This window comes from Bos javanicus, chromosome 13, assembly GCF_032452875.1.
Source record: "Bos javanicus breed banteng chromosome 13, ARS-OSU_banteng_1.0, whole genome shotgun sequence".
NCBI classification, from domain to species: domain Eukaryota; kingdom Metazoa; phylum Chordata; class Mammalia; order Artiodactyla; family Bovidae; genus Bos; species Bos javanicus.
Window position 1 is genome coordinate 52,451,002 of NC_083880.1, and position 267,670 is coordinate 52,718,671.

The following is a 267,670-nucleotide window of genomic DNA, read 5'->3' on the forward strand; positions in this document are numbered from 1 at the left end:
TCTACTCAGTAATAACCTGTATCTCATAAGATCAGCATGTAGCAGGTAATCAGCTTGGGAGGGCCCTGGACTGTAGAAGCTGCTCAAAGCCTGCATGGAACAGGGTGTGGCTGCCAGGCTTTGGGGCTCTGCAACACAGGCTGAAGGCAGGAACTGAGGGGAGGCCAGGCAAGCACTAAGAAGGCAGGATGACCCAAGGCTACCCCATCATGGGCCCAGGTGAGATGAACCCCAGGATTGGCAGGAACACAAGAGAAGCGGAGGCTTCTGAGGGACAGGGCCAGCCCATCTGCCTTGGCAAGTGTATTTGTCCAGAGGCCTGCAGGGTGCAGGCTTATTGGCTGGGGAAAGACAGAGTTTCCAGAGGCCAGAGTCAAGGAGTGCTGTCAGGAGAGAGAAGGAAGCCTGAAGCCTGGAGCTGGACCCTGGGCTCTCTGGACAGTGCCTCAAAAAAGTGGCTCCCAGTGTCATAGAGGCAGACCTTTGGGGTCTAGGGAACACTGGTTGGGGGAGGCGGGGGGCAACTGGGATTCATCCTATGAGTTGGGTGAATGATCCTGGGAATCTTGCCTTTCTAACCACCTCTCTTCCCAAACTCTGGGACAGGAGAGCTGGCAAGTGCCTAGACCTGGGGAGGAGGGAAGAGGTTAGGGGTGTTAGGCAGCCCTAGGAGCGAAGTTTCCCCATCCAGAGGCCTCCAGTCAGGAAGGATTTCACTTCTGAGCCTCTGTACATTGGGGTAGTATTTAGTTTGCTCTGTTCTGGTTCCCAGCAATGTCCTTCTGACAACCTCCCCTCCAACCCGCTTTGGTCCTGGTCAGACAGCTGGGGGACTGATTCCTCAGTCCCCAGAATGTGTTCCCAGTCAGTGCTGAGCCCATGTCCTGGGTCTTCAGGCTGCTGGCTTCCCACCCCTCCAGGGCTCCCCTACACAGTACTACCCGAGAGCATATATTGGGCAGGGAATACTTGTCAGTTGAACTCTGATGCTATTGAAAAAGTCCAAGGTATAAGAAGGCTGCTCAGGGGCATTTCAGAGCTGCAGAGTGAAGCAGACCCACGCCAAGGAAGTAGACAGAGAGGCCAGGTGGCTAGCTGCATTTGTGTTTATTGTTTTTTCCAACCTCAGCAGAACATGAGGCCAGGGGCAGCTGGACCCATGGTTCTATTGGGCCAGCTAACGTCATCTGTGTGGAGGGCCAGAGTCCATGAGACATTCACTGAGGGCAATATCAACCAATCCAAGGGGCCTGGCACCTCCTCTTCTGTGTCCTTCATGCCCAAAGCCCCCTCAGGGATTCATGATGTGGCAAGAATGAGTGAGCAGGTCCCAAGGAGTGGGGCAGCCATGGGATCAAGTAGCTGTCAGAAGCTCCATGGGAGCCTAGCCAGGCTGCTGGGCACCACCCCTTGCCCCAGAGAAAATTGGGATGCTGGGATGGTTGAGATGGTCAGACGCAAACAGGACCTTCCCAGGCCACCTCTCCCTGAGCTCTTTCCCACAGTCCCCATCCTGCTCGTATCACCAGATGTCCTTGGTCTGTACAAGGTCCATCTCTTTCAGAGGAACTGACCCAGCAAGTAAGGTCAGGCATCCCAGCACCTCCCTAGGATGCTCTCCTAACAAGAGCATCAGCACAGTGCTGGGGCTTCCAACAAGCCCCAAGAAAAGGGAGGTGAGAGAAGCCTGTAGGACTGAAGTGCCCTTGAGCACAGGGAGGAAGGCCTCTCCCCGTTCAGGGCTGTGGGTTGAGGTCTGCCTGCAGCCCTGGCCCTGCATCTGTCTGTGCCGTCATCCACAGCATGGGTGTGAATCCTGGAGGGACCACTAGTCCGAGCTCAGTGGGGGCAACACCTGTAGACCTGGTGGGGAAAGGAAAAGATGAAGATCCTGGAGGAAGGCTGGCCACAAGGCGACAGAAAGCCACTTCTCTCTTCTTGTTTAGCCTGGGCCACTGGGTTTTGTGGTTCTGACAACTGTCTAGATGGGCCCTGGAGAGGGAGACCTGGACCTCAACTCCCCATCCCTGCTAGTCTTTTGGAGAGAGCCCATCCAAGGGCCGGGGGGTGGGGGGGGGGAGGCAAGACCCAGCCAGAAACCTACCGTAATTAGGAGTATGCCAGGCCTTGAAGTCCCCGAGCTGGAGAGTGAAACTTGTCAGAATCTTCAAAAGGCTGGTCTACAGTAACCAAGGAGGGGAGCCATAAGCCATGTGTAGCCTGCACCCCTCTTGATTGGAAGCAGCACGCACTTTTTCAGGGCAGAGCTATCAAGAGCCTTGAAGGTAGTCAGCCACCCCCACTCCTAGCCTGGGCCCAGCACTGCAGACATTTAGGTGAGGTATGTCCCCCAGACCTCTTGGGAGGTGCAGCCTCAAGCCCTTGCTCCCCTAGTTTCTTCAGTCAAGAGAGACGACTCGGGGTCGTCTTCTTCTTTCCAGCATGTCTCCTTCAGAGGGCCTCTCTCATGGTGAGGAAGCGGACAGCCATGTATCAGGATGGGAAAGGACAGAGGGCAGCCTCCAGAAGTACTGATACCTAATGCAGTGATGGCAGCAAGTCTTCCTCCCACATCCCACGAAATTCACCCCTTCCATCACTCTTGCCTCTGCCTAAACCCCTCGCTATGGTTTGCTGCAAGAGAAACTGGTGGTTCTCTGTCCTTTCTATTCCCTGCATTTTAAGCTTCAAACACACTTAAAAATTATCCAAAAATTGGAAATAAGGACATACATGACCATGTTCTACCTCAAATCATCCTAGAGCATCATCTAACAAGCCCACCCCAAGAGTCGTCTTATCCGAGGGGATGCAACTCTTTTTGACTTGCTATATACATTACTGGTTAGAGCCCAGGCTTTGTTAAGTTGGATGTTGACTCGGAAGAGATTGATAAATGGTACATAAATTATTTCACTAATGGACCGTGGGAGGGGTGACCTGGTCTCAATTCCCTATCTATAAAACAGGGAAGGCAAAGCCAGGCTAAAGTTTATCTAAGGTCAGCCTCCCTCCATTGAGTGAGTGACCAGGTCTCTCATGATGGTGTATGCTACCCTCCGGTGGACACAGGGAGGTACAGGTCAAAGGCACGCAGTCCACGCTAGGGTTCCTCCAGCTGTGGGTTGGGTCTTTAATCTGGGCTCAACTGGATGGGGGTGAGGCCCTGGAGTGGTTTCCAGACCTTTTCCGACTAGTATCTGAGTCTTCTTGATGGTCCAGAGTGAGACCATCCCAAGCTATGAGGCCCAGGGAAGAGGGTGCAGATAGGCCTCCTTGGACCCCTGCAGAGCTTCCTTCTCTGCACCCCCCAGGGAGAACTGGGCAACTGGCTTGAAGCTCTTGTGAGATACGGATGGAGTGGGCCCCACAAGCCCAGCTGCTCTACCAAGTAGGTCCCAGCGAAGCAGCACAGAGCACTCACCTGGAAGCCCCTCTCCGTGGGTTCTGGGGCAGGCCTGGGGTGGGGAGCTGGGCGGGCGCAGCACGGGGGCAAAAGCGCTCCTCTGTTTGACAGCGGAGATCATGTGGACAGGCGAGAAGGAGAAGACGCTGGTGGTAGGGGCAGCCGCCGGGAGGGACATGGAGGAGGCAGAGGCCAGCGGGGGGCTAGAGGGCATGACTCCGGGGCGGGGCAGGGAGGGGCAGGCGCAGCAGGGAAGGCAGTGGGAGACACAACAGGGAGACAGCACCAGAGTGAGCAGCCTGGCTGCTGTCCTGGCACGAGCAGTATGCCCTGTGCGGGCTGCTGAACTGGGTGCCAGGCTCAGCCCTCAGTGGGAGGCTGTCAAGGTTTTGGGGGGACCTCTGGAGGCAGCCTGAGAACCTCTAGGGTTATGGGCTAGCGCTTGCTGTTTGGGGCAGGGGGAATCTAGAGCCCCTTTCTCTTAGGGTTGGAGATGATAAGACCAGAAGAGGTTAAAAAAGAAAGAAAGCAAGCAAGCAAAATCAGAACATCCAATGAAACCAAATACAGAGAGGTGTCCATAAAGATAGGAATGAAGATGAGATGGAACAAGTTAGGATTCCTGCTGAAAATCACTGGGATTCTGAGACACTCAGAAATCCTGATGGGCCCAGGGGCATTAAGGTTAGAGTCAAAGGTCAGGGTTCACAGCAGAGCTGGGGCAGGTGGTCAGGGTGAAGTTTGGGGGGTTCACATAGGCTCCTGTTATAAAGCCCCTCTGTCCAGGATCACAGCTCACACAAGAACCCTAACTCCCCCTGACAAATATGTTCCCCTTACCAATTACACTCCCTTTGACCCCTAACACTTTGTTCTCTTCCAGCTTAATGCCAGTCCTCATCATCTTCAGCCCTGGTCCTAGAGGCCTCCTCCATCTCCTCCTTCCAGCTCGTTAATTTTAAGGAAATGTACAAATATCCACATTCTCAGATCGTCCTGTTCTCTAACCCCCTGACCTCCACAGCTGTGGCTTGTTCTCCTGGGAATAACCAGGGAGCCTCCCACACACAGCCTTTGTTTGCCCCTCCTTCTTCTGCCTCACTTCCTCTCTTGGGGCTCCTGCCCAGGTCATTTCTGGATCCCTCTTTCTACATCCTCATATGAACCCAATTCCCCACCTCTCTTTTCCAAACACCAATAGGACTGTGATCTGAGTGTTGTTTAAGCAGGGGGCAATGGGGTGAGGGTGTGGGTTTCCTGAAAGAAACCAGTAGCCTGAGAAAACTGCCTTTGGCATTTAGAAAACACTCTCATCCCCATCCCCCACCTCCTACTTTGGAACAGGGATGCCTTCAACAGCTGTCCCTATTCCAAATGTGCTCAGCCCCATGCATCATCTTTAAGACAATGCTGACTGCTAGCTAATGAGGCCCAGGGAACTCTATGGAGGGCTTGACATGAATGGCAGAAATGTACTGTATCTTTCAAGGCCCAGAGCTCACAGCTGCATTTTGCAGCTTGGGTAGTACTGGGAGTTGTGGGTCAGTCCAGAGCTGCTGGTGGCTGAAGCAGAAGGCAGATAAGAGGTCTAAGCAGACAGCTTCTGGCAGGGACAGTTCCGGATGTCATTACAGGCACACCCTGGCAAACTCATACACCCATTGGAGTGCCACCACAAAGCATGCACAAGGGGAGTGGATGGGGACTGGACAGGACACTACTAGATGGCACTGGAGTGGGGCTGTGATGCTGGAGTAGGGCATAAGCAGCTAGGGAATTCTTGACCTCTTGGCTGAATGGGAAGACTCCAGGCAGTTGGCTTTGGCCCTCTGGGGCACTTTGTTTCTCTACTGCTGACTGATTGTACTGAGTGTGATGGATAAGAGGGGCTGGTGTTCCAAATTCCACCAGCTTTGATCTGGGGGGAACCCTGAGACAGGTGGTAAGAGTACTGTGCAGAACTGAAGCAAAGTGGGAGCACTGTAGCCTAGCTAGAGCAAAGAGGAGACAGGAGTCTTGGTGGGGACACCAGAGGGTCATGGTTTATGTGGACATCAGCACAGGGGGCTTCTGGTCCCAGATACTGAGCCCAGGCCAAAGGCAGAGCCCCAGAATCCAACTCACAGCCAAAAAGAGAAGTACCGAGGATGTAGGCCATGGCAAGGAAGTCTAGGCAGGTGCCAGATACGTTGGTCTTAAGCAATAGCAAACAAAAGACAGGGGATAAGCTAAGGAAAGGCAGGAAAAGCCACACAACCAGCTCCTTCTTGGCCGGCTTTCCCATTCTTCTGGCACAGCAGTGTCTCCCGGGAATCAAGGTGCATACTCTCTTACAATTGCTGGGCAAGCTCCTTGAAGGTGAGCAAGGGTGGAACTATCCCCCAAGCCAGGTGCTTTACAGAGTTAAGTGCTTCATACATGTCTGCTGAATAGCTAAGCTATAGGAACCTGTAGACAGGCTCTTTTGGAACTTCGTGTTGGAAGGAGGGAGTTGAGGGCCATGCATGGTAAAAGCATAAATGCCTTCTGTTCATCTACCCAGCTCTGAGCTGCACACCCTAAGAAACCATACAGAAGATGGTTAGTGCCCACAGCTAGTGCTGGGATGCACAGTCACTGCACTCTTTCTGAATTGTGTCCAAGCCCTTTATGTACACTTGCACATTCAGGTCTGAGAACAACCTTAAGCAACAGATGATACTGATCCTGTTTTACAGAGAAAATTGAAGTAACTTGCTGAATGTCAGCTCCTCATTTCAACAAATGCTGAATCCAGGTGTCTGACTATACAGAATTCTCTTGCTCTGCACAACCAGATTGTGGGAGCTACCTCTTCCCTCCTCAAGCCCCCGCGTCTCCTGGGGGCCGTGGGGCCAGGTGGACACCTACTTTTCTTGCGCCCTGAGTTTCCTCAGGCTTCCGGCAGGGGGCACCAGCCCTCCTCCTGAAGCCCTGGCATACAAAGGGGGAAGGCCGGCGGTCCACTAGATTTAGGGAGGATACCCTGGTGTTAAAGCTCATTTCAGCAGGAGGGAAAAGCTAGAACCGATGTGCACAACTGCGGTCAGCAAAGAGATAAAGGTGCGAGAAGTGCCCTGGCCCCAAGGTGGCGGAGTGGGTCTCCAAAGGCAGAGAGAGGTCGCACACAGGAGGGCAAGGCCAGGGTCGACGCTCAACGGACAGGTGCCGGGAGTTCCTCCTTCCAACCCCATAGGCTAGGAGGGGGCCAAGCTGAGCCTCATTCTGCTCCCCGGGGCCTGGTCCTTCCCCCCACCCCCCGGGCAGGGGACACTCACTGGCGAAGGGTGAGGTGGCCGTGGAGCCATTGAGGAAGCTGGGGGACCCGGGCACACCGAGGCCGGTCACGCCCGGGGCCCCGTAGCCGCCGAGGCCAGCTCCGAGGCTGCCGCCGTAGCCGCTCTGCTGTGAGCCGGGGCTGGGCGCGAACCCGCGCGGGGACGCGCTGCCACAGCTGCGCGCATACCCTGCGGGAGAGCGGCCGTCAGTGGCGCGCGCCCGCAGGGAAAGGGCCTCCGGGCGGCGGCGGACGCACCTGGCTCCGGCCCCGGCGTGGCGTCCCCGACGGCGATGGCCAGCGGGCTGCTGAAGGCGTTGATGCCCACGACGGCAGGGTGCGGGTGGCTGGGCGCCAGGGGTCCTAGCGGCGCCGGCGCGCGGGGGGCGCTGTACAGAGCCTCGGCCACGTCCGCCGCGCGCTTCAGGAGGAGCTCCTGCGAAGACAAGAGCGGGCACGGCCGGGGCAGCAGCGGGCGCCGGGAGGCGGGCAGCACCCGGCCCAGCGCGGGGAGGCGGGCGGAGGCGCCATACCTGGTTGCCGCTGGGCACTCCGTACAGGGCCTCTGCCAAGTCGGCCGCCCGCTTCAGCAACACTTCCTGGGGGCAGGGGAGGAGACGGCGGACGGAGGGGCGGCCCCGGGCGGGGGTGGCGGTGGTGCGGGGGGCCCGGAGCTACCTCTTCCCTCCCTATCCCCCCTCCGGCCACCGGCCACCGGCCACCGTCCTCCCTGCCTCGCCCTTTTGAGTACCTTGGGCAGCCTCTCGGGGTCTCCGGGGTGTCTGGGAATAACTTTCTGCAGCCTCTGGAATCCGTAGTCAATGGTGGGCTCATTCAGGGCTGGGGAAAGGGGTGGTGTTTGCAGGACGCCCCTCCCCGCATAGCGCCTACCAGCAAGCAGTCCCCGAGCCTGGATGCAGAACCCCTCCTCCGAGCCCAGCCCAGGCCTCTGGGAAAACTCTAGGCACGTGGGTCAGCAAGGTTCGGGAAATTTCTTCAGTTCCTTTCGTGCTCATTGATTCAACAAATGTTTACTGAGCCAGGCCCTGTGCCAGCTGCTTGGCATTAATACACATGCACTATAGGATCTCATTTGTGATTTGAAAAAAGACAACTGTATAAATATTAACTTAAGTACTCCTAGGGAGAAGACTGGAGAGTTTTGTCTGCAGCTTTTGTCTGAGCTTATAAGGAGTAAACTATTTATCATAAAAAGATAAAAAAAAAAAAAAAACGCGCAACAATCTCCATTTATCACCGCTCTGGTGGACTCTCAGCGGCGCCTGACCGTTAGGGGTACGCCTGTGCCCCAGGAATGGGCTGGCCCACACCCAGAGCTCTGGGGTGGATGCTGCAGCCTCCTGACCAGGCTTCCAAGACCTCTTCCCTCTTCCCCTCCCCTCCCCCCTCCTCTGGTCTGGTGGAGACCTATCTCACCAGCCTTAAAGCCCTACCTCCTCCACTTCAAACTCTACATTTAGTGAATTTCCTTTTTTGATGTTGTTTAGTTGCTAAAGTTGTGTCGGACTCTTTTGCGAGCCCATGGGCTGTATAGCCCACCAGTCTTCTCTGTCGGTGGGATTTCCCAGGCAAGAATACCTGAGTGGGTTGCCATTTCCTTCTCCAGGGGATCTTCCCGACCCAGGGATAGAACCCACGTCTCCTGTATTGGCAGATAGATTCTTTACTGCTGAGCCACCAGGGAAGCCCATCTTAAGGCACTCCTTCAAGTGTCTTCGTACTTGCCATCCCTTCTCCTGGGACACCTTTTCCTCCTCACCTCTACCTCCTTATTCACCTCTCTGGTCCCAGCTTAGCAGTTTAGCCCACACTCCCACCTGGAGGTTTTCTCTGACCATCTACCAGCTCCTCCACCGTGTAACTCTACCAGCCCATGTGGTGTTCCCTGCTTGTCCCCTCTCACTCTTATATTGGAGCTCCCCAGTAAGCAGTAAGTAGGGTGCCTCTTGAAGGGCTCAGTGAATATCTCTTGGGTGGGGTGGGGCATTGGGGAGAAGTGCTGGAAGGTGGCAGTGGAGAGCATACTGGCCAGGGGCCAAATAGAGCCAGGAAGGGGGATGAAGCCACATCTTCAGGAGTGGCCTACACGCCTGTCTTCTGTTAACTTTTTGCCCTGGCTTCATGCAAGGTATGTATGTGTGTTTGTGTGCATGCAGAATGAAGCCTGGGGTGGCTTGGGGGAACCAGGAGAACCAGGAAGATTTGGGAAGCAGCAAGTTATCTGGGGGCATCTTTTTTTTTTTTTTAACTTTTTATTTTGCTTTGCAGTATGGAAGGGGATGGCAGAGGATGAGACAGTTGGACGGCATCACCGACTCAATGGACATGGGTTTGGGTGGACTCCAGGAGTTGGTGATGGACAGGGAGGCCTGGCGTGCTACGGTTCATGGGGTTGCAAAGAGTCGGACATGACTGAGTGACCGAACTGAACTGAATAGCCAATTAACAATGTTGTGGTAGTTTCAGGTGGATAGCAAAGGGACTCAGCCATACATTTACATGTATCCATTCTCCCTACTGGGGGGCATCTTTGAAATAAATCTCCCCATGGAGATGTTCTAGACACTGGGGAGTGCAGAAGGTAAAGCAGGTGCAGGGAGTTGCTCTGGTGGAGGCCAGGGAGGGAAACAGAAGTGAGGGAAAGAAAGTCCAGAGAGGAGGTGTCCTGGGGTGTGGGGTGAGCACCAGCAGGGGCTTAGGGGGTCTGGCCGCCTGGTCACACCACAGCGATTTGCCAACTCCCATACCAGGGCTAGTGTGTGTGACGTGGGGCTCCTTCCCGCAACCCTGGGCCTCCCCTCACCCACCTGACTCCTTACCTGTGTAGACAAAGCGTCCCGGGGCTCCCTTGCAAAACTGCTTGGATTTGTAGGACAGGGTCACCTCCACCACCCCAAGGATGTGCCGTGGGGGCGTCTGAACCCGTATGGCGTGGGGCGTGATGAGCTGCGAGGGGAGAAGGGAGGCCTGCGGGTTCTGACCGGGTGAGGGCAGGGTCCAGCCCCAGGCTGGGAGGGAGACTGGCGGGAGTGGCCCACCTCACTCCACACGAGCACGTTCCCAAACACGACCTGTAACCCGTCGAAGAAGTTGTCGCCGATGACAATGACGGTGGCGCCGCCTGTGGTCCAGCCCTCCCCAGGACTGATGGCCTTGATGCAGGGGGTGGCAGCTGGGAGGCAGGAGAGGAGCCAGGTCAGGGGCCCACGCCAAGGTGGGGACCGGGGCTAGGGTGTGGGCTGGGGGGTCCTGACCTTCGGAGGGGTCCAGGCGGCGTGCCCTGCGGCCATGCTTGGAGTTGTTGTGCACAAACATGTTGTCTGACACAGCCAGCACGTGTCCGTCCACGCTCACTGTTGTGGACACCACCACCTGTGGGGAGAGCCAAGGCCAGCCTGGCTGGGGCTCCTGGTAAGGGACTGCTGGAGAGCGCTGGCAACTTGAGGCTGGTGGCTGGATACTGTAACTGTAGTTCAGAGTCACTGGCATGAGGAAGAGCTTCAGCCCCTCTGGGGCTGAGCTGGTGGAAGGGGGACCAACTAGATCAGGTGACCCTCTCACATACACAATCTCTGGCTGCCCAGGGGAACGGACCCCCAGGAGCTAGAAAAATCAAAAGCCCTGAAAAAAAAATCCTCTGACTCCTTGGGCAGAGTGGCTACTGTTTCTGCGATCACATGCACCACAGGCTGTATCCCTGGGGCGCCAAGTCAGGAATGGGTCTTAGGCAAGTGCGAGTGAGCCTTTTGATGGGGGAGGGGGGCATCAGCCTGAGAACCCGTTGGCAGAAGCCCCACCCTTGGGAGGAAATTGGGGCTACTTCCTTCTTCCCTCTACCCTTCACTGGGAGGGGTGTGCAGGTTGGGGATGTGCTAAGGGCAGCTGCTCTCTGCTTCACGCTATGCAAATTAGCTGGGTCGTTAATCATGTAAAAATGTCACAATTAGCATCTCCTTAAGTGGGACTCTAATGAAGCCTTCCTTGGCAGCCAGAGTAAGTGGAGACAGAGCTGCCCCACCCCCAGCAGGCGCCAGGCTCCAAAACATGGGTCTGCGCAGAGATCAGTCCCTGGGGCCTTAGGGTGGCAGGGTCACATCATGCCCGCCACCCCCCCTCCCAGCAGGAAAGGGCAGGTTTGCAGGGGAGAACCCTCTCCTCAGACCCACCTGGAAGCGGCGCATGTCTCGGGGATTCCCCGCGTTCTTTAGGCAATTCTGGTTGCATTTGAGGAAGAACTTGAGGAAGAACCTGAAACAGTGTGGTGGGTGGGCTCAAGGGTCTGGGGGTTCTAGAAACAGATGGAGATCCAACTGCTTTCTGCCACGCCGCCTCCCAGCAGGGCAACTTCCCCTCTGCCTGCTCACACAAGGTACACCCCCCACATTCCCATCCTAAGCTCCATATGCACAGGGTACATGTCACACATCCAGGAGACCTGTCCCAACAACAACTTCACTGTCCAGAAAATCTCCCACCTCCACAGTCTGTAGATTACATAGTGCTTAATTATCTCACAAAGTATATACTCATCACATCTATACACAGTATGTTCATCCTAGAGAACACATCCATTATATATATACCAAATATACTTAGTACTCATGAATTATTATATACTCCACATGTAGCAGGTACTCCCACTTACCTGTAAACTTATCCCATATCATGTATATTTGTCATAGTATATGCTCATCACTGGAGAAGGAAATGGCAACCCACTCCAGTATTCTTGCCTGGAGAATTCTGTGGACAGAGGAGCCTGTTGGGCTACAGTCCATGGGGTCACAAAGGGTGGGACACGACTGAATGACTGAGCACAGCACGTGCTTATCACATACATAGTGTGTTTGTATCACATAGCGTGTCCTTCCCCTAGAGTGTACCTATCAGTCTGGAGATGTTACTCATCAGGAACAGTAAATATACTATATGTACTCTGTATATTGGAGAAGGAAATGGTACCCCACTCCATTATCCTTGTCTGGAGAATCCCACGGACAGAGGAGACTTGTGGGCTACAGTCCATATGATTGCAAAGAGTCGGACATGACTGAAGTGACGTAGCATGCACGCACACTGGATATGCCTTATATACTACTACTCACAAGATACAGCCATCACACATAAAGTAGACCTATCGCACTTCACAGAAGCATATATAATATGAACTCTACATCAGCCTGGACCCATGATGCACATGAGGTATGCTAATCACATACGTCTATATCATCATGCACAGCGTATGTCCATCCTACAATGTATATGCACTGAAGGAATATGAGTATATGCATGAGTACACCATTTTTATGTTGTATGTGATTTCCCAGAATAGTCGCTGCAGACGTTGTGCTGTCATCACATGTAGCAGATTCCCCCTTCCTTCTTGACCAGCACGTCCCCCAACAAATTCCCCTCACACACAACAGACCCTCTGTCCCACTACATCCCCAGCAAACAGATCTCCTTCACACACATTCTATATCCCTTATGAGTATGCTTAGTCTCTCAGTCGTGTCTGACTCTTTGCAACCCCATGGATAGCCTCCCAGGCTCCTCTGTCCATGGGGATTCTCCAGGCAAGAATACTGGAGTGGGTTGCCATGCCCTTCTCCAGGGGATCTTCCCCACTCAGGGATCAAACCCAGGTCTCCTGCATTGCAGGCAGATTCTTTACCACCTTAGCCAACAGGGAAGCCCTATATTCCTTATACACATAGCAAACACTACACAGAGCATATCGTCAGCATATACACGTGGTGTACCTGCCAGACACACTGTACAGATACACAGTGGATACCTTCTTTTGCACATACAGTAATTAGAAAAAAGCACAGTATATGCAGTGATGTGACTGACTGTTTTTTTAGATAAACACATGAGAACTTGATCCTTCTTTCAGGCAGTTGATGGGGATGGTGAGACCTTCTCTTCCCCCGCCCACTCTCCATGAGGTAACCATGGATAATACTCTGGTTTTGTACTGTTAGTAAACTCAGGAGTTGCTCTTTACAAACTGTAGCATTCTGGGATACAGTCTCTGGGGGTCCCAGTACAAAGCATAGCCTCCTGGGCTGCTCTATGAGCTGAGCTACTCCAGTCAGCTGCCTCAGTTGATCAGCCCCCTGGTTTTGAACTCCAGATGTGTACATCCATTTAGCTCATCAGAGTTGCCTCCAAACTCTATGAGCATAAAATCAGATTTGTAGCAGGCTCTAAAAGCCTAGTCCCCAAAGCGGAAGTCCCCAAGTCCTGGGAGGGGTGGGCACCACCCCTGGATAGAGGTGTCCCCAGGGGCCACCCCTCAGTGGAAGGTGGCAGCAGTCGCTTTCCTGGAGATGTGTCTCCCCTCCCACCTCTGAGCCCTTAGCCCCTGTCATGTTCCCCCACACAATGGGTCCCCTTCTGGGAACCCCTTTTAGTTCTCTTTCCATAGAGCCGTTCCACCAGCACACATCTGCACCCACAGTGGACACCACCCAAACACTTTCATGTAGTGTAGACCTTCTGAACACCCCCGCAGAGCATTCTGAGGTGCAGTCACCTCCTGTGACCCTGAACAGTGCATACCCCACAGGATACCCTGTAGCACAGACAGCTTATATGGCCCCCCAATTGTAGTCACTACAGTGTAGATCCCCTATATGCCATAGTAATAACTCCCTAGACCCCTATGAGGGCCCTGTGGTGTATAGCCCTATACCCACAGTAGTTACCTCATACATGTCCCACATTTACATGACATAGAGTGTAGACACCCTAGTCACACGTGGTGCAGACCATTTCATTTAAACTCCATATCCATGTGCTTAGGCCTTTACACAGAGCTAGAAGGAGGAGGACAAGACACTGGATAGGACTCAGTCTCTGTCCTAAAGTGGATTAATGCTAGCCCTTGGACATCACTGAAGATTCAACAAGCATGGGACACACTTCCCTTATATTCACACATGTGCCCTGGACACCCCACCCCACTCCCAAACCTGCAGAACTCTGGGATGCAGCTGGAGATGAAGACTTCCCAGGTACTGCCTCACTGTGTGGCCTGGGGTAAATCTTCTCACATTTCTGGGATCCTGGGAGGCTCCCTCATCAACCTCTCCCATAACCCTTGCCTGGCAGGTCTCTCACCCTCTCCCTTCCCTGTACAGGTTGCGTCTGTCCTTTGGATCCACGCCAATTCCCAGTCTCTGTCTGGCCAACCTCTTCTGGCCCTTTTAGGCTACAGAGGCCACCCCTCCCTGAGAACCCCAAGACTCTGCTGGTACCTCCATCTTTGCAGGCCTTTCCTGGGACATCTCAGTTTCTGAACCCCTGGTTGGCATCATCTGTAGGGTAGTACTGAATAAGAAGCAACCACACAAGGCCTGGGCTCTCTGTTGGGGGTACTGAGGCCAGTCCCCCTTTTCTTTCTTCCTGAACCTCTAGCTCAGAGCTGCACACAGTCGATGCCATCAGTGGTGGAGAGGCTGACGTCTCACCCACCGCCATCTGGTAGTTGCTGAGGCTGTGTCCAGACAGCACCCATCCAGTCAGAGGCTAAGCTGATGCTAACATTGCAGATAGCCTGCAGGTCCACCAGGGATGTTAAGCAAAATCATCTACGACTTGGAAATAAGGCAAAAAGATGACAGTGAGTTCTTTCCAAGTCATCCTGGAACAGTGGTTTTCAAAGTGTGGCGCCCAGACCAGCAGCATCAGCATCACCCGGCAACACGCTAGAAATGCAGAATCTCAGGCTCCACCTGAGACTCACTGAACCAGACACTCTTGAGGTGGGACTTAGCCATTTGTGTTTTCATAAATCCTCAGGTAATTCTGATGCACCCTAGGGTTTGGGAATGACTGCTTTAGAGTGGCACTATCCAGTACGGCCGCCACCAGCCCTCAGGGGCACTGAGCACTTGAGATACGGTTAGTCTCAATTGCGGTGGGCTCTAAGTATAGAATACACGCTGGATTCCAAACATTCAGAAAAAAAGGAATGTAACAACATCTCATTAGTAATGTTTTGGTATTGATTACATGTTGAGATAATATTTTGGATATCTTGAATTCAATAAAATATATGATCACAATTAATTTTACCAGTTTTTGTTTTTTAAAATGTGGCTACTAGAAAATTTTAAATGACAAATGTATAATGGCTTATGTCATATTTATATTACACAGTGTTTTTCCAGACTATTATGTTAACAAAGCCACCTAAGAATTAGCTGACTCTCTAGGGGAAAAAAAACTTTGACTCATATTTGCTATTAATTGGGGCCAGACTATTAATTTAGGTGCTAATTTGCAGAAAACTGATGAGGTGCAAAATCATTTTTGTTGGGAGAAACAAATAACTTCTGCTTGGTAGAGAAATGAGCCCTAAAGATTACACTTTTATTGTTCTATGGACATTAACTAGTTTTGTGTCTAACTTGGCAATCTTATTTAAGTATTTTTCACATAATCTGTTTTTTCTCCCTCCCTCTCTCCTCAACTCTTTCCTCAATGGTCTATATCAGTCCTCTTAGCCTTTGAACCAGCCTTGTCATCCTGCTGGTTCTTCCATCAATAAATTACAGAAAACTTCAATGCATCTTGAGTAATAATTTATATGAGAATCATATTTCTAACATATTGAATATTATGCTTTAACAAGGGTGACTAGCACCCAAAGGGTCCTGTCCTCCAAGGTTAGTCTCAGGAATTCTGTAGCACAGGGCCTTGAGTCAGGGGGACTGTTCTAGTCTAGAGAACCAGAAGTAGTGCCCAGATGTGTCTCCCCTCTCAACAGTACCTGGCTACCTTCAGCCTTGGAAAGGTGTCTCTGGGCCCCTCTTTCCCCACCCCAGGACAGTGACGCACCATCCACGTCCCCGGAGGCTGGAAGGCTGGGGTGGGGGGATTAACATGAGGACAGTCCAGGAAACCTCTCCATAGGCTGGCACCATAGATGACACTTTGTTCCACTCTGAGGAGAGGAGGAGAACCCAGAGCAGTCTGAGAAGGATGAGAACGAGAATGGCATTGGCAACAGGAAGGAGGAGCAGCAGATCCTTTGAGCCATGTCTGTACAGAGGTCAGATGTGCAGGCTGGGAACTGGAGAGGGCCAGGTAACTTGGTGGGAAGGGGAGCTGTAGGAGGTCACCCTATAGGGACCTAAGGCAGGAAGGCATGTGCCCTTCGTTGAGGGCCTGTGAGACCCTGCTTGTCACCAGGGAAGCATCCCCCATCCCCCCCAGCCTGGATGAGTCCTGGTGCTGGTGTTTCTGAGCATCTCCCCTCCTCCACCCCATGGAACTGGAAGAGAGCTGGGGGAGGCTCCCCTTCTCTGGCTGGGATGGGCCACAGGCTTGGGGAAGCAAGATGAGGCCAAACCCACAGAGCTGGCTGACTTGTGGGTGAGCATTTTAGGATGCCACCTGGGTTGGGGCAAGGATCTGTACCTCACAGAAAAGTCAAGTATTAGAAGCTGCCACTAGAATTACTAGAAGAAACCACCATAAATACAAACATCAGTTACAAATATAATGCAAAACTATGCAAAAAAAAATTTAAACAGTGATCCAAGTCTTATTAACTGAGGACTTAACTAGTGGCTGGAATTCTGCTGAACCTACAACTTGCATTATGTTATTTAATCCTCTTATAATCTTGCTGTAGGTCTGCAATCATCCTCACTCTATGGATGAGAAAACCAAGGATCAGCAAGGATAAACGACAAAGTCACAGTAGATGCAAAGTCAGGATACAAACTTGGGACTTTGATGAACCACTGATACTGACTGAAAAAGTGAAAATGAAAGTTGCTCAGTCCTGTCTGACTCTTTGTGACCCCACGGACTATACAGTCCATGGAATTCTCCAGGCCAGAATACTGGAGTGGGTAGCCTTTCCCTTCTCCAGGGGATCTTGTCAACCCAGGGATCGAACCCAGGTCTCCTGCGTTGCAGGTGGATTCTTTACCAACTGAGCTATGACTAGAGTCATGGAAAAGTACTTTTAATTGGGGTTCCCTCAATCCAGGCCTGCCCTAGCCACAGGGCTGCCACTGCAGGACAATGCAGCAAACCTTCCTTCAAAAGCAGTCCTGAGAGGCAAGCTGTGCAGGGACCAGGTTAGCCATTTCATGGGGATTTCCTCAAGGTGACAGATTCATCAGGGGTGCAAAGGAGACACTAAGATTCCCTTGCTCCTAGTGTGGGGCCTTTGGCTATGGTGACAGCTGCTCTCAGTCTGAGAAGATTTTCAGGATTAAAGATCAGGACTTTAAGATGAGCATACAGTTGATCACTATTGAAGTTCAGTAAAGGAATAGATGTGGTTCATTATTTTATTCTGCCTATATGTTCAACATTCTTTATAATAAAAAGCTTAATAAATGACCAGATGAGTTGTGAACCGTGGTCATCCAACTAACAAAGCATTTAAAAGGTGGAAGTTCTGCATCATGACTCTGATGCCTATGATTTAAGTGAAAGGTAAAAGTAATTCACCTGCACGCCTACCTTGCCACATCCTGAACTCAGTCTAGGCTTCCTAATCATCTCTATAAATGCTTTTTATTTCTCTCTGTAAACACAACTCAAGATGAAATTAAAATGAACCTTCCTTGTCAATGGAATATTCCATACCAAAGAAGCAAATGCTGAATTGAATGTGACTCAAGTGCAAACATTTGACTTATACATAACTTCTCAAGTGTGACACCACTGCATAAGGAAAGCTCCCCTCACACAATGCTTTACTCAAGAGACACTCAATACATAAGGGAAATGTGGAGGTGACTGATGTGAGTCCTCTGGCTTCTCAAGGGGTGGAGAGCAGAGTGGGATGGAACTGCTCTTTGGAAGGCTGTGTCCAGGTATCAGGTGGGCTGGTGCCTGTCTGGATTCCCCCACTCACAGCTCCTGAGAGTGTTATTAAAAGGCTCACAGCCAGGGAATTCCCTGGGGGTGCAGTGGTTAGGACTCAGTGCTTTCACTGAGGGAGCCTGGGTTCAGTCTCTGGCTGGGGAACTAAGATTCTGCAAGCTGTGTGATATGGCCAAACAAATAAATTAAAAATAAATAACTAAATAAATGGCCTATAGCTTTCCCCACTACTGGAAGATTATCCTCAGCCAGAAGCATATGCTCCTCACCAGCAGGCCGTGGCCAAAGAAGGACCGACATCACAAGGAGGACCAACTCTTAGTACTGTTCATATTCAGAATTCCCCAAAGGGGATTTCCCTGGTGGTCCAGTGGCTAAGACTCCGTGCTCCCAATGCAGGGGGCCTGGGTTTGATCCCTGGTCGGAGAAGGCAATGGTACCCCAGTCCAGTACTCTTGCCTGGAAAATCCCATGGACGGAGGGCCTGGTGGGCTGTAGTCCATGGAGTTGCTAAGAGTCGGACAGGACTGAGCGACTTCACTTTCACTTTTCACTTTCATGCATTGGAGAAGGAAATGGCAACCCACTCCAGTGTTCTTGCCTGGAGAATCCCAGGGACTGGGTAGCCTCGTGGGCTGTCGTCTATGGGGTCGCACAGAGTCAGACATGACTGAAGCGACTTAGCAGCAGCAGGAAACTAGATACCACAAGCTGCAACTAAGAAGTTTGCATATTGCAACTAAAGATTGAAGATCCCGTGTGCTGGAACCAAGACCTGGCACAACCACATAAATAAATACTAAAAAAAAGAGAGAGAGCTCCCCAAAGGATCAGGCTGATGCTAGACTTCGGCTGAGACTATCTCCTGGCTAAGCTGCCTCTCATGTCCGGTCCTGCTTCCCTCACTCATTTCACCCCAGAGCTCTCTTCCAATAAATCATTTTCCCAAGAAACTCTATCTCCAGCTCTGCTTCTAGGAATCTCATCCTAAAGAAATTAAGGCAGAGAGCTCTCACCAGCTTTTCCCTCCCTACATCCTGGTGAGATAAATACTTAGAGCTGAGATTATGTTCACACTTCCAAAGAGAAAGCTGTCAGGAACTGAAAGAGATGGGCTGAGCCCAGGGGCACTTGTAGCTACAGGACTGTCAGCAGCAAGGAAACAGAAATCTGCTCATAAATGCTGTCTGATAGAACTTTTCCAAAAGTGATATCCAGCAGCCACCTGTGGCTTTCTTTTCCATTTTATTTTAAAAGTAGTTTATTAATTTTTATTGGAGTACAGTTGCTTTACAATGTGTTAGTTTCTGGTGTACAGCAAAGTGAATCAGTGGTACATATACATGTATCTACTCTTTTCAGACTCCCTTCTCATGTAGGTCACCACAGAGCATTCAGTAGAGTCCCTGTGCACATGTGGCTTTTGAGCATTTCAAATGATGCTAGTGTAACTGAGAAACTAAAATTTCAAAAAAAAAACTTTTCTGCTATGCTGCAGAACTTGTGGTATCTTATTTCTCTGACCAGGGATCAAACCTGGGCCCTTGGCAGTGGAAGCATGGAGTCCTGACCACTAGACTACCAGGAAATTCAATAAAATTGAATTTGGCCTTGGGGGTGAAAATTAATGGAGGACCCCTCCTCCCACTTCTCCATCCCAGGTTGCACTTGGCAATAAATATCTAGTGTGATTCTGCCCTTTGCCCTCAACCTGCTTTCTCTCCCAAAATCTTCCTAGGATACTTGTTTTGAACACCTGCTTCAACCCATGTATTAATATCTTTTGCAACACTTCCTCTTTCTAGGTCTATACTGTCTGATAGGGTGGCTATGAGCCACCTGTGACTAAGTTTAAATTAATTAAAATGAAATAAAATATCCTGGCTTAGCAGGGGGTGCCTTATTTGGAAGAGTTATTTTGCTTCCAGGGAGAGTCAGGCACCAAAGGGCCTAGGCCAGAGAAAGGATGGTGAATGAGGAGGTTGGTGTGACAGTCTAAGCCCAAGTGCGGGTGGCCACAGTGGCGGTGGCCCATGCTACTTCCTGGTCTTGGCCTGGGGCAGCAGCCAAGGCTGAGTGTCCCCAGGGCCATAGCCACCTGCCAGGCCTGGACCTTGCCTTTCCACCATGATTCCCACTTGGGGCAGAGGTGGCTGCAGTGCAGATGGGCTGGGGGACTATAAATAGCTGGGGCGCATACATTAGCATGCCAATTCACCCGCACCCCATCCTCTATGCTAATGGCCCACCATGCGCCTGAACACCTTCTGTTCCCTTGCATGCATTTGCATGCACAATTAGCATAATCTTGTATAATTAATGAACAGCGTCAATTTTAGCTCCTAAGTAATTTGATTAACATGTTGATAGGGCACTTACTAGGCTCTCCAAACCTCAGGGCTGGGCATGAGGCCTGAGGAGAGGGGGAGAGGAGGTAGAGAGACTGCTAAGGGGCCCCCAGCTGCCCATGAAGAGTGGTGGTAACTCCATTTTCCCTTCATGGGGCCTGAGGGGAGAGGAGGAGGGATGAAGGGGCTGCTAAGGGGAGGCCTCTGGGCACCCCATGTGGAGAGTCTGGGACAGACTGGAGCAGTGGGTCACCTGAGCATGAAGCCCGTTTATTTTTGTGTGGACACAGACATACACACAGTCCCCATGCATGTCTCCCCAGCCTGGGGAATCTTCTGTGAATGTGGAATATTGGATTTCAGGGGAAGAACAGAACAGGAGGAGCGACTGAGAAAAAGTAGGAGGGCTGGGGGAGGGGGGATGGATGGGCAGATGGAAGCTACAGAGAAGGATAGTGTGCTTATGAGTGATTTAGGGATGTAAAGAGGAAGGTGGGGGTCCCAAGACTAAAGGGAAGAAGTTGTGTGTCCCTCTGGCCTTGGGTGGGTGAGTCAGGCTCCAAAGCCAGAGACCCTGCACTTCCTATCTGTGAATCATGTGAGGAAGAGGAGGGAGGTTGGCATGGCTTGGCAGCTTCCACAATGTGCCAAGCAAAACAGGGTAGAGAGAACAGACAGAAGGTTGAATGTTGCCCCCATCCTATTAGAGAAGGACTCATTAGCAGCTCAGACCTCCCAGGGCCCCTGGCAGAGGCTCACATTCTTCTCTTGCTCAGCTGTGTGGCCAGAGTCAGGAAGTACTTCTTTGACTCTGAATGGACTTCCCTGCTACTATCTAGGCTCAGTTTACTTACCCTCAAAGAGGATCAGTTGGGGTGAGACTGGGATGGGGGCAGTAAATAGTACTGTGGCAGGTTCTGTGCTGGTATCTCATAAATACATCTTACCTAACTTACAACATCCTTACCGACAGGTCAGCTTCGTTTGACAATGAGGAAACTGAAGCTGAGGGAAGTGAGACCTTCCTCAGAGTCATATGATGAGACAGTCCCGGTTGGCACGAGTCCCCCAACATTGACTAGCCCTTTATGGAGGGAATTTATCACTGAAATTGTAGACAGTTTACTCACTAGCCACCTCCCACTCCACCTATTACGCTCCCCAGGCCTCCTCCTGCCTGTACTGTCTCTCTCCTTCAATATCCTTTAGAGGCATTGACCACAGCTCTACTCGTGCCTCAGCATGGGAGCCACTCTGACCCCGAGGTTGGCTTCAGTTGCCTAGATGTCTTCCCATAAGTCCTCGCTCTGGATTAAGGGTAGCTTGGGGACCCTTGTCCTTGTGATTAGCATCTTGTCCACGTGACTCCCAGGGCACATGGGGAATTTCTTATTAAACCCTTTTGATTCTTCTTCCCTTAAATGCACCCAGCTCTGAATAGAGTGAGGAAGGAAGTGAAGGTCATTCTGCAAGCAAGAGGGAAAACCTTTGTCCCACTTCGGCACTGACCTAGCAAGGAGGTTATAGGACTTCTATTTCCTCAAGGGGAACTACCAGAATGGGTCCTAGACAAAGAGCTGTGTTTGCAACATTGGTGTGGGAATAAAGACATCTTACTGGAAATCATGGAAGGAGACAGATGCTACTGTGAGCTTGTTTTGTGGCTGCAGAGAAAAACAGTGACATTGACCATTGGGTTAGGAGGAGGGGCTTATTCTTTCACAGCCCCCACAACCCCTTCTCATCAGATTGTATTTGTCAGGTTGTCACTTTGATGCATTGGAGAAGGAAATGGCAACCCACTCCAATGTTCTTGCCTGGAGAATCCCAGGGACGGCGGAGCCTGGTGGGCTGCCATCTGTGGGGTCGCACAGAGTCGGACATGACTGAAGCGACTTAGCAGCAGCCTGATCTAGGCATTGGGGTCTAAGTTTGTCCACAGTGGGGTGGACTAGAGCTTGCCTCTACCAGGTGGCTCAGACACGATTTGTTTCAACAGTGTCACTGTACAACATCTACTGTTCACCAGACACAATTACATACCAGAGAGTATCCACAGCCCACAATGCCTTTCCACCCACAGGAGCCAGAGGAAGAGAGCTGTGGGCCTCTCATGGGAGAAAATCTTCCCCATTCCCTCCTATACCACAGTCATCCTGGTCAATTAGGTAATTATTTAGTTTTAGAGCTGTGGCATCCAATTAGGTAGCCATACGTGGTTATTTAAGTTTGAATTAATTAAAATTAAATAAAATTTAAAATTCAGTTCCTCTGGTGGGCTGCCATCTCTGGGGTTGCACAGAGTCAGACACAACTGAAGCGACTTAGCAGCAGCAGCCACAGTAGACCAAATGCCCAGTAAGTACATGTGGCTAGTGAGTACCATATTGGTCAATGCAGAACATTTCCATCATTACAGGAAATTCTTTTGCAGAGTGTGTCTTAAAGTCTTATATTGTTCTCTAGTTCCTCTTTTCATTATGTAAAGGCTCATGTAATTACATTTTGTGTCCTCAACAGCTCTGTAAGCTTTCAGAAGGCAGGAATCATTGTTTGAACCTCTCTATCTTTTCCCAAGTCTCTATCATAGTGCCTACCCCACAGCAGGTGCTCACGGATTCATAATTACTATGACAGGATGAATGCTGTATCAAGCCCCCAAATAGAACTCTGAGAATTGAAGAGCAAGGATCTTTGAAAATCTGTTCCTCCACAAAACAACAGGAACATAGGCAAAAACTGTCAAAATCAACTTTTTCAGAATTCTGAAAATTAACAAAAGGTTTGCAACAGTCCAGGGGGTATTTATTTAAGAAAAATGGCTGAATCTTAGTAAGAACGAAGAACTTTGCAGTTGTTGTTGTTTTTGGCCATGCTACACAGCTTGTGGGATCTTAGTTCCCTAACCAGGGATTGAACCAAGGGCCTCAGCAGTGACAGCACAGAGTCCTAACCACTGGACTGCCAGGGAATTCCCTGCAGTGTTTTAATTTGCCCTATTCCCAGATCTGTAGTAGTCTCGCAACCATAGTAGTTGTAAAAACTAGCAGCCTAGTAGCCACTAAAAGGGACAGATTGGGTTTGGATCTTCTCAACAAGTTGTATTTTCATACAACTGTCACAATTTGATCTGCCTGGCAGTTCCCTGACAGCCCTATTTTCAGGACTTGTTATCTGGCCTGACTCAGAACTTGCTTAGTGGGAAAAACCCTATTCTTAGGGTATTTGTTGAAAACAACCAGTAGCAACTATTGAACACTGCTGTTGCTTGAGACAATGATAGTGGTTGAGGCAAGACAATAAGTCTGGCCAAAAAGCCTTACAGGAAAAAGTGGGAATGAGATGTTTACGGGGGGCTCTGAAAAGTTCTTATATATTCCTCAGTATCTAAATGGCCATGAGTATGTGTAGGGAAGAGCACATGCCCAGGAAAGATCCCCAGAGGCCTGAGTCTCTCCTCTTTGGCTGACCGCGAAACCCTGCACAAGCAGAAAGTCAAGGTTAAAGCAAAGTTGAAAATTGCTGGAGCATTGAATGTACCTATGTGTGCCCCAATACACACATAGAACATTTTGGCAAGAGTTGAAGACTTATTGGTTCAAGGATTTAAGGAAATGCCCGTCCAATCATGAGCTGACCGCTAATCTAACTGAATAGAAACTTTAGTGGTCACACATGACAGAAAATATAGACTTTCTATAATTAATCCAGGAAAGTCACTAAACAAACAAACAGCAACAAACACTGGGAAGGGGAATGTGATATCCAGAGTTACCACACTATATTATTAAAATATCAAGTTCTCAGCAAATAATCATGAAACATGCAGAGTAACAGGAAAGTGTGGTCTATATGTGAGACATAAAGTAGTCAACAGGAACTGTCCGTGAGGAAGTCCATATCTTAGACTTACTGGACAAAGATCTTCTATCAGCTATTATAAATGTTTAAAGAACCAAAGGAAACCACATCTAAAGAACTGAAGAAAAGTATGAGAATAATATCTCACCAAATAAGGAACATCAATAAAAGATACAAATTATTATAAAAACAAAATTTAAAAGAAAATTAACATTCTTTATTCTAAAATAAAAATTTCCCAGAAGAACTCAACAGCAGGAGAAAATGAGTTGACAGGAGAAAAACATCAGTAAACTTAAGATAAGTCCACTGAAATTATCCAGTTCTGGAACAGAAAGGAAAAAGAATGAAGACTGAACAGAGTCCATGATATTGTGAGATACCTCCCAACAGGAGAGAAGAAAAGGGGGCAAAAAGAATGAAGAAATAATATCCATAAACTTCCTAAGTCTGATGAAAAAACTTATCTGATATATAAGAAGCTTAAAGAACTCTAAGCAGTATGAACTCAAAAAAATTCACATGTACATACATCATAGTCAAACTACTGAAAGACAAAGACAAAGAAGGAATCTGGGAAGCAACAAGGAAGAGAAGCAACTCATCATGTACAAGGGATCCAGAATAAGATTAACAACTGACTCATTAGCAGGAACCAGGGAGGTCAGAAGACAGTGGGATGATGTAGTTAAATTGCTGGAAGAAAATGATGTCAACCAACAATTCTATATCTAGCAAGACTATCCTTTAAACATGAAGGATAAATTAAGCAAGTTTACACGAATAATAAAGATGAATTAAGACATTTCTAGTGACTTCTCTGGTGGTCCAGTGATTAAGAATCCAGGTTGTAAAGCAGGGGACATGGGTTTGATGCCTGTAGGGAAACTAAGATCCCACATGCTGTGGGGCAATTAAACCCATATACCTCAACTAGAAAGTCCACGTGCCACAAACTACAGAGTCCATGAACTTTGGAGCCCATGTGCTGTAACTACTGAGCCTATGTACCACAACTAGACAGAAGCCTATTTGCTGCAACAAAAATCACTTATGCCAGATGCTGCCAAAAAGTAAACAAAAAAAATTTTTTAAAGGCATTTCTAGATAAAGACTAAAAAAATTCATCACCAATAGATCTTCCCTATAAGAAATACTAGGGAGTCCTTTAGTATGAAATGAAGGGTACAAGACAGTAATATGAACCTATACAGGTAAATATAAAAGACATTATAAAGGTATTTTGTTTGTAAATATCTTGTTTTTCTACCTAATTTAAAATACAATTGCACATGTGTGAGGGCAGGAGATATATTGAACACTGTACTTTTTGCTCATATTTTTTATAAATCTGAAACACTCTAAAAATAAAATCTATTAAAGAAAACATCAGAAAGCAGTATTATAAAACTGTGTTGAAGAGTTTATAATGTGTAAAGATATAATTGATAAAGATGTGATAAAGAAGAAGAGGGGGAATGGAGCTATATTGGAGCTATATATGAATCCATTATATATTGTTTTATATACTTGCATACTTTGAAATTAATCATCTAATATATATAATCTTAAATTAAGGTACCACATGTAATTCCCAGGGCAATCACTAAGGAAAAAAGTATTAAGGGAGGAAGGGAGAAACTAAATATATAACAGAGAGAAAACATAGCAAAATGGCAGACATAATCCTACTTTATCAGTAATTACCTTAAATATAAATGGATTAAACCCTTCAATTAAAAGGCAGAAATTGGAAAAATGGATTAAAAAAAATCCTTCATATGCTATCTATGTGAGGGATAGTTTAGATCCAAAGACAGAGAAATAAGTTGATGATAAAAGGGCTAGAAAAGATATATTAAGAAAACTCTAACCCAAAATTGCTGGAGCAGCTTTATTAATAACACACAGAATAGACTTTAGGACAAAATTGTTACATAGGAAAAGAATGACATTTTATAATTATAAATGTGTCAATCTATTAGAAAGAAAGAACAATTATAAATATGCACACCTGATAGTAGAGCTCCAAAATACATGAAGCAAAAAATGACAGAACTGATGGAAGAAATAGATAATTCAACAACAATAGTTGTAGATTTCAATGCCCTACTTTCGATAATGGATAGAGTGACTAGATAGAAGATCAAGAAGGATCTTCATCTTTCATAAAGATTTAATTTATTATGATCAATCATAAAGATTTCATTTCCACCTAGATTGATCTGAATTAAACATGATCTCCATTAAAATGTTACACAATCAAGACTGGGAAGACAATCTTCAAAATGGGAGATAACATTTGCAAATCATACATCTGATAAGGGATTAATATTCAGAATATATAAAGAATTCCCACAACTCAACGACAACAACAGAACAAGTAACTCAATTAAAAATGGGCAAAGGAATCCAACAGGCATTTCTCCAAAGATGATGTGTAAATGGCCAACAAGAATCTAAAAGGATGCTCGGTGTCACCTATCCCTAGAGAAATACAAATCAAAACCATAATGATATATCATCTCACACCCATTAGGGTGGCTACCGTAACACTTTTTTAAAATACAGAAAATAACAAGTGTTGGTAAGGATGTGAGAAATTAGAACCCTGTGCCCTGATGGTGGGATTATAAAATGATGCAACTGCCATGGAAAACTGTATAGTGTTCCTCAAAGAATTTAAAAAACAATCATGACTCGGCAATCTCACTTCTGGGTATATATATCCAAATGAACTGAAAGCAGGGTCTCAAAGAGGTATTTTCATACTCGTATTCATAGGATTATTCATAGTAGCCAAGAGATGAAAGCACCTGAATGTCTATCGATAGATAAATGTGGTAAATACATAAAATGGAATATTATTCAGCTTTAATAGGGAAGGAAATACACGTAATATATAGCATCCTGTTACTTGCTACCACATGGATGAAACTTGAGGACATTATTCTAGTTACAAAAAGACTAATACTGCATGATTCCACTTATATGTGGTATCTAAAGTAGCCAAATTCATAGAAACAAAAGTAAAATGGTGGCTATGAGGACTAGAGAAGGGAAAAATGGGGAGATGTTTAATGGGTATAGAGTGCTTTGTTTTGCAAGAAGAAAATTTTTGCAAAGAGATCTGTTGTACAACAATATGAATATACTTAACACTATTGAATTGTATATTCAAAAATAGAAAAGATGGCAAATTTTATATTGTGTGTTATTTTATCATAATTTAAAAAATGACATCAGGAAATCATTTTTTGGTAACCTAGACAATCTAACTGTAAAGTTAATATGAAAAATATGATTAAGAGTAGTTGGGAAAACATTAGAATAATGAGGATGGAGTACTAGATCTACCAGTTACTATAACATTTTATAAATCTTTGAAAAGTAAAACATCGTCATATTTACACATAAATAAATAGATAGTAGATATAATAAAATAGGATGGAAAGTTCAGAAATACATGCAATTACATTTAGACTATAGCATGGGTGACATTTATAGTCTATCCATGGGGGAAAATGGATTATTCAATAATTGCTATTGGGACAACTAGTAGCTATCAGAAAAAAGTATGGATGGACCCATATCTCCTACCTTATACCAGGATAAATTCCAAATGTATGTTTTCCTCTTCCAGCATTATGGCAGACTACATGTCTTGAAGTGCCTTCCCATTACAACTATTAACAGATCCTGTCCTTTAATCTAAAAAGTAAGAATAATCTCCAAGGATATTAAAAAAAAAAAAAAGTGAGTCAAAATCTGAGTGGAAACCATGAACTATAAGGTAACACAAATATTAGGGCTGTGTGTGTTTGTGTGCTTAGTCACTTAGCTGTGTCCAACTCTTTGCAACCCTTTAGACTATATAGCCTGCTGGGCTCCTCTGTCCACGGGATTTTTCAGGCAAGAATACTGGAGTGGGTTGCCATCTCCTCCTCCAGGGGCTCTTCCTGACCCAAGGAACAAACCTGTGTCTCCTTTGTCTCCTGCATTGCAGGTGGATTCTTCACCTGCTGAGCCATGGTGGCAAATGCCAATATAAACACTGGAATGGAGAATAGAGACAACTCAGAGGAAGGACCTGGATCCTCTGAGGAACTTAGAAAGGTCCCAGGTTGATAGCACCCCCTGTTCCTGTTAGAATCAAATACAAATCCTTCCAGAAGAAAGCATACCCTGTTTTGGACCCAATTTGGTTAAACAAAATATGAGCTGAAATTATCACTGCCATAACGATAATGACAGAAACACCAAACCAAGAAACAAGCTTCATGGACGGTACCAGAAGTAATGAAAAATAGATTTAGAACCCTAAGGACTTCAGTGTTGGAACTATCAAAAACAGAATGTAAGATAAGCACAAAAACTTTAAAGGGATATAAAACTAATTTTAAAAATGAGTAAGCAATAAGAGACTACCCAAGTAGTCTGAAAAAGAACTAAGTAGAAGTTTTCCAACTGAAAAATAAAATCACCAAAATTATAAGCTTACTATAACTAAAATTAAAAAATTATTGGGTGAATTAAACAATAGTTTAGATATAGCCAAAAAGAGAACCAGTGAGTTGGAAGATGAATAAAAATATTTACCTAGAATATAATACAGCAAGAAAAACAAGCCAGAAATAGAGAATTATTTAGGGTATATGGAGGAGAGAATAAAAGTCTAAATTGAGAGTCTCATTTAGAATGCCAGAGAAGAAAAGAGAGAAAATGAATGAGATGTAACATTAGACAAAAGCTAAGAAATTTTCAGAAGTGATGAACGATATAAATCCATAGATAAAAGTAATTAATCAAATTCAAAGCAGGATTAAGAAAAATCAACAACTACACATATCAGAGTGATACTGAAGAACTCCAAAGACAGATATTCTTATATATAGCCAGAGAGAAGAGGAAATTTACCTATAAAATATGACAACTGTTGGAGAAGGCAATGGCACCCCACTCCAGTACTCTTGCCTGGAAAATCCCATGGATGGAGGAGCCTGGTAGGCTGCAGTCCATGGGGTCGCTAAGAGTCGGACACGACTGAACAATTTCACTTTCACTTTTCTCTTTCACGCATTGGAGAAGGAAATGGCAACCCACTCCAGTGTTCTTGCCTGGAGAATCCCAAGGACGGGGAAGCCTGGTGGGCTGCCATCTATGGGGTCGCACAGAGTCGGACACAACTGAAGTGACTTAGCAGCAGCAGCAGCATAGTTGTTTTACAATGTTGTGTTAGTTTGTGCTGTACTTTTCAACAGCAATGATGGGAATATTTTTAAAATGCTAAGTTAAAAAAATAACTAAATTAATAGAATTAAATTCCCAGGAAAACTATTTTTAGAGGACAGTGATATAAAGATATTAAGAGCAAAACATAAGTGAACATGCTCTTTACCACCATAGACCTTCACTAAAGTACAAATTTCTAAAAGATATACTTCAGAAAGACAGAAAATGACCACAGAGGAAGTTGTGAGAAGCAAGAAGGAAAAGAGCAAAAAAATTTGGTAAGTCTAAAGACAAATTGTTCATATATAAGAAAAAGAATAATAACAATGAATTGAAGTGAAGTGAAGTCGCTCAGTCGTGTCCGACTCTTTGCGAGTCCATGGACTGTAGCCCACCAGGCTCCTCCGTCCATGGGATTCTCCAGGCAAGAATACTGGAGTGGGTTGCCATTTCCTTCTCCAGGGAATCTTCCTGACCCAGGGATCGAACCCAGGTCTCCCGCATTGCAGGCAGACGCTTTAACCTCTGAGCCACCAGGGAAGCCTATAATAACAATGGCAGAATTTAAAAAGAGCTAAAAATCTCTGCTACATGGCTTATAAATCCCTTGGACTGCAAGGAGATCAAACCAGTAAATCCTAAAGGATATTAACCCTGAATATTCATTGGAAGGACTGATGCTGAAACTGAAGCTCCCATACTTTGGCCATCTGATGCGAAGCGCTGACTCACTGGAAAAGGCCTTGATACTGGGAAAGACTGAAGGCAAAAGGAGAAGAGGGCAGCAGAGGATGAGATGGTTAGATAGCATCACCAACTTAATGGACAAGAATCTGAGGAAACTCTGGGAGATAGTGGAGAACAGTGGAGCCTGGCAAGCTGCAGTCCGTGGGGTCGAAAAGAGTTGGCTATGACTTAGCAACTGAATGACAACAAGATCAGTGGTGTGCTGGTAAATGTTTAACAAACACTTCTAGAGGGGGGAAAACCCCTTATTTATGTTTGTTGATTTCCATGGTTTTATATATATATGCTTCCCCCATGGCTGATTTCAAGCTACCAATGTGATGCTACTAAATAAGGTGTTAAGAAGAGATGCTAACAATTTGCTCCTGTGGAACAGTATGAGCCAGCTGCAGCATACCACTGTCAAAGATCCTAATATTAGTCAGGAAAGGAATTGCAACTTTGTTAAGAGTATTTAGTAAACTTCAAGGGTAATAAATAAAAGCATAGAAATGAAGTAAATAAACTTCTAAACCAGTGAATGGAAAAACTGAATAAGAAATATACTCACTACATCAAACAAAATATTCATTTTTTTTTAAATAGCAAGAAAGGAAAACAGAAACAAAAAAGTGGAACAAATACAAAGTGCAAAGCAAAAGGGTAGAAAAGAGTAGAAGTAAATCAATAATTTCAATAAGTACACAGATAAACTTAGTTAAATAGACTAGATTTAAAAAATAAGCCCATCAATACATCATTAAAAGAGAAATATCTGAAACATAGGGACATATAACGGTTGGGGGAAAAAAGGGTATATGAGACAAATATAACCAAAAGTTGAGAGATTCTTTAAATAATATCAGATAGGGAATTCTTTGGCAGTCTAGTGGCTAGGACTCACTGTTTTCACTGCTGGGGGGCCCAGGTTCAAGCCCTGGTTAGGGAACAAAGGTCCCATAAGCCACGAAGTGTGGCCACAAACATATAAATAGCATCAGATAAAACAGACTTTAAACAAAACTATTGTTAAGAATGAAGGATCAATGCTAATAAAAGGTTCAATTCAGAAGGAAGCTGTAAAATTTTAAAACTTGTTCACACTTAATAAAATAGTCAATATATATACATACACACATATATATTACTAATTATATATTAATCTTCCACATGAACTTTTAGCTTATCTTTGTAGGATAAAATAAATGAAACCCACAATGATAAGCTGAAAGTTCGTGTAGAAGATCATAATCTCATCACTCCATTTTTAATAGGTCAAGCAGACCTATTTAATAAATAAAGACAGACCTGAACATCACAATGAACAACTTTGAAAAAACAGGCACATATAAAATGGTAGACCCAGTTAGACACACAATGAGGTTGTGAAATTAGTAACAAAAATAACTAGGAAAATATCAAACGTTTGGAAATCAAGAAACACATTTCTACTTTTGCTTCTTTTTAAGATCGAGCCATAGTAATGGCTAATCATGGTATTACCGCATGGTAATAAATCACCACATTACCTTCAGCCTGAAAACAAAACAACAGACAAAATACACAAAGCACCATTTTTAGAGACATCAGACAATAGAGAACAATGACTCCTGAAAGACGGGAAATAAACAAGGTGAGCCTGACAAATTCCTAGCGTACTGCTTTGAGAGTCTCCAGGCTTCAGCACTGGGATGGGACACTGAGGCAGAGCACAGCACACTCCTAGTGTTGAGGAGGCAGATCGAAGTGTCCAGGGAAACCAAGGGAGCTGGACTCCATAGGACGGAGTCTCACAAAAGAGAGAAGTGCATAGAAGGAGAAACTAGAAACTTGGGCATGGGTCCCCTTGGGCATGTGAGGAAACTAACCAATGCCAAAAGGAATAAAGGGAACACATGGTGTTCACATGGTGATGAAAACAGCCCCTATTTCTAATAATGAGACTGAAAAAATTCACAATTCATGGGATATTGGATAGAGTTCTCAGGAAGGTATTACTTTAGTAGAGGGGAAAATTAGTCCCAGATTGAGTACTGCTGTGGACCCATCTAATAAATCATTAAAATAAGACTGAGAAAGATCAAACTGTTTCCAAGTAACTTAACTGCATCCGAGAATAAAGAAGATTTACAGGAATACGAAATTATCCACCACCGGCAAGGAAAAATTCACAGTGTCTGGCATCCAATCACAGATTATGAGCTAAGTCTAGATGCAAAAACAATACGGCTCAAAATGAGAATAATCAATCAATTGATACTGACATAGAATATATACAGATTTTAGAATTAACAGGGAAAGACATTAAAAGAGGTATTTTAATTGTATTTCGTATGTTGAAAAATTTAAGCAGAGATATGGAAGATATAAAAAGATATAGATCAAACTTGTAGAGATGAAAATTAAAATATTTGAGATAAAAAAATATTGGAAGCAATAAACCATAGATGAAACACTATGGAAGAACATTATAGATTAGTGGGCTTCAAGGCAGAGCAGTAAAAAATATCCAAAATGAAAAACAAGAAAAACATCCCCCCAAATGAAAGAATTATTGGTGAGCTACAGGACAACCCAAGAAATTTAATACTTGGACACCTGGAGTCCTCAAAGGAGGAGGGGCAAAAAAGATTTGAAGAAACAATAGTTAAAAAAACTTTCCAAATGTAGTAAAACTGTAAACTCCTAGATCCAAAAAGATTAATGAACTCCAAGTACAAGAAACATGAAGAAAACTACACCATAGCACATCATAGTCAAATTGCTAAAAATGAATAATAAAGAAAAAATTTTAAGGCAAAGATAAAAGAAATGTTATGTACACAGTAAGAAAGATAATGATGGTATCATATTTCTTATTGGGAATGCAAGAGAAAAGACAGGGGAGCAACATTTTAAAAATAATGATAATTACTACTACTACTACTGCCAACCTATAAATCTATACCCAGTGAAAATATCTTTCAAAAAATACACGAAATATTAAAGGATGCCATTCAGGCATAATAAAAATAATACCACATGGAAACCTCAAATCTATGGAAAAGAACGAAGAGCACTGGAAATAGTTACTACATGGCTGAACGTATGTGTGTATGTGTGTGTGTGTGTGTGAAGTTACTTCAGTCATGTCTAACTCTTTGCAGTTCTATGGACTGTAGCCCGCCAGGCTCCTCTGTTCATGGGATTTTCTAGGCAAGAGTACTGGAGTGGGTTGCCATGCCCTCCTCCAGGGGATCTTCCCAACCCAGGGACTGAATCCAAGTCTCATGTCTCTTGCATTGGCAGGTGGGTTGTTTACCACTAGTGCCACTTTGGAAGCCCTGGGTAAATGTATATTTTCCATATAACTCAAATCTCTTTAAAACTAATTGACTTTGAAACTAGTATCAATGTACTTTGACTAGTATCAAAGTACTGTGGGTTATAGAACATATATAAAATAAAATTCAAGACAATAGTATGAAGTGGTATAATTGAAGATAGAGGGCAATAAGTTAAAGACATGTCCTAAATTAATATTAAAATAACAAAATAAATAATTTTGCTAATAAACCAACAAAGGAGACAATGTTGAATAATTTTTAAAACCTGAATAATCTAAAAGAGTAGAAAAAAGGGAAAAGAAAAAAAAGAGACAGAAAACACAGAAAGAAAATATCAAGGTGATAAGACTCAAACCTAATCATATCAATAATCACACTAAATGTAAATGATCTAAATGTACCAATTAAAAGGCAAAGATTATCAGATTAGACAAAAAGCAGAACTATATGCTGGCTATAAGAAGTGTATATTAAATATAAAGACACAAATAGATTAAAAGGATGGAAAAGATTTATCATGCTAATAGTAGTCAAAAGAAAACTTGAATGATGATATTACTATCAAAGAAGATTTTATGGATTCATAATAAAAGGGTCAATTAAACAAAAGGGCATAAAACAATCCTATATATCTATATACCTAATAACAGTTTTCAAATTATATGAAACAAGACTGATAGAACCTCAAGGAAAAACAGACAAATCCAGAATATCAGTTGGTCATTCCAGTACCCTTTTCTCAATAACAGGAAAAAAAGGCAGAAAATCAGTCAGGATATAGACTCAAACAACACATCAACTAACTTAACCTGTTTGATAGTTATAGGTCACTCTATCTAAAGCAATAAAATACACATTCTTCCCAAGTGCACACAAAACATTTACCAAAGTAGGCTACATTCTGGGCCATAAAATTAGTTTCAAAAGATTCAAAAGGATTAAAATTATACAAAGTGTATATTCTCTGACAATTGAATTAAATTAGAAACCAGCAATGGAATTATCCTAAGAGAATCCCCAAACTTTTGAAACTAAATAATACATGGGTTAAAAAAATTCAAAAGAGAAATTAGAAAATATTTTTAATTAAATGGAAATGAAAACATAATTTGTGGCATGATACTAAAGCAGTACTTAGGGAGAAATGTGTAGCACTAAAGGCTTATTTTAGACAGAAAAAAAGTATGTTTTAGACAGAAAAGTCATTCAAATAAATGACCTCAGCTTCCACTCCAGGAGACCAGAAAAAGGAGAGGAAATTAAGCCCCAAATAAGCAGAAGAACTAATAAATATGTAAATAGGAAATAGATAAACAATGTAGAAAATCAATGAAACCAAAAGGGTTCTTTTAGAAGGTCAGTAAAATGGATAAACCTGTAGCCTGAATGATTAGGAAAAAAGAGAGAAGACATAATTTGCCAATATCAGACATGGGAATGGTGACATCACTGCAGATTCTAAAGATATGGGATAGGGAATACTACAAATAATTTTATGTCGACAAATTCAACAACTTTAAAAAATGGACAAATTCCTTGAAAGATACAAATTACTAAAGTTCATTCTAGAAAAAATAGACAGCCTATTCTATTAGGGACATTAAAATTATAGTCAAAATACTTGCCACAAAGAAAAGTCCAGGCTCAGATGACTGCCAAACACTTAAGGAAGAAGTAATACCAATTATATACAAACTCTTCCAAAAAGTTGAAGAGTCAGAAATACCTCCCAACTAAATCTATAGGCCAGTATATCAGCATAAAAAGTGAAAGTGTTAGTCACTCAGTCACGTCCGACTCTTTGTAACTCCATAGACTGTAGCCTGCAAGGCTCCTCTGTCCATGGAATTCTCCAGGAAAGAATACTGGAGTGGGTAGCCATTTTCTTCTCCAAGGATCTTCCCAACCCAAGGATTGAACTCAAGTCTCTCACACTGAGGGCAGATTCTTCACCATCTGAGCCACTAGAGAAGCCCCATATATCAGCATACCTGTCTGGTTTTGATATTTCAGTATATCTGATATCTGATATATCAAAACCAGACAAAAAGTTATAAGAAAATTAGAAAATTGCCAGTGGCTTTTTTCATAGAACTAGAGCAAAAAATCTCAAAATTTGTATGGAGACACAAAAGATCCTGAATTGCCAAAGCAATTTTGAGAAAGAAAAACAGACTTGGAGGAATCAGGCTCCCTGACTTCAGACTAATAAAAAGTTACTGTCATCAAATCAGTATGGTATTGGAACAAAAATAGAAAAATAGATAAATGAAACAGGATAGAAAACCCAAAAATAAACCCATACACCTATGGTCAATTAATCTATGATGAAGAAGGCGAGACTACACAATGTTGGAGACAGTCTCTTCAACAAATGATGCTGGGAAAATTGGGCAGCTATATGCTAAAAAATGAAATTAGATCACTCTTTAACTCCATACACAAAAATAAGCTCAAAATGGATTAAAGACCTAAATTGTGAGACTATAAAACTCCTAGATACTATACTATACTATAAAACTCCTAGAGGAAAACAAAGGCAGAACAGTCTCTGACATAAATTGCTGCAATATGTTTTTCAAACTGTCTCCCAGCATAATGAAAATAAGAACAAAAATAAGCAAATGGGACCTACTTAAACTCAAAAGCTTTTGCATAGCAAAGGAAACAATAAACAAAATGAAAAGACAACCCACAATTTGGGGAAAAATATTTGTAAATGATGTGACAGATAAGGGATTAGTCTCTAAAATTTAAAAATATCTCAAGATACTTAACAAGATCAAAACAAACAACCCACTCGAAAAATCGGCTGCTGCTGCTGCTGCTGCTAAGTCGCTTCAGTTGTGTCCGACCCCATGGACGGCAGCCCACCAGACTCCCCCGTCCCTGGGATTCTCCAGGCAAGAACACTGGAGTGGGTGCCCATTTCCTTCTCCAATGCATGAAAGTGAAAAGTGAAAGTGAAGTCATTCAGTCGTGTCCGACTCTTAGCAACCTCATGGACTGTAGCCCACCAGGCTCCTCCATCCATGGGATTTTCCAGGCAAGAGTACTGGAGTGGGGTGCCATTGCCTTCTCTGTGAAAAACAGACAGAAGACATAAATATACATTTCTCCAAAGAAGACATACAGATGGTCAAAAGGCACATGAAAAGATGTTTAATATCACTAATTATTAGGGAAATGCAAGTCAAAACTATTAATACAATGAGATGTCACCTCATATAACTAGAATGGTTATCATAAAAAAATCCATGAACATAAATGCTGGGGAGGGTGTGGAAAGAAGGGAACCTCCTATACTGTTGGTGGGAATGTAAATTGGTATAGCCACTATGGAGAACAGTATGGCGGTTCATTAAAAAACTAAAAATAGAGCTACCACATGACCCTGCAATCCCACTCCTGGGTATATATCCAGAGAAAAACAAGACCTAAAAGTATACATGCACCCCAGTGTTCACTGAACCACTGTTTACAATAGCCAAGACATGGATGCAGCCTGAATGTCTATTGACAGAGGAATGGATAAAGAAGATGTGGTGTGTATATACAATGGAATATTACTTGGCTAATAAAAAGAAAAGAAATAATGCCATTTGCAGCAACATAGACAGTGTCATATGAGTGAAGTAAGACAGAGAAGGAGAAATATCATATGTTATCATTTATATGTGGACTCTAAAAAGAAATGATACAAATGAGTTTATTTACAAAACAGAAGCAGACTCACAGACTTAAAGAACAAACTTATGGTTGCTGGGAGGAGGGGTCAAGGATCAGGGGAAGGGATACTTAGGGAGTTTGGGATGGACATGTGCATACTGGTATATTCAAAACAGATAACCAACAAGGAACCGCTGTATAGCACATGGGACAATGTTACACGGCAGCCTGGATGGGAGGGCGTTCGGGGAAGGATGGATACTTGTATATGAATGGCTGAGTCCCTTTGCTGTTCACCAGAAACTATCACAACATTGTTTGCTAATTGGCTATACCCCAATATAAAATTTTAAAAGGTTTTAAAAAGAGAAAAAAACAAAAAAGAAAATCAGAGACAACTATTCATCAGGAACATGCAAAGACTCTAAACAAAATTTTATTAAATCAACAATATAATGGCAACCCACTCCAGTATTCCTGCCTGGAGAATCCCAGGGATGGAGGAGGCTGGTAGGCTACAGTCCATGGGGTCGCAAAGAGTTGGACATGACCGAGCGACTTCACTTCACTTCAATACACCATGACTAAGTGAGGCTCATCTTGGAAATGCAGGGTTGGTTTAACATCAGAAAACAAATTGATGTAATTCATCACATCAAACTAAAAAAACACACAAGATCATCTTAATAGATGTGGAGAAAGCCTCTGACAAAAGTCTAATATTGATTTCTGATAAAAAAAAAAAACAAACCTGTCAATAATGAAAGATAGTAGAGAACTTCCTCAATCTGACAAAGGCATCTATGAAAATCCTACAGCTATACACACACACAAACAGACAAAACATACATAAGGGCAAAAGACTGAGTACTTTTCACCTAAGATCAGGAGCAAGATAAATATCCATCTTTTCCCCTGCTACTATCAACACTGTACTGGAAGTTCTAACCAGTACAATCAGGCAAGAAAGAGAAATAAAAGACATCCAGATTGGAAATAAATAAATAAAAGTGTCTTTATTTGCAGATGACATGTTGTCTATAAAGATAATCTGTTGGACTCTTTAAAAAGCTACTAGAACTAATAAGTGGGTTTAGCAAGGCTGCAGACTACAGAATCAGTTACATAAAAATTCATATTTATGTGTACCATAAATAAACCATTGGAAATTGAAATTTAAGACAGCATTTACAATAGCATCAAAATAAACAAATAATAAGGGATAAACCTGAACAAGCAATGTGAAAGATCTGTACTCTAAAGACTATAAAATATTGATGAGAGAGATTGAGGAAAATGTTCAGGGGTTGGAAGACTCAATATTGTTAAGATGTCATTTTCTCCAAATTGGTTTTTAGATTCAAAGTAGTACCAATCAATAGCTCAATGGGATTTTTTGTAGAAATTAACAAGTTGATGCCCAAATTCATATGGAAATGCAAAGGAAAAAGTTGCAATGAAGAAACAAAGTTGGAGGACTTATATTACCTTATTTCAAGAATTATTATAAAGTAACAGTAATCAAAACTGTGTAGAATTAGCATAAAAGCTAGAGTAAGGAATCAATGGAACAGAATAGAGTCCAGAAATAACTCCACATATAAATAATTGATTTTTTTACAAAGTTTAAAAGAAATAGTACTGGAATGAGTGAATATATATAGTAAAACAACAAAATGTCTTGATTCTATACCTCTCATATCTACAAAAATTAACTCAAAGTGGATCCTACACCTAAACAAAAATACCAAAGCTACAAAACTTATAGAAGAAGGGGGAACTTTTCTGTGACCTAGCTGAAGATTTTTAGCTATGACAACAAAAACACAATACACAGAGGGAAAAATGTATAAATTGGACCTTAACAAAACTAAAAACTTGTGTTCTTCAAAAACACTGTTAAGAGGGCTTCCCTGGTGGCTCAGTGGTAAAGAATCCATCTGCCAATGCAAGAGACATGGGCTCAATCCCTGATCCAGGAAGATCCCACATGCCATGGAGCAACGAAGCTAGTGCGCCACAACTACTGAGCCTGTGCTCTAGAGCCCAGAACCTCAACTACTGAGTCCACGTGCCGCAACTACTGAAGGCCACGCCCCCTAGAGCCTGTGCTCTGCAGCAAGAGAAGCCCGCGCAATGAGAAGCCCGCACACCCCAGCTAGAGAGGAACCCCTGCTTGCTGCAACTAGAGAAAAACCTGGGCAGTAACGAAGGCCCAGCACAGCCAAAAATTAATTCACTAATTAATTTTTTAAAAAACTGATAAGAATGAAAAGACTAGTTATGGATTGGGAAAGTTTTTTAAATTAACTTCTCTTGGGCTGCTCTGAGTTTTCATTGCTGCGTATGGGCTTTCTCTAGTCGCGGCCAGCAGGGGCTACTCTCTAGTTGCAGTGTGTGGGCTTCTTGCCGCGGTGGCTTCCTGTTGCCGAACACGGGCTCTAGGATGCACCGGCTTCATTACTTGCAGCACACAGGCTCAGCAGCTGTGGTGCATGGGTTTAGATGCCCTGCAGCATGTGGAATCTTCCCAGACTAGGGATCGAACTCATGTTCCCTGCATTGGCAGGAGGATTCTTAACCACTGGACCACCGGGGAAGTCTGGGAAAAATTTTTTTGTAAAATATTTATCTAATTTTTTCCACAGTATATAAAGAACTCCCACTCAGTAATTAAAAAAATAACCCAAATACTTGACCAAAAAAAAAAAAAAAAAACGAATGGCAAATAAGCACATGGAAAGATGTTCAACATCATTAGTCATTGCTGCTGCTAAGTTGCTTCAGTCGTGTCCGACTCTGTGCAACCCCAAAGACAGCAGCCCAACAGGCTCCCCCGTCCCTGGGATTCTCCAGGCAAGAATACTGGAGTGGGTTGCCATTTCCTTCTCCAATGCTTGAAAGTGAAAAGTGAAAGTGAAGTCGCTCAGTCGTGTCTGACTCCTAGCGACCCCATGGAGTGCAGCCCACCAGGCTCCTCCATCCACGGGATTTTCCAGGCAAGAGTACTGGAGTGGGGTGCCATTGCCTTCTCCTTCATTAGTCATTAGGGATATGCAAATTAAAACCATAATGAGATATGACTATACATCTATTAGAATGGGTAACATTAAAAAGAGAGATTATTCTTGTGCTGATGAGAACGAGCGGAATTACAACTCTCATACGCTGGTGGTGGGAAACATAACATGGTACCACTACTTTGGAAAACATAGTTAGGCAACTACTTATGGCAAATGATCAGTATCTAGGATCTATAGGATCTGTAAAGAATTGTTAAAATCAATCATAATTCCTGGCGATTTCAGTGTTAAGCTAAATACATAACTCTTCCAATACATTCTTCTCTCTATTCCTTTTGTATCTCTCCTCCACTGACCTTGCCTCTACACTCCCCTGGCCACACATTACCAATAAACACAACTTCCAAATAATCCTACCTACAGGCAACCACTCCTTACCACCAGCTCCACCCCCTTCTAGTACCTCAACTCCAATCATTCTTTGGTCCCATCAGAACCTGTGCTCCATTCATCATCCTTTCTCTTCACTCTGCCATACTCCTCTCCCTTGTGAGCTTAAATTCCTTGTTCTGTTTTTGTAAATACCCTTTGCTTATACTTTTTACTCTCTTGCCCTCTCCTTTCATTGTATTCACACAGCAAACGTCTAACTCTGGCTATATGCAACCACTCACCTGTTCTGCACATGCACTCCTGTGGCTCAGCAGAGCTGGGGAAAATTGCTCACTTAATTTATGGCCACAGGACTTCCTTAGTGGTGCAGTGGATAGGAATCCAGCTGCCAATGCAGGGGACATGGGTTCGATCCCTGGTCTGGGGCGATTCCACATGCAAGGGAGCAACTAAACCTGGGCGCCGCAACTACTGAGCCCGTGTGCCACAACTGCTGAAGCCCGCATGCTCTAGAGCCAGCAAGTCACAGCTACTGAGCTGCATGCAGCAACTACCAAAGCCCGTGTCTACAACAGAAGCCACTGCAATGAGAAGTCTGTGCACCACGAGAGAGGAGACCCTGCTCTCCACAACTAGAGAAAGCCTCCATGCAGCAACGAAGACCCAGTGCAACCAAAAATAAATATAAATGAACAAACTAAAAAATTCATGACCATAGGGAATTCCCTGGTAATCCAGTGGTTAGGACTCGGTGTGCTGCTTGGGGAACTAAGATCCCACAAGCTATGTGGTGAGGCCCAAAGTGAGTAAATTTTTTAAATAAATAAATAGGTAAGTAAATTTATGAACATATCTCAGGTGGGCCCTTAGTGCCACTTGGCAATCACAGAACATGTCCATAGTCCCCTCACTCTCCTGGACAACTATTTCATGCCCTAGTGTCTCCCTCTCCATCCTCACCCTCAACTGTTGACCTTGTTTCTTATTTCACTGAGAAAACAAAGCAATCAGAAAAGGACGTCCGCAAGCTCCTGTGTTGGATATATCCATTTACCCACTTCCATGCCCAGATTCTCTGTCTTCCCGCTGTCTCCATGGATAACTGTCTGTGCTCCCAGGTAAAACCAGTCCTCCACCTATGCAGGAGACACCATGCCCTTTGCTGTCCAGAGGACACTGCTGCAGCGATTCTCCCTTCTAACTCTTGCATCATAATTTTCCATTTCCTACTGGATTTTTGTCAGTAGCATCTGAACAAGCTACATTTTTTCTTAGCCTTACACTGTGCTCCTGCCACCACCCTATTTCTTTGATCCCTTTAGGGTGAAAGTCCAGAGTTCCTCTGGTCACTGTCCCTAGTGTCTCCTCTCATTCTCTCTTAGACATACTCCTATCAGAATTCTGCCCCCTTTGCCACCGAAATAGCTCCTGTTGAGGTGACCAATGTCCCCCACACTGCTAAATCTAATGGTTAATTCTTATTCTTTTTATCATCTCCATGAGCAGCACTTGATGCAGTTGACTATAGCCTTCTTTGGGGAAAATTTTTCTAGCTGGACTTCTGGGACTCTACCCCCCTGATTTGCCTCCTACTTTACTGCAGCTGCTTCTCAGGCTCCTTTGCTGGTTCTGCATCTCTAGACTACAGCAACAGGCATTCTCAAAATAGCTGGTATGAATATCAATTGGTATAATTGCTACTGAGGACAAATTGGCAATAACTATCAAAAGTACAAATGTACATCTCCTTTGACCCAGAAATTCTGCTTCTAGTAATATCCTTCATATAAATGCACACACATGCTAAGTGACACATGGACAAAGTAATTCACTACAGCATATTTTATCCCTGAAGAAGAATGAAAACAGCCAAAATGTCCAGCAATAGACACTAAAGAAATTACGGTCCATCCATACAATGGAATATTTTGCAGTAGCAAAAAAAAGAATGAGGAGACTGTCTGTGTCTGCATTTTCTTGCACAGGCTAGCTCAGGAAGGATACTCATGAAACTGGGGACAATGCTTGCTTATTTGGAGGGCAATGGATGAGTCAGAAGCAGAGGTGGAAGACTTTGCTGTCAACCCTTTTAAATTTGAATTTTAGTACACTGTGAATGATTTATCTATTAAAAGGAGAACAAAGCAGGGTTTAGTTCCAATATGGAATGCGTTCTAAGATATTAATAAAAAAGGTAAGTATTAAATACAAAAGATTGTGTACAATATGCTATACATAGGTGTAGGGCAGACTTATTTTTCCTTAATTACTCTTCTGTGTTATCTTTTGAATTTTGTACCTTATATATATACATATTTCCTATTCAGAAAGAAAAATGCATTTTCATATGCATCACCTCTACAATCCTATGACTGAAACTCACCAAGTATTTCCCTATTTTTCTAACAAAGGAAATGAACAGAGAAGTTAGAGGAGGCACCAGGACCAGAGCCCACTTTCCCTGCCACTCCCTGTTAGCTCCTCCAGCCGTGGCATCCTCTACCACCTCCCATCCCTGTCTTCTCTGGCTTCTTCCCTCAGGAAGCACAACTCTTAAGTCCAGCCTCAGAGAGTCTGCCACCAGGGGCTTCACTCAGGGGACCGTTTCTCTTGCTCAGAGCCACCAAAGGGTGGTGGGAGCCACTGTGCTCTGTGGCTGGTTCCAGCCTGCCCTGACCTTGCAAGCTGCCAGGCCCTCCTCCCCTGGCCTGTACCTGTCAATGATGACGGGGTCTGAGGGCGTCTCATTCCGGTTGCCACAGCTCTTCCGGTCACAGCATCGGCTGAAGGAAAGGTGAGGAGGGAGGGAAGGAAGAAAGAAGGAGAGGGAGATTACAGTGTGGGGTGTGTTTGTGTGCGCGTGTGCACGTGTGTGTGTATGTGTGGCTCTAGGGTGAGGATGCTGATGTCCTGTCTCTGAGTGTGGAATCCCTGGCCCAGAAGGGCTCACTCCCAGAACCCAGCCCTGGGGATAAGGTTGGCCAGGAAACCCTTGTCCCAAAGGCGTGCTGCTCCTTAAGATCCAGGAAAGGGTAGAATGCTGACCATCTACTCTCTCTGTACCCTTTTTATACAAAGAACTCCAATTGTAAGCATGTAACACATGAATTTTCACAAAATGAGCTCACCCATGTAACCAGACCAAGAAATACCAGATGACCAGCATCCCAGAAGCCCCATCCTGGTCACTGCCCTTCCCAAGAGTAGCCACTGTTCCAACCAGATTTTTGAACTCTAGTTTCTTTTCCATGTGTGAGGAGTTGCCTAGGACGACCTTGTCCAACTGACACCTCCTGGGGAGCCCTTGCCTAGAAATGCCAAGCCCTGGGGTAATGGGGAAGGGGAACCAAGAGCTGTGCTCCTCCTTCCCCATCCTGCCTGCCCAGGGGGTTCCCTGAAGGTCACATAAGAGGCAGAAAAGTTTCCTCCTTCAGCTCTGGAGCTAATCCAGGAGGCCCAGGCCCTGCCCCCACCTCCCAGCGAGCCCTCTCCAGAGCTTTATTAGTTAAGCTTCCCAGTAGCAGCAGGAGGCCTTTCTTGCACAAACAGTCGGAGAAGCCACATAAACAGTCCAGGCTAATGGGGCCTCAAGGACCCTCTCCTCAGCCAGCACTGTGCCCAGGGACCTCACTCTTCATCACCTCCCCCTACCAGGCTTCCCTGGGGATCAGTGGGGAGGGGGTTGGGCCAAGAGGCCAGTGCCAGCGCTACAGCCCTTCTCACCTGCACATGATCTCATGAGTGAGCAGCACACGGCACATTTCGGGGTTCTTGTCCTGCCCTTCATAGATGATGGCCTGGGGAAGAAGAAGTGCACGAGCTTGGGGGGAAGGAGGCTCCTCTTGAGGCCAGGTGAGGGGCAGGTGGGCCCTCCTCCCAGAGAAGAGTATGCCCTCCAACTCTCTCTGAGGGCCCAGGAGTGCAAAGCAGGAGCTTGGAACCTAGCTTCCCAAATCGGGACGGCCATCAGTATGGGCAAGAATGGGGTGAGGTCTATGGATTCTGTCTGTCCACAGGCAGCACTTTCTGGAGCCAGTTCTGCCCTGGGGCAGGGAGGTCCACCGATCACCCTGACCAAGACCAGGCACATGCCCCAGCCTCCATGGTTCTCACAAGCATCGTCCCCCCAGGGTCTCCCGCCAGCTCCTCGGCCACGCTCCCCCTCCGTCATCTCCGCAGGCCAGGTCAGCGGCTTCCTCTGGGACCGCTGGATCATTCCCCGACCCCTCAACCAGTCCCCAGCCTCTCCTTGGCCTTGAAGCAAGGAGTAAGCTTCCCAAACACACATTTGGCTTCCAACTTAAAACGTCTGGGCCTCTCAGCCATCCCTCATTTGTGGGTCTCTTTCTCTGTGGACAGTCTCCAACCTCTTCCACGCTTGTTGGCCATACAATCCCACTTTGCCACTTCCCAGTCTGCCTCCCAGACCATAGTGACCACAGGCATCCTAGAAACGCACAACTTTTTCCTCTACCCTGGGACTGGGTGGAGGCTGCTGGAAGCCTGTCTGTGTGGGAATGCCCAAGCCTCCACCTCCAGTTCAGGCCACTGATTTTCACATCTGAGATTCAGCCCTGTTCCTTACCAGGGCACAGAGTTCTGAAAAGCCTAAGGCTGCACAGTGCATGAGGGCTGACTCAGATTTAAGTTGCCCAGAGCTCCTCTGGCTGGCCCCAAGCCTCCTCCTTTCATCTTTTCAAAGCAGCAAGTGCTGAGGGCCAGTGTTGGAAGCTCTGGGGCCCCACCCAGTGCTGGACCAAGGCACCCATCCCTGTGTTAGCTGCTAAGGTCTTTCTCTTGAGAACTGCTCTCAGCAGATAGGAGCTGCTTCCCCTGAAAATGCCTGGAAGGTTACACACTTCCCTTGGGAGTGGTCCCCAGCCAGTAACTAACCAATACAGGGGACAGAATCTTGGCCTCCTTGCCTCAAGGGGCAACAACTCGGTGACATTCCTACTCTAGCCTGAGGATCAGGCTGAAGCTAGACTCCAGCTGACACCACATCCTTGCTGAGCGTCCCCTGCTCTGTCTTGCTTCTCCCTGGTCCCCTCCTGAGATCTTCTCTCCTCTTCCTCAATAAACCCACCTGAATCTCCATCTAGGCTGAATTTCTAGATAACAGGACCCAAGAGCAAAGTCTTTGTGAAAATGTCTTTTTCTTGTCTAGAGGACAAAAGCCACACATCCTCCTCCTGTGGACTGTGGGGAGCTAGATTGGTGAGGATGAAGCGCACGGGGGATACGGAAGCAGGGACAAGGATGCTTGTTCTGATCTCAGGGGAGATGGTGGCTGGCTCACCTGCTTGGACATGGAGTCAATGAGACGCACGTAGAGATCCTGTTCTGTCCGAAGACCTGAAGGTGGGAAGGCGGAGAGGTTTGTTATTTAGGGAGCTCCTGTGGCTTCTGACGACTAAACATACTCCACACCCTTCCCAGCTGGAGTACGGTGGGGTACTGTGTCACATGGTGCTGTGGTACCCCATGGGTGGTGGGCTTCGCTCACCGTTGTTATATACCAGCCGGAGGCGGTAATGGATTCCGTTGTTTGTCTTTTCAGCCCCAGGCTCCTGCAGGGACAAGATAGGGAGGATGCTCGGTGCTCCCAGGGATCCTCCAGTCACTCCCCTCCCCCTCCACTCCCCACCCAACCTTCCTCCCTCTCCTCTCCCATCCGTTCACCACCCCCTTCTCCACTCCTCCACGGCCTATCCGTCATCTGTTCCAGTGGGAAGGGGTTCCCTGAAACCACCCCCCCCACCTCCCCACCCTCTTCCTTCCCGGTGAGCCCACAAGCCTCTCACTCGGTCCTTCTCCACAAAGTCGATGAAGGCTGTGCGCTCCACCTCCACCGGCTGCCCCTGCCGGTCATACATGGCCAGCACGAAGTGGAAGAAGTTGGATTTCCTGAGGTTGGAAGGGGGCTGCTTCTCAAAGTGTGCTCGTGCCAGGCCCACACCACTGTGGGGAGGAAAGCTGCTGGAAACCACCGGAAGTGAGTGCCCTTCAGAAAGACACCTATCACCTCTGACCAGGACTCGGCTCTGACATGTCAAGAGTTACACTGGACGGGCCCATGCCACCCTTGACAGGGCCATCTCAGTTTCAGACAGAGGTCTCCCAGTGCTGAGATCACCGAACCTGCTCCCGTGGGGATAAGTGGCACATCGGAGGGTATCCCTGGCAGACTCCTTCCTAGACTTTTCTCTGGACCCTACATTTTGGAAGCTGGTCCCTAAAACCAAATGAACACATGTTACTGACCTGAGAAACACATCTTACTGACCTGAGGCTCCTGTGACTGCCCTTTAGGGCCTCAAGGGGCAGCTGGGTGGTTTGGGAATGAATATCTCACTGTACCCAGTTCATAGCTGTGCGCACAAGCCTATGGCATTGCCTGGGAGATGATGAAGTCCGTCAGATACTCAGAGACACTGAACTGGCTCAGGGCACTAGACTGCCCAGCCTGGACTCTGGGCTATGGCTAAAGGTGGAAGAGTCCTCCTCAGGTGTAGGGGAACCTGCCTCCACACTTTAAGAAGGATACCACTGGCTCCTTTGGGCAGAAGCATCTTGTGATCTGGTCTTGCTTTCTCCTGGCTCATCAGAAACCAGCCCCAGAAACAAAGCCAGGGTTGGAGCACAAGTAGGAGAACCAAGGCCCTATTTACCAAATATTTCCTGAGCCCCGGTGATGTATTAAGCACTGGCCACATGGCACCATGTGGGGCCAGACTGAAACACCTGGAAGGGGAGAGAAGACAGATTCAGAGAGCTTACTTAACACGAGACAGAGTGGTGAGTCCCCCCTAAGAGATGTGCCTACATAAAAAACAATAAAACTAAAGGAAGAAAAAATTAATTCTGTGTGAGATGAAGGGAAGACTTCACAGAGATGGTTGCATTCCCTCTGGTCTTTGAGGAATGAATAGGAGCTCGACAAGGGCTGGAGGCACAAGGGCAGAACTAATAGCATAAGAAATGGCTGTAGGTGTGAGTGTCACTGGATCACAGGTTTCAAAGTGTGAAGTGAGGAGAGAAAAGGTTTGTATTGAAAGTGCCAGACTATGTAGGCATACAAAAACCAGGCCATGGAGTGTAGACTTTCTTCTCTGGGTCAAGATCTTCCAAAATGTTTTCTTTAGCTCTCTCATGGCTCCAGATCTTCATTCTATGAAGGAGTGCTATAGCCATAACTGCTGGGAGATGCGGCTTCATGGAGTACTCATGAGTGTGTGGGGGGGGGCGTCCTTGGGGCACCCTCCAGGAAGGGACTGTCTTTGACTCGCTCAGGCCAGTGGTCCCCACGTGTGGCAACCAGCCTCCAAGCTGGTTCCCATGACCCCTGCCTCCTGGAGCTCAGGTCCTTGCACAGTCCCTGCTACACACTGTCAGGATTGGTCTCTATGGCCAATAGAATCTGGCACAAGTGAGAACATATGATTTCCAAGGTTAGGTCATACAAGATACATGGCTCCTGCCCTAAACAATCAGTGACTTGGGCAAAGCTGGCTGTCATGTTGTGAGGATACTCAAGCAGTCCTCCGGAAGGTCCACATGGAGAAGAACCGAACCCTCCTGCCAACAGCCGGCACTAACTGATCAGCTGGGCGAGATCCACCGGCCCTCGGCCAGCCTTCAGATGACTGAAGCCTCATAAGAAACCCTGAGCCAGAACTACCCAGCTACACTGCTCCCTGCTTTCTAACTTTAAGAAACTGTGTGAGATAATGAATGTTGTTTTATGTCACCGAGTTTGGGAATAACTTTTTTTTTTTTTTTTAACGTGGCAATAGATTACCAACATACCATGCTTACTTGACTACGGAGCATTTTGGTGGAGGCATGTGGTTTGGGAGACATGACTAAAGGCCTCCAAGAGGTTCTGAAGTCAGGCAGGGCTTAGAAGATGCTGCAGGCAGGGAGTGCCGAGGGTGCTGATAGCAAGAGGCCACTGCAGGGATGCAGAGGTGAGGATGGTGGAACTGCTTTGAGAGCCATTTAGACCAGAGTCCGTCCTGGACATGCCATGTGACGGCCTCTGCCATACTCAACAGTGCTTACTATTTTTCTTCATATAATTGTAAATCAACTTATCCTTACTTGGCTTCATGCAAAGCTATAATATCTGAAATGTCATGGCCTTGAGAAGCTTGTTGTATTTTTACTTATATGCTGCTAAGTCACTTCAGTTGTGTCCGACTCTGTGTGACCCCGTAGGCGGCAGACCACCAGGCTCCCCCATTCCTGGGATTCTCCAGGCAAGAACACTGGAGTGGGTTGCCATTGCCTTCTCCAATGCATGAAAGTGAAAAGTGAAAGTGAAGTCGCTCAGTAGTGCCCGACTCTTAGCGACCCCATGGACTACAGCCTACCAGGCTCCTCCATCCATGGGATTTTCCAGGCAAGAGTACTGGAGTGGGGTGCCATTGCCTTCTCCGTTTTACTTATATAGATTACAGTAAATATATAACCAATAGAATGAAAATTGTTCCTCCTCCTGAAAGCCTGCTTGGGAGCCTCAGTGGTCCATATGAAATGCTGATTTTGGAGGCAAAAGTGACAGGTCTTGCTTGGGGGATGTGGTTTGGGAAACATGACTAAAGGCCACCAGGAGGCTCTGAAGTCAGGCAGGACTTAGAAGATGCTGCAGGCAGGGAAGGCCCAGCATACGGACGTGAGAGGCTGGTCAAGATGAGGGGGGCCACCAATACCTTCTCTTCCCCACCAAAAGTTATTTCTACATTTTCTTTCCTCCAGGATCATCCTCCTCCCTCCTCCAGGGTCCCTCCCTTCTCCTCTGCCTCAGGCTTCATGTCCAGGCCTTGACTGTCCTGTTTTCCACTTGCCAGGAGGCAGAGAAGCCTGAAGAACTTCGATCGCAGCAGGTCCCTGATTACTGTTAATGAATATACTAAAGGTGGCAGTAACCCTGACTCCTTCCTCTGCCCCCTCTCCCACCCAGGACCAGCTTCAAGAGAGGTTCCAGGACCACCTAGGGGGACATAAGGCCAGAAGGGGGTGGACTGTGAAGCCATCCCAGATCACTCTACCCTTTATTCCATCATCTGGCCCAGAAAAGGTGCTGGAAGGTTCTCAGACAGTAAAAAGAAGGGGCAGAGAAAGAAAGAGGTCTTACAATAACAGGGGTGGAGGCTGAGCAAGAACACAATCCCATGTCTACACAACATACCCTATCTACACAGCTACTCCTGCAGTTCCCAGGCCAAGAGTCAATCATTGATGCTAAGCCTCCTCTCCCATCCATCCCTCTTGGCAAATACCAGTCAGTCCTGGGTCCCGGCTGCCTGCTGGCTCCTGCCAAGCTCCTAAGGACCAGAGCTGGGAAGTCTGCCCTAAGCCAAGCCAAGCTTGCTTCACAGGGCCTGCCCTCTCAGCAGGAGGGGATTCCCAGGGAGGGAGGTTGGGGGGACTCAAGAGGGAAGGGAGCAGGTACCCCTGCCTGGGGTCTGTATCCATTGAGGGGCTGCACTGACCTACCCCACTGTGGGATCAGGCTCAATCCCACTTCCCTTGAGGTAGCCTAGCATCACCCTCCATGCTCCACCTCACTTAGTGGAGGCACTAAGGCACACACACAGTCACACACATCCAGGCAAAGCAATGGGACAAGGTGGATAGCTTACAGTTCTGGGACAGGGATTACTATCACGAATGGCAGCAGAAAAATATGCGTGACCCCAGCAGACCAAGAGAGGACGGCAGAATGGGCAAGACCCCTGCTTGCACGCCCAGGACTGCTCCTGGTCTGCAAATGTCTCCAGTTTACTCTGTTCATACCCCTGCAGGACAAGTGAGACCAAGGTGAAATAGAAAGGGCTTTGGTTTAAAGAAATCCTTGTGGGACTTTCCCGGTGTTCCAGTGGTAAAGCATCTGCCTGTAAATGCAGGGAACATGGGTTCAGTCCTTGGTCCAGGAAGATCCCACATGCCATGGAGCAACTCAGCCTGTGCGTCACAACTACTAAGCCCATGTGCTGCAACTATGGAAGTCCGTGCACTCTAGAGTCTGTGCTCCGCAACGAGAGAAGCCATCGCAAAGAGAAGCCTGAGCACTGCAACTAGAGAGGAGTCCCTGCTTGTCGCAAATAGAGAAAGCCCATGAGCAGCAACAAAGATATAGAGCAGGTAAAAAACAAACAAATAAATGCAATTAAAAAAAAAAAAAGTAAGGAAGCCTATGTGTCATCCCTTAAAAAACAAACAACAGAAATATCCTCACATTTCCTATGAACACAGAGAATGACCTGAGGATTAGCACAGCGGCTAAGTACAGGATGCAGGTCAGTCTAGGCTGTGCCTTCCTTCTCCTGGTTCCCCCAGGCAGCTGCACTGCCTCCCTGCCCATGCAGCAGATGACCAATCAGCATCCCTGAGCAGAGCTGCAAGCCCCAAAGGAAGACGGAGGGAGGGGGAGACTGTTGTTCTTCTCCCCTTGGGAGGAGCTGATGCTCTTGTTACAAGCAAACAAACCAAGATTAAAGAATGGAAAGAAAGAAATATAGACATACGCTCAAATAACTCAGATGATAGACCCAGGGCATGGAGAGGTCTGAGAGGCCTGCTGGGGCCCCTTGGAAGCAGACGTGTGCTCCTACACTAGCTTAGAGGCAGGGATGTGAATGAAGGCCAAGGTCCCTGATTCTGTGGTCTCCAAAGTGGGATTGCCCAAGACCCTCACTGGAGTGTGGGGAGAAACTGAAAGGGTGTCTACTGATAGGAGTCTGTTCTCTAGAAGAAAGAAGTGAGGCAGGAGAGCCTGGGAGGTCTGGAGAGGCAAGTGTTTTATCTGGGTTTCCCCAGAAGCAGAACCTGAGACAAAGATTCCAGTGCAAATACTTTATGCGGAAACCCTGGTGGGGGTGGGGAGTGACCAGAGAAGGAAAGGCAGTCCTATTGGGTGCATCAGCCGGGAGGTACCACTGTGGGCAGCTGCAGCTCAGTCCCCAGGGAGCCCTGGAAACAAGCCTAGAACTTGTGCTTCAGCTACCCCGTCAGAGGGCTGGGCATGGAAGTTGAGGTTTTTATCCACCAATGCCATCAGTCACCGGCTGAGGGCCTCTGGGGTGTCATTTCTCAGTGGGATTGGCCTGGTGTGCAGGTGTGCAGAGCAGACTCTGGTGGTCTAAGAAAGTCTTAGGAGGCAAATGCTGGCAGAGGAAGCAGACCCTTTCCTAAGGGTCCCTAGGGGACATGGGTGGGGTAGCAATTCCCAGCCACCCAAGGGCCTGCGGTGTGACGGAAGCCAGCAGAGCTCCACCTGAGTGCAGCCTGGCAGATGCCTCACCTGGTTTGTGAACTGCTGGAGCCTATAATTCAGAAACGTCTCATTCACTTAGCATGATTAGTGTACAGAGCATGCTATATGTGCGCCTTTTCTGGATAAATGCGGCTGAGTGACGAAAACAGCCACATTAACCACTTTTGTAGGATTCCAAAATGATTTACGCATCTCCTTGCTTTCTTAAGAGCTCCCCTTGTGGCTCAGCTGGTAAAGAAGCCACCTGCAGTGCAGGAGACCTGGGTTCAATCCCTGGGTTGGAAATATGCCCTGGAGAAGGGAAAGGCTACCCACTCCTATATTCTGGCCTAGAGAATTCCATGGACTGTATAGTCCATGGGGTCGCAAAGAGTCGAACACAACTGAGTCACTTTCATTTGCTTTCTTAAAAAGATTGTTTTCAACCAAATATTCAAAACACTTTCCTATCAATCCCAGAGTGTGCTGAGGTGGTGAGTTCTTTGCTCCTGTACTAGAGAGCTGGGATATGGGAGGAGAAAGTGCTCATTTTCATATATCCACCAGGGCCAAGTCATCCCCTTCCTATTTCCTGTTCTGAAATAGCCCCCAAATTAAAGGAGACTGTGACAGAAAAGTTCGGGGAACACAGCTGTTTTTTGGCTGGAGGACATCCAAGCACGGGCGTGTGTGGGCTTCCTTAGTACTTCCCTGGGAATCCAGGTTAAAGGTGACACCGAGAGCAACCTGATCTTTCCAGCCTGAGTCACTCAGGTAACCCGTGCTTCGGAGTACAGGGGGATGCAAACCTGGGGGCTGCAGAGTTGTCTGGTTGCTATTGCTTGGGCACCCAGGGGTCCCTGGAGATGCTCCTTTTCGAGGTGAAACAGGATGCCCCAGGGCCCTTCTCATAGCAGCTGGACCTTGCCAAAGCTGTCTAGGACAGATGATACTTCCTTCACAGTCAGTCTCTGCTCTCAACTCAGAAGGCAGTTCATATGCCTTTACAGCCTTGATTACATGCTAATTATTCAGTTCAGTTGCTCAGTCCTGTCCAACTCTTTATGACCCCATGAACTGCAACACGCCAGGCCTCCCTGTCCATCACCAACTCCTGGAACTTGCTCAAACTCATGTCCATTTAGTCAGTGAGGCCATCCAACCATTTCATCCTCTGTCGTCTCCTCCTGCCTTCAATCTTTCCCAGAATCAGGGTCTTTTCCAATGAGTTGATTCTTCACATCAGGTGGCCAAATTATTGGAGTTTCAGCTTCAGCACCAGTCCTTCCAATGAATATTCAGGGTTGATTTTGTTTAGGATTGACTGATTTGATCTTCTTGCAGTCCAAGGGACTCTCAAGAGTCTTCTCCAACACCACAGTTCAAAAGCATCAATTCTTCCACACTCAGCCTTCTTTGTAGTCCAACTCTCACGTTTGTACATGACTATTGGAAAAACCATAGCTTTGAGTAGATGGACCTTTGTTGGCAAAGTAATGTCTCTGCTTTTTAATATGCTGTCTAGGTTGGTCATAGGTTTTCTTCCAAGGAGCAAGGGTCTTTTAATTTCATGGTTGTAGTCACCATCTGCAGTATTTTGGAGCCCAAGAAAATAAAGTCTGTCACTGTTTCCATTGTTTCCCCATCTATTTACCATGAAGTGATGGGACCAGATGCCATGATCTTCATTTTTTGAATGTTGAGTTTTAAGCCAGCTTTTTATTAGCAGGAGCATTTTAAAACAAACATCCAAACCCCACAGACAGTGGCTGAGAATGAAGCTCTGGCCCTTCCTCAGAGGCACCCTCAGGCCTTCCGTCTCCCCACCTACCCATCCTCTACCAAATCCTAACTCTTGCCTGCCTTGGCAGCCCAAAGTTCTGAGCAGTGCCTTGGCTTGGGCCTGATCCATCTTGGAATCTGGGATGCTGGGTGATGGAGAGAAGTCCTGAGGTCATTAGCAGGGAAGGGAGGCTCCTTTTTAATCCCCCTCCACCCAAGAGGCAGAAGGAGTAAAACTGTATATCTTCTGCATCTCATCCTTTGTCTCAGCTTCCCTAAGGTCTCTGCTAAATCCAGCTCTTCTTTCCCCCATCTTAGCATGACTACATAAGTCTCCCTTTCCTCTCCTCTGGAGCCTCTCTTCCTCCAAGCATTTCACAGGCCCCAGCTCTCCCTGCAGGCGTCCCTTGGGTCCCTGTGACTGCTGATAATCATCAGGCTGGGCCTGGCATTCCTGGCCTCAGCCAAGATCTATTGGCCTAGCCCTGCCCTGAGTCTAGGACAGTACAGGCAGAAGGAGGACCCGGTGCCTAGAGGCAGCTGCCCAGGACCTGTGTCTAGAAGGGCCAGGTAGAGATGATGCTTTGGGGCTGCTTCATATCCCCTACTCCCACTATCCCAGAGGGCCTCTGCTTATCTGCCCCAGGAAATTCTCTCAGCCCCAAGGCCCCTGGACCGGGGGAGGAGAGTTGGGAACAAAACTCACTAGCTAGCTCTCCCATGCTTCCTCTTGCTCTTGCTTCTACCTAAAGACAGTCCACCCTGCTTCTCTCTGCCCACCCCCTCGCCACCCACCCACAGGCCTGCCTGCCAGGTCCCAGGCTGAGGAATGGCTATTAATTATTAAAGCAAACAAAAGCATTTCCTAGCAGGGAGGCTAGCCTGCAGCTACTTACAGGAAAGGCAGCCCCAGTTGGCTTCCCTTTCAGGGCGCTGCTAGTGTTCTGGGACCAGCTCACGGGGGAGGGCTAGCCTTGGTCCTCCAGGAGTCTACCCAGGCTGGGAGTCATATCAGGAGAGGAGAACTGAATTGCTTCTGTGCTGGGCACCCCAGCAAGAGCTTGTGGAGTCCAGAGAAGGTGGGCTAGGGCTGGGGTATGGGTCTCTGAGATAAAGTCCTGTTGGACCAGGGGATGGATGGTCATGGCAACAGCCAGGGATTCTTGGGCAGAGTTCCCCACTGGGAAGACCCTGCCAGCCCAATGCTCCAGCCTTCCCTATCACCTCCAGGGTATGGTACGAAGCCTCTCTTTTCTCCTACCTCTCTTTCCCAGAACTTTCCTTCCTGTTGGCAGATCTTCCCTTACTGATCTTAGCAGGCTCTGGGCCTTCTCCTTCTGAGAAACCTTGGTGCTGCAAAGCTGGGCAGCAGTAGCTGTTCCAGTGCCTGGTTCCTGCGATCAGGTGGACCATCAATGTGAACAGGGGAGTCTAACCAAAACAGACTTGGTAACCTTCTAACACACACTCCTGCTTCCTTTAGCAGATACTCATTACCCCTCTGACTGCTCAAGCCTGGTGCCGAGGACCACCATCCAGGCCCTAAAGGAAGGTGTAGGCTGGCTGGGCAAGGAAGTCCAGGACAGCAGGGCACAGCTGACTTTGGCCTGTGACAAGCATCCTTAGACAGTACCCAGAACTACTCCCCTTGGCTGAGTGAGAGAGCACAGAGAGAGCAGGTGCTAGGGGGAGGGTCCCAGAGGTTGTAAAATGTTATCCAGTGTGTGAATGGGTCCTGGGAGGAAAGGAACTGTTTCAGGAGACATTGTTGAATGCTGAGTGTCACACAGAGGCTGAGAGGAAGCTTGGGATCGAATCGGACTGTGACGGGCCTTGAATGCTCAGTGTCTGGGAGGAATTGGGGAGGCGGGGGGCGGTCACTGAAGTTTTTAATTGGGGAGGGACACGATCAGAGAAAAGTTCTTTGGAAATCTTCTTTGGCCCCCTGTGTGGCAGATGCTTTGGGGGGCGGGGGCGTGTGGTGAGAGGCTAGGGCAGTGGACTGGCAGGCTGAAGTGATACACTGGGTAGGTTAACTTCAGGCCAGGGAGGAAAGTCTTGGAGGGCACATCTTTGTGTTGAGTATGTGTCATGGTTAAGAGCTGGCCGTGGGTGCTGGGATTCAGAATAGGATATGGAGGGACCATCCAGAAGCCCTGACAAACAGGTGGCTATGGAGTGAAGGCATAGAACACAGCAAAGACAGCTGTCAGACCTCAGGCGGCCTTGCAGGGAATGTTCCAGGGCAAGTTCTTCTGAGACAGAGGGAGCGGAGCCTGTGGAGGTGGAAGAAGGTCAGGGCAGGGAAAGGAATTTCTGTCATTGTGGTTTTAGGATGAAAAGACCCAAACAGAGGACTGAAGAAGGATCAAGAGCCAACCGGTGAGATGATGGCACCGCAGGAAGAGTAAGAAAGGAGTATCCCCCCAACCTGCTCTCCTTGGAGCCCAGAGGCAACCAAAGGTGTGGGGACTCCCAATCCGTGTTCTGAGACAGAGAAGTCTCAGGACTTAGAGATAAGCAGTCAGGCCTGAAGAAATGCCTCTCTCCAAATTGGGGGTGGGAGGGTGGGCATTCTTAGTCCTGGTGATGTAGCCCTGAGGACTCAGACTGGACACGTCCCCCTTACTCAAGATCTCTTTCCTATGTGCAGACAACACTGCTAATGCTCCATCTTGTGGGAAGAGCCTCATCTCCACACTTCCTGAACCTGCACAGGATACAAGGGCTTCCTCCTAATCAAACCTGCTGGCAGGGTCAGAGGGGAAGGTCAGAGACAAATAGGAACCATAAACCCTGAGGCCCTAATGGAACCCTCCATCCACTCCTACAAGGAGCTCTCACCACACAGCCAGTGATGGAGAAAAAGACAAAGAAATTGACCCCCTCAAATTAAATGAGGGCTTTCCTCATAGCTTAGTCGGTAAAGACTCTGACTGCAATGCAGGAGACCTGGGTTCAATTCCTGGGTCAGGAAGATCCCCTGGAGAAGGAAACAGCAACCCACTCCAGTATTCTTGCCAGGAGAATCCCATGGACAGAAGAACCTGGCAGGCTAACAGTCCATGGGGTCACAAGAGTCGGACATGACTTAGTGATTAAACCACCACAAGTTAAATGAAAAACCAGAACCAACAGAAAAACAAGCAGGATACAGAACTGTATGTATAACACAAGAAAAAAAAATATGTCAATGGGAAGGAAATACATTAAAATATTGACAGTTTGTTGTATTAGAGAGGGGGGTTTTTGTTTTCTATTTTCATTTTTTTCCCTGGAATATAGTTATATCATGAGCGAAAGTATGGAAATTGATTCAAAGACAAGATCCCTTCTCTTCCCGAAGAGGTGAGCTCGGGAGAGAAGCCCCAGTGCTCCCTCTGGACAGTCATGAAAGGACAGGAGCGCAGGAACACCATTCAGTTTGAACATGAAACAAAGTGTGTGTCTGTTAAGAGGTTAGGTAGGGGTTGGTAGTGAGGTGGTATCCCCTGAACAGGACTGGGGATGTGAATGTGTGGCTGGCGTTCAGATCTGGTCTGCCCTGAAATCTCCCAGCAGAATCCTTTCCAGCGGCTGGACAAGCAGTTGCTCAGACCTCTGGAAAGTTCAGCTCCCATGTGCCGCAGGTGTCTGCAGAGGCACCACCTCCTTAGTCCCAGCCACTGAGATCTCCAAGTAGGATGTCCAACGTCCCCTCCCCTTGTTCACAACTGGGGATACAAAAAGCCCGGAGCCCAGGTGTTGGGGGCGGGGGCGGGTCCATAAACCTTTATACTTCCTTCCTAAATCCAGGAGTCCATCCCCCACCCAGGATCCTGCGCAGACTCCTGCAGAGGAGTCAGAGGAGATGGGCGTGGGCGCTGGGTTCCTAGGGACCCCTTGCCTTGGGTAGGACCCACTAGAAAAACACCTGGCCAACCTGCCCCATCCTCAGTCCCGATCATTCCACCAAGCCGATTGCCCACCTCATGTCTTCCCCACTCTTCAGCCTGCAGCCGCTTCGCCGGCTCCCGCACACCCCCATCCTCCAACTCTGAGGGATTATAGAAAGCAGTAAGGTGGCTGGGTTTTGTGCCTTTCCTGGCAGAGATCCGTGGAACTGGACAAGGAGGGGCACTTAAGCTGCCTGAGAAGGAAGGGTCAGCAATTCCTTGACGACTGGTTGCTGGGGGACTGCGGGGAGCCGGGAGAATTCCTCCTCTTGAGCCATGGACCACTGGGCACGCGAGCGATAGTCAGAAATCAGAGTCGGGACATCCAGGAGTGGAGGCAGAAGCCCCGCCCCGGCTGCCCCCTCCCCCATGCTCTGGAAGAAGCACAGGCGCTCAGGGCAGGGTGGGCGCAAGAGCTTGCTGGGACAGTGCAGAGTTAGGGCTCCGTCCAACCCCTCGCCCCAGCAGTTCAGCAAGCTGAGCGAAGGCGGCACGGAGCCGTCCAACCGGAGCGCGCCGAGTCGCGTCCGAACGCTTACCTCTGCGCCGCGGTACTGGCGTCCAGGATGCCCGCGCCCTGCATCCAGGAGCGCACCGAGCCCAGGCCCGCGGGCAGCAGCGGCTCCTCCTTCAGGTTCAGCCCGCCGCGGGGCAGAGCGTCCTGAGCAGGGAACATAAGGGCGCGCAGTCAGTGGGCGCCCTCACCGCCGGGGATCCGATCCCGCCGAGGCTGCCGGGCGTCCTAGCTCCGCGCGCCTAACGGCACCCGGCGACTGCAGGAGTGCAAGCAGCGGCCGTCCCGGCCACTCAGTGCGCGCCAGCCTCCTGGGCGCTCCCTCGGAGAAAGCGGGTCCGCAAGCGCTGTCCCCTCCCCTCCCCGGGCGCGGGGCGGGGAGATGGAGGGATTTCCCCGCGGCCTGAGCTCCAGCGGGCGGACTGCGCGCGGGGCGGGGAGGGCGAGGAGCGGAGCCGGCAGCCGGTCCGCGCAGAGGCGCGCTCTGGCGGCTGCCCAGGGCCGCGGTCGTCGGAGGGGGTGGGGGGCCCGAGGCCCCGGGAACTGTCTCAGGCGAGGCGGGGGCGCGGGGCTGCCCGCCCTTTCCCCTCGCCGCCCCCACCCCCCGCTCGCCCGCCCGCCCGCGGCGCCGGCGCGGGGCGCTGATTACCATCCGGGAGGAGGATGCTGCGGGCGCGGAGCTCGGCGGCGGCGGCGGCGGCAGGAACAGGAGCAGCCGCGCGTCCCGAGGAAAGGCAGGGGCAGCGCTGGGCCAGCAGACACCGCCGGCGCCCCGCGTGCCCCGGCGTCCCGGCCCTGCCGCAGCCCCGGGCGGCAGCACCTGGAGCAGCAGCAGTAGCAGCCCCGCCGACTCCCCCCGGGGGCCGGTTCCCGCGCTGCCCCGCCGCGGCCGCCGCCGCCCGCCGCTCCCCGGGGCCTGGCCGCGGGCCCGGGCCATCCCGCCGCCGCCGCCGCCGCCGCCGCTCCCTGGGGAGCGGGAGCAGAAGGGAGGGAGCGCGGGCGGGAGGAGGGATGGCGGGAGCGGGCGGGCCCAGGGGACTGGGGGCCGGGGGAGGCGGGGGCGGGGCGGCGCGGCCGGCCGAGGGGCGGCCAGGGACGTGACATCATCGGGGGAGGAGCGGCCGGGCCCGGGCCGCCGCGGCGGGGCGGACCCTGGCGAGTCGGTCGCCTACGCTAGGGTCTGCGGCCTGGTCGAGGCCGCGGGAAGGGATTGGAGGGACCAGCGTGGACCCGGGAGGCCCAGGCAAGGAGCACACGGGCCTGCGCGGTGGGGGAGCCCGGCCGAAGCCAGAGGAGCCAGCGGCCCCGCGCTCAGAATCCGCCGCCGCCTCTAGGTCGCCACTGGACTAAGCCCCGGCTTGGTCTCCGCTATCTTCGTCTCCCAAGTGCCCGCCTCACTCGGCGCTGATGCCCAGTTCCTGCACTTGCCGCTCAGTTTGACGCCTTCCAGCTTTTACTCTTGATGTTCTTTGCTCTCCCGGGCCGTCCTTCCCGCCTTTCCCCTGACCTCGGTTTCACCTCAGCCTGGGTCTCAAACCTTTTTCCCTTGCTGGGCCCCGGACGGGCAGAACGCAGTCGCTGCACCCGCCACACTTAGTTCAGTCCGTGACTTGCCTAAAACGAAAGCATTCTTGTTTCCAACCTCTGCCTTTCAAACACCTCTTAGGTTTTGATGAGAGTTGGATACTGAGTTAAGATTTATTTCTTCTTGCTCCCCAGCCAGAGAAGTTTCCCTCTTAGATTTCATGCCTCTTAGTTCCTGGCCCAGAAATCATCTCACCCTTGATCCCAGGGCTGAGCCATTTCTACCGTTCTCCCCACATTTTGGCCTGGTGTGTCCTGGCCAAGCTTTAAACAAGCTCAGAAAGAGTCCAGCACTTTCCTGCAAAAGAGCATGGGGGTGGCCTGTCCAGCCTGCTGCTTCATTCAGACACCCCTGGAATATCTCTTTTCTGTCCCAGCTGACTCCCATCCTCTTTTGGGGGGCTTCCAGATGTGCAGTTAGTGGTCCACCCCATAAGGATCCAAATGAGGTCCAGAGCCACTGCTGAGCTTCCTACCACTCTAGGGGCACACCCCTCCCCCTGCACCTCCCTTCCTGACCTCTGTCCTCTACCATCTCTCTCTCTCTCCAGGCTCCCTCACCTGCCAGGGCTGTCACTCCCACTCAGACTTCTCAAGGTCTCAGTTTTTATGCCAGGTGAGATTATCAAAGGTAGTCTCCCCTGAAGATGAATTCTTTTGCCAGTCTTTTCCTCCACCTCCTTCAGTTCAGTTCAGTTCAGTCTCTCAATTGTGTCTGACTCTTTGCGACCCCATGAATTGCAGCACGCCACTGAGCGACTTCACTTTGACTTTTCACTTTCATGCACTGGAGAAGGGAATGGCAACCCACTCCAGTATTCTTGCCTGGAGAATCCCAGGGACAGAGGAGCCTGTTGGGCTGCCGTCTGTAGGGTCGCACAGAGTCGGACACGACTGACGCGACTTAGCAGCAGCAGCAGCAGCACCAGCAGGCCTCCCTGTCCATCACCAACTCCCGGAGTTCACCTTATCTGACTCTAAATCCTTGCTCCTCCCAATGTGGTCCTTCGACCAGCAGCTTCAGCATTAGTGAGAGCTTGTTAGAAATGCAGAATCCTTGCCCAGACCTGCTAAATCAGAACCTACTTTTTACCATGATCCCAGGTGACTGGCATGCACATTACACTTGAGAAGCAGTGCTCTAGAGAAACCCCCAAGGCTGTTCCATACTTGCTCCAACCCTCTCCCCAACCTTCAAACCTGCCTCTGGCTCTAAATTTCCAGCAGACAGCCTACCTGTTATTTACTGGAGAGATTACAGGGAATCTTGGCAGAATCCTGCTGTCTTTCTCAGCTGTCCATGTTTTTCCTCCTTTCTCAGTCTTCTCACCCATCCTTTTCCCCCCACTGTGTCCCAGAGAAGCATGTGGGCTTAGAGACCTCTTTGCTCAGTCCCTTCTTCTGCACCTCCTGATGTTGTTCCATCTGATCTGTCTGATTGTTGATCCTCCTTCTTTCCTCTGCTCAGACCTCCTCATTCTTGAAAGAACCCTCCTTTTGTCCCCGCCTCCTCCTCCTCCAACTTGTGCCCCTCCTGTTTCTAAGAAAGTCCACAGGCACACTCCACCAAGGCTGCCTTGTCAGCACCCAGCAAGCCACTCTTGAAACCCGCATAGTCTGGCTCCCTTCCAGCTCTGCTGCTGTTTGTTCCTCTCTGCCTCAGGCCCTCTGACCCCCTATGCAGCACCGAGCTCTGCGCCTGCCTTGTTCACACACTTGAGAAGGCCATCCTGATGACCAAAGCATACCATCTCTCCTCTTATCCCTGGGTGTGCCCCAGCCTGCTGTGTGCTGCTCCCTCTTCCTTTCTTTCAGAGAACTCAGGCTTTTCCATAGTCTCAGAGGCCATCTTTGAGGAAACTGTGTCCTAGTGTGGGCCTCCATCTGCTTCTGTTGGCCCTGAACACCCATTGGTGAGGACAGAGCTGGCCTTGACCCATGGGGAGGAGGGGCGCTCCTGCTTCCAGGGAGCGACCCTTTCCCAAGTAGATCTGCCCTTGAGCTGGAGTTGGGACTGCTTCATCTCCACGTGCCCAGGCCACACTCATGCCCATTCCCAACAAACCAGCTCTTCATCTGTGGCCCTAGGTGATGAGGGTACCAATTGGACCCAGCAAGTAGAAAGCCACTGGGCAAATTTTGGGTCAGTTTTTGGAGTCAGAATTAGGTATTTCTGCTTTAGATCCAGCAAGTCTGTTTCTTGGAACTCTTTGTTTTTATTTTGTATTACTTATCTTAGTTCCTTTGACAAAATTCTCTGAAACTGTTGTAGCTTCATGAGAAAGGGCTTTGGGGGCCTGTTGTAGCTGTGTTCACAGAGAGCTGGAGGGGTGGTGGTGATGGAAGATGCTGGTCCAAGACTGCCAGAGAATCTTCCCTTTCAGATTTCATTCCTCTTAGTTTCTGGCCCAGAAATCATCCTGCCCTTGACCCGATAGCTGAGACATTTATGCCCCCTTCCCCACATTCTGGCCTGGTGTGTCCTGGCTGGGCATTGAACAAGCCCAAATTGATAGAGAATGTCTTTCTGGCCCAGGCAGAGGCTCACCATAGACCACCAGCCCAGAGCCTCTGACCTCATCCTTCTCCATCATGGACATTTGTGCTCATCCCACAGGGAGGGCTCTTGTCATGTGCCTGGTGCTAGATAATAAGCAAAGCCTAAAACACAGGCCGTCCTTATGGGTGCCACAGTGTGGTGGTGGAGATGTGTAAGTCCTCAGTGTCACTCCGGAGTGACCTGAGCTGCTGGAAAAGATGCAGGTGCCAGTACTTGGACCAGCACAAAAGGGCCTGAGCCTGAGAGGGGAGAAGCAGTCTTGGGCAGAGGATCAACATCTATAAAGACTAGCAGAGCTGAATGAGTGGGTTTGTAGCACTTGCTTCAAAGTAGAAGCTTTTAGCACCTGGAGCATCACGCTTGTGCTTAGGATTCCATGCTGAGGCGCTTGGGCTCTTTCCTGTAGGCGTGGGCCTTAAAACAATATTTTAAAAATCGGCAGAACCCCCTCCTTTCTCTAAAAGTTAGAGTGCAACACCATAGAAAACAAATCCAAAGGGGTGTATTAGGCAGAAGCGCCCTTGGCCAGACTGTGTTGGGCCATAGCGCCCCCTGGAGGCTCCAGAGTGTTAGCTCAGCACTTGGATCCACTTCATATCAACTTCCCTTGCCTGATGGGAATGAAAATATAGGAAGAATGTAAAAACTAAAGCATGCACTAGATATGACTGTTCACATTGTTCTAGGAAGAAACAAAAATGGCTAGGGCCATCACAAAAGGCTTCCTGGTGGGCATGCCCCAGCTCTTAGCCTTACTGTCTTTTGTCTCCTGAGGTCTCTTCAGCTGCTCTAGGGAAACCTGCACTACAGGTGTTATTTGACCTCAAGATGATTCATCATCCTATTGCCCACATTGAGGCTGAGTTACTCAGTCTTATATAATGATACAAGTACTGGTGGTCACTTGGTCAGGAGTGTTGTACTCCCACCTTCATTCAGTCTCTGGGCTGGAGCAAAGGCTGTGTGTCCCCTCAATATTCCAAGTTGTCTACATCCTTTCCAAACACAAACCATCTCGAAGACAACCAATCTCAATTTCAGTCCCCATTGAGGAAGAGGAATGGAACCATTCTCCTGTGGAGCAAGATCTCCACAGGGCTGACCCTTTGTTCACCCTCCATCTTTCAGAGAAGGTTCAGGAACTAACTGCAGGTTTCTCACCTAAAGCTGTAATATCACCAGCAGTATCCCTGAAGGGCTGCCCCTTAGCTACCCACAAGCAGTGGTGGAAAATTTGAAATGATAGTGTGTGTATATATATATATATATATATATATATATACATATTGCCCTCGCCCCCCGCTCCCCGCCCCCCGCCCCCCGCAATTGTATGAGCTTCAGTCAGCAGGGACGAAGGCTACTAAGTCTTCCCTTAGGATCTGGATTTGAGTAGGAACAGTTAGGTACTCACATACTCAGTCCCATACTGTTCGTCTTTGGCCCTGACTCATCTTGACCGCTTCACCCCCAAAACATCTGCCACACTCTTCGAACCCTTCTTTCTAATTAGCCAATTTCCTCATATTCTCAACATTTCTTTAAATGGTTTCTCTCATCTCTAGCCTTAACTGAAACCTGATGTCACCTGTTATAGACTGTATGTTTATGTCCCTTGGAAATTCATATGTTGGAGCCCTAGCTTCCAATGTGACTATATTCAGAGACAGGCCCTCTGAGGAGAGGATAAAGGTCAAATGATGGTCAAAGGTCAAAGGATGGTCCTGACTTGATAGGACTGTGTCATTATAAGAAGAGGAAGAAATAACAGAGTTTTCTGCCTCATGTGAGGATACAGCAAGGAAGCAGTCATTTGCAAGCCAGGAAGAGAGTCATCATGTTATCAGATTGAACTCAGATTTGCTCTCCTGGTGTGAAGCAAAGCAAATCTACTGACATTCGAGTGTGGTGATGGAAAGTACAGCCTTTATTGGCAGGGTACCAAGTAAGGAGAATGGGTAGCTAATGCTCAAAAGACCCAAACTCCTTAACGTTTTTTAGGGAAGAGGTTTTAAAGGCAACATTGGGGTGAGGGTTGCAAGGTGCATGATGTGCTCATGGAAATTCTTCTGATTGGTTAGTGGTGAGGTAGCAGGATGTTTCAAGAATCTTTGTCATTTATCTCCTGATTCTAACAAGTCTGAGGTCTTTATGCTTGTGGTCAGCAGTTTCTGTTGGGGGGGGTGTAAAACAACTTGAGTAAAACAACTCAAGAATATGTGTCAGATTGTTATCTTTACCCCTTGAGAAGCAACTAGGGGTCCCGTGCCTGTTTTACAGCTGAACTATTGCTTAAGTTATTACTTTTCTTGTTTGACTGATTTTCCTTTATTCTCTGCATTCCCTCACTTCTCTGACTAGTAACTATGTGAGTCTGCTCCTTGGAATTCAGGGAAGGCCTAGGTGACTAAAACCCTCTTCTTTTCCTTCTGTTTTTTTTTTTTTTTTTTTTACAAACAGGAACAGGGGAACACAGAGCAATCTGCCACTGGGGAGGCTTTGTAGGCTCCTGCTCAGTTTCACTGGAGAAGGCAATGGCACCCCACTCCAGTACCCTTGCCTGGAAAATCCCATGGATGGAGGAGCCTGGTAGGCTGCAGTCCATGGGGTTGCTAAGAGTCGGACACGACTGAGCCACTTCACTTTGACTTTTCACTTTCATGCATTGGAGAAGGAAATGGCAACCCACTCCAGTATTCTTGCCTAGAGAATCCCAGGGATTGGGGAGCTTGGAAGGCTGCCGTCTATGTGGTCGCACAGAGTCAGACACGACTGAAGCGACTTAACAGCAGCAGCAGCAGCAGCTCAGTTTCACTCACCAGAAACTGAATTGACTAGTGCCTTGATCCTGAACTTCCTAGCCTCCAGCACTGTAAGAAAATAAATCTCTTTGGTTAAGCCACCGAGTCTTTGGTATTTTCTTATGGCAGCCTGAGCAGACTAAAGCAACACCCTAAGACACCCTTTCTTCTAAAGGCCCTTTCTGGCAGCTACTGTTTATTCTTTCACCTCACTACATGTAACTACTTGGAATTTGACTTTGCCCCACTTTCAAGCTAATTGATTTACCTGTTACCATTTCATGAATCCTGGTAGAAGACATGAGATTCCTGGATCAGAGACAAAGAACAGCAAAGTACTCAAAGCACAGCAAGTAGCAAAAGCATTGTTTTCATCAGTTTCTCTTGCTCCCACTCCCAAGTCCCATAGGAACAATGTGAAGGAGCCCTGTGGATGCCCTGCATACAGTGGGTTTGTTTTGCATTTGAGGAACAGGAGAATGGGGAACCCACTTCTTTTATAGAAGACAATAAGCAAGCTCTTTGTCCTGGAGAGAGAGATTGCTTTATTCCTCAAGATTGCTGTCTGCACACACACCCTGAGAAATAGTGCAGGCAGAGTGCTCAAGACTTTATATTCTTTGCATGCCCCGTAAAAATGTGCAGTGATGCACAAGGTCTATGGCATCTAAACTCTCTCAACAATTGACCTACACACTGTTGGCTGAACTTGACTATTTACGTGAATATACCACTCCATTCACCACTCTCATTAATCTGATTAAATAGAGACTGAGACCAAATCTGCTCAATCTGTCTCAATCAGAATTTAATTAAGGCTACTATCAATAGACCTGGAGAAGCAAATGGTAACCCACCCCAGTATTCTTGCCTGGAGAATCCTGTGGACAGAGGAACTTGGCAGGCTACAGTCCATAGGGTCACAAAGAGTCAGACATGACTGAAGTGACTTAGCATGCACGCACACACTATCAACAGAAACTCAAGAGACTTCCCTGGAGGTCCAGTGGTTAGAAGTCCTCCTGCTAATGCAGGGGGACATGGGTTTGATCCCCGGTCTGGGAAGATCCCACATGCCTCGGAGCAACTCAGCTCATGCACCACAATTACTGAGCCCACATACCTAGAGCCTGTGCTCTGCAATAAGAGAAATCATCACAATGAGATGTCCAAGTGCCGCAACGAAGAGTGGCCCCCATTTGCTTCAACTAGTGAAAGCCTCAACATGGCAACAAAGACTGAGCATGTAGCAGTAGGGTGTGTGGACCAAAAGGAGATGAAGGAAGTAGTCAGAAGTGTTTTGAGTTTATTTATTTTTAATTAATTAATTTTTTATTGAAGGATAATTGCTTTACAGAATTTTGTTGTATTGTGTCAAACCTCAACATGAATCAGCCATAGGTATACATATATCCCCTCACTTTTGAATCTCCCTCCCGTTTCCCTCCCCATCCCATCCCTCTAGGCTGATGCAAAGCCCCTATTTGAGTTTCCTGAGCCATACAGCAAGTTCCCATTGGCTGTCCATTTTATATATGGTAAGGTAAGTTTCCATGTTTCTCTTTCCATACATCTCACCCTCTCCTCCCCTCTCCCAATGTCCATAAGTCTAGTCTCTATGTCTGTTTCTCCATTTTTGCCCTGTAAATAAATTCTTCAATACCATTTTTCTAGATTCTGTATATATGCATTAGAATATATTTATCTTTCTGTTTATGACTTACTTCACTCTATGTAATAGGTTCTAGGTTCATCCACCTCATTAGAACTGACTCAAATGTATTCCTTTTTATGGCTGAGTAGTATTCCGTTGTGTATATGTACTGCAACTTCCTTATCCATTCATTTATTAATGGACATCTAGGTTGCTTCCATGTTCTAGCTATTGTAAATAGTGCTGCAATGAACACTGGGATACATGTGTCTTTTTAAATTTTGGTTTCCTCATGGTATATGCCTAGGAGTGGGATTGCTTTGTCATATGGTAGTTTTATTCCTGGTTTTTTAAGGAATCTCCATACCATCTTCCATAGTGTCTGTATCAATTTACATTCCCACCAACAGTGCAAGAGCATTCCATTTTCTCCATACCCTCTCCTGCATTTACTGTTTGTAGACTTTTTGATGAGGGCCATTCTGACCAGTATGAGGTGATATCTCATTGTAGTTTTGATTTGCATTTCTTTAATAATGAGCGATGTTGAGCATCTTTTTGTGTGTTTGTTAGCCATCTGTATATCTTTTTTAGAGAAATGTCTGTTTAGGTCTTTTCCCCACTTTTTGATTAGTTTGTTTGTTTTTCTGGTATTGAGTTGTATGAGCTGCTTATATATTTTGGAAACTAATCTTTTGTCAGTTGTTTCATTTGCTATTATTTTCTCCCATTCTGAGGGTTGTCTTTTCACCTTGCCTATAGTTTCCTTTGCTGTGCAAAAGCTCTTCAGTTTAATCAGGTCCCACTTGTTTACTTTTGTTTTTATTTCCATTACTCTAGGAGGTGGATCATAGAGGATCTTGCTTTGATTTATGTCATCGAGTGTTCTGCCTATTTTCCTCCAAGAGTTTTATAGTTTTTGGTCTTACATTTAGGTCTTTAATCCATTTTGAGTTTATCTTTGTGTATGGTGTTAGGAAGTGTTCTAATTTCATTCTTTTACATGTAGTTGTCCAGTTTTCCCAGCACCATTTATTGAAGAGGCTATCTTTGCCCCATTGTATATTCTTGCCTCCTTTGTCAAAAATAAGGTACCCATAGGTGCATGGGTTTATTTCTGGGCTTTCTGTCTTGTTCCATTGGTCTCTATTTCTTTCTTTCTTTCTTTCTTTTTTTTTTTGGTGCCAGTGCCATACTGTCTTGATGACTGTAGCTTTGTAGTATAATTTGAAGCCAGGAAGGTTGATTCCTGCAGCTCCATTCTTCTTTCTCAAGACTGCTTTGGCTATTTGGGGTATTTTGTGTTTCCACATGAATTGTGAAATTTTTGTTCTAGTTCTGTGAAAAATGCCATTGGCAATTTGATAGGGATCACATTGAATCTGTAGATTGCATTTGATAGTATAGTCATTTTTATAATATTGATTCTTCCTACCCAGGAACATGGAATATCTCTCCATCTATTTATGTCAACTTTGATTTCTCTTATTGATGTCTTATAATTTTCTGTGTACAGTTCTTTTGTCTCCTTCAGTTCAGTTCAGTTCATTTCAGTTCAGTCGCTCAGTCGTGTCCGACTCTTTGTGACCCCATGAATTGCAGCATGCCAGGCCTCCCTGTCCATCACCAACTCCAGGAGTTCACTCAGACTCACATCCATCGAGTCAGTGATGCCATCCAGCCATCTCATCCTCTGTCGTCCCCTTCTCCTCCTGCCCCCAATCCCTCCCAGCATCAGAGTCTTTTCCAATGAGTCAACTCTTTGCATGAGGTGGCCAAAGTACTGGAGTTTCAGCTTTAGCATCATTCCTTCCAAAGAAATCCCAGGGCTGATCTCCTTCAGAATGGACTGGTTGGATCTCCTTGCAGTCCAAGGGACTCTCAAGAGTCTTCTCCAACACCACAGTTCAAAAGCATCAATTCTTCGGCGCTCAGCCTTCTTCACTTGTCTCCTTAGGTAAGTTTATTCCTAGATATTTAATTCTTTGTTGCAATGATGAATGGGATTGATTCCTTAATTTCTCTTTCTCATTTTTCACTGTTAGCATATAGAAATGTAGGTGATTTCTGTGTATTGATTTTGTATCCTGAAACTTTGCTAAATTCACTGATTAGCTCTAGTAATTTTCTGATACTATCTTTAGGGTTTTCTGTGTACAGTATCATGTCATCTGCAAACAGTGAGAGCTTTACTTCCTCTTTTCCAATCTGGATTCCTTTTATTTCTTTTTCTTCTCTTATTGCTGTAGCTAGGACTTCCAGAACTATGTTGAATAATAGTGGCAAAAGTGGACACCCTTGTCTTGTTCCTGATCTTAAGGGAAATGCTTTCAGTTTTTCACCATTGAGAATAATGTTTACTGTAGGCTTATCATATATGGCCTTTACTATGTTGAGGTAGGCTCCTTCTATGCCCATTTTTTTTTAAGAGTTTTAATCATAAATGGGTGCTGAATTTTGTCAAAGGCCTTTTCTGCATCTATTGAAATTATCATATGGTTTTTATCTTTCAATTTGTTAATATGGTATATCACATTGATTGATTTGTGTATATTGAATAATCCTTGCATCCCTGGAATAAACCGAACTTGATCATGGTGTATGAGCTTTTTGATGTGTTGCTGAATTCTGTTTACTGAAATTTTGTTGAGGATTTTTGCTTCTATGTTCATCAGTGATATTGGCCTGTAGTTTTCTTTTTTTTGTGTTGTCTTTGTCTGGTTTTGGTGTCAGGGTGATGGTGGCCTCGTGGAATGAGTTTGGAAGTGTTCCTTTCTCTACAATCTTTTGAAAGAGTTTTAGAAGGATAGGCATTAGCTCTTCTCTAAATGTTTGATAGAGTTCTCCTGTGAAGCCATCTGGTCCTGGGCTTTTGTTTTTTGGGAGATTTTTGATCACACCTTCAATTTCAGTGCTTGTAATTGGGTTGTTCATAATTTCTATTTCTTCCTGGTTCAGTCTTGGAAGATTGAACTTTTCTAAGGATCTGTCCATTTCTTTCAGGTTACCTATTTTACTGCCATATAGTTGTTCATAATAGTCTCTTACAATCCTTTGTATTTCTGCAACGTCTGTTGTAACCTCTCCATTTTCACTTCTAATTTTGTTAATTTGATTCTTCTCTCTTTCTTTCTTCATGAGTCTGGCTAAAGGTTTGTCAATTTTGTTTATCTTCTCAAAGAATCAGGTTTTAGTTTGATTAATCTTTACTACTGTTTCTTTCATTTCTTTTTCATTTATTTCTGCTCCAATCTTTATGATTTCTTTCCTTCTATTAATTTTGGGGTTTTTTGGTTCTTCTTTTTCCAGTTGTTTTAGGTATAAAATTAGGTGTCTATTCAATGTTTTTCTTGTTTCTTGAGGTAGGATTATATTGCTATAAACATCCCTCTTAGAAGTGCTTTTGCTGCATCGCATAGGTTTTGATTGAGTATATTTTTGAGGAGGCCATTCCAGTGCTCAGTAATACAGGACACTGGCAGATTGTAGTGAGTATGGCATAGCCATTGGATACTTGACTATTGGCTCATTGTTGGGTGGCTTTTGCAACAAAGTGTGCATTGTTGCTAGGCAGTGGATGACCTGAAAGTCAAAAACAACATGGCTTAGTTACAAGGGCTACAATGGTGAGGCCATAGTCTCCTAATCAAACTATAACAGCAACACTGTAACTTGAAAATGTGCCCCAGAGTAGTGAGGCACCAGTGATAGTCCAGAGGAGGGGTCAAAGGTCTGGGATAGTCAGTCATTCAGGAGTAGGGGGAACAAAGCCCTGTGCAGTGTCGCCTCTTTACTATAAGACAAACAGCTTAACTTTTGAGAGGTGTCACAAGTCTGTTTGAAGTGGTGCTTTCTGCATCAGAAACATATAGTTATTTACTTTGTGCCCCATTCATGCTGGTGGATGTGTTGCCACATCTGGTGCAATGATGGATCCAGGCAGTCATGGTGGTTATATGGGTGGTACAGGCTGGATCAGCAGCATGATTTAAGTTGATCTTATTAAAGAAGGGCCCTTAACCATGGGCATCTCCGTGAGAGCCAGATTATCTGGTTGGCAGCTGAATTTGTTGCCACAGTTTGTAGTTCCAAAGACGAATGTCTTCAACTTGCCAGTTTTGCAGACAAGACAGTTAGGCCATTGGCAACTACAAAAGGCAGTAAAAATGTACTAAGTTTCAACAGGGGAGGTATGGCCAGAACTATGAGCACTGCCTTGAGTGATGCCCATTGAACAGAATGACTATGCCTGGTTCTGATTCTGCATAGCTGGTGCTGAGGTTGAATATGGACATCGCTGGTGTCAGCTGAAACACCAATGAACCAAGCAGGCACTTAGCAGATCCTCTGTGAATTGAGGGCCCCGTTGAGCTAGCACTTATGCTCTGGGTGATGAAGTGAGGAATAAAGTTTTCCCCAAAGGGATTACTGCCACCCTTTCATGTAAAACCCAGATAATGTTAGAACTAGGTCAGGTATGCTCCTAAATACAGCAAATCTCCTACATACAAATGAGTTCCATTCTGATAGCACATTCACAAGTCCAATTTGTTTGTAAATCCAACAGCATTAGCCTTGGTAACCAACTAACACAATGCATGATATAATACCATACTGTATTACTGTAATGTAATACCATTACTGTACCACACGTAAGAGGTTTATAATACTTTTCACACAAATAATACATAAAAGAACAAACACAGAAAATCAAGAAAATATTTTGAATCATAGTACAGTACCTTGAAAGGTACAAAGTGTTAGTCACTCAGTCGTGTCTGACTCTTTGTGACCCCATGGACAGTAGCCCACCAGGTTCCTCTATCCATGGAATTCTCCAGGCAAGAATACTGGAGTAGGTTGCCATTTCCTTCTCCAGGATATCTTCCCAATCCAGGGATTGAACCTGAGTCTCCCTCATTGCAAGGAGAATCTTTACCGACTGAGCCACCAGGGAAAATCTTGAAAGGCACAGTTGTAGAGTATAACAGTTGGCACACAGTGGCTGGCATCGAGTGAACAGGCAAGAAGACTTACTGACTGGAGGAGGGAGAGAAGGTGGTAGAGCTGAAGAGGGCAAGATGCAATCTCACTCATACCTGATATCGACGGCACAGGTTTGGGTTCTTTGCTGGATTCAGTTCAATCTACCCTCTTGAAAAAATGATCCAGGGATATCTGGGTAGTAGCTCTTTTTTTCTCTTCATAGATGACCCTTTAACACTGTATTGCATTCTGAATGGCTGCTGCAACCTTCATGTACCATTCTGCATTTGGGTCCGGTGCCTCAAAAATTAACAGTGTCTTTTCAAATGAAGAAAATCCCCTTGCCATTTCCTGCATCATGCATCTCTTTGGTTCTTCAGTTACTTCTTCTTTCTCTCGTCTCTCTTCATTCTTTCTTTAGGCCTCCTATTCCATCAGGTCTTCATTAGCAAGCTCCTCAGGCTGCACACAAGGAGTTTAATGAAGTCATCTCCTCTTGAAGACCTAGCTCCAGCTTCTTGCTGAAGGTCACTAAGTTGCTGAAGACCTCTTTTGACTCCTCATCCACCTTCTCAAATCCACAAAAATTGTGAACAAACTTTGTGCAAAGGTTCTTCCAAACCCCAGTCATGGTGATGGTTGTAACCTCATGCTAAGCAAAGTCGATTTTGTTTATGGCCTTGTAGATGCTATAGTTCTTCCAAATTGTCACAAAGTTGTTCCTCATTTATCACTCACCCTTACTGCTTGATGAAAAGTGTGACATAAATTATATTTCTTGAAAGTCCCTATAACTCCTTGATCCCTCGGTTGGATGAGCCACACTGTATTCAGTGGCAGATGCACTACTTCAACATCGGGATGAAAGTCATCCGTGAATGGGGGTGGCTCAGAGCATTGTTGAGTAGCAAAAGAATGTTGAATGGGATGTCCTCCAAGTAATATTTCCGTACCCCAGGGATAATATCCCGGAAAATAGGATAAAGTCCTGAAAAAACCAGTCCAGAAAAAATGGCCTGTGTAACCCAGGCTTTGGCATTACTCTTCCACACAATAAGAAGTGCTCTTGAGTTGTCTGAAGGATGAAGGAAGAGCAACTTCAGCTTCATATCCCCAGCAGCATTGCCACCAAACAACAGAGTTAGCCTATCCTTTACTGCTTTAGAGCCTGGCATCATCTTTTCCTCCTTCCTTACTGATGTAACTTCAGTCTGGCATCCTCTTCCAGGACAGTCCCGTCTCATTCACATTAAAAGCTGGTCGGGTAAACACATACCTTCATCAGTAATTTCTCAAAGTGTTTCAGGAAATTCCTAGGCAGTTACCATATCTGCACTTGCTACCTTGCTACTTACTTATGGTTGGCTCTAGCCTTGAACTGGTGAGAACAGTCATGGCTGGCAGGAATAGATGTGCCCTATGATTCTTCACCATGATTCTTCTCCAGATCTTCATAAAATCTTTTAGCTTTCTCTTGAATCAGCATTAAGCTGAGCAGGACTCGACACAGATGCTTATCCTGCATCCACACACCGAGAAGTTTCTCCATTTCCTTCATCACTTCCACACTTCTTCAATATTATTGTTGACAGCATTAGCACAGCAGACTTCACATGTTCCATGATCTTGTCCCTGTTCTTTAGGACTGTGCCAATGGTTGAATGATTCATGTTATAAGAATTAGCAGTGTCGACCATCTCTTTGCCTTGCTCCATTCTCAATTATTTTCACTTTTGTTTCCTTTGTTATTGCTTGGCACTTCCTAGCAGCACCAGCGACATCACTGCTGATTTTACACTTGCTTTTGGACATCCTGGCCTTGAAATACAGATATTGTCCTACTGTACTCTATTCAGTACTGTGCAGTAAAGTACACAAAGGCACAGCCACTCATAGAGGATACCTGCATGTGACAGTGTACACCAGACCCCTGATTGTACATGGAGTGCATATTTGCATGTTTGAAAGCTTGCAATATGAAGGTTTGTATGTAGGGGACTTACTATATAGCATTTCCATTTGACGAGCAAGGCCTTTGACTAAAACAAACTGTGGAAAATTCTTCAGAAGATGGGAATACCAGACCACCTGACCTGCCTCCTGAGAAATCTGTGTGCAGGTCAAGAAGCAACAGTTAGAACCAGACAGGAAACAACGGACTGGTCCCAAATTGGAAAAGGAGTACATTAAGGCTGTATATTGTCACCCTGCTTATTTAACTTAAATGCAGAATACATTGAAATGCCAGGCAGGTTGACGCACAAGCTGGAATCAAGATTGCTAGGGGAAATATCAATAACCTCAGATATGCAGATGATACTGCCCTTATGGAAGAAAGTGAAGAGGAGCTAAAGAGCCTCTTGATGAAAGTGAAAGAGAAGAGTGAAAAAGTTGGCTTAAAATTCAACATTCAGAAAACTAAGACCATGGCATCCAGTCCCATCACTTCATGGCAAATAGATGGGGAAATAATGGAAACAGCGACAGACTATTTTCTTGGGCTCCAAAATCACTGCAGATGGTGACTACAACCATGAAATTAAAAGACGCTTGCTCCTTGGAAGAAAAGCTATGACCAATCTAGACAGCATATTAAAAAGCAACAACATTGCTTTGCAAACCAAAGGTCCATCTAGTCAAAGCTATGGTCTTTCCAGTAGTCAAGTATGGATGTGAGAGTTGGACTATAAAGAAAGCTGAGCGCCGAAGAATTGATGCTTTTGAACTGTGGTGTTAGAGAAGACTCTTGAGAGTCCTTGGATTGCAAGGAGATCCAACTAGTCAATACTAAAGGAAATGCAACTTCAATACTTTGGCCACCTGGTGTGAAGGACCGACTCATTGGAAAAGACCCTGATGCTGGGAAAGATTGAAGGCAGGAGAAGAGGATGACAGAGGATGAGACGGTTGGATGGCATTGCCGACTCATTGCAGACTCATGCCGATGGACAAGAGTCTGAGCAAGCTCTGGGAATTGGTGATGGACAGGAAGGCCTGGTGTGCTGCAGTCCATGAGATCACCAAGAGTCACTCACATGACTGAGTGGCTGAACTGTCTGAGCAAGGCCTTTTTTTGTCTTTCCATAGATAGCCACCAAGTCCACATTTATGTGTGTGTGTGTGTTAGTCACTCAGTTGTGTCCAGCTCTTTGTGATCCCATAGACTGTAGCTTGCCAGGCTCCTCTGTCCATGGAATTCTCCAGGCAAGAATACTGGAGTGGGCTGCCATTTCCTTCTCCACGGGTTCTTCTCAGCCCAGGGATTAAACCTGTATCTTTCATATTGCAGGCAGATTCTTTACCATCTAAGCCACTGGGGAAGCCCAGATCCAAGTTTACCCATCCCTAGTCACATAGACCTCTATGGATCAGTTGGGCTTCCCTGGTGGCTTATATGGTAAAGAGTCTGCCTACAATGTGGGAGACCTGGGTTCCACCCCTTGGAGGGGAAGATCCCCTGGAGGAGGGCACAACAACCCATCGCAGTATTTTTGCCTGGAGAATCCCCATGGACAGAGGTGCCTGGTGGGCTATAGTCCATCGGGTTGCAAAGAGTTGGACACGACTGAGCGTGGGTCAGGAAGTAAGAAATTAGGAGGTTCCAAAAAGAGAGACTTCTCCGGCAGTCAAGTGGTTAAGATTCCGCTGTCTCATTGCAGGGGACACAGATTCATTCGATTCCTGGTTGAGGAACTAAGATCCCGCATGCTGCATGGCACAGCCAAAAAGAAAAAAAAAAAAGAGGCCAAAAGGGAGGTACCGACTATGTCCGAAAGGTGGTGCTGTTGTGCAGGAAACTGATCTCTGAGTAACCGCAGCCATCGAATCGACTTTTTTCTATTTCCCTTTCTCTTTTTGGAAGCTTATGGGCTTTCTTCTGGGTTGTCTAGACGGTTCAGGAATCAACTCTCTACACATAGCAGTCTCTGAATGAGTGAATCCCCTCTGACATTTATGGGCATTCACAGTACAAACCTGTACAAACTTCAGTACTAATTACACTTTCAGCAGTGGCAGCCCCAACAACAGTACATTGAGCTGACCTCAAAAGATCCACCTGTGGGGCTTCCCAGGTGGCGTTAGTGGTAAAGAACCCTCCTGCCAATGCGGGAGACTTAAGAGATGCAGGTTGGATCCCTGGGTTGGGAAGATCCCCTGGAGGAGGGCTTGGGAACCCACTCCAGTATTCTTGCCTGGATAATTCCATGGATGGAGGACCTCAGCAGGCAGTCCATAGGGTCGTAAAGAGTCAGACACGACTGAAGTGGCTGAGCACAGCCTGCGTGACCCAGGGTCATTTAAATTACAATTAAATTGTAGGGTCAATTTAATTTCCTGTCCCCACTAAACTTCGCTCATAGCCCATCAGTTGAAATTGGGTGATTTTTCTTTTTAGTACCTTCATTGAGATATATTAATAATTGATGTTTGGTGCTGTATAAGTTTAAGGTGTAAAGCATACATAGTGAAATGATTATCACAATAAGATTATCACATCGTCTCATAGAGATGCAAAATTAAAGAAGTAGAAAATTTTTTCCTTGTGATGAGAATTCTCAGAATTTATTCTGTTTCATATATAACGTATTATAATGTTAATTATATTTAACGTGTATACATCCTGAGTACTTATTTACCTTACTGCTGGAAGTTTGTACCTTTTGATCACTGTCATGCAATTTGCCTTCTATCCACCCCCTCGTGACCACAAATTTGATCTCTTTTTCTATGAATTTGTTTGTTTTTGAAGTATAATTGACCTATAACACTATGTTAGCTCCTGTTATACAACAAAGTGACTTGATATTTTTAAAATTTAAAATGACCACAAATAAAAGTCTAGTTACAGTATGTCACCTTGTAAGGATATCACAGAGGTTTTCTTTTTGGAATCTTTGGAAGCTTTCATCTGTTCCGGCAATGCATGTAACATGGCATAAAGACTTAGGCCCTCAAGCTAGGCAAGGCATCATGGCTGTTGGAAGAAGCACCGTGGCAGCTGGCAGGAGGCGGTAACACGGACTCTTGTTGGGAAAGGACTGAGCTATGCAGATGAACCAAAGGAAGGTTTTAGGTGTCAGGGCCCCAGCGAAAACGAGGATGAGGATGGACTGCCCTAGCCTTAACCTAGTGCTTTAAAAAGAAAAAATACCCTTCCCTTCAGTCACTAGGAGCTGTCTGAAGGGAGGGAGGCTTCCCTGGTGGCTCAGGTGATAAAGAGTCTGCCTGCAATGTGCGAGACCCAGGTTCGATCCCTGGGTTGGGAAGATCCCCTGGAGAAGGAAATGGCAACCCACTCTAGTATTCTTGCTTGGAAAATCCCACAGATGGAGGAACCTGGCAGGTCACAGTCCATGGGGTCACAAAGAATTGGACATGACTGAGCAACTTCACTTTTCTTTCCTTTCTGAGGGGAGGGCATCTTATTACTTGCCCCTCCACGGACCTATAGGATCTGAGAACAGGGGAGAAGAATGGAACGAGGCTGATAGGAAAGCCAGAGTGGGAAGAAGTCACACAGTTCCCTGGGTGGATGAGTCAAAACCTGGGCTTGGACTTCAGTCCCCCTTGGCCAGAACAGCATCTTTTCCTTCTGAAGAGGTCAGGTCACTTGAGCTTGCAGGACCAGGAATATCAGCTCTTTGGCCCCTCTTGATCCCTGGTTGTTGGGATTCCCTTGTGTCTCAAAAGCCCTGGAGCAATAAAGTTTCTGTCTAGGAATTTCTTTCCTAGTCAGCAAGCAGCAGGCCCTCCTGGCAGAAATGTCCTTTCTGCCCAATCTGCCCCCCAGGAGGGTGGGAATGTGGCCAACCCTCTGGAAGGGTCCCAGAAGCTCACATGGCCCCAGATGGAAAATGTGTACCTTCTTCATAGGCTTAGCACTCCCAGTCTTCCCCTCCAGCTCTTCCAGGTTTGGTACCAGGCCAAAGATTCCACTGTGATCTGGAGACCAGTGGCCTTCAGAACTGGTTTTGAGGGTGACAGGATGAAGAAAGTTAGGCAAAGTTAGACATTCTGAGGCATGTCACTTGATCTGCTTAAAGGAAGAATTGTTCATGAGGGAGCTGGCACTTGGTCTTATATCCGGGTTGCACTGAATGCACTGCTCCACAAAGTGGAGGAAATGGGGTGAGCAGTTGTGGTGATAAGGGTGGGATGGAGAGTCGCCATTGGGGGTCCCGGGAGTGCTGGTGGCCAGGTTGTCACTCAGGCCATAATGGCTGAATATGAGGTGCTCATGGTCAGCTCCTCAGGGAGGTTGGTGCTGGTGTCCAGCAGGCAGGACATTGTGCTGTTCAGCTTCTCCAGCAGCATCTAGGTGGCGGGCATATCTTTAAAGGGGACGTGGCCATCAGCCACTTCACAGGCTGTGATTCTCACACTGCAATGTCAAATTTGGCAACATAAACCTGAAGATTCTGCCAGAGGACTTATGAGCTGAGCCAAGGCAGAACCTTGATTTAGCACTTGAGGAAGTACTGGGCTGCTACTGCCAGTGACTGATCGTGCTGAGCTGCTGTTAGGATCAGGATGTAAGTGGCTGGTTTTGACTCCTGTGCACGCATCCCAAGTGGTGGGTGTCGTGGACCCTGAGCGCCCCCTGCAGACTGTAAGCAATTTCCAGTTCATTCATACCGAAGTGTGTATAGATGGCCTTTGCAGAGCCATGTGCTGTGAATGATGTGACAACCCACACCTCATTATCTGCAGTAAAGTGGCTTGATATGGCAAGGTATTGGGATGGCTGAGAAACTTAGAGACATGGAGCTCCCGCTGCAAGAATGTCACCATCTCATTGGAAAGAACTTCTGGATTAATCCTTTGTATGGTCACATACTCTCCCATTGGTGTGTACTTTGTTAGATTCACTATTATCAGGTCCTCAAATCCTTTACCTATAATAATGAGAAGTTCATAACAACCTCCCTCCGGCAAAAACTTACTCATGATCTCCTGTTTAGAGAAGGATGCTATCAACTCTGAACTTACCATATTGGTCTGCAAACGGTTCCAAATCTCTTAGGCCCCCAACAATGAACTTTTCAGAAACCTAGCGCCTAATTCCATTTACTTACAAGAAAAGACATAACATGTAGACCTACTTTAATTTCAAAAATTTAGACCCAGTCTCAGCTCTGCCTCCTTGATTTAAGGTTGCACTTCTGCCAGGCCTATTTCTGGGAGGCCAGAGTTATTGACTGTATCTTCCATACTGTACATTTCATACCCCTGACTCATTTATTTTGCAACTGGAAATTTTTACCACTTAATCTCCCTCACTTATTTCTTTTCTGCCTCCTCTACTCTCCCCTCTGGCAACCACCTGTTTGTTCTGTGTATCTATAACTCTGTTTCTGTTTTGTTATGTTTGTTCATTTGTTTTGATTTTTAGATTCCATATTTAAGGGAATTCATTTGTCTTTCTTTGTCTGACATTTCACTTTAGCATAATACCCTCTATGTTGTTGCAAATTGCAAGATTTCATTCTTTTCGTGGCTGAATAATATTCCATTCTTACATATACCACATCTTATTTATGCATTCATCTATTAGTGGAATCTTAGATTGCTTCCATATCTTGGCTATTGTAAATAATGCTATAATGTACATAAGGGGGACATATGTCTTTTTGAACTAGTGTTTTTGTTACTTTCAGATAAATACCCAGGATGGAATTACTAGTTTATATGGTTTTTGTTGTTCAGTCATTCAGTCACTCAGTCATGTCTGATTCTTTGTGATCCCATGGACTGCAGCATGCCAGGCTTCCCTGTCCTTCACCATCTCTCAGAGTTTGCTCAAACTCATGTTCATTGAGTCAGTGACGCCATCCAACCATCTCATCCTCTGCTGTCCCCTTCTCCTCCTACCTTCAATCTTTCCCAACATCAGGGTCTTTTCTAATGAGCTGACTCTTTGCATCAGGTGGCCAAAGTATTGGAGCTTCAGCTTTAGCATAAGTCTTTTCGATGAGTATTCAGGGTTGGTTCCCTTTAGGGTTGACTGGTTTGATCTCCTGGCAGTCCAAGGAAATCTCAAGAGTCTTCTCCAATATCACAGTTCAAAAGTATCAGTTCTTCAGTGCTCAGCCTTCTTTAGGGTCCAACTCTCATAGTTTATATGGTAGTTCTATTTTTAATTTTTTAAAGGAATCTCTGTACTGTTTCCATAGTGGTTACACCAATTTACATTCCCAACAACAGTGTACAAGGGCTCCTTTTTCTCCACAACCTAGCCAACAAGGTTATTTGTTGTCTTTTCTTTAGTAGCCATTCTGATGGGTGTGAGGTGATACCTCATTGTGGTCTTGAATTGCATCTCCCTGATGATTAAGTGATGTTGAGCAAATATTCTCTCCTATCCAGTAGCTGACCTTTTTGTTTTGTTGACATTTTCCTTCTCTGTGCAAAAGTTTCTTAGTTTGATGTAGTCCTAAATGTTTGTTTTTGCTTCTGTTTCCCTCACCTGAGGAAAAATATCCCCCCAAATATTAGTATGGCCTATGTCAAACAGTGTACTGCCTATGCTTCCTTCTAGAAGTTTTATGGTTTCAGGTCTTATATTTAAGTCTTTAATCAATTTTGAATTTATCTTTGTGCATGGTGTGAGAGAGTAGTCCTGTTTGACTCTTTTGCGTGTAGCTGTCCATTTTTCTCATACCATTTATTGAAGAGCCTTCCTCCACTGTATTCTTATCTCTTTTGTGGTAGATTAACTGCCCATATAAGTGTGGGTTCATTTCTGGGCTCTCTACTCTGTTGCATTGATCAGAATGTCTGTTTTTGTGCTGGTATCAAGCTATTTTGATGACACTAGCTTTTATTTCTCAAGATTTTGGCTATCTGGGATCTTTTGTGTTTCCATGCAGACTTTAGAATTATTTTTTCTAATTTTGTGAAAAACGTCATTGGTATTTTGTCAGGTAGTCTACTGCATCTGTAGACTGTGTTGGGTAGTATGGTCATTTTAACAATATTAATTCTTCCAATACATAAACATGGTATATCTTTCCATCCGTTTGTCTTATCTTCAACTTCTTTCATCAGTGATTTATAGTTTTGTGAGAACAAGTCTTTTACCTCCTTAGGTAGATATATGCCTAGGTATTTTATTATTTTCGATGCAATTGTAAATAGGCTTATTTTTTCATTTCTCTATTTCTGAGTGTTCATTGTTAGGGTATAGAAATGCAATAAGGACTTCCTTGGTGGTTCAGTGGCTAAGAATCTGCCTGCCAATGCAGGGTTTGATTCCTTGTCTGGGAAGATCCCACATGCCTGGGAGCAACTAAGCCTGTGTGCCACAACTACTGAGCTTACACTCTGGAGCCTGTGCTCCCCAACAAGAGAAGCCACCACAACCCACAATGAGAAGCTTGAACACCGCAACTAGAGAGTAGCCCCTACTCACCACAACCTGGGCACAGCAACAGCCACAAATAAAAATAATAGGAGTGCTGGGTGGTAGGGGGTGCTAGCTCATGGCAGGAAGCTGGGAAGCTGGAAGACTTTCATTTGCTCTTGCCTCTGATTTCAGGGTTGGTGTGCCACTGCCTCCTTCCTCGTGAATCTCCAGCATCAGTCCAGAGAGAACCCAAGCCCAGGACCATTTTGCCCCCACTTCACATTGCATCCCTTGGTGACTTCAGCCACCTCTGCCTGCATTCATCCACAGGACAGGGTAAGATGGTGACACGGACATTGAGTCCTACAGAGCTGTAAGCATTTGAGGTCCTCAGTTCCATGAAGTTCTCAGCATAGTTCGCTTTTTCATCAAAGCAGCTGAGTGTGGTGTGTGGATGGGAGTGAGGGATGGGGAACACAGCATCAAAGGGCAGATCTATGCCAGAAGCAAAGATTTTTGTTCACTTTGGATTTGAATGCCATCTGTGGGGCTCAATCAAATAAACTTGTCATGTTTTGGGGCTCATTTAAAGCTCTGTTCCAAACATCCCAGCTGATACCATTTATTTCAGATACTGGGACCCTTTATTCAGCAGCCTCATCCACATTGACCTCTGGGTGAGGCTGTGCAGCTACCTGCCCCATTGTCATAATATCCCCCCTCCTCCTGCATGGGGTTGAGTGAGCAGGAACCAAAGCACCATTCAGGTGGCTTTTTTCAATCCTGCCTCTCACTGCTTAGCCTCATTAACAGGTAGGACAATGTGAGACCCTCACTCTAGCCACCCTCATCCTGCTCACCATTTGAGTGAGCGGATTCACTAACATGTGCCAGCGAGTCTTGGCATATACCCTGATATGATCGACAGTGTCCTTGTCCTTCCTTTTCCACAATCCATACCCCTGTCAGCACCCTATCCTCATTGCCAAAACTGTCAGGGTCTGGCATTTGAATTTTCCCTGCTGATAGTCAATAATTAGCCTCTTAATGTTTCACAGATGCTGGCCAAGTTACGATTTAAGGACAGAGACAAAGGATCTATTACTCACAGCAAGCAGCATAGGCATAATGTTTACATTGGCTCCCTTGCCCCCCAAGTCCCACAGGGGCAACATGAAGGGCCCAAGTAGATGCTCTGCATACAATGGGTTTATGTTGCATCTGAGGAACACTGAACTTGGAGAACCCACTTGCTTTATAGCAGGAAATAAGTAAGACTGCTTTTTGTCCTAGAGGGAGGTCTTAGTTCATCCCTCACTGCAAACACAAGCCTGAGAAATGGCAAAGAGCCATTAGGACCCTGCATCCTTGGCTTACCCAGGAAGACACACACACACGGACACCCAGGGCTCGTGGCCGGTTGCTTCTCCTGGTAGTTCCTACTCCATGTCTGCTTCCAGGCCATGCTTGTCTCTTTGAAAATCCCTGATTCTCAGTCCTAACACCCAGATTGGATTGTGGCAGCAGAAACAAATAAAAGAGAAACCCAAGCTCTTTTAAGATCACAGATGCAAAGGACTTACATAGATCTTAACAGATCAACTAGAGCAGTATACTTAAAGAATACTGTATTATAACCAAGTTTTTCTAACATATAAGGATGGCTCAGTCATGAAAACATTTATCAATATATATTAACAAACATAGAGATAAATTTCATTCACTCATTTAGCAGATACATATGAACCCAGTGTTGACAAAAACGACAAAATTCCAGTCCTCATTGAACTTATATTCAAGCGGCAGACACAGACAAAAAACAAAGAAACAAAATATGACATCTAATAGTGACTGGTATAACTAAGAAAATAAAGCTCCAGTGAAGTGATAGATATCAGCACTTTCACATTGTTTGACCTAATATATATGTGGGAATTTAATGATAAAAGTAGAAGTTCTTATCTGGAGGAACAGATAATAAATGATGCTGGGGCAATTAGCTAAACTTTCAGAAAAAAATTAAGTTAGATATTTATATTTCACATTTTATATAAAACTACATTTCAGATAAATTAGTGACCATTACAGCACTTGAAAAAACATTGGAAAATATGCTTATTGTCTTAAGGTAGAGGAGACCTTCTGAAATGAAAGCACTGACTAAGACTGACACATTGCTTTCTGTATTATGTGGGAGGAGAGAAGTGGTGTGTGCAACTGGCAGGAAGTGTCATTAAAGGACTGGGGCGTCGGCTCTCCTCCCCTGTCCTTCTTCTTGCTGGCTGGAATACATAAATGGTGGCTGGAGCTGAAATAACTGTTTTGAATAAAGTTGGGAATGGAGGCCTTGCATGGCGGATCTACAGGATAATGAAGCCTGAGCCTCTGACAGGATGGAGGCCAATCTAGCCCTGAATCACAGGATGGAGGCCAATCTAGCCCTGAATCACAGGATGGAGGCCAATCTAGCCCTGAATCAACTATCATTGAACTTTTACTTGAGCAAGAAGTAAAACCCTATCTTGTGTGGGTTGTGGTTATGTTGCACATGGTCACTTGCACCTGAATCTAATCCTAACTGATAAATCTCAGCCCCAGGAAGAAGATCATGATTGGTGTAAGCCACTGGTTCTCAGCTTTGATTGACTTTTTAGTCATACAGGGAGTTTTTAAAGAACACCAGTGTCTGGAACTCACCGAAGACCAAATTACATCAAAACCTCTGGCAGTGGGGTCCAGACATGGGTATTTTTAAATAGCTCACCTATGAGGCTAATGAACTTCCCTGGTGGCTCAAATGGTAAAGAATCTGCCCAGGTTCAATCCCGGGGTTGGGAAGATCTCCTGGAGAAGGAAATGGCATCCCACTTCAGTATTCTTGCTTAGATAATTCCATGGTCAGAGAAGCCTGGTGTGCAATATAGTCCATGGGGTTGCAAAGAATCAGACATGACTGAGTGACTAACATTTTCACTTTCATATGAATTTAATATGCAATAAGACTTGAAGAATTGGTTTAAGCCCATCAGGACAAGCTTCTTCCCTCTTTCTGAGTCTCCATTACAGTAGGAGAGGTCAAGGACCTAGTTCTGGCCTGCAATACCTAAGTGGAAATTCATTGAGATTGTTTCTTAGACAGTATTTGTACTTCTGATAAGAAGGAACATAAATGGCTATGATCTTTCTTTCTTCCCCTTTCTAGCTCTGATCCCAGAAGTGATGTCCAGAGCTGCTGCAACCATATGGTGAGTATGAGGCACCAAGGTTGATGATATTAGACAACACACTAAAGTTGGCAGAGTGAAAAGTTAGAGAGCCTGGATCTCAGGGTGCATCACCACACAACTAAAGCAATCCCAGTTACTCTTTACCTTCAGAAAAGAGGGGGAAAAACCCAACAACCCTTATTTGTTTAATGAGTTTCTTGCTTATTGCAGCAGATCATATTCATACACATTTTTCATGTGTACAAGAAAATCGCACAGGGATAAGCACAGCATCATCACTGGTGATGGCCTAAACTAGAAATCACCTAAGGCTCCATCAAATTGAGAAAGGCTCAATAAATTTAGTAAATTCACACTATAGAATACTATGCAACAAAATAAAACAATGAACCTGCCCATTTTCCAAAACGTGGTATCTTAGATCTCTAAGACATGGTGTTGAGGGAAAAAAAGTAAATTACAACACAGTAAGTGCTGAAAAAAAAAAAAGCAAATATATAGAGTATGAAACATTTTATTCTGAAACACACACCCACGCACTAAAAACAATACTTTATTCTGTGTGTGTAAGGGGGAGGGTATATGCACATAGGAAAAAGGTTTCAAAGGAGACAACCAGCTGCTTATGGGGAAAGGGCAAAGGACTGGGGCTGTGGCTGGGGTGGTAGGAGACTTTGGCCTTATTTATAAGCTATACAATTTTTAAAAAAGGAATGTGATCATTTACCTACAGTCCAATTAAAAATACTCAAGCAAAAGTTTATATTTTTGGAAGGGAGGTGTTGAAGATGGTGGAGGAGTAAGATGTGGAGATCCTCTTCCTCCCCCAAAATACATGAAAAATGCACATGGAACAATTCCTACAGAACACCTACTGAATGCTGCCAGAAGGCTTCAGACTTCCAAAAAGGCAAGCTAATCTCTATAGCTAATCTTGAATAAAGTGGTAGGGAACAGCAATAAGAAAAAAAAAATAGAGACAAGGAAAATGGGAGGAATCCTGCACCTCAGGGAGAGAGTCGTGAAGGAGGCAAAGTTCCTCTGAACCCTCCTCACAGGAGCTTCGGAACCTCAGAGGCGGGTGCAGCAGGTCCTCTGAAGGCAAACGGGAGAGAATTCAGCACAGAGATTTTTGCTGACCAGCACTCCCAGCTGAGAAGCAGTTTTCATGCCCACTGCAGCAAGTGGGGGTTGGGTGCTGAGGCTCAGGCTTCAGGAATCGGACCCCAAGATGAGGACTGGGGTTGCCTGCCTTGAAGTTACTCTAAGGGTACTAGTACAACATGCAGAAAGAGCCCAGGGAAAAGCCTGGGTCTGCCAGAGAGGCAAGAGATCATCACCACTGGGACCATCTAACTCCAAGTGCTCACAGATACAGGACTGTGCCTTTGTGAGTGTCATAAGGTGGGGTGAGCTGGCTGTGGTCTGTGACCCCAGAGGTGGGCATGCCCGGGGACCTACTGCCATCAACGATGGCACGAGTGTCAAAGGAGGTGGGACATGGCATGAGGGTATGGTCTGCGACACCAGAGGTGGCTGTGACGGCTGCCACAGTGGCTGCCAAGCTGTGAGTGGGAGCAGGTCACTGTCCACAACTTCCTGGAAGACTGTGTAGCTTGGTTCTTCCAAGGGACCCAGGGTCAGTTCGCCTGGGAGAGCACGTGACCCACTTCTGACTCTAGCAGCTTTCAGCAGGTCTCTACTGCCACAGGCACTGCCTCATTGTGTCTGCCCTACCCCTCTTACTCCCTAGCCTGACTGAGCAAGTGAGCCCGTGGCCTTATTAGGCCCCTCTTGTCTGTGGCCTACATGCAGAGCGGGGACCAAAACCAAAGTGGAACACCAGGGGCTGTATGACCAAAGAAGAGGAAAGGAATTCACTCTGGCAGGAGCGGATGCAGCAGATTAAATCCCTGCAATTGGCTTAAGACTGTGAGCTTTGGGGGCAACTGTGGACTTTGGAAGCAAGTACGAGTTGGAGTAAGGCCAGATCTCAGTCCGAGCTGATCCCACATCACCAACATCAGGTCCAGAGACCTTCTGAGAACCTTGCAGCCTGCGGAAAGGAGACCCCAAACCCAGTAAATTAAACAGAATGAGAAGACAGAGAAACATACAGCTGATGAAGGAGCATGGTAAAAACTACCAAACCAAACAACGAAAAAGGAAATAGGCCATCTACCTGAAAAAGAATTCAGAGTAATGGTAGTAAAAATGATCCAGAACCTTGGAGATAAAATGGAGGCACAGATAAATAGAATGGAGACAAGGATTGAGAAGATATAAGAAATAATTTACAAGGACCTAGAAGAACTAAAGAACAAGCAATCAACAATGAACAACATAGTAACTGAAATTTAAAATACACTAGAAGGAACCAATAGCAGAATAACTGACTGAGCTGGAAGATAGAGTGGTGGAAATAGCTGAAGCAGAACAGAATAAAGAAAAAAGAATGAAAAGAAATGAGGACAGTCTCAGAGACCTCTGGTACAATATTAAATGCACCAACGTTCGACTTATAGGGGTCCCAGAGAAGAAGAGAAAAAGAAAGGGTATGAGAAAATATTTGAGGAATTATAGTTGAAAAATTCCTTAACATGGGAAAGGAAATAGCCACCCAAGTCCAGGAAGCCCAGAGAGTCCCATACAGGATAAATCCAAAAAGAGCAACATGCCAAGACACATATTAATCAAACTAACAAAAATTAAGCACAAATAAAAAATATTAAAAGCAGCAAGGGAAAAGCAACAAATAACATACAAGGGAATCCCCATAAGGTTAAAAGCTTGATCTTTCAGCAGAAACTCTGCAGGCCATAAAGGAGTGGCAGGATATGCTTAAAGTGATGAAAGGAAACGCCTACAACCAACAATACTCTACCCAGCAAAGATCTCATTGAGATTTGACAGAGAAATCAGAAGCTTTACAGACAAGCAAAAATTAAGTGAATTCAGCACCACCAAACCAGCTTTACAACAAATGCTAAAGGAACTTCTCTAGACAGGAAACAGAAAGAAAAGACCTACAAAAACAAATCCAAGGCACTTGCCCTTTGCAGTGGCCCACACTCTGTCTGTGGAGTGTGCTTCTCTCTGAGTCTGAATAAAACCATTTCTTACCTAAAAAAACAAAACAAAACAAAAAAACCACACCCAAATCAATAAAGTTAATGGTAATAGGAGCATACATATCAATAGGTACCTTAAATGTAAATGGAGTAAATGCTCCAACCAAAAGACACAGACTGGCTGAACGGATTGAAAAAAACAAGACTCATATATATACTGTCTAAAAGAGACCCACTTCAGATCTAGGGACACATACAGACTGAAAGTCAGGGGCTGGAAAAAGATATACCATGCAAGTAGAAATCAAAAGAAAGTGGAAGTAGCAATATTAATATCAGATTAAATAGACTTCAAAATAAAGACTGTTACAAAAGACAAGGAAGGAGACTACATAATGATCAAAGGATCAATCCAAAAAGATATAACAATTATAAATATATAATATGCACCAACATGTGAGCACCTCAATAATAAGGCAAAGCTATTACCTATAAAAGAGGAAATAGACAGTAACACAATAATAGTAGGGGACTTTAATATCCCACTCACAACAATGGAGAGATCATCTGGACAGAAAATTAATAAGGAAACACTAGCCTTAAATGACACATCGGACGTGACAGACCTAATTGATATTTATAGGGCATTCCATCCAAAAACAGCAGAATACACTTCTTTCTCAAGTGCATAGGAAACATTCTCCAGGATAGAGCACATCTTGGGTCACAAATCAAGCCTTGGTAAATTTAAGAAAATTGAAATTGTATCAAGCATTTTTTTCTGACCACAATGCTATGAGATTAGATATCAGTTACAGGGGAAAAAAAAACTGTAAAAAATACAAACACATGGAGGTTAAAAAATATACTTCTTAATAGCCAAGAGATCACTGAAGAAATCAAGGAGGAAATAAAAAAATACCTTCAAACAAATGACCATGAAAACATGCCAACTCAAAACCTATGGGATGCAGTAAAAGCAATGCTAAGAGAGAAGTTTATAGTAATACAAGTCTACCACAAAAAATGAGAAAAACATCAAATAACCAACCTAACTTTACGTTTAAAGCAACTAGAAAAAGAAGAAAAAAAGAAATATAAATATCAGAGCAGAAATAAATGGGAGAGAAATGAAGGAAAACATAACAAAGATCAATAAAACTGAAAGCTGATTCTTTGAGAAGATAAACAAAATTAACAAGCCATTAATTAGACAGACTCATCAAGAAAAAAGGGGAGAAGATTCAAATTAATAAAATCAGAAGTGAAAAAGAAGTTACAACAGACAATGCAGAAATAAAAAGGATCATAAGAGATTACTATGTGCAACTATATGCCAATAAAATGAACAGCCTGGAAGAAATGGACAAGTTCTTAGCAATGTACAACCTTCTAAGACTGAACCAGGAAGAATTAGAAAATATGAACAGACCAATCACAAGCACTGAAATTGAAACTGTGATAAAAAATCTATGCAGAGAAAGCTTTTGACAAAACTAATTGCTCATTTATTATAAAAAAAACTCTCCAGAAAATTGGCATAGAAGGAACATACCTCAACATAATAAAGGCCACATATGACAAACCCACAGAAAACATTGTTCTCAACAGTGAAAAACCGAAAGCATATCCTCCTAAGATCAGAAACAAGACAAGTGCTCTCAGTTCAGTTCAGTTCAGTTTAGTCACTCAGTTGTGTCCAACTCTTTGCGACCTCATGAATCGCAGCATGCCAGGCCTCCATGTCCATCACCAACTCCTGGAGTCTATTCAAACTCATGTCCATTGAGTCGGTAATGCCATCCAGCCATCTCATCCTCTGTCGTCCCCTTCTCCTCCTGCCCCCAATTCCTCCCAGGATCAGGATCTTTTCCAATGAGTCAACTCTTTGCATGAGGTGGCCAAAGTATTAGAGTTTTAGCTTTAGCATCAGTCCTTCCAATGAACACCCAGGACTGATCTCCTTTAGAATGGACTGGTTGGATCTCCTTGGAGTCCAAGGGACTCTCAAGAGTCTTCTCCAACACCACAGTTCAAAAGCATCAATTCTTCAGCACTCAGGTTTCTTTATAGTCCAACTCTCACATCCATACACGACCACTGGAAAAACCATAGCCTTGACTAGACGGACCTTTGTTGGCAAAGTAATGTCTCTGCTTTTCAATATGCTATCTAGGTTGGTCATAACTTTTCTTCCAAGAAGTAAGCGTCTTTTAATTTCATGGCTGCAGTCACCATCTGCAGTGATTTTGGAGCCCCCCAAAAATAAAGTCTGACACTGTTTCCACTGTTTCTCCATCTATTTCCCATGAAGTGATGGGACCAGATGCCATGATCTTTGTTTTCTGAATGTTGAGCTTTAAGCCAACTTTTTCACTCTCCTCTTTCACTTTCATCAAGAGGCTTTTTAGTTCCTCTTCACTTTCTGCCATAAAGGTGGTGTCATCTGCATATCTGAGGTTATTGATATTTCTCCCAACAATCTTGATTCCAGCTTGTGTTTCTTCCAGCCCAGCATTTCTCATGATGTACTCTGCATAGAAGTTAAATAAGCAGGGTGACAATATACAGCCTTGACGTACTCCTTGTCCTATTTGGAACCAGATACCACTACTTAAACATACTATTTAAACATATAGTTTTGGAAGTCACTACTATTTAAACATAGTTTTGGAAGTCCTAGTCACAGAAATCAGAGAAGAAAAAGAAATAAAAGAAATCCAGATTGGAAAAGAAGAAGTAAAACTCTTAATGTTTGGAGATGACATGATACTATACAAAGAAAATCCATCAAAATGTTCACCAAAATGCCAAAACCACCAAAAATCCCACCAAAAATGCTACCAAAAAACTACTGGAGCTAATCAATGAATTTAGTAATGTAACAGAATATAAAATCAATACATAGAAATCACTTGCATTTGGATACACTAACAATAAAAAATCAGAAAGAGAAATTAAAGAAACAATCCCATTCACCATTGCAACAAAAGAATAAAATACCTCAGAATAAACCTACCTAAAGAGACAAAAGACCTGTATGCAGAAAACTGTAAGAAACTGATGAAATAAAGATGACAGAAATAGATGGTGAGGTATACCATGCTCTTGGATTGAAAGAATCAATATTGTCAAAATGATTATATTACCAAATGCAATCTACAGATTCAATGCAATTTTTATCAAATTACCAATGGCACTTTTCACAGAACCAGAACAAAAAATTTCAAAATGTGTATGGAAACACAAAAGACCCCAAATAACCAAAGCAATCTTGAGAAACAAAGATGGAGGGAGGAATCAACCTCCCTAACTTCAGATTATTCTACAAAGCTACAGTCATTAAGACAATATAGTACTGGCACAAAACAAGAAATAATCAATAGAACAAGATAGCCCAAAGATAAACCCACACACATGGACACCTTATTTTTCACAAAGGAGGCAAGAATATACAATGGAGAAAAGACAGCCTCTTCAACAAGTGGTGCTGGGAAAACTGCACAGCTGCATGGAAAAGAATTAAATTAGAACACTTCCTAACACCAGACACAAAAATAAAATGGATTAAAGACTTAAATGTAAGTGCAGAAACTCTGAAGGTCTTAGAAGAAAACATAGATAGTATACTCTTTGACATAAATCACAGCAAGATTCTCTCTGACCCACCTCCTAGATTAATGGAAATAAAAACAAAAATAAACAAACAAACATAAACATTAAACATATAAACATAAACAAATAAACAAAAATAAACAATTGCACTCATCTCACACGCTAGCAATGTTCAACGTTCTCTAAGCCAGACTTCAGCAATATGTGAACCATGAACTTCCAGATGTTCAAGCTGGTTTTAGAAAAGGCCGAGGAACCAGAGATCAAATTGCCAACATCCGCTGGATTATGGAAAAAGCAAGAGAGTTTCAGAAAAACATCTATTTCTGCTTTATTGACTATGCCAAAGCCTTTGACCGTGTGGATCACAACGAACTGTGGAAAATTCTGAAAGAGATGGGACTACCAGACCACCTGACCAGCCTCCTGAGAAATCTGTATGCAGGTCAAGAAGCAACAGTTAGAACCAAACATGGAACAACAGACTGGTTCCGAAAAGGGAAAGGAGTACGTCAAGGATGTATATTATCTCCCTGCTTATTTAACTTATATGCAGAGTACATCATGAGAAACCCTGGACTGGAAGAAACACAAGCTGGAATCAAGATTGCCAGGAGAAATATCAATAACCTCAATCTCACATTAGGTCAAATAATATTAAAGTAGTGATCAGAGTAAATAATATTTGAAGATATCTGTGAAAAATGAAATGCAGCATGAATTATAATTCCTATTAGTGATAATATCAAGGGTACTACAAATAGTACTACACTATCACTCTACATTCATTTAAAAATACATTTATTTATTTGGCTGAGCCAGGTCTTAGTTGTGGCATGCAGGATCTTTATCTAGTTGTGGTGCTTGGACTCTGGAGAGTGCAGGTTCAGTAGTTGTGGTGGTGGGCTTAGTTCCTCTGTGCATGTGAGATCTTAGTTTTCCAACCAGTGATCAAATCCATGTCCCCTGGATTGCAAGGCAGAGTCTTAACCACTGGACCACCAGGGCAGTCCCTCACTTTACATTCATAATGATAGGAAACACTAAGTTTCAGTTAAAGGTCATTGAGAATAAAGAAGGGATTTTTTTATTTTCCTCATCCAGGTTCATGGTACTGATTTCTACTGATGGATACCTGGAGCTCTGGTTAGGACCCCTGAACTGGAGTTTTTATAGGCCTAGGAAAGTGACATTCAAATCATCCAGCCTCACACTGAACACTAATATATGCTTCATAACAACTCGAAGGAACAAGATGGTTTAACTTCTCTCACTTGTCCAAGAGTCTGGTTAGGGAACTATTCAAGGGTCCAGACTGAACTTCCCTATTCTCAGGTAATATCAGTAAGAGATGCCTTAATAAGAACTCAGAGTCCAGGAGAGCTCACCAAACTCACCAGAATACAATGACCTGAAACAGTGATGATCACATTTCCTTGGCCTGAGTCATTTGGTACCATTCATCAATTCCTTTCATTCTTTTGACAGCCACACAGCTTGATATCATGAGCAGATGTTGTTTGTCAGACTGGACTCAGATTTGTGCAGAATTTAGGTATGGAAATAATGTTGTAGTTGCCTTCAAGGAAATTAATATTTTCTGGGATGAAAATTAGATTATCAGAGATTAGACTAAGATGGCACATATCCTTTCCTGCCCTCAATTTCCTAAAGTAACGGAAAACATAGCTTTGAGAAATTGTAAATCTCCCACTTTTTCTCTACTAGAAAGAGCAATATTTGGAAGAAAAAAAATGGTGGTGAATGGCAAGAGCAGTGTGTAACTTGGGACTAGGGAGTCTATGAAGGCAAGATGGTGCTGTTCTCTGGTTTTGATTCTGGAGATGCAGGAGTTTGTCACATTAATATTAATATTGATAATTATATTATCAATTATAATATCAATTAGCTATATTATTAACAGCCTTTTATTGACACAGAACTTCTCATGTGTTCAAGTTTCTTACACATTTATTTTCTAATTTAAATCTTTTCACCTCGCAACAGTAGAGAATGCCCTGCCTAAAGGAATGCAGAACAAAGCCTGTTCTTGGTCCCCAAGATTAGAACCACTGCATTCTTTCCCTTGGGCTGGGAGAATACCTTGCACGCTTTTGGAAGGATTAGGTACATAAATCACAGACAACCTAGTTAGTGGTTTTAAATTTGTGTGTATCATCTGAAGGAGCCTGTTAAATATGCTTTCTGGGGACCCAGTCCTGAAATTTGGATTCAGCAAGTCTGGAGTGATGTAAGTCTGCATTTTTAACAAGTGCTCCATGTCCACTTGTGTCTTGTGCTTTAGGCATGTGATTGAAATTTGGAAAATCGGCCTGAACTTTCCTTTTAGGGTCACACTTACTAGGTTGAGATAATTTGTCTCTAATTACTATCCTGCTCAGGGGAGTTCAAGCCTGGGCTACACTATTCGAAAACAAAGGTCAGAGCAAAGAACAAGATCACCTAGGAAAAAACAACGAGGAAACGTGATTAATACAGATTAATAACCGCACAGGCTCTAAGACTGAAGAAGCCAGGCACATACACACCATCTCCTATGCGTTGTGTGGTGTTCATTAATGTCTTTAGTGTCGGACATACGATTGTTCAGTGAGAATGGATGAAAAGAATAACAAATACGAGGACACAAAAACATTAAGACATATTCTCCAGTATTGTTTTCAACTTGCTATTAAATTTAGGTCACCGTTTGATAGAAATGAAACCTCATATTCGCCTTTAATGTTATTTTCAAGTTTCAACATAAATACGGTGAATGAAAGTAAAGCAATAGACAAAGCAGCTCTCTGCCGCATCAGTGGGTACCGGAAGAGGTGAGCCCAAGAGGATGCCAGCGGAGGAAAACGATCAGGTTAGCTGTTTTGGTTGGAGGAAATAAGGATACCGCCCAACATCCCTGCCGGGCCGGAAACAGGGGCCCTGGGCCGCTCCAGCTTCCGGCGTCACTTCTCCGCGACTTCCTGCGAATGACATGGCTGCCCTCAGCCGTGTCCGCTGGCTGACCCGAGTGAGGCCCGGGACACGCAACGGCAGGCGGGAGGGCGGCGGGTTTGTACCGGGCTCACAGAAGTATTCGGGGCCTGAGGCGCCCAGATCCGACTTAAAAGGCTTGTGTGTCTGTTGCAGGCACTGGTCGCCGCTCCGAATCCCGGAGCATGGAGGAGCCTGTGTACCTCAACCGTGGCGCAAGCCTCCTCGCGGACCCAGGTAAGCGCAGGCCCGGCTCCAGTCTCGCTCAGTCCCCTGACATCTCCTTTCCTGGTCATGCCCTCCACCCCGCCCCAGAACCCCTTTCCTCGCCCCAGCTCTAGCTCTGCTGCCCCTGCTCGCAGGGCGAGGACGTGAGGGTGGAGGGCGCCTTTCCCGTGACTATGCTGCCAGGAGACGGCGTGGGGCCTGAGCTGATGCACGCTGTCAAGGAGGTGTTCAAGGTGAGTGCCCTGGGGCGTGACAGGGACGATTGCTTAAGTTGCAAAGGATTTACTCGATTCTGATCCTGTGATGTTTGGCACCTGTTCTTGAAGGCTGCCTCTGTCCCAGTGGAGTTCCAGGAGCATCACCTGAGCGAGGTGCAGAATATGGCATCTGAGGAGAAGCTGGAGCAGGTGCTGAGTTCCATGAAGGAGAACAAAGTGGCCATCATTGGTATGTGTGCCGAATAAATGCACATTAAGCTTCCCTCAGCACACACTAATACATTAACTCTTCTGAGTTCTCACCACTGATTGGTGACCATTAGTGGGAACCCAGTTGGAAACCCAGGAGCTAAGAGATCATGTGCCTCATGCTCTATGCAAGAAGGCTTTATGAATTTGTAGTCTGTCATGGGGCTACGTCGTGGGTCATGGTGCTCAGTCCCGTCAGACTCTTTGCTTGGACTGTAGCTCGCCAGGCTCTTCTGTCCATGGAATTTTCCAGGCAAGAATATTGGAATGGGTTGCCATTTCCTTCTCTAGGGAAGTGGTCATCAAGTCTTGTTAATTGTGTCTTCAGAAATGCCATTTCTAGCTGCCTCTTTTCTGTCTTTCCTTCTGCTTTCCTACAGTAACTGCCTCATTAGACTTTTTGGCTTTCAGTTCTGCCCCTACAGTCCATCCTGTACAGCTCTTCTCTTGGAAAGACCACCATGACTTTGCCAGTCCCAGCCCTAGGGTAGGAAAGTAAGTTCGTTATGAGTTTTTCTGCCTCAGCTTTTCTGCCTTTGTTTATGCAACATGTGTTCTGTTCTTTGGTCACTCCAGGCTGTGTTAGTTTCCAAATAATGTGTATTGTCTTGACTTTTGCTGTTCCTTCTGCCCACAGTATTCTCCTTTTGGTTCCTCCTGTCAGAATCTTCCTTACTCACTGTATTAGTTTCTGAATGCTGCCACACATTACTATAAACTTGGTGGCTTAAAATAATAGAAATTTTATTCTTTCCCAGTTCTGGAGGCCAGAATCCCAAAATTAAGGTGTTGGCAGAGCTTCGCCTAAAGACTTGAGAAGAATCTTCCCTAGCCTCTTCCAGCTTCTCTGGTGGCTCCTGGTAGCTACTGACATTCCTCAGTGTTTCTTGACTTGCAGACGTGTCACTTCAGTCTCTGCCTCTGTCTTGATATGGTTTTCTCCACTCTGTGTCTGTGTATCTGTTTCTCCTTCTTTTCTTGTAAAGGACTTGTTACTGGGTTTAGAACCTACAAGGATCCAGTGTGAATCCATCTCAAGATCCTTTACTTATTATCTCTGCAGACACTGTCTTAACAAATAAAGTCACATTTACAGGTTCTGGGAGTTAAAACATGGACATATCATTTTGGAGATCACTATTTAACCTGGTACACTCACTCAGACTAAGGTCTGGCTGAAGTGCCAGATGTTCTATGATACTTCCTGGTACCACCAGATCCCTCTGTGCATCCCTTTCTTCTCTGCGCTCCTGTGCACGTTGGTAATACCTCTCCCACGGTATTTATCATGTCCTTCCTATGACTTTCTTCCCCCAGTGCATTGTTTGCCCTTGAAGACAGGAGTTTGTGTTGTTTTTTGGTTGGTATTCCTAGTGCCTGACACATGATATGTGTTGGTTGAAAAGATGTCACATATGTAGACACAGAAACATCAAGAAAGGTCACAGATCTAAGTTGTTTCTCAACCTATTTAATCCAGGCCCTTTGAGAACATGAGAAAATTTTTTTCTGTTCTCCTCTTAGGTTATTTTGAAGTTTCAACATATATCTGGTGACTAGAAATGAAACAGTGGACACAATGTTTCTGGTTTTAACTACATTATTCTCCTTTGCCCCTTGCCTCCAAAGGCATTTAAGGGTCACTTATTTGGGAGTGTGAGGTGGGAGTGTGGGTTGCATTGTCACTGAGGGGACACCACTCCGAGTTTCCTTGAACTTGGCCTGTGCTTGATTCTCCCCCCACAACCTCTACTTTGTTTATGCAGGAAAGATCCACACCCCAATGGAGTATAAAGGGGAGCTAGCCTCCTATGATATGCGGCTGAGGTAGGTGATGGGAGGCTATTGGTGAGGGGGTACTGGGGCACCAGGCACAGTGTTTATGGCTCTGCCCTATCCCCAGGCGGAAGTTGGACTTGTTTGCCAATGTGGTCCATGTGAAGTCACTTCCTGGGTACAAGACTCGACACAACAATCTAGATTTGGTGATTATTCGAGAGCAGACAGAAGGGGAGTACAGTTCTCTGGAACACGAGGTGAGATCCTAGAAACTGTGGGGAGCAGGGGTGAAGAGGGGAGAGAGGCTTAGCTCCTTCTTCCCTTCTTTCCAGTGTCACCCAGCTGCTTCTCTCTTATGCAGAGTGCGAGGGGTGTGATTGAGTGCTTGAAGATTGTCACTCGAACCAAATCACAGCGGATTGCAAAGTTCGCCTTTGACTATGCCACTAAGAAGGGGCGGGGCAAGGTCACGGCTGTCCACAAGGCCAATATCATGTGAGGGACATAACTTTGCATGGGGTAGGGTCCTGGGAATGTAGCCTCCAGCACTCTCCCAGCTGAATCTGTTCCCTTTGGCCCATGAACAGGAAACTGGGGGATGGGTTGTTCCTGCAGTGCTGTGAGGAAGTTGCTGAACTGTATCCCAAGATCAAGTTTGAGAAAATGATCATAGACAACTGCTGCATGCAGGTAAGGCCCTCCCAGTGTCTCTGTTCTCAGTGAGAAGCAAGGCAAGGAGTTGGATTTATGTCTCTTCTCCATGCCCCCAGCTGGTGCAGAATCCTTACCAGTTTGACGTGCTGGTGATGCCCAATCTCTATGGGAACATTATTGACAATCTGGCTGCTGGCCTGGTTGGGGGAGCTGGTGTGGTCCCTGGTGAGAGCTACAGTGCAGAGTACGCAGTGTTTGAGACGGTGAGTGAGGTCATCTCCTCCCTCAGCCCTCTTGTGTGCCCTTCATCTGACCTCATATCCCCGATAGCTCTCCACCAGTGCATCCCCCTGGCCTGCTCATGACCGTGGCCTGCTCTTGTCCCCCCACCCCTTGCATCTTCTCAGTGTTCCTCGCCTGACCTTTCATGTAATACCCTTTCCTGGCCTCAGATTCTGCAGAATGTCTGCTGCTAGTGACTCTGGCCTGCTCATCTGTCCACAGGGTGCCCGGCATCCATTTGCCCAGGCAGTGGGCAGGAATATAGCCAACCCCACAGCCATGCTACTGTCAGCTTCCAACATGCTGCGGCATCTCAAGTAGGTCACTGCCAGGCTAGGATGGTGGCTGGGTGGTTTGGGAAGCATGGGTGGGGAAATCAGGAAGATGACGTGGGGGTAATTTAGTTTCTGTCCACATTGGCAGTCTCGAGCATCACTCCAACATGATTGCAGAGGCAGTGAAGAAGGTGATTAAAGTTGGCAAGGTAAGTTTAGAAAGGCTGTGGGGTTTAGGGTCTTGGGCACTAATTTCTGGGAACCTGAGTTGGGGCCTCCTTTCCCTCCAGGTCCCCAGAGCTTCTGCTCTTCCCCCAATCCTGTCAGGGCTGTCTCATTCTCTTGATCATGTTTGCCTCTTAGTTTCCCATCTGCTATTTCCTCTTTCATCCACTGGCAGAACTTGTAGCTTCCTATCTAGCGTGGGGGGAGATGGAGCAGCAGAGGGAGATAGCTGACAGGATGAGGCACCACTTTCTCCACACCTGGAAGCCTATCCTTATCTGCCACCCCTGCAGTTAGGTATCTTCCTTCTGTCTGACTTGCATTTCCCATCTCACTCATGCTGAGCTTAACCTGCTGAGGCTGCAGCAGAGCATGAATCGTGGCTCTGGCCCTCAGAAGACAGGAGCGCACAGGTTTGTGCTTTTCCAAACCTGGCTGCCTCCTTGCATCTCTGCTGCATCGCATCTTGTTTTCCTGGCCTTGTCACCCTCTTTGGATTCCATTTCCATCACATTGCCCTGCCCCTCACCTTCATGGGCTCTCTTCTCTTCTTCACCACGGTTATTGCCGGTGGTGGCTGTAGGTACGGACTCGAGACATGGGCGGCTACAGCACCACAACCGACTTCATCAAGTCTGTCATCGGCCACCTGCACCCCTATGGGGGCTAGAGCCCTTTATTCCCTCCAACCTCACAAGGACCATACACCTCCCTTCAGTACTGTGGACCAGAGAAGAGCCCTATACTTCTAGACCATAATTACCTTCTGGGCAGAGCCTAGGTTGTTGGGAGCTGGCTTCCTTAGGGAACAGTTAGGTGGTGGGGGGTTAGGGATGGGGCCCAGGCCACAGAGATGATAACAATTCTCCCCTACAGGTTCGAACTTCTGACATGGGTGGTTATGCCACCTGCCAAGACTTCACTGAGGCTGTCATTGGTGCCCTGTCCAACCCATAGGTCCCACCCACACCCATGTTAAGATGTCCAATAAAACATGGTATGACTCTTTGTGAATTTGTTTTTATTTTTATTGGGCTCTAGGGAATGGGATGGGGAATACCTGTGTTAAGTTATGCCCCACTAGGGTCCATTCTAACTTTCCTGGGATAGCTTTCGGAGCTTTTTCTTTTTCTTGGAGCCGCTGCTCTTACTGGCAGCAGCCTCTTCAGGTCCGCTGCTGAGTGGCTCCTCCTTGGGAGACAATTTCCGCTTTTTCTTGGGGACCCTCTTGTTTTCTGACTCATCAGGGTCAGTAACTGGTTCCTCTTTGGGAAAAGATTTCTTCCTCTTGGGAAGACTTCCAGTACCAGCTGTCTCTTCAAGATCACTACTAACTAGCTCTTCCTTGGAAAAAGATTTCTTTTTCTTGGGTTTGGAAAAAGACACAGAAGGGTCTTCCATTCCATTCTCCTGAAGAACCTCCTGGGGCTTTTGCTTTTTCTTCTTTTTGGGTCTTTCACTTGTCTCCTGATGGCAGAAAGGGAAAAATGGGCATGAAGTGTCATCTGTTTTATTAGAATTCCAGCTGTTAAGTACTCAGGGAAGAAAGACTAGTGAAAATGGCATTAAAACTGCTCACTGTTTCTGGGATGATTTTTAATGGAATGGCTCTAGCTTTGGAAATCCATGTCAAAAAAAGGTAGAACACACAAATATCCTTAGGTAATTTACAGAAGAACCTCACCATGCTGGTCACAAAAAAGAATCATGATGCCAAGTTCCAGAGGGGACCCTGAAACACTGGCACTGCCGACACTCCTAGGGAGAATGATTCTACCATAGCAGCACATTGGAGTCCTCCCTGTTCCCCATTCCCAGTATGAGCTGCTATCATCTCTAGATACATCTGAGAATAAGCAGAGCAGTTTGCACTACCCCTGATTAGGAACTTCTGGAAGGCAGCAGAGGCAGAACACACTTGCCCAGGGAATGAACAGGTGTTGCTACAAACCAGCTCTCTGGGCTCTTGAATGAGTTCTCTCAGCACCTATCTCCTTCCTATAGAATCAAGAGGTAGACTTCAAGACTTCAATTCAATCCATAAGCATGTACTCTAGACCCTGACTTGAGATGCTATATTTTCTGTTCTGCTGTTTTCTGTCCTACAACCTAAGATCTTTACCTAGGGCTGAGGGCTGACAGTTTACTACTGACCTCACACTCCTCCGGGGCACTGCTATTTTCTGAAGAAGCCAGGGCAATCGCAGCCAGCCTTTTCTTTTCCTTCTTCAAGCGTTTCTTCTCCTGTTTCTCGAGCTTCCTAGTAATCTCAGCAGCCACTTCCTCTGCCTGGCCAAAGAAAGATGCTGAAAATGCTTGAAGACTTCTGGTTCCCTAGGTCTCTCTCATGGTTTTGTTGGATCAGGCTCATTAAATCAGTTTTTTTGCCTCCACACTACATGGTCAGGGTAAGACAGTTCATCACCTCCAACAGCCAGCTCTTATTCTACCCCACCTGACCTGACCCAAACTGACCTGAACCATTGCCTCCTTCATGACATCCAGATTCTTTCGGGGAATCTCTCCAGTCTCATAGAAGGACAGCCGCTCCTCAACTTGTTCTCGAAGCTTCTCCCCAAAAACACTGGTGGGCACCTCTGGATGTGTTTATATAAGTAAATAAAGCACATCAGCCCCCAGAAGGACAAACTACTAGTTCAACCTCCAGTATTCCATCTACCCTCAGCTTTACTCAGACCCAAAGTATCAACACTCACTAGGTGAACTGCTGTTGACGAAAAATACTGCCATCATTGTAGAAGCTGCTAGGGTAGTCAGCCTCCCCACCCTCCCAAATGCCCACTCCCCCACCCATACCAGAGAAGCAATCGATTCGTGAGGCAATACTGCATTTGTTTGCCAGGTATCGGGAGATGCGACCTTTGTTCTTGGCAGCTGCTCGGCCAATGAAGGTAGAGTGGAAAATGAGTCCGTATTTTGGGGTGTTACCCCTTGTCTTCAAGGCTCTGGGAGAAGAATATTCAGCGGAGACTTTTAAGATCAGAAACTTCAACAGTGTTAGCTAAGGCAGTGCCTCCCTTCCCTTTCCCCGCAGTTTCCAGAGTGAGCCTCAGGCCAGGTTGGGTTGCTACCCCACCTCATGCCAACCCACCGCTCCCAGAGGCAGAGGGAAGGCATCCAATGTCGCTGACCTGGAAACTTGGTCCCTTTGCTGGGCCCAGGGAATCACTCAGACACCAGGACTGGCCATCACCCCCATAGCAGAGGCCTGTATAGGTCAGGGAGCCCTGGTCAACCATCACTGTGATCCCCAAACAAGCAAGTGGGCACCAGAAGTGGCACCTGAGTGTGAGCAGGTGCCCTCACTGGTACCTGAACAGGGCCTTTTCAGCCCCAAGGATCTGCACTGTGGATGCTGGATACTTGGCCAGATTGGTGAGACTGCCAGCGTGAGCAATGAGACGTGCACCTACCTAGAGAAAGAGTCAAGGAGTCAATGAAGCTGGAATTGCCAACGTACCAATTGTATAACTTGCTTCAACCTCCTTCCCCATCAAGTTCAACTGGGGAAGATATGATAGGTCACGAAATACAACAACAATATGACGAATATACACGGTAATCCCATAATCCCCCATCTTTTGGTTTCCCATGACGCACCGCTTCCCCAATCAGGGCAGACAGGCTGGGGGCTACTTGGCTCATCTTGGATCGCAAGTAAGTGTGTAGACTTTGGCGGTACTCAGACAAAGACACCACACGACTGGAGAAGCTCTCGATGTTTATCAAGTCAATGGCTGATATGTCCATGCCTAAAGAATGTCAAGTGTGAATGCAGAAGCCCAATATTTAGAGCCCCATACCTTATTTTCACTGCTAGGCTCTGTACTGACCCATGGAAGACCGTGAGGCATCCAGAATAGCCTTAGCCTTGGCTGCATCCATTGTCAGCTCCTCCAGCTTCTCCAACTTTTCTTCATTAAGCTCCTTCCGGTTTCCAATGAACTGAGCAAGGCGGCAGTATGTAGCATTGTCATTGATGATCTTTACCAGCTCAGGAAAGTGATACCCATACCACTCCCTGCAAAGAACCACAATCACTCCCTGGCCCAGCTGCCATGCCTCAAAGCTACACTCAGCCCTCTCCATATCTACTTTATGCTGGAGGAAATGGGAACAAATCAGATCCAAAAACCTCCATGTCTCCCCATTCACAATGCAGACCAGGTAAAGGGCCTGCCTGGGCTGAGGTGTATATGGGGTGGGTTTACTTTGCCTCCTCTTTCTATACAGTCAGTGTAAGAACACAGCCTGTGGTAAGCATCAGGAGGCCCAGCTCTACCAGTCCTGATTTTAGGATTCAAAATTAGCTAACCCACAGACCCAAGACCTTGTTTCTCAGGTCACCCCTGCACTTTACCTGACACGCATGGAGAAGGTATTGATATCCTTATCCAGCTGGTCCAGGAGGCTAATAGACTGGATAATCATGTTGTCCACTCGGTTCACATTAAACTTAACTTTCGCACGAGAATAGCTGTGTCCCAGCCCCAGTTGGGCTTTACAAGCAGACAAATCGGTCAGACCTTTCACCAGGTTGTGGAAGTGCAGACGAACTCCTAGAAGAGGGTGAGACTGTGAGTAAGGAAAGGCTCTGAGCTAGTTCCTGCACACACAGGCACCAGACAAGCAGGAGGGCTTCTAAAAAGCAACCTGCTAGGTTTCCAGAACCACCCCCACCCCCAGATTTCAAAACTGTCTCACCTCGAAGGATCTCGGCTATGACACCTCCAGTCTGGCAGTTGTACCCTAACTCCTCTTGTATAGCCGCACCTATCTTGGGGTCCCCAACTCCCAGAAGTACTTTCTTCTTTTTGGGTGGCAGGTGAGTCTCCAAGAGCAGGCGGAGGTCCTCATGAACAACACCTCAAGGCAAAGAACAGAGCTCCCACTAACATGCTGAACGATGTTTAAATCGTAAAAAAGCAACTACTGATCAGTGAGACTGATCTTACATTGGTCTTGCAGAGCATGCTAAGATGGCCTGTGCCTACAGACCTCCTCTTACTCAGAGGCTTTGCTCAGAGACATGGAGACATCAGTGATTAAACTCACTCAGGGGATTGACAGACTCAAGTCATCACTGCAAAGCCAGCATCAACCATAGGAGAACAGAACTCAGGCCCAATAACGTAAATGTAAAATATATTACTGAAAGCTTGAAACACACCCTGGAGCACAATGGATGTATTTAGTACCAGATCTGCCTTCTGGGACTAAAACTCTTTCTCCAGGCTTTTGGCATCAAAATTGCCCTTTGCAATCAACTGAACAAACTAGCAGAGAACCACATTTGATTGGATCTACCATTATACCAGCCCCTCAACCCCAGCCTGATTTCACTTAAAAATCATTTATTACTACAGTGCCCACAAGAAATAAAGCCTACATCCTAGGTTGTTAAAGAGTTAACAGTAGCAAGAACTACATCTCGGCTCATCTCCCTACAATATTTAGTGGCCAACTCACTCACCTTCAGACACAGCGTTGGCATTTTCCAAGGCAACTTGGGACGAGGAAAAGGGACAAAAGGCCACAAGACGAACGATGTTGTGGAATTTGCCCAGGTTCAGCACGCACTCCTCCACCTGGGGGGAGAAAGATGAGTGATTTTCTTCCCTCCCTCTTGCCTCTAGGGCGCAGTAAAGCAGCAGCAGCTCTAGGACCTGAACGCACTTTTAAGACCAACCGAACACTAAAAATGGACAGATCATGGGTCCTAAATCCAGGTTCCGCTTAATCGGTACGGGGTGGAGTCTGGGAAGCTTACTTTTTAATGCTTCTAACGCAATTCTAATCACGAATGCAGGTAAAGACCCCCTGCTTTGGAACTGTCGGGCCCAGCGCACCTCCCAACGCGCGGCGGGCCACGTGGGAGCGCGCGGTGCATGCTGGGGCACGCGCGGCCCGAGGGGCTGCGGAGCCGCCGGCTAGCCCACCATGTCCACCCACCTGCGGCAGCAGAAGGCTGATCTCCTCCACCTCCTTCAGCGCCAGAAGCGCGTAGCCGACCGCGTGCTCGAAAAGCACGTGCAGCAGCACCTGAAAAGGGAGCCGGAACGCCAGAGTAAGCGCCTATCTCACGTTTGCCTAGCCCCGTCCCCGGGGAAGGCCCTGGTCCCGGCCCACGCTCCAGCCCAAACCCAGGCCTAAACCACGGCCTCCACCTGGCCCGCAACCTACAACCACTCCTCACCATGGCGCTCGCTCCTGGTCCGGCTCGCACTGCGGCGAGCGCGCTCTGGCGCGCGGAACCAGGCTCCGGAGGCCACGCCCCCGCCTCGTCTGCCAATCAGGGGCCGGGGACGGTACCTTCTGTCGGGAGGGGTCGCCCGGGGTGGTACGGCCCGCAGGCGGGAATGGGGCGCGAGCGCCGGCAAGTCTTCCTTTTCCGATCCGTGCTGCGGCGTGGTTGCTTGGTACGCGCCGGCAGGAACGGGCCCTGCAGGCTGCAAAACGGTTTGGAAAGGCGCTTTTCTGGCTAACTGTCCATTCACTCTTGTTTTCGTCCTGTAAATTACAGGCAGCAGAGCTTGGTGGGATCCGGGCTGGAGGCCCCCGCACTTTTCGCGGCGACACTTCAGAGCAAAAACTGTTGCGGAGCCCAGTCTCCGCAGCGTTAGGCATCTCAGGACCTAGGCCCGCCCCCGCCCCCAGGATACCAGGATCCCCTGCTTCCCCACCCAGCAATAGGGGTCTACCTCTCCTGGGCCAGGGTTCTGCGCGGGCTTTCCTCATCACTGGGGCGGAAGCTGGGCCTGGGGCGCGCTGGCGCGGACTTTGAAGTCGTGATTCCCATTGCCTGACTTCGTGCTTTTCAGTTATATTTTATTTTTAAAAATAAGGGCTTCAGGCGCTGAAGTAGGAAAGAAAGATGATCCTATCTTTTTTCGGTTCGGTTTATTGTTCCCTGCTTTGGCAGAACCTTTCTTTTGCGGGGCCACGTGTCACTCGCCCTGGGGCACTTCCCAACTTCTTAGTACCCCGTTAGTTCCAAGTGAACGGGAGCTGCTGTCGTGTCCTCTGGGCAGCTTTAAGGCACTCAGGAGACTGTTTTGAAATTATTGATAGTTTTGTTTAATAATGTCTGAGTTACAAGTCCAAAACCTGGTTACCCCAAAATGGTATATATATGTTGGTAAATTTAAAAATAAATCATCTTAAGGGGATTTTTACAACTTAAATTCCCACAACTAGCGTGCATTTATAAATTCAAGCTATTTTCTTAAGCCAGTTCAGTTATTTGACAAGATTCGAGTATTGAGCTCTTAAAATCTGGATTAAATTTTAATCATAAATCTTAAAATCTCATAGTCTTAATATTGCTTACAAATGTGCTTACATTTTGTTGCCTGTATCCACTTAGAATCATGAGTTCAGACTCCATCTCATGTTTTTAAAATGGAATTGGATTAGTTACTCCATCTCATGTTTTAAAATGGAATTGCAAAATTAATCTGTTACATGAGAATGTTAACGCATTATAAATGCCCAATTAAATAGAAGTTTCCAAAATGTACTGGAAAATATTACTGCTATGGCTGATTTACTTGATTACTTCTATACTTAATCCTAAATATTCCTGGGGTTACAGGTGCTTGTCTGCTAAAGTAGGGAATTTCAGAGGAGAGGTTGGAATCCATTAATCGGTTTGCAGAATTAATTTAGACATTCTTGGCCAGCATTAAAAAAGTAGGATGAAAAAATAAGGAAATAATAGTCCATCACATAGAGTAAGGAGTATTGATTTGTTAAAATTTTTGTTTTAAACATGTATATATACATACGTGTAAATATACATATATACATGTATATACAAATATATACATATATATACACCATATATATGTTATGTATATGCACATTTCTGTGGATTATGTACTAAAAGCCTGAGAGTCACTGAGTTGAAAGTTTACCTCATGGCTTTAGATAGATTTGAGTCCTCTGGTTATAAAGGAACTGTGTTAAAGCAGTTTGCTAACTTAGAGGGGTAGCTGAAGAAAAGTGCACTTCAACTGCTACTGCTAAGTCACTTCAGTCGTGTCCGACTCTGTGCGACCCCATAGACGGCAGCCCAACAGGCTCCTCTGTCCCTGGGATTCTCCAGGCAAGAACACTGGATTGGGTTGCCATTTCCTTCTCCAATGCATGAAAGTGAAAAGTGAAAGTGAAGTCGCTCAGTTGTGTCCAACTCTTAGTGACCCCATGGACTGTAGCCAACCAGGCTCCTCCGTCCATGGGATTTTCCAGGCAAGAGTATTGGAGTAGGGTGCCATTGCCTTCTGCGAACACTCCTTTATCTCCCTCTCTTTGCTAAATTGTCTCCCCTTGTGCTTCATAATCCTGACCTCCATGGGCATCTTTGCAGTATGTGATGTCAAAGATGATATCTCCTTTGCCTTTGAGCTGTTTGTTAAATTCACTGAATTTGGGGATAATTTTTTAAGTAGCAGTAAATATGAATCAGAGTCAGCAAACCTGGGTTCAGATCTGAGCTCTGCTGCTTACAACATGACCTTAAGTTAATCACCCAACTTTCCTAAGCTTGCTTTCTTTTTTTTTTTCAGAATGAAGATGGAGGATTCATTCATCCCTCAACATACATTTACTGAACATAGGCCAGGTGTGACACAGGTGTGGTACCTGGCATGTAGTAGGAACTCAATGAATATTGGTGGGCTTTTTTTTTAAATCTCTTTTATCAGTGAATAGTGATAATTTTTTATCACATTATTTCATTTTACCTATTCTCAGTTGAGTCCCAGTTTTCCCATCACTTCTCATAGAATCTATTAAAACCCCAATCTTTATAAACCCAACTACTCTGATTCATTTCTAACATTAACTTACACACATAGACAGAGCACTTCTAAAACTAAGTTTAGTTTCACGTGGTAAAACAGTTACGCATTCTGTTTTTCAGCTTCCAGTGGCAGTAGATAGACGGTTTACTGGTTAAATGTTGTTGAAACCTGAAAATATGTTCAATATATATATAAACCTGCCAGTTTATATACTGAACATATTTTATATACTGAACATATATACTGCTCCTCCATCCATGGGATTTTCCAGGCAAAAGTACTGGAGTGGGTTGCCATTTCCTTCTCCAGAGGATCTTCCCAACCCAGGGATCAAACCCAGGTCTCCTGCATTGTAAGCAGATGCTTCACCGTCTGAGCCACCACGGAAGACAGCTAACCTGCCAGTTATTGGTATCTTGGTTGTTTTTTTATTTAAATAGGGTTGCTAAGAATCTTTCAGGTTTCCTCTGTCTTCTTCAGGTCTTTTCAAAATGGCAGTGGGATTTGTGGGAGCACTCTTATACCCTAGTTGCAGGGGAAGAGGGGGGATTTCTCAGTTCTCTGTGCTTAGGATCTGGTGCTGTGTCTTGGGACACCATCAATCCCTGCTATAAAATGGCTGCTTTGGACTGGTCCCTGGACCTGTATACTTTTATCCTCTGAGCCACACTGATCTTAGCCAGATACTTGAAATCTCTGAGCTGTATTTTCTTATGTCAGGCCTCTATTGGTGGAAATACTCCTCACTAAGGCATGTGTGGTCTTTGGGGTCACCTGTCTGCTGTGTATAGGCTGGGAGGACCACGCTTATCACCAGAGGAACTTTTATCCTAACCCTTTGCTCATGAAGGACATCCCTGGTGTCTCAGACAGTAAAGAATCTACCTGCAATGCAAGAGATCTGGGTTTGATCCCTGGGTTGGGAAGATCCCCTGGAGAAGGGAATGGCCACCCACTCCTCATGAATGCTCTGTAAGCTTTCCTCTGCTGCACTGACCATTGCATCAGGTTGAGTGTGGGACCGATAGAGCAGGGGTCAGCAAACCATGACCCTGGGGACCAAATCTGGCCTGTGGCTTATTTTTGTAGGACCTCAGAGCTAAGAATGATTTTCGCATTTTTAAAGGGTTTTAAGTTTTTGGGGAGTGTGTGCAGAGGCTATATATGTGGCCCACAAAGTCTCAAATATTTATTATCTGACAATTTATGCAAAAGGATTGCTAGTCCCTATTCTGAGATCAGACGAGATTGGGTGTTTTCAGGGTCGTATGGCTGTCCCTGTTCTTGGAGGTAGGCAGTTTCATCTGTGCCATGTTTGGGGAGCATGGCAGAAGTGAACAGATAATGGTATTTGTAGAAATGAAAAACTCGTTGAAATTTAAAAGAAATGCATTGACTCGTTAGCAAATAGGCATGGCTTACGAGAGTATTAGTGAACTGGAAGATCTAACCAAATAATTTATTGAGAATGCAACAAGGTTAGGAGATGTCTAGCCTAGAAAGCAGGAAGGATATTAGTGAGGGTTCTCTTCAGAGAAACAGAAGCAATAGGGTATAGCTATAGATTTTCCTGTGGTCATGTATGGATGTGAGAGTTGGACTGTGAAGAAAACTGAGCGCCGAGGAATTGATGCTTTTGAACTGTGGTGTTGGAGAAGACTCTTAAGAGTCCCTTGGACTGCAAGAAGATCTAACCAGTCCATTCTGAAGGAGATCAGCCCTGGAATTTCTTTGGAGGGAATGATGCTGAAGCTGAAACTCCAGTACTTTGGCCACCTCATGCGAAGAGTTGACTCATTGGAAAAGACTCTGATGCTGGGAGGGATTGGGGACAGGAGGAGAAGGGGACGACAGAGGATGAGATGGCTGGATGGCATCACTGACTCGATGGACGTGAGTCTGAGTGAACTCCGGGAGTTGGTGATGGACAGAGAGGCCTGGCATGCTGCGATTCATGGGGTTGCAAAGAGTCGGACACGACTGAGCGACTGAACTGAACTGATAGATACAATGAATGGGGCTTCCCTGGTGGCTCAGAATGGAGTAAAGAATTTGCCTGCAGTGCAGGAAACAGCCGGTTTGATCCCTGGAGAATCAAAGGATCGGGAAGATCCCCTGGAGGAGGGCATGGCAACCCACTCCAGTATTCTTGCCTGGATAATCCCCTGGGCATAGGAGCCTGGCTGGCTACTGTCTATAGGGTCACAAAGAGTCAGATGTGACTGAAGCGACTTAGCATGCACGCACATAGATATAGATAAGAGGAAATTTATTATAGGAAATGGCCCACATGTTTGTGGAAGCCAGGAAGTTCCTGTCTGCCATCTGTGGGCAGGACAACCAGGGAAACTGATGATGTTAATTCAGTTTGAACCCAAAGGCCTGAGAATGGGGTTGAGGGCAGCTGATGTAGGCCCAAGACTGATACTGAAAGCCTGAGAACCCAGAGTGTCCGAGGGACAGGAGGAAATGGATGTCTCAGCTCAAGCAGAGATAGAACGAGTTTGCCCTTCACCTTTTTGTTCTATTCTTGTTCTCAGTGAATTGGTTGATGACCATCCATGTTTGGGAGGGCCATCTGCTCTACTCAGTTTACCAACTCTGATGCTAATCTCTTCCAGGAACACCCTCACAAACAACTAGAAACAGTGTTTTACCAGCTATCTGGGGGTCCCTTAGTCTAGCTGAGTTGACAATGTAAAATTAACCATCGTCAGGAGAAACAATATTTGAAGAGCTGGTGGACGCAGTTTCCCCAGAACTGATGAAAAACATTGAGCCAAAGGTACGGGAATGCGTCTCAAACAGGATAAAAAGAAGTCCAGGCTTGTACCCTTGTAATAAACCAGCGAAACACCAAGAACAAAGAGACGATCTTGAAAGCATATTTTAAATAATTCAAATTTATAATGGTCACAAATTGTTCGGGATTTCTACTTGTACCAGTTTTGTTAGTTTTCTGGGAATTTGTTCATTTCATATATTTTGTTACTCAGTCGTGTCTGACTCTTCATGACTCCATTGACTGCAGCACACCAGGCTTCCCTGTCTTTTACTATCTCCCGAGTTTGCTCAAACTCTTGTCCATTGAGTTGGTGATGCCATCCATTTCATCCTCTGTCGTCCCCTTCTGCCTTGAGTCTTTCCTAGCATCGGGGTGTTTTCCAGTGAGTCGGCTCTTCACATTAGGTGGGTAAAGTATTGGAGCTTAAGTTTCAGCATCAGTCCTTCCAATGAATATTCAGGATTGACTGGTTTGATCTCCTTGCTGTCCAAGGGACTTTAAAAAGTCTTCTCTGACACCACAGTTCAAAATCAATTCTTCAGCACTCAGCCTTTTTTATGGTCCAACTCACATCCATACATGACTACTGGAAAAACCATAGATTTGAATATATGGACCTTTGTAGGCAAAGTAATGCCTCTGCTTTTTAGTATGCTGTCTAGGTTGGTCATAGCTTTAATTTCAGTGAGCAAGCCTCTTAATTTCATAGCTATAGTCACCATCTACAGTGATTTTGGAGCCCAAGAAAAATAAAGCATTTCATCTGTGCTTTCACATTTTTTAGTATAGATAGATTTTTTTTTATGTTTTGTGTAGCATATATAGCTGTGATCTTTTTTATCCTTAATATTTATTTTTACCTTATTTTCATCATTCTCAGAAATATGTTAATTTTATTTTCCTTTTCAAACATTGAACTTTAGATTTTGTTGATTCTATTGTATTTTTTTTTACTTTTATTCTTGTATTATCCTTTCTTCTACTTGATGGCTTTATTTTGCTGTGTTTTGTTTCTTAATATGGAAGTTCGTTCTTTGGTTTAAAATATTCTCCTTCAATATGCATTTCTCTGTAGACACTTCTTTAGCTGTATTCACTAATTTGGCATGCAATACTTTCATTATAATTCAAATCAAATTTATTCTAGTTTCCATTATGATTGCTTCAAGGACCCACATGTTGTTTAGATGGGTATTAAAGGGTGAAGTCCTCCTTGCTTTCCATTGCTGCTTTCTAAACATCATTTCCTCTTTCTCTGAGAAAACCCCCAGCCACCCATTACTGCCTGGTAGCATTCGATTTCGTACTGGGAAGGAGTGTACTTTTTGGATGAGGAGGCAAGATACTATTGATCAAAACAGTTTTGGGGTGCTACAGGCTGTTGTACTTCCTCATCTCAGATTTACTATCCTGATTGTATTGTTCCAGCTTCTGTCAGTATCCACCTAGTTCTTTAAGTGCTGGTGTGGCCCTGACAGCTGGCATCATTTTATGTGTTCACGTGAGGCCCAGGGATTCATTTGTAGTCTGCAGATACCTCACAGACAGGAAGCTTGAACTGGTGGGGGTGGTGGGAGGGTGCATGGAGAAATGAGCCTAAAGCTGCATCTGTTCATCTTCTCAGAACCCTAACTAAGTCATGTAATTCAACTGGTCTTTTTGGGGCCCCTAAGAACAGCTAAGTTTTGAGCTAGTGGGCATCTTGAAGACTATGTGATCTAACATCTTTTGTGGATGAGGCATCAGCTGTAATGAATTTCAAGAAGCTACAGAATCAGTTTTTCCATTCCTTAGAAGAAAAAAAATGGTTTTTATGTGCCTATTGTATGCCAAATATCTTAGTAGATGCTGGGGGTACAGTGGTATACAAAGTCAAGTCCCTGCCACCGTGGAGTTTACATCCTAGGAGACAGGGAATCAAGTAAGTATGTAGCACATACTTGGTACCATAGACGTTGGTACATGTTAAGGAGGGTTGCATCGAGTCCCTCAGTGGGGGGGCAGCATTTCGAGCAGAGATGTGGAAGGATGATGAAAGCAGTGATAGTGCTAACCCATGGCCTCTTCATTCAGAGACTTCACTAGATGTGGCAGTGTGGGAGGCTGACCAGGGTTCCTGAGGAAGATTTCAGGGGCAGGAAGTTAGGTGTTCACAGAAGGATGTGTAGGTCGTTTAGAGATGGAGGGTGGAAAGAGTTGAAAGCCAATCCAGAGAGAAGAAACTCCTGGAGGTGTAAGAGATTCATCCTGCTCGGTAGTTAGATGAAAGACTGAAGGATCTAACATGAAAGATCTAGAATGCATGAAGCCTCGAATGAAGCCCAGGGTGAGGGGCTTGGGCCTGATGACTCTTACTCTCCATAAGGCAGTCTTAGCAGATTAGTTTGGAGGTGATGTGCAAAACATTTCCCACCAAGTTCCAGCTGAGAAAATGGCAGCAAGTCTGAAGGAGGCTACTGGCTTGCCAGGTGTACTCCAGGCTCAGCTTTGAAAAGCCATGTGGGCCTTTCTTGTCTCTATTCACCCATCGGGAAGGATAATACACTGCAGCATCTCTTCCTCTTTTATTTAGCCTGGTGTGTAAAATATGGCTCACTGTGTCATTTTGGTGTAATTAAGCCAGAGGTTTTACTCTGAGCAGTGTTAATGGGGACTTACGGAAATTAATGTGCTATTTAAGTTCAAAGGACTAGGCAGAGCTTCAGGAAAGGAAATTACATGAAACAACCACAGGATGGCAGCACTTAACACTCATTTCCTGAATTTTTCACATCAAATTCCAAAGGCATCTGGCAATTCCTAGGCCAAATAAACCCTGCAACATTCTTTGGTAATGATTTATACATATTTGCAGCATTTCTTTACAGAGACACATACGAATGGGAAGCCTTCTAGAAAGATCATTCAGGAATACTGGGTAAAAGTTTTAAAAAGTCAATGCTGTTTGTGTTCATGACCTGAGCCTGAGGATGTTTGATCTTACCCAGGCCTACGATGATATCTGTTGCTTATTGAGCACTTAATCTAATGCTTGGCACTTAGTCTTATATGTGTCAGCTTGTTGAATCTTCACAACAGAATCTGGAGGTCCCCGTGCACCTGTCCTTAGGTTGCTGCTGCTGTGTCGCTTCAGTCGTGTCCGACTCTGTGCGACCCCATAGATGGCAGCCCACCAGGGTCATCCATCCATGGGATTTTCCAGGCAAGAGTACTGGAGTGGGTTGCCGTTGCCTTCTCCGGTCCTTAGGTTAATTCCTGATATATTTTGATTTATTTCTAGTGTCATATATGCTTTGTATTTGTGCTGTTTTTTGTTTCTTTGTCCCCTGTCCTTTTTCTTAGAGGCACTAGTAACCTAAGATCACTTTATTTTTAATGTTTTAGTAACGTATTTTTTCTTTTTTTATTGAGGTATAGTTGATTTACAGTGTTGTGTTAGTTTCAGGTATATAGCAAAGTGACTCATGTATATATATATTTCAGATTCTTTTCCATTAGAGTTTATTAGAAGATGTTGAATGTAGTCTCCTGTGCTATACAGTAGATTCTTATTTATAGCTCTGTGTATCTGAGGCTCCAATACTTTGGCCACCTGATGTGAAGAGCCGACTCATTGGGAAAGACCCTGATGCTGGGAAAGATTGAGGGCAGGAGGAGAAGGGGATGACAGAGAATGAGATGGTTAGATGGCATCACTGATTCAATAGACATGAATCTGCGCAAACTCCTAGAGATAGTGAAGGACAAGAGAAGCCTGGCGTGCTGCAGCCCATGGGGTTGCAAAGAATCAGACATGACTTAGCAACTGAACAACAACTTATCTGTTAATTGCAAACTTCTAATTTATCCCCCCTTCTCCTTTGGTAATTATAAATTTGTTTTCTATGTGAGTCTTGTTTCATAGAGAGGTTTATCTGCATAATAATTTTTTAGATTTCACATATAAATGATATAATAATATGATACTTGTCTTTCTCTGTCTTAGTGTGATAATCTCTAGGTCCATCCATGTTACTGCAAATGGCATTATTTCATTTTTTATGGCTGAGTAATATTCCATTATATAGAGAGATAGATGTGTGTGTGTGTACTGGCTCCTTGTATTGGGAGCATGGAGTCTTAGCTATTGGACTACCAGATAAGTCCCTACCATATCTTTATCCATTTATCTGTTGATAGACCTTTAGGTTGCTTCTGTGTCTTGACTGTTGAAAATAGTGCTGCTATGAACAGTGAGGTTCATGTACCTTTTGGAATTAGAGTTTTTGTCTTTTCTGAATATATGCCAGGAGTGGGATTGCTTGATCATATGGTAACTCTCTAGTTTTTAAAGGAACCTCTCCATAGTGGCTGCACCAGTTTGTATTCCCAAAAATATTTCAGGAGGGTTCCTTTTTCTCTATACTCTCTCCATCATTTATTATTTGTAGACTTTGATAATGGTCATTCTGACAAGTGTGAGGTGATACCTCATTGTAATTTTGATTTGCATTTTTGTAATAATTAGTGATGTTGAACATCTTTTCATGTGCCTGTTGGTCATCTGTATGTCATTTTTGGAGAAATGTCTATTTAGGTCTTCTGCCCATTTTTTGGTTAAATAGTTTTTTTTTTCTTTTTTTCTTGATATTGAGCTGTATGCACTGTTTTGGTATTTTGGAAATTAATCTGTTGCTGACTGCATTGTTTGCAAACATTTTCTCCCATTCTGTAGGTTATCTTTTCATTTTGTTTATGATTTCCCCTGTTATGCAAAAGCTTTTAAGCTTACTTAGGTCCCATTTGCATATTTCTGCTTTTGTTTGCATATCTCTAGGAGATGAACCCAAAAAACTATTCCTGTGATTTATGTTAAAGAGTGTTTTGCCTATGTTTTCCTTTAGGGGTTTTATAGTATCTGGTCTTACATTTAGGTCTTTAATCTATTTTGAGTTTATTTTTGTATGTGGTGTTAGAGAATGTTCTATTTTCATTCTTTTACATACAGTGGTCCAGTTTTCCCAGCACCATTTCTTGAAGAGGCAGTCTTTTCTCCGCTGTGTATTCTTGCCGTCTTTGTTGTGATTAATTGGCCGTAAGAGCAGGGGTTGCTTCTGGACTGTCTGTCCTGTTCCACTGACGTGTGTGTCCGTTTTTGTGCCAGTACTGTACTGCTTTGATTATTGTAGCTTTGGAGTTTATTTTGAATTCAGATTCTTCCACCCCTGTTCTTCTTCAAGATTGTTTTGGCTAGTCAGGGTCTTTTTGTTTTTTTCCATGCAAGTTAAATTTTGGTTTTGTTCCAGTTCTGTGAAAAATGCCTCTGGTAATTTGATAGAAACTGCACTGAACCTGTAGATTGTCTTGGGTAATATGGTCATTTTAACAATATTGATCCTTCCAATCCAAGAACACTGTAGATCTTTCCATCTGTTTGTGTCATCTTTAATTTCTTTCATCAGCATCTTATAGTTTTTTGGAGTACAGGTTTTTGCCTCTTTAGGTAGGTTTATGCCTAGGCATTTTATTCATTTTGATGTGATTGTAAATAACCTAAGTTCACTTTAAATTAAATTTTCCATTTGAACTTTTAAAATATTTTTGTGTTTGTTTATTTGGCTGGGCTGAGTCTTGGTTGAGGCACATGGGATCTTCAGTCTTTGTTTCAGCATACAGGATCTTTATTTGCAGCATGTTGGATCTAGTTCCCCAATCAGGGATCAAACCCAGGCCCCCTGCATTGGGAGCATGGAGTCTTAGCCACTGGACCACCAGGGAAGCCCCCTTGAGTTTTTCTGACACACAGCTGGTATGGGGATTTTTGATTCTCTGTGTGAGGGGGGTCTTGTGATATAATTTCTCAAAGGAGACTTTTCGTCTTCCACTTTCTGCTGAGGTCAAAATAGACCAATGTCCCTTTCTGCATGGCAGGTTTATTCCTTATTGTCCCTTTTACAGCATATGGAACTTTGGTGCCCCAGCTTTGGGTGGGCTCTACAAAGCGTATCTGAATTGAGGGTCACCAGTGTAGTGGGTGCTGTTGGTACCCTGCCTAGGTTCCTGCTGGCTGCTGCATCACTTCTAGTTTCTGTGAGTATCTGAGTCATGGGGCAATCAGGTGTCCCCCTCGATCTGCAGCAGGAGTGTGTTTTTACTTATATGCTTCTTTGTATAATGGACCTGTTTATGGACATTAACCATGTAGATTCTTAGAAATGAAAGAATCAGCCTTCAAAAATAGTGTCTGACAGAAAATTTCAGTGTCTGTTTCATTTCCCTCCAGTAAGGAATGTGCAGACAAACTAAGCTAATATCGGTAAGATAACAGTTATAGTTCTCTGGATAAACTATTAAATAGACTTGCTAGTTCAATCAGGCTTTCCTGGTGGCTCAGATGGTAAAGAATTTGCCTGCAATGCAGGAGACCTGCATTTGATTCCTGTGTCAGGAAGATTCCCCTAGAGAAGGAAATGGCTATCCACTCTAGTGAAAAGCAGAGATAGCGCTTTGCCAACAAAGGTCTGTATAGTCAAAGCTGTGGTTTTTCCAGTAGTCGCGTACAGATGTGAGAGTTGGATCATAAAGAAAGCTGTGCACCTAAGAATTGATGCTTTCAAACTGTGGTGCTTGAGAAGACTCTTGAGAGCCCCTTGGACAGCAAAGAATCAAACCAGTCAGTGCTAAAGGAGAACAGCCCTGAATAATCATTGGAAGGACTGATGCTGAAGCTTCAATACTTTGGCCACCTGATGCAAAGAGCCAGCTCATTGGGAAAGAGCCTGACACTGGGAAAGATTGTGGGCAGGAGGAGAAGGGGGTGACAGAGGATGAGGTGGTTGGATGGCATCACCGACTTAATGAACATGAGTTTGAGCAAACTCTGAGAGATAGTGAAGGACAGGGAAGCCTGGTGTGCTGAAGTCCATGGGGTCACAGAGAATGGGGCACCACTTAGGGATTGAACAGCAACAAAATTCAAATCATTCTTAGGTGAATTGAGGAAAGAAAGAGGAAGGAAAGAAAGGAAAGAGCAAAGGAAGGAAGGGTGCTCTTCATGCTTGATGATCCCTAGGCTGATAACTGAAGCTTTAAGATGGAATGAGCTGGAAGATCAGCCCTGAGAAGGCAGAGATTAAACTCCCCTCACACTGTTTTCTAATAAAATGTCCCAGCTATAAAGTCACACCAGATGAACATCCCTTCTCTCTTACCCATGCCTTCTTCCTCTACCCATCTCCCTAGATCATTAGAAGTTTCCTTTTGCTTGATGGTCCCAGGATCCACCATTAAGGAATCCACTGATGGATGTCTTTCAGAAAAGCTTCAGTGTTTTCATGACAGAAATCTGGTAACTATTTAAATTAATAAACCTGTTAAAATGTGTCTAAAAATTCTTTGACCACTCTTCATTCAAGAGCTGGAGCCTAATTTCCATCTCTGAGTGTAAGCTAGACTTAGTGACTGTTCTAATGAACAGAAACTGGTGGAGTTGACAGTGTAACTTTTGAGAATAGGTTATAAGAGGTGTGGCTTCCTCCTTGATGTCAGATCACTGGGGGGAAGTGAGCTGCTGTGTGTGAGGATACCTAAGCAGCCCTATGGAGAGGTCAGTGTAGAGAGTAAGCAAGTCTGTGGATGGCCAGCAAGGATGCCTCCTGCTAGCAGCCACTAGTGAGCCACTTGTGAATGTATCTTGCAGCTCCTGACAAATGTTCTGATGACTGAAGCCCTGCCTCAGATTGTGACTGCAATGTGCAGAACCAGAATTTCCTGGTGAAGCCAATCCCAAATTCTTGATCCACAGAAACTGTGAGATAACAAACGTTTACTGTTTTAAGCTGTTAAGTTTGGGTGATAATTTATTATGTAACAATAGATAACATACATTCCTTCACATACAGTTATGTGTCATCAGAGCAGGATAATTTGTATTTGTGGTGGGTGAGTAGGCATATTGGTCAGCCTTGGACGCCTGAGGGTAACCCTCTGGGAGTCCTGGACTGAGACTGGCACCCTGCTGATACTTGTCCCATGCTGGCAAGGCCTCCTCAGTGGTCTGGCCTCCAGGGCTGATGCCCCCACAAGACTTCTGCACAGAACCAGGATGTGACATGCAGGATGTGATCACCAGAGACAAGGCTCTGCACTGTACTCTTTGCAGAACTCCGCCCCCTCTCCCCCGCCAAACCCTTTATAGTAAACAATCATTCATTTTAGTATTTTTTGCATGAGAAAGATTTTTCTGCCCTGAGCAGTATTTTGTTTCCTTCACCAGGTCTTCCCTGATGGCTCAGAATGTAAATAATTCATCTACAATGCAGGAGGCCCAGGTTTGATCTCTGGGTCAGGAAGATCCTCTGGAGAAGGAAATGGCAACCCACTCCAGTATTCTTGCCTGGAGAATTCCATGGACAGAGAAGCCTGGTGGGCCACAGTCCATGGGGTCTTGAGTCAGACACGACTGAGTGACTAACACTCTCAGTTAGGTCAGAGGAACCATGCTGCTCTCTCTTTGCCTTGCTGCCAGGGAGGCTCCAGTGCCCTTTTGATGCTTGATGGCATCAGCTCTCCTCCAGCTGGTTTCTGGAGAATCACCATCTTCCCACTCACCAAGGCTGGACTTCATTTTACTTTTATTTTCATTGGCTTCTTGAACCTTTTGTTTACACTGCATCACCCACTTTGGAAGGAAGTGGTTGGTGGTCAGGAACATGTGTCCCTCTGCAACCTGTTACCAGTTGGTGGAGCTGGTAGAAACCTGTCCCCAAGTGGGCTCCATGCAAAAAGTCTATGATGGTGATCATGGCCCTGCACCTGCTCCCGAGTCTGGAGCTGAGGGAATCTGCTGTGAGTGCAGGGTCCAGAGCTGCCTGAGCCAAGACTCTGGGATGGATAGTTAGTGGGGGGAAGGCTCAGCTCTCCTAAGAGGTGGATGAAGCCATCGTCCTCTTTTGGTAGCTAACAAGAGCCTGAGACTGAGTAATCAAAGTTCCCACATTCAGTGAGAGTAGAGAGAACATGCATGTGTACTAGAGAAGAGAGGAAGAGAGACTGATTTGGGGAGTGGGGTGAGTTGGTGGGGTCTGAAGATCAGCCCCAGGACCATGCTCCATTAGTCCCAGCTGTCAGTGGGGTGGTCTCCAGGCCCGCTTTCCAGAGGTTGACCTCCAAGGATGAGCCTGAGGCCGGGCTTGGCCAGAGTCTGGTCTGACACCAAGGGCCCGAGATACAGGGAGGTGCTGGGAGGCAGGCAGCACAGTCTTGCCGGCAGAACTGGAGGCCCCAGGGCCCTGCGCCTTCTGGTCCAGGGTCAGGCTTTGGCTAGCAGAGTGATGGGCAGTCCCTGGAAATGAACAAGACAAGAATGAGGATATAGGAGATTTCCCTACAGTGTCCTGGTGTGGAATTGGAGTTCTCGGAAGCTGCCCTGTGCTTTAGGTGGATTCCAGTCCTATTTGGTGATGTGAGAATGGTTGAATCACCCTTTGGGCACCTGGGGGCACCTTGGCCCATTCTTGGTATAAACAGCTGTGTTGGAGGAGTGTGATCTGCTGGATAGAGAGCTAGATTTTGAATGCTGGCCTTAAGCTAGACTCTCTGAGCCTGGTTTTGTTGAGAATAAAATCAGAGCTATAATAACAGCTCACAAATGGCTACCAGGGTCAAATATGATGATAGAAAGGGTTGTGGAAACTGGATCAACCCCAGGACAGTGCCTTGCTAGTCAGATCCATTTCCAGCCCTTTGACCTACTTGTTTCCTTCCTTTCCCTAACTCCGAGTTGGGGAAAATTACTGGCTTGTTCTTCACCAAACCCAGTTCCAGGATGGAAATAGACTAAATTTCCATTGTGGATAGTATGGCCTGTGGCTGAAGTCCAGGCTTTGATGGGCACTGTATCCATGTGTGACCTCTAGGCTCCTCCCACTCCCAGCCTGATGCAGGTATAGTCACAGGATGAACAGAGCCAGGCTTCCCCACATCACTACTTGGGAGGAGAGTGGCCATCAAGTGGAAATACCCAATTTGGGCTTTATAGAGTGAGAAATTTTTATTGTGTTTGAGTCATTAGCTGTTTTAGGCCTGCTTGTTAGAGCAGTGTCATATTAGTGAATACTTGAAGAAAGAGAGGGGTTCCCTGGTGGCTCAGATGGTAAAGAATCTGTAGTGTGGGAGATCCAGGTTCAATCCCTGGATTGGGAAGATTCTTTGGAGAAGGAAATGACAAGTTAAATGAAGGCAGCAATAGCTGCTCTTGGGAGTTTTCCAGGTGAAAGTTTAACACTCCTCAGTTTCCCCCAACATCCTAGTCCCACTGATGTGTTCTGATAGCCCGTTCATTAAAAAAAAAAAAAAAAAAAATCAAACACTGCAATATTGATTTAATTAGCATAAAATTAAAAGAGCTTCAGATCTGTAATAAAAAATTCAAATTTGGAGAGGAGGAAACTTTAGAACAGCAGCCAGTAAAGAAAGTAGGGGAAGGGAGTGGATAAGGAGCACAGGAACCTTGGTACTATGGGGCCATGAAGGGACCACTGTCAAACCAACGTTAGTTTCTTGCTTTCTCATGGAAAATGTTTTATAAACCTATTTTTTCTCTTCCATTGATGTTCAAATACATGCATTCCATTTTTTGTCTTTTTTTTTGTTGGTGATACAGCAACATAATATTGCATTTATTCCATTTCCTACCCCTTGTGAAAAAAATCAGGTGAACTCAAACACTTTCTTCAGCTCCATGATAAATACCAACCACTCGCTCTGCTGCATTTCATCTCTGAACCAGCCTTCCGAGCTGTGGATGGACTGCAGCTGATCTTGCTAAGAGGGCTGTAGCTTTGAAATGCCTTCCATACATTTTTGAGACTCACCAGGAATAGGTTCTGTGTTCACACAGACTTCTTGTCCTCTTTTTGCAACCCCCACTTGTTCATGGCTTATTTTAATAACCTGTTGCTATTCCAATATCAATGAGCATTTGCGAGGAATATCCACACAGGTGCCCTTTTTCCTCCTGACTTGCTTCTACAGTCACTCTCTGCACTATTGCATCTGGGGAACTGAGGGTTTTCACCTTCGGGGAAATACCACTGTGGGATTAGATTCTTGGTTATGTTTCCTGAAGTCTTGCCTATACGTTATAAAGGCATCAAATAAATGGCAAGTAATTTCCGTACTATAAATTCTAACTCCTAAACTCTCAGCCATTTCTTGTGCATCTCATTGAGTTCCCACATGAAAGGTCAAAATTGCTGCATGCTGATACTTAAATTTTGATACAGGGACAATCCTTGGAAAACAAGAACAGCTCAGAGACGGTCTCCTTCAGTTTGCTTTCCTCACTGCTGAAGCAGAGGTGGTCTGTGATGACTCCCCTCTGAAGCTCTGTCACACCTTTGGAATGTGTGTGGCCCTTCCTCACCATGTAATTCTAGCTGTTCTAGTGCTTCTTGTCTTTTAAGAGAAAATGAATTGGTTCTGGTGGGAGGAGTAGCAGCAGCTAGATACAAATGTCCCTATTTCTTCTCTTAAAAAAACCGCTCAAAACAGCGCAGAAAACAAGTAGCTCCTCCATCCCTGGCAGCTGCCAACCTCAGGGCATCTTAAAGGGATCTGGGTGGGACACCAGGCATGCTCTTACAGTGGTTTAAGTAGCCAGATACTAAGAGGATATGACATGGGAAATGATGGATCTGGAGTGAGATGAAGGCAAAGTCACTTCAGAAATGAAGAACGATCACCATAGAAAATGTGGCACGAGACTCAGGATAGAAATGAGGGAAACAACCCTGGTATTTCCCCATTTTACAGACATTCCTCCTCCTACTGGTTCCAGGAAGTCTGTAAGTACTTCACATGCATAATCCCACCTCATTTGCACCACCCTGTGAGGTTACCTATGATTTACTCTTGCTTCTATTTGCCCAACTTCATACAGCTAGTTAGTAGTTGTCAGAATTCTGACTTCAGTCCCACATGCATCTGATTTCATAGCATTTGCTCTTTTCACTTTCCATGTCGCCTTGTAAAAATCATCGTGAAATAGAATATACCTTCTTTGGTGAGCTGGGTGTCATTTTTGGAGTTGTTTTTATCCGTGTCCTCTGAATCTCTGGCTGTGGCTCTGCCTTTGACAGATTTATGGCTCTTCTCAACTTCACGGAGCTGCAGAGAAAAAATGAATGGTTGGTCCTGGCCAGGGAAATGGGTGTTTTGAGTTTCGGACCCCAGGATGGTGAGATCCAGAGGGGAGCCACCTTAAATCACTGGTTCTTGTTCTCACCACTGGTCAGAGAGGGCACCCCAGGACTCAGGTTTGCATAGCATTTGAAGGAACATCTGGCTAGGGGAAGACACCCTCAGCCAATCCTGTATTTCAGTGGTTTTCTACACCTGGGCAGGAGGACAGTGAGAGTGGCAGAAGGAAGTGTGGGTGGGGAACTGGCAGCGAGGCTGACGAGATTAGTTCCAGAAGAGAGGGTGAGAAAGCAAGGACAGGGCTTAGGGAGGGTTGGGGTCCAGCTTTTTCCACATTAAAGAGGTGGGGGTGGGTGTTGTGAGAGCAGGAGAGGAGTCAGGGTGTCATGGGATGTTGAGAGAGGCTGTGCTTGTGTGGAGGGGACTTACAGAGGCTCCTTAGGCCATGGGGCACAAGCACTATGTCATTCTGACAATGCTGTTTTCTTTAGTATTTCTAATACTCGTTTTGAAGAAGGAATTCATAGGGCCTGGACTCCATCTTAGGCCTGTTCATGCTGATCATGCTCGGCCACCTTTCCAATGGACTCTGTGTTTAGTGCCTATGAAAACAACAACCGAAGGATAAGGCCCCTCCAGACTGGGGAACCTTGAAGATCGTATCTAGGTTACTCATCGCCTAAGAGTAAACATACACTAATCACCCCTTCCTCCGGACAGGCCATAAATTTTTCCGTATCAATCGGAGTGTAACCTTGGGTTTATTGATTATTGGCTAATTGTTTGACTGTTTGAGCACATAGTATGTGAATGATGGGGTTATTGGGATTGTATTTTCCTTGGTTTATGTAAGTCTCAAGGAATTTGGAGTGGTGGGTTCAGACACGTACACGTGGGGTACAAAAGATTTTCACAAATGCTGGTCGGGGTCCTTGGCTAAGAGGAGACTCTGCCTTGGGCCCGCCGGTGTAATAAACTGCACTCCACTATCTGCATTGTCCTTCTGAGTGAGTATGTTTCCTGGAACGTGTGGCTACAACAGTTTTAATCAGTAGGAGTTATTGTGGGTACTAGTTTTATTATGTTTGAACACCGGTTTAACCCATTGACTTTTTCCTGTTCTTTAGCAACTGCTCAAAATCTAAGTCGTTACTGTTGAAAGAAAGTGAAGTGGTTCAGTCATGTCCGACTCTTTGCGACCCTATGGACTATTGCGTGCCAGGCTCCTCCATCCGTGGGATTTTTCAGGCAAGAATACTGGAGTGGGTGGCTATTTCCTTCTCCAGGGTATTGTCCCAACCCAGGGATCGAACCCCAGTCTCCCGCATTGCACCCAGACTTTACCATCTGACCCACCAGGGGATTACTATTATGTATTCCCAAATACCCTCAGAATATAAATGGGTGTCACTGAATCTCTCAAGGCTGCTTCCTACCATACAGATAACTTGGGGTTTGGTTTAGGAGAAGGCCTTTAAAGAATACAACTTGGCTCAAAAGGTGAATTAGCAAAAGCCAAAAACACAACATTTTGTTTAATGAAAACTCCCGACAGACTTACCGCTTGGATTTTCTTTCTCAGCTGGGCATTTGCTCGAGAAAGGCTTTTGGAAACTGAGTTCAAGTAGTAGATGGCCAGGCTGCAAGAGAAAAGAATGCTCCAGGGGTACTGTGATCTTGGAAGATGATGAGAGCTGGACACCTTACCTAGGAATCATAGCTGGCTTCCGGGAATAGGTGACCTACTTTGCCTCTGGGCAGGGTGGTGGGAAGTCTAACCATCCTAAGTTCCCCGCCTAGTATCAAGAAGGTCTTAGATATCCCTGTTCTCTCTATTTTATTGAACACATTTTTAGTTCTCTGAGTGTTTAATAAAGGTTAGCTAGAGGACTCAGTCCCCTTCTTGGAAATCTGAAGAGGCAGGGCAGAGGCAGTGTTTCTTGTCTGCAGGAGCAGCCTGGGTACCAGGCTCTGTGCCATGTGGATCCCACTCCACATCTCCATGGTTTTGCTGAAACCCCGTAAGAAGAAATGATGACTTCCATCTTTAAGGGTCAGCATCCCGGAATGCAGAGAGTTAAGTCATTTGCCCAAGGCCACCTTATCTGTTAGCACTTGTCAGAGGCTAAATTTGATGCCAAAGCCCTTTCCACAATTCACATGCAGAGGGAGGAGAGAGAGGTGCTAGGTGACCTGCTCCAAGTTTGCCTAGAAACACAAGTGCATAGACCCTGAAGGCCCTCCCCCAGGGTACACGGACAGGAATGTCTGTCCTGGACTTGTGGTTTTCAGAGGCTGGCCCCCGCTGGCTGACTGGGTGTCCTTAAAGCTGTAGCCTGGTTTCTCTTTCATGGGACCTGGGATTTGGGGTTATGATCTGGATGTACCACTTGAGAGTGAGGGGCCACAAAAGCCTGGGATGCCTCCTGGACTAGGTGCTCTGACAGCTTGTCCTTATCTGTTTCTTTTCTTCCTGCATTTCAAGCCTCAGCTGCCCAGCTTGGGTCATCTGATCCTTGCCCTGGGGCCACCCTGAGTCACTTCAGCGGGGTCCAAGAGCTCTCTTGCAGGCAGAAGGGAGGAACTACTTTGCCTTTGGCAGAGTATAGGTCAGAGGTGTCCTGTGAGCCTCCTAAAGCAAAGACTCAGAGGACTATGGGTGATGAGAAGCCAAAGGGAGGACAAGTGAAGGGACCACCATCTGTCGGGAAGGCGCCCAGCCTGCTCTCCTAATTCACAGCCCATTCTTTAGGGAGGAGCTGGAGATGAGAGATGATAAAATGCTCCTCGGTGGCTGTTTCTTTTGAGGCTGTTTCCAAGCTTAGCGTTTCCCTGTGCAGCCTGCAAGGTCGGGTTTGGCATTTGGGTTGCAGCATTTCCTCAGGTGGTGGTCACTACCATGTCAACCTTCCCTCACATTCAGACTAGATGCAGAGGGTATTTGAAATCAAGGATGTAAGGAAATATACCTATTTTGGAGAGCAATTCAGCACTGTCTACAAAGATTGAAGAAACACATACCTATGACCCAGCCATTCCACTTCTGGAAGTCTGTTTTAGAGAAAACTCTGTGTACAAGGAGACATATATAAGGAGAGCATTTGCAATAGCAGAAGAGTGGAAACAACCTATCTCTATGCAGAGAAATGGGTAAATTGTGGTTTATTCATACAACTGATAAAAGCAGTTTTCACATATTAAGGTTTGGGGAAGTCACTCTGGCTTAAAAAGGAGTTAACTTGAATTTTATGCTAACTGAAATAGCCCGTTTGTGGCCTATGAAACATACACTGTACATCTGCTTTCTTTCTTTGTTTTCTCCTCTTGGCTTATAGGATCTCAGTTCTTGACCCGAGATTGAGCCAGGGCAGTGAAAGTCCAGAGTGTTAACTACTAGGCCACCAGGGGATTCCTAAGCTTTAATTATGAAAGAAAAGGGTGCATTGACTAGAAGTAAAGAATGTCCATGTGAAAAATAAAGATTAAATGTCTCCTTTCCTAGGATTCCAATTCCAGTCCTTCTTCAATGATAAGACTCTCTTCCCAGGTGCCAAGGCCATACCAACTCATTGTGTATGTGCTGATCTATTTCTTTTTTTTTTTTTTGAAACCTTGAAGGAATGTATCCCTGATTTGTTTAATGTTCTTTGTTCTGACAAGATATAAAACTGTGCTGAAAACCAGGATTCTCTGGAGCAGCTTCTCAGAGTTATCTAAGAGGCTGTCTTCCAGGATATAGTCTTCAGTTTGGCTCAAATAAAATCCTTTTCTCTTCCTATTATAGATTGTTTATTGATTATTTTTGAGACACAGTGGAACACAGAAGAGTCATTAAAATGTGTGTTCATGTATCCACATGAGAAAGTCCCCCAAACATAATGTGAGTGAGGGAAGCTGTGTAGTCTGAACCAGTCATGAAAAATTTTATAACTCAGAAGCAATAGTACATACATGTGATTAAATGGTTCAGATTGAAAATGATTAAAATTAATCCAAATAGCGGTTACCTTTGGAGAGGGAGGGAGAGAGAAAATTAGGTGGGCTTGACGTGTACTGTTTATTTCTTTTAAAAAGAGGCCAATCGGAAGCAAATATTGCTAAATGTTAACATCTGCTTAATCTTGTGGTCTTGCACATGATTGTATATGTCTGTACGTTGGGAATATTTCATACTGCCCTCTTCCTTCCTTGAACATTCATTGCCTTCTGTGCCCCAGCCATGGAGCTGGTACTGGGCACACAGAGATCACCAAGCCCACTCACAGGTTCGGTCTGTGAGGATGATGGTGACAAATGTAGCGAATGCGCTCGTGTACAGGGTGCTCTGCAGAGAAATCCCGTGAGCCCAGCCAGGCACAGGCTGCATCAGCCTCGGCTTTCTTGAGGGGTGGGTCTTTGATATTTCTGATGGACGTTTTGGAGACAGCTGTAGCTGCTGCCAGACTCCCCTTATCCTTGGGCCCTGTCTTCAGTGTGTTCCCTGAAAGACGTACATTGCCAGTGCCTGATGCCTCCTCTCCAGCCTGCACAGAAATCATTCTGCCCATGGATGCCGCTGGCCCAAACTGCCGGGGAGTTAACCAACACCTCTCCCCTGCCACATCCAGCGGCGCTCAACCCGTGATGGATGGGAACTAACCTAAAATGTCCCGATCTTTCACCCTTGAGCAGGATAACTCAGAGGCACACTGTTTCCCAGAGCTTCCATCAGGATTAAAGTCACCGCAGGAGTTAGAATGCACCTTCCTGTCCCTTTTCTGTCTTATGTCCCTACACACACTGCCCCCTCCAAGAAACTGCTTGCACTTAAATCCTTGTCTGAGGATCTACTTCTGGGAAATCTAGATTGAGAGGGCAAGAAAGAAGGACCTGCCAAGGAAGTCTCAACTGCAAGGGGAGGTCTCCATGAGGCAGGGCCATGGCTCCTGGCTAACTTACAACATCAGCAGGATGGCTGGAATGATCAGGCCTGGATTGGCGAGGAAGGCAAAGATCTTGCCCAGGAAGGTTGGGAAATCATTTTCAACTGTCTCTTGGATGACGTCATACATTCTGTTTTTCCCACTGGAAAGAGGAGAGGATACATTATAGCATATTTCTTAGCTCATATGGCATGAATGACTGTGTCCATACCTGGAGGGTCCAGGCTGCCACTCACCACTGCTCTCCTGGAAGAACAGAGCTCTTCTGCACAGGGACTGCAGTAAATTGACACAGACACCAGTATGTATGAAACATAACTAATGAGAACCTACTGTGTGACACAGGGAACTCTGCTCTATGCTCTGTGGTGACCTAAATGGGAAGGAAATCCAAAAAAGAGGAAATACGTGTATACAAACGGCTGATTCACTTTGCTATACAGCAGAAAATAACACAACATTGTAGTCCAATAAAAGTTGAAAAAAGGAAAAAAGCCCCACGAGGGGATGTCCTGTAGGTGAGAGAGGGCTGCCCCAGCATCCTGACTCCCCAGCCCACCATGCCTCATGATCTCTCAGCTACCTTGGTTTCCTGTGCCTGGCCCCTTCCTTGGCAAGATGAAAATGTTTGTTTTTTTCCTTATGTACTCTCATGGGAGAAAATGGTCTGTGATGTGGCTTAGAGACCAACATGGAGCTTCCTCTGGGCCTCTGGACTTGGGGGCAGCTCTCCAGAGACTGATGTGATGGACACCCTCATGGTGACTCAAAGATACCTACAGTTAGTCATCAGGTTGTAATTCCAGGAGACTGATTGCCTAGGGTAGGCTCCTGGACAGTTTACAACAGTAACTTTGATATTCTTTGAATACCTAACAACCATTTTGTAGGCTGCCTTCCATAAATACCCGCCCAGAGATTACTGACTGCTGTTAGCTTTTGATTGGTAGTTTGGTGCCAAGAAATGAAATTTGTGTTTTGAAAGTCCTGATTTAAATCCTCATTTCTCCATTTATTAGCTGTGGGACACCACAGACAATTTTCTTACCTTCTGCCTGTATTTATACCCTCACTCTCCCTGGTAGAGCTGTACTGTCTGATGTGACTATTAAAATTAAATTAAAAATTCAATATATTAGTCATACATTTCAATTGCTCAGTAGTCATGTGACTAATAGCTCCTATATTTGAGGAGCTGATGTGGATTTTTTTTCCCCTCATTTAGTTCTATTGGGTAGTGCTGCAGAGATTTGATATCTTTGGGTAAGATACTGAAAATTTCTCTGCCTTGGTTTCCTCATCTGTATAATATAGTACAGTAATGATATAGTATAATATGGTATTATAAATATAATAACAGCATTTGCCTCAGAAGGTTGTTTAGAGAATATAGACATGAATTCATATGAAATATTGAGGATGGGGCTGTCAAATTATAAGTGCCCTGCAAAATGTTGCATCTAGAAGCTTTGCTTTGCTCTTATGTGTCAATTAGGACTGGCCAACAAAGGCCCATGGACCAAATTCTGCTTGCTACCTGATATTATAAGGGCTGGGGGCTAAGAATGATTTTTACATTTTTAAATAACAGGAAAAGATCAAAAGAAGAATAATATTTTGAGACTTATAAAAATTCAGTGTCTGTAAATAAGTTTTACTGGCACACAACCATGCTCATTTATTTGTGTATTGTCTGTGGTTTCAGGTGCCATACATATCACCATATTGTGACATTTAATTTATTATTTTTAAAATTACCAGTGCATACCCATTTTCTTGTTTGTAAAAACAAGAAAAGTGGACTTCAAATGGTACGCTTAAGTCACAATAGAGTGTAGATTATTTTGTCATTGAATTATAATGTATTAGATGATGTATCAGTTTTCAGTGATTACTCTATAACAAATTACTACATAGGTGGCTTAAAACAAGACAAACTATTCTTTTACAGTTCTGGAGCCCAAAAAGTCTGAAATGGTTTCACTGGACTGAAACCAAGGTGTTGGCAGGGCTGCTCCCCTTTCAGAGGGAGGCTCTAAGGAAGACTATTTCCTTTCCTTTTTCAGCTTTTAAAGATTCATTCCTTGCATTCCTAGGCTTATGGCCCCTTTCTGTTTTCAAAGCTAGCAGGATAAAAGCTTCAAATCTCTTCCTGCTTTCAAAGTCACATCACTTACTGATCTTTTATAGTCAAATCTCCCTCTGCCTCCTTCTAATAAGGACACTTGCTATTTAGGGCCTATCAGGGTAATTCAGACAATCTCCCCATCTCAACATCCTTAATCAGATAATCAAAGGCCATTATGATATTTAAGGTAGCATTCCGGGAATTAGGACCTAGATATTTTGGGGAACCATTATATAACCCACCAGTCTGCTCTCTGGGTTCAAAGATTCATACTCATTCTACCTGCAAAATACATTCACCACCATCTCTACATGTTTGAAGTCTCAGCTCACCTAAATATCATGGACTCAAAGTCCCAAATCTCATCATCTAAACAGATGTAGATAAGACTCAAGAGTATGATACATTTTAGGGGCAAAATTCCTTTCTATCTCTAATGAGAGCTGTGAAACTAGAAAGCAAGTTGTACATGCATGCTCAATCACTTCAGTCATGTTATTTACTCCCAAAACACAATGGTGGGCCAGCCAGGATAGCAGTTATAGACATTCCAATTCAAAAAGGAGAAAAAGGAAGGAAGAAAGAAATCACAAGTTCCTAGCAATTTTGAAATCCAATCAGCCAAATTCCATTAGATTTCAAAGACCTGAAAATAATCTTTCCTTGGCTTGACATACCTGCCTGCATGCAGCTCTGCCTTCCAGGTCCAAAACTCTGGCCTTGGAATTATCCTTCCTTTTTCTTGAAGAGTAGCACATGTTTCAGCTAAGGAGATTTAATTAGCCTGTTTACTGTCTGTAGAATATTTGGAGCCCAGCAGCTTCCTTTGTTTTGTCTTTTTTATTCCCCTTTCAGGCCAAGCTGTGTTACTGCTCATAACACATTCTCAAATACCTGGTGGATCTTCTACCCATGTCATGGGAATTCAGTTCACTACACAAGAGAGTCCTACACAGATCATTCCTGGATATTCTATTTCTTCTGCTTCTTCAGGCTTCTGCTGAGATGGTTGAGGGGATCTGAGTTGAACAACCTTCTTTAAAGATTCTTAAAAGAATCCTCTGTGTGAATGAATATTCAGATCTTATGATCCTTTAGAAGTGCTAGCAAAAGGTTGTCCAGCTTCCCCCTTGACTTTCTCCTTAGAGCATGTTTTCCTGACAGAGAATCTGCTCTTCGTGTCTTCTGCAATCTGACTAGGCTGAGAATTTCTAAAATCATCAAGTCCTGGTTCCTTTTTGCTTATCAGTTCTTTCCTCAATTTATCTCTTTCTTACATTTTAGTATAAATGGCAAGAAGTAACCAGGCTGCACCTTCAACACTGCTCAGAAATATCCTCATGAGTTGGTGATGGACAGGGAGGCCTGGCGTGCTGCGATTCATGGGGTCGCAAAGAGTCAGACACGACTGAGCGACTGATCTGATCTGATAATATCCAAAATATACGAACAGCTTATAAACTCAACAACAGAAAAACAAACTACTCAGCTGAAAAATGGACAGAGGATCTTAATAAACATTTCTCTAAAGAAGACACACAAATGACCAGTTGGCACATGAAAAGATGCTCACCACCACTAATTATTAGAGAAATGCAAATAAAAACTACAGTAAGGGATTTCCTTGGTGGCTCAGTGGATGGGAATCCACCTGTCAACACAGAGGACACAGGTTCAATCCCTGGTCCAGGAAGATTCCACTTGCCTGCGAGCAGCTAAGCTGATGCACCACAGCTTCTGAAGCTCGTGTCCCTGGAGCCTGTGCTCTACAAGAGAAGCCACCGCAGTGAGAAGCCTGAGCACCGCAACTAGAGAGTAGCTCCCACTCTCAGCAACTAGAGAAAGCCTGCACGCAGCAATGAAGACCCAGCACAAACAAAAATCAAATAAAAAGTTAATTAATTAAAGAAAAGTACAATGCGGTACCACCTCACCCCGATCAGAATGGCCATCATAAAAAAGTCTACAAATAAACGCTGGAGAGGGTGTGGAGAAAAGGAAACTCCTACACTGTTGGTGGGAATGTAAATTGGTGCAGCTACTACGGAGAACATTATAGAGGTTCCTTAAAATAACTGAAAAATAGAACTACCATATAACCCAGCAATTCCACTCCTGGGCATATACCTGGACAAAACTGTAATTCAAAAAGATACATGCAGCCCTATGTTCATAGCAGCGCTATTCACAATAGCCAACACATGGGAACAACCTAAGTATCCTCTGACAGATAAATGGATACAGAAGATGTGGTACATACATACAACGGAAAACCACTCAGCCATTAAAGTGAATGAAATAATGCCATGTGGAGCAACATGGACACAATTAGAGATTATCATATTAAGTGAAGTGAGTCAGAAAGAGAAAGAGAAATATCCTATGATATCACTTATATGTGGAATCTAAAACATAACAGAAATGGATTTATCCACAAATCAGAAACAGACTCACAGTCACAGAGAACAGACTTGCAGTTGACAAGGAGCGGGGATTGGGGGACGGATGGATTGGGAGTTTGCGGTTAGGAGATGCAAGCTATTACATTTAGAATGGATAAACAAGGTCCTACTTATAGAACAGGAAGGTATATCCAATCTCCTGGGATAAACTATAATGGAAAAGAATATTTTAAAAAAGAATGTATGCATGTATATAACTACTTTGCTGTATAACAGAAATTGGCACAACATTGAAAATCAACTATACTTCAATTAAAAAACAGAGAAAAATAGTTTTTACTAAGATTGATCTCGAAAAAACATCCTCAGCTAAACATTCAAGTTTATCGTTTACAAATTTATCTTTCCATGTAACGGAAGGACATAGTTTAGCTAAAGCTTTCTGTCTCTATACAACAAGAATCCCCTTTCCTCTAGTTTCCAAATGTTTCTCATTTACCAGTGATGAAGTAATTAAATCGTAGGAGCTAAAGAAATGTATTCAGAGAAAATAAACTTAAAACTTTTAGATTTTCCACCAAGAGCAGCTGCTTGAGGAGTTGAAAATATTGAGAATGATGTCCTATTCAGACACAAGGCAAGTGATCTCAAGTGGTTTACCTTGGCTTTTGATGAGTCAATAGATGTAACTGATACTGATCAGTTATTTATTTGAGGAGTTAATGCCAAGTCTAAGATGACTGGAGAATTAAATCCCATGAATATTCTGTGCAGGACATATATGGGTGAAAGTTTCTCAAACAAATTGAGAAAACACTAATTTAGTACAACTGAATTGACTGGGATTCAGCACAACTGAAATAAAGGAGAATCTGCTATGATGTGCTACAACTGACAATGGTCAAACTATATACAGTGAAGAAGAAGGCACAACTGAACAAATTAACATAGCTTGTGAAATTTTCAGTTTGTGCAGACTATGGTTATTCTTATTCATCACTAAGTAATTTGCAGAAAACATTTGAATCTATCGTGTACAACTGAATCAACAATGTCAATGGTAAACATTTTCTTTCATGACTTTTAATCATTTTAATATTTGTAAATTTTTATCAGAAATAGAAACAGAATATCCTGACTTGTCCTACTGCACAGCAGTTCAATGGCTTGGCAGTAAAGAAGCTTGTGTCAATTTTTTTTCCTATGGTGGTAGATGTGTTGCCATGTTACTAAAGTGGATCCAGGCAGAAAAGGCAGCAGTCTGGGCAGGACAACTGACTTTTTTTTTTTGGCCGCATGGCCTGTGGGATCCTAGTTCCCCAACCAGGGATTGAATCCACACCCCCTGCAGTGGAAGTGCAGTCTTAACCACTGAACCACCAAGGAATCCCCTAATTTTTGACGATAGAGAATAGCAACTTTGAACTTCTATTGTGTGAAATATCACCTCCTTTCCCTCAGAAGAATTCCATTCTTCTCATGCATAGCCCTGTATTACAAAAATTTATACTCTATTATTATCATATTTTTGTCAATAAAAACTTTGTGGATGTTTGTTCCTCTCCTGTTATATAAGTACCTACATAATAGTCTTGATTTTTGCCTCTTGATCCCCAAAGCCTAAAATATGTACTTTCCGGCTCTAAAAGAAAAAGTTAGCTGATCCCTGGTATAGATAATGCTCACCACCTCGTAGTATTGTTATGACTACCAGCTACCCCAGATTTGGGCAGGACTGAAACTAACAAACTTGTATATATGTCCTACAATGGATTAGCATACTTCTCCTAGTACTTAATAGATAATAGCCCACTAAATCCTTACAGCCACCCTATGAAGGAGGCACTACCATTATTTCCATCTCAGAGATGATGAACTTGCAGTGTAACTTGTTCAAGATGACCCAGCTGGCAAACAACAGACCAGGCTCTAGACTCTATGCTCTAAATCATGGGGGTGGCAATTTTTCTCTGAAAAGATTTTAGACTTTGTGAACCAGGTGGTCTCTGTTGGAACTATTTAAATTCTGCTGTTGTAATTAGAAAGCAGCCATAGATTATATGCAAGCAAATGCATGAGGCTATGTCCCAATAAAACTTTATTTACAAAAACAAGGGGTGGTCTGGATTTGGTCCATGGCTGTAGTTTGCCAATCCTTACTTTTAACTTCATGCTATACAATGCTGTCCACCTCACTCATTTATGTTGCCTGCCTGGATTTGGTCCAAACCCTAAGTCCCTCCCTGGAAAAATGAATTTCTGCAAGGTGAAGGGGCTGGTTTAAGCATTGACCATAAACCAGGTGTTTTCTCCTAGATACTGGGTGTAAACCAGGGAGAAAGGAAGAAAAAGAAAATCATACCTTCATGGAGCTTATGGTCTGGTGGGGGCAACAAATAAGATTAAAAAAGGAAAAAGAGTGGCGTGCTAGATGTTGATGAAGAGATGTGATAATCAGAAGTAATGATAAGGGGTGTGTGTGTGTGTATGTGTGATTTTAGTTACCATTTCTAGGGAAGGCCTCACTGAAAATGAGACCACTGAGTAAAGCTCTGAAACAAGTGGCTTCCCTGATGGCTCAGTTGGTAAAGAATCCCCCTGCAATGCAGGAGACCCTGGTTCAATTTTTGGGTCGGGAAGATCCCCTGGAGAAGGGATAGGCTACCCACTCCAGTATTCTTGGGCTTCCCTTGTGGCTTAGCTGGTAAAGAATCCACCCACAATGTGGGAGACCTGGGTTCAATCCCTGGGTTGGGAAGATCCCCTGAAGAAAGGAAAGGCTATCCACTCTAGTATTCTGGTCTGGAGAATTCCATGGACTGCAAAGTCCACGGGGTCACAAAGAGTCGGACAGGACTGAGCGACTTTCACTTTCACTGAAGCAAGTGAGAGAACAGCTGTGATGAATGTTCTAGCTGTTGCTGGGTTTTGATCAGAAGACGGATAGGAAGGAGGTGGCAGCCATATGTTCTCCTGGGCTCCATTTTCAGGTCCCTTCCTCTGCCATCTGGGGGTCGGCTGTCAAGGGCCTCAGGAAGCAGATGAAGCAAGAGTGGGGCAGGTGCTGAGGGCCAGACGTGGTGCGGGCCCACTCACTGACCTCCTGCCTGGGACAGGTGGGCGGTCTGGAAAAAGGGGCACCAGAGTTCACTTCCAGAGCCCAGCCTTCCAAGCCTTGCTCAGGAAGAAGCCAAAAGAGGCTTCTGCCACTTCTGCCGCTGAGGTTGTCCCTCAGCCTGGCACGTAGGCCTCCTACGGCTCAGTGTGGTGCTTCACTCTGGATTCAGCCCCCCTTTTTCTTCTGTCTGGACCTCTTTTCAGCCCCATCACACTCTGCTGTGAGCCTTCCTGCCAAGAACTCCTCAGAACTCCAGGCCCTTGCTGTGGGGCACAACCACAGGCTTTCTCAACGTCAGTCTGTTATAAACTAAGTTCCAGCTCAGCATTTCCCAAAGTATGTGGACCCACGTTAGCAGGCAGGGCCAGGACTGGAGTGAGGTGGGTGAGGCCTTGGGGTGCACAGTTTAAGGAGGTACTGCCCTTGGGGTTGAAAAAGTGCAGGGTGGGCACCTTACTTGCCTCACCCTCCTCCTGGCCCTGGATGGTGTTCTGTGAAGCAAGGGTCTGTGGTTAGCGGGGATAGAGGCACCAGCTTGCACACCATATCTCCCTGCACGTTACTGCAGAGCCTTGAATAAAGGAGTGTGCACTGCGTATTTCTAAGTAAGGAGGTGGCTGATAAGAGGGGCAGCATCCCAAACTCTTGAACCACAGAGTCTTTTTTTACACAGGAAAGAAAGGGCTTTGTTTTCAGAGGGTGTTGCATTTGGAAGCAGAGCAGTAGATACACATTACCTCTCCATCTACCTCTTTACATAATTATCTCTTTATATACTGTCTCTGAACCTAGTCTGGCCCATAGTGCTCTGTAGAGCATGGGGACCCAGTCAAGAGTCTCGGCAGCTGCTTCACATTTGAATGGCACTTGTAAACGGATGGTCATTTCATTTTCAGAATACTCCCTGTTAACTCATCCTAAAGTAATCCAGGGCAGTAGATTACCCATATGTTAAAAAGTTAGAACTGCCCTTTCCAATATGAGTTGGAGAACTATAACCATACCATAACAAATATGGTAGCCATTAGCCACTGCTGGTTATTTACATTAAAATTAATTAAAATGAAATAAAATTAGAACTTGAACTTCTTGGTCCTCATTTCAAGTGCTCCACAGCCAGATGTGGCTGGTGGCTACCATGTTGGATAGCACAGACATAAAACATCTCCATCCTGCAGAAAGCTCTGTTGACAGTGTTAATAACTTGCCCAAAGCTCCACTCCATGGCCTTTTGCAGGCTGATGTGATATCAGAACTGGAATTCTGGGCCTGAGACCTCTGAGCAGACTGCCCCAGGAAAGGAGCTGCTCCCCTCCAACCGAGACTGTGCACCTGAATGGCCCGCAGTCGAAGGAGGGCGGAAGGGACATGATGGTGTAGGCCACGGGCAGGAGGCTGAGGAAGAGCACCAGCAGCAGGAGGCCCATGTAGAAGTTGTTGGAGCGGGAGGCCTTGAACACGCGTTCGTGGGGGACGTTGCTGCTCATCACTGCCCAGCACTGGAAGTACATGGAGGTCAGCAGGCGTAGCACATTAATGCCCACCAGTCCCGGGGCATAGAAGGAACCCATCCTGGAAGGGCAGAGATGGCACACCTGGTTGACTAGACAGCAGGAGAGGCCAGGGAAAGACGGCAGAAGGAAATGGGGCTGATGGGCTAGGGGCAGGAGGCCTTGCTGCTTTCCCTGTAGGTCCCAAGGGAAGGGATCTCCCACTTAGCCAGGACATTTATCACCAAGCCATAGCCATCCATTCCTCAGGACAGGGATGTTCTAAGCATTACTGGCTTGGGTTCTGGCCAGGATTTTACCACTGCCCCACCTCCAGCCATGAAGCAAATTACATGGCCTCCTGTTACTCTGTGGTCTCCATTAAACTGCGCTGCTGCTCAGAAAAGTATCAGAAGTCCTTAAATTAAAAGAATTGGATATTGGCTTGCAATGAGCCTGTGGAAGCCTTTGCCCAGTTCCCTGGTGGCTCAGATGGTAAAGAAACTGCCTGCAATGCAGGAGACCCAGGTTCAATCCTTGGGTCTGGAAGATCCCCCAGAGAAGGAAATGGCAACCGACTCCAGTATTCTTGCCTGGAGAATCCCATGGACAGAGGAGTCTGGTGGGCTACAGTTCATGGGGTCACAGAGTCGGACATGATTGAGCAACTAACACACTTGAAAGCCTTTGGCTGAAGTTAGGCAGCTTCCTTAGTTCAGTTCCTAAGGCAGTTCCTTAGTTCCTTCCCTCTTTCCTATCTTTCCTCCCCACCGCTTCCTCCTGCCTCCCTTTCTTTCTCTTCCTTCCTTCCCATCCTACTTTTTCCTTTTTTCTTTCTTGCTTCTCTCCTCTCTCTTTCCTCCCTCTTCCTTTTTTCCTTCTCTCTCCTTCACTCTTCTCTCACCTTGCTATGTACATGGTAGCAACAGAGTGGGCCAGACACCATCCTGGTTCAAATCTAGTCCTGCTCAAGTGAAGGAAAGGAGCTCAGAGAGGCCAGATGACTTGCCCAGCCTCTCTCCTGCTGACTGAGAGGCTAAGCCTGGGATTCCAGCTTTTTGACTTCCCAGATGAGCTGATGCCCAGAGGAAATGAATAACTCACCAGATCATTCCTTGGTTGAAGATCAAACCAAGCACATTTCCACTAATATCAAACTCAGCATATGAGGGCTGGAGGGAAAGAGAGAAAGAGGAGAGAGAGAGAAAGTCTGTTAGGTGGTGTCAGCCAGATCCCACTACCAGCCAACCGACCAAGCCACTCCACCCCAAAGAGCCTGCTCTGGTGAGCAGAGAGGAACCTCAGATTCAGGGTTCTATTTCTTTAACATGTTTTCAACTTTTTAAAAAGAGCTTTTTTTTTTCCTTAAGATTTATTTATTATTTATTTATTTTTGGCTGTGCTGGGTCTTCATTGCTGCTTGTGGAGAGCTTGTTGCTGCTCTTCGGTTGTGCCAAGCAGGGGCTACTTTCCAGTTGCAGTGTGCGGGCTTCTCATTGCAGTGGTTTCTCTTGTTGCAGAGCACATGGCTTTGCAATGTGCCTGGGCTTTGGTAGTTGCAGCTCACAGGCTCAGTAGAGCACAGGTTCAATACTTGTGGTTGAACCACGGGTTTAGTTGTCCTGTGGCATGTGGGATCTGCCTGGACTAGGGATTGAAACTGTGGTCCTGAACTGGCAGGCAGATTCCTTACCATTGAGCCAACAGGGAAGCCCCTAAAAAGAATTTTAAATTTCTCAAACTTGAAGCATTCTTCAATGTCTTCTTCAATTTAAAAAATGAGATTTTTTTTTGGAAAATCCATGGTGGTCCAGGGATTAGGGCTCCTTCGTTCTGCTGCTGGGGGTCCAGGTTCAATCCCTGGTAAGAGAACTAAGATTCCACAAGCCACAGGGTGTAGTCAGATTTAAAAAAAATGAGAGAGAATTTTACCATTTAGGGCCTGCAGGTTGACAGTGTGTTCTTGGGACACCCCCTAAGAGAATGTTTTATCAATGCTTTAATCAGAAATGTATCTTGAAATTATGATCAAGTAATCTAAAGTGTAAATAAAATAAATAACAAAATGCAAATAATTAAACGAGGAGTCAAATGTAAAGAAAGCTTTAAAAGCAAACAAAATAAATCAATCACTCCTCCAATTCTCTTTTCTCCTTCTCATCTTCCTCTTGGAAAGTAGTGAGCTCAGACAGATTCACATTTTCAACCTGACTCTGATTTTCAGAGTTTTGGAGATTAGTCAATTGTTTGAAAGGATACAAAGTGTGTGAGCAGAGGGGAGCTTCAGTGGGGAGCTGGGGTCTTTGTGAGGCCAGTTTAAACCTGCTTCCTGATTTGTCTTCCAGCTATGGAGATAAAAAGTGACAGGAATGAGAGAAGAGGAAAACAAAGTGAGGAGAGAGAAAAGGAAGGTCACATGAGTGTGGATCAAAGGAGGAAACATGCCAAATCCAAATACAGGAAGGTTAAATCTTGGGGATTTAAAATTTGAAAATATTTAAAAAAACTTCTTTATCTATTGAATTTTGTGACTTGCCTAGAAAAAAATGAAATACTTTACTACTTCACAGAGTGGAGATTGACATTAAACATCTAAATGTCAGAATAATAGAATGCATCTAACTATATCAGAGAGGATGGTTGGAATGCCTTTCTGCAGAATGTTCAGGAAATGGTGACCTACAAATCCAGCCTCCAGGTCCCAGCACCAGCAGTAGTTCATGAACCGGACAAAACAAGCCCGCAGGAAGTCGCCCAGCAGGATGGTGATATACGTTACCAGCATGTCGGACACTGTCAGCCTCATGAATTCCTGCAAAAAGGAACAAAGCGAAAGGGGGTGGTCAGGGTTTGACCATGCCCACTTCTCCCAACTGACTGCAGCCATGCCATGCTCCCCAACTCCATATTCCTTTTTGTGACTCTCTGATTGATAGTAGCAGAATGGTGGTGCAGATAAGACTCCATGCTTTGAAAAATGCTTACTACAGGTTCCAGTTAAGTTAGTTACAAGTTACTAATTTATTGCTTTGAATAGTCTCTGAACATTTTGATGTTGACATTAACCTTGCAAGTTTATTGGGAAGCTTAATGATTATGCATACAAATTTTCTGGCAGTTGGTAACACCCAGTATTTGGTAGTTATCAGCACTATTGCATAAATGAAAGATCTGAAGGCTTACTCCTTGCTTCCCCCACCTGCTCTGAAGTACCATCTGTACCAACTAAGACTGAATCTGACCACTGTCCTTGGGGACAGCTGCTGACATTCTTCACCCCCTGCTGATTGATTTTTTTTTTTGGGGGGGGGTATGTAGAGAAAATAATCTAGGTTTTTTACAGAGGCACATGGAATAAGAGCTCAACGCAAAGAAACAAAGTTTTCTCTGCTTTGCAGAGTACATATAATTTATTAATTTTTTAAAAAGTTGAAAAGATCTACCAGACATCATTAAGCCTTCAAGACATCCAATAGACTTGGAGTTCCCAGGGGCATAGGGCCTGCTTTATTCATTTTTGTGTCTTCCAAGATGATTAATAAATGTTTGCTGGATGAACAGCTGATGAGTTTTTATGGTTTTTCCTCAATCCTAATGCTGTTAAGTAAAAGGCAAACCAACTTGTATTTGGTCTCCACATCTGTGCAAGGTGATGCTCTGGGGCCTGGGGTGGAGATGAACATGGGTAAGCAGGACATAACATTTCAAACCTATCATCACCAGCAAGCTCAGAAAGAAGCAAGCTTTAATCAGTGATGGGCATTCAGGGAGGAGTCAAGAGAGATGCCCTCCAAGGATGTGAGGTGGGAAAAGAGAAATTCTACAGCAGAATATTCCAAAGGAATCATGTAGGTAATGAACTCTTCTGTCTTCCAAAGAGGGTGGGTTTTACTCATGTGAAGACTTTCTCTGTTACACAGCTGTGATGGGTTTAGAAATGTGAGTTGCTCTTCACATTAAAGATGAAGAGGACTTGATGAGAATGGGGTACTTTGAACCAGAGAACATGAGAAGTGGTGAGTCTTAGCCCTCCATGAAGCAAGTAGAGAGAAAATCCCCCAGGACCCTGTGGGAAACAGACTCTGCAGCAGGAAAATATCTGTTATTGGACCTGCAGGCAGTGTTTGTCAGGGTGTATGATTACTCCCCTCTTCCACTGGACTTCATTACCCTCAGTTAAAAACATTATTTTCTAAAGCTCTGCTGCTGCTAAGTCGCTTCAGTCGTGGCCGACTCTGTGCGACCCCATAGACGGAAGCCCACCAGGCTCCCCCGTCCCTGGGATTCTCCAGGCAAGAACACTGGAGTGGGTTGCCATTTCCTTCTCCAATGCATGAAAGTGAAAAGTGAAAGTGAAGTCGCTCAGTCGTGTCCGACTCTTCGTGACCCCATGGACTGCAGCCTACCAGGCTCCGCCGTCCATGGGATTTTCTAGGCAAAAGTACTGGAGTGGGTGCCATTGCCTTCTCTGTCTAATGCTCTAGGGGTGCATTAGATTATTCAGCAGTGACAGGTGAATAGAAACCCCATGCAAAGAGATGCAGCTGAGGAGGAGATGGCAGCTGATCCCTATGTTACCCGTGAATACTTCAGATTTCTGCCTGTGAAAACAAAGAACACTAGCCCTAGAAATCTGCACCATGAAAGTACAAGGACAGTAGTGAAAGTGGGTAAGCGGAAATGGTTGTTGTTAATTTTTGACTTTCTAATGAAAACCTTTAATTCTCTTTACAGAAAAATGCACAGATGCATATACACACAAAATCCTGTACCCAGTTTTTAGGATTATCTATTTATGATTTCCAGGTGGAGAACCTCAGGCTTTTAGTGAAATCTGCAGTAAAACTCTAAATAAATTCAAGTGGTATAGATTGGCAGATGGAAGACATAGAGAAATGTGTGAGACGCTGAGAAAAAGGGCAATGTGAAAAGGTGGAACTTTCCTAAGACATGCTGGCTTGATATTTTGGAGACATGGAAACATCAAGGAAGGGATAACAAAGAACTGAGAATAGGGACCGTCTTATCAGGAGAGCATAATTACTCACAATGCCCACAGCCGTCTCCCAGCAAGAACCCCGGGGCACATCTGCAGGGTGCAGGGGGGGCCGGGGGACACTCTCATTCCAACCTGAGGAGTTGTAGTAGTGAAACAGAGTCCAGTGAGTGATGTTCTTTATCGTCTCTTCATTAGAAAGCTAGAAGGGAAGATGGAGATGTGGGGTTGGAAAGAGCCAGGGAAGGTTCAACAGTTTCTACAGAAAGAACAATTCAAGCCAGCATATGCCACAACCCTACCATCTAGCCTCTGCCCTATCCCTTAACAGGGTCTCTCCAGAACTGCCCTCCCCAGCCTTTCAATCTATAGAGAAGAGGCGGGGGCAACTGGCTGAAGTCCCTGGGTCTTTTCCAGGAATTTTTCTTCTTTAAGTTATTACTCATCCATCCAAGTATACATTCTTATTTTGAGATTAATTTATTCTGGGCATATAAGGCAATGGAGACACAAGAGTGACATAGAAATGAATGGAGTTTACCTCAGAAAATTGCCAGTCTGGAAAATGATACTTACACTTCCTCAGTCTAGTAGTAAGTGAGAGAGATGAACAGACACTTGCAGAACAGAGTGATAAAAGCTGTGGGAAATTTTCTCTGGGGACTGAGGAAATCCACTTCAGACCATGGGGCTCTTTCCTGGAGGTGGGGACATCTGAGCCAAACTGCAGAAGGATAACTCAACTAGTCAAACACAGGGAGGAGAGGGGAGAGTGAGGCAAGAGAGGAGGAAATCTGAGCTCAGAAGGGTGAGGCAGTTTATTAGGGTAGGAGGGAAGTGAGAGATGCAGATGGAGGGCAGGCAAGGGCCAGATCCAGTCACTACTATGCTTAGAATCTTCCAGCAGCTTCTTGTTAATCTCAGGAAAATTCATGAGGAGGGAGGCATGGGAAAGAGGACCATCACCATCTGACCCTTGTCCAGTTTCCTGCCCTTCATGCACTTGTTCAGCTAATTCACAGTTCTCTATTTGCATAAGCTCTTTCCTCTGATTTTTTCCAGTGTCTGCTAAGATCCCTCATGGTGAGGTCTGCAGCCCCTCCTGTGCACTGTCCTGCTGCCCTGGGCTCACCCCCACTGAAGCACCTGGCCCAGAGTGCTGTGATGAATGAGTCTGTCTCCCCTGGAACAGGACTGTGTCTTGCTGTTTGCTGTACCCCCAGGGCCTGACTTGGTGGGTGCGCCATAACTGGTGAGCAGGGATGAAAGGGTAACTCAACCATTATTTATCATTTCAATGGACACTTGTCAGCTAGTAAACATATGGCAGCTAAGAAACAGTACTGGAAAGGCTGCAGACAAAATATTAAGGTTATCAAAGGACTAGAGGAGGATGTGAAAAAAGATAGCCTATGAAGAAGACAGTAAAGAACTGAAGCAAAACGTTAACAGTTGGGTCATAGGAATCTGGTGACATTTTTTCTTCATTTTATTTTTCTGACCTTTCTAAAATTTACTTAATATAAATCATACACAAGGAAATTATTATATTTAAAAAAGCAACATGGTGGATACTAGGAATTGGGAAGAAGTTTGTGGTCTCTACCTTCAGCTGGATGTCATCCATCAGGGCCAAGAGAAAGGTGTAGAGGTTTCCCAGGAAGAGTGCAAAGATGCGCCCCAGCTGCCACTTCAATCCAATGCGTGGGTGGTAATTCTCCAGGGCGGCAATAGTTTCAAACAGAGGGGGACAAAACATCCCAAGCAGAGACATCACAATTTCTACCTGGAAGTCAGGAGAGCTGGGCTAGCTTGTCATCAATGTCACTTGGTTGTCCACCACCTCTGTACCCTCAGGGTCATGCATCTCCATCTCCCGGTTGCCTGCCCCCTCCTCTGCCTCTAGAAAAGCCCCACCTGGGGCCTCCACAACTTGCTGTGTGACCCTGACATAGGAACCAATATGCCCTGGGACTGCTTGTCACAATGATTGTTACCAGCAGCATTGATAAAAATAGCAATCTTTGAGAAGGAAATGAATTAACACATGGGACAGTGCTTTGTGTTTGGTAAAAGTTGTGTATCATTAAGAGTCATCTCATCTCAGGAGAATGGAAGACCAGAAGCTGAAATCATGGAACAAAATCAACAGTAGAGGTATGTGGTGTGGGGTGTGACCTTTGGGGTCAGCTCTCTGGGTTTTGGCCCCTGCTCTATTGCTTGCTGGCTTTGTAATTTAGAGAAAGTTACATAATTTCTCTGAGCTTCTTGTTTCTTTGTGTGTAAAATGGTGATGGTGGACTTCGTTGTAAGAATCAGGGGATAAGTCATAAGCCGACAGCACAGAACCGGTAAGAACTAAATTTTGGCTTCAACTTTGGGAAAATCCTGACTCAAATAATGGAACTGCCAGCCACAGTAGAACATTCTCTCTGCCACTGATTCTGCCCACCTAGTGGAGAGTATCCTGAACTGCTGATCAAAGTGCAGGTTGATCAGCTCTTCTGGACTGTGGCTCACTCCCCTCCACCCTCTCACACTGACCTTTGGGTTGGCTTCTCATGACCTTCATTCCTCCAGCCCTGCTCACGCAGTTCTTCCCACCTAGAAAGCCATCCTGGCATCACATCCACCACGGCCCTTCTCTAACGTTTGTCTGATGCTCAGCTTGGTTCCTGCCTTTGCCATAATAACCCCCAGTCTCTCTGGCTCACATGGGCTTTCCCACCTGTCACACATCTGAAATGCAAAACATCTTATTTGATCACATTCCTCCTGCCTATTACTGGTTGTGCCAAAGTTTATTCTTGCCAAACCTGCTTCCTGAGGAGACTGGCAATTCCATTAAAGGCAGAATTCATCTTGAGCATCTTTGTATTCTTCTCATAGCTTAGTGTTTTAGAAATTAAGTGTAAATATCATTTTAAAAAAACTCAATCTGATTATCACTGACTTTGAGCTATAGCTTTCATTCATTCACATTCATTGAAATCACTGATACATTTATATTTAAGTCTATCTGATTTTGTGCTTTATATTTGTCCTGCCAGTTTCACATTTCCTTTTTTATCCTTTCTTGCCTTATGATGGAAGGAAGATTCTTTCTTCTTTGGGTCAGTAATATTTTCTGGGCTTAGCAAGATGGTTCTTCTGCTGGTCTCACCTGGGTTCATTCATGTATTAATATCTATAGTCAGCTGATGGCTGATGTTTTCATTTATACATCTGGTGGTGGATCTGCTATCACCTAGGGTGATGAGAAAATTGGGCCATGTGTCTCTCATCATTTAGGAGGGCAACCTGGCATCATCCACATGATGGATATTTCAGGTTCCCAAGAAAGCAAGTTCCAAAACACAAGCACTTTTCAAGTCTGCTTGTATCATGGTGATGGAAGCAAGGTCTGATGCTGTAAAGAGCAATATTGCATAGGAACATGGAATGTTAGGTCCATGAATCAAGGCAAATTGGAAGTGGTCAAACAGGAGATGGCAAGAGTGAATGTCGACATTTTAGGAATCAGTGAACTAAACTGGACTGGATGGGTGAATTTAACTGAGATGACCCTTATATCTACTACTGTGGGCAAGAATCCCTTACAAGAAATGGAGTAGCCATCAAAGTCAACAAAAGAGTCTGAAATGCAGTACTTGGATGCAATCTAAAAAATGACAGAATGATTGCTGTTCATTTCCAAGGCAAACCATTACCATCATGGTAATCCAAGTCTATGCCCTGACCATTAATGCTGAAGAAGCTGAAGTTGAACGGTTCTATGAAGACATACAAGACCTTCTAGAACTAACACCCAAAAAAGATGTCCTTTCATTATAGAGGACTGGAATGCAAAAGTAGGAAGTCCAGAAACACCTGGAGTAACAGGCAAATTTGGCCTTGGAGTACAGAATAAAGCAGGGCAAAGGCTAATAGAATTTTGCCAAGAGAACACACTGGTCATAGCAAACACCCTCTTCCAACAACACAAGAGAAGACTCTACACATGGACATCACCAGATGGTCAACACCGAAACCAGACTGATTGTATTCTTTGCAGCCAAAGATGGAGAAGCTCTATACAGTCAGCAAAAAACAAGACCAGGAGCTGACTGTGGCTCAGATCATGAACTCTTTATTGCCAAATTCAGACTTAAATTGAAGAAAGTAGGGAAAACCACTAGACCATTCAGGTATGACCTAAATCAAATCCCTTATGATTATACAGTGGAAATGAGAAATAGATTTAAGGGACTAGATCTGATAGACAGAGTTCTTGATGAACTATGGATGGAGATTTGTGACATTGTACAGGAGACAGGGATCAAGACCATCCCCAAGAAAAAAAAAAAGCAAAATGGCTGTCTGAGGAGGCCTTACAAATAGCTGTGAAAAGAAGAGAAGCAAAAAGCAAAGGAGAAAAGGAAAGATATACCCATTTGAATGCAGAGTTCCAAACTATAGCAAGGAGAGATAAGAAAGCCTTCCTCAGCGATCAAGGCAAAGAAATAGAGGAAAACAATAGAATGGGAAAGACTAGAGATCTCTTCAAGAAAATTAGAGATACCAAGGGAACATTTCATGCAAAGATGGGCTCAATAAAGGACAGAAATGGTATGGACGTAACAGAAGCAGAAGATATTAAGAAGAGGTGGCAAGAATACACACAAGAACTTTACAAAAAAGATCTTCATGACCCAGATAATCATGATGGTGTGATCACTCACCTAGAGCCAGACATCCTGGAATTTGAAGTCAAGTGGGCCTTAGGAAGCATCACTACGAACAAAGCTAGTGGAGGTGATGGAATTCCAGTTGAGCTATTCCAAATCCTGAAAGATGATGCTGTGAAAGTGCTGCACTCAATGTGCCAGCAAATTTGGAAAACTCACCAGTGGCCACAGGACCAGAAAAGTCAGTTTTCATTCCAATCCCAAAGAAAAGCAATGCCAAAGAATGCTCAAACTACCACACAATTGCACTCATCTCACATGCTAGTAAAGTAATGCTCAAAATTCTCCAGGCCAGGCTTCAACAATACATGAACCGTGAAGTTCCAGATGTTCAAGCTGGTTTTCAAAAGGCAGAGGAACCAGAGATCAAATTGCCCACATTTGCTGGATCATCAAAAAAGCAAGAGAGTTCCAGAAAAACATCTATTTCTGCTTTATTGACTATGCCAAAGCCTTTGACTGTGTGGATCACAATAAACTGTGGAAAATTCTGAAAGAGATGGGAATCCCAGATCACCTGACCCGCCTCTTGAGAAACCGGTATGCAGGTCAGGAAGCAACAGTTAGAACTGGACATGGAACAACAGATTGGTTCCAAATAGGAAAAGGAGTACGTCAAAGGTGTATATTATCACCCTGCTTATTTAACTTATATGCAGAGTACATCATGAGAAACGCTGGGCTGGAAGAAGTACAAGCTGGAATCAGGATTTTCGGGAGAAATATAAAAAACCTCAGATATGCAAATGACACCACCCTTATAGCAGAAAGTAAGAAGAACTAAAGAGCCTCTTGATGAAAGTGAAAAAGAGTGAAAAAGTTGGCCTACAGCTCAACATTCAGAAAACTAAGATCATGGCATCTAGTCCCATCACTTCATGGCAAATAGATGGGGAAACAGTGGAAACAGTGTCAGACTTTATTTTTCTGGGCTCCAAAATCACTGCAGATGGTGACTGCAGCCATGAAATCAAAAGACGCTTACTCCTTGGAAGGAAAGCTATGACCAACCTAGACAGCATATTCAAAAGCAGAGACATTACTTTGCCAACAAAAGTCTGTCTAGTCAAGGCTATGGTTTTTCCAGTAGTCATGTATGGATGTGAGAGTTGGACTATAAAGAAAGCTGAGTGCCAAAAATGGATGTTTTTAACTGTGGTGTTGGAGAAGACTCTTGAGAGTCCCTTGGACTGCAAGGAGATCAAACCAGTCCATCCTAAAGGAAATCAGTCCTGAATATTCATTGGAAGGAGTGATGCTGAAGCTGAAACTCCAATACTTTGGCCACTTAATGAGAAGAACTGACTCATTGGAAAAGACCCTGATGCTGGGAAATATTGAAGGCAAGAGGAGAAGGGGATGACAGAGGATGAGATGGTTGGATGGCATCACCAACTTGATGGACATGAGTTTGAGTAAACTGTGGGAGGTGGTGATGGACAGGGAGGCCTGGCGTGCTGCAGTCCATGGGGTTGCAGAGTCAGTCATGACTGAGCAACTGAACTGAACTGAACTGTATCATGGTTGTTATTGTTTCACTGACTAAGGAAAGGTGTTGGGAAACAGATTTCACGTCTTCATGGGAGGGGCTATAAAATCACATTTCAAAAAAAAATGTGCATATAAGGATGGGAAGAACTTGTAGCCATTTTTTCCAACTACCACAGATGTCAAATTCCTGAGATTTATAGGTTCAATGTAATCACAATAAAACCTTAATATGTTTTATTGTCAATCTTGATGAGAGAACTCACTCTATCAGGTATCAAGACATACTACAGAGTCACAGTTTATCAATATGTTATTAGTGCAAGAATAAACAAATAGACCAGTGGAACAGAAAGGCAGCCCAGAATCACACCCATGCAGTACTAGACAACTGACTTATGATCTACGGCTCTGTAGAGACCTGAGGAAAGGACCATCTTTTTAAAAAATTCATGTTATGACAACTGGCTACTTAGCTGACTGACATGTTAATTGAATCCAGCTTTATCCAGTTATGAAAGCCTAATAACAGGTGACTGTTCAAGATGTTCATGTTACTTGGCTTGAAAGCAATGTAATTTCACTTTTTAAAATAAGTCCCACGGTCCAGATGAATGGCATAGGAACAGGGTAATTTCAGGATATTCACTTCAGCAGATATACCATCTTACCTCATTTCTTTCGTACCAGCTGACATTCTGCATTTTGGAAAATTCCTGGGATCGCTTCACCACAAAGTAAATGAGGTACCCACTTCCACACAAGCAGCAGATGATGAGAAAGTTGGCCAGGACACGGAGAAATCTTGTCAGATGGACATTTTCTTCTTTGTTACTCTCTTGTTCATCCACTATTGACTCCTGGATGGTGAAAATGAAATGTGAATTATAACAAGGAATTGTCATTCGGTTCCTGAGATGACTACTTTTCATATTTTCAGAAATTAAATAATTGGGGTGGTAGAGAGCACTGCTGTCTCATGGGAGTTAGTTCTTTAAGAAAATATACTTTGAATAGGTGAGGGAGATTAAGAGGCACAAATCTCCACTTGCAAAAAAAGTTAGTCATGAGTATGAAATGTACAAATGTACAAAATGTACAAATATCTTTGGTGACATATTATGACTAGACTTACCACGGTGACCGTTTTGAATTGTATAGAAATATTGAATCACTATGCTGTACAACAAGAAGTAACACTGAATTGTAGGTCAGTTATATTTAAACAAACAAACAAACTTATAGAAAAAGAGATCAGGTTTGTGGTTACCAGAGGTAGGGGTTGGAGGCAGAGGGAGAACTAGATGAAGGTAGTCAAAAGATACAAACTTCTAGTTATAAGATAAAGAAGTCCCAAAGTACAACATGATGAACCTAATTAACACTACTGTGTATTATATACGAAAGTTGTTAAGAGAGTAAATCCTAAGTTCTCATTACAAGGAAAATTTTTTTCTTTAATTTTGTATCTATATGAGATGATGGATGTTCACTAAACTTATTGTGTTAATCATTTCATGATGTAAGTCAAAGCATTATGCTGTACAACTTAAACTTATACAGTGCTGTCTTTCAATTGTATTCCAATAGAACTGGAAGGAAAAAAAGGAATCTTAAAAAATTACATTTTTTGTTGTTACTTCTATTTCGGTACATGTAATGACAAAAGCTTAGATTTATTGGAAACTTACTGTATGTCAGCTGCAGTGCTAAATGCTTTCCATGCATTATTCTTCTTAGTCCCAACAGCAAACCAATAGTAGTTACTGTTATTACCCACATTACAGATACTAATGCCCAGAGAGATTTTTCTAAGCCACTGGGATTATTTTAAATCTACAGATCAAATAGATTAAAATTGAATCTTAAAATATCGAGTCTTCTAAGCCAGGGGCTGGCTTTTTCTATAAAAAAGTTCTGGCCAAACTTTTTTCTATTAAAAAATCAGAAAGTGAATAGTTTTGGTTTTGCAGGCCACATGGTGTCTTTCATAACTACTTAACTGTGTTGCTGTAGCATGAAAGGAACTATAGACAATATATAATAAATTGGCATGACTTTATTTCAATAAAATCTTATTTATAAAAATAGACAGCAGGCTGGATTTGGACCCAGGGCTATAGTTTGTTGATCCCTGTTTTAATCCATGGGCATGGTATATTTCTCCATTTATTTAGAGTTTATTAATTCCTTTCAGCAATGTTTTATACTTTTTTGGTGTAGGCAGCTTTGCACACTTTTTTTGGTGTGTGAAATCCATTCCTTGGAATTTTTTATACTTTATGTCATTTTATTGTACTTTGTGTCATTTTATTATAAATGGAATGAAATTGCTTTCTAATTGTTTGCTGCTAGTGTATACAAATACAATAGATTTTTTATTATTAAACTTATACCCTGCATTAGTACGTTTTTTATTGTATGTGAAATTAGAATGTGGCACAATTAGTATGTGGCAGAATAAGGGTGGAAAACGAGGTCCCCCGGACACAAAAGTCCTGGAAGGAGATCTTTCTTTACTTTTTCAAAGTTGAATATAATCTACAATGTTGTATTAATTACAACTGCACACCAAAGTGATTCAGTTAAATATGTATACATTCTTTTTTAGAAAAACATTCTTTCCAATATTGTTTATCACAGGAAATTGAATATAGTTCTCTAGGCTATACAGTAGGACCTTGTTGTTTATCTATTCCATATATAAAGGCTTACATCTGCTAAACCTGAACCCCTACTCTACCCCTCCCCCAGCCCCCTCCCCCTTGGAACCACAAGTCTGTTCTCCACATCTGTGAGTCAGTTTCTGTTTCATAGGTAGGTTCATCTGTGTCATATTTTAGACTCCACATATAAGAGATCTCATACGGTATTTTTCTCTTTCTGACTTGACTTAGTGTGATAATCTCTAGTTGCATCCATGTTGCTGCAAATGGCATTATTTCATTCTTTTTTATGACCAAGTAGTATGTGTATATATTACATCTTCTTTATCCATTCACCTATAGTTGGACATTTAGATGTTTCCATATATTGGCTAATGTGAATAGTGCTTCTATGAACACAGTAGTGCATGTATCTTTTTAAATTATAGTTTTGTCTGGCTATACGGCCAGGAGTGGGATGCTGGATCATATCGTAATTCTACTTTTAGTTTTCTGAGGAACATCTATACTGTTTTCAATAGTGGCTATACCAACTAACATCCCTACCAACAGTGAAGGAGGGTTCCCTTTTCTCCATACCCTCTCCAGCATTTGTTATTTGTAGATTTTTTTCATGATGGCCACTCTAACTGGTGTGAGGTGACACCTCATTGTAGTTTTGATTTGCATTTCTCTATTAATTAGCAATGTTGAACATCTTTTCATGTGCCTGCTGGCCATCTGTATGTCTTCTTTGAAACCATTCAGAGTTCTTGATAGTCCAATGCTTCTCCTGTCTGATCAGTCAGACTTTGTTACTCCAGGACCTTACAGGGGTCAGATCTACACCACAGCAGTGCTTGATGGTCTTGTCTTCTTCCCTCTCCTCTCTCTTGGCCCTTCTGGGAGGAGAATGGACTGCTGCCCACTGATACCAGTTGTTGCTTGCAGAAGGCAGGTAAACCCACCAGGGACAGGGCTTGAGTCATGAGCCCCAGAGTCCTCTAGGTTTGACAGTTGTTGGAGCAGGGAGCTGGCTCAGTTCTCCCATCCACAGCAATGGGGAGCCTGTGATGGAGCATCTAAGGGCAGGGTAGGGATCAACAGGGTTTTTGACCCTTCCTCCAGGACTACTAGAGAGAGGCAAAGCAGGTCAATGCCTATGAAGCACTTTGAACATCTAGGAAGGAGAAGGCTTCTCCTCTGAATATGTTAAAAGCCAAAATAATATACTTATATAACAGGGCACATGTTGTGAGAACTGTGTGCATTAATGTATTTTAACTGCCTGATGAGTTAGTTGAAGCTGAACCTGAACACAATAACTGTTAGTTGATTGAAAAATCTCCTTCCTTCTCTTAAGGCAATAAAAATAACAAAACAAAAATAAATAAATGGGGCCTAATCAAACTTATAAGCTTTTGCACAGCAAAGGAAACCATAAAAAAAAAAAAAAAGACAACCTACAGAATGGGAGAAAATAATAAATTTTGGAGAGGATGTGGAGAAAAGGGAACCCTCCTACACTGTTGGTGGGAATGTAAGTGGTTGCAGCCACTATATGCTTGCACGCTAAGTTACTTCAGTCGTGCCTGACTCTTTGTGACTCTATGGACTGTAGCCCTCCAGGCTCCTCTGTGCAAGGGATTCTCCAGGCAAGAATACTGGAGTGGGTTGCCATGTCCTCCTCCAGGGGCTCTTCCTGACGCTGGGATCAAACCCACATTTCTTATGTCTCCTGCATTGGCTACCTGGGAGCTGTCACTATGGAGAACAGTAAAACTAAAGTAGAACTACCACATGATCCAGCAATCCCAATCTTGGGCATATATTTGGAAAACATGAAAACTCTAATTCAAAAAGATATAAGCATCCCGATGTTCCAAGCAGCACTATTTACAACAGCGAAGACAAGAAAGCAACCTAAGAATCCATTCACAGATGAATGAAAAAAGAAGATGTGGTACATATGAAAAATTATATATTAAAAAGGATGAAAATTTTAAAAGCCATAAAAAAGAATGAAATAGTGCCTTTTGCAGCAACATGGATGGATCCAGAGATTATCATAGAAAGTGAAGTAAATCAGAGACAGACAAATGTCATGATACTGTTTATATGTGGAGTCTAAAAAATGATAAAAATAAACTTTTTTTCCCTCAAAACTGAAACAGACGCACAGACTTAGAAAACAAACTTATGTTTACTAAAGGAGATAGCAGGGGGATAAATTAGGAGTTTGGGACTGGTAGATGCAAACTACTGTTATATATAAAATAGATAAACAGCAAGGTCCTACTGTATAGCATAGGGAATCATATTCAATATCTTGTAATAACCTATAATGGAAAAGAATATGAAAATGAATATATACATATAATTGAATCATTTTGCTGTACAACAGAAACTAACACAACGTTGTAAATCAAATATACTTCAGTTAAAAGTAAAGAACCCTGAATGGTACCCTGAGTGGTATACACGGTCATGGAGGGAAAAACTGAGATGTGCAGTGCTTCCCCCTTCATTCCAACTGCTTACCCTCAGGCTTGTTTTTGTTCTTTATTCTGTAGGCCGCCTCACATCTCTCTTGCGAGCAAATTAATAAGATAATTGAGTGTGGAATTATACATTTAACTGATTCCTTTATTCCCACACCCCCAAACCAGGGTTCTCAACTCTCTGTGGGTGTTCTAGTTGCCTGGGGAAGTTTTTTAAAAAAACCAATGCCAGGACCCCACCCTAGACCCATTATATGAGAATCTCTGGGGGTGGGGCCCAGAAGATTTTTTCAAGCGCCTCAGATCATGCAAATATGTGTAAAAATTGAGAACAGCTGCCCCAAGTGAGTCCTTTCACTTCCTCCTGCAGAAAGCAGTTCTGAGAGGAAAGAGGCAGGGCCCAGCATCCATGATTCTCAACCATATTAAGAAACAGATGGTGAGTACTACCCATGAGCATTCTTTCTTGAAGGCTTGAGAGCTAGGCTCCCACTTCAGGGAAAGCTCTTACCACAAACTAATTGGGGATCTTGTTTCCCATGCCCCGGCTGGGAGAACTCTCCCAGTGACCGGAGGGACTCAGAGTTCCCCAGGAAGTGGGAACGGCCCTGAGGTGACTACCTTGAAGCTGGTGGTGATGGAGGCATATTTGTTGTCAGCGGTCTCTGAATTCCCAATCAGGTAGTCCCAGCTGGTGAACATCTTGAAGCTGAATGTGAAGTTATCACTCTCCCCCTCGCTCGTGCTGCCCTGGTTGTTGCTGGCCATCCTGCAGGGCACAGACTGCTATCGTTAGGTCTGCTCTGTGTCTGCTGTGTCAGCCCAGTCTTGGGCACAGGTGGCAGATATCCAGTGAAGGAAAAGAGCTAAGACAGATTTGAGTCAGGCTACTGACAGCCAGAGCACCTTCCCCTCAAAGTCAGAGTGCCCTGTGAGCATACATGGAGTCAGTTGGATAACAAGAATCCAGCATGGGTTCAGGACACATAACCATGTTTTCTACCCTGACGTCTAAATTCTTGTGACTTGACTCACTTGCCAATGTTTTAGAACTCTTCTCACAGAGAACATCCCTTCCTTTTTTAAAATTTACTTCCATTACTTCTTTGCACATGTATTTTTTTATTTTTAAACTTTTCTGTTGGGGTATTTTATTGGGTTAGGAAGATCCCCTGGAGAAGGGAAAGGGTACCCACTCCAGTAGTCTGGCCTGGAGAATTCCATGGACTGTATAGAGCCTTTGTGACATGGAATCACAAAGAGCTGGCACAACTGGGCAAATTTCACTTTCGCCTTCATTGGGGTATAGCCAATTAAAAATATTGTGATAGTTTCAGGTGAACAGCAAAGGGACTCAGCCATATATAAACATATACATGTATCCCTTCTCCCTTGAACTCTCCTCCCATCCAGGCTGCCATATAACCGTGAGCAGAGTTCTCAGTTGTTCCTTGTTGGTTATTCATTTTAAATATAGCAGTGTGTAGATGTCTATCTCCCTAACTATCCCTTCCCCTCATCCTTCCCCCTAGCAACCATAAATTCAAGAACATCCCCTTCTAATTCATCTATTTTCTTGGATAAAAATTATATTTTTCTGATACAAAATTCAATAAGCCCTGAGGCAGTTGGTATTACAGCCAGATCATGCACACATCCTTTTATTAAGCAAGCTTGGAGGAAAGTACCTTGGAGCTGCTTTAATAGCCCCCTATTTCAACCTCCCTGTCCTCATTCTCTTTTTGTGCTTCCTGGAGATCCACCCTGGGAGAACCACGGAATCCCAGGCAGGGGTTCCATCATATGCAATGGGGCGTTTGCTTCTCTCTGACTCTGTCTGACATGTTGGCTTTTGGGATTTGCTGTTTCAGGGGCCTGGTTGCTTTAGTTAGCTTTTTGGTTCAACAGGGAAACATTCCATATCCTTACACTTTTCTGGGAAAAATGTAACAATGTCAGGGCTAAGAATAAAACCAACCCTGTCTCGCCTGCCCCCTTGTTTTTTTCCTTTTGCTTGATAGAGCTGGGTAGCCACATGTCATGTAGTGGTCACTGTCTCATGGCAGATAGGCTCTCATGAACAGCAGCATTTTCCTCTGAGTGGATGAGATAGAAAACCCAGCTGGGCCCGTCCATCGCCTTGCGGGGGTCCTGGCCGGGCTTCAAGGGCTCTCCGCTTCTGCTGCATACACAGCTGCTCTGCTCTTCTAGGATACGTGACCTCCGGTGGCCCTGCTGAAGGGGGGGCCTGGTGGTCAGGTCTGTGCACAGACTGTGCCCCCATCCTGCACAGCCTGTGCTGACTGGGATCCCCTGACTTAGAAGAAGGCAATCCGGAGGGGTAAGCCAAGTTTTTTTCTTCAGAGAATATGAATTAGGAGGCACAAATGTATTAAAGCACCATTTCTGACCACAGAGAAAAGCAGAGTTGGGGTCAGAGAGGACACCAAGGTTAGCCACTGCCACATACGCTGTGTGAAGCCTCATTGGCCTCATTTAGCCTCTTCGTAAGTGCCTCCTCAGCTCTCATGTGAGCTTACAGCAGAGGGTTTTTCTGAGGAAGCCAGGCTCTGAGGAAAACCGAAACAGGCCTCGAAAACTTCTCCAGCATTTTCTTACCAGGTACCATGTTCCTCTTCAAGCCATACTGTTTTGTTTTGTTTAAGATTTTAATCATTTCTATGTATTTATTTATGGCTGTCCTGAGTCTTCCTCACTCTGTGGGCCTTCTCTGGTTGTAGATAGCAGGGACTACTCTGCTGCGATTGCAGTGGTTTCTCTTGCTGCAGAGCATGGGGTCTGGGCATGTGGGCTTCAGTAGTTGTGGCTTCCAGGACCTAGAGTGCAGGTTCAATAGTTGTGGCACACGGCTTAGCTGCTCCATGTCTGGTAGGATCTTCCTGGATCAGAGATTGAATCTGTGCTTCCTGCACTGGCAGGCAGATTTTTTACCATTTAGGCACTAGGGAAGCCCTACACTGGCTTTTTTACTGTTTTGGGGGCCCAGTAGGATATTCACTGCCTCAGGGCCTTTGCACATGCTCTTGCTTTGTCTAAAGTGCTGTGCCAGCTTCTTCTAAAGGAGTGTCTATCCCATTTTCCAGAACTTCCCACATTAACCTGTATATATCTTTCATGCCTCGTATGACAATCTGCATTTGCTTTATTTGTTTCCTTGTTTTCTCTCTAAATCCTTGAGAAGACGGTAAGTAGGCACAGTGTGACCATAGGAGTGGGCTGTTTGTGGGAAGATTAAATGCCTGAAAATGAGATAATCATACTTACGATCTAATGACGATCATCAGACTGTAGCCGAACACGCTGACCCCCACCATGAAGTAAGCCATGGGCAACCTGTACCTCAGCCACCCGATGGTCCTCTGGTTGTTGTAGTAGCCATAGAAGAGAGCAGAATACTTCATGTAGCCCTGGGCGTCAGCAAAGCAAATGCTCTGGGTTAGTGAGCTTAGAGTGACAGTCATCAGACCCTCCTGTCCGACCTGGGGTTTCTTTTTCAGAGGTATGATGGGAGCTGGAGGGGAGGAAGGAAGGGCTCTGGACATTCTTGTTCTTCCCTTCACTCCCCTGGTTTGCTCCAGAGTCTGTGCAGGTCTCCACTCTCCCCTCTTTCCTTTCCCCTTCTATTTCTCCATTACACTGAGTACAGAGGACACGGAGATACAGAAGGGGGAGGAGATTATGGTTAACATTTGGGATGAATTAGGGATGAGGGATATTTGTGTGTGTGTGTCTGTGTGTGCCTGCACATACCACTCCAAGCTCCCCTCCGCTCTGCCTCCTGTGCCCAGGGTCTTAATTTAACGCTCTCGAACTAGATGGAAATCCATGAACTTTCTCAGTGTCTCAAAACTTCTAAAGAAAACTGTGTGATAAAGCTCACAATCTAACCTGAGTTTTAATTTCAGTTTGGTTCTGGGTATAATTTACTTTCCTGGAGGAGGGCATGGCAACCCACTCCAGTATTCTTGCCTGGAGAATCCCCATGGACAAAGGAGCCTGGTGGGCTACAGTCCATGGGGTCGCAAAGAGTCAGGCATGACTGAGAGACTAAGCACAAAAGCACAGGCACATAATTGACTTTAAGTGTAATTTTTAGGTGTATTTAGGTATAATATTAACTTAGAATTTTAGCACTTCTTTTGTATCTTTGCTGAACATAAAACATGGGATTATTCTGGCTTCACACAGATGTGTAGTTGGAGAGAGGAGCCAAATTTTAATAGTATTTTTCATATACTTGTGACTATTTCTTCTTTGATATTTTACCTCAACCCCATAACTAGTTCTTAAAAGTTAGCTATCATGTGGAATATGAATCATATAATGAACTTTTTATACCTTAAGATCCATTGCTCTCCCCCAAGTACTAAGTAATTGAAAAGGGAAAAATACTCACTTTACAGTAGAGAACTCTGGCAGATACCACTTTAACCAAGAGCTCAACATAATGTAACTCTGATTTGACACCCTGAGAAAGTCACATTACCTCTGTGGTATCCTTCCCAATGATGCATAACCTTAATACAATCATGAGAAAACATCAGACAAACCCAAATTCAGGGGCATTTTCCAAAAACAACTGATCAGCTATTCAAATGTGTCAAGGTCACTGAAAGATAGAGAATAGTCACAGGTTGGAGGAGAGTAAAGAGACTTGACAAATCAATGTGAGATTTTGAATTGGGTCCTGGGACAGAAAAAGAACATTAGTGGAAAAACAGGTGAAATCCAAATAAATACAGTATTTCAGTTAATAATACTGGATGAAGATTAATTTCTTAGTTTTGATGATTGTTCTATGGATATCATAGTGAATGGGTGAGTGGTATATGGGAACTCTCTGTAATATTTATGCAACTCTTCTATAAGTTTAAAGTTATCTCAAAATATAAAGTTTTAAAAAATCAATTGCTCTATCTTTTGCTATCAAGATGTGGGATCTTTCACTCACACATCATTTTGTATTGGTCATCTGGAAAGTTCACTGAGTTATGAACATACACCAAATGTCAACACATTTCTTATACAAGCAGTTTTCTCTTTTGTTTTAGCTTTGGCTGTGCCTCATGGCATGTGGGATCTTTAGTTTCCTGACCAGGGATTGAACCTGTGCCCCTGAAGTGGAAGCAGAGTCTTAACCACTGGACTCCCCAAAATCACATCTCCATTGATCTCATCAGAAAAGTATTTAACTACTGAGAAACTGCCATTGTCATGGTGGTGGATGTAAGTTTTCCAAAATTTCTATTTTTACTTGAAATATAAAAATTTATCCTTGGCAACAACAACAATACAACGTAGGATTATTGCTGAAAAAATTGTTGGTCTGGGGTGGGTAGGACATTTCAACAAGGGTTCTTGGGTGAAATAAAGAATAAAGAAGGGTTTTCCTGATGGTCTAGTTGTTAAGAATCCTCCTGCCAATGCAGGGGATGTGGATTAGATCTCTGGTCTGGGAAGATTCCACGTGCCATGGGGCAACTAAGTCTGAGCCTATGTGCTGGAGCTTGTGCTCTGCAACAAGAGAGTGAAAGCTGCTCAGTTGTGTCCAACTCTTTGCAACTCCTTGGACTAATACAGTCCCTGGAATTCTCCAGGCCAGAACACTTTCTCTTCTCCAGGGGATCTTCCCAACCCAGGGATCGAACCCAAGTCTCCCTCATTGCAGGTGGATTCTTTACCAGCTGAGCCACCAGGAAAGCCCAAGAATACTGGAATGGGTAGCCTATCCCTTCTCCAGAAGATCTTTATGACACAGGAATCAAACCGAGGTCTCCTGCATTGCAGGCGGATTCTTTACCAACTGAGCTAACAAGGGAAGCCACCGCAAATAAGAAGCTTGTGCACCAGAATTAGAGAGTAGTCCCATTTGCTGCAACTAGAGAAAGCCTGCACACAACAAGGAAGACCCAGAGTAGCTAAAAATAAATAAATGAATAAATAAATATTTAAAAAAAAAGAATAAAGGAAATTCCCAGTAGCAGCATATAGTAGTGGTGGTGGTGTGTGTGTGTGCTCAGTTGCTAAAGTTGTGTCTGACTCTTGTGACCCCATGGAGTGTAGCCCGCCAGGCTCCTCTGTTCATGGGATTTCCCAGGCAAGAATACTGGAGTGGGTTGCTATTTCCTTCTCCAGAGGATCTTCTTGACCCAGGGGTCAAACCCGGGTCTCCTGCATTGCAGGCGGATTCTTCACTGCTGAGCCACCAGGGAAACCCACATATAGTGGCAATAGTATGCAATTCTTAGTGGTATAGTAATTATTTGAAACACTCCTTTCCAGATAACTTGAAAAAAATACTCCAACTCACTTTCACACTTTTCTGAGGGAGGGATGGGCACAGGACCCTGAGCAAAGGCACGGGGCACTGGACTTCCCCCCAGGTTGATAATATTGCGACACAAAATATGAGGTCTTAGACAGACTGGGACTGGCAAGATAGAGGGCAACTGGGTCATGAACAATTCTTTTGTAAACCCAATTCAGAACACTCGGTTTTATTCCAACTGGGAATGGGAATGAATGAATATCGACCATGGGGAGTCACAGGGTCATGCTTGTATTTTAGAAAGGTCCCTGGCAGCATAGGGAATGGAGATGTGAGGAGCCAAGAAAAGGCTGGGAGCACAGGCAGAAGATTCTGACAGTGATCTTGGTACAGTGTTATTCAGAGCAGAGGTCCAAGGGAAAGATAAAAGGAGACTAAGAAATATTTAGTAGACAGGCTCAGATTCAGTGATTCGTTGGATGTGAGGGGTGGTAGTGATGACAGAAAAATGTGGGATGACTTTCAGGTTTCAGACTTGAATGACTGGATGACTGGTGGTTCCCATAAAAGAGATGAGAAAAGATGATGTGAGTTTGGTTGGATAGCTGTTGGATTTGAGAAGCAAATTTGATACTTAGTTGAAGATGTCAAGTGAAGCTTGGGGAAAGGTTGGACTGGCAATAGCCCTGGGGTCTTACTGGGTTACAATGAGATAAAACCATCCTGCAAGATTGCCTTACATAGATCTGGCAGAATGCGGGGAGCAGTGACCTCGTGGGGAACTTGTGCACATCAGGATGTGTGATGGAAAGACCCATGAAGGGGACCTAGGTGGACATGGTTGGCTAGCTTATTCTGCACAGTGCCGGGATCCCACTGGTTGAAGCACTGGCTTTCCAATAATTAAACATTTCAACACTTATCCACACTCACAACATTGTGCACATTGGCAATGGTACCTCAAAATCCCAAAGAACAGAAAAATCCATGGCTTTTTCTTCCTCAGCCCGAGGCACCGTCTTTCTGGGAATACTTCCATAGGGCATGCCCATTAGCACCTTGTGTTGGGAGAGAATGACACAATTACATGTGGAGGAGATACAAACACACAGAAATGTGCACACAGTGGGTTAAATTCCTTCTCAGAGCAGGAACACTCATTAAAAAAAAAATAACATTACTTTCCTGATTTAAAACAGTATATACTCATTGTAGAAAATGTGAAAAAGTAAAGAAGAGTGTTTAAAAAATTACCTATCACTTTCACATCTTAAAGATGATTGATAGATATTCATATATTTTCTTTCAAAGTTTCTGAGTTTTATGTATGTTTTAGTTTGGCTATTTAGCTTACTATTATTTTATGACCAGTTCCTTATGGCATATGGTATTTTTCAAAATGAAATGACTTCAAAATACCTAATCACATGTATGTACCCCAAACCTATTTTAAAAATCCCGTATTGTTGGAATAATTAGAGTATTTCAAGTTCTTTGTTGTTGTTGTTCAGTCACTAAGTCGTGTCCCACTCTTTGAGACGCTATGGACTGGAGCATGCCAGGAAACTGTCCTTCACTATCTCCTGGAGTTTGCTCAAACTCATGTCCACTGAGTCAGTGATGCCATCCAACCATCTCATCCTCTGTCACCCCCTTCTCCTCCTGCCCTCAATCTTTCCCAGCATCAAGGTCTTTTCCAATGAGTCAGCTCTTTGCATCAGGGGGCCAAAGTATTGGAGTTTCAGCTTCAGCAACAGTCCTTCCGATGAGTATTCAGCGCTGATTTCCTTTAGGATTGAATGGTTTGGTCTCGTGGCAGTCCAAGGGACTCTCAAGAGTCTTCTCCAGCACCACAATTCAAAAGCATCAATTCTTCAGCACTCAGCTTTCTTTATGGTCCAACTCTCACATCTGTACGTGACTACTGGAAGAATCATAGCTTTCACTATATGGACCTGGTGGTATCATTTTGTTGGCAAATGATATCTCTGCTTTTTAATTTGCTGTCTGGGTGTACATAATTCTGTTATCTATATAGATATATAGATATATATATATATGCCTTGATTCACATTGCTATTTATTAAAAAATCAGAATTATATTAAATTTACATACTGATTTAGAGAGGATTGATCTTTTTAATGATATTAAATCTTATCTTCCACGAATGTGCCTCCTGTTTATTTGGTGATATTTTTGTCCTGCCTTGCTTTATAATATTCCTCATAGAAATCTACTTTGTTAAATTTATTGCTAGTTATTTTATAGATTTATTACTATTTTGAGTATGAACATTTTAAATTTAATTTCAAACTTGATACTGAGAATGTAGAAAATATCACTGGTGTTTGTTTATTTAAAATGACTCTCAGTTCAGTTCAGTTGCTCAGTTGTGTCCAACTCTTTGCAACCCCATGGACTGCAGCACGCCAGGCTTCCCTGTCCATCACCAACTCCTGAAGCTTGCTCAAACCCATGTCCATCAATTCGGTAATGCCATCCAGCCATCTCATCCTCTGTCGTCCCCTTCTCCTCCTGCCCTCAATCTTTCCCAGCATCAAGGTCTTTTCAAATGAGTCAGCTGTCCACATCAGGTGGCCAAAGTATTGGAGGTTCAGCTTCAGCATCAGGCCCTCCAATGAACACTCAGGACTGATGTCCTTTAGAATGGACTGGTTGGATCTCCTTGGAGTCCGAGGGACTCTCAAGAGTCTTCTCCGACACCACAGTTCAAAAGCATCAATTCTTCGGTGCTCAGCCTTCTTTATAGTCCAACTCTCACATCCATACATGACTACTGGAAAAACCATAGCCTTGACTAGACGGACCTTTGTTGGCAAAGTAATGTCTCTGCTTTTTAATATGCTGTCTAGTTTGGTCGTAACTTTCCTTCCAAGGAGCAAGCATCTTTTAATTCCATGGCTGTAATCACCATCTGCAGTGATTTCAGAGCCCAGAAAAATAAAGTCAGCCACTGTTTCCACTGTTTCCCTATCTATTTGCCATGAAGTGATAGGCCCGGATGCCATGATCTTAGTTTTCTGAATGTTGAGCTTTAAGCCAGCTTTTTCACTCTCCTCTTTCACTTTCATCAAGAGGTTCTTTAGTTCTTCTTCACTTTCTGCCATAAGGGTGGTGTCATTTTCATATCTGAGGTTATTGATATTTCTCCCGGCAATCTTGATTCCAGCTTGTGCTTCTTCCAGCCCAGAGTTTCTCATGATGTACCCTGCACAGAAGTTAAATAATCAGGATGACAAAATACAGCCTTGACGTACTCCTTTTCCTATTTGGACCCAGTCTGTTGTTCCATGTCCAGTTCTAACTGTTGCTTCCTTATCTGTATACAGGTTACTCAAGAGGCAGGTCAGGTGGTCTGGTATTCCCATATCTTTCAGAATTTTCCACAGTTTATTGTGATCCACACAGTCAAAGGCTTTGGCATAGTCAATAAAGCAGAAATAGATGTTTTTCTGGAACTCTCTTGCTTTTTCGATGATCTAGATGATGTTAGCAATTTGATCGCTGATTCTTCTGCCTTTTCTAAAACCAGTTTGAACATCTGAAAGTTCATGGTTCACATATTCAAAAAAAAAATACCCCACATCCAAGGGCAAAGGATAAGCCCCAGCAAGATGGTAGGAGGGGCAAAATTGCATTTAGATTCAAACCCCATAGCCATCAGAGATGCTCAGAGGGCTCAAACAAAACCGTGTGCACACCAGGAGACCCTATAGAGACTGAGCCAGACCTGCCTTTGAGTGTTTGAGTGTCTCCTGTGGAGGTATGGGTCAGCAGTGGCCTGCCTCAGAGGCAGGAGCTCTGGGTACAGCAGACCTGGGTATGGCATAAGCCCTCTTGGAGGAGGTTGCCATTAACCCCACCATAGAGGTGCCAGAACATACAAAAGACTGGGGAAACAGACTCTTGGAGGGCACAAACAAAACCTTGTATGCACCAGGACCCAGGAGAAAGGAGCAGTGACCGCACAAGAGACTGAACCAGACTTGCCAGTGAGTGTCCAGGAGTCTCCAGCAGAGGTGTGGGTCGGCAGTGGCCTGCTACAGGGTCGGAGCGCTGAGTGTGGCAGTGCCTGCACAGCACCTTTTGAAGGAGGTTGCCATTATTTTCATTACCTCCATACTTTCATTACCTTCATCACCATAGTTTGGCTTCAGGTCAAACAACAGGGAGGGAACACAGCTCCGCCCATCAACAGAAAGTTGGATTAAAGTTTTACTGAGCACGGCCCCGCCCATCAGAACAAGACCCAGTTTCCCCCACAGTTAGTCTCTCCCAACAGGAAGCTTCCATAAGCCTCTTATCCTTATCCATCAGAGGGCAGACAGAATGAAAACCACAATCACAGAAAACTACTCAGACAGATCACATGAACCACAGCCTTGTCTGACTCAATGAAACTATGAGCCATGCCATGTAGGGCTACTCAAGATGGACGGGTCATGGGAGAGAGTTCTGACGTGGTCCACTGGAGAAGGAAATGACAAGCTACTTCAGTATTCTTGCCTTGAGAACCCCATGAACAGTATGAAAAAGTGAAAACGACTCTAGTCATCTCTATATATTTTTTTATTAATTCAAGAAACTTTTGATGCACTCATTGGTACTTGGGGGTATATGATAATATCACCTGCAAATTAAAAGAATTTTGTATTTTTTACATAAAATGTATAAGTTTATTTTTCTTTACTTATTGCGTTAGGTAGAAATTTGAAAATAAAGTTGAAAAGTGCTGGGATGGGCATTCCATATTGCTCTTGATTTTTACTAACACGGGCTTTATTGTTTAGTATCTAATGTAACATTTGTTTTTTAATTTATAGGTTCATAATTTTTAGGTAATTCACTCCTATTTCTTTTTGCTTGCTTTAAAATTTATATTATTTTAAAATATATAAAATTTATATTATATCTGTGATTGTGGTTTTCATTCTGTCTGCCCTCTGATGGATAAGGATAAGAGGCTTATGGAAGCTTCCTGATGGGAGAGACTAACTGTGGGGGAAACTGGGTCTTGTTCTGATGGGCGGGGCCGTGCTCAGTAAAACTTTAATCCAACTCTCTGTTGATGGGCGGAGCTGTGTTCCCTCCCTGTTGTTTGACCTGAGGCCAAACTATGGTGAAGGTAATGAAGGTATGGAGGTAATGAAGATAATGGCAACCTCCTTCAAAATGTGCTGTGCAGGCACTGCCACACTCAGCGCCCCTGACCATGTAGCAGGCCACTGCCGACCCACACCTCTGCTTATTGGGAAACATATTGTATATAAAATAGTATATATATATATATATATATATGTATGTATATATGTCTGATCATAATGAAAAGAAAATTAACTAGCGTATATTCACTACCTCGTTTAAGAAACAGAATACCACCTGGTTTTCATAACACCTTGGATAAGCCCCTCCTAATCCACAGAAATTGTGAAATAACAAATGTTTGTTTTTTTAGTAAAAATTTCGGGATACCTTTCTTACTCAGCAATAGATAACTAATACAAACTCAAAGACATGAGCAGGAAAGAAACTATTAATTTATGAGTAGAAATTAAGGATGTAGAAAATAGAGATACATAAGACAAAGGCCTGAAAGGTGAATGTTTACAGTAGCTTTGTTCATCATAGTCCTCAGCTGGAAACAACCCAAATATTCATGGACTGGTGAATAGATAACAAACTATGGTACATCCATACAACAGGATATTACCCAGCAATAAAGGGACAAACTATTTGATACATACAACAACATGGATGAATCTCATTGACACTGTGCTAAATGAAAGAGGCCAGGCACAAAAAGCTACAGAGTGCATGAATTTATTCATAGGATATTATGGAAAAGGCAAAAATTTAGGGTCAGAAATCAGATCACTGCTGGTCAAGGGCTGGAAGTAAGGAGAGATTTCTTGCAAAGGGGGCATCGGGGAACTTTCTAGGTGATAGAAGTTGTGGTGATAGTTACTTGACTCTATATATTTGTCAAAACTTATCAAACTGTATACTTTAAAAAAGTGAGGTTTACAATATGTAAATTATGTCCTGCTCAACGTGAATTAAAAAAAAGACATGCCAGAGAATCAACAAAGCCAGTTGTTTCTTTAATAAAATAACTAAAAGAGACAAACCTTCAATGTAAATGAAAGAGGAAAAAAATTACACTATCATGCAAAAGGGAATATAACTTCAGATACATGAGTGATTAAAAAAAAAAAAGAAACCATGTTATTTAACTTTAAGCCAATATATTTTAAAATGTAAGTTGAAATGGAAAGTTCAGGAGACTGATTACATGTGAGAATTATGTGGGTAATACAATTACTTTGCCAACAAAGGTCCGTCTAGTCAAGGCTATGGTTTTTCCAGTGGTCATGTATGGATGTGAGAGTTGGACTGTGAAGAAAGCTGAGTGCCAAAGAATTGATGCTTTTGAACTGTGGTGTTGGAGAAGACTCTTGAGAGTCCCTTGGACTCCAAGGAGATCCAACCAGTCCATTCTAAAGGAGATCAGCCCTGGGATTTCTTTGGAAGGAATGATGCTAAAGCTGAAACTCCAGTACTTTAGCCACCTCATGCAAAAAGTTGACTCATTGGAAAAGACTCTGATGCTGGGAGGAATTGGGGGCAGGAGGAGAAAGGGACAGCAGAGGATGAGATGGCTGGATGGCATCACTGACTCTATGGACGGGAGTTTGAGTGAACTCCAGGAGTTGGTGATGGACAGGGAGGCCTGGCATGCTGCAATTCATGGGGTCACAAAGAGTCAAACACAACTGAGAGACTGAACTGAACTGAATACAACTGGGGAGAAGCAGATGGAGGACTTTAGTGTGCATGTAACTTTTTATTCTTAAACTTAGTAGTAGGTGAGTGGGCTCATTCTTTATACCTTTCTAAATATCTGAAATTTTTAACAGTTATGTTTAGAAGAAGTATCAATACGAGGCTTCTCTGTACTGGAGAGTGACAATGGCTTGAGAATATAGGACAAAGTGGACTAACTCATAATCCTTGAGTGCTGCCTATGTGAATCCTAGAGCAGAACTTACAAGGTATTTTAAAGAATTATTTAGGCTAATTAATTAATGTACACCAGCAATGTACACCCTGGCTGCATATTAAGATCCCCTGGGGAACTGGATCCAATGTCTGCTGCTGTGCATCAAATTACCATACAACTATCTCTTGGTTTCTGCAGGTCAGGAACCTGGGTTTGGTTTATTTGGATCCTTTAGTCTCATCTGTAGGGCTGGTGGGGAGGATCTGATTCCAGATTCACTAACATAGTTATTGGCAAGATTTAGTTCCTTGTGGGCTGTTGGACTGAGGGTCTCAGTTCCTTGCTGGCTCCTGTCCAAAGGTCACATCAGTTACTTGCCAGTGGGCTTCTCCAGTCTGGCAGATTGCTTCGTCAAATCATGTGAGCCAAGAAGGGAATCAAGAGAGAATGCCAGATGAAAGTCATGGTTTTTTATAAGCTAGTCCTGTAAGTGACAGTTTGTTATTTTGGTTATATTCTATTTGTTAAAAGCAAGCCACAAAGTCTAGCCTTTACTCAAGTGAGGGGATTATACAAAGGCATGATATCAGGAAAGGGGGATCACTGGGGGCAATCTGAGATGCCTGCCTACCATAGGAGCATTTAACATAGGAGTAAAATTTCATCACCATAAAATTTCAGCAAATTCACAGGTCCAGTCCACATTCAAGAGAAGGAAATTCTACACAAGTGTGGGTTATTGGGGGTCATTTTAGGGTTCTGTCAACCAAAGATAGATGAAGACTTCCTAGACTGGACACAAAAAGCATGAATCATTAAAAAAAGTAATTAATCTGTGGCTTCCCTGGTGGTTCAGTGGTTAAGAATTCACCTTGCAATACAAGGACACTGGTTCGATCCCCGGTCTGGGAAGATCCTACACACTTCGCGGCAATTGAGCCCATGTGCCACAACTAATGAGCTTGTACTCTGGAGGCCACAAGCGGCAACTACTGAAGCCATGCACCACAACTACTAAAGCCCGCGTGCCTAGAGCCTAAGCCCTGCAACAATGGAAGTCATCACAATGAGAAGCCCTTGCACGGCAACTAGAGTCGCCCCGGCTCGCAGCAACTAGAGAAGGCCCACGTGTAGCAACGAAGACCCAGCACAGTCAAAAAAAATAAATTGGTATTTTTTCAAGTGATAATTTGAACTTCATAAAAATTACAACTTCCTGCTCTTTGGGAAACACCATTCAGTTCAGTTCAGTTCAGTCACTCAGTCGTGTTGGACTCTTTGCGACCCCATGAACCACAGCACGCCAGGCCTCCCTGTCCATCACTAACTCCCAAAGTCCACCCAAACCCATGTCCATTGAGTCAGTGATACCATCCAACCATCTCATCCTCTGTCGTCCCCTTCTCTTCCTGCCCTCATTCTTTCCCAGCATCAGGGTTTTTCAAATGAGTCAGCTCTTCACATCAGGTGGCCAAAGTATTGGAGTTTCAGCTTCAACATCAGACCTTCCAATGAACACCCAACACTGATCTCCTTTAAGATGGACTGGTTGGATCTCCTTTCAGTCCAAGGGACTCTCAAGAGTCTTCTCCAACACCACAGTTCAAAAGCATCAATTCTTCAGTGCTCAGCTTTCTTTATAGTCCAGCTCTCACATCCATACATGACTACTAGAAAAACCATAGCTTTGACTAGACAGACCCACTACCCTAATTGAGGGCATTTTGAGATACCCTATATTCTCAACTGTGGTTGTCCAACCCATCATCAAGTCCTCTCTGTTCTATTCTTTCCCTGTCTCTCTCTCTTTCTTCTTTCCTCCATCTTATTCCAATACAGCTTCATAAACACCTGCCAATGAAATCAAGGTACTCTTGCCTGGACAGTTAAGGTCTTGCCTTCTTCACTGAAAGCACCAATCACTAAATTTTCATTTTTTTCAAACAAACGTCCACTGGATATTAATTTATATAAATTATACAAGATGTAAGGTTTTCTTTGAGAAGAAAAAATCCTCAGTATTTTTAAAATTATTCAACTTCCGTAACACACAGCCTTCTTGGACCATTGTATAGCAAAACTCTAGGGATGTCTTATAGGTTTACAGCATTTAAATGTACTCTCTTCTTATGGAAGTAAAGTCGTTTGGAATCAAAAACTCCCAAGAAAAAAGCAAAGAGTCTGAGAAGATAAAATTCCTCACTGACTACTGCAGAAAACTCTTACTTCCTAGGTTATGGAAAGGAGAAGTGAAACTTCTGACAATATTTTCCACTTGAAGAGACCCAGATTTGTTTCAAGAACATCTGCATACATTTGCCAGAAGGTTAAAATCCTTTTCTTTGTATGCGAGAGTGACAATGGCTTAAGGCTATAGGACAAAGTGGATTGACTCATAATCCTTGATTTTCAGGTGTGCACTCTTTAGGTAATGTAGAAAAGAATTCAATGATTTTGTAAGTAATATTAACACTCCTTTGCTACCAAGTATTAATACTATTATAATAGATCCTCAACCTTTTCTAACTAATTTAATTCACATTCTGTGTAAGTCTTTTAATTTCATGAAAAATAGATATTCAGGAATGTTTCCCAAGGATGTGACTACAGATAGAATTGACTCTAATATTCTCATGGAATTATTTGTAATAAAGTAGGAATCAGTAATCTATCATAGAGCCGATTAATAAATCTGGAAGGAAAAACTACTAAATTCATAAATATCATTACCCTCTAAGCTGTAGAGGTAAATCCGCTGCTGTGCCCAGCACTAGTGCCAGGAGGTTCAGACAGGACTATAGCAATTACTGTGCTGAGTGCTAGTGGGCCACAGTCACCCCTGGAAAGGGACCCAGGACAGCACTCTGGAAACCTGGCATCTCATTCACCACAAGTTTATCATGTAGATTTGCACAGGTCATTTGTTCGTTTTTTGTCTCTCTATTACTCATTTATAGGTAAGGATCTATCTACATCCATAATAAGATTGTATATGGGAGAATAGTGAGGAGCGCTATTCAAATGCAGGGTTTCTTTGGGGTAATAAATTATAATGTAATGCGAACTCTCTCTCTCTCTTTTTTTCAGGGTAAAAGAAAACACCTCACTGAAGTATTAATTCTTGACTAATCTCAAAGTAAAATAAAAGGTAGAAAAATGTAGGGTCCACATATTCATTCAGACATGCAAACATTCTGGTTCCATTCTTCATACTGGGTTCTCTGGGCAATTGATGTGAGCATCGAATTAAAAACAAATGATGGATTCTTTGTAAAACAGAGTATTTGTTTCATATAAATGAAGATGGTAGTCATGATAAGCCTCATAACACTATCCAAAGTTATAGGCAGTTCTTTTCTTACCTCTGGGATTATGACTAGACCAAATATTAAGCCAAAGAGGACAAGGTTAACTCCATACATCCATCGGAGGAAGATGAAATATGATGCCACTGAAGAACCAAAGTGACCTGAAGAGAAGACGATGGTGGGTGTAAGTGTTACAGAAGGAGAATGGTAACGTTGCCAAGCACTGTATGTGTGTGATGGGTACAATTTGCGTGTCAGTCTGTGTAACACATATCTCTTCTTTTTTTCCCAAATAAAAAGGGCTTAACCGATCTGCCTAAGTTCCTACAATCAGAAAGTGAAGAAGCACAATTTAAATTCTGGTCTAACTAGTCCAAAGCCCATTCCTTTTTCTAATACAACAGAACCTATGATAAACTAACCCGTTGGTCCAGGACACAGTCCAAACCCTTGGAAAACCCTTTAGCAAACCAACTAAAAACAGGGACACCAAAATACTCACTTTCAATGTCCTTGATCTTCATTTCCCAGGGGATACACTGAGTCTTGAAATTATGAAAGTCTCTTTTAAACTTGACCCATTTCTGAAATGAAACAGACAACACCCTCAGTTCCTTAACATGCTGCTTTGGGGCTTGGAGGTGCATGTGGATGTTGACATGTCAACACGAGGTCAACAGGTGAGTGAGGCTGTCACGCTGGAGCTGTTGAGACCAGGCTGTCTGAGGTGGAGGCTCACATCATCACTTTCAAAGCTAGGTGTGAGTGAGAGAGAAGCCAGGGCAACACAATGTCTTGCAATTTTCTATAATGCTGGTAAAATTTCAGGTTTGGACAGTTTACATATGAACTTAGAAAGTCTATGTATAATTTCTGATTTGGGGAATCAAATTGGTTTAGCAAACTCTTATGTAACTTCCTTCATCTAAAACCAAAAATTCAAGGGAAAAAAAAATCTCACACCTACAATTGGCAGACGGTCGAGTGCCTTAATCTCATAGAAACTGTTGCTAAACTATAAGACTGAAGGCAGTGCTAAAAGAGATCTCAGCCCCAGGTGTCCCATTTTTCTTCCAGTGAGATGGCAGCCTGTGTTTTTTTTTTTTTAACCCCACTAACATTAGTTAGGAAGGCATTATGCACCTTTCCAGGGTCTACTCCAGCTCCAACACTCACTTTTTACCAATCAGAAACCTGAGCAGCTGTCTGCTGGCTGCATGAAAATCTGTCAACTCTTTCAGGGGATGCTCTTCAACAGTCCTATCCCCTGAAAATAAATCCATTTAGAATTTTTTTTAAAAACTTGTAGAAAATAGCAGGCAAAGATAAAGTAAAGAGAAAATTCTAAGATCAGTTTCTATTGTTACAAAGGTCTCAGAAGAACTTGTTCATGAAGGAAATGAGATTTTCATTTGTAAATTCACTAAAGCATAAAAGGGAAAATTTATCTGAAGGAACCAGATGGACTTCCAGATGTAAAGGCTTTAACTATATAGTTATTGGATAATTACTATATAAGGAAGGAAACCACCTGTCAGAAGGGAGATGGTCACAGATGCCAAGGAGAAGAGGGACCCATCAGCAAAGGACAGGTTCATAATAATGGCAAAGATCTTCTTAAGATGAGCAGGGATGTGGAGACACTGGCTACCCCAATCCCATTGCTTCTTCTACCTTTCCTAGTTCTGATTCTGTGCTTGAAAACCATCTTTGGTTTATTTGGCTTCTTATGTAGGTCTGTCTATAAGGAAAGCATTTGCCCATCACCTGGGCTGTGAATATTTGATTTCTATGGCAGTAATTTTTTTCACTGCAAATTAGTAGATTGGAATTGGAATAATAATTCATGTGTACATGTTAAGTCATGTCTGACAACCCCATGGACGGTAGCCCACCAGGCTCTGTCCATGGAATTTCCCAGGCAAGAATACTGGAGTGGGTTGCCATTTCCTACTTCAGGGGATCTTCCTGACCCAGGGATTGAACCTGCATCTCCTCCAGTGGATTCTTTACCACCGAGCCACTTGGGAAGCCTGGGATTATTGTTTAGCTTCCCATAAAACTGTATTGGGATTCCCTGGTGGCTCAGATGGTAAAGAATCTGCCTGCAGTGTGGGAGACCTGGGTTGGGAAGATCCTGGAGGAGGGCATGGTAACCCACTCCAGTATTCTTGCCTGGAGAATCTCATGGACAGAGGAGCCTGGCAGGCTACAGTCCATGGGGTCGCAAAGAGTCAGACACGACTGAGCAACTAAGCATAGCACATAACTGTACTATCAAAAATAAAAGACACTGTTATGGACTTCAAATTTTTCAGTTCTTGCATTGGTTATTCCTCCTTGTAAATTAGTAATCTGGTATCTGATTTTACATATTTGTCTCATAAGCTTTGTTAATGTAAGTCCTTCCCTGAGAGACAGATCCTCTGTCAGGGTGCTGATAAAATCAGTATAAAATATAGCTTTGCGAGGCTAAGGATCAATGGAGTAATGCATGTTGCCAAGTGAGGCCCTTGGAGACACAGTCTGCCAGTCTGGTCACTTGGCAACCACTTGCAGCCCCTCAAGGCTGAGGGCATCTCAGCCTAAAAGTGATGCCTGGAGGTGGGGGGCGTAGGCAGAGAGAGGTCTGGGAGAAGCTCAGCATTGAAACTCTTATTCTTCATTGATTTAGAGCATCAGAAAACTGAGCTTGGGCGTGGGTGGGAGAAGACCTCAACTCCCCCAGAACTGTGTGACATGGTAGCTGCCCCTTTGGACAGGGTTCCTGGCTGTGTGTGTCATCTTGCTCTTCAGCTGTATATAGGAGAAAAGATTTCAAACAGCAGTCAAATGAGACACGGCACATCCTGCCTGTGGATGATACCTGAGTCTGAATAACCAAAAACAACCAGTGAAGCCTGAGAAATAGTGTGAAAAACAAGGAAAAAGAGATCCCTTTCTTTCAGGTTTTTAGAAAGTATTTCCTCCAGGATACATAATTAAATTTTGAGAGATGGTTCAATATTCTTGCTTGCCCATGTGCTTAGTCACTCAGCCATGTCCAACTCTTTGTGACCCCATAGACTGTAGCCCTCCAAGCTTCTCTGTCCATGAGATTTCCCAGGCGAGAATACTAGAGTGGGTTACCATTTTCTATGCCATCAATATTAGCAGGATACAAGAAACATGGCTTCTAAAGTACAGGATGGCAATTAGAGTTTTAAAAAAGAATATGGGGTATGTGTGTGGGGGGCAGAATTCCCTGGCAGCCCAGTGGTTTAGGACTCTGCATTTTCACTGCTGAGGGAATGGGTTCAATCCTTGGTCCAGGGAACTAAGATCCCACAAGCCTTGTGGCTGGAAAATAAAAGAATACAGGTGAAGTATGGAAGAATTGATTACAAGATTGCTAAAAGTTCAGTAATAGAATGAAAATAAACATTATACTTTAACTGAGACAAAAGAAAATTGATCCAATGATACTGAAAATAAACCTGAGAAATTTCTGAGATGCAGAGAGAGAATAAGCAAAGAATTAAAAATCGTGAGGGAAAGTAAATGCAAAGAGTGAGGAATTGGCAGCCATCCTTCTCCTAGTGCAGAAGCTGGAACTGTTTGAACAGAAACAAATTAGATCATTTATCAGACATATTTGAAGAATACGTTCCTCAGTTGAGAAGAAAATTCTGAGTGTGCAGTTAAACGATAAATGGTTTTTAGATAAAAATTAATGTGACCCATAGATAGTTGTCAGGCAACTATAATGGAAAAGGAAGAGAAAATAATATTAGGGATAAAAAAGATTTAAACTCAACATATATAAAATGTAGTTACAAAAATTATGAGACTATCTATTTGCAATTTTCTGTTAATACATATGAAACTCTTAATGAAAGGATCAAGTCTGGGAAGATAAAAAATATCAAAATGACCCCAAGAAGAAGTTAAACCTTGACTATCCCAATTGGAAAAACATTAAAAAATTATCAAGATATTCTATAAAATGCTTCCTGACCTGTATAGTTTTGAGGATGTCATCTTTCAATTTTCAAAAAAAAAAAAAAAAATCATGCTCCTCAAGCTGATTTACAGCATAAAAGGGAGGTAATGCTTGCTATTCGTTTAATGTTACAAAGCACGTACAACCCTAATATTAAAATATGCCAGGACAGCATGCATGTGTGTGTGTGCACACATAAATTCAATCAATCTTGTGAAATTTTATGTAAAAATTATAAATAAAATACTTGAAAATCAGATGTGCCTGACAAAACTAAGTTTATGAACATATGGGAAAAGTATTTAACAAAATCTAACATCTATTTATCTTAGGAAGTATCACTATGAACAAAGCTAGTGGAGGTGTTGGAATTCCAGCTGAGCTATTTCAAATCCTAAAAGATGATGCTATTAAGTGCCTCATTTAATATGCCAGCAAATTTGCAAAACTCAGCAGTGGCCACAGGACTGGAAAAGGTCAGTTTTCATTCCAATCCCAAAGAAAGGCAATGCTGAAGAATGTTCAAATTACTGCACAATTGCACTCATCTCAAACACTAGCAAAGCAATGCTCAAAATTCTCCAAGCCAGGTTTCAATAGTATGTGAACCGAGAACTTCCAGATGTTCAAGCTGGATTTAGAAAAGGCAGAGGAACCAGAGATCAAATTGCCAACATCTGTTGGATCATCGAAAAAGCAAGAGAGTTCCAGGAAAACATCAACTGCTTTATTGACTATGCCAAAGCCTTTGACTGTGTGGATCACAACGAACTGTGGAACATTCTTAAAGAGATGGGAATACCAGACGACCTGACCAGCCTCTTGAGAAATCTGTATGCAGGTCAAGAAGCAACAGTTAGAACCAGACATGGAACAATGGACTGGCTCCATATTGGGAAAGGAATACATCAAGGCTGTTATATTGTCACCCTGCTTATTTAACTTATATGCAGAGTACGTCATGAGAAATGCTGGGCTGGAAGAAGCACAAGCTGGAATCAAGATTACCAGGAGAAATATCAATAACCTCAGATATGCAGATGACACCACCCTTATGGCAGAAAGTGAAGAAACACTAAAGAGCCTCTTGATGAAAGTGAAAGAGTAGAGTGAAAAAGCTGGTTTAAAACTCAACGTTCAAAAAACTAAGACCATCACTTCATGGCAAATAGATGGGGAAACAGTGGAAACAGTGACAGACTTTATCTTCTTGGGATCCAAAATCACTGCAGATGGTGACAGCAGCCATGAAATTAAAAGATGTCTGCTCCTTGGAAGAGAAGCCAGGACAAACCTAAGCAGCATATTCAAAAGCAGAGACATTACTTTGCTGACAAAGGAGGTATGTTTAGTCAAAGCTATGGTTTTGACTATACTGGAAAAACCATAGCTATGGTTATATATGGATGTATGGATGTATGTATGGATGTAAGAGTTAGACCATAAAGAAAGCTGAGTGTGGGAGAATTGATGCTTTTGAACTGTGGTGTTTGAGAAGACTCTTGAGAGTCCCTTGGACTGCAAGGAAATCAAACCAGTGAGTCCTAAAGGAAATCAGTCCTAAATATTCATTGGAAGGACTGTTGCTGAGGCTGAAGCTCCAATACTCTGGCCACCTGATGCAAAGAACTGACACTGGGAAAGACCCTGATGCTGGAAAAGATTGAAGGCAGGAGGAGAACGGGATGACAGAGAATGAGATGGTTGGATGGCATCGCTGACTCAATGGACATGAGTTTGAGCAAGCTCCGGGAGTTGGTGATGGACAGGGAAGCCTGGTGTTTTGCAGTCCATGGGGTCGCAAAGAGCTGGACACAACTGAGCAACTGAACTAAACTGAATTGAATATCTATTTGGAAATTCCAATAAAATGGAAGTCTTATTAAACTAGAAATAAAAGGATAATTTCTTATCGTAAGAAAGAAAATCTATTTCAAAGTTGTCAAGGTAACAACTCTCATCAATCTAATGTGAAACATTGGAGTCATTTTCATTAAAGTAATGGAAAAGCAAAGAGACTTATGATCACCATTATCAACTGAAACAGTTCTAGTATTGCTAATCTGCAGTTCAGGACAGGAATGACTTAGAACTCAAGAAAAATATCTTTACATACACAATTGGATGAAAATGATTAAAACTAATAAGGAAGTACAATAGAGGAAGTGGATTAAAAATGAATATTCAAATACACAGTTTTCCTGCATACCAGCAATATCTAGTTATTAAATAAAAGGAAAAATGATCTCACTCACAAAAGCAACCAAAATGTAAATATGTACAAAAATATATGTAGAAATAACATATAACATAGAAAAGATCTATATGAAGAAAATGACAAACTTTGCTGAAGGATATAAAACTAAAGCTTGAGAAATTATGATATTCTTAGATGTGAAGACTGGATATTCTACAGATAAGTTTTCCCAAATTAAACCAAAGATTTAAAAAATTTCCACTCTATTTTGTGGTTTAAGGAGAACAAAATTGACTACATTTAAAAAACAATTTCCAACCAAAATCTCAATGGACTATATTGGAATTGGCAAAGTGATTTTAAAATTGCATATGGAAAAAAAAATAATGCTAATAAAACATAACAAAATGCAAATGGAAACATAGGAAAGACTGGCCAAGACATTTTTGAGAAAGAAAGGTAAAAAGAGGAAGCCTTATGAGCCATTAGACTGAATCAATAGTTGAAATGATGAATTCAAATAAAAGTTCCAAAAAAGGCCCTATACAAGAATTAAGTGAATGAAAATGATAGTTTTTCAGATTAGTAGGTAAAGGAAAGATACTTCCATAGTTTCATAGTTAAATATCCAATTAGAGGTCATTACTTTAGCTTGAATCAGAAGCCCAGGTTATGACATAACACACCAGAGCTGTCCTTGACGCCCTGTTGACATCACTGTTTGTCTTCTGTATGACTCTGATTAAACCATGGCCCTTCTGGGTCTCCACCAAACCAAAGTCTTGATTTGGGGGCTTGGAAAATAATATCCCAGTAGATTCAACACCATTAATTCTGTGAGTTTAGTTCTTCACTGGAGGGAAACAAATCTCCAGTATATTGAAGCCCTCACAGTTAATCAGAGAGAAATGGACAGTTGGTTTCATTCCTGGATAAATTAGAATGACTGACTGGACCTCAGACTCAGGATTCTGGGGGAGGTGGACACAAGTTGTGAAGCCAGGCAGGTGCTTGCGATGGTCAGGAACTGAGCAAGTCCTCCCATAGGTTTGCAGCTTCCGAACCACACACCTTAGCCATCAGCATCCTATAGGCGTAGAGTCGCTTGCCTTTGCCCTTTCCCAAGGCTCCTTCATACTTCTCCACAAATTCTTGGGCCTCCCTGGTTAGAGGAGGGAATAAGGCAGAAATTTAATTAACACCCAAGCAAAAGAAATCTGAACTATGAAGGCATATATATGGCCGAGGGCCTTGAGTGTTTTATACCCCTAGTTTAGAATGTAAGTTCCACAAAGGCAGGACATTTTGTCTGTTTTGTCCACTGAAGTTTCCCAAATGCCAAGGACAGTGATTGGTACATGGTTGGCACCTGTAGGCAGAATTTCGGCTTCCATGACCTTCACCCCCTTGTGAATAGCAAAAGGAATTTTGCAGATGTAATTAAGATTACTGACTTTAACCTAGTGAGATTACACTGGATATTTGGAAGGGCCCATACATCACATGAGCCCTTAGAAAAAGAAGAGGAAGGCAGAAGAGTCAGAGAGAGATGTGGCAAAAAAGGAAATCAGAGAAATTAGAATAAGGAGAATCCTCTTTCCTCTGTTGCTGGGGCCCTTCTGGAGGATGCCACATTGGAGAGCAAGAGAAGAAAATGAATTTCTATCAAAAGTCAGTGAACCTGGAAGAGGACCTTGAGTCCCAGGTGGGAGGGAACCATAGCCCTGCTGATACCTTGATCTAGCCTGGTGAGACCCTGAGCAAAGAATCCAGCCACACTATTCTGAACTTGTGACCAACAGGATTGTGAGCTAATAAACTGTCTTAAGCTATTAAATTTGTAGTATTTTGTTAGAGCAGCAATAAAAAAAAAATACAGCATTCACTAGATATTTTTAGAGTGCATGAACATTGAATGAGTGAGTGAGCATCCAAGGAAGACTGCATGAGAAACACATGGATAGGCCTCTCTGTTAAATACTTTGGGTCAAATGCTGGAGCTAGTGAGGGCTGGCTTCTGAGAACTGATTGTTAAATACTCAGAAACTTGGTCCACCAATTATTAAACTGTTGATGACTTGAAACTGGCCATGGTGGGAGTATTTAAACTATGGGAATCAGCAAGTGTTCCACATCAGGGCTTTCCCATGCCAACACCCAAAGAATCAGTTTATCAGCAACCACTGGATAAGACCATACAAGTAGTTGAAGAATTAAATCCATCTCAGCGTGGGTGGAAGAAGACATTGGGTGTCTGGCTGCTGTTGCTCGGGCTCTCCTGCTGGCAACATAACCTACACCACCTCCAAAGTACAAATGCAGGTAGTTGCTACCTGTCAAAGTTACATTCTAACCTGGTTTAATCCCAGGACTGGTTTTATTAGGATGTCTCAATGATGTCCCAATGTTAATGAGGCCATCTGTGTAGCTTCTGGGTCTGGGGTCAAAAGTAGGGCTGTATGGGATTAAGGCTCCTTTGTGGGGTCAGCCCCTGCTCCCCCCAGGCTGCAGTCATTCTGGCAGTGAGTTATCTGTGACTACCAATGACTCCAGGACAACAAAGAATGTTTTCATGAAACTCATATTTTTGTCCTCTTCCTATATTTCACGAGTGGGTAGGGACTCCTAGGCATTCAGGGTTTGTGAGTTTGAATGTGACAACGTTTTAAGATTTGGTAACTTTGGATAAAAAATCTCAAACATAAGAGCCAGATCTTATGCCTGAGCCACTGAACCTGGCACCAAATGCTTCTTTTCTTGACATTCAGACTGTGTCCAGAAACCCAGAGAGCCCTCAGAAGAACAGAGGTCCCTGCTCAGAATTGGATACAAACTCTAAGGATCGTCCACTGCAAACAGACCAAGCAGTCTAACAATTTTGATGGATGCAACAAGCTTTTTTGGATCAGTAAAAGTGTATAAATAATCACAACTAACATTTTTATAGCAAATCCTTTTACATCTGTTATCTGTGATCCATGTGCTTCCTTACTAGAAATAGTAGTTGGTTTATGGAAACACTGGCTCTTGCCCTGCACTTCCCAACTGCTGCAAATCCTCTTTTTTTTTTTTTTTTTGGTCATGTTGTGTGCCTTGCAGGATCTTAGTTCCAAAACCAGGGATTGAACCCATGACTTTGGCAGTGAAATTGTGGAGGTCTAATCACTGGACAACCGGGGGAAGTCCCTGCAAATCTTCCTTCTGTAGGGTGCTCCTGTCCCCTCCTTTTCCCCTCCTTTCAAACGGGGAACTTCATGCAAGCTCATCTCTCCTCTTCCTCAAACCAGATGGTGTGTGAAAAATGAAGCGAAAAGACAAAAGAGATGGGATCCTTTGCTTTGTGTAAAGTTCTAGGGGCCTGAATCTCAAGGTCACTTTTTTTTCAAGGTCACTTTTGACATGTGGTTATCAACCCCTCAGGCCCCTCCAACACTCAGGAGAGGAGGAAGCCATTGAGGCATGGCTTTCCTCAGTAGCCACCCACAGACAGCACTTCAGGAGCCCCTCACATTGCCCTAGAAAGACCCTCCTTGTTGATAAAGTGGCCCAAATAACAGCTTGAAAGACACATCGGGGTGGCCAGTGATTACTGCTGGGAGAAAAGGGGTTTATTGTGTGGCTTTAGTGCCAGAGAGAGCCAGGCAAGATACTGTGCCTCCTGGGGTGGCAGTTTTCATCTAGAAATGGGCCTGATGTTATGAGATTTAAATATGTGGATGCAGACCATGTGAGCACAGTGGTTTCATTTAGCAAGCAGTCACTCTTCTCCTTCTGGGGAAATATCAGCTCCTAAAGTAGACAGCTGATAAAGAGTCTTTGCTAGCACAGGGGGCTGCTGTGAAGGGCCTTCTTCTCCACAGGGGTCTGGACAAGGGACTCAGCAATGCAGCCTTCCACAACAGGGATACTCTGAAGTTGATCCAAAGTATCTCTCAGAGAGACCAGATACATCCAAAAACCCACCGCTGGTGAAGCAGATCAGATTCAAAATCACACTTAATTTTGCAATGCAGAGGTACAAATAGACACAGGGCAGCCTGAGATTGACAGCATCCTTGCAGAGCTTTGCTGTCCCATGCAGAACACTGGGAAAGTGTATGAGTCAGCCAGAAATCCAGAAGACATCTAGATTAAGGTAGGGGACACAGATGGCCAAAGAGAGGTGGCCAGAGATTGGAGATGGCCAGATGTTGAAGGTAATTTGGACTACGCTGGTTTGGTGTCTCCCTTTGGCTCCAAGCGGTTTTTATTTTTCAGTTGTGGAGGCCAAGATCAAACAGATGCTGAACTTACTCTGAGTGGAAACTCAAAGCCAGGCCTAGAGATGTCACTGAATCAATCTAAAGGTACCTGAGGCTAACCAAGCATACCTGACTTCCCATATGTGTTGGTTTTCAACTATGTCAACAGATTTCTTGACATTCTTCCCTTTAAAATGGAGAAATGAATTTTTCTCTCCTTGAATGTGGGCCAAACTCAGCAATGTGCCTCCAAGGAATAGAAAGTGGTAAAAGTGACAACTTATGACTTCTGAGACTAGGACTTCTGAAACTAGGTGTCGTGACTTTCCCCTTGAAATCTCCCTCTTTTGGAGGAAGCTAGCTGTCATGTTATGAGGATACTTAAGCAGCCTATGGAGAGGCCCATATGGAGAGAAACTGGGGCCCCTACTAATAATCAGAACCACCTTGTCATCCATGTATATGAGCAACCTTGGAAGTGGCTTTGCCACCCCCAGTCATCTGAAGGCTGAAGCCCTGACCAACAACTTGACTCAACCTTATGAGAGACTGTCAGGAAGCATTTAACAGGAGGCTTCCTATGTGCTGTTTTGGATCTGTCAGGAATTCTCTGCTCCGTATTAATTCCTGAATATTTAGGAATTAAGAGGAGAGGCAAGCCTCTCCCGGGACTGAGGAATCCAGGCATTTCCTTCATTAGTGTTTCTATACGGTGATAAGTACCCTCTTCCTTCTTGTGAGTTCAGTTCAGTTCAGTTCAGACACTCAGTCGTGTCTGACTCTTTGTGACCCCATGAATTGCAGCACGCCAGGCCTCCCTGTCCATCACCAACTCCCGGAGTTCACTCAGACTCACGTCCATCGAGTCAGTGATGCCATCCAGCCATCTCATCCTCTATCGTCCCTTTCTCCTCCTGCCCCCAATCCCTCCCAGCATCAAAGTCTTTTCCAATGAGTCAGCACTTTGCATGAGGTGGCCAAAGTACTGGAGTTTCAGCTTTAGCATCATTCCTTCCAAAGAAATCCCAGGGCTGATCTCCTTCAGAATGGACTGGTTGGATCTCCTTGCAGTCCAAGGGACTCTCAAGAGTCTTCTCCAACACCACAGTTCAAAAGCATCAATTCTTCGGCCATACGGTAAAAGTGATTGTTTACAAATCTCTCTCTTTAATATGGATTGCCTATGTTTTGTAAGTCTGGAATTTTAATCTTTATCTTTGCTGAGAATAACTACTTTGTAAGACAGTATATATGCCCACACCATGTTGATTAAAACACCTTTGCTCCATCAGAGCTCTGGTCCCCGTGTCTTTCTTTCTTTCTCTCTCTCTCTTTTTCAGGCTGATCCCCTGCAGCGCAGAGGCTCTCTGAGTTCACTTTCCTGTCCGGCTTCTAAGACCCTCTCGAGAAGGTGCTCTGCACCTTCACCCCATCGAGAGGGCGCTTGAGGCCTCCGTGAACAGAGCAAGCCCCGTGCAGGGGCTTTATTGGCTTTCTGTGTAAACGAAGGAATATCAGCCTCTTTCTCTCCTTTACTTTCTTTTCATCGACTCTGGACCACCAAGTTCCGGTCCATTAAAGGACCTCAACAAGAGACTCCAAGTTAGAGCCGCCAGCTAAACTGATCCTGAATTTCTGACTAACAGAAGATAACACATGTTTTTTACTGTTTTCAATTATTAAGTTTTAGGGTAATTTATTACATAGCACTGGAAAATTAATAACCGATAGAATCCAAACCACTGATCTCTTTGGTGCATATACATTTAGGATTGTTCTGTTTGCGTGGTATATTGACCCTTTTATCATTATGTTTTCTTTCTTGCTCAGCTGTGACCAACTCTTTGCGACCCCATGGACTACAGCATGCTGGGTTTCCCTGTCCTTCACTATCTTCTGGAGTTTGCTCAAACTCATATCCACTGAATCAGTGATGCCATCCAACTATCTCATCCTCTGTTGTCCCCTTCTCCTCCTGCCTTTAATCTTTCCCAGCATCAGGGTCTTTTCCAATGAGTTGGCTCTTTACATCAGGTGGCCAAAGTATTGGAGCTTCAGCTTAGCAAGAGTCCTTCCAATGAATATTCAGGGTTGATTTCCTTTAGGATAGACTGGCTTGATCTCTGTCAGGGACTCTCAAGAGTCTTCTCCAGCACCGCAGTTCTAAAGCATCAGTTCTTTGGTGCTCAGCCTTCTTTATGGTCCAACTCTAACATCCTTACATGATGACTGGAAAAAACCATAGCTTTGATATATGGACCTTTGTTGACAAAATAGTATCTCTGCTTTTTAATATGCTGTCTAGGTTGATCATAACTTTTTTTCTAAGGAGCAAGTGTCTTTTAATTTCATGGCAGCAGTCACCATCTGCAGTGATTTTGGATCCCAAGAAAATAAAGTCTGTCACTGTTTCCATTGTTTCCCCATCTATTTGCCATGAAGTGATGGGACTAAAAGCCATGATTTTAGTTTTTTGAATGTTGAGTTTTAAGCCAGCTTTTTACTCTCCTCTTTCACTTTCATCAACAGGCTCTTCAGTTCATCTTCACTTTCATAAGAGTGGTGTCATCTGCATATCCAAGGTTATTGATATTTCTCCCAGCAGTCTTGATTCCAGCTTGTGCTTTATCCAGGCTGGCATTGCCTATGATGTACTCTGCATATAATTAAATAAGCAGTGTGACAATATACAGTCTAGATGTTCTTTCCCAATTTGGAACCAGTCTGTTGTTCCATGTCTGATTCTGTTACTTTTTGAGCTGCCTACAGGTTTCTCAGGAGGCGGTAAGTGTTGGTCACTCAGTCGTGTCCAACTCTTTGCGATCCTATGGACTATAGCCAACCAGGCTCCTCTGTCCATGGGATTCTCCAGGCAAGAATACTGGAGTGGGTTGCCGTTCCCTTCTCCTTGGGAGCTTCCTGACCCAGGGATCGAACCAAGGTCTCCTGCATTGCAGGCAGATACTTTACCGTCTGAGCCACCTGGGAAGCCCAGGTAAGGTGGTATTCCCATCTCTTTAATAATTTTTTATAGTTTCTTGTTATCCACAAAGTCAAAGCCTTTAGTGTAGTAAATAAAGCAGAAGCAGATGTTTTTCTGGAATTCCCCTGCTTTTTCTATGATCCAACAAATGTTGGCAATGTGATATCTTGTTCTTCTGCCTCTTCTAAACTCAGATTGTATACCTGGAAGTTCTCAGTTCACATACTATTGAAGCCTAGCTTGAAGGATTTTGAGCATTACCTTGCTAGCCTGTGAAATGAGTGCAATTGTGCAGTACTTTGAACATTCTGTGGCATTGCCCTTCTTTGGGATTGGAATGAAAATTGACTTTTTCCAGTCCTGTGGCCAGTGCTAAGGCATATTGAATGCAGCACTTTTACAGTATCACCTTTTAGGATTTTAAATAGCTCAGCTGGAATTCCATCACCTCCACTAGCTTTGTTTATAGTGATGCTTCCTAAGGCCCACTTGACCTCACACTCCAGGATGTCTGGCTCTAGATGAGTGATCACACCATCGCAGTTATCTGGGTCATCAAGGTCTTCTTTGTACAGTTCTTCTGTGTATTCTTGCCACCTCTTCTTAATATCTTCTGCTTCTGTTAGGTCCATACCATTTCTGTCCTTTATTGTGCCCATCTTTGCATGAAATGTTCCCTTGGTATCTCTAATTTTCTTGAAGAGATCTCTAGTCTTTCCCATTTTGTTGTTTTCCTCTATTTCTTTACATTGTTCACTTAAGGCTTTCTTATCTCTCCTTGCTATTCTTTAGAACTCTGCATTTAGATGGGTATCTCTCTCCTTTTCCCCCTTTGCCTTTCACTTCTTTTCTCAGTTGTTTGTAAGGCCTCCTCAGACAACCATTTTGCCTTGTTGCATTTCTTTTTCTTGGGGATGGTTTTGATCACTGACTCCAGCACTCTGTCCATAATTTTTCTGGCACTCTATCAGATCTAATTTCTTGAGTCTATTTGTCACTTCTACTGTATAATCATAAGGGATTTTATTTAGGTCATGCAGTTTTCCTGGCCTAGTGGTTTTCCCTACTTTTTTCAATTTAAGTCTGAATTTTGCAATAAGGAGTTCAGTCAGCTCCTGGTTTTGCTTTTGTTGACTGTATAGAGCTTATCCATTTTCAGCTGCAAAGAATATAATCAATCTGATTTTGGTATTGACCATCTGGTGACATCCCTGTGTAGAGTTGTCTCTTGTGTTTTGGGAAGAGGGTGTTTGCTATGACCAGCACATCCTCTTGGTAAAAGTCTGTTAGTTTTTGTCCTGCTTTATTTTGTACTCCAAGGCCAAACTTGCCTGTTGCTCTAGGTATCTCTTGACTTCTTACTTTTGCATTCCAGTCCCCTATGATGAAAAGGACATCTTTTTTTTTTTTTGGTGTTAGTTCTACAAGGTCTTGTAGGTCTTCATAGACTCATTCAACTTCAGCTTCTTTGGCATTAGTGGTTGGGGCATAGACTTGGATTACTGTTATTGAATGGTTTGCTTTGAAATGAATCGAGATCATCCTGTCATTTTTGAGACTGCACCCGAGTGCTGCATTTTGGACTCTTTTGTTGATTAAGAGGACTAGTCCATTTCTTCTAAGGGATTCTTGCCCACAGTTGTACATATGGTCATCTGAATTAAATTTACCCATTCCCGTCCATTTAGTTCACTGATTCCTAAAATGTTGACGTTCACTCTTGCCATCTCATTATATAGTGTCCCTCTATAACCTTGGTGATTTTCTTTGCTCTGAAATTGACTTTGACATTTACATAGCTTCCCTACTTTCTTTTGGTTAATTTTTCATGGTGTATTTTCTGCCATTCTTTACTTGCAGCTTATGTATATCATATTTAAAGTGAGTTTCTTATAGACTGCATGTACTTGGATCATCTTTTAAATCCAGTCTGCCAATCTCTGTCTTTTAATTGATATATTTAGACCACTAACATAATTATTTAGATGTTACAGTTTAAATACAACATTTTATTTCTTGTTTTCTGTTTTTCATTTCTACTTGCCTTCTTCCCTGTCTTCCTGAACATTTTTTTAGAATTCAATTTTGTTTAACCTGCAGTGTTTTTTAGTATATCAATTTGTATAGCCTTTTCAATAGTTGCTCTAGGCATTACTATGTGTCGACCTATATCTGTCGTCCATCTATCTGTTATCTACCTATCTATATGTATTATCAAAACTTATGGATTCATTTTACTAGCTAGAGTGAAGTGTAGAGCCTTATTTCTCTTTATGTCACTTTATCCTACTCATTTATAATGGTCTTAACTATTTTCTCTGCATTTTTGAGAATCACATTAGGTGGTGTTTTCATTTTTGCTTCAACTTTCAAACATAATTTTAAAAATCAAGAGGAGAAGGAAAAAACATGGTATTTCCCAAGATTTTCTCTCTTACCATGTTCTTCCTTCATGATGTTCCAAGATGCCTTCTTTTATCATATCCTTTATTTTTAGAGAACTTTTTTTAGTTATACTTTAGGGTATACCTGGTAACAGATTCTTCTAGTTTTCCTTCATCTGAGAATGTCTTGATTTTTCATTTATTCTTGAAGGATGTTTCTGCTGGATATAGAATTCTGGACTGACAATTCTTTTCACTTAGTACTTCTGTTCTCCATGGTTTCTGATGAGAAATATGCTGTCTTTCTATTTTTTTTTTTTTTTTCTTTAGTAATGCATTGCTTCTCTCAGACTCTTAAAAGTATTCAGAAGTTTGACCATGATGTGTATTAGCATGGATTACTTTGGATTTATCTTACTGGGGTTTTGTTTAACTTCTTGAATACTTAAGTTTTGTCAAATTTGAAAATTTTTCAGTCCTTATATATTTGAAGACTTTTTTTCCAGCCCCACTCTATGTTCTGACAACTCCTTTTTTTCTTTCATATCTAGGGATTTGGAGGAGACACCAAGGTTAGATTTTTTAAAAATAATCCTACATGTCCCTGAGGCTCTATTCACTTTCCCTCCAGGCTGTTTTCTTGCTATTGTTCAGATTGAGTGATCTGTCTTGTTCTATCTTCACTGATAATCTACTCAGTTTTCTCCATTCTGCTGTTGAGCCCATTCAAAAATTTTTAGTTACTATATTTTTTATTTCTAAAATTTCCAGTTCCTCTCTTTTATATCTTCTATTCATTTTCTGAGACTATTTCTTTATTTGTTTTGTGTGTTCATAACTGCTCAGTGAAACATTTTTATGATGATTTCTTTAAAATCTTTGTCAGATAACCCTAACATCTATATAATCTTGATGTTAGCATCTGTTGATTACCTTTTATCATTCAGTTAGAGATCTTTCTGGTTCTTGGTATGATGATTGAGTTTTCAATTGAAGCCTAGACATTTGGGATTTTTTGTTATGCGAGTCTGGATCTTACTTAAATCTTGTGTTTTAGCAGGCCTCTTCTGACACTGCTTCAGTAGGTGAAGGGGGATGCTGCCCAGTTACTTCTAGGTAGAAGTCCAGATTACTCACTTGGCCTCCTTTGACACCTGGAACTGGGCTGGAGCTCCTTGTTACTGGTGAGTCAGGATGGGAGTTCAGGCTTCCACAAGCCTTCTACTCATACCTTCCTGGCTTGAAGGTATAATTTGTTACTGCCTGGTTGCGGTGAAAGTTCATGCTCCCTGTGTGGTCTCCACTGACACCACAGGGAGAGGGAGAGCTTGCTACTACAGTGGATATGAATGTCCCTGCTCCTCACTTGGCTTTCTCTGATAATTTATTGATAAGGGTGTTGGGATATCATGTTAAATCCTGGCAACAGAGGAAATATTGACTTGACTTTTGCTGCCAGGAGTGGGGCTAGAGATGTTTTTTATTTATGGTGTTTGGTTGGAGAAGGATTGTTTTCATTGCTAAGTATTCTGTCTTTTCTGGTCCTTTGGCTAGAAACAGCAGACTTTTCTTGAGGTGTTTTTGTGAGTATCTGTCCATATTTGGGGGCTGCCAGCTTCTCCAATATTCCCAGTATCCAGTTTGGATACATAGACAAAAAGGAAACCTAGAACTTGATGCCCTGTCATCCATTTGACCCTGAGGTCCTTAGCCAGTCTGCTTTCTTCTCTCCACCTTTCTGAGTCTCTTATGTTTGCTTTACACATACTGTCTGGGGTTTCAGTTGTACTTCATGGGAAGACTATGGAGAAGTATGCCTATTGCGTCTTTTTGGAAGTGGAATTCTTCAGATCTCTCTGAAGAGAGCGAGCACTTTGGCTAATTTTCTAGCACATTGGGTTTCTGACAAAGCTGAGTGACACACCTAATTAATTCTATGATTAAAGCAAACATCCCAGACTCAAGGGCACAAGAAACTCATTTACCAACATCATCAGCCTGCCTTGTGCCATTATTGATGTGCATCACTAGTGAAGTCTCCTCTGATTCACTTTTGTTCCCCATCCTCATTTCTCAGGGTTTAGCACAGTGTCTGGCACAAGATGTTCAACCATTAATAATAGCAATAACTACTATCTATTAATTGTACATTACATGCTGGGCCCTTAAATAAATATTTTGAATTTGTCAAAATAACTCTGAAGGTAGATAATATTATTCCTAATTTACAAAAAAGGCTGTGAGGCTCAGAAAGTTTAAGGGAAGGAAGCCAGCCTGAGGGGGATTGAATAGCTAGTCAAATCACCCAGATATGGTAGAAGTGTGAATGCAGGCTTGCCCCAGTTCACTGCTGCTGCTTTTTATCCCTTACCACCCTTCTTCAATTGTCTACAACAAGTATGCCAAAGTCAGCCAGCTGCCTGAGTCGGCCAGAGACTGGGGTCCCCACACCATTGCTTCTAAAAAAAGATGTAGTCTGGGGATGCTATCTGCAGATCTGCAGTTGAAGACTTTATGCCAGAAGAGGAAATCATACAGGAGGCAAAGGGTGTATTCTAGAATGTCTAGGAATTCTAGAGAGGCAATTATAATTTAAGAGTGCAAGTTCTGGAGCCAGAATTCCTTAGTTCAAATTCTGGCCAGGCCTCTAAACTCACTGTGTGGCCTGGAAAAATTATTAGATTGCTCTGTGTCTCAGTTTGCCATCAGTAAAATGGGGACAATAACAATAGTATCTACATCAGAGGGTGATTAGGAAGATTAAATGAATTTTTACACATCCAGGCTCAGAACAATATCTGGCACATAGGGAGCATGCAGCAAATGTTGGCAAAATATAACAAAGAAAGAAATTAAAAGATGAATAAGACACAGCTTTGCAAACTAGAGCAGCCAGTCAAGTGAGGGATAGGGCCTTAAGGCTCAGAGAAGTGGTAACTAACTCAGCCTGAATGCAGGTAGGATCAGTAGGGACTTCCCTGCAGAGGCAACACTTGGCCTGAGTCTCAAAAGGTAGGACCTAGCCAGGTGGGCAAGGCAGAGGCATTACTGGAGCTGAGACCCAGAGGCTGGAGAGCCTGAGACTTGAGTCTGGGATAGGGAGCCTTGCAAGAGGGAAGAGGAAGGCGGGCAGGCTGGAGGGAAGAGATCACTATTGTCAGGAGGACTTGCTCCAGTGGGAGAGATGAGAGTCCTTTCAGCTTCTCGGGCCTTAGCCACTTCCCACACTGACCACGAGCAGGAACTCTGCCCCCAGGCCTGGAGGAGATACAGACTTCTCCTCTGGGCAGCTCAGGGATGTTCATGGTCCCTGAGAGTTCCAGTCAGCTGGCTATCTCATTTCCATAAACAGCAAGGTTGCTCTTTTTCCACTGTTAATAAAAGATGTGTCCCAGTGACACTTGAGTGGGGATGAGGTTCTGTTAGAGAGACAGATGGAAGGAGGAAGAACTTGGCCCTGGGGGAGCAGGAAGAAGAGACTCAGAAAAAGGGAGCTGGCAAGGCAGACAGCCCACTGCCTGAAGCTGTACCTACCGCTTAAACTGTTGCTACCTGTGACTACCTGCTGCAGCTGCTAAGTCGCTTCAGACGTGTCTGACTCTGTGCGACCCCATAGACGGCAGCCCACCAGGCTCCCCCGTCCCTGGGATTCTCCAGGCAGAACACTGGTGTGGGTTGCCATTTCCTTCTCCAATGCATGAAAGTGAAAAGTGAAAGTGAAGTTGCTCAGTTGTGTCCGACTCTTAGCGACGCCATGGACTGCAGCCTACCAGGCTCCTCTGTCCATGGGATTTCCTAGGCAAGAGTACTGGAGTGGGTTGCCATTGCCTTCTCTGTGTGACTACCTAAGTTTAAATAAGTTAAAATAAAACATAAATTCAGTTTCTCAGTTGCGCTATTTTCTAAGTGCTTACTAGCTACATGTGACTGGTGGCTACTCTATTGGCACAGAGTTAGAACATTTCCATTATCTCAGAAAGTTCTGTTGGTCAGCACTGGCCTGGAGGCACTGCGGGGAGGCATTTCTTCCAGCAACTGACTTTGAGAGAAGGTAATATTCTCAGGGCAGTGGCGGGTGTGTTCGGTTGCTCAGTCATGTTCGACTCTTTGTAACCCCATGGACTGCCAGGCTCCTCTGTCCATGTCATTTTTCAGACAAGAATACTGGAGTGGGTTGCCATATCCCCTTCCAGGGGATCTCCTGACCCAGGGATAGAACCCACATCTCCTGCATTGGCAGGCAGATTCTTTATCATGGCACCACCTGGGGAGCCCTCAACACAGTGGAGTAAGCTCTATTTACCAGATTACTTGTCAGGGCCGGACCCCATTTGCACAGCCAACATCCTTGCTGTGCCTTGGAGACACAAACAGAGAGGCTGAAGGTCAAAATACGGCTGCCAAATTGTTCTGTGATAAAGGGTGAGCCATTTGAGCAATGAGGAAACTCAGGTGTGAGAAGAGCTGAGAAAAATAATAGCTTTATATAGAGGGAACGAGGAAGGGAGTCACCCAATCTTATGGCAGAAAGATTGAGGCAGGACTTGGGGGAAGACAGTAAAATCAGATTATAGTTTTCTAGTAGAAACATCCTGCTCTTCTTTCAAAACTGCAGCAGAGACTGAAGAGCCATAAAATGAGTGATGAGCTGGCCGGTCATATGGAAACCAGGGAAGCAGCTGAGCTGAAAATAGAATTCAGGGGCATGGGCACGAGGCCAGGCAATATTTATGGAGCGTCACTGCAAGCTTGGCCCCATGTTAGGCCTCCGGGACACAAGTGTAGCTAAGACAGCCCATCCCCCTGTTCTCCACACTGCAAGGGTGAGTGTGTGACAAGGGGAGAGATTCTGGTGCTTAGAGAACACAAGAGAGGTAGGAACTTGTTGAGGCGGGGGATCATAATTGCCCCCCACCCCACCACCACCACCAAGGAAGGCATGGGCTTCCCTGGTGGCTCAGATGGTAAAGAATCTGCCTGCAATGAGGGAGACCCAGGTTCGATCCCTGGGTCAGGAAGATCCCCTGGAGGAGGGAATGGCAACCCACTCCAGTATTCTTGCCTGGAGAATTCCATGGACAGAGGAGCCTGGCAGGCTACAGTCCATTGGGTCTCAAAGAGTTGGACATGACTGAGCAATTAACACACACACACATACAAAGAAGGCATGTCTGTTTAGTTGTGAGGGAAGCGCAGAAGCCACCAGATGGGGTGGGGTGTGAGACAAAGGGGTGACGAGGCAGTGGAGGCAGGGTGTAGCCCAAGGGCCATGATCCTCCTTGTCTCCTACTAGGCCTGGCTCGGTGCTAACCAACAGCAGGGCCAGTGGCCAGTCATGTGCTGGGGACAGGGGGACCGAAGCAGGGTGGAAGGGTGAACCCCCATTCTTGTTGAGCTCTTTTAGGTGGAGAGGAGAGGAGAAGGGATTCCCAAGCCCATTAGAGGAGCTGAGCCTTCTCAACTGGGAGAGCCCTGGCCAACTGCCACCCCTCACCTGAGCTCTGCCAGCTTCCTCGCCATGGGCCAGGGCTTGCTCCGCATGCTGGCGATCAGCTTCTTCTTATCTTCCACCTGCTCCAAGATACGGGCCAGTTCCTCCTCAGACAGAGACTCCCCACTGGAGGTGCTGGAGGCCACGGAGGATGACCTGGAGCAGAGGCGGGGTGGAGTGGAGGAGAGTGGGGAGGAGGGCGGGGTCCTCGGGGATTCTGTGGGATGCAAGGAGCCCCACAGAATGCTGAGATGCTCCCAGCTGCCACCTTGCACAGGCCTGCCCTGCTCAGAACCCTCTGTGACTTCACCCATCTGGCAGAGGAGGCCACTACTCTTCCTGCAGCCTGGAGTGCCTTGAGGGCTGCATCTCCAAACTCCATGCCTCTGAATCCTACCCACACAGACATCCTCACTTGCGTAGGGTTGCCCAATGGAAACGTATCATAATTTTAAACTTTCTAGTGGCTATATTATAAAATAACATGAATATATTATTAATAATTTTAATAATACACTTCATTTAACCCAATATATTAAAATTTTATAGTTTAAACATATAATCAGTGAAAAAATTATTAATGAGACAATTTACATCCTTTTTGTTCTGTCTTCAAAATCCAGTGTTCACCTTGTACTCACTGTCAATTCAGACATGAAATTTTCATTGAACATATTTAATCTGTATTTGGATTTCATAAAATTTAGTTGAAAGAGTAGATTCACATATTTAAATTGTTTTAGACATACTTAGAACTTTTCTCATAAATGAATCAAGTGATAGAATATCATTTTCCTTTGATGTTCACATCTGCACTGATGAAACTGTCTTTTTTTGAGGGAAGAAATGCTTTGGTTTCAAAATTAAATCAACCTCAAAACTACATCTGTCCAAGTAAATTTACTAATTCTTGGTGTGTGTGTGTGTGTGCGTGCGTGTGTGCATTCAGTGCGTCCAACTCTTTACAACCCTTTGGACTGTAGCCCACCAGGCTCCCCTGTCCATGGGATTTTTCAGGCAAGAATACAGGAGTGGGTTGCCATTTCCTCCTCCAGGGGATCTTCCTGACCCAGAATTGAACCTGTATCGCCTGCATTTCAGAAGGTTTCTTTACCTGCTGAGCCATTGGGCAAGGCTAATTCTTGTTTTAACTCAGTAGTATTAACATCAGATTAAAGTTAAATTGAATTAAAAGTTCAGTTCCTCAGTTGTAGCAGCCACATTTCAAATGCCCAACATGTGGCTAGTGACTGCTGTATGGGACAGCACAGCTGCAGAACCCTTCCAGCTGGAGGGTGTGAGGACCCTCACCATCTGACAAAGACTGTGCGCTCAGTTGCCACAAAATCCAAGTTCTTGTCTGTGTGGCTCACAGCCTCCTTCACTCATAAAAACAGTGACTCTCAGCTGAGTTGGCAGCAACTGACAGAGGGTAAGGGAGGGGCTGGAGAAGGGTTCTCCTGGGCAGCCTGCTTAGCAAGTCATAATTGGAAATATCAGGATGTGGACTTGGGTTACCATGGGCTTTAGAGACCAGTTTGCAGCAGACTCTGTGAGTTTAGCTTCTGATCAACTCCTGAGGAGCAAGGAGCGGTCATAGGAATGAGGTGGAGAGGAGGGACCCTAGCTCTTGAATGCTAGGAAGCCTAGAGCACAGGGGCTTTCTGCCATGCCTCACGCACACCCCAGGACATCTGCCCTTGAGTTTCTGTATAAGGTGTTCCCTCAGTTTGGGTGGTGGTGGAGGTGCGACATTCAGTCACTGTTCAAATTCCATCTGGTCTTCCAAGTCTTACTGAAATGTTTACCTTCTCCATAGAGGAACCCCAGCCTCCCAGCAGTACACTCTTCATCAAATCCTTTCTGGTATACATATTGCTTTCTCTTTTGTGCTATGATGATGGCTCAGACCGTAAAGAATCTGCCTGAAATATGCAGGAGACCCAGGTTTGAATGCTGGATCTGGAAGATCCCCTGGAGAAGGGAATGACTGCCCACTCCAGTATTCTTGCCTGGAGAAGTCCATGGACAGAGGAGCCTGGTGGGTTACAGTCCATGGGGTCTCAAAGAGTCGGACACAGCTGAGCAATTAACACTCGTGCTATGATAGCTGATAACCCTGTCTTATTTCCCATGTCAGACTGTCAGCCTCTGGGGAAGAAGGCTGGATATTTTTCATCTCTATGCCCTGCTATGGCATGAAGCTGAAAATTGCACAATTGAGTCCTTATCCCTTACTTTGCATCTGTCTTCCAGACAGGAGACTTCCCTGGTGGCTCAGATGGCAAAAGCCTCTGCCTACAATGCAGGAGATCTGGGTTCGATTCCTGGGTTGGGAAGATCCCCTGGAGAAGGAAATGGCAACCCAATCCAGTATTCTTGCCTGGAAAATTCCATGGACAGAGGAGGCTGGTAGGCTACAGTCCATGGGGTTGCAAAGAGTCCGACACGACTGGGTGACTTCACTTTCACTTTTCACTTTCATGCATTGGAGAAGGAAATGGCAACCCACTCCAGTGTTCTTGCCTGGAGAATCCCAGGGACGGGGGAGCCTGGTGGGCTGCCATCTATGGGGTCACACAGAGTTGGACATGACTGAAGTGACTTAGCAGCAGCAGCAGCAGGGACAACCAGACAATAAACAAAAGCCCTAAGGGAGCCAGGAATGGCTGGTAGGGGTGATGGAAGAAATCAGTGGCCCCTTTTGAGGGCCTTAATTTCCCCTCTGTAAAGTTGGAGATGTACAGTGGAACACCTGAGTGAGAGTGTGGGCAAATAAGGTTTATTAGAAATGGGTGGAAGGAGTATCAACTCTTTGCCATAATCCTAGTATCTGTTTCCAAAGCCTCTTCACCCATTATCAATGGGGATTCTTAAAACATCCTCAGAAGTGATGCAAAGTAAAGTGGAAGAGGGAGGCAAAGAGAGGGAGATGGTTCATCAAAATTGGTAGCAAAAAAATGAAACTAAAATCCCAACCTGTTGATTCCATACACCGACTCTATCAATTAACCCCCCGTGTGCCAATGCTAATAGAACAAAGGAAATACAGCAAATAAACCCCCTAATCCTGGAATTTCAGAGCTGATGGGACTCTTGAAGTTCTTCTAGATCAAAACCATATTTCACAGAAGAGGATGCAGGTCAGGTTGGGAAACGGCATGCTTAAGCCCTCTTATGACTCCTAAATTCAATTTTAATTTTTAATTTCCAATTTTAACTAGAAATTTAAAAATTTTAATTTTTAATAATTAATTTTAGATTTCTCTCAGCTCCTCTTCAAGAGCTGTAGTGAGTCACCACTACAGCTGAAATTCAGGAGATTTGGGATCTTGTCCCACCATGCCGCTGTGTCACCTCCCCATTCACAGCCTCCGCTTGCACCTGCCCTACTGGAGGGGTTGGGACAACAGTGCGCAGGGCCACTCCACCTGGGATGAGTGTGATCCTCATCCAGGTTGGCCCCAGCGGTGAGCCGGGCAGGGACGAAGGTAGAGGCAGAGGGAGGCTGGAGAGAGCAAGGGCCGTCCATTCGTGGGAGGGGGTAGGGAGGATGGCACCTGACCCTTACAAGGGAGGGAGCAGGGCTGGCAGGAGGGAGAGGGCGCATTGAAACGCGCCTGAAGTCGGGTCACAACACACCTGTGTTTCTTCAGCTGCTTCCACATCTCTTCCTTCCTCCGGACCTCCTTTTCCTTCTTTGAAGGAGCTCTCTGCTCCCTGAGGGAAGCCCTCCCATCCTTCCTCCTCCCTCGGCAGGTCTTCTCTGCTGACCCCCGCTCCCGGTCCCCCAGCAGCTCCCGGCGTCCCCTGCGCTCTGCCTGCTTCCTCCGAGGAGACCCGGACCCTGGGCTGCCCCCGGCCCGCTCCTTCTGGCCTGGCTGGGCTCTGCGCGGAACTGGCGCCTTCTCGGCTCTATGAGGCCGCTTCATCGAGGGGCTCCTCCTGGACCTGTCACCTGCAAGGGCAGAGAATAAGTAGTTCTGGCCTCAGGGGCCTCCTCCCCAGGAAAGTGCCCCCAGCAGTGAGAAGTCGGTGGTCCAGTGGCTACGACTCCTCCTTACAACCAGGAAGCCCGGTTGGATCCTTGGTCAGGGAACTAGATCTCACCTGTCACACTAAGAGTTAGCATGGCAACTAAAAGATCTTTCAGCCCACAACTAAGACCTGGTGCAGCCAAAATAAATAAATATGTTTTTTAAAAATAGATGCTTCCTGGAGCTTACTGGCTCCAAAGGCTCTTTCAGATAAAGCCTCTGGTCTGAGGTGAGAGCTAAGGTCTCTCTCCCTGAGCAGCAGGCACTCCCACACTCTCATCTAAACCTCAGCTAAAGACCCAGGCCTTCCTCTGCTTGGGGTGCGGTCCACTGGGGTCACAGCTGAGTCCTCTGCTTCTGCCCAGGACCAAGGCCAAGCATGGGCCTCTGTTTGGTAAGGCTGGACCACTGGCCTGCTGGCTCCACTCTCCAGGGGCTGTCCCCTTATGTGTCCTGCCTGGCATGAGAGACAGGGCAGGTGCCAGAGCCTATCCTGCTCCTCAGCACTGCCCCAACCTTGATGCTGTTATTTTATTTTTTGATGCTGTTATTTTAAACTACTACTTTATAACACCGGCAAAAGGCTCTTGCTTGGAAAATCCCATGGACGGAGGAGCCTGTTAGGCTGCAATCCATGGGGTCGCTAAGAGTTGGACACGACTGAGCGACTTCACTTTCACTTTTCACTTTCATGCATTGGAGAAGGAAATGGCAACCCACTCCAGTGTTCTTGCCTGGAGAATCCCAGGGACGGGGAGCCTGGTGGGCTGCCGTCTATGGGGTCGCACAGAGTCGGACACGACTGAAGTGACTTAGCATAAACAGAATCTGCTCTACAGTGTGATCTTTCTGCAACAGCTTGCCCAACTCCTTGTTTAAGAACAACTATCCTATCTGGGCATTTACAACATTAAACACAGGAAAAATTGTAATTAGATTCTAGTATTAATAAGCAGCCTCTCCATCACTTACTAGCAGGATGTCTGAGCCAGTCACTTAACCTCTCTGGGCCTCAGCTCATCTCTAACATGGGGATGTTACCTCTCCAACAGCTTGTTAATGAACATGACACAGTGACTGACATCTGAGAACAGGCATCATTACTCTGATACTCTTATCCAGAAATAAGATCTTCTTACTTGTAAAAAGAACACAGGTTTGGAGCTAGGCCAGTCTGCATGAAAATATCAGTTCTATCTTGTACTTATCTCTGTGACCACAGATACACTACTTAGTTTTATCGCACCTCAGTTTTCTCACCTGTAAAACGGCTCTGCTGCTAAGTCACTTTAGTCGTATCCGACTCTGTGCGACCCCATAGACGGCAGCCCACCAGGCTCCCCTGTCCCTGGGATTCTCCAGGCAAGAACACTGGAGTGGGTTGCCATTTCCTTCTCCAATGCATGAAAGTGAAAAGTGAAAGTGAAGTCGCTCAGTCGTGTCCGACCCTCAGCGACCCCATGGACTGCAGCCTATCAGGCTCCTCCATCCATAGGATTTTCCAAGTAAGAGTACTTGTGTGGGGTGCCATTAGTAGCTGCTATTCCCCTACGTGGTTGGGTTAATTCAAATAGGAATAAAGGGGAGGGAGGAGGGAGGAGGGTCCAGGATGGGGAACACATGTGTACCTGGGGCGGATTCATTTTGATATATGGCAAAACCAATACAATATTGTAAAGTTAAAAAATAAAATAAAATAAAAAAATCAATTAAAAAAATTAATAGGAATAAAGGATCTGATTCATGGGAGGAACACAACAAAGGCCTTTCCCTTACTGCCCCTTCAGCCTGCCTTGCCACTTTTGTGCTCTAGGTGGGCACCTAGAACCCGACTGGCTGCAGAGCACAGTTTCTCACTGTTCACAGAGGCTCCCCACCCAGGCTTTTCTGCCTGATTATGACCAGGCTGATTTTCCCAACAGAGTTGTGAGAGCCCCAACTTTGGGCAAAACAGAACAGAGTGGAGTTTTGTCACCCAACATCCCCAGTGGCAGTCACATCAGCGATGGAGTCCAGGACAAGGAGTCCCAAGTTCTCAAATTCTTGCCTCTGTCCCACTCCCTTTCCAGCCTCTCAAGGTTGTGCATGTAATGTAGCAGCCACAGAGAGTTTTCCTCACTGCTCCCCTGATCCCTGCGCTTTACATTCTGAGAAGCAAGCCACCCTGTGAAACAGCAACAAAAACTGGTCACTGGTGGATTTGGGCAGACTGAACTGGGGATTTAGAGTCTGGGTATCTGAGCCTGAAGCCTTGTTCTGCTGGTTACTACCTGGGTAACTCTGGGCAGGTTGCCTAGTCTCCCGAGTCAGTTTCCTCGTGGGTATGCTGTTGGTGGTCTAACCAGATCTCCATTATCTGGCCACTGCATTGTTCCTTAGCTGCTCTGCATCTTGGCCCTGACAGTTCACAGCTTCTCCCTTTCCAAGGGAGCCCAAGGTTGATGGAAACCATCTTGCTGGTAAATGCCTGGGAGTTTACATCTGTCCCCTCTCTTCAAGTCAGCTGACAGACAATTGCTAACTGATATGGAATACAAATGTCCAGTCCTCTGGCCTCCAGGCAGAGTAAGGCTGGTGGTTCATTCATGTTCCAGGGCTCCCCATGGGATCAGGCAGAGGCTAGACTCCAGCTGAACGCACATCATTGCTCAGCTTCTTCCCTTGATCTGTCCTGCTTCCCTTACTGCTTATCACCTGAGAACTGCCCTCAATAAATCACAGGCACAAGAATCCCCATCTCTTCTAGATACCTGATCTATCTATAGACACCCATCTCAAAGTGTGGTAGGTAAATTCAACTGAAAAAACATGTCTACAAGTGTGATGTAAGCTGGAACATGCTGGATTTAGCAAGCAGAATTTACTTTGTGTTTCAAAGAAAAACTACCCAAAATTCTCTTCTTGGATCTCAAGCTAGGATACTGTAGGATTCAAGAAGTACTGTGGTGAGTTTTACCCAGACCTGAGAAAAATATACTGGAGGAAGAAACTTCTAAACTAGGACCTGAAAACAGAGTTTGTGTGTGTTGAGGTGTGTGTGTGGGCAGTGGGTGGGTATAGGGTAGGGTTAGGTAGTGAGTGGGTGGGAAAGACCCAGAAATATTTTAAGCAGAGAAGATATGGTCAGTTCATGCTTTTATAAAGGTCCCATTCGGTATTCAAACCCCAATGGAGGGAGTTTATTGATAAGATACTTGGAGAAACTATAACCACAAAGGATACTGGGAAAAGAAATGTTCTGCCTTGGCTAAGAAGATAGAGAAAATAGGTAAGAAAATTAAATGATTGGGCTTCTGGGTTTCACACCAATCTGTAAAGAGCTCCATCCTAACAATAAGAAAAAAAATCTTAGTGAACTAAAAACCAATTATAAATAGATCCATCAGAGAATTGGGTTTGTAGGGCAAGCTACTGTCCAGAAACTGGAGAGAGAGGCAGAGAATCATAGCTTATCTTGAGCAGAACCCCTCCATGGAAGCCAGTACCCATAGTGCTTAAAGGAAGAGTTGTTGTTCCACTGCTAAGTTGTATTCGACTCTTTTGTGACCCCATGGACTGTAGCCTACTAGGCTCCTCTGTCCATGCGATTTCTCAGGTAAGAATACTGGAGTGGGTTGCCATTTCCTTCACCAGGGGATCTTTCCAACCCAGGGACCGAACCCTTGTCTCCTGCACTGCAGGCAGATTCTTTACTGCTGAGCCACCAGGGAAGCCCAAAGGAAGAGCATTCAGGGCTTATTTTAATTAGATACTTAGACACAGAAATGATCATCATGTACTTACAGATCCCAAGAGACACCATGCCACATAGGGCTACATAAGGCAGCAGCAGGTTCAGTCAATGGCAAGGTAGAGAGGAAGGATGTGGGGAAGAAATTTTATTATGGTTTCTAGGGAAAGGAAAGGGTGAGCCAGCATATGCAGAGCTATAATTGGCTATTTTGAATACTTTCAGTGGGCCCTGAAGCATAGGGACTTTCCCTAGTTTTCTGGTAACAGGTCCTGGGTTGAATAAGGTAGGTGGATAGAAGTCCAGAGTATGAACTTGATAAGGAGGTGGTTGAGCTTATAAGCTCTGGGTTGGTGGGTCTGCATATGAAAGGAAAGCTTGCAGATGACTTGTCTGCTATCTCTAAGAATTAGCTAAAACTGGGAGGGCTGTCTCTCCAGGGCCAGCAAAGCCTCAAGGTGTTATAGGATCAGACTTTAGAAGATAAAAAGCATGGCTATTACTGGTAGGAATACAAACTGTAATTGATGAAATGCTGGAGGTTCAGTGTGGACTAACTTGAGAGTTAAAAACTGCAGGGTCCAGTCTTCGGAGGAGGTTCAGTTCAGTTCAGTTCAGTCGCTCAGTTGTGTCTGACTCTTTGTGATCCTATGGACTGCAGCACAGCAGGCTTCCCTATCCATCACCAACTCCCAGAGCTTAGTCAAACTCACATCCATTGAGTTGGTGATGACATCCAACCTATCTCATCCTCTGTCATCCCCTTCTCCTGCCTTCAGTCTTTCCCAGCATCAGGGTCTTTTCAAATAGGTCAGTTCTTCACACCAGGTGGCCAAAGTATTGGAGTTTCAGCTTCAACATCAGTCCTTCCAATGAACACTCAGGACTGATTTTCTTTAGGATTGACTGGCTGGATCTCCTTGCAGTCCAAGGGACTCTCAAGAGTCTTCTCCAACACCACAGTTCAAAAGCATCAATTCTTCGGCGCTCAGCCTTCTTCACAGTCCAACTCTCACATCCACACATGACTACTGGAAAAATCATAGCTTTGACTAGATGGACCTTTGTTGGCAAAGTAATGTCTCTGATTTTTCATATGCTGTCTAGATTGGTCATAACTTTCCTTCCAAGGAGCAAGCATCTTTTAATTTCATGGCTGCAGTCACCATCTGTAGTGATTTTGGAGCCCCCCCAAAATAAGGTCTGTCACTGTTTCCACTGTTTCCCCATCTATTTGCCATGAAGTGATGGGACCGGATACTATGATCTTAGTTTTCTGAATGTTGAGTTTTAAGCCAACTTTTTCACTCTCCTCTTTCACTTTCATCAAGAGGCTCTTTAGTTCTTTTTCACTTTCTGCCATAAGGATGGTGTCATCTGCATATCTGAGGTTATTGATATTTCTCCTGGGAATCTTGATTCCAGCTTGTGCTTCATCCAGTCCAGCATTTCTCATGATGTACTCTGCATATAAGTTAAATAAGCAGGGTGACAATATACAGCTTGATGTATGTACTCCTTTTCCTATTTGGAACCAGTCTGTTGTTCATGTCCAGTTCTAACTTTTGCTTCTTGACCTGCACACAGATTTCTCAGGAGGCAGGTCAGGTGGTCTGGTATTCCCATCTCTTGAAGAATTTTCCAGTTTGTTGTGATCCACACAGTCAAAGGCTTTGGCGTAGTCAATAAAGCAGAAGTAGATGTTTTTCTGGAATTCTGTCACTTTTTCTATGATCCAACGGATGTTGGCAATTTGATCTCTGGTTCCTCTGCCTTTTCTAAATCCAGCTTGAGCATCTGGAAGTTCATGGTTCATGTACTACTGAAGCCTGGCTTGGAGAATTTTGAGCATTTACTTTGCTAGCGTGTGAGATGAGTGTAATTGTGTGGTAGTTTGAGTATTCTTTGGCATTGCCTTTCTTTGGGATTGGAATGAAAACTGATCTATTTCAGTCCTGTGGCCACTGCTGAGTTTTCCAAATTTGCTGGTATATTGAGTGCAGCAATCTAACACCATCATCTTTTAGGATTTGAAATAGCTCAGCTGGAATCCCATCACCTCCACTAGCTTTGTTTATAGTGATGCTTCCTAAGGCCTGCTTGACCTCACACTCCAGGATGTCTGGCTCTAGGTGAGTGATCACACCATCGTGATTATCTGGGTCATGAAGATCTTTTTTTTTTTTAATTCATTTGAATTGGAGGCTAATTACTTTACAATATTGCATTGGTTTTGCCATACATCAACATGAATTCGCCACGGGTATACATGTGTTCCCCATCGTGAACCCCCCTCCCACCTCCCTCTCCATACCATCCCTCTGGGTCATCCCAGTGCACCAGCCCCAAGAAGCCTGTATCCTGCATTGAACCTGGACTGGCGATTTGTTTCTTATATGATATTATACATGTTTCAATGCCATTCTCCCAAATCATCCCACCCTCTCCCTCTCCCACAGAGTCCAAAAGACTGTTCTATACATCTGTGTCTCTTTTGCTTTCTCGCATACAGGGTTATCGTTACCATCTTTCTAAATTCCATATATATGCGTTAGTATACTGTATTGGTGTTTTTCTTTCTGGCTTACTTCACTCTGTATAATAGGCTCCAGTTTCATCCACCTCATTAGAACTGATTCAAATGTATTCTTTTTAATGGCTGAGTAATACTCCATTGTGTATATGCACCACAGCTTTCTTATCCATTCATCTGCTGATGGACATCAGGTTGCTTCCATGTCCTGGCTATTATAAACAGCACTGTGATAAACATTGGGGTACACGTGTCTCTTTCAATTCTGGTTTCCTCAGTGTGTATGAAGATCTTTTTTGTACATTTCTTCTGTGTATTCTTGCCACCTTTTCTTAATATCTTCTGCTTCTGTTAGGTCCATACCATTTCTGTCCTTTATTGTGCCCATCTTTGTATGAAATGTTCCCTTGGTGTCTCTAATTTTCTTGAAGAGATCTCTAGTATTTCCCATTCTGATGTTTTCCTCTATTTCTTTGCATTGATCACTAAGGAAGGCTTTCTTATCTCTCCTTCTTATTCTTTGGAACTCTGGATTCAAATGGGTATATCTTTCCCTTTCTCCTTTGCCTAAGGGGCACACTTAAATGAGTTTTACCTCCTGAGTGCCCTAACAGGTTCTCACTGGGGAGACTGGAGAAAAATCCCTGGTGCTTCTAGCAGAGGGAGGAGAAAGTTGTTACTTTAAAACATGAAAAGTAACTCAGAGTGTCCTGTTCTCTTTAAAAAAGGCCTATTGTGAGATAATGGAAAATGTGTATTGGTCTCTGTCCCCAGTTTCTGGCACAGAGGTCCCAAAATCTCTGTAAAACCCTAATAGCATGAGAAGCATCTATTGTTCTAAAGAGGTGACTCTGGTGGGCTCCTGAATGGCTGGACGGGGGCTGATCACCAGAAAAACCACTCCATGATTAGAAGCTTGGAATTGTCATCCCCACCCCACTCCCATTCTCAAGAGATGGGAGAGGGGCTAGAAAGGAAGGTAAAAAATGCTAATGTCTATGTGAGGAAGTCTCCATAAAATTCCAGTAACAGTGGATCTGGAGAGCTTCCAGATGGGTAAGCACATCCACAGACCAGGAGGGTGACCTACCCCAACTCCCAGACTTGCTGTCTGTATCTCTTCATCTGTATTCTTTATCATGTGCATGCATGCTAAGTTGCTTCCATTATGTCTGACTTTTTGTGACCCTGTAGACTATAGCCCACCAGGCTCCTCTGTCCATGGGATTCTCCAGGCAAGAATACTGGAGTGGGTTGCCATGCCCTCCTCCAGGGGATCTTCTTGACATAGGGATCAAAACTGTGTCTCTTGTGTCTCCTGAATTAGCAGGAAGATTCTTTAGCAGGCTTTCCTGGTGGCTCAGATGGTAAAAAATCTGCCTATAGTGTTGGAGAAGGAAATGGCAACCCACTCCAGTACTCTTGCCTGGAAAATCCCATGGATGGAGGATCCTGGTAGGCTACAGTCCATGGGGTTGCAAAGAGTTGCACACGACTGAGTGACTTCACTTTCAGTGTGGAAGACCTGGGTTCAATCACAGGGTTGGGAATATCTCTAGAGAAGGGAGTGGCAACCCATTCCAGTATTCTTGCCTGGAGAATTCCATGGGTAGAGGAGCCTGGAGGGCTACACTCCATGGAGTCACAAAGAGTCAGACACAACTGAGCGACTAACATTTTCTTTACTACTAGTACCCTGGAAAGCCCATTCTCTACCATGTTGTTGTTGTGTTAGTCGCTCAGTCGTGTCTGACTCTTTGCAACCTCATAGACTGTAGCTCACTAGGCTCTTCTGTCCATGGAATTCTTCAAGCAAGAATAATGGAGTGGGTAACTAGTCCCTTCTCCGGGGGATCTTCCTGACCCAGGGATCAAACACACATCTCCTGCATTGGCAGTCAGATACCATCTGAGCCACCAGGGAAGCCCATTTTTTATTATGTCCGTTAGTAAATTAGTAAATGTAAATAAATATTTCTCTGAGTTCTGTGAGCTAAACTAGCAAATATAACTGAACACAAGGAGGGGGTCTTTGGAAACTTTGATCTATAGCTGGTTGGTCAGAAGCACCTGGGCTTGTGATTGGTGTCTGAAGTGGGTTGTAGTCTTGAGGAAATGAGTCTGTGGGGTCTGATGCTATCTTTGGGTAGGTAGTGTCACAGTTGACTTATATTGTGGGACACCCAGCAATGTCATTGAGAATTGTTTGTTATAAGGAAAACTATCCACACATCTGGTGAAATGTCAGAAGTGAAGTATTCTGTGTAAGTGATAAAGGAGACACACAGGGAAGAAACTCACAGTAGGGAAGAATTGGGTATTTCCCTAGGTGGGAAAGAAAAAACTGAGTTTTTCTTTTACACCTAGGCTCCAGGGAAACTATTTTCCCAGAGTGAGCCTAACTGACCAGAGTTTACCAGTTTAACTGACCTGGAGGAAGGGAAGTACCCTACTCCAGACCTCTAGATAATTTGTCTCACTGAAGGCTAGCAGGAGAAGGCTGAGAAACATTTGTGAAGGTCACAGCCCAGAGGCACAGGCTCACAAAAGACTGAAATCTAGTCACAAGATTATAGAACTTCCCCTGCCCCGTATCTCACCGCTACATCAACAGAATTCTGATACAATGACAGGAGATGACAATGGAAAGAATTGCAAGGCTCAGACTAAAAAAAAAAAAAAAAGGAGTTCCCAAGTAAACTCAAAACATCTGGAGAGACAAGAACAAGAACTTTAAAGGAAATTGGGTCCTCTTACACCTACAACTACAATGAACAGTGAACACGATCTAACATCTAGCCAGACAAAAATAAAACCTCATGCTAAAGGCCTATTTACCTCAATTCTTTTTACCCAGTACATCATGCTGACTCTCAACAAACATTACAAGGGACATTAAGAGGCAAAAAAAAAAAAAAAAAAAATTTGTAGAGACAGAGAAAACATCAGAATCAGACTCAGATATGGCAGAGGTTTTAGAATTATCAGGCCAAGAATTTAAAAATAACTATGATTAATAAGCTAACAAATCTAATGGAAAATGTGGACAGTATACAAAAACGTATGGGTAATGTAAGCAGAGAGACTCAAACTTTTGAAAAGAATCAAAAGGAAATGATCGGAACAAAAAACACCATAAGAGAGATGAAGGATACCTTTGATGGATTCAGTAGTAGACTGATCATAGTTAAGGGGAAAAAATCAGTTGAGTGAAAGATACGTCAATAGAAACTTCCAAAACTGAAAAGCAAAGAGGAAAAAAGGATAAAAAAGATAACAGAATATCACAAGAATTGTGAGACAATCACAAAATGTGTAACATAGAGTAATGGGGATACCAGAAGGAGAAGAAAGAGAGAAAAAAATAGAACTATTTGAAGCAATAATGGCTGAAAAATGTCCAAAATCAATGACAACCACCAAACCACAGATGCAGGAAGCTCAGAAAATAACAGGAAGAACAAATGCCAATATGCTTTAATCTAAAAGCATATTGTATTGAGACTACAGAGAATCAAAGACAAAGAGAAAATCTTGCAAGAAGCCAGAGGGAGGAAGAAAAAAACTCATTTTACCTATAAAGGAGGAAAGATAAGAATTACATTAGATTTCTCTTCAGAAACCACACAAGCAAGAAGAGAGTGAGGTGAAATATTTTAAAGCAATAAAAGAAAAAAAAAACCCCCACAGCCTAATCTTGTATTAAACAAAATTATTCTTCAAACATAAAGGAGAAATAGACTTTCTCAGACAAACAAAAGTTGAGTCGATTTACCTTGCAAAAAATGTTAAGTTCTTCAGAGAGAAAGAAAATGACGTAGGTCATAAAGTAAGCGCACTTAAGAAGGAACAAAGGACAGGTAAAATATTTTATTTTTCTTATTCTTAATCTAACAGATGAGTTTGTTTAAAATAATAATAGCAACAATATATTAGATGATTATAGCTAATAGGTAAGCGAAATGAATGACAACAATGTTAAAGAGATGAGAAGGAGGAATTGGGAACACTGTCATAAGGTGCCTGCACTACCCATGAAGAGGTATAGTTTTGTTTGAAAGTGGACTTGACTTTGTCCTAACTGTATATTGCAAACTCTACGACCACTAAAAAAAAGTGAAAAAGGAGTGTAATTGATATGCTACAAAGGAAAGAAACTGGAGTCATAGAAAATGCTCAATCAAAAACCACAAAATACAGGAAAAAGAGCGGAAGACAAGAATAGGAACAAAAAACAAGGGCAATGAATAGAAAACAGCAACAAATATGGTCAGATCAGATCAGATCAGATCAGTCGCTCAGTCGTGTCCGACTCTTTGAGACCCCATGAATCGCAGCACGCCAGGCCTCCCTGCCCATCACCAACTCCCGGAGTTCACTGAGACTCACATCCATCGAGTCAGTGATGCCATCCAGCCATCTCATCCTCTGTCGTCCCCTTCTCCTCTTGCCCCCAATCCCTCCCAGCATCAGAGTCTTTTCCAATGAGTCAATTCTTTGCATGAGGTGGCCAAAGTACTGGAGTTTCAGCTTTAGCATCATTCCTTCCAAAGAAATCCCAGGGCTGATCTCCTTCAGAATGGACTAGTTGGATCTCCTTGCAGTCCAAGGGACTCTCAAGAGTCTTCTCCAACACCACAGTTCAAAAGCATCAATTCTTCGGCACTCAGCCTTCTTCACAGTCCAACTCTCACATTCGTACATGACCACAGGAAAAACCATAGCCTTGACTAGATGAACCTTTGTTGGCAAAGTAATGTCTCTGCTTTTGAATATGCTATCTAGGTTGGTCATAACTTTCCTTCCAAGGAGTAAGCGTCTTTTAATTTCATGGCTGCAGTTACCATCTGTAGTGATTTTGGAGGCCAGAAAAATAAAGTCAGCCACTGTTTCCCCATCTATTTCCCATAAAATGATGGGACCGGATGCCATGATCTTAGTTTTCTGAATGTTGAGCTTTAAGCCAACTTTTTCACTCTCCTTTCACTTTCATCAAGAAGCTTTTTAGTTCCTCTTCACTTTCTGCCATAAGGGTGGTATCATCTGCATATCTGAGGTTATTGATATTTCTCCCGGCAATCTTGATTCCAGCTTGTGTTTCTTCCAGTCCAGCGTTTCTCATGATGTACTCCGCATATAAGTTAAATAAACAGGGTGACAATATACAGCCTTGACGAAATCCTTTTCCTATTTGGAACCAGTCTGTTGTTCCATGTCCAGTTCTAACTGTTGCTTCCTGACCTGCATACAAATTTCTCAAGGGCAGATCAGGTGGTCTGGTATTCCCATCTCTTTCAGAATTTTCCACAGTTTATTGTGATCCACACAGTCAAAGGCTTTGGCATAGTCAATAAAGCAGAAATAGATGCTTTTCTGGAACTCTCTTGCTTTTTCCATGATCCAGTGGATGTTGGCAATTTGATCTCTGGTTCCTCTGCCTTTTCTAAAACCAGCTTGAACATCAGGAAGTTCATATTGCTGAAGCCTGGTTTGGAGAATTTTGAGCATTACTTTACTAGCGTGTGAGATGAGTGCAATTGTGTGGTAGTTTGAGCATTCTTTGGCATTGCCTTTCTTTGGGGTTGGAATGAAAACTGACCTTTTCCAGTCCTGTGGCCAATATGGTAAATGTTGTCAATGGTCTAAATATAGCAATTAAAGATACAGATTGTCAGAGTGAATTAAAAAAGACAACTATGTGTTGTCTATAAGAAATCCACTTAATATAAAGACACATATAGACTAAAAGTAAAGGAATGGAGAAAAAATATCATGGTAACAGTAACCAAAAGAAAGCTAGAATAACTGTACTAATTTCAGACAAAACAGATTTCAGAGCAGGGAAAGTTACTAGGGATAAAGTAGGGCATTAGGGGGATTTGGGGGAGAATGGATATATGTATATGTATGGCTGAGTCCCTTTGCTGTTCATCTGAATCTGTGACAACACTTTTGATTAATTGACTATACCCCAATACAAAATAAAAAGTTTAAAAAACTAGTAAACAGGCTGGTTCTCCAAGATGACATAACAATCTCTCATATCTACACACCTAACAACAGAGCACCCAAATATGTGAGGCAAAATCTGATAAAACTGCAAGGAGAAATGGACAAATCCACTATTACAGCTGGAGACTTCAACACACATCTATCAGTAACTGAAAGATAGAACAGGCAGAAGATCAGTAAGGACATAATTGAACTGAATCGCACCACCAATCAAGTGAATCTAATTGACATTTATAAAACATTTCATCCAACAACAGCAGAACATACACTCTTCTTAAAGAATTTACCAAGATAGACAACATTCTGGCCCATAGAACATAAGTTAACAAATTTAAAAGAATAGAAATTATTCAAAATATGCTGTCAGATCACAATGGAATTAACTTAAAAATCCCTAAGAGAAAGATAACTTAAAAAATACTAAAATGATTGAAGATAGAACAACACACTTTTAAATAACATATGGGATAAAGAAGTCTCAAGAGAAATTTTAAAATACTTTGAACTAAATTTAAATGAAAATAAATTATCAAAATTTGTAGGAGGGACTTTCCTGGTGGTCCAGTGGTTAAGAATCCACCTGCCAATGCAGGTGATATGAGTTTGATCCCTGGTCTGGGAAGATTCCACTTGCCACTGGGTAACGAAGCCTGTGCACCACTACTCAGCCTGCTCTCTAGAGCCTGTAAGCCACAACTACTGAAGCCTGTAAGCCTTAGAGTTCAGGCACCACAACCAGAGAAAGTGCACATGCAGCACTGAAGATGCAGTGCAGTCATACACAAATACATGAGTAATAATAAAATAAAGGAGCTCATTTGATTGGTTCATAAGATATCAGTGTGTTTATATAAATTAAATATTCCAAAAAATCCTAGGAATTTAATAAGCATTTGGCAAATGAATTAATTTAATGCATGTGTGTGTGCGTGCTCAGCCACCGAGTTGTGTCCAACTTGTTGCAATTCCACGGACTGTGGCCTGCCAGATTCTTCTGTCCATAGATTTTTCCAGGCAAGATTACTGGAGTGGGTTGCCATTTCCTACTCCAGGGGAATTAGTTTAATACTTCTGGTTTAATAAGAACAAACATGTTTTTTGTTTGTTTGTTTTTATTTATTTTTTTACTTTACAATATTGTATTGGTTCTGCCACACATCAACATGACTCCACCACGGGTATACGCGTGTTCCCCATCCTGAACCCCCCTCCCACCTCTCTCCCCGTACCATCCCTCTGGGTCATCCCAGTGCAACAGCCCCAATCATCCTGTATCTTCTTTGATTTTTCAGCATTAAATATAATGCAATATTGTAGTTTTATTCTACTTAGGTTCTTCCTAAACTTACATTGGTTCATTGATTAAATATACTGGCATTATTTCTGTTGTTGTTTAATCACTAAGTTGTGTCCAACTCTTTGTGACCCCATGGACTGCAGCATGCTAGGCTTCCCTGTCCCTCACTATCTCCTGGAGTTTGCCCAAGTTCATGCCCATGGAGTTGGTGATGCTATCCAACCATCTCATCCTCGCTGCCCTCTTCTCCTTTTGCCTTCAATCTTTCCCAGAATCAGGTTCTTTTCCAGTGAGTCAGCTCTTCACATCAGGTGGCCGAAGTACTGGAGCTTCAGCTTCAGCATCAGTCCTTCCAATGAGTATTTGGGGTTGATGTCCTCTAAGACTGACTCGTTTGATCTTGATATCCACAGGACTCTAAAAAGTCTTCTCCAGCACCACAATTTGAAAGCATCAATTCTTTGGCACTCAGCCTTCTTTATGGTCCTACTCTCACTCCTACATGACTACTGGAAAAACGTAGCTTTGATTATATGGACCTTTTTTGGCAAAGTGCTATCTTTGCTTTTTAATACACTGTCCAGGTTTGTCATAGCTTTCCTTCTAAGAAGCAATCGTCTTTTAATTTCATAGCTGCAGTCACCATCTGCAGTGATTTTGGAGCCCAAGAATAGAAAATCTGTCACAGCTTCTACTTTTTTCCCTTCTATCTGCCATGAAGTCATAGGACTGGATACCATGATCTTTGTTTTTTGAATGGTGAATTTCAAGCCAGCTTTTTCACTCTCCTCTTTCACCCTCATCAAGAGGCTCTTTAGTGCCTCTTCACTTTCTGCCATTAGAGTGGTATCATCTGCATATCTGAGGTTGTTCATATTTCTTCCAGCAGTCTTGATTCCAGCTTGTGATTCATCCAGCCCAGCATTTCACATGATATACTCATCATAGAAGTTAAACAGAGTGACAATATACAGACTTGTTGTACTCTTATCCTGATTTTGAACCAGTCCATTCCATGTAAGTTTCTTACTGTTGCTTCTTGATCCTCATACAGGTTTCTCAGGAGATAGGTAAGATGGTCTGGTATTCCCATCTCTTTAAGAATTTTCCACAGTTTGTTGTGATCCACACAGTCAAAGGTTTTAGTATAATCAATGAGACAGAAGTAGCTGTTTCTCTGGAATTCCCTTGCTTTCTCTATGATCCAACAAATCTTGGCAATTTGATCTCTTATTCCTCTGCCTTTTCTAAACTCAGCTTGTACATCTGGAAGTTCTTGATTCAAGTACTGCTAAAGCCTAGCTTGAAGGATTTTGAGCCTAACCTTACTAGCATGGGAAATGAGCAAAACTGTCTGGTAGTTAGAACATTCTTTAGTGCTGCCCTTATTTGGGGTTGGGATGAAAACTAACTTTTTCCTGTTCAGTGGCCACTGCTGGGTTTTCTGAATTTGCTGACATATTGAGTGCAACACTTTAACAGCATCATCTTTTAGGATTTGAAATAGCTCAACTCGAATTCCATCACCTTCACTAGCTTTGTTCACAGCAATGCTTCCTAAGGCCCACTTGACTTCACACTCTAGGATGTCTGACTTTAGGTGAATAACCACACCATCATGGTTATTCAGGTCATTAAGACCTTTTTGTATAATTCTTCTGTGTATTCTTGCCATCTCTTCTCAACCTCTTCTGCCTCTCTTAGATCCTTACCGTTTCTGTCCTTTATTATGCCCATTCTTGCATGAAATGTTTGTTTGATATCTCCAGTTTTCTTGAAGAGATCTCTAGTCTTCTCCATCCTATTGTTTTCCTCTATTTCTTTGCATTGTTCATTGAAGAAGGCCTTCTTATCTAGTCTTGCTTTTATGTTAAACTCTGCATTCAGTTGGGTATATCCTTCCCTTTCTCCCTTGCTTTTCAGTTCTCTTCTTTCCTTGGCTACTTGTAAAGCCTCCTCAGACCGCCACTTTGCCTTCTTGCATTTCTTTTTCTCTGTGATGGTTTTGGTCACTGCTTCCTGTACAACGTCACAAACCTCCATCCATAGTTCTTCAGGTACTCTGTCTATCAGATCTAATCCCTTGAATCTATCTGTCACCTTCACTGAATCATATGAGATTTGATTTGGGTCATATGTAAATGAGCTGGTGGTTTTCCCCACTTTCTTCAATTTAAGCCAGAATTTTGCTATATGGAGCTGATGATCTGAACCAGTCAGCTCCAAGTCTTGTTTTTGCTGATTATTTAGAACTTCTCCATCTTCAGCTGCAAAGAATATAATTAATCTGATTTTGGTATTGACCATCTGGTGATGTCCACATGTAGAGTCATCTCTTGTGTTGTTGGAAAAGAGTGTTTGCTATAACCAGCATGCTCTCTTGACAAAACTCTGTTAGCCTTTGTCCTGCTTCATTTTGTAATCTAAGGCCTAAGTTGCCTGTTACTCTAGGTATCTCTTGACTTCCTACTTTTGCATTCCAATTTCCTATGATGAAAAGGACATCTTTTTTGGTGTTAGTTCTAGAAGGTCTTGGTAGGTCTTCATAGAACCAGACTGCTTCAGCTTCTTAGGTATTAGAGTTGTTGGAGCATAGACTTGGATTACCATGATGTTGAATGGTTTGCTTGGAAATGGACTGAGATCATTCTGTCATTGTTGAGATTGTACCCAAGTACTGTATTTTGGACTCTTTTGTTGACTATAAGGGTTACTTCACTTCCTCTATGGGATTCTTGCCCACAGTAGTAGACATAATGATCATCTGAATTAAATTTGTCCATTCCTGTCCATTTTAGTTCACTGATTTGTGCTCCACTCTTCCCCAGTAGCATATTGAACACCTTCCAACCTGGGAAGCTCATCTTTTGGTGTCATACCTTTTTGCCTTTTTATACTGTTCGTGGGGTTCTTGAGACAACCACTGGAGTTGTTTGTCATTCACTCCTCCAATGGACCTCGTTTTTTCAGCATTATTTCTGCATCATGTTTAAAATTATGAAGTACCTAAATTTGTGCTTAATTAAATTGATTCATTATTATGAACATTTGATTTCATTAGTATTTCTATTTTATAGTATCCCAGCTATAAGATTAATTTCCAAGATCTAGGACTTACCTGGTGGTATAGGGGTTGCGAATCTGTCTGCCAATGCAGGGACATGGGTTTGGCCCCTGGTCTGGAAAGATTCCCCATACTGCAGGGCAGCTAAGCCCATGATCCATAACTACCGAAGCCTGTGTGTTGTACAGCCAGTGCTCCACAACAAGAAGAAGCCACCACAATGAGAAGCCTGTGCACTGCAAGTAGAGAACAGCCCCAGCTCCCTGCAACTAGAGAGAGCCTGAAGGCAGCAACAAAGACCCAGCACCAAAAATAAAATTAATTAATTAATTAATTTAAAAAATTCCAAGATCTTGAAACTTTGGACTGATATTAAAGGGAATTAATGAATATTCATTGGATGCTTATCTCATTCTAAATAAGATGGAATTCTAAAACACTGATTGTGCTACATGCTAAATTGTTTCAGTTGTGTTCAACTCTTTGTGATAGTATGGACCATAGCCCGCCAGGCTCTTCTGTCCATGATTGCTAAGCATTATTTTAAGTATGGGCTTCCTTTATAGCTCAGTCAGTAAAGAATCTGCCTGCAGTGCAGAAGACCCAGGTTCAATCCCTGGGTCGGAAAGATCCCCTGGAGAAGGAAATGGCAATCCACTCCAGTATTCTTGCCTGGAGAATCCCATGGACAGAGGGGCCTGGCAGGCTACAGTCCATGGGGGTGCAAGAGTCGGACACGACTTAGTGACTAAAAATCGCCATCATTTTAAGTATATATACTTCTGCTTCTTTTTAAAAAATATGCTACATAGAAGTAATAGCTTCGTGTCTATAAATGAACATGTACCTTCCTTTCCCTTTGAAAAATTATGTGTGGGTTGAGTTTGTTTGTAGAAAGTTGTGTTAGTGTACTCATGAGTTCTGCTAGTCTAAAGTGCTGATGTGTGACACCTGACAAGTCTCCATCTTCCCAGCTTGTTTTGTGAACCAAAAGCTTCTTCAGTTAAGGGTCATAACTCAGTGAGACTCTACCATGATTCATTCTGACAGAAAGGTACAACTCTGTATGCAAAGTAAAGAAATGTGCTTTTGTTAAGGGAAAAGGAATAGGTTTGTCCTAAAATGATATAACAGGTTGTTGCAGAGCAAAAGGAGCATGGTGAAGGGCAAAACCTGAATGGTTACAGGAAATAACAGAAAGGTCATGGAAAGTGAATTTTATTGGCCTTGGATTATAGATGAGTAAATAATGAGTCTGAGAAGCTATTAAGCATGTTAAAATTCTGACAAAATCTGCTCAATTTTGATGGGCTTGTTTCTGTTTATTTTTATTGTTTACTGTTTGTTGCCTTCATCTATAGTATAAAGGATCCTCCCATCACTTATCTGCCTATATAGCAAAGATTCTGAGTCTTCCCACAATAATTTTCTGTGTTTTGTCTTGATTTCATTATGGCTTTGGTTATTTAGGGGAAACAAAGCTTCGTCATTTTTGAAAGTGCTAAGGTTCTCGTAGGTGATCATGTTACCTTCTAAGTATATATATATATATATATTTTAAAGTCTTTTTGTCACTTTCAACTAAATAGCCAAATACTGTTTCCAAGGCACCCATGATCCTATCTTGTGTTCAAATCCTATTTTTTTTTTTTTTTTGTGGTTGCACTGCGTGGCTTGCTGGATCTCAGTTCCCTGACCAAGGATTGAACCTGGGCCCACGGCAGTGAAAGTGCTGAGTTCTAACCACTGGATCACCAGGGAATTCCCATCAAATCTGAAAAATTTTGATTTCATTTTTCTTCCTAAGGCTGATTTGGAAGTGTAAAATGAAGTATAATTACTTTCAGAATATCTTTTGTATCTAAAACTATCTTTGTGACTTCCCAGATGGCCCTGGGAAGTCACAAAGATTTGCTCTTCCATTTCCTAAAAAAGAGACGAGCCAGAAACTATTAGGGTTATTCGATATGTTACTGGAGTTACACGGGCCTCCTTCCTCATGACCTTTGCCACGGGTGGAGCTCCTCACGCTGGCTCCTGGCAGAATTATTTGGAGTTTCACGGGAAGAGGTGTCAATCAGAACAGATGCTGAGACTTTTCTAGGTTAAACTGGTAAAGGTCAAATGTTAATAAATATTTCAGCAATTGTATGCTCTATGGGCTGCTCCTAGAGATTTGTCAGTGATTTTTCTGCCATGATTTGTTCCTATTTATCAGAGTCCTGATGATGATTTTCTCCTGTTAGGCAGTACTATAATTATCAGTCACAATTCAGTTATCATTTAAGATGTTTATTTGATAGCAATTTAAAATTTTGAAGCTAACTTTTTAAGATCAGTGCTTCATCTGACCTCCAGTGTTCAACTGGAGATGAACATCAGCCTTACCTATGGAGTTTTATTAAAATACAGATGCTTAGGACCTACTCCAAATTTATGAAATATCTTTACTTGATATAGTCTTGAAATATTTTTCTTATATGCTTGGTATGTCCTGGTATGTGTGTATATGTTTTAAATTGTGTATTATACTTCAAGATATTTTTATCTATAAAGACATGTCTTTATCTGTTCAACCACCTATAAATCTGACATAATGTTCATTGTCTATAAAAATGTACTTAATCATTATAGATATTTTGTTCAAAGATTGCCTTAACTGTGTTTGTTTTGAGTGCTATGGAAGCAAACTCTTGTCAATTTCATTATTGCTATGAAATATTTCACTTTTGATGGTTAAAAGTTAACCTAGCTGTTTTATGTCTCTGTTACCTCCAGATACTACTTGTATCCCCACAGCTTTCTTGAAACCTCAGCTGTGGGCCAGAATTTCTATTTTCTACAAAGAAAACTTTGTAGAGGTTTCTACTTTCTCAGAACCCTGTCTGGAAGGACTCTGTCAGGTTCTGTTAACAACTAGCACAGTAATGAAATGCTTAAGTGGTTTGATTCTTAGACTCATGTCCTTCAACTAAAGAGACATAAACCATCCTCAAATTACTGGAAGACTGTCCTTACTGGTGACCTCAGACTGAGGGTTCTCAGGAGCCATCCTGAAGCAGACAGCCTTTGGATGTAGACAGCTATGCCCAAGATCCATGGCACAAGATCACAGATTGTTACTTTATAATCTGTACTCCTCGGCTTTCTGTTCTTTTACCTATATTCTATCCTCTTATTCACTTAAGTCTACATTTCACTGTGTTATTTATAATCCCTATTTCTAATATTGCTGTTTGCATCCTTATCCTTCCTTGGTATGACTCTCATGTTGTTGCTATTGCTTAGTCGCTTGGTCATGTCCAACTCTTTTGTGACCCCATGAACTGTATTCCTCCAGGGTCCTCTGTCCCCATGAGATTTCCCAGGCAAGAACACTGGAGTGGGTTGCTGTTTCCTCCTCCAGGGGATATTCCCGACCCAGAGATCAAACCTGCATCTCCTGTATTTTTCAGGTGGCTTCTTTACCACTGAGCTACCTGGGAAGCCCATGACTCTCATATCAGCTACAATTTACCCATGAACTGGTGAAAATGCCAGCTTCTCTTGGGAACCAACCAGCTTTGCTTGGTCCCAGTTCCTTGTAAAAAAATCAGTTGGTTTTCTAGGTAGCTGGACTCACTTTTTAGTTGGCAAACTTCACAGCAGGCAAAGTGGCCAGAAATCCTGCCTCTACGGAAATAATACTTGGGGTCCTTTTGTGATAACTAGTCTTTGCAACTGAACTTTCACTGAAATAGAACTTGGAAGGGGATCAGGGAACAGGTAGTGGCAGGAGAGTATCTCACATTCACAGATGTTACAAGTTAAGATATATCATTTTTCTTTTGACACCTGCCCCTCCCACCAATGATCTTTGATACTACAAAATTCACTGCCTGACACCAGACTATTCTTCATGAATCATGTCAAAATTTTACAGCATTATTTGATAATCCCTTAGGAGTATTTGGCCAAAACCAGATTACTGGGCGACTCCCAATGACTGGTATTTAATCTGGCACAGAAGTCTATTAGCTGCTACCCACAAATTGGACAGGAACTTGTTACATTGGTACACTAATCCCTACTCTCAAGATCACCTCTGACATTACCTAAGGTCCATTTTGGCCCATTGGTTTGTCTGCTAGGAAAAAGAGATCAGTTGGTAGTTTCACTGAAAAAGGAGAAACAGTGGCCCTGATTCCAGAACTGAAACCCTAACCACTCTACAGGAATTCTGGATTCCTCTCTTCTCTCTTCAGAACTCTTCATTTCATACTTTGCAAGAAGCCCAGATAGTATGAGGAACCTTACATGCTAACATAGAGAGGAAAAGCTATAGGACTCAGGCAGTGCCACCAAGACTGGAACCTCCGGAGAGGTTCAGAATGAGAGGTTATGTGAAAAAATGTTGTACTTACATTCCTACAGGCCACTCAGAGATCTTGAACATTACTGAAAAGATCCAGGAAGTAAATGAAGATATCATAAAGCTGGGTAACATGCCCAATGGCCCCATGCATAGTTCTGTGGACTCCTCCTCATTGTTGGGCATGAGATCTGTTCTCTTGTTCAGTCTGAGCACTTGGCTCCTGCATGACAAGTGAGCTACACACACTCTGGCCATAATCCTCTTACTCCAGGGCTTTGAAGCTGTTGCACAGCTGCTGTGTGTCAAATGATCCAGCAAAGGGTCCTCCATCAGAAGGAACTGGAGAACCTGACACACAGTTTGAAAGGACCATCAGCAGATACTTGACACATACTTATGACACCTTAAACAGCAGTGAAGATCTGGGTTGGTACTCTCAGCTATTAGTGGCTAGTCCTTCAGTTCAGGCTAAAGAATGAGAAACTGAGAACTGAAACCATTTTCCTATACGCAGCCTGGACACAGAAATCAAACTATACCTTAGTGTCTATATGAAGATGACGTGTTGTGCTTCTGTCTTCATTCAGTTCAGTTCAGTTCAGTCGCTCAGTCGTGTCCGACTCTTCGCGACCCCATGAATCACAGCACGCCAGGCCTCCCTGTCCATCACCAACTCCTGGAGTTCACTCAGACTTACGTCCATTGAGTTGGTGATGCCATCCAGCCATCTCATCCTCTGTCGTCCCCTTCTCCTCCTGCCCCCAATCCTCCCAGCATCAGAGTATTTTCCACTGAGTCAACTCTTCGCATGAGGTGGCCAAAGTACTGACTATTTTTCCAGGAATATCCTGCCTGGAAAATGGCTTGATTGCTCATTATAGAATTTTCTCAGAGACCCATCAGCTCTTCAGCAGAAATCATCACAGACGCTAATTTGCCCCCTAAGATCCTTTTGATGCTTTGATTCAAAATCCTGGCCTTGCTGTTTGTTGTGGACTGTTATATTGTGATTCTTACCCAATCTTAATTAAGCCCTCACTTTGAAAGTCCTATCCTAAACCAAACTTCTATTTCTTAATAAATTCTGACCTTATTTTCCTTCTGTGAGATATTGTCAAGACTTTGCTTGCTGTAAGCATTAAATCAGTTTTGTCTTATCAACAGACTGTGTTGGTGATATTTAGGGAGCCAGCTCTTGACAATAATTTAGGTAAACATCTTTTAAAAAGAAGGAATAAAAGATGAACTAAAGGAAAAAAGATCTTGGAAATATAGAGGAAGAGTGATGAATTATGGCTAGGATGGTTGAAAATGCTTCACAAAGAACTGATGTTTTCCTTGAATGTTGAAGAATGAACAAGGGTTTGTCAAGAAAAGAAAGGGCTGGAAATAGAGAGAGTTGGTGGTGAGATGAGCAGATTCCAGGCAGAGGAAATGGGGGTTTAAAGGGCCCCAGTGAAAATGCCAAGCAGTCTGGGGGTGTAGGTGACCAGGGCAGAGCTGAGTCTTGGGTATGACTGATGCTGCGGCAGGGAGCATGGGGAGAGGAGGTTGCCCAGAGAGCAATGCATACCTTTGGGGAGCAGGAGGAAATCTACAGGGAGAAAATATAATACTGGAGCATCTACCAGATGTGATCACATCAAAGGATCATGACAGCAGCACTAAAGAAGTTGTTGAGGGTGGAGACACCTGATGTAAACACACTGAAAAGTACTGAATGCTAGTTACAGACTCAGAGATAGACAGTCACATGTGTGGCAGGAAGGTTTTCTTCACCCACTCCTCCCCTAACCTTTTTACCTCTTAGGGGAAGAGGGTTTTGGGTAAGACAATGTAACAACAAATTCTTTAGGTGTAATAATAACTCATCAAGTTAGGAAGATGGTTAGCATTGGCCAGTGAAAGATGGGTTTGTCCTACAGATGCTCTTTGCTGTGCTTGGAAAAGCTTTGGACAGAAACAAATCTACTCTTTCCAAAGATGTGGGAAGGAGTGTGAAAAAGTGTGTGTCACCACAGCTGTGATCTCAGGGAAGAGTTCTAGAACTGAGCTCTGCTCTCAGAGAGGGCAGAGGAACAGAGACAGGGGGCAAGGGATTAATGATTCATCTGACTGCTTCCAGTCTTGGTTGAAAAGACTGGATAAGAAAGTCAATATATGTTTGTGTTCTCTTCTGAACTGTGTATCCTCAATTAGCTAAGAAGTGGTTTTCTCTTTGGTAATGAACTGTGCCAGGCATTCTTCCAAGCACTGTAGACATTACTAGAGGGTTCATAAATTTTTTCCAAACTGTAATTCCTAATGTAATCTCATTTCCCAGCTGAATGAAATTCATGTGGAATGTGGAAAGCAAGCCAGAATTTGCCTTTCAATCTTCCCTAACCTTTTTTTCACAGAAAGCAAACTGCTTTAGTTTTTCTTTCATAGTTTTCAATAGAGTTCACATAATGCATAATTTAGGAGCTGGGAGAACAGCTGTCACATTAGGAAGAACTCCAAGCCCTGAACGCACTCACTTATACTTAACAGGCCTCCTCACGTGTATGCACCTGACTCAAGTGAAAAATTCAGAACGAAAAATAGGCTGAAAGGAAAAGAGAGAAGCTGGGAGACCGAGTGTGTCTGGCTCACACTCCAGTTCCTCACAGTTAAGTATGTTCACCAAATGATACAAGAGAAGGGAGAATTCTGACCCTCCTTTTTGATGGATGGAATAAAAAATTATAATTATTTTGAGAAACACACTTTGTATTCTCAGACATATATTTTCCTTCTTGTAGAACAGAAGCTGAAGGAATAGGATTTGGGTCCCTCAGAGGTGACTCCAGAGGAGATTTAAAATGGAAATCTTTATGTAATTGGGTTTCAGTTCATTGAATGAATTCCCATTATTTAACTTCACTGCATCCCTTGACCACTGGGGTCCCTGAAGTGAAAATTTTCACTCAATTCCTTTTTCCTCTGCACAAGGGAAAATGGCAAGGGGGGAGAGATGTGTATGCAGCATATTTCAGTAGAAAAAGGTTTGTGTTTTAGGCAAAATGACTTTGTATTTCAGGACCATTTGCCCACAGGTGGCCCCCGCAAGGCCTACCTCTTCAGGGGGGCAGAGGGGGAGTTGGGATGGGAGGAGAATGGACAGAAATTGGAAGACAGCAGGGAAATGGAATGTGGACCTGACCAGCATCAACACAGTGTTACCCAGGGCTTGGACCCTCCATGAGGACAGGGCCTCATCCAGCCCCACTGGGATACTGTGCTCTTTCTCACAGTCGCTCCTGACACTCTGGAGGGATGGGAAGATTAGACAGGGAGGAGGGGGGGTGGGGAGAAGGGACAGTGGCCATGTGGCAGCTCCGGGGGCAGGAAGGAGTGTTGAGATGCTAGTGGTGCCTCCATAGCCTCTCTCTCTGCCCAGAGTCATAGCTCTGCTACACACCTTGCTCTTGGGTGTCCCCCCAACCCCATTATGGACTGCCTCACCAAGGGCTCAGGCCCCAAGTAGTGGGTGAGTAGTAGGTGCAAGAGGGAAGGGGTTGGCAGATGCAATGGGGTAGATCCTGGGGCCAGATCCCCTATGCTCCATGTGTCAGCATGGGGTCAGGACAAGTCCTTCTCCTGGGAATGAGGAGGGGGATCTCTCCCAACACCCTCCCCCAAGAAGTCCATTGCCTCCTGAGTCTCTGCTTCCTCACCTACAAGCAGGGCCCTGCCTGGGACGCAAGGAGGAGAAAACGTACCATAACCACATGTCTCCTGACCTGAAGTGCAGGGTGCCTGACCCCTGGGTGTGGCTCAAGCTCCCCTGATGGCACTGGAGGGTTTTCCACCTGTGACTTCAGCTCTTCCTGGAGCAGGTTGTCCCCTCTGCGCAAAACCCTCACTGGCCCACGGAGGAGCTGTGTCCACATTTCAGATGGGAAGGTGACCCACTGCTGCTGGCACTTTGTGAGGGTAAGAGCTTGTTCTCTGGAGTCAGGTTGCCTGGGTGTGAGCTCTGGCTTCACTCCCTACCGGCTGCCTGGAATGGCATCCCGACCCCACAAGCTGGTGAATGTTCACTGATCTTTGAGGCTCAACTCAGTATCACTCACTCTCAGAGCTGAGGGCAGGCCCTCTCTAGCAGCCCTTGCCCTCCTCCCCAATTGAACTATTATACCTGCCTTGGGAGAGCTCCTTACAGTGAGTCGGGGGGAAGGCAGGAAGCAGGAGGATGGAAGAGAAGGTTGAGTGGATGGCTGGACTTTCAGCTCCCCAGGATACCTCACCCCTTCTCACCTGTGCCCAGAGAGCCGCTCCTTGCCCGCCCCCTCGTGCCACCTCCTCCTGTAAGAGATGGAACAGGTGTGAATGGCTGACCTCTGGAGAGCGCCCTTCCCCACTCTGCCCATCTCTCCGTGGGGACCCTTAGCAGGTTGATAGGGTCTCAGAGGGAACTGGGCTCCAACTGTTTAGCTCCACAAGCTCTAGGGCCCATCGTTCTGACATTTCTCTGGCACCCTGGAAACTTGTGAGGTCAGAACATCTCCACAACCACAGAGAGAAAGAGAAATCTGTGGAGAGGATTGCTAAGGAAAGGTGACTGTTACCAAGGCAGGGGAGGCTGAATGAGCCCGGCGGGCACCGATGGCCTCTGTCACTCAACCTTAATGCAGGCACAGGCTGTTTTTAATCCCTCCAACAGCCCTTCAAAGAGGCTATGGCTGCCTTTGCTCATGGATGAGGCAGGGAGAGTTTGGATAACCAGACTGAGGTTGCTCAGCAAGCAAGTGGCAGGCCCTGCAACTCAAACCTGGGTCCTGCAAAACATCCCGTCTGCTTCCCTGTCCCCTGCTGCCCAGGAAACCTGGGAGGGGGCTCTGCAGAGATGAGGATAAACTCACCTTCCTCCCCTTGGCCCTTTAGCTGATGGCTCATGGTCCGCAGGGCTCTGTCGGCCCCCAGGCCAGCTCACAAGTCTCGCTCGTCCACGGACAGCTTCAGCCTGGGATGTTTTGGGGCTCTCATGGTGGTTGGCTTCCTTTCCTGGTAGCCAAAGCTCCTTGGCTTGTTTGAGATTGAACGTGGAGGTGGGTGAAGTTTGGGAGACAGGTGGGGCAGGAGGCGGTGAGTTCCCAGCCCTTCAATCCGGCTGCACAGTCCTCTGCTCAGGTTTCTCTGCAGAGGCGCTGCGGTCTCGGGTTACAGGCATCACTTACACACGAAGGGGCCCTGAAGGGGCCAGAAGCTGCTGGCTCATTTCCCGACAGTGATGCCACTTTTACTCCAGCCAGGGGAGGTGCGAGGAGCTTCCCAGGGCTCTTTCCCTCCATCTTGGGTCCCTGGTTGGGGCAGGCACTGGGGAAATGATAGGATATTTGTGAAAGTTATCACCAGGACTTTTACTTAAAACACAAACTCCCAGGGTACCAATGGACATTCAGATTAGTCTGCATCTGAATCCTGATAAGGAAGCCCTGAGCCCACTCTGAGGAACTGTTTCTGTTTGCACCATCTGCTCACTTGCTCGCCAGCTCTTCCCACTGCTGCCTGGCTTCAAAAAGGGCAGATTTGGCTGGGTTGGAAACCACCTTTCAGGGTGCCTCTGAAAGGTGATCACAGTCCTCAGCATTCTCTGTTCTTAACCTGGGGTCCCTGGCACTCCAAGATTCATGAATGGAATTTTGTGGGTCTGAGAACAGGAATAGGGGAAAACATTGTATCTTCATTTTTCCTTGCCTTAAACCAAAATTTAGCATTTCCCCCCCAAAAAGTGTGATTTTGTCCCCAATAGGAGTCACAAATATTTTCTTTTCTTTTTAAATTGAAGTATAGTTGATATACACTATTATATGAATCATAAGTGTGCAGTACAGTGATCCACAATTTTAAAGGTTATGCTCCACTTATGGTTATTATAAAATATTGGCTATATTTCCTATATTGTAGAATATATCCTTGTAGCTCATTTCATGGAGAAGGCAATGGCACCCCACTCCAGTACTCTTGCCTGGAAAATCCCATGGATGGAGGAGCCTGATGGGCTGCAGTCCATGGGGTCGCTAAGAGTCGAACACGACTGAGCGACTTCCCTTTCACTTTTCACTTTCATGCATTGGAGAAGGAAATGGCAACCCACTCCATTGTTCTTGCCTGGAGAATCCCAGGGACGGCGGAGCCTGGTGGCTGCCATCTGTGGGATCACACAGAGTCGGACACGACTGAAGTGACTTAACAGCAGCTTATTTCATACATAATAGTTTGTACAGCTTAATCCTCTTCCCCTATGTCGTCCCTCCCCCGATTCATCTCTTCACAGGTAACCACTAATTTGGTCTCTACATCTGTGAGTCTGTTTCTTTTGTTATATTCACATTTGTTGTGTTTTGCAGATTCCACATATAAGTGATATCATATATCTGACTTATATATGATATCTCTGTTTGTCTTAATTCACTTAGCATGAAAGAAAGGCGAAGGTTGTGTCTGACTCTTTGTGATCCCACGGACTGTAGTCCATCAGTCACCTCTGTCTATGGAATTCTCCGGTCAAGAATACTGGAATAGGTAGCCATTCCCTTTTCCAGGGGATCTTTCTGACCCAAGGATCAAACCCAGTTCTTCCACTTTGCAGGCAGATTCTTCACTGTCTGAGCTACCAGGGATGCCCTCCACTTAGCATAATACCCTCCAAGTCCATCTATGTTGCTACAAATGGCAAGATTTTATTCTTTTTTATGATTGAGAAGTATTCCGTTGTGTATATAGACCACATCCTCTTTATCGATTCATCTGTTGATGGACACTTAGGTTGCTTCTACATCTTGGAAACTGTAAATAATGCTGTGATGGACATTGGGGTGCATGTATCTTTTTGAATTAGTGTTTTTGGTTTTTTAAAGATAAAACCCAGGAATAGAATTTCTGGGTTATATGGTAGTTTTTTAAAAAACCTCCATACTGTTTTCCACAAAGGCTGCACAAATTCACATTCTTACTACAGTGTATGAAGGTTCCCTTTCCTCCACATCCTTGCCAACATTTGTGTTCTTTTTGATGATACCCATTCTGATAGGTGTGGCGATATTTCCTGATTGTTTTGATTTGCATTTCCCTGAGGATGAGCATCTTTTCCTGTGCCTGTTAACCATCTCCATGTCCTCTTTGGAAAAATGTCTATTCAAGTCTTCTGCCCATTTTTTAATTGAGTTATTTGTCTTTTTATTGTTGTTGAGCTGTATGAGCTATTCATATATTTTAGATATTAACCTCTTGTCAGTCATATCGTTTGGAAATACCTTTTCCATTTCTGTAGATTGTCTTTTCATTTGTTGACGATTTCCATCATTGTGCAAAAGTTTTAAGTTTAATTAGGTCCCATTTGTTTAGTTTTTCTTTTATTTCCTCTACTTTAAGAGATAGATCTAAAAAAATATTGCAATGATTTATGTCAGAGTGTTCTGCCTATGTTTTCCACTAGGAGTTTTATGGTTTCTGATCTTACATTTAGATCTTTAATCCATTTTGAGTTTATTTTTGTGTGTGGTGTGAGAGTATATTCTAATTGCATTCTTTTACATGTAGCTGTTCAGTTTTCCCAGCACCACTTTGAGAAATAAAATGTTTCCTGTCATGTCAATAAACAAACAATGTCACAGTCAGAAGTGATTGCAGCCCTCCAACGTGAGCCATTGAGTACTGTGGGAACTCAGGAAAGAAAGAATTCCTGCCATCTAGCTGCCGTCAGACTGCAGCCATTCCCAATGTGAGCCCTGGGGAAACTCAAAATAAGAAAACACAGGATACTGGCCCCAGATAGCTTAGGTGCATAGCAAAGGAATGATTTCCTGAGCCCAGACTCTTGTATCTTCTCATATTCAGAAAAGCACTAAATTCCTTAACTTGAGATATCTGGTTTTCTTTAATTAATGATAATAATTTGATGTTCAGACTACCTGCCCTTGGTTGCAAAACTTCTATATATTTTGGGTCCCCTCCTTTGCTCCTTGGAGCAGTTCTCTCAGGGTTACTTGCTGCTCCTGGGATTGAACATCTCAGTGTGTCTGCTGAATAAAACAGAACTCTCAACTTTTAGGTCATGCATATTTTTTCAGTCAACAACTTATTGATGAGACTGTCTTTTCTTTATTGTACATTCTTGCCTCCTTTGTTGTATATTTTTGCCTCCTTTGTTGACCATGAGTGTGTGGATTTATTTCTGGATGGAGTCACAGATATTTTCACATCATACCTTCCAGGGCCCAAGAGTAGGCTTTTGTCTAACACTCAGAAATGAATTGTCTGAGGAGACACATGTGCTGACAAAACAAGACAGATGAGGCGTCCCTTATTGGGAAGGGGTGCCTTGGCAGACAGCAGGGGTGTTAGGGAACCCAGGAAGACTGCTCTGCCATGGGGTTCACAGTCTCAGATTTTATGGTGACAGGATTAGTTTCTGGGTTGTCTTCGGCCAGTCATTCTGACTTAGGGTCCTTCCTGGTGGTACATGCATTTCAGCGAGGATGATTCTGGGAGGTGGTAGGACACATGGCGTCTCCTTTTGACCTTTCTTGAATTCTTCCAGTTGGTGGTGGCTTATTAGTTCTGTGTTCCTTACCAGGCTTCCTGTTGTAAAATAACTCAGACAGATGGTTACTATGATGCCCAGCCAAAGTGGACAGTTTCAGTCACTGTTTCTTCTAACAACTCTAAAGCTGTTGGAGATCTCTCAAAATATCATTTATGTTTATCACCACTTTGAAATTATGATAGTTTTATATTTGCCACTAGATCTTGCTGCTTAATTTTGAGGAAACACATATGTCACTGTTGACAGATTTTTAAAATTATTTCAACGCCAATTTCAGGATCATTAGTCTCCTTTGTAATCCTAGTACTTTATCACATGGAATTAAAATCAATGTTCTGAGAAGGGTAGTCTATATATCTCACCAGGATTCTCACAATAGGATTATGAACTTACTCCAGGGCAAGTCTTACAGGGGTGTTAGAACAGACCCAATCTGGGACTTTTACCCCCCTAACAGGGTCAGGAGTAGGACTGTCTGCCACATGGGGACCTTGGCAAATGGCAAGGGCAAAAGAACCACCAAGTGTGGTAAAACATCTGAAATGCACACAAAAGTTCAACTCAAGCTTTAAACTTTTTCTCTTTGTCACTGACGCTCTTCTCAGATCGTGTTGCTGGTTTCTGCAGCATGTCCTTGCCCCACACTGGGGTTCAGGGGAAGTGAGGGGACTCTCAGTTGCATTCTCTGGCCTCTGCTGCCTCTCCCCATCTCCTGATGAGGAAGACCCTCCCAGCAGACCTACCCTGCCCTTCCCTATTCTCTGCCATTGGAGGAGGGATGCTTTCTGCCTCACCTTCCTCTCTGGAGGGGAAATCCCTTGTGTCTCAGCACTTGCCCTGTTTACACCATGAAATGCTCCCCTTCTCTGCTTCCCTCAGAAAATTTCAAGCACTCACTAGGGCCAGACCCAATTCTAGGCATTTGGGGATTCATCAGTGAATAAGACAGAGAACTTTGGCCTTGGGAACTGATGTGTTTATGATGGGTTAAGGTGATTAGTTTTAGCCTGTGGTGTCTCAACATGTGATCTCAGATTTAGAGATGTCTTCCCTCTCACAATAGTGTCTATTTTCCACAATTATTTCTATGGAATTCCAAAGTCAAGTTTGGGAGTCAAATAAATAATATGAGTATTTTGCTTAATTTGTTGCATGGCACTTACATCAATTTCAATATTTCTAGAGGGAAATACATCCAGGGGAGAATGAGAAGGTTCCTGAGGAAGGGAGGAAGGCTGTGCCATCTTTGTCTCCATGGGGCCCACCCACAGGGTTCCTAGGCTGCAACAGGGATGCAGAAGGCTGATGACATCTTGTGAGGCAAAGGGACCCAGGTTAGAGTCACTTGCTCAAGAAGTGAGAAGAAGAGAACAACATATGTGCTTTAAAACTCTTACCCAGGTAGCATGCGTGCTGTATGCTGCTCTTTGCTGGGTCCTGCCCAGGAACCCTCTGCAAGACTCCCATGTTCTTTCTGCCAGGCTGTTGGCAAGGCCTTATAAGGATTTGTTTAGAGCAGAAGCAAGAAGAACTACAACTGCAGCCTCCAGAACAAAAACCACAATCACAGGAAGTTAAAATGAAAAGGCAGAGGATTATGTCATAGATGAAGGAACAAGATAAAACCCCAGAGAAACAACCAAATGAAGAAGAAATAGGCAACCTTCCAGAAAAAGAATTCAAAGTAATTATAGTGAAGATGATCCAGGATCTTGGAAAAAGAATGGAGGCAAAGACTGAGAAGATACACGATATGTTTAACAAAGACCTAGAAGAATTAAAATACAAACAGAGAAGAATACAATAATTGAAAAATATACTAGAAGAATCAATAGCAGAATAATTGAGGCAGAAGAATGAATAAGTGACCTGAAAGACAGAATGGTGATAATCACTGCTGCAGAACAGAATAAAGAAAAAAGAATGAAAAGGAATGAAGACAGTCTAAGGGACCTGTTGGACAACATTAAATGCACCAACATTCACATTATAGGGGTCTCAGAAGAAGAGAGAGAGAAAGGATATGAGAAAATAAGTGAAGAGATAATAACTGAAAACGTTCCTAACATGGGAAAGGAAACTGTCAACTAAGTCCAGGAAGTGCGGAGAGTCCCAGGCAGGATAAACCCGAGGAGCATGCCAAGACACATTGTAATTAAGCTGACAAAAATTAAAGACAAAGATAAAATATTAAAGGCAATGAGGGAAAAAAATGACAAATAACATACAAGGGAATGCCCATAAGGTTATCAGCTGATTTCTCAGCAGAAACTCTGCAAGCCAGAAGGGAGTGGCATGCTATATTTAAAATGATGAAAGGGAAGACTCTACAACAAAGAATACTCTACCTGGTGAGGCTCCAGTTCAGATTTGACAGAGAAATCAAAAGTTTTAGATAAGCAAAAGCTAACAGAATTCTATACTACCAGACTAGTTTTGCAACAAATGCTAAAGGAACTCCTCTAGGTGGGAAAGAGACTAGCAACTTAAAAACCAAAAAACAAACAAAAAAATCTTGTACATATATGTACCGTTATATCAAAACCTCATGAGAGCAGCAAACCCAAAAACAACAATAGACAGACACACAAAAGGAAAAGCAACCCAAACCCAACACTATAGATGGTAATCAGACCACAATAGAAGGGAACAAAAGAGGAGGGGGAGAAAAAGACAAACCCAAAACAATTAAGAAAATAGCAATAGAAATACACATATCGATAATTACCTTAAAAGTAAAAGGATTAAATGTGCCAACCAAAAGATGTAGACTGGCTGGGGGGATTTGAAGACAAGACCTGTATATATGCTGTTTACAAGAGACCCACCTCAGACCCAGGGAAACATACAGACTGAAAGTATAAATGGAAATCAAAAGAAAACTGGAGTAGCAACTCATATCAGACAAAATAGACTTTAAAACAAAGACTGTTAAAAGAGACAAAGAAAGACACTACATAATGATCAAGGGGTCAATCCAAGAAGAAGATATGACAATTATTAATATATACACCCAACATTTGTTGTTGTTCAGTCGGTAGGTTATGTCCAACTCTTTGTGACCCCAAGGACTGTAGCATGCCAGGCACCCAACATAGGAGCACCTCAATACATAAGGCAAATACTAACAGATGGAAATGGAGAAGTCAACAGCAACACAATAATAGCGAGGGAATTTAACACCCCACTGTCAATGGACAGATCCTCTAGACAGAAAATTAATAAGGAAACACAGGCCTTGAATGACACATTAGACTGGATGGACTTGATATTTGTAGAGCACTCTGTCCAAAAGCAGCAGAATACACGTTCTTCTCAAGTGCACATGGAACATTCTCCAGGATTGACCACATCCTGGGCCACAGGGTGAGCCTAGGTAAATTTCAGAGAACTGAAATCTTATCAAGCAGCTCTTCTGATCACAAAGCTATGACATTAGAAGTAAACTACAAGAAAAAACTATAAAAAACACAAACATGAGGAGGCTAAACAATCTACTACTAAACAACCAATGAATCACTGAAGAAATCAAAGAGGAAATTAAGAAAAACTACCTAGAGACAAACGAAAATAAAAGCACAATGATCCAAAACCTGTGAGACGCAACAAAAGCAGTTCTAAGAGGGAAGTTTATAGGAATACAATCTCAAGGACTTGTGACCCCATGGACTGTAGCCTACCAGGCTCTTCTGTCCACAGGATTTTCCAGGCAAGAGTACTGGAGTGGGTTGCCATTTCCTTCTCCAGGAGATCTTCCCGACCCAGGGATTGAACCTGGGTCTCCCGCATTGTAGGCAGATGCTTTACCATCTGAGCCACCAGGGAAGTCTCTATTCAATTACTACAACAACCATTTGAGGTGGGCAGTCTCATTATCTTTTTTTTTTTTTTTTTGTAAACAGATAGGAAATTGAGGCTGAGATAGTAAGTGTCCTTTAGTCCCTGGAGGCTGCTCTTACTCCAGGACACAAGCTTTTATTCCCTACGCTCTCTGACCTCTCAGGAAAAATCTGGGTCACACCACATCCTTCCTTTCCAAGGACCCTGCATTTGCCTCCCACTTGGGAGGCCTCTAGAGCAGAAATCTGACTGCATCTCTCCTCTGCTTAAAGCTCTGCCCTAAAACCTTATGGTCTGGGATGAAACTCAGACTCCTTACTGTGCAAAGCAAGGCCCCTGAGAGCTCCGGGTATCTCCAGCCTCCTCTGCCTCTCCATTTCAGGCCAGCTTTCCACCTTAAAACTGAAATTGGGTCTTTACTCCCAGTGCTATCATCTTCCTTTGCTTTGCTTCCTCTCAGCTGAGGATACAACTCTGAAGGATGCTGCCATCAGGACTCGTGGCAGAGCCCTGGGCACACCAGCCATTCAACATTTAAAAGTAAGTCTTGGAATGATGTTTCCTCACAGAGTTTTTGAGTGCTGAACAAGGGCAGCATATAAAGGTGATTTAGAGCACAAGCTGGGGTATCAGGCAGAGTTCAGTCCTGTATGACATTATGCATGTTATTTATCCTTCCTGAGCCTCTGTTTCTTTATCTCAAAAATGCGGTTAAGAGGGCTCCTTCTGGGACTTGTGAGGGACAGATGGACGAAGGTAGGTAAAGGAACCTGCACAAGTTCCAGTAAATAAAGAGCACGCCCCACTATCCACTTATGGGAGGTGCTTGCTTCATGCTCTGAGTCCTGTGGGGCCTGATTTATCTCCCCTCACTCCATGTTCTCTATTCATGCCCCTCTGTGCCCTTGGCAGCAGGGCAAAGAGGGCTGTCTCTTACTTGTCACAGGAAGATCCCAAGGCTGGTCCTGGATCAGCCAAGAAACTGCTTGCTGTCAATAGGGAAGCACCTGAATTCAACCCGAGCCAGAGTCCAAGAACAGCTCCTCCTAAAAGCTGTAGCCAAGCCCAGCTAGAGTGGATTCTCCACTTTGAAGTGATGTTTCTTAGACTTTGAGTAACATTCTTTCCAACCAGAGAAGAACCTTGTTAGAACAGGAGAAGCCACATCAGGGAGTCTCAGGATCACCTGCAGTCTTTCTCTTGCTGTTCCTGCTGGAAGGGGTTCACGTCCTTCCTTATTGGTTTCTACTTGTCTTCCTCCTGCTGGAGGACAGTGGGGTTCTTGTGGGCAGGAGTCCAATACCTCAGGATGAGGAGCTTACTCCCTCTTTAAGCTGCTCTTTTCACCAACACCCATACTGGTTTGGGGAAGAATTCATTCTGGGGCCTATTTATGAAAGCTTCACAAACACAGAGGGCTAACCATCAGAAGCACCCAGCGTACTCCTTTCCAAGGGATCAGCCACACACACGTTTTGGTCGCTTGCATCCATAATGCCTAAGCCAGCCCCTAACCCACTTCCCACAACTCTTTGATCGCACTGACCACATTTGACAACTTGAGTCTTCCTCTCCTGTGTTCCCTCAAGTGTGAGGCAGTTCTTGACCCTCCACAATGCTGGGGAAAGGAGGCAGCTTGTCTTGTTTGTGGGGAGGGATCGGGGACCCCCAGGAAGCAGTGTGCTGAGTTGAGTTTTAATGTGAGGCAAAGGGAGAGTATCTTGGGCAGAGGTAATGGGTAGGGCAGGGCAAGAAGTCCAGTGTGTGTCTTTTGGTGGTGCTGCTGGGTCAATGGAAGGTGAGGCCAGGAGGAGGGTGAGGCTGTCAGGCAGACTGGGCAGATGGTGAAGGAGACCTATAATCATCTTTCAAGGATACAGAACACCGAAGGGTTTTGATCAAGGGCACAAGAATCTCGAACAAACAGAATGGTTAGAAGCAGGTGAGTTATAACGTCTGTGATACTGACTCATTGAGTTCCAAAGGTTTTGCTGTTCTTGAGGCAATCCAACCACTGGATATGGAATATCAGAAAACAATATCCAACCCCAGCTACCAGCGGGAGAGAACAGGCATCCTGCTTGGTGGTCGCAGGGCAGGTGGGGCAGCCAGGGCTTTGGAAGAGCTCTCTGGGTGGCAGCGTGGGTATTATAGTTACACTGTGTCCACATTCTTTATATTTCTTTCCTGTGGAGCTTCCAAGTATACTTGGGATGGTCAGCACTTAGGCAAACGTCTGATTCTGACTTATATCCTTCTTGTATCATTGCCACTGTTCCAGGCTGGTGGGTACATGAGGACTCAGACACACAGCTCTGCTGGGATAGGTGGCAGGTTTCTTTCAGTGGATGAGAAGGTGGTGTACCTGATACCATCTTGAGAAGTTCTGTAAGAACTTCTGCTCTTTACTTGGGGAGATGCTGCAAGGCAGAAGTCAACACTCCATCAATGGGAAGGAACTGCATCCTGACTCGTCACATGGTGGCTGATGTCTGAGATCCTTTGAGCCTCTGGGAAGATTCCTTCTTCCCTTTGCCCTTGAGTTTTGTCTCGATATTTGCCTTTTCTTTGTGGTGATTTCACCATAACTATAAGGTGAAATCTCTTAATTTCACATATTTGCAAGTTTTCAGCAAAACAATCTACTTTGTAGACAGTAAGACCAAAACAGGTGGTGCAAAAACATATCTTTCAACTTTTCATAAATATTCTTCTTATTTTTCATTCTGCTCAACACCGGCTTTAGCTAATTAATACTTGAGTTGCATTTATTGGACATTCAACTCAACATAAATAAACATTGCTCTGAAGAGTAATAATGTTGTGAAACTGCTAGGTGGTATTTTGGGGGCAGTTCCAAGGAGCTCCAGTTCTTCATGTCTCAGCACAGAAAGAATTCATTGGGAGGCAAAGTGATAGATAAGAAGTGATTTAATAGGAATAGGATGCTTGTGAAGCTTACCAGTGGGTGGGCAGGAGGGTGCCTCAAGCAAGAACTTATTGGTTACAGTGTTATAATCAAAGGAAAAGAGGGGAGAGGGAAAACACCATCTCCTTCCTCATTCCTGAATAGATGTCACACTTCAACCTTCTGTTCCACCTCCATGTCGGGTGGGGAAGTTTTCTTGTCCCTCTGTGGTCAAGTTAGGACTGTCATGGTACTATGGAAAAATCATTTCAAGTCTCAGTACAATGAGGGTCTTTCACTTTGAAATTTTTTACCTTCCCATAAACTATTGTTTTTCATGTATGCAGAGAGCATGTTCTAGGGATCATTAACTTACTTAGCTCACTGGGCAGCAGGTGGGTCTCATGCCCATATTGTCTTGGGGCCTCTCTTGCGTGGTTTTGTTGCTAAATAAGCCTGTTCGATTTTGTGGTTAAGCAAACCTGGTTTCTAGAGTGATCATTAACTTACAGAATCTCCTATACTTTTTTCTTTTCCTGTAATCCCCTAGAGGAATTAACTATTTAATAACCTACTTTGTCCTTTTACTCTGTCCTTATCAATAGGAATAGTATTTTACCATGATGGTGAATATTTCTATTGCTAAGGTTACAGGTGGTAAGCTCTATAGTAATCCTCTTTCATGAGTGTGGCTTGATCTGAGAAAACCCTAAAACCCAACATAACAACAACAAAATGACATGTGCAATTTCAACCAGAAGTCCCTGGGCATCCAAATCTGGTGGTGATTTTGTCTCAAAACCCCTCATTAATTGGGAACTCCTTGGATCACCTTGTTAATTTAACTCCCCAATTAAAAAAACATCTCTCTCTCTATAATTAGCTATGGGTATCTTCTTACAAACATCCAGTATTGCTCACAGAATGTTGTAAACCAGCACAATAGAGAAGCTCCAGTGACAGGAGGGAATGCCTTCTCTGGATAAGGTGAGCCGGTGTGATGGTCGGGCTCTTACCCTCCACCTACAGGCTGCACCAAAGAGCTTCCTACAGGGAAGTTTGCGGGGGCAGGGCAGCCACAGGGCCATGGAGATCTGGATGGCAGCCACGTGTCCTTGCAAATTTTGCGGTCTGTATTATGAGCGGCTGATTCTGAGGTTCCTTTGTACAGGCTCTTAGTTGGTCGACTTTCCTGGATCAGTAGGAAAAGGGTGGGGCAGAGCACTGAAGGTATTTACAAGGATACCCCTGCCATCCCAGGGACAGGGGAGCCTGGTGGGCTGCCGTCTATGGGGTCGCACAGAGTCGGACACGACTGAAATGACTTAGCAGCAGCAGCAGCCTGCCATTCTGGCCTCTTTATTAGGAAGGGAGACCCACATCTGGTATTTGGAACCTGAGGGTGCACTACTCCCAGGGAGGGGATGATTCTGGCCAGATATTAGCTGGGCAGATGAAGAGATCTGGCTGGGCATGGCTCACGATCCATGAAGAAAACTGCAGCCAGGTGGTATCCGGGGCCATGGGTTTTATGCACCTGCTTCTTTCCCCTCCTCTTCAGGAGGCAGAGTCAGGCAAAGAGAGCTGGGAACCAGGATTCCGAGGCCTTGTTACTTCTGCCCATAGGGGATAAGGACAATTAATAACTGGAATGTTCCCCACAAGCTAGCTGATAACAGATGTCACCTGGATCAAACAGGTGACAAATCCCTCTTCAGCCCCCATTATATACAGGACATAAGCAAGATACTTGATTTCTTCATCTGTTTGGTGGAGGTAATTTTGCTACGAGTCCTACAAGGATGCTTTGGGGGTAGAGGGTGTAATGTGGCTATTAACAGGAACACCCTAAAACCCTGAGGCGTTCAGAGGGGTTCTCTTGCTTATAGCCCCACTTTTAGGAGAGCACGGACCAGGCCATTTCCTCTGTTCCTCCATGCACCTGTCTTGATGCTCTTCACCAAGGCAGAGAGGGGTTAACTTCACCCTGCTGCTGCTCACCTCTGGCCTCTGCTGTGCTTGCTTGTGCCCATGTGGCTCTGGCGGGGGCAGGGGTGGGGGGGTGAGCAGCTTCTCCTCCAACCCACGGAGCAGCACTAAGCCCAGGATGTACTGCCTGTCATCAGCAGCTTGCAGATAACCAGGTGTGGCTGTAGCAGAGCCCAGGGCAGGAAGTCTCAAACAGGGACAACTCAACAGCTCGAATTTTCTTGGCTGCTTGTGCCCTCCCCGCTCCCCAAGTGTTTCAATGCTACCTGCCACTTGGTTTCCAGAGCTCAATCTTCCTAGCAAGATGCCTCTCATCTGATAAACTTGATCATGCACAAGTTGATCATGCACAGACTGGGAGTTTACTGAGCTGTAGACTCCCCATGGTTTAAGATTCCTGGGAAACTACAAGTCGTGTGGTTGGAATGCTGCTTGCTTGCTTGGTGAGCAGGGACCATGGAAAGGAACTGGGAAACATACAAGGGGACTTCACTTGTTGGGATGCAGGTGTCTGCCTAACGATAATTGAGTGAGGACTTATGGGTAAACTCATGGGTAAGGTCTCATGAGTTCTCACTCTTCTGATGTTTGTTTTTATCATCTAGAAGTTCTTGGCTATCTATTTAACCTTGGGGTACTGAAAAGCCTGGGGAAGCTTTCTGCCCATGGGTGGGCATTGCTGATTGGCGGGGTGGGGGTGGGGGTCTCACTTTAGGACAGGGTTACTCAACCTGCACATTATTGACATTTAGGACCAGATAATTCTTTATGTGGGAGCTGTCCTGTGACTTGAAGATGTTAAGCAGAGTCTCATTAGATACTTATTAACTTCCACCCCCACCTCAGGTAAGACAAACAACAGGGTCTCCAGAGATTGCCAAGTGTCTCCTGGGGGCAAAAGTGCCATGGGGTTGAGAGTCACTGTTCTAGAATGATGAGGCAGGGATAAGAGACACCCATTCAGTGTCCATGCGCCTCGTCTGTCCCAGAGAGAAATCTTCCCGTCTCCTGCCTGAGGAAGATGACCTTGGCGCCAGTGTGGGAAGCTGAGGCAGAGGAGGCTGGGAGCCCCACTCTTCAGCACGTGGTTTTTCACTCCAATCTGTTCTGTCTGTGCTGCTTTGTCTTGCTCTCAGTCCAGAGCTCCCCACTGTCAGCCTCTCCAGTCAATGCTGAATCTTTTGCAGGGGTCTAACATTGTTTTAAAATAACAGCTTTACCAAAAAATTCATCCTTTTAAAGCGAACAATTCAGTGGGTCTTAGTACATTCACACAACATTTGTCTCTGGTTTTCAGAAGTGATTGCTTCATTCTTTTTCAACTTGGTGCTGACTGTGATCATAGTTAACACGTGGAAACCCTTTCCTGGTGAAAGTTCTGTTAGCCTCCCATGCCCCAAGTCCAGAAGAAGAGAGGGTGCAGAGCTGGCTGGTGTGTGGGAAGGGTGAGCCTTGTCTGGGGCTTCCTCTCCTCTTGATTCAGGAACATGGCCCACCCTCATCTGCTCTGCACTTTGTGGAGGGCAGGAGTTCACAGCCATCTGGTCCTTTCCTGGCTGTTTGGTGGGGCGCTTCCCTACAGAGGCTTGTAAAAGTTGCAAGGAGGACACCAAGGTGAAAAAAGTGGGGACCTTGCCTCTGGGCAAAAAGTGGGAACTAGGTTGGTGGCCATTGGCACTTAGCCTCTGGTGGTGGGGTATGGGGAGGATGATATACATCTTCGTCTCTGGAGCAGAAGGTCAGGACTTAGACCTCGGATAAAAAGTTCTGAATTCAGGTTATGGGGTGAACAATTAGAGAGTACTGAGGGAACAGAGGGACCCTAGCCACTGGAGGGAGACTGGGGACTAGGCATTGGGAGTGGTCACTGGGGATTCAGGTGGACTTTGGGAGGGAGACTCAGTGTCTAAGTTGGAACCAGGAAACTTGGCCTCTGGGACCAGCTTGCGAGGGTGTCCCCTAGAAGGCCCTGTGAGCGCTGTGGACACCCCTGGAGGTTTGCAGGTCAGACTCAGTGCTCTCCATCCTTAGAAGGGGCCAGAAAGGGACCAGGTGAGGGAGGCTCCTGACTTACGGCCCTAGGGGGAAGCAGGTGGCCGGGATGAAAGGTCCCACATCCTCTGTGAAGGCCCCTTGGCTTCCCCTGTGGTTCCAGCCGCTCTCCTACCTCAAGTGGACCGGAGAAATTGCGCTTGGGTCCTGGCAGTCGGTCGGACGCCCCCTGTCGGCCAAGCCGGGACTTTGCCTCTGGGGCGACGCGGGGCGACAGACGAGGGGCGACAGAGCAGCCAGAACCAGAAACAGCTTCTACAGGTGCAACGCAGCCTATCTGGGCCTTGGCAGCTGGAGATTCCACCAGTGTTTGTACACTGGTGAAAACAAATTAACATTTGTTCCTTGCCAAAGTAAGAATCTGTTGTGAATTAGAGAAACTTCACATGAATCTAAGCAGTATAATTAGAAGAGGCTCAGATCTTTGATCTCAAAAGTAACTTCCTGTGAATTAGAGCACATGCAAATGTAACCAAGCAATTTATGTTGAAATGAAAAATAAGCTATATTGATTTCTTTGATTTCTTATAGTGGGTTATAGCACATTAGCTCAGAAAGGCAAATTAGCTCAGAAACACACATCTCAAACTAAAGATCTTTTAACAAGTTAGAGCAAATTAATATACATCTAAGAAGTATTCCTAAACCAAATTTGGCATGGAAAATTTGGAACATATTTTCTATTTATCAAATTTAAAACCACTCATTTAAAATAAAATGTCTTATCTTTAAAGTGCTATATAAAATTTTTGGCTTCTGGTTCAAGATGGCAGAGTAGAAGGGCATGTGCTCATCTCCTGTGAGAGAGCCAAAATTGCAACTCGCTGTTGAACAACCATAGACAGCAGTATGCTGGAACTCACCAAAAAAAGATACCCAATGTCTAAAGACAAAGAAGAGCTTGCAGTTAGATGGTAGGAGGGGTGTAATCACGATAAAATCAAATTCCATACCCGCTGGGTGGGTGACCCACAAACTGGAGAACAATAATACCAAAGAAGTTCTCCCACTGTTGTGAAGGTTTTGAACTCCATATCAGGCTTCCCAGCCTGGGGATCCAACAAATGGACTGGGAATCCCCAAGGAATCTGACCTTGAAGGCTGGTGGGATTTGACTACAGGACTTCTACAGGACTGGGGGAAACAGAGACACCAGTCTTGGAGGGCACTTGCACACACCAAGAGCAGTCAAGGAGCTGTCACCTCACAAGAGACTGTCACCCAACAAGTCACCCCACAGGAGACTGAACCAAAACTACCTGCTAGTGTGGGAGGGTCTCATCTGGAGGTGTGGGTTGACAGCGGCTCACCACAAGGACAGGGGCACTGGCAGCAGCAGTCCAGGAAGATCCCCCTTGGCATTAGCCCTCTTGGAAGTCACTGTACCATACAGTAACTGTACCATACAGCCCATAGACCCCAGGGTGGGCTGCCTCAAGCCAAACAACTACCAGGGAGGAGCACAACCCCATCCACCAGCAGATAACTGGATTAAGGTTTTGGCTTCCCTGGTGGCTCAGACATTAAAGAATCTGCCTGCAATGAGGGAGACCTGGCTTTGATCCCTGGGTTGGGAAGATCCCCTGGAGAAGGGAAAGGCTAGCCACTCCAGTGTTCTGGCCTGGAGTATTCTATGGAAGAGGAACCTGGGAGGCTACAGTCCATGGGGTAGCAAAGAGTTGGACACAACTGAGTGAATTTCACTTTTACTGAACAAGACCCTGCCATCAGAGTAAGACTCAGTTTTTCCTAGTCCCTCCTCTCAGGAAGCTTACACAAGTCTCTTAGCCTCCTCCATCAGACAGCAAACAGAAGAAGCAAGAAGAACCACAGTCCTACAGGCTATAACAAAAACCACATCATAGAAAGTCGATCAGGATGAAAAAGCAGAAAGTTATGTCCCAGATGAAGGGACAAGATAAAACTCCAGAAAAATAACTAAATGAGGTGGAGATAGGCAACCTTCCAGAAAAAGAATTCAGAATAATGATAGTGAAGATGATCTAAGATCTCAGGAAAACAATGGAGAAGACGCAAGAATTGTTTACCAAAGACCTAGAAGAACTAAAGAACAAACAGAGATGAATAATACACTAGAAGGAATCAATAGCAGAATAAGTGAGGCAGAAGAATGGACAAATGACCTGGAGAATAGAATGGTGGAAATCACTGCTGGCAGAACAGAATATAGAAAAAAAGAATGAAAAGGAATGAAAGCAGCCTAAGAAACCTCTGGGACAACATTAAATGCACCAACATTCAAATAATAGGGGACCCAGAAGGAGAAGAAAGAGAAAAGACCTGACAAAATATTTGAAGAGATAATAGCTGAAAACTTCCCTAACCTGGAAAAGGAAATAGTCAAAAAAAGTCCAGGAAGCACAGAGAGTCCCAGGCAGAATAAAAACAAGAAGGAACACGTAGAGGTACACAGTAATCAAACTGACAAAATTAAAGACCAAGATAAAATATTAAAAACAATAAGAAAAAAAAAACAAATAACATACAAGGGAACTTCCATAAAGCTATCAGCTGATTTATCAACAGAAACTCTACAAGCCAGAAGGGAATGGCACAATATATTTAAAGTGATGAAAGGGAGGAACCTACAACAAAGAATACTCTACCCAGTAAGACTCTTAATTCATATTTAATAGAGAAATCAAAAGTTTTCCTGACAAGCAAAAGTTAAGAGAATCTAGTACCACCAAACCAGCTTTACAAAAAATGCTAAAGGAAATTTTCTAAGCAGAAAATGCAAGGAAAAGACCTACAGAAAATAAACACAAAACAGTTAAGAAAACGGTAATAGGATCACACATATCAATAATTACCTTAAATGCAAATGGATTAAATTCACCAACCAAAAGACACAGACTAGCTGGGCAGACGAAAACATGTGAATGTATGCACTTACCACATCACTCTGCTTGACCCACCAAACTGTATGTAAGTATTTTATATTGTTAGGTTAATCATGTTCCCATTATGGCTTGCAATTGCAATTATCTTTTATTTTTTGTCTGGCTATTGATTGTGAAAACAGATAAACATCTTTTATATTGTGATTATGTAACTATTATTCACTTAATACCATTGTATCATGATTGGTCCACAGAAAAATAATAGAACCCTATATCATAAAAATTACCATTTAATAGAAAATCCTGTAGTCACTTTTGAAAATCCAGATGCATATCACAAATATCTTGGAATTTTTTGAAAACTACAAATGCCCAGGTATTGCTTTTTTTTTCCACCAGAGCTTCAAATATGTTTGTAATGAGCAGTCATGTTTAAAAACAATTGAACTATATGCTGATCTTTTACTTTTATCTAGTTTGTTTCACTTTTTCTATTTCATATTCAGTGCTTCCATTTCATTTAGTTTGTTTTTCATTTTCTCCATCTCTTCTTTTTTTAAAGTGTTCTTTCTTAAGCCTTCATCAAGTGTAGTAGAAAAGCTTTTGTATACATATATATATATAAATAACATGTATAATATATATATTAGAAAATTTATGAATTTTTGCCTAACAAAAAAAATTTATGACATTTTTATTCCACTTGTTTGACTTAGTATGAATAGAATGCTAGATTTCTAACTAAAAACAGATATGCAACAACAACAAAAAGGTTTACTGTATAACAAAGGGAACCATAGCCAATATCTTATAATAACCTGTAATGGAAAATAATTTCAAAAATAATATATATGTATATGTATAATAGAATCATCTTGTGCATCTGAAACACTGTAAGCCAACTATACTTCAATAAAAAAATATGTATTTAGAAAAAATTAAGAAAAAAATATTTTTATGTGCAAATAAGTTCAGAAACACATCATCACCTCAAAAGTACTATTTTTGTGCAAATTAAAGCAAATTAAGATTAACTTATAGCAAATTAAGTAGATTAAGTAGTGTGTTAATCATACACTTTTACTTATATAAATCAAAAGTTCCTTATTATGTTGAGTTAATGAAAATAAAGATGATACTACACTATGTATACAAATAAACAGTATGCCTACAAACAAACAGTATCTTTATAAACAATCTAAGAATCAGACATTGCCCTCTACGGAAATTTCTAATGGTGAGAGAGAGCAAATAAGAATGAGGTAGAACTAATTTAGAGAAATCTAAGCAGTAGTAGGGAATATGTCATTATTTTTTAATTTACCTTGTGAGGAATCAGAGTAAATATAGTCAATTCTAAGCATTGTAGGTGAAATCAAGCTCAAAATCACTCATTCATTTCAAATGAAATTTCTTATCGATTCTCCAGGCAAGAACACTGGAGTGGGTTGCCATTTCCTTCTCCAATGCATGAAAGTGAAAAATGAAAGGGAAGTTGCTCAGTCGTGTCCGACTCTTAGCGACCCCATGGACTGCAGCCCACCAGACTCCTCCATCCATGGGATTTTCCAGGCAAGAGTATTGGAGTGGGGTGCCACTGCCTTCTCCCCTTATTGCTCCTTAGAGATATTCATACGTAACTGTTGATATATTAAAACAAGTACACACTCAAGTGTGATCAAAAGGACCTTCTTGAGATAACTTAGAGTGTATCTAAGAGTTTATGTGAAATCAAGATAAAAATCATTCATTCATTTCAAACAGCTTCAGAAGTACTTTGTAAATTTTATGTATGCAAACAAGCTCAGAAAACACATTCATCTCAAAATTTCCTGCTTCCCTCAGTCACCAGGGGGAGCTCCTCAGGCCTGGCACAAAGGCCACTCTTTTCCTCATGACAGACAGAAGCTGATTTGACTGCTGCCAAAATCTCGGCTCTCTGTCCCCCTCCAGAGGCTGAGTCCGTATTTCAGCTCCAGAAACCAAGTCCTACTCTCCCATTTCAGAAGCTAAGACCCCACTCCCCACACCAGAAGTTAAAGACCCCACTTCCCTATCTAGAGGCTAAGTTCCCACCACATGCCCTTCTGGCTAGGTCCACACATCCCCTTACAGAGGCTGAACCCCAGTTTTGGCTGCAGAGGTCACCTGATGCCACAGAGACTACATCCTGCTTCTCTCCTCTGGGTCGGTCTCTGCTTCTCCATCCAGAACCTAGGTCCTCAGAGCTCTCATTAGAGGTTAGGTCCATACTCCTCCTTCTAGAGGCTGAGTCTGGACTTTGGCTCCACAGGCAGTCCCTAGCTCTCACCTGAGAGGCGGTGCGCCTTTCTCTCCAGAGGATGAGAACTCACTGCTGGCCCCAGAGCCTGAGTCCCTATCCCTCTTCCAGATGCTGAGTCCCCATTTCAGATCCAGAGTCTAGTGTCAACTTGTGCTGCTAGTGACTGTCCCCATATTCTGCTATATATGTGCCCCTTGTCCCATAGTCTTAAGTTGCTACTTTTCCCTGCAGAAGACAAGTCCTTACATTCACAAGTACTTTTACCAGGGTGCCAACAAAACTACTGGAACCAGAGTCAATCAGTAATCTTCCCAGTTCCCTTCTCCTTAAGGTGAGTTACAGTGTATTTAGTTAAAATTAAGCAACATATTAATAAATACAAGCTCAGGATCAGACATTGTTTTCAAGAGTAACTGTAACTTCTTAGGCAGTTAGAGTATTCAGTTCATCTCAGTCTCTCAGTCATGTCTGACTCTTTGCGACCCCATGAATTGCAGCACGCCAGGCCTCCCTGCCCATCACCAACTCCCGGAGTTCACTCAAACTCATGTCCATCAAGTCGGTGATACCATCCAGCCATCTCATCCTTGGTCGTCCCCTTCTCCTCCTGCCCCCAATCCCTCCCAGCATCAGAGTCTTTTCCAATGAGTCAACTCTTCGCATGAGGTGGCCAAAGTACTGGAGTTTCAGCTTTAGCATCATTCCTTCCAAAGAAATCCCAGGACTGATCTCCTTCAGAATGGACTGGTTGGATCTCCTTGGAGTCCAAGGGACTCTCAAGCGTCTTCTCCAACACCACAGTTCAAAAGCATCAATTCTTCGGCACTCAGCTTTCTTCCCAGTCCAACTCACATCAATACATGACCACTGGAAAAACCATAGCTTTGACTAGACGGACCTTTGTTGGCAAAGTAATGTCTCTGCTTTTCAATATGCTTTCTAGGTTGGTCATAACTTTCCTTCCAAGGAGTAAATGTCTTTTAATTTCATGCTGCAATCACCATCTGCAGTGATTTTGGAGCCCAGAAAAATAAAGTCAGCCACTGTTTCCACTGTTTCCCCATCTATTTCCCATGAAGTGATGGGACTGGATGCCATGATCTTAGTTTTCTGAATGTTGAGCTTTAAGCCAACTTTTTCACTCTCCTCTTTCATTTTCATCAAGAGGCTTTTTAGTTCCTCTTCACTTTCTGCCATAAGGGTGGTGTTATCTGCATATCTGAGGTTATTGATCTTTCTCCTGGCAATCTTGATTCCAGCTTGTGCTTCTTCCAGCCCAGCGTTTCTCATGATGTACTCTGCATAGAAGTTAAATAAGCAGGGTGACAATATACAGCCTTGATGTACTCCTTTTCCTATTTGGAACCCGTTTGTTGTTCCATCTCTAGTTTTAACTGTTGCTTCCTGACCTGTATACAGGTTTCTCAAGAGGCAGGTCAGGTGGTCTGGTATTCCCATCTCTTTCAGAATTTTCCAAAGTTTATTGTGATCCACACAGTCAAAGGCTTTGGCATAGTCAATAAAGCAGAAATAGATGTTTTTCTGGAACTCTCTTCTTTTTTCCATGATCCAGCGGATGTTGGCAATTTGATCTCTGGTTCCTCTGCCTTTTCTAAAACCAGCTTGAACATCAGGAAGTTCATATTGCTGAAGCCTGGCTTGGAGAATTTTGAGCATTACTTTACTAGCGTGTGAGATGAGTGCAATTGTGTGGTAGTTTGAGCATTCTTTGGCATTGCCTTACTTTGGGATTGGAATGAAAACTGACCTTTTCCAGTCCTGTGGCCACTGCTGAGTCTTCCAAATTTGCTAGCATATTGAGTGCAGCACTTTCACAGCATCATCTTTCAGGATTTGAAATAGCTAAACTGGAATTCCATCACCTCCACTAGCTTTGTTTGTAGTGATGCTTTCTAAGGCCCACTTGACTTCACATTCCAGGATGTCTGGCTCTAGGTGAGTGATCACAACATCGTGATTATCTGGGTCATGAAGATCTTTTTTGTACAGTTCTTCTGTGTATTCTTGCCACCTCTTCTTAATATCTTCTGCTTCTGTTAGGTCCATACCATTTCTGTCCTGTATCGAACCCATCTTTGCATGAAATGTTCCCTTGGTATCTCTAATTTCTTGAAGAAATCTCTACTCTTTCCCATTCTGTTGTTTTCCTCTATTTCTTTGCATTGATTGCCGAGGGAGGCTTTCTTATCTCTCCTTGCTAAGAGTTAGAGTATAGCTGATCTAAATTAGTCAATGTATGTGAAATCAAGCTCAAAATCACTCACCCGCTTATAAATGAAATTTACAAGCTTCATAAGTGATATGTAAATTTTATATGTACAGACTTACTCAGAAATACATGTATGACACAAATATACAATCCCACATCACTCTACCTAACCCTCCAAACTGGATGTAATTATTTGGTATTAGGTTAATCATGTTTCCATTATGGCTTGTAATTGCAGTAATCTTTTATTTTTTGTCTGGCTACTGATTGTGAAAACTGATAAACGTCTTCTACTATTGTGATTTTTGCTTAATACAATAATTGCATCATGATTAGTCAACAGAAAATAGTATAATTCTGTATCAGTAAAAGTACCATTTAATAGAAAAACCTGTAGTCACTTTTTTAAATCCAGATGCATGTCACAATTATCTTGGAACTTTTTGAAAAATACAAATGCCCGGGTATTGCTCTTTTTCCTTTACAGCTCCAGATGTGTTTCTAATGAGTCAGATCAGATCAGATCAGTCGATCAGTCTTGTCCAACTCTTTGGGACCCCATGAATCGCAGCACGCCAGGCCTCCCTGTCCATCACCAACTCCCGGAGTTCACTGAGACTCACGTCCATCGAGTCAGTGATGCCATCCAGCCATCTCATCCTCTGTCTTCCCCTTCTCCTCTTGCCCCCAATCCCTTCCAGCATCAGAGTCTTTTTCAATGAATCAACTCTTCGCATGAGGTGGCCAAAGTACTGGAGTTTCAGTTTTAGCATCATTCCTTCCAAAGAAATCCCAGGGCTGATCTCCTTCAGAATGAACTGGTTGGATCTCCTTGCAGTCCAAGGTACTGTCAAGAGTCTAATGAGTAGCCATGTTTAAAAACAAGTGGACTATATGATTATTTTTTCTTTTATCTAGTTTGTTTCACTTTTTCTATTTCATATTTGGTGCTCCCATTTCTTTTAGTTTATGTTTTCCAATTTCTCTCTATTTTTTTTTTGACATTCTTTCTCAAGACTTTACCAAGCATAGTAGAAAAGCTTTTGTATACATAAATATGTATATTAATAGTATGTATAATATAATATATACATATTTAGAAAACTTGCGAATTTTTGCCTAAATAAAAAATTTGACATTTTGATTCCACTTGTTTAACTTAGTCTGAATAGAATGCTAGACTTCTAATTTATATTCACTTAAAATTCTGAAATACTTCCATGTATTTTGGCATCTAGAAAAAAAGTCTAAAAAGTTTATTATCTTAGTGATTAAAAAAATTTGAATTAGGCTTGACACTTCTAATTCAGTTCTGAATATATAAAGAAATATTATGTTGCCAAAAAACAAGAAAATTATCATGTGATACAGTATTATTAACTAAAGTACAGATTTTGTCCAAATCTCAAAAATACAAAAAAAATTTATGGAAATTCAAAATGTAAAAAAATTAAAATATTAATTTTCTTTTTTATGTCTTTACCTGAATGGTCATATTTTCTGTAATGCATTGGAAATACATTTTCTTTGTGTGTGTTAGGACATTTTAGTAAAGGTTATTATTGAAAAAAGTCATGGGACTGGATGGATCATGGGATTGACTGATAAATTCATTCATTCAAATATTTATTAAGCCCTTGTTTTGTGCTAAGCAGTGACGTTCTTCTAGGCATTACAGCAATAAACAATGCACAAAGAAAAATTCATATCCTTTGAACTCACATTCTAATGCGGAGGGATAATAAAATAACACACATATAGTATGTTAGCAATCAGTGTTAAGGAGAAAGGTGTTAATAAAACAGGGATTGGATGGGAAGGTTTCAGTTTTAGAAAAGGACGGCCAGGAAAGCCCTCAGTGGGAAAACGTTACTTGAGCTTAATTCATGAAGGTGAGTTAGCATTCTAAGCAGAGGCAACAGCACATGCAAAGGTGCTGAGCAGAAGCAGGTCGAGTAAGTTCACGGAAAAGCAGGGACTGTGGCTGTAGACAGGAGATGAAAGTGAAAATCGCTCAGTGGTGTCTGACTCTGCGACTCCATGGACTGATGCAGTCCATGGAATTCTCCAGACCAGAATATCGGACTGAGTAGCCCATCCCTTCTCCAGGGGATCTTCCCGACCCAGGAATCAAACAGGGGTCTCCTGCATTACAGGCAGATTCTTTACCAGCTGAACTACCAAGAAAGTCCTGTAGACAAGAGAGCCGGGATAAAGTGCCGGGAGATGAGGACCGAAAGTTAACGGGCTGGGACGCGGGAGAATGGGTAGTGAGGGTGAAGAGGAGCAGCCCTAGTACCGACTGAAGCTAGGAAACTGTCCAACAAAGAGGATCCGAAGATAGCACCGCCCAAAGCTCCGCCCTGCTCTAAGCTCATAACTCAGCGCCTCGGCCGGAACTCAAGGCCCAACTCCGGGACCGGAAGCAGCTTTCTACCCGACCCCATTTTGCCCGCGGTTGTATTTCCGGTAGCGGCGGCGGGAAGCGAGTTACTCGCGGGCTTCTAGGCCTCCGAGGAGGCGAATCCGGCGGGAATCCGAGCCATCAGAACCGCCACCATGGTGAGGAGGCGCAGACCAGCAGCACGGGAGCTCCTGAGTCTCTTGTGGGGTGGGGATCGTGATTAACCGGGAAGGAGGTCATGGGTTGGCCCCTCAGCGGTGAAGGCCCGGGCCTCGGCGCCTCCGTCTGGGTAGGAAAGACTCACACCGTCGTCCCTCGGTGGACTGGGCGGTGGGGGAGCGGGGGTGGCGAGAAGGCTGGAAATAAGAGACCGAGGCTAGAGTCGCTTGGTGCGCGCGAGGGTAGCGCTGGGGCTCTCCAAGCCTCTGTGGCCTTAGTGCTTGGGATCCCATAGGCGCTGAGTAAACTTTACGGCATATATGTGTGGGGGGGGCTTCTGAGCGGGCACTAGCGCCGTTAAAGGACTGATTAAGACCCGGTGAGAGGCTCAGATTTGGGAAGGGTGAGGGTCCGAGGAGTTGCGGAAAGACGTGGAACGACTTGTGGCCGGAAACAGTCTTGATTCTGGTAGATGGGGAGGAGGGAACGGAGGATGAGTGAGGGGAGGAAAAGTTCAACTCTTTTGTTCAGCATACATTTATGCTTGAGTATGCCAGACTTTTCAGGCCCTGGGGCTACACAGTGAAGTGTTTCCTTTCTTCACCGCGTTCACTCTTATTTGGAGACACGGGTAACGTAATTCGGAGTGGTAATTCAGCGTTAAGTAAAAGTAACGGCGGGGAGCGGGATAAGAATGTTTTCTAGACTTGGTGATCCCTGTCAGAGTCCTAGAAGACGCAGGCTTTCCCCCAGCGAAAATGGGAGAGAATGGTATAGATTCGAAGGACTGCAAGGCCAAGCGTGAAGGGTAGCATTGTTGAAAGTTCTTAGAGGGCAAGGGAAGAATGGGGGTGGGAGGAATTGGCGGGAATCTGATTATTAAAGGCTTTACATGCTATTTAATTTTGTTGGTGGTAAGGGATGCCATTGAAGGATTTTTAACAAGCAAAAGGACACGTACGTACTTGTGTTCAGAAAGATAACTGTTACGTAGCTGTTATATATTGGGTGAAACGGAAGTAGGATGTTGTTTAGAGAGCTGGTTAGAAGAATAGGCACTGGATTCAGGCTGACTAGCTTTCAGCACAGCTTAACCTCTTACAGCCTCTTGACCTTATCTGTAAAGTCTGATTTTAAGGATTAAATGAGATAAGTAGTGTTTGTGGCAGTGCCTGCCAGTGAGCGCCCAGTGCGAATTAGCTGTAGAAGACAAATGGAGCAGTAAATGTTACTGTAACGGTTCAGATCCGAGTGGTTAGAAGCTGTGATTACAGTTTGGTTAAAATGGTCATGTAAAAGAAACTGCACCACATAACTTGAGTCTCCAGGGTGACAGGAGTCAAGATTCTGATCCATGCATTTGTAGGTTCAGAAAACCTGTGTTTGTCCAACCTCACAGAGATGAGTAGCAAGCACAGTGCCTGGTACCTCAAAGGCTCTTGGATGAGTTAGGACTGGTCAGACTGATGGGAGGCTGATATAACAAATGCCAGGTTGTTTATTCATAGAAATGTAACTGCCAAGGGCACTTGACAGTCCTCTTCTGAGGTCTATATACTCTATTTTAGCACAACTACATTTGAAGCCAGGCTGTGAAGCAGAAAAGGTTGTTGGGTTAAGGAGTATGGCAGCTTATATATTCTCATTATGTGTTCAAACTCATTAGCACTCTGACTACTAGGAAGTTTTAACGTTTCTAAGTGTAGTCTTGGAGACACACTAACAAATCACTGATTTGGGGGTTCCATTGTCTTCTCAGCTGATCATCTCCTTTCTGATAACAGGCTCTTCATTGATTGGGTTCTTAGTGCCAGTCTCATTCCAGCTCTTTTACTCAGTCTTTTTTTTTTTTTTTAACTCAGTCTTTTTAATGGGATGTTGGTGTTCCACAGCACCGGAGTCACCTGTAATCTGCACAGTGGCAGATGGCCACTAATCTCTAATATGCATGGGTGTCAGTAGTTTGGAGCCATCTTACCCTCTCACTTCTGAAACATATACAACATTCAGTCCAGTTCAGTCCCTCAGTCGTGTCCAACTCTTTGACCCCATGGACTGCAGCACACCAGGCCTCCCTGTCCATTACCAACTCCCGGAGTTTACTCAAACTCATGTCCATTGAGTTGGTGATGCCATGCAACTATCTCATCCTCTGTCGTCCCCTTCTCCCACCTTTAATCTTTCCCAGCATCAGGGTCTTTTCCAAGGAGTCAGTTCTTCACATCGGGTGGCCAAAGTATTGGAGTTTCAGCTTCAGCATCAGTCCTTCCAATGAATATTCAGGACTGATTTCCTTTAGGATGGACTGACTGCTTGGATCTCCTTGCTGTCCAAGGGACTCTCGAGTCTTTTCCGACACCACAGTACAAAAGCATCAATTCTTTGGCACTCAGCTTTCTTTATAGTCCACCTCTCACATCCATACATGACTACAGCATAGACAAAGATATACAATATAGACAAAGGCAATTGTTATATAAAAAAGATGATTTTACGGGAAGGGGGACTAACAGGTCAGGTTTGAAAACAGGTGAGAGAATTCCTAGGAAATGGCTGTGGTTGAAAGATAGAATACTTAGAAAGACAAACAGAAAAGAAGGCTGCAGCAGAAGTTTTAAGGAAAGACAACAGTTTTGTGGGTCCAAAGGAGCTGAGTCTCATTCCTGCTGATTTCTCCTTGCAGACTGTGGGCAAGAGCAGCAAGATGCTGCAGCACATTGACTACAGGATGAGGTGTATCCTGCAAGATGGCCGTATCTTCATTGGCACCTTTAAAGCTTTTGACAAGCATATGAATTTGATCCTCTGTGACTGTGATGAGTTCAGGAAGATCAAGTAAGGAGTGGGCTGTTGGGGAGGGGTTGAGTGGATGGGGAGTGGATTGGGTGGGTGGGGCAAGTGATAGGTGGTGACTAGCTGGCTGGTTCCTCTCAGTTTGCTCTCCTGTTTTACAGGGCAGATTAAAATGGAGAGTTTCTTAAATCTCTTTCCTTAGTCTTGCTCTTTATTTCTAGCAGAGTACAAGTTGTAAGGAGGGCTGCCAGGCTTTTTATTTCTCTGATTTTGTGTGCCCCTGGGTACTGGGGTAAAGGGCTCTCATGTTCTCCCCACAGGTGTGTAAGGGGGGAGAGCTTGATTTTCTGGCCTCATTGCCTATTTGTAAAGCTGTAGCCTAAAGGGCTCTCACAGTGCAGCCTGGTCTGAAACTGCTTTAAGAAGCCTCTGACCCTCTTCAGGGTAAGTGCTCAACTCCCCTTGTGGGTTTGGGGCCAGTGATTTTTGTTGTCATTTATAGAAACAATTGGAGAATACAATCCCATAATTTGTTAGATGATTCCCTTGTCTTAGGACTCACAGATCTTAAGCTTCTAGCCTAGTAAAAGATGTGGTCTAGTGCTTCATTCTGTTTTACAGTCAAGGCATCTTGAGGCCCAAAGAAGTTATGTAATTTCCTTGACCATCCAGATCTCTTTTGCCACTGGAGTGTCCATAGTGTGTTGCCAGTGGCTGTTAATTCCCTTCGATTCTTTTTGGGACTTTTGTTTTCTTTGTGGCATGAGGTCAAGAAGGATAGGACAGAAAATGGTAGTGATGGCTGAGTGCCAGGTGCACATTAGAGAGTGGCCAACATTTTTGAATGAGACTAACTTTATTCTGGTAATGAAAATGTGCCCATTAGAAATATTTTTTAAAAGTACATAGAAGTATATGAGAAAAAACTTAAGATACCCATAAAGGATTTTTTTTTAAATTGTGAAAGGGCAGTACATGCTTTTTTTAAAAAATAAGAACTATAGATAAGTTTTTAAAAAGGAAAAAATGACCACCCACAGAAAATTTATATAAAAATCATTAAAGTGAAACCTTTAAGTAATTTTTAAAAATCAAGGTGTTTTGTATTTCCTTTAATTTTAGGATATTGGCTTTGACTTTCCTTTCCCTATCTTGTTGCAATTACTTTTTCCCAGTCTTACCTCGTTTATATTTTGCTCATCCTTTTCTGCTCGTGGGTATTTGGAGATTCGTTTTTGTTCTTTGAGGATAGAAGTGTAATTTCTATGTAGCTAATCTCAACCTTTTCCTTTATGGCTTCTATTTCTAATGGGAGGTGAGAGACAGAGTTATAGTTCTGTGGGGTTGAATTAATACTAGAAGGATACTGCACGCAAGTAGAGTGAATGGGATTCAGTTGACTTGAGGAATTGTTTTGACTGTCTTCCTGACATTGTTAAAGCCTTAAGCTGAAGGAAGAAAAAGGGTAATGGCAACAAAGAGTTGACTGAGGAAAGGCTCTCATGGTGGCTTTGTGAGTGAGCCAGGGCTGGGCTTTCTTGAATCTTGTCCTGTCTCTCGGTCTGTGCATTCTCTTGGCATGGGACACAACCATCTGATGGGGGGAGGTTACAAGTTTAGCCTGTCAGTAGATTTAGTGTAAAACAAGTCTTTGAGGGCCCCTAGGTAGGTGAATATGAACTTTACCCTTTTTCTAATGCTTTTTTTGTTTTGTTTTGTTTCTTCTCCTAAACCTGTCTTTAGACCAAAGAACTCAAAACAAGCAGAGAGAGAAGAGAAGCGAGTCCTTGGTCTTGTGCTACTTCGAGGGGAGAACCTGGTCTCAATGACAGTAGAGGGACCACCTCCAAAAGATGTAAGTCAGAACTGAGAGCCAGTGCAAGGCCAGGAACCTTGTGCAAGGGAGGTGCCACCCTGAGCTGGGCCCTGTGTGGGGTTCTCTGTTTCATTGCAGTACTCACAGGTATCTTCTGGTTTCTGTTTCCCTTATACAGATAATAAACCAGAATCTTAAAGAGGTTACTTTGCAAGTCAGAAGTAAGGAGCTAGGATTTGAGGGTTTGTAACTTTAAATCCCTCTTTTCTTAGTTGATGTACATAGTCAATAGAAGAGGCACTTAAGGCCTCCTGGGTCAGTTCTTAATGTGATGACAGTCTGCTGCTGTTGCTAAGTCACTTTAGTCGTGTCCGACTCTGTGCGACCCCATAGACGGCAGCCCACCAGGCTCCCCTGTCCCTGGGATTTTCCAGGCAAGAACACTGGAGTGGCTTGCCATTTCCTTCCCCAATGCATGGAAGTTGGACCATAAAAAATTGTAACTCCAAACAATAGAATACATGTATATTTTTTGTAAAGTTGTGGAATAATAGTTAATATTTAATTAAGCATCTGCTATTTGCCAAGCCCTTCAGTATTTAATCCATGTAACAGTCTTTTGAGATAGATTATTCCCACTTTATAGATAATGCAAATTGAAGTTTAGTAACTTGCACAAGGTGGCACAGCTGGAAAGTAGTGAAACTGTCATTTGATTCCAAGCAGTAAGGCAATGGCACCCCACTCCAGTACTCTTGCCTGGAAAATCCCATGGATGGAGGAGCCTGGTGGGCTGCAGTCCATGGGGTCGCTAAGGGTCGGACATGACTGAGCGACTTCACTTTCACTTTTCACTTTCATGCATTGGAGAAGGCACTGGCAACCCACTCCAGTGTTCTTGCCTGGAGAATCCCAGGGACAGGGGAGCCTGGTGGGCTGCCGTCTCTGGGGTCGCACAGAGTTGGACACGACTGAAGTGACTTCGCAGCAGCAGCAGCAGTATTGGTTCATTAACATCAGCCTCCCTTTAGAAATAGAAGAGGCTTTAGAGAATCTAACCAAATTTGTTTTCCCTTTTTTGTTTTTAAGATATTGTTTGTTAAAGGAATAATCTTGTTACCTTGTTTTAATTTTTGTCCATATATATATGTTGGTTTTTTTTTTTTTACTTGTAATAAGTATGTATCAGTCTGCTTTTTAACTTAACATTGTAAACATTTTTCTAAAGTTGCTGTATTCAAAAGTCATGTTAAAGATACTTTCAAGTGAGTGCAGAGTAGTTTATCCTAGTTCTTTCCTTCTGTTTAGACTCTTATATACAAAGGATGTTACCGTGTTTCTGATTCAAGGCCTATGGACCTATTCATAGCTTTGGTATCTATTTCCAGTAGAATTTGCTACTCTAATGTAGCCAATTGTAAACCTTCAGGACCACAACCAGTTTTGTTAAAACCTCTTCATTGGCATATAAGGAAGCAGTACTAGAATGGTGGGATTACTTGCCCACTATCCCCACTATCACCCACCAAGTGAGAATCAGAGCTGGGACTGGACCTCATATCTCTTTGTCAGGTCAAAACTCTGATCTAACATAGACACCCTTTTGGGTGGAGGCTTAGCTGTTTGTTTATTTAATTTTCATAGGAATGCATATTGGTTGAGTTGTGTGTGCTTCTCTTGACTTAAAACTCTTAAGTTCTTTTAGCCTGCTAGGCGTATAATCTTGGATGGAGGAGGAGTGGTGTTAACAGGAATGGATAGTGTTTATAAGAAGGTGTTTTGATGCCCTGTAAATCTGAGGGGTTCTCTTGGCAGTGATATTCCAAAGTGTACTTCTTATTCTCTAGGCCACAAGTGTATTAACATATATTTATTTTTCAGACTGGCATTGCCCGAGTGCCACTTGCTGGAGCTGCTGGGGGCCCAGGGATTGGCAGAGCTGCTGGTAGAGGAATCCCAGCTGGGGTTCCTATGCCTCAGGCTCCTGCAGGACTTGCTGGGCCAGTCCGTGGGGTTGGTGGTCCATCCCAACAGGTGAGGAGTTGGAGGAAGGGGCACCACCTTCTGTAATTAAAGGATAGAGTGAAGATCTGAGTCCAGAATGACCAACTAGGCTATGATTGTCAAGCTATCAGTATTTCATGTGCTTCATACACGGTTGGAGAGTCAAGCAAAAAGGAAAGCTTGCTATTATGCATTATTTTGATGCTGTAAGAGATGCATGAAAAGTTTTTGACCAACTGTATTAAAGTATTTCCGTGACAACATTTGAAATCTTGACCCTTGCACAATATGGGTGTTAGGAATGCCAACTCTGCAGGTGAAAATTTGTATATAACTTTACAGTTGGCTCATTATGTCCATGGATTCAAGCCAAGAATGTGCACAGTATTGTAGTATGTATTTAGGGAGAAGAATGCCTATAAGTGAACCCTGGCAGATTAAAACCATGTTCAAGGATCAGCTGTACTATAGCTTTTACAACCTATTGTCAGGCCTGTTTGAGCATGCAAATGCCTTATCTAATTTGGATTGGGCATCCTTAACTTAGGCCTGGAAAACAGGAATTGAACTTAAGATCACGCTTGATCTCCTCTGGCATAATAGGTTTTGATAGGAAGTCTGATGCTTTGAGTTGTAGCTCAGTGGATTTGGTGTCTGCTGTTTCTTTACCAAGTTGGAGAGGAGAGAGGGGTACTGCATTGCACTGTACTGTTCTGCCTAACTTCTTTCCTGTGTCTTCCTAGGTGATGACCCCACAAGGAAGAGGTACTGTTGCAGCAGCTGCAGCTGCAGCCACAGCCAGTATTGCAGGGGCCCCAACCCAGTACCCACCTGGCCGTGCAGGTCCTCCACCACCCATGGGCCGAGGGGCACCCCCTCCAGGTGAGGAGCCCAGGAGGAGTCCATTGTTAATTGATAGAAGATGCCTTAGCTGGATTTATGATGAGACATACCCTTGACTGAAACTAATGACGAGTTTGTGTAATTAAGCAGGATTACTCTGAGATCCAGCTTGGTTGACTGACTTTGGAACTAGCCAGACTAGAGCTCTATCTCTGTCTCAAGTCCTAGTGCTAGGAAGGACTGGAAGGGTGGAATGGTCCCTCTATCTTAGAATGTGGTGAACAGTTTTGTACGTTTCCTGCTACCTTTTGTACTTTTCCTGCTATGATGGACACTTGAGCTGTATTCTTGGGATTTTTCTCTTGCAGGCATGATGGGCCCACCTCCTGGTATGAGGCCTCCCATGGGTCCCCCAATGGGGATCCCACCTGGACGAGGAACTCCTATGGGCATGCCGCCACCGGGGATGCGGCCTCCTCCCCCAGGGATGCGAGGTAAGTGCCTGTAGCAGTGGCGTTGATTCCCTAGGGCTAGGTTGGGTTAGGAATTGGAGAGAAGGTTGGATTTTGATCATACCTTCTTGGCTTTTATGCCTTAAGTTTAGGGAAGTGAACACTTAGAGGACAGCTTTGTTCAGAAAGGAAAGAGGGAGCAAGCATTTCTTAAATGGACCTTACCTCCCTCTTAGAATAGCGAGAACCTCCCTGTACACAGTACTTCCAGTATCTAAGGCAGTATTCTCTGGTCACTGTAAAATAGTGCATTTTGTTGCATGACCAAGAAAGGTCTTAGGCCCTTTGGTTTGGGAGTGGCTATTAATTAAGGAGGGACTCTGGGCTTTGCTGTACTATTTATTATGGATTATCTGTTTAACTCCAGTTTGAGAAATGCTGATGCAGATCAGTTCTTTTGTTTTGTAGGCGAGAAACAGGCCCATAGAGAGCTCATTGTCCAGGCCAGTGTTCTTTTCATGAAGCCATAGTGGCCTATAAGTTAACCCGTGGCCAAACTGGCTGATCACTGTATTTATAGTTTTCCATTACTGAGCTTTGTAAGCTTAGGAGCCCATGGCCCCAGAGAAGTACCCCTCTGAGCATTTGGTAACTGCCGGGTGTGGGAGGCTGGGGTAGGGTGGGGATTTGAGTTGCAGATCAGGCACTGACTAAACTTCTTACTCTTACTTCAGGCCTTCTTTGACCTTGGCCACAGAGTTATGGAAGTAGCTCCACAGAGGCTTGGGCCCGATTCTCCAGGGCCACGTTACCACACCTGTTTGTTTGTTAAGCCGTTGTTCGCGGAGTCTCACCGGATTGTCTGGTTTCCCTTACAGGGCCCCCTCCCCCGGGAATGCGCCCACCAAGGCCCTAGGCTCATCTTGGCCCTCCTCAGCTCCCTGCCTGTTTCCCGTAAGGCTGTACATAGTCCTTTTACTTCCTTGTGGCCTGTGACACTAGTTTATAATAAACTCTTTAAGAGAATATTACAAATGCACCTAGTATGTTTGTTTATTTTCAGAAAAACTGTTGATGTATTGGGTGCTTGATAAGAATCAAGAAGGGTTGCCTTGGAAAAACTAGCCCTAATCCTGTTTCCTTAGCCCTAATCCTTAGCTGTTTCCCTTGTAAAATACTGTATTTATTTGCAGGGATGCACAGTCTCATTCAAGAGAATTACAAAATTGAACTGTAAGCAGACATTTTCACCTGTTATACTGGCAAAAATCATCTTGTTAACTTTAATACTGTATTGGTAAGTTGTGAATTGGTATATCCTCTTTGGAAGGCACTAATCAAGATAACTTCTTAAGCAGCACTTTATTTTCTTTAGAAACTAAATTTACAATTCCATCTTAAAGTTGAAAGTTGGCAACAAGTCTTTACAATTTAGGATCTTTCTCCATAGCCTCTCTAAAGATCTTAATTCCTAAACTACTCCATGAGCTCTGAAATGGTGTTCCCCACACCGTTCTGGAAGTTTTCACATCTTAATGTGAGATCTGACACCTCTTGTTAACGAAGGGAACTGTTAAAAGCTGTCTTCCTCTTGGCTAACGCAGTCCACCAGCAATGTTAACAATTTACTATTTAAAAACAAAACTACTCAAGCATTGCTTGGAACTGTTACGCTGGGAATCCTTTCCAGAAAATTCACTCCCTGAGAGAAAAGAGAGATCCTAACCAGTTGCCTCTACGGACGATCACCCTAGTTTGGTGCATGTAATGGAATGTCCTTTGAAGTATAACTCAAAAGGTCAGGAATCCTTGGTCATCCTGACAAACCTAATGGCATTTACATACACGATATATCTAAAACTGATCCTAGATCAAGTATTGCAACCATAATCCCAAATAATTCCATTATTTAGCACATGAAGTTCCTGCTGAGTTGCCAGAACTAGCTAGAAGCAAAGAGTGATGGTTCATCATCTTTTACAAGTAAGGAAAAAGCAAGAAGGAAAGGAAACTTCTCCTTCCTAAATTTGTCAAATTGATGGCTATCTTCATGTCTTTGATATGATTGAGAGTCCTCAATTTCCTGATCTGAGGAGTCCATTTTCAAAGTTACTGTCAAGATCAAGAAGCACTTTCAGGTTTTTCTTTGCCATGGCCCAAGAACTCCAGTCTTTCAATAGGAATCTTCTCCTTCATTGCTTTCTAAACACACTGCTGGTAGCACTTGAAGAGGCCAGTGCATGGATCCCTGGAGCCATTCCCCTTGAGGAAATTACTGGCAAACCAGTGATTGAACCACTGGTTGTATTCAGCTTTCGAGGTGATGCAAGCCTCCCCTACATTGTTCACGATGTCATTGTCTGTGGTGGTTGAGCAGTGCTTTATCGTTTTTCTATAATAAACTATGAAGCAAATACTGAGACATCTCTGATCCAGTGGCTAAGAATCCACCTTCCAAAGCAGGGGACAATTCCTGGTTGGAGAACTAAAATCCCATAGGCCTTGGAGCAACTAAGCCCGTGTGCCTCAACTACTGAGCCTGCACACTCTAGAGCCTGCATGCCACAAGAGAAGCCTGTGCACTGCCAAGAAGACCCATCGCAGCCAAAATACAAAAAGTGTGAAGCAAGTAATAAAAATGAAATGAATCCTATTGGAAGAGGAACAGTTTTGGTATAACTTTCTCCTGGGGTCATATGCATGTATATAATCTGATTTTTGAGTTGTGGGGTATCAATTTCTTCCACCCAAAGTCTGTTCGATAGGTCACTAAACAGTACTCTATTAGTACATCAAGCTTAAAAAGGCTACAGAAATAAAGTGAATACTCTAAAATTACTGCATGGGATGGAGGACCATCCTAAATGTAAAAGAACTTAGTGGGAAAGGAGAGACTACCGTTGTAGAATGAAGGTGTTTGTCCAGGGAAATAAAAGTGGTTCAGTATAAAAACAGTCAAATGTAACAAGTTAATAGGACAAGGAAAAAGCTGTATGGTCATCTCAGTAAGAAGACATTGGATAAAATTATAACACATTAGGAATAGAAGGGAAATTTATAAACATGATACAGGTGTGTGTGTGTGTGTGTTTTAATGAAAAGCCCACAGCTAACATAATGAAAGGTTGAAAACTTTACCCTTAAGATCAGAAATAAGTGTCCCCACTTCAACCACTGCTATTTAAAATTATACTGGAAGGTCTACCCAGAGTAATTAAGAAGGAAAAAGCCAAATTGGAAAGGAAGATTGTATTCTTCCTTTATGTGGAAATTCTGTATGTGGAAAATCACAAAGAATACATAAGAAAGCTCCTAGATGTGATAATTGAATTCAGCAAAATTGCAAGTTAGGAGAGTGCAATTGTATTTCTATATACTATCTATAGTCTGAAAAAAGGTCCATTTACAACAGCATCCAAGAGAATAATATACTTAGGAATCAATTTAACCAAGGTTGTGGAAGATTTGTATGCTGACAAGAACATCCTGAAAGAAAAAATGGAAATACCTACCATATTCATGAATTGAAAGACAGTATTAAAATGGCTGTATTTCCCAAAGAAATATAGATTATATGCAATCTAACAAAATTCCAAGAGATCTTTTTGCAGAAATGAAGCTCATCCTCAAATTCTATGAAGCTGCAAGGGACACTGAATAGCAAGAACAATCTTGATATCTCACTTCTTAATTTCAAAACTTAACTACAAAGCTTGAGTAATCAAAACTCTGGTACTGGCATAAGGATAGATACAGACCAGTGGAATAGAATTGAGAACCCAGAAATAAGCCGTTGCATATTTGACCATGAAAGTGTCAACACCTTTCACTGGGAAAAGGGTAGTCTGTTGGACAAGTGGTCCTAAGACAATCGCAAAACCACATAGAAAAGAATGAAGTTGGTCACCTGCCTCACTTCATATATCACTCATTAACAAAATGGATTAACAGTTTATAAGAACTAAAACTAAATTGCCAGAAGAAAACAAGTCTTGATGACCTGGGGTTGCATTCTTATCAGATCAGATCAGATCAGATCAGTCGCTCAGTCTTATATTTGACACTAAAAGCTCAAGGAAAAAACAAAAAAAATGGATTTAATCAAATTTAGAAATTGCATCAAAGGACATTATCAAAAATGTGAAAATGTAGCTTACAGAATGGAAGAAAATATTTGCAAAGCATATATCTGATTTGTGTTTAAAATCCAGACTACTAATTTTATATAAAGAACTTTCAAAACTATAGATAAACAGCCCAATTAAGTCAACAAAGTAATACACATTTCTTCAAAGAAGATACACAAATGGGCAACACATGAAAAACTTCATCATTGGTCATGAAAGAAATTCAAATCAAACCCACAATGAGATATCACTTCAACCCACTAGGACGACTTTAATGGGGGAAAAAAGCTGGCAAGGATCTGGAGAAATACTGCATTACTGGTAAGAATGTAAAATGTTGCAGTGACTATGTAAAATGATTTGGCTGTTCCTCAAAAAGATAAACAGAATTACCATATGATTCTACTCTTAAGTATGTATCCAAGAGAAATGAAAATATATGTCTACACAGAAACTTGTATAGGAATGTTTATAGTAGAATTCATAACAGGCAAAAGGTGGGAACAGCCCAACTGTTGCATCAGTGGATTAATTGATAGGTAAATTGTGGGCTGTACATTCAATGGAATATTACTCAGCCATAAAAGGAATGAAATATTGATTCTGCTACTATTTGGATGAACCTTGAGAATATTCTGCTAAGTAAAAGAAACTGATCTCAGAGAGACAACAGGGAGCAGCCCTGAAGAGGGATCTTACTTCCCTGCCCAGGAATTGAACATGGGTAGCTTGGAGAAGGGGCTTCCCAGGCGGCACTAGTGGTGAAGAACCCATCTGCCAGTGCGGGAGACATAAAGAGATGCGGGTTCAATCCCCTGGAGGAGGCATGGCAGCCCACTCCAGTATTCTTGCTTGGAGAATCCCATGGACAGAGGAGTCTGGTGGGCTACAGTCCATGGGGTTGCAAAGAATCGGACATGACTGAGTGACTTAGCACACACCCACGCAGCCTGGATGAAAACCAGGAATCCTAGCTACTAGACCACCAGGGGCTAGAGGTTGGAAGCAAAGTTTCCCTCTTACCCTTTTGAAAGGATTTTTCAAAGAGGCAGAAACTGAAAACAGGTGTGAAGTTTATTATTTGAGACAGCATGAGATGTGGGAGAGCACAACAGAGAAACAGTTTGTTTATTTAAGACAGGTGAACGAATCTAGAGCATGTTATACAGAGTGAAGTAAGAAAAATAATGTATTAACACATGCAGAATCTAGAAAAATGATATTGATGAAGCTATTTGCAAGGAAAGAATGAAGATGCAGGTGTAGAGAATGGACTTGTGGATGCAGTGGGGGAGGGAAAGGGGGACAGAGAAAGCAGCATCAGCATATGTATGTATACTATCAGGTGTAAGATGGATACTAGTGAGAAGTTGCTGTGTAGTGCAGGGAGCCTATTCGGGTGCTCTGTGATGACCTGGAGGGATGGGATGGGGTGGGGGGGCGGTGCGGGGAGAAGGGAAGGGTTGTGTGTATAATTATGGCTGATTTGAGTTGTATGGCAGAAACCAACACAGCATTGTAAAAATTTTTTAAAAAGTTATATATACTGTATGGCATTAAAAAAAAGATACTGCAAAAATAAATAAATAAATAAACACTGAAGCAAGCCAGAGATACACAGCTAGAGAGAAAGAGTATGGGCACCCTCTACTGAGGCAGGACACAGATTAGAGGTGATTTGTTGTTCAGTCGATCAGTCATGTCCAACTCTAACCCCATGGACTGCCGCACACCAGCTTCATCTCCTGGAGCTTGCTCAAACTCATGTCCACTGAGTCAGTGATGCCATTTAACCATCTTGTCCTTTGTTGTCCCCTTCTGCCTTCAACCTTTCCCAGCATCAGGGTCTTTTCTAATGAGTCAGCTCTTCACATCAGGTGGCCAAAATATTGGAGCTTCAACTTCAGCATCAGTCCTTCCAATGAATATTCAGGGTTGATTTCCTTTAGGATTGACTGGTTTGATCTTGCAGTCCAAGGGACTCTCAAGAGTCTTCTCCAACACCACAGTTCAAAAGCATCAATTCTTTGGCACTCAGCCTTTATGGTTCAACTGTCTATGGTTCAAGTCATCCATACATGACTACTGGAAAAACAATAGCTTTGATTATACAGACCTTTGTTGGCAAAGTAATATCTCTGCTCCTTAATAGACTGTCTAGGTTTGTCATAGCTTTTCTTCCAAGGAGCATTTTTAATTTCATGGCTGCAGTCACCACTGCAGTGATTTTGGAGTCCAAGAAAATAAAGTCTGTCACTGTTTCCATTGTTTCCCCATCTATTTGCCATGAAGTGATGGGATCAGATGCCATGATCTTCATTTTTTGAATGTTGAGTTTTAAGCTGGCTTTTTCACTCTCTTCTTTCATCTTCATCAACAGGCTGTTTAGTTCCTTTTCACTTTCTGCCATAAGGGGGTGTCATCTGCATATCTGAGGTTATTGATATTTCTCCCGACAATCTTGATTCCAGCTTGTGTTTCTTCCAGCCCAGCATTTCTCATGATGTACTCTGCATAGACATTAAATAAGCAGGATGACAATACAGCCTTGACGTACTCCTTTCCCTGTTTGGATCCAATCTGTTGTTCCATGTCTGGTTCTAACTGTTGCTTCTTGACCTGCATACAGCTTTCTCAGGAGACAGGTAAGGTGGTCTGGTATTCCCATCTCTTTAAGAATTTTCCACATTTTGCTGTGATCCACACAAAGAGGTGATTGAAATCACTCATATAGGACAGTCCTTCAGTGTCTTTGTTTACATTTGGCCAATTATCTTGTTTCTTTCTTCACTCCTAACTAGTCCTTGGACTCTCCCCCAGATGCCTATGCAATATTTTTCTAAGATTCCACCACAGAGGCTTGTGGGTACATGTCTACACTTATTATGGGAAGGTGTTGCTCCCTCCCCCAACCCCCCCACTTTTTTAAGCTTTTTTTTTCACTGTCTCTCCCTCCTTAATCCTCCCTCTACTTGTCCTGGTGTTTCTTTCTTTTTTCTTTCTCTTTTTGGCTGTCCTGGGTCTTCATTGCTGCCAGACTTTTCTCTGGTTGGAGTGAGCAGGGGCTGCTCTCCAGTTGCAGTTCACAGGCTTCTCATTGTGGTGGTTTCTCTTGTTGCAGAGCACAGGCTCTAGGGTGCGTGAGCTCAGAGGTGTGGTTCCTAGACTCTAGAGCACAGGCTCAATAGTTGTAGTGCACAGGCCCAGTTGCTCTGTGGCATGTGGGATCATCCTGGATCTGGGATTGACTTGTGTCTCCTGCATTGGCAGGTGTATTCTTTACCACTGAGCCACCAGGGTAGCCCTTCTTCCCTTTCTGACCCCCAAGGAGCCTTCCTCTGCATGTGCAGACAGGGAAGTTTCACTTGACCTCAGGAGTGGTCATCTTATCTCCACTTTAGCAGAGCTCAGCTTCTGCCATTAGCTTTGTCCTTGGAGTGTCTGGGTGAGAACAAAGCTCCAAATTTACTCCACTTAACAAGCACCGTCTGTCTAGTGCTGCTGCTGCTGCTGCTAAGTCGCTTCAGTCGTGTCCAACTCTGTGCGACCCCAGAGACGGCAGTCCACCAGGCTCCCCTGTCCCTGGGATTCTCCAGGCAAGAACACTGGAGTGGGTTGCCATTTCCTTCTCCAATGCATGAAAGTGAAAAGTGAAAGGGAAGTCGCTCAGTGTCCGACTCCTAGCGACCCCATGGACTGCTGCCTACCAGGCTCCTCCGTCCATGGGATTTTCCAGGCAAGAGTACTGGAGTGGGGTGCCATTGCCTTCTCTGTCTGTCTAGTGCAGGGGCCTGTTTATCTCTTCCCTCAAAACTAGACCCAGCAGGGCATATATGGCTCCTTTTTGTTTTTAGTTTGCATGTTCTTTTTTTTAAAAATTGAGATATTTGTTGTTGTAATTGTTCAGTCACTAAGTCATTCCAACTGTTTGTGATCCCATGAACTGTAGCACGCCAGGCTTCCCTTCCTTCACTATCTCCTAGAGTTTGCTCAAACTCATGTCCATTGAGTTGGTGATGTCATCCAATCATCTCATCCTCTCTCACCCCCTTCCCCTCCTGCCCTCAATCCTTCCCAGCATCAGGGTCTTTTCCAATGAGTTGGCTCTTCATAACAGGTGGCCAAAATATTGGAATATCGGCTTCAGCATCAGTCCTTCCAATAAATATTCAGGGTTGACTTCCTTTAGGACTGACTGGTTTGATCTCCTTGCTGTCCAAGGGACTCTTAAGAGTCTTCTCCAGCACCACAGTTTGAAAGCATCAGTTCTTTGGCACTCAGCCTTCTTTATGGTCCAACTCTCACATCCATACATGACTACTGGAGAAACCGTAGCTTTGACTATATGTACCTTTGTTGGCAAAATGAGGTCTGCTTTTTAATATACTGTCTAGGTTTGTCATAGATTTTCTTCCAAATAGCTTTCTTTAAAATATTCATATTTTAATTTTATGACTGCAGTCACCATCCAAAGTGATTTTGGAGCCCAAGAAAATCTGCCACTGTTTCCATTTTTTCCCCATCTATTTGCTATGAAGTGATGGAATTGGATGCCATCATCTTTGTTTTTTGAATGGTGAATTTCAAAGCTAGCTTTTTCACTTTACTCTCACACTCATCAGGAGGCTCTTTAGTTCCTCTTCACTTTCTGCCATTAGGGTGGTGCCATCTGCATATCTGAGGTTGTTGATATTTCTCCCAGGAATCTTGGTTCCAGCTTATGATTCATCCAGCCTATCATTTCACATGATATACTCTGCATAGAAGTTAAATAAGCAGGGTGACAATAGAGCCTTGATGTATTCCTTTCCCAATTTTGAACCAGCCCGTTGTCCCATGTCTGATTCTAACTTGCTCCTTGTCCTCCATACAGGTTTCTCAGAAGACAGGTAAGGTGGTATGGTATTCCCATCTCTTTAAGAATTTCCCATAATTTGTTGTAATCCACACAGTCAAAGGCTTTAGTGTAGTCAATGAACCAGAAGTAGATGTTTCTCTGGAATTGTCTCACTTTTTCTATGATCCAGTGAATGTTGGCAATTTGGTCTCTGGTTCCTCTGCCTTTTTGTAAATCCAGCTTGTACATCTGGAAGTTCTCTGTTCTAGCTTGAAGAATTTTGAACATTACTTTGCTAGCATGTGAAATGTGTGCAATTGTACAGTAGTTTGAACATTCTTTGGTATTGCCCTTCTTTGGGATTGAAATGAAAACTGACAGTCTTATGTACCTCTTAAATTGTCACCCCTTTATTGCCCTCACCTCTTTCCTCTATTTGTTGGTAACCATAAATTTGCTCTCTGTGACAGAGTGAGTCTGTTTCTTTTTGTTATGTTCACTAGTTTGTTGGATTTTTTTAGATTCCACACACAACTGATATCATACAGTATTTGTCTTTATCTGATTTATTTCACTTAGCATCAGTTCAGTTGCTCAGTCGTGTCTGACTCTTTGCGACCCCATGAATTGCAGCACCCCAGGCCTCCCTGTCCATCACCAACTCCCGGAGTTCACTCAAAGTCACGTCCATCGAGTTGGTGATGCCATCCAGCCATCTCATCCTCTGTTGTCCCCTTCTCCTCCTGCCCCCAATCCCTCCCAGCATCAGAGTCTTTTCCAATGAGTTAACTCTTTGCATGAGGTGGCCAAAGTACTGAAGTTTCAGCTTTAGCATCAGTCCTTCCAAAGAACACCCAGGACTGATCTCCTTTAGGAGGGACTGGTTGGATCTCCTTGCAGTCCAAGGGACTCTCAAGAGTCTTCTCCAACACCACAGTTCAAAACCAGCAATTCTTCAGTGCTCAGCTTTCTTCACAGTCGAACTCTCACATCCATACATGACCACTGGAAAAACCATAGCCTTGACTAGACAGACCTTTGTTGGCAAAGTAATGTCTCTGCTTTTCAATATGCTATCTAGGTTGGTCATAACTTTCCTTCCAAGGAGTAAGCATCTTTTAATTTCATGCTGCAGTCACCGTCTGCAGTGATTTTGGAGCCCCAAAATATAAAGTCTGACACTGTTTCCACTGTTTCCCCATCTATTTCCCATGAAGTGATGGGACCAAGTGCCATGATCTTAGTTTTCTGAATGTTGAGTTTTAAACCAACTTTTTCACTCTCCTCTTTCACTTTCATCAAGAGGCTTTTTAGTTCCTCTTCACTTTCTGCCATAAGGGTGGTGTCATCTGCATATCTGAGGTTATTGATATTTCTCCTGGCAATCTTAATTCCAGCTTGTACTTCTTCCAGCCCAGCGTTTCTCATGATGTACTCTGCATATAAGTTAAATAAGCAGGGTGACAATATACAGCCTTGACGAACTCCTTTTCCTGTTTGGAACCAGTCTGTTGTTCCATGTCCAGTTCTAACTGTTGCTTCTTGACCTGCATATAGGTTTCTCACTTAGCATAGTGACCTCCAAATCCATTCATTTTGTTGCAAATGGCAAAAATTCCTTCTTTCCTATGTCTGAATAGTATTCCTTTATATATACATGCATATGATATATATGTATAATATATATACCACATCTGTAGTTGTATCTGTATGAATGCGTTAGTTCCTCAGTTGTGTCTAACTCTTTGCGACCCCGTGGACTGTAGCTGGCCAGGCTCCTCTGTCCATGGAATTCTCGAGGCAAGAATCCTGGAGTGGGTTGCCATTCCCTTCTCCAGGGGATCTTCTTGACCCAGGGATCGAACCTAGGTCTCCTCTGTTGCAGGCAAATTCTTTAACATCTGAGCCACCAGAGGAGCCCCTATCTGTATCTATATGTCTATGTCTATATATACCAGTTCAGTTGCCTGTGGGAAAAGAAACCTAGTTCAAGGGAAACAGAAATGGACAGGAGAGTTTCCACTCTATGCCACTTAGAACTTAAAATATTTAACAGTGTGAGTTCATTACCTACTTTAAAAAATTAAGTGCATTTTAAAAATTCAAAATTGTAAAATAATGAGTGTACTTAAAAAAGTAAATCCACCAGGAGGCAGCCATGCTCTGTCAGGAGGAAGGAAGCAGCAGATATGTGAGCTCAATCTTATTAATGGATGCTGGGATTGTGGGTTTTTTTTTTTTTTTTCTCCCTAATACTCTGTATTTTCTAATTTTCTACAAAGACCTATACAGAAATAAAATACACTTAAGGAAAGAAGGAAGTGTAAAGCCCTGCCCCTTTATAGCTATGTCTGTATGTATAAACTCCTGAAAGTAGGGTTACCGAGGGAGAGTGGGGCTGCATTTAAAGTGTTGATAGACCTACCAGGTATCCCTCCAGTGGTATCACCCTACACCACTCACAGTGGTGTGTGCAGGTGCTGGGAGTTTGTAGTTACAGTGTTACATCTTATTCAGTTTAAGTTAAAAATAGCTCCTTGTTTTAATTAATATGTGTTTAGCTAAAGGGACACTAGTTGTATTTTCATATATTTAAAAGTAACTTATGTATAATCATATAAGAAATGAATCGCCAGTCCAGGTTTGATGCAGGATACGGGATGCTTGGGGCTGGTGCACTGGGATAACCCAGAGGGATGGTACGGGGAGGGAGGTGGGAGGGGGGTTCAGAATGGGGAACATGTGTATACCCATGGCGATTTCATGTTGGTGTATGGCAAAACCAATACAATACTGTAAAGGAATTAGCCTCCAATTAAAATAAATAAATTTAAATTAAAAAAAAGTAACCTACTTTTGTTTTTCAGTAAACTACTTCCTTGGCTCTACCAAGGGCTGGAAATCAGTCCATGTTGTTTCCTACTTTGTGCACTGAACACATGCTGTTGAATAAATTAATGATGAGTAACTTTTCCAAGCTCACTTTCCTCATCTATTAAGTGGGAGTGTGTCTTCTTGTCTCATGGGGGGCGGCATTGTGCCCTTCGCCAGCTTTGATTTGGATATCTGAGACTGATCTATCTGTGCACCACAAGTGTTTGAAACGATTTATTGTAGACATAATGAGGCTTTCTGGGGAGGCAGGGCAGGGTCCCGAACAGGTCTGAAAATGTTTTGAGAGAGCAGGGTGGGGCAACTCTCCCATTTCACTGTGGTTGTTGGGGTAGGGGATGCTGTGGTGAGGTCCCATAAAAGGGCCAGGGCATGTATGGCTTGGACATCCCACAGGTGTCAAGGGAGGGTGCCCATAGTTTTCTTATGAGCTTTGAAGCTGTCAGCAGTCAAACAGCAAAAATGAAGTGGGCCTTGGTATGACAGAACCTTATCTCTTGTTCTTTAGTCATTAAGTCGTATCTGACATTGACTCCATGGACAGTAGCATGCCTTAAATCACTGAAGATTAGATGAGGTAATATACACAATAAGCTTGCCATAGAGGAAATGGTCAATAAATATTTGCCATTATTATTGTTATTCTTGAGTCTTTCAGTTGTAGCTTTGTAAGAAGTTTTTTTCCCTTGTTTTTTTCATTTTGAATATAACCTTAGAATTTTTTTTCCTACTGATCTGCTGTCACTGTAGATCTCATTATAGAGTGAGATCTATAGTGACAATATTGACAAATCTTCTTACATATCATATGGCTTACTTTGAACCATACTTACTTTGAGTCTTTGTTTCATCCCACTTTTAACCAGGTACAGTGCTTTGCATGGAGTCTAAGAAAGAAAATGCCTGTTTCCAGAATCCTCATATTGAACCCAGCCCAATGCTGGGTGCTTCATATATGTCATGTCAGGGAATGTATTTGACATGAATGAAAGAGACTATCCCTGTGGTATTGGCTGGGGAAGCTGGTTGATAAATCTGAATATGATATATCTGCTCCTAGATAAACACCCAACAGAAATTCTGACATATGCTTACAAGAAGACATGTGCAGGAAAGTGCATAGTGACTCTATTCATAACAGCCAAAACTGGGAAGTACCCAAAGATTCATTGACAGTACACACATAAACTTGTAGTATATTCACACATTGGAATGTTGCACATCAAGGAGTATGAAAGATACACAGTATGAAACATACACAGAAATACAGATGAATCTTCTATAAAAATGTCAAGTGACAGAAGCCAGACCAATCACAAAATACATATTGTGTAATTCCACTCATGAAGGACAAAAACTAATCTTTGATTCTGCAATCTAGGATAATGTTTACCCTTAAAGGGGGCACAATGGGAATTTTTAGGGTGCTCGGTAGTGTTCTATTTTTTTGATCTGAGTGCTGGTTATGTAGGCGGTTCAGTTTGTGAAAATTCAGGAAGTTTCACATACAAATGCATTTCTGTGTCTTTGTTAAGCCCCTAAAAAACCTCATAGGGGAAAATCTGAAAGGAACAAAATATTAATAGAATTCTTTGTACTTGATGAGCTAACATCCTTGAACGTGGAGAAGGATAATAAATAATAAATAGCCAAATAAATAATTGCTTTGGAGAAAAGGATGAGGTCTGAGTTGCAGAGTGCTGTGAGTATGGTGCTATTTAATGAAGTTGGTTAGAAAAGGCCCTACTAATAAAGAACAATTTGAGCAGAAACCTGTTGGATGTAAGGGAGCAAGTCATGCAGAAAAGATTGAGGATCGAGAAAAAGGATTCCAGATGGAGGGCACAACAACTGCAAAGGCACTAAGGTGGGAGTGAGTTTTTCAGAGACTGTCAAGAAGGTCACAGGCCACGTATCAATTGATTCCAGTTGTTAAGGTTTGTCAGTGGAGGATACTTTGCAGGAAGACATTGCAGGAAGAGAGGGCTTTCTGTCCTGGTTCTACTGTGCTCTAGAGGATTTCTGCAGGGAAAGTGACTTTAAAAAAAATTATTTTTAATTGGAGGATAATTGCTTTACAATGCCGTGTTTGTTTCTGCCAAACAACAGCATGAATCCGCCGTAAGTATACATATGTACCCTCCTCTTAAACCTCCCTGCAACCCCCACCCCACCCCACCCCTCTAGGTTGTCACAGAGGACGAGATTGAGCTCCTTGTGTTATATAGCAACTTCCCACTAACCATCTGTTTCACCTATGGTAATGTATGTGTTTCAGTGCTACTCTCTCAATTTGTCCCACCCTCTCCTTCCCCTGCTGTGACCACAAGTCTGTTCTCTATTTCTGTGTCTCTATTCCTGCCCTACAAATAGGTTCATCGGTACCATTTTTCTAGATTCCATATATATGCATTGTATACAATATTTGTTTTTCTCTTTCTGACTTACTTCACTGTATATAACAGGCTCTAGGTTCATCCACCTTAATAGAATTGACTCAAATTCATTCCTTTTTGTGGCTGAGTAATATTACATTGTATTTATGTACCACATCTTCATCCATTCTTCTGTTGGTAGACATTTAGGTTGCTTCTCTCTGACAAAAATTGTAGTGATATCTTTTTCAATCCATCTCTCTGAGTAATGATAATAAAAACAAAAATAAATAGGAGCTACTTAAACTCAAAGGCTTTTGCACAGCAAAGTCAACCATAAACAATATGAAAAGATAATGCACAGAATGGGAGAAAATTTTGCAAATGATGCAACTGACAAGGGATTAGTCTCCAAAATTTACAAACAACTCATGTGGTTTAATATCATAAGAAAAAACCCAACAAAAAATGGGCAGAAGACCTAAACAGACATTTCTCCAAGGAAGACATATAGATGGCCAACAGGCACAGGAAAATGATGCAAATCAAAACTACAGTGAGATATCACCTCACAGTCAGAATGGATATCATCAAAAGATAATAAATGCTGGAGAAGATGTGGAGAGAAGGGAGCCCTCCTACACTGTCGGTGGGAATGTAAATTGGTACAGCCACTGTGGAGAACAGTATGGAGGTTCCTTAAAAAACTAAAAATAGAGTTATCATATGATCCTGCAATCCCACTCTTGGGCATATACCCAGAGAAATGTGGTCCGAAAGGATATATGCACCCCAATGTTCACTGCAGCACTGTTTACAATAGCCACTTACAATGTAATTATTGACAGGTATGTTCTTATATTAATAATCTCAGATACGCAGATGACACCACCCTTATGGCAGCAAGTGAAGAGGAACAAAGAGCCTCTTGATGAAAGTGAAAAAGGTGAAAAAACTGGGTTAAAACTCAACATTCAAAAAACTAAGATCATGGCACCTTGTCCCAACACTTCATGGCAAATAGATGCGGGAACAATGGAAACAGTGACAGACTTTTATTTTCTTGGGCTCTAAAATCACTGTAGATGGAGACTGCAGCCATGAAATTAAAAGACACTTGCTCCTTGGGAGAAAAGTTATGATCAACCTAAACAATGTATTAAAAAGCAAAGACATTACTTTGCCAACAAAGGTCTGTATAGTCAAAGCTATGGTTTTTCCAATAGTCACATATGAATGTGAGAGTTGAACTATAAAGAAGACTGAGCGCCAAAGAATTGATGTTTTTGAACTGTGATGTTGGAGAAGACTCCTGAGAGTCTCTTGGACAGCATGGAGATCAAACCTGTCAGTCCTAAAGGAAATCAACCCTGAATATTCATTGGAAGGACTGATGCTGAAGCTGAAGCTTCAATGCTTTGGCCACCTTATGCAAAGAGCTGACTTGTTAGATAAGTCCCTGATGGTGGGAAAGATTGAAGGCAGGAGGAGAAGGGAATGACAGAGGATGAAATGGTTGGATGGCATCACTGACTCAATGGACATGAGTTTGAGCAAGTTCTGGGAGATAGGGAGGACGGGGAAACCTGGCATACTACAGTCCATGTTGTCGCAAAGAGTCGGACACAACTGAGTGACTGAACAACAACTGTTCTTATTGCTATGTTGTTTAGTATCTTTTGGTTGTTTCTGTATTGAAAGTTTT

General features: G+C 43.9%; 5 protein-coding genes, 5 non-coding genes and 2 pseudogenes across 17 annotated transcripts; 2 read left to right on the forward strand and 10 right to left on the reverse strand.

The window, feature by feature from the left end:
• Positions 1-1,088: 1,088 nt before the first annotated feature.
• EBF4 (EBF family member 4) lies at positions 1,089-58,603 on the reverse strand. Of its 5 annotated transcripts, none has more exons than XR_009740375.1 (18): positions 58,301-58,603; positions 57,677-57,798; positions 45,965-46,139; positions 45,667-45,730; positions 45,460-45,515; positions 43,884-43,957; positions 42,875-42,943; positions 10,889-10,970; positions 9,977-10,094; positions 9,761-9,894; positions 9,542-9,668; positions 7,453-7,541; positions 7,235-7,300; positions 6,960-7,137; positions 6,703-6,891; positions 3,425-3,506; positions 2,105-2,180; positions 1,089-1,863 (listed from the first exon to the last, which is right to left on the reverse strand). XR_009740375.1 is itself a non-coding variant. In XM_061436754.1 (18 exons), exons 1-17 carry the CDS (start codon positions 58,586-58,588, stop codon positions 2,110-2,112), a joined length of 2,082 nt encoding a protein of 693 aa, XP_061292738.1. In that variant the 5' UTR covers positions 58,589-58,603; the 3' UTR covers positions 1,089-1,863; positions 2,105-2,109. The 5 variants fall into 5 exon arrangements, 4 of the variants coding, with proteins under 4 accessions (XP_061292738.1, XP_061292737.1, XP_061292736.1 ...); XM_061436754.1 differs by having other exon boundaries at positions 3,425-3,622; positions 45,965-46,121; XM_061436753.1 differs by having other exon boundaries at positions 3,425-3,622; positions 45,965-46,136.
• Positions 58,604-77,238: 18,635 nt separating this feature from the next.
• LOC133258853 (STE20-related kinase adapter protein alpha-like) lies at positions 77,239-78,321 on the reverse strand (annotated as a pseudogene).
• A 15,093-nt stretch (positions 78,322-93,414) lies between these two features.
• Positions 93,415-98,407, forward strand: IDH3B (isocitrate dehydrogenase (NAD(+)) 3 non-catalytic subunit beta). 3 transcript variants are annotated; one of them, XR_009740376.1, is made up of 13 exons: positions 93,415-93,520; positions 93,640-93,720; positions 93,846-93,944; positions 94,038-94,158; positions 95,945-96,005; positions 96,082-96,214; positions 96,319-96,452; positions 96,545-96,647; positions 96,728-96,874; positions 97,116-97,210; positions 97,317-97,377; positions 97,977-98,174; positions 98,270-98,407. XR_009740376.1 is itself a non-coding variant. In XM_061436757.1 (12 exons), exons 1-12 carry the CDS (start codon positions 93,485-93,487, stop codon positions 98,061-98,063), a joined length of 1,158 nt encoding a protein of 385 aa, XP_061292741.1. In that variant the 5' UTR covers positions 93,415-93,484; the 3' UTR covers positions 98,064-98,407. The 3 variants fall into 3 exon arrangements, 2 of the variants coding, with proteins under 2 accessions (XP_061292741.1, XP_061292743.1); XM_061436757.1 differs by having other exon boundaries at positions 97,977-98,407; XM_061436759.1 differs by lacking the exon at positions 97,977-98,174.
• NOP56 (NOP56 ribonucleoprotein) lies at positions 98,394-103,686 on the reverse strand. Its single transcript, XM_061436756.1, has 12 exons — positions 103,611-103,686; positions 103,367-103,456; positions 102,888-103,002; positions 102,119-102,280; positions 101,775-101,973; positions 101,248-101,435; positions 101,015-101,166; positions 100,727-100,827; positions 100,211-100,359; positions 99,869-99,990; positions 99,548-99,682; positions 98,394-98,860 (listed from the first exon to the last, which is right to left on the reverse strand). Exons 1-12 carry the CDS (start codon positions 103,611-103,613, stop codon positions 98,486-98,488), a joined length of 1,791 nt encoding a protein of 596 aa, XP_061292740.1. The 5' UTR covers positions 103,614-103,686; the 3' UTR covers positions 98,394-98,485.
• Positions 99,752-99,823, reverse strand: LOC133259998 (small nucleolar RNA SNORD57). The gene has a single exon (XR_009740655.1). It is a non-coding gene; the product is annotated as a small nucleolar RNA SNORD57 (small nucleolar RNA).
• On the reverse strand, positions 100,082-100,152 carry LOC133259999 (small nucleolar RNA SNORD56). The gene has a single exon (XR_009740656.1). It is a non-coding gene; the product is annotated as a small nucleolar RNA SNORD56 (small nucleolar RNA).
• LOC133259947 (small nucleolar RNA SNORD86) lies at positions 100,578-100,663 on the reverse strand. Its single transcript, XR_009740614.1, has one exon. It is a non-coding gene; the product is annotated as a small nucleolar RNA SNORD86 (small nucleolar RNA).
• LOC133259936 (small nucleolar RNA SNORA51) lies at positions 101,552-101,687 on the reverse strand. Its single transcript, XR_009740604.1, has one exon. It is a non-coding gene; the product is annotated as a small nucleolar RNA SNORA51 (small nucleolar RNA).
• On the reverse strand, positions 102,432-102,503 carry LOC133259951 (small nucleolar RNA SNORD110). Its single transcript, XR_009740617.1, has one exon. It is a non-coding gene; the product is annotated as a small nucleolar RNA SNORD110 (small nucleolar RNA).
• A 13,512-nt stretch (positions 103,687-117,198) lies between the features above and the next one.
• TMC2 (transmembrane channel like 2) lies at positions 117,199-214,714 on the reverse strand. The gene is made up of 19 exons (XM_061436760.1): positions 214,574-214,714; positions 193,140-193,455; positions 189,501-189,653; positions 175,470-175,560; positions 168,722-168,803; positions 168,274-168,380; positions 158,849-158,947; positions 154,886-155,028; positions 152,222-152,369; positions 147,126-147,314; positions 141,846-142,025; positions 140,292-140,441; positions 137,927-138,055; positions 136,348-136,415; positions 135,086-135,325; positions 126,122-126,247; positions 122,745-122,823; positions 121,039-121,150; positions 117,199-118,325 (listed from the first exon to the last, which is right to left on the reverse strand). Exons 2-19 carry the CDS (start codon positions 193,427-193,429, stop codon positions 118,108-118,110), a joined length of 2,604 nt encoding a protein of 867 aa, XP_061292744.1. The 5' UTR covers positions 193,430-193,455; positions 214,574-214,714; the 3' UTR covers positions 117,199-118,107.
• A 28,976-nt stretch (positions 214,715-243,690) lies between these two features.
• Positions 243,691-252,773, forward strand: SNRPB (small nuclear ribonucleoprotein polypeptides B and B1). 2 transcript variants are annotated; one of them, XM_061436761.1, is made up of 7 exons: positions 243,691-243,825; positions 246,510-246,661; positions 248,363-248,474; positions 250,317-250,469; positions 251,183-251,321; positions 251,651-251,776; positions 252,613-252,773. In XM_061436761.1, exons 1-7 carry the CDS (start codon positions 243,823-243,825, stop codon positions 252,648-252,650), a joined length of 723 nt encoding a protein of 240 aa, XP_061292745.1. In that variant the 5' UTR covers positions 243,691-243,822; the 3' UTR covers positions 252,651-252,773. The 2 variants fall into 2 exon arrangements, with proteins under 2 accessions (XP_061292745.1, XP_061292746.1); XM_061436762.1 differs by having other exon boundaries at positions 243,692-243,825; positions 252,469-252,773.
• Positions 252,774-253,746: 973 nt separating this feature from the next.
• Positions 253,747-264,417, reverse strand: LOC133258779 (TP53-regulated inhibitor of apoptosis 1-like; annotated as a pseudogene).
• Between the last annotated feature and the right edge of the window lie 3,253 nt (positions 264,418-267,670).

Bases quoted from the DNA above. Each gene is read 5' to 3' on its own strand.
- EBF4 (XM_061436752.1), bottom strand. From the start codon at position 58,588: ATGGCCCGGGCCCGCGGCCAGGCCCCGGGGAGCGGCGGGCGGCGGCGG. The intron at 45,516-45,666 runs GTGAGCGAAGCC...TCCCACCTTCAG, and splicing joins CCGGCTGGTATATAACAACG to GTCTTCGGACAGAACAGGAT. The intron at 10,095-10,888 runs GTGGGTCTGAGG...CTCTCCCCACAG, and splicing joins GAGACATGCGCCGCTTCCAG to GTGGTGGTGTCCACAACAGT.
- IDH3B (XM_061436757.1), top strand. From the start codon at position 93,485: ATGGCTGCCCTCAGCCGTGTCCGCTGGCTGACCCGA. The intron at 94,159-95,944 runs GTATGTGTGCCG...TTGTTTATGCAG, and splicing joins GAACAAAGTGGCCATCATTG to GAAAGATCCACACCCCAATG. The intron at 96,215-96,318 runs GTGAGATCCTAG...TCTCTTATGCAG, and splicing joins ACAGTTCTCTGGAACACGAG to AGTGCGAGGGGTGTGATTGA.
- NOP56 (XM_061436756.1), bottom strand. The intron at 103,003-103,366 runs GTGGGTGGACAT...TTCTCCCCCCAG, and splicing joins TCAGCCTTCTGCTGCCGCAG to GTGGAGGAGTGCGTGCTGAA. The intron at 101,436-101,774 runs GTAAAGTGCAGG...GGTTCTTTGCAG, and splicing joins ACCTTCTCCATGCGTGTCAG to GGAGTGGTATGGGTATCACT.
- TMC2 (XM_061436760.1), bottom strand. From the start codon at position 193,429: ATGAAGCGGCCTCATAGAGCCGAGAAGGCGCCAGTTCCGCGCAGAGCC. The intron at 189,654-193,139 runs GTGTGTTGTGAC...CCTCTGCTCCAG, and splicing joins AAGCAGCTGAAGAAACACAG to GTCATCCTCCGTGGCCTCCA. The intron at 168,804-175,469 runs GTGTGTGGTTCG...GTTTCATTTCAG, and splicing joins ATAGGATGCTGATGGCTAAG to AAATGGGTCAAGTTTAAAAG.
- SNRPB (XM_061436761.1), top strand. The intron at 248,475-250,316 runs GTAAGTCAGAAC...TTTATTTTTCAG, and splicing joins AGGGACCACCTCCAAAAGAT to ACTGGCATTGCCCGAGTGCC. The intron at 251,322-251,650 runs GTGAGGAGCCCA...TTTCTCTTGCAG, and splicing joins CCGAGGGGCACCCCCTCCAG to GCATGATGGGCCCACCTCCT.